This window comes from Rhipicephalus microplus, chromosome 5, assembly GCF_043290135.1.
Source record: "Rhipicephalus microplus isolate Deutch F79 chromosome 5, USDA_Rmic, whole genome shotgun sequence".
Lineage (NCBI taxonomy): Eukaryota > Metazoa > Arthropoda > Arachnida > Ixodida > Ixodidae > Rhipicephalus > Rhipicephalus microplus.
Genome location: NC_134704.1, coordinates 24,840,758 through 25,097,500, shown reverse-complemented (window position 1 = coordinate 25,097,500; position 256,743 = coordinate 24,840,758). Strand labels below are relative to the sequence as shown.

General features: G+C 45.8%; 9 protein-coding genes across 18 annotated transcripts in view; 7 read left to right on the top strand and 2 right to left on the bottom strand.

The window, feature by feature from the left end:
* The window catches only part of LOC119174866 (flavin-containing monooxygenase 5-like), an 84,277-nt gene extending 78,533 nt beyond the window's left edge, over positions 1–5,744 (top strand). For both annotated transcript variants that reach the window (XM_075895027.1, XM_075895028.1), the window contains exon 6: positions 5,254–5,744. In XM_075895027.1, the coding sequence (XP_075751142.1) occupies positions 5,254–5,604 (351 nt within the window). In that variant the 3' untranslated portion in view covers positions 5,605–5,744. The remainder of the gene's footprint in view (positions 1–5,253) is intronic.
* Positions 5,745–16,248: 10,504 nt separating this feature from the next.
* Positions 16,249–26,965, top strand: LOC119174867 (RCC1-like G exchanging factor-like protein). The gene is made up of 10 exons (XM_075895024.1): positions 16,249–16,699; positions 17,476–17,608; positions 18,595–18,720; positions 19,195–19,313; positions 20,363–20,558; positions 21,452–21,522; positions 22,869–22,953; positions 24,660–24,833; positions 26,298–26,383; positions 26,610–26,965. The coding sequence occupies exons 1-10, from the start codon at positions 16,391–16,393 to the stop codon at positions 26,685–26,687; spliced, it is 1,377 nt and encodes a 458-aa protein (XP_075751139.1). The 5' UTR covers positions 16,249–16,390; the 3' UTR covers positions 26,688–26,965.
* Positions 26,966–27,902: 937 nt separating this feature from the next.
* Positions 27,903–32,640, top strand: LOC119174868 (zinc finger protein 706). 6 transcript variants are annotated; one of them, XR_012895311.1, is made up of 5 exons: positions 27,903–28,039; positions 28,283–28,428; positions 28,986–29,124; positions 29,205–29,318; positions 32,603–32,640. XR_012895311.1 is itself a non-coding variant. In XM_037425979.2 (4 exons), the coding sequence occupies exons 2-3, from the start codon at positions 28,294–28,296 to the stop codon at positions 29,073–29,075; spliced, it is 225 nt and encodes a 74-aa protein (XP_037281876.1). In that variant the 5' UTR covers positions 27,903–28,039; positions 28,283–28,293; the 3' UTR covers positions 29,076–29,124; positions 32,603–32,640. The 6 variants fall into 6 exon arrangements, 4 of the variants coding, with proteins under 4 accessions (XP_037281876.1, XP_075751141.1, XP_075751140.1 ...); XR_012895312.1 differs by lacking the exon at positions 32,603–32,640 and adding an exon at positions 31,478–31,672; XM_037425979.2 differs by lacking the exon at positions 29,205–29,318.
* Positions 32,641–35,790: 3,150 nt separating this feature from the next.
* Positions 35,791–42,212, bottom strand: LOC119174870 (ubiquitin-conjugating enzyme E2 J1). 3 transcript variants are annotated; one of them, XM_037425982.2, is made up of 8 exons: positions 42,073–42,212; positions 41,783–41,886; positions 41,623–41,696; positions 41,420–41,551; positions 40,868–40,952; positions 40,101–40,206; positions 39,103–39,229; positions 35,791–36,730 (listed from the first exon to the last, which is right to left on the bottom strand). In XM_037425982.2, exons 2-8 carry the CDS (start codon positions 41,811–41,813, stop codon positions 36,269–36,271), a joined length of 1,017 nt encoding a protein of 338 aa, XP_037281879.2. In that variant the 5' UTR covers positions 41,814–41,886; positions 42,073–42,212; the 3' UTR covers positions 35,791–36,268. The 3 variants fall into 3 exon arrangements, with proteins under 3 accessions (XP_037281879.2, XP_037281881.2, XP_037281878.2); XM_037425984.2 differs by having other exon boundaries at positions 41,783–41,883; XM_037425981.2 differs by lacking the exon at positions 42,073–42,212 and having other exon boundaries at positions 41,783–41,959.
* Positions 42,213–42,516: 304 nt separating this feature from the next.
* Positions 42,517–48,083, top strand: LOC119174869 (NADPH-dependent diflavin oxidoreductase 1). The gene is made up of 5 exons (XM_037425980.2): positions 42,517–43,346; positions 43,996–44,221; positions 44,751–45,062; positions 46,398–46,712; positions 47,544–48,083. The coding sequence occupies exons 1-5, from the start codon at positions 42,662–42,664 to the stop codon at positions 47,764–47,766; spliced, it is 1,761 nt and encodes a 586-aa protein (XP_037281877.2). The 5' UTR covers positions 42,517–42,661; the 3' UTR covers positions 47,767–48,083.
* A 1,502-nt stretch (positions 48,084–49,585) lies between these two features.
* alpha-Man-Ia (alpha-Mannosidase class I a) lies at positions 49,586–70,527 on the top strand. The gene is made up of 10 exons (XM_037425986.2): positions 49,586–50,444; positions 55,987–56,205; positions 57,902–57,982; positions 60,695–60,789; positions 62,762–62,979; positions 64,074–64,189; positions 64,863–64,971; positions 66,757–66,876; positions 68,078–68,250; positions 70,093–70,527. The coding sequence occupies exons 1-10, from the start codon at positions 49,911–49,913 to the stop codon at positions 70,330–70,332; spliced, it is 1,905 nt and encodes a 634-aa protein (XP_037281883.2). The 5' UTR covers positions 49,586–49,910; the 3' UTR covers positions 70,333–70,527.
* A 2,520-nt stretch (positions 70,528–73,047) lies between these two features.
* Positions 73,048–203,738, bottom strand: cher (filamin A protein cher). 2 transcript variants are annotated; one of them, XM_037425985.2, is made up of 34 exons: positions 203,596–203,738; positions 174,891–175,369; positions 139,194–139,414; positions 138,067–138,267; positions 136,935–137,132; positions 134,850–135,090; positions 133,416–133,616; positions 132,040–132,177; positions 129,219–129,667; positions 128,057–128,317; positions 124,516–124,636; positions 121,956–122,074; positions 116,483–116,588; positions 114,460–114,633; positions 113,218–113,354; positions 112,119–112,305; positions 111,199–111,369; positions 109,857–110,137; positions 108,703–108,892; positions 107,700–107,953; positions 94,492–94,627; positions 93,966–94,106; positions 93,736–93,864; positions 88,030–88,203; positions 86,912–87,274; positions 85,645–85,926; positions 84,370–84,636; positions 82,767–82,904; positions 81,621–81,866; positions 80,808–80,978; positions 79,849–80,064; positions 79,416–79,442; positions 77,254–77,451; positions 73,048–73,914 (listed from the first exon to the last, which is right to left on the bottom strand). In XM_037425985.2, the coding sequence occupies exons 2-34, from the start codon at positions 175,237–175,239 to the stop codon at positions 73,727–73,729; spliced, it is 6,675 nt and encodes a 2,224-aa protein (XP_037281882.2). In that variant the 5' UTR covers positions 175,240–175,369; positions 203,596–203,738; the 3' UTR covers positions 73,048–73,726. The 2 variants fall into 2 exon arrangements, with proteins under 2 accessions (XP_037281882.2, XP_075751138.1); XM_075895023.1 differs by having other exon boundaries at positions 128,105–128,317.
* A 15,415-nt stretch (positions 203,739–219,153) lies between these two features.
* On the top strand, positions 219,154–222,146 carry LOC119173471 (uncharacterized). Its single transcript, XM_037424283.2, has 3 exons — positions 219,154–219,291; positions 221,181–221,203; positions 221,806–222,146. The coding sequence occupies exons 1-3, from the start codon at positions 219,234–219,236 to the stop codon at positions 222,067–222,069; spliced, it is 345 nt and encodes a 114-aa protein (XP_037280180.2). The 5' UTR covers positions 219,154–219,233; the 3' UTR covers positions 222,070–222,146.
* A 2,584-nt stretch (positions 222,147–224,730) lies between these two features.
* Positions 224,731–243,170, top strand: Pak3 (p21 (RAC1) activated kinase 3). The gene is made up of 9 exons (XM_037425987.2): positions 224,731–224,868; positions 225,091–225,384; positions 225,737–225,888; positions 226,340–226,525; positions 234,684–234,747; positions 236,799–237,125; positions 238,673–238,838; positions 241,106–241,282; positions 242,465–243,170. The coding sequence occupies exons 2-9, from the start codon at positions 225,203–225,205 to the stop codon at positions 242,588–242,590; spliced, it is 1,380 nt and encodes a 459-aa protein (XP_037281884.1). The 5' UTR covers positions 224,731–224,868; positions 225,091–225,202; the 3' UTR covers positions 242,591–243,170.
* The last annotated feature ends 13,573 nt before the right edge of the window (positions 243,171–256,743 follow it).

The following is a 256,743-nucleotide window of genomic DNA, read 5'->3' as shown; positions in this document are numbered from 1 at the left end:
ATAGACGGTAACCTCCGTCACTTGACAAACGATAAAACATTTAGCGAGCATGAATATTTGAATATCGCCGTTACCGGAATACCAGAAGCAGTGCAAAAGGCTTGTCGTGCGAAGGAAAGTTTCTTGGCATTCATGGTAATAAGGGCTGCAGCACGAGCACGAAGGTGCTAGAAGAAACAGACGAAAGGCGAGGCACGGAAGGCAAAGAGGACAACACGAGCGCTGACCACCAACTGAACTTGGCATTCGTCTGGATGAGCGCAGAGTTTAAATGTCAATTAATCTCGCATAGCGTGATGCTCCCCACTTTCCATAAATTATTGAGCATTTTCCCTCTGTTGTGGTGGTCGGCTATTAAGAGACACGTGCCACGCGCATTGTGCGCCTGTACTATGTAATTTTGATGGTCTTGCGTTTGACGTATGTTCTTCTGGCAACGATGGTGACCGTGCTTGAAGAGTTAAGCGGTAAGGCTGCACGTGCTAGGCGTGGCCGCGAATGGAAAAAAAAACATAGGAACAATCAGTAAGTAGTTGCCTCCTGAAGAAATGGTGGCCGTTCCGAAGGATGTATCTTATAGATATGCTTTGATGTGCATGTGTACGTATAGCTAGTTTGTAATCTTCACGACTGTAAAACAACGCTAAAAACAAGGACGCGGAAAAACAAGACAGGGCCAAGCACTCAATGAACCAAACGATATGCTCAGTTTCCAGTATCCTGTGAAGTAACTTCGAATAGACAAATATGGGCACAGAATGAAGAAGAAGCAAGACACACGCTGGAAATTTTGTCCCCGTCTGTGTGCGCTGTAACATAACTTTCTAAATATATATACCAACATCAACTGACCCCCATGGCATCCTCGTGAACTTTAAATAGAACAAAGCCTGGGTGGCAGCAGTGGCGTTGAGTCAGGGAGGTGGCTTAAGGTTTCATCCCCCACTTCTACACACACACCTCGGAACAGACTTCTGGTGATGAGAGAGCTTGGGGGTACACTCTTGTTCAAGGGTATGTTGTGTAACGGCACAAGTAAATTTACGACTTAACGACTCAGTGTTAGACTTCATGCAAAAAGGAAAGGCAGGAGCACCCCCCCCCCCCCACCTCCGCTGCCTCTTCAGTGTTCACGCCTATGTGCTCCAGCGACGGTAATGTACAGCAGATAACATCAGAATACGACTCCCTCAGGGACTCTCGAAATTTTGCGATTGCATCTTGGATTTCGGCTTTCACTGCGGACTCGACGAACCTCTGTCCCCATGCGAGATACTCATGCGTCAGTGCCCGCATGAGTACCTCGCATGAGTATCGTGCCTATACACCGTGGTCGGTGTATAGGCACGTTTTAACGCCATAGCGTTAGAAAGCTCGTGTTGCAGAAAATCCGCCGCCGGCGTTGGCCCCGTTGGTTGTGAGAGAAAAATCGTCTGTGCATCTGTGACCGAAAAATCAAGTTACCGAGATTGCCACGGGAGGCCGCTACGTGTCCACGTGCGCGCGCACGATCACACTGAAAAAGCCACGCGTTCGAAGAAAAAAAAATGCTCAAGGTCACGAGGCGCGGCAGTCTCTTTGCCCTGCCACCCCTCCCTACTTAGCTTCCAGCGGTTTTGTCGGTGCGAGAGAAGAGATAATGCAATTGCAGCATGCGACAAACCTTTGTAACTCCACTCGCACTGGATGGATTCTTAAAATTTTTGCGGCTTTGAATTCGTGAGGCAATAAGCTCTTCTAGAGAACTCATTTCACGGTTACTTGAAAGAGTGTTTCAGGGCCCCTTTAACGCATTTGTTCGACAGGTGTCACGACGAAAACGAGCCCATTCAGCGATAATAGCGTGCACTGGTCTAATCTACTGTGTGCGTGTTTGTGTGCCTCTATGTGTATGTAACAAAACGTATTAATAAGTATGCACTTAGCGGTTGAAGGGTGCACTAGGGTCTGGATTTCACTACCGCGTTCAACTCTTAAAGGCGAATCTTAAGGGTCCCCCAATTTTTTTCGTCTAGCCTTGTTTGGCATCTCTTTGAAACGTCATTTCAATAGAACTATCTCGTACTAACGTCAATCTGAGCGTTAATGCGATTACAGCTTTGAAGTTGTGCAGAAACGCGCCATGTGCAATACATGTGTGCAGTCGGCCTCGTTTGCGCCATACGCTGACTCATTGCGGAATGTCAACAGATACTGGATACCAGCAAATTTAGAAATATTCCACATAACACTGATTTACAAATTGCATTTTCTCTCTCCCTCTCCTTTTTTCTTTTTGGTACATAGACAATTGACCTTAAATTTTTTATGCATGTGTCTATTAATTGTGCGCCGTAAGACTAGTGTTTATGAATTAGTGAATTATAGTTTCTTCTTGTCGTTGCATGATGTCGTTTTTGTCGTTGTTGTCGGCATCGTCGTCATCATCCTCGTCTAAACTTCAAAACTACAAAGCTTTTGCACTTGTTCGGCGCCTCAAAGTCCTCAACTCAAAATTTATCGTGGACGAAAACATCGAAAATCCATACAACGGCCATAATCCAGATGGCAGGCTATCGACATGAGATTTGGTCCGGCCTATCGTGTTTCCGCGTCAGCACGCGTTGATTCTTCCGGAAAGTTTACGAGACAACAAAACACTCGGATCTTCGCTAGATCTCTGCGCAGCGAGAGGTAATCACGCCGAGACAATAAAACACAGGTAATCTGTGTTATTCGGGTAATGCGAAAAGCAGAAACAGCATCACAGCAGGCTTATACCAACCGGTAATTACACGTACGTCAGTGGCTAAGCAATAAGAACAGCTATTTCGCCAACAATCAGTGCAGTACAAATAATTAGGTCGCGCAGTGAGACGTAACAAATAATTACGTCGCACAGGTAAGCAAAGCATGCACCAGTGACGTACAGGAAACTCGAGTAAAAATATCAGACTATCAAAATTGACCTTCACGTCAACCAGTGACGTGGTTGGCTGGCCTTCAAGAACGTTTCATCAATGTTGGGAATTTGTACTTTCAAGGCTTCTTGTAGCTTCGTGATCAGCATTAAAAATAATTTCACAACTGTTGACGTCTCAGTGCTCTCTCTTTCACTCTTTGTATATATATATATATATATATATATATATATATATATATATATATATATATATATATATATATATATATATATATATATATATATATATATATAATGTGTGTGTGTGTGTTCGATTCCGGCGCACGGCAAGTTATTTTTTCACTCACTTTTCTTTCTTCGTATTTGCATTACATTGGTATTTACATTACATTATATATATATATATATATATATATATATATATATATATATATATATATATATATATATATATATATATATATATATATATATATATATCATATGTGTGTGTTTTGAAATATAAATATAATTACGAATAATGAATACATCGCTGAACTAGATGTTATTGTGATCTATTTCATTTTGCACTAGCGGAAGGCTTCGGGAACAAAATTGGACTGTCAGACTCGCCATTCTGTGTCCAATATATTCTCCTATAAGACATCAATCACGTATTCTGCGAGCGCGCCAAATACGCACTAGACAGGCAGTCCCTGAAGACGGCCTTAGAACTACAACGCGACTCAAACTTGGAGCTGACAGATATTCAAGGCCCACGGCAAAGCAGCTCCAGTGCTTTACACGCCACAAAAGCGTTACTGGCATTCCATGGGGTGGCCTGGAGTGGACGTGCTCTTCAGTGTTCAACCACGATACCAACGCTGTCACGAGAACGCGCGCAGCGTATCGAAACAAGTAAAGCCGACGATCTCGCGCGTCGGCACGGCTCACGGACAACGCCGGCAACAAGGCACGACTCGAGACCGGTATTGCTCGCCACTGCTCGTCAGGCGCAGCCATTTCACATCCCCTCGCAATAACGAAATCGCGCGTGTTCAACTGGCTAACGCGCATGACAGAAACGCCGGCGCCACGTTCTTCCTACCTTACGCAGACGCTGAGTCTGCTTCCTATGAAAATCAAGAAAAAAAGATGCGAGTAATATATATTTTTTCTAGGTCACGTTCCACCGAAGCGAAAAACGACCGACAAGGGCGGCGGAAAACGTGAACCGAGGAGGGCTTCACGGCGGAAATCGCGCGGCGATCCTCTTACATTCTTTTTGTGTTTTTGTTTTTTGTCTCACTGCAACTCGTGCGGGAAAAAGAAAAAGTAACCTTGCGCGAATGTGATCGGAAGTAGCGAACAGCGTAATATCCGTTAAAATTTTACAAATGATTCTCGTCCGCCGTTCTTTGTATCACGGAGCGAAACCATGTGCGCTCCGAGAAGCGCCGAGTGTATATACGCACACGCTGACAGTTGTGTCTCGTAAATCTGACGTGTGATGTGAATATGTCCCAATTAATGTACTTTCCCATTGAGTCCCGATAATTCATAGGGAATCTTTTTGCGTTGAGAATGCATTAGCAGTTATCATTGCGCCCTCAATACAAATCAACGTATACAGTCTCGCGATAGGCAAACGGATTCTTCCGTTACCCTCCTGGTTCATCACTAAATGTTGTGCCTCATATATATTTGATCGTTGTTGCTGTGTTATTTCGAGTTAAATTATTTCAGATGTGTACCTGTTATGTCCTGTCAATAAGTGTATATGTTTCTGTAGCAAAAGATGGAAGCTTTCTTTTTTTTTTCTTTTTGGCGAAGATGGATGCTGAAGCCTTACTTTCTCCTGTTTGCTCTATACTTTTTCTTACGTAGTTGGCTCCTTTGCTCCATCATTCGCTCTATTATATACAACATGAACGCTGTTAGATTCCCTCACCTTGTGTATAATGCCCGGTTAAATGTCGCTAAGGTAAATGCATAAATGACGACGATGGTGATGAGAATGACACAGTGAGTGCGATAGCTGACTTTGTCGCTGATTTGTGAGGACCTTAAATTATACTTCTTAAACTATGCTTATATGAGCAGACAAAAAAAAAACGTAACCGTCGAAAAGGGTTTCAAGAGAACTTCCGCAGATTGAAGGATGAAGCCGTCATTTCACAGCAAGCGAAAATGAGTTTTCTGCTCTACCTTCTTTCCCACACAATGTATGAACATTTCGCTTGATAGGTCGCGTTTGTGTTGTCTGTTTTTTTTTCTATTGCGTCTCTTTTTGCGCGTCAACCTTCACCTGCGACGAATCCCAACCAACTAGGCAAACTATTTGTTTAACCTTATTGCGCGTCTGTTCGCAGCTGGCCAACGAGATCGGCGTCAAGCCTAACCTGGCACGCCTCGCCCTCAAAGACCCGCAGCTCGCATACCGGCTGCTCGTTGGTCCCAGCCTGTCGTACCAGTACCGTCTACAAGGACCGCACACTTGGCCCGGGGCGCGGGACGCCATCTTGGGGTACGAACAGCGCGTGCGCAGCGCCCTCTGCACGGGTCCTGATTTTACCGCCTCGAGCGACGGCAAAGGGGCGCTGCTTACCAAGCCCAGCGCCGAGTTCTTGCTGCTCATCACCATAGCTGTGCTGTTCTTCTCTTGGCTGCTGTCCAGCGGCTTCTTCTTCCCCGAGTCCTGGTCGCCAACTTTGCGTGTTTGACGAATGACGTCAAACCGACTGAATACATTCACATCAGAATGGGTGTATACATACTACTCTCTGTGAAGAGATTTTAATTTAATACCTCTCACTACGGTGCTGGAAACACCTTATTAAAAAGTCATGCGCAATCAAACGAACACTCTGACGTTTCTTCTGGAGTTCGTGTTACACTTGACTTGTTCCAAAACGCACATCGCACGCACCCATACGCGTGCGCAGGGTATCCCTTTATGGAGGAGGGGGAGTCAAAATTTCCCTGCAGCGTCCTCCCTCCTCCCCCTGTTGGTCGTGTCCAAAGGATAAATTACAACATGGGTCACAATGAATGAAAAAAAATTAATATGAAGCGAGATGACATGTGGTCTCTTGCATTCCGGGAGTGGCGGTTTCTGGAATGCAACACCAGCGGCACACAATAACATTATTGTGATAGTCCTGCGTGGCTAAAACAGTGGTAGAACAGGCCGTAGTGTTATTGTTATTGCGCTATGTACTTTTCCAACTAAGACAATGTCACTATACCAGCTGCTAAATGCAACCAGTTGCAACTGGGATCAGCTGGGACCAATCAGTTCCCTACTGGAACCAACGGAGTAGTAACTGGTGCCAGTTGCTCACTGGAACCAGTTGCAACTGAAATCACCTGGGACCAGTTAGTTCCCAACATGGACCAGCTGATACCAGTTAGTACCAGTTGAAACCAGTTAGATGCGTCACTGCCTTGGACAGCTGGCTGACGGAAAGTGCATCGACGTTCCTCTTCGGGCCGCGGATGCTTTGTCCAGGGTTTGAATAAAATTTCACCATTGCCACCGGTTTTATTGAACCATCAGGATGCTAAAGTGTCTGTGAGTAGTTCAAAGGTGCCAATAAAGCGGAATTCCAAACACGGAGGAACTCAACACCCAGACGACACAAAAAGTCCTAAGGATGCCCCAAACAAGTACCTAAGTCCCACATCCAATAAAGGAAGTCGTATGGATGTCCTGTAGACTTCAGCGAACGTATGTCCATTAAATATCCCGGAAGAGGACGTGAATGGGTGGATGCATGCGTGAGATCTGCATGCCTCCACCCATTCATGTCCTCTTATGGGATGTTTAATGGACATGGTATATATCATCCCACGCAGTTTCAATTAATCTACTTACTGATATTCTCATATATGCACATTCCTTCATGAATTAGTGTACATTTCTAGCTATCATTTTAACGCACCTGCGCATATATATAGAACTTGCGCAACCCTTCATAAATATACACATATTAAATAAGCAGATGAAAACACATAATGAAGCAGTGTTTTCAAGATTTGGAAAACAACATGCAAAGAGCCACTGAACCTGTTGTAAGCCTACAGTCACGTGGAAAATCAGGAGTGCATTGCATCGCTGGAAGAGTACATTAAGGGGTATTAAAAACATGTAAATAAATGCAAGACTTTCAAAAAGACAGTTATTTCTACTAACTAGCACGCGTCCTTCAAATGCTGCATGTGCTGGTAATTTCTGGATAAAGTGGAGTGTGCAACATCCAAATATAATCCCATTATAATCCCAAGGTGTCCTACGTGCGGGATGTCCTAAGGATCTCGTTTTTTGTCTCATTTTGGAGCCTTCATGGAGGTTTCCGGGAAATATTTGGGACATCCTTAGAAGTTCCCACACATCCTAAGCACTGCATTCTAGGGAAATCCAAAGGATGGTTCTGTGTTGTCTGAGCAGCGTCGAAAATACTTGTACTAACGGATTATACCAGTCCCAGCCCATTCAGCAATGGAGTCGTGCCGCACTCTGAAATGTTGCTGCGATTATGAAAATTCGCTTAGTCATTTGGTGCCGCGTCTACACTGATGCGTGCTTATGTGTTCATTCGCTTCATAATTTAGTGCGTTAAGACCGCATCATTCAGATATATGCTGAACTGTAGCCTAATGATGTGTAGGGTTTAACGTCCCAAAACCACCATTTGATTATGAGAGACGCCGTAGTGGAGGGCTCCGGAGATTTCGACCACCTGGGGTTCTTTAACGTGCACCCAAATCTGAGCACACGGGCCTACAACATTTCCGCCTCCATCGGAAAAGCAGCCGCCGCAGCCGGGATTCGAATCCGCGACCTGCGGGTCAGCAGCCGAGTACCTTAGCCACTAGACCATCGCGGCGGGGCTGAACTGTAGCCTAAAACCAAGTTGCTTCAATGTCCTCCGCAAAATGAAGCAACGTTAGGCAAATATCGAACGCACATACGTAATAGGTTCCAATCGCATGCACCTCGCCCATTATACGACCGCCGATCGTTTTCTACACAATTTCCGGTCCAAAAGCGCGTGCTGATTTGCCTAATTCGTGGAAGGCGACTTCCGGATGGCTTTGCGAACGTAAACGCGGGCACATCGCGTGAACGGTGGGCTAATCTCGCACAGTTTGCCCAGTTTATAGCCTTATCGGGGCAGTTCTGTTGGATTTGCGCTTCTCGAAACGGGACTCCGTGGCACGCGAGGTCTGAGAATGGCCGTATAGAGGTCGACATACAGCGGGTAAGGTACGCGCCGCCTTTTATACGGTCTGTTCGCCCGACCTCAATCTTCGACGATTACAACCCGGAACGAGCATACATGTGCACGAGTTTCACGCGTAGTTATGTCCTGTATACGCGTTGCCCTGCTGCACAAATTGGGATAGCGTATGTAGCGTAAGCGCTTTCACCTTTACAATTTCTTGTTCCGGTGGCGTATACCTCCCGTTGAAAAGAAAAAAAAAGAAGCAAACTGCTGAAATCATTTGGAAACGCGAACGTGCTCAAGTGTAAATGCTGATTTCCAGTTATTCCAAATGGAAATGGAATAACACTCGACCATGTAGCCGCAAGTGGGGTTAGCCTGGCCTACGCGCCCGGTATTTGTTCCGCCTGAGTATCCCCTGAGATGTATGTCACTATATATATGTTGGACAGCCCAGTGTATCTCGGGAACACTCCTTCCCGTTGCCGTGGGCCCTTCGGGGGAAATGGCACCATAAATTGCCCGGTGCCCATACAGTGAACCTTTTTGCAAGCTGCGGACCATCGCAAATTTAGTACTTTATATATACTACTACTATATACTATATATATATAGTATACTATATATATATAGTATATATATGTATGTATATATATATATATATATATATATATATATATATATATATATATATATATATATATATATATATATATATATATATATGCGCCGCTATGATAGCTCAGAGGTCGGCTGCTGACCCGCAGATCGGCTGCATTTGCGAATTTCCGATGGAGGCGGAAATGTTGTAGGCCCGTGTGCTCAGATTTGGGTGCACGTTAAAGTACCCCAGGTGGTCGAAATTTCCGGAGCCCTCCACTACGGCGACTATCATAATCATATGGTGGTTTTTGGGACGTTAAACCCCACAAATCAATCACTCAAATCAATCAATGTGATATCTCAGTGGTTAGAGCATCGAACGCGTTATTCGAAGGTCGTAGGTTCGATTCCTGCTCACGACTGGTTGTTTTTTCACCCACTTTTCTTTCTTCTTATTTACATCCCATTTGTTCTAAGTTAGATCTCATTAATATTGTGTCATAACACGGAAAAACGAGCCCTTGGGTATACACCCCTCTTTCCTCATATATATATATATATATATATATATATATATATATATATATATATATATATATATATATATATATATATATATATATATATATATATATATATATATATATATATATATATATATATATATATATATATATATATATATATATATATATATATATATATATATATATATATATATTCGCGTGGGGGTCAGTGCGTGTGCTAAGGTTCCGCAAGCGTGTCCGCATAACCCACACGTCTTTGTGGAGATTGAAAGGGCTTCGGCGAGGTATTGAAATAATATTAGCCCATTCTTCAAGATGCAAAGAGCTATGGCAAGACTGCAGGGCTGAGCCCTGAATGGCAGCTAACAGGAAAAGTACGATACGCACACCAACCACGGACGCCCGACCCCTGAAATGTTTGCTTTGTGCACTTACTCTTGCCGACAAGCGGAAGTAAAATGTCGAGAAAGCGTGGGCTCGAAGAGCACCAACGTTGCCAGGAAATGAGTGTACGGCAAACGCTTCCTTCGAATCGTTTGCCGTGCATATATTTTCTTTGAGATTACATCACAAGCTTTCAAGTTCGGCTGTTCTACCGTGAAGCCACGTGAACGTTATAAGGTCACGTCTGGTAGCTGTACAGCCGAGTTGCTTTATAGGTAGATTCGTTAATTATTATATTAATTAGTAACACTATTATTTAGCTACATAGTCTGTGTGTCAGTCAGTTATTTAGTTAGTCAGTCAGTTAGTTAGTCCGTAAGTTAGTTACTTAGTTAGATAGATAGATAGATAGATAGATAGATAGATAGATAGATAGATAGATAGATAGATAGATAGATAGATAGATAGATAGATAGATAGATAGATAGATAGATAGATAGATAGATAGATAGATAGATAGATAGATAGATAGATAGATAGATATGTAGGTAGGTAGGTAGGTAGGTAGGTAGGTAGGTAGGTAGGTAGGTAGGTAGGTAGGTAGGTAGGTAGGTAGGTAGGTAGGTAGGTAGGCAGGCGTTTCAAACACGCAGCGCGCGGGCCGCCAACCTATCGCTTGCACACCCGTGGCGCGCACATGGCTTCGTCGATTTCACCATTTTCGAAAGCTGTCGTACAAAACTGAGAGCTCACTCGTATAGCCACGGATGGAGAGAATGTTGCTGAAATATCTAGTCGAAGTTGTGGACATGTGCACTGAGAAAAAAAAAAAGTCGAAAGGACACTCCACGAAACCTGACCTCGGGAAGTACGTCACGACTACATAACCAACTATAGTGCTCTCACCAAACGCCAAAGGACGCAAGTGCAAAAAACAAAAAAATCATCATCAATCCAACGCAGAGAGAAATAAACGTTTATTTATAAATCAGTGTTCCGAGCGAGGCCTGGTGTCACCCTAAGGTGGGAGGGTTCCCTAGTCCAGAAACCCTCTGGCTTCGATTGCCCTCTTGGCCCTGGCGACGAGTTGTCACTGGTCTTCCCGGTCCTCGAGGACGAGCTTGGCTTCCCACGTTTCCATTATAGGTGGTCGTCGTTTATTCTTGGGGCATGGTCCCGCTCCAGTTGCACATCGTGGTTTTGCATGGCACTGGCATTCCAGGAGCAAGTGTGCCAGGGTGTCCGGTACGCTGAAGAGCGGGCACATGTAGCCATGTGGCGTTGGGTAGAGGCGGTGCATTAATATGCCACGTATGTAAAGGCTGTTTCACATGCCGCGATCGCAGCGAAAAAAAAAATCGTTCCGTTCGCTCCATTCGCGCTGTTCGCAACCGCTGCTAATGGCGGTTTCGTTTCACATGGACCGCGAACGGTCCGCGATTTTCGCTCTACGACTGGAGCGGCGAGGTCTTGCCACCGCTTATTGTGACAGACACAAATGTAATGTTATAATATGTGCATTACGATATCGTGAAGTTACCGTGAACGGTAACGAAGGGCTTGCTTGTTTCGTCATTCCAGTCTGAATTCATTTTAAAATGCACAGCATCGACCATTACCAAAACAAACACGTCGACTCTGTTTCGACGGCTTGGCCGGACCAGCCCTATTTTGACGGGTCCCGACTAAAAATCGCTTCCGCCGCTGCGATCAGAGCGAAAATTTTCAACATGTTGGAAGCTCACCGCGGACCGCTGCGATGGCAGCGAACTGCCCTTTTTTTTTCGCTGCGAGCGAATTCGCAGCCTGAAAATCGCTACTTTTTGTGTTATGTGAAACGGCCTTAAGTGTTGCTTCGTAGGCGGAATGTTTTTTTTTTTTTGACAAAATAATAATTATACGCCCATATTTTGCATGTTTTTTATACAAAAGCAATTTATTCACCACACTTTACGTGGCTATTTGCGTGACTGTCATAAACAGCATCCACGATTCGCACCCTCCATGGTGTATACAGCATGCGACAAGCCCAGGCATAACAGCGGGCAGGTTCCATCAACGGCGGCTGCTTCTGAGTTTTCGTCTGTGAGACAGCAGGTGAGGCACGTTTTCAAGTGAAGCTTCGGTTCATAGACATGTTGTTGGGCTAGTTGGGTCATTCATTCTAAAGAAAGGTACAACTGAATGCGCGAATAAAACGCCATGTAAGAAACACAATCACGCCCACAGACGTTGCACTTCGTGTGGGGCGTGTTTCTAAATTTCTTACGTGGTGTCTTATTCGCACAGTTGTAACCTTTTTCTGAAGCTTGTGGCGACGGCGAGGTTTTGCTAAAGAACAGTTTGGGGCTGTATGCGGTGGCAAGACATGAACGTTGTGCAACGAATGGAGTATAGCAAAGCCTTTCTGTGCGATGCTCTTCTCAATTCTTGCTTCCTATTTGGTCAGCCTCTACCTTGCCTTGGAATAAAAACAATGTGGATACTCTGCCTCCTGCCTCTTTGATTGATATATAGATTGACCTTCAAAAGAAAAACATTTATTTATATGTGGTGTTTAACGTCCCAAAACTACCATATGATTATGAGAGACGCCGTAGTGGAGGACTCTGGAAGTTTCGACCACTTGGGGTTATTTATGTGCACCCAAATCTGAGCACACGGGCCTACAGCATTTTCGCCTCCATCGAAAATGCAGCCGCCGCAGCCGTGATTTGATCCCGTGACCTGCGGCTCAGCGGTCGAGTATACCTGAGCCACTAGCAAAAGAAAAACAAGCGCGATGAATAAAGCCATAGCGAATTGTAATTACCTGCATCTCTTTCGATTACAACTTAGTCGAAATAAAAATTACGCCTTGACCTCCATTCGCACTAACATTTTTGAGTTATACAAAATATGTAATTGCTAAATCGAAACTATTAACAATAGCTTTGCCATTTGGGTGGAGAAAAGTGGTCTGAAATTATTAAATTTCACCACAACCAAACGTCGGTTGTTCAAAATAATCCAAAATTCACGCCAGTAAAACCAAAATGGCAAGCGCAGGCTATAGTTGGTCTCACCAACCCCCAGGTACGCTAGAATCGATAAGGCCAGGTCTATGGGAGTGGCCACTCTTTACTCACTTTTTAATTCTCAACAAACAGTGCGCATATATAGTCGCCAGAAAGTAAACAACAAACATTAGGTAAACTAGAACTTAAGTAATACAGCCTTTTCGGTTATGTTCCGTTGCGTTGATTCTCGGCCCACTAAGTATTCACATCGCAGAATAAAGACCTTCATTCGCAAATCATTACTTGTGCTGCATATTCTCGATCGTGCGAAGAAAGGAAGTGTCCCATTATTCTGGGGTAATGGCAAGTGGGAGAGGTGGGAGGTCAAGCTAGACCAAGTGCATGTATATGTACTACACTGAAAGTGCGCCACAAAATCGTACTTCCGGAATTACTGTGACGAAAATTTTGAAGTCTGTTTGAGCAATGTTTATTTCCAGCATTAGAACACGCGTCCAAGACAAAATGCAACCACTAAGGGCAGCAAGATACGCTGCCCGGGTGTAGAGAGCAGGCCCGTATATATACTCCGGTAGGATTTAGACCAAAGGGTCCCTCATTCCCTCCCTGCTCTCTCCCACCGAAATTTCGAGGGGTGGTGGTGTGTTAACTGCTAAAAAAATAGGCGCTTTCATCAAACGTGATAGATTGATTTGTGGGGTTTAACGACCTAAAACCACCATATGATTATGAGAGACGCTGTAGTGGAGGACTCCGGAAATTTTGACCACCCGCGGTGTTCTTTAACGCGCACCCAAATCTGAGCACACGGGCCTATAGCATTTTCGCCTCCATCGAAAGTGCAGCCGCCGCAGTTGAGATAGGATCCCGTGACCTGCGGGTCAGCAGCCGAGTACCTTAGCCACTAGAGGGCTGAGGGGCGATAGATTGTTGAGGGGCGATAAGTGTCTCATTCTTAGTTTTTTTGTGTCCTTGATCTATAGATGCACTTACTTCAGAATTTGGAATGAGCTACAGTAACCAGCCATACACGTTCTGCATTATTAAGATGTCATCATCACAGCAGAAATGGTTCAGCTTTCTACTCTCTTGCGTTCTCCATCTAAGAACCCGGAAGCCGTATAAAAAAAAACACCGAAAAAAGAAAACTGGTCATCGTCTCGCAGTCGTCATCGCATTATTCAAAACAGCGGTGCACTGCTATTTCGGTTCGCCACGCTTTCGAGCGAAGGTACTTGCTAGCTGCGTCCGACTCGCTTCAGGGGTTGCATGATCGATTCATAAGACAACGTCTGACTACCAAAGTTAAAGACCTAGGAGCTTCTGGGAATATGTCTCAAGGGCGGCAACGGCGTTTGCGTTGTTGCTATAGTTATAAAGCGGGGGGAAACCGAAACGGCTGCAACACCGCAGACGGGTGTAGTTGTCCTTGACTGTGTCATGTACCGTGACGAATGGTCGTATACGTACACACAATAGCCTCGTTGTCTTTCTCGTGTTTACCTCGTCGATCTTCGACCTCGTGGTCGAACGGGCGAAGGCCGTTCGCAGCCTTTCAGCGTGCCGCTCAAGTTCAATGGCGCACGTTCTGCGCTGGCTGACATATAATGAAGGCTGTTTTTTTTTTTTTTCGAAGCGCCTTCCCTGTTTCCTATCTACCCAGCCCATTACCTTGTATGAGTCCGGAAGACAAGCTTCACAATAGATGACTTGCTGATCACGAGAGCATGCCTTTGGCTTTTCGCTTCCCGGGGGTAAAAATTGCAAGCAAGCATTTCTTATATTTTCTGACACCATGGGTCTGAATTCGAAACGAAAATTCTGTACGCAATGCTTTTATCGGTTAGAACTATTAATCATTAGTCTCTCTGTGTAAGTGATTGTGTAAGTGAAAGGAAGAGAAAAGTGCCGCCCGTAACTGTCTATCACTTGGATGACACCTCAACAGGTCGGTACAAGGAATAGGGTATTGGGAATAAGAGTGGATAAGTAGGGAAAAGGAAAAGATGCAGAGGAGAAGAAAAAAAAAATTCGCATTCGATCCGTCTTCACCAGCACGCGTCCAAACGATCACAACACACAACCATCCAGCGAGGCCGCCGAGAAGACCGGGAGAAGTAGATCCGCCGAGTTAGGAAAGGTGTGACGAGCCGTGTAGGCCATTAATCTCACGAGTGAACAAGTGTGCATTGCGAATGAAGTTGTTGTTTTTTTCTTAATTTTGTAGCCCCCTGCGGTATCGCCTTTGGCTAAGGGGGTGGGTATGTACTCATAACGAATAAAAAAGGACCTGCACAGGGGAAAGATCTGTCTGAGTGGGGCTGACTTGGCGCCCCCCTTAGTGAATTGGGAGGTGGGGTACCCCTTGGCTTTCTTGTGCGCACGTCTATGAATTCTGCCCCATCGTTGCCACAGAGAAAGGCAGCTCGCGGAAGAAACTCGCTAGAGTTACTGTATATGCTCCCTACGGAACCTAAAGGTGGCACAATAACTCTAGAACTCACTAGTCGGGGTGCTCCCCCTAGTACACACTGGCGAAGCTTGATATTGTGAAGACATTGCTTCTACACTGTTTCTAGGCTTTAGCTACTTTAGGTAAGTGATACTAGGTTGTTTCTACGTTGATTCTCAGCTCATGGACCGTCGAGTTAAAGCGCGAACAATCACAGACACACAGAGATCGTCACAGACAGAGACAGAAGCTCGCCCTGAAACACGGTGCAGCCACCATCACTTCACAGCCTTTTGTCGTTGGGACAGCTCTTGCCTTCTTCATCTTTAGTGGACCTGCGGTGAGTAGAATTACCAATTTCTGTGGCGCATACTCATTCCTGAAAACAGTTTTTTTTTTCAGTTCGTCGCACATGGAACGGTTTGCTAAACAGTCTCACTGTTGAAAATCCACGCGTCACCCCTACGCTGCCCGTCTACCCACCCGATGCATGTCAAAAGTCTCCAAACTTTACTTCACCCTCTTCGTTACGGGCAAGGGGATGCCCGCATGTTATGAGCGTTCCTGCAAGCTTACGTAAGTGCGACGCGGTCCGGATAATTGGGCTACTGCGGCGGTTCTGAAAAAACTTTCTTCGCGCTAATACAACTGACCTTGTAGCAAGCGTCGTTCCCGCTTAATTAACAATTAGCTTTACGTGGGCCGCTGTACGACCCAGGCTCATCATGGTGTCTACTTGCGTGCGTATTTATTCGCTTCTGGTATTGCATCTGCGAAATTCATATTTAATGTTAAATCGTGCCCGTAGCTCGTACCAGCTGTGTGCACCAGAACGACCACGGTCTGAATGTCAAATTTTGCGTGCCCGTTGTATCGGCGTTGCCCGCGCCAAATTGAATATCGCGCTATAAAAGCACTCGCCAAAAAATATAGCTTTGGTGGCGGCATCTATATAGTCATAACAAAACTAACAAAAAATTGTTTATTATTGTGTTATTTTCACATTTGTAGAAATAAAAGCTTCAATTTATTTGGAATTACATTGTGACACAAGTTATAATAGCAACTCAACTTTAAATCTCTTTTAAAGTGTTTGAAATGACTAACGCCGTTGAAATAGTTGGCGCGATCGTCAGGCTGTCTGCTGTAACATGGCTTTATCCTTGAGTGTATCCAGTAAGTGCCGCTTTAGTCGCAATATTTAACCATTTGGTTAACCTCTTAGCATCCCAAGTCCTGTGCCTGCTATAGTTAGGAGTCTGTTTACTTCCCGGTGCCTCTAAACTTGAGTTGTCATGGTCGGAACGACTGCTTTCACGCGAGCCGTGACGATCAGGCAGCTGCGGTCGCTCCTGTGTCCATGCGGCACAGGCGTGTTGCACGGCCGTCGCGGGAACCGCACGAAAGCACTGACCTCCGAAGACGAGCTGCCCGTGTTTCAGTACACGGGTGAGAAGACCAAGCGCCGGAAACGGGTCTACGCCTGGGGCAGCTGCCTGACGGGAGCCTTGGGCCACGACAAACTTGTGCGACCGAAACTCGGACATGCACCCCGCTCCGGACACCACAAGCCGTACAAGCTGCCTTTCTCCGAGTTCTACACGGTAATCGACCTTGTGAATTTTCGTGTCGGTACCCTCCGAAGGAAGCGTCGTAGTTACGATTCCGTGACCTCATTACGTTTCTCCGTACAGCGGCACCGGCTTCTGCGCCGGCTTGATTCTCTGCGACCTGGCAGCGCAACTTGCGGCGAGATCGAATCCCGGCCGCGTTTTGAATGGAGGCGGAATGCTTTAGGTCCGTGTGCTTAGATTTATGTTCCAGTTAAAGAACCCTTGGTGGTCAAAATTTCCAAAGTCCCCCCCCCCCCCCCCCCCACTACGGCACCCCTCGTTTTGGTACGTAAGGCCCCATCGGTTATATTACACTCACTTTAAACCGCCAGTAACCTCTACAAACTTGCAACAGCCAGCTGGTGTCACTCGTTAATGAGGCTAAATCATTTGAACTGGTCAAATTTATACGTTTAGGTGTGGTCACTGACTTCATCTGTGTAGGAAAGATCATACGAGATTTACAGATCTTCTGTAATGTTGCACTGTTTGCTGCTCCAGACTCCAGATAGAAGCTATGCAATTATGTGCTAAACTATGTAAGGTCTTTGTGATTTTATCATCTTGCTCACTTGACACAGTAAGCATATAGCAAGTCGACAACGCGGGGTCTAAGCATATGCTTCTTCATTTCACCATTGTCCTCACTTAAACAATGTACCCCTCTCTCTGGATACCATATTGTAGCGTGTACAGTTTCCACACTTTGATGTTCTTTCTACTAATGTGTTTTATGCTTTGTTAACCTCAAGTTTATTGCTTTATAGGTCAACGATGTGGCCTGTGGCTACGGTTTCACTTTGCTGTCAGCGCATGAAGACAAAATTAAGAATCCCGCCAAAGTTTATGGCACTGGCATCAACACAGACTTCCAGATCGGCTATCAGTGCGTGCGCAGAGGCAAGGATTTCTTTTAGGCAGCTTTATAGCAGTTATTTATTGCATACCAGCAAGGTGTGTTCAGCCACCTTTGAACATACCAACAATGGTAGCATGATGGGCTTGTTAGTTCATTGCAAATCAGCTTGAGAAATAGCACAGAAATAAACGAGGAAAATATATGAGATAACAGACGAGAAAAAGTGCAATGTTCATCTGTTATCGCTTCTTTTGTCCTCATTTGTTTTCCGTGATATGGTACTAGCCAATTTGCTATAATTTGAGCATACCTTTCTTCTCATTGGTCATTATGAAGACTGTGCAAACAGCTGCTTCCACTTGTTACCTAATGAGTCATATCACTGATTTTGTTCATTAGCAGACAAAATTTCACATTTAGGCTGTGCAATAGAGTCAGTTCTCTGGATTGGATGAGACCGTCTGATGTTTCTGACTTGCTTCTTAACTTTAATACATGGAAATATTTATACCACATTTCTATTTAATGTATCCTTAACACCTTCAAATTAAAGTGTAAATCTGGTAGATACCAGCATAATACCACAACCAGTGAGTTGCCATGGCGACTTTAAGGTTTTGAACTGGTGACATATTGCTTTTATCACATAAACTAAATGCAGGCGCACAGAACAACCTCCACAGTAGGCTAGCAGCCATGGAATTGTGCTGCTGACCTCAAGGTAGCGGGTTTGAACGCCATCATAGCAGTCATGTGCTGATTGGGTAAATTGCGTATACTAAGATTCAGGTGCATGTTAAACGACTCCAGGTGGACAACATCAGTCCTGTGTTCCTCCGTTGTGGTATGTCTTATAATGTCATCGTTTTGGACTTCCTAGAAGGCCGATAATTTAGTTTAATTAGGTGATCTGACTGATGTAGCTTGTCTGGCACAAGTAGCAGTGTTTTCTGAATAAGGAACATTAAGACACGTGTGCAGTAGTTTTAGTGCTTCAGTACTTACGTTGTCTTCGTATTTTCCTTAGGGCATCCCTTGAAAGTACTGACTGAGCCAGTGGGTATCCCACTGCCGTTGAAGAGCGAGTCGACGCGCATCTTGCGTGTCGCTTGTGGCCGCTCGCACAGTGTAGTGCTTACGGACAAGGAAGGCGGTGAGTCTCATCGACGAAATTATTCAGTAGACTGGCATGTTCAGTACTTATAAAAAGGTATAAACGTAACATCATTCATTGCCTCCATACTTAACTTTAAGTGCACTAAATCATACGAGTTTGTTTTCTTATCAGTGCATTGATGACGTCACATGGGATCTCGTGATTCTTCCTGCACTTGCTTCTGCTTTACTGACAGTTATGTATTCCTGTTGTGTATTCTGCAACTAAGGGGCATTATTCTTATGTTCTTGTTTCCGATCCTGGACTGCACACATTTAATGGACATACGCATTGTAGTCTGGAGTTATGAAAAGTTGTAAGATTTCACACTGCCTGTTTTTTTTTTTGTTCTTGTTAAATATTGTTTGCAGCTATGTAAACTGTTTCAAGGAAATGTGGAAGCAATTCCAAACTGCATTGCGGGACATAATATTCACCAGAAGTCGTAAATTATCTCCTTTGCTTTTACAGCATTTTCATTTGGGAACAATTCGTTCGGACAGTGCGGCAGACCGGTTGTCACGGATGAGAGCCCCGAGAGCTGTGCCACTCCTCGTCAGATTCAAGGCATTCGTGGGAAAATTGTGGATGTAGGTTATTGATTTTTGAGTACCTGTAGTACAAGTTTCCTGTTGTAGTTAGAGAGGCTTTTTATTTTTGTCTTACGTGCTTCCCAAAAATGCTTAGTGCAACAAAGATGGTGCAACTTTTATAACATTCACTTGATAAAGTTTTTGGGACAGTTTATAAAAAGAATAACTGGAGCTATATGTTATACAGCTGTGCATAATGAAAAATATTGATTATCAGTCTGTGCTTCGAGAGAAAACGTAATATGTTTCCTGATCGGTTTCACTTATTATTACCAGAGTAATCATTACGTGTCACTTCCCACATAATGATGCAGTGCTTCAAGAGAAAACGTAATGTTTCCTGATCGGTTTCACTCATTATTACCAGAGTAATCAATACTACGTGTCACTCCCCACATAATAATGCAGAGCTTAATTTTATTCTAATGGAACCACTCTGTAGACGTAGCATTGTCCTATGATCAAGAAAACAAAACGCTACAACATCCCAGAATGGGAGCTTGAGTTTGTGGGAGATATGCAAGGAGTTACAATGTTTTCTTTATGTGTAAGTGTATTATTTCATACAGAAAAGTGTGGGGAGGGCTGCTATGGTTTGGATAGGGGGCCAAGTGCCCCTTTTGCGCCCCCTTGCTGATGCATGTGTCTGTAGGATACTTGCCTTACGTTTGGTAGTATAAAAGTCGAGAGCCAGGTTTAATGTGGGTACATTCAATGTAGATACCTATGAATGCACTTCAAATATACACTGTGTGCATTTGTAAAGACCCACAATAGCGCTAGCAACAGAATACAAATAATAGGTAGGCAGAAACGGAACTTGTGTCTCTCAGCTTAATTTTTATTTCGACCGTAAAGCTGATAGATTACTTAAAATTAATCTGAAATGGCTATGGTGTGCCACTTAATCAAATTGTCATTTTTGCATGTAAGATGCCAGATTTCATTGTTTTTATCTCTCCACAAACACATTTGGGCTCCACGTGACAAAGCTTAGGTTGATGCAGCAGCAGCTCAATTGCAGCGCATTTTTCTCTTCCCTGAAGGTGGTTTGTGGGCAGGACCACACTCTCTTTCTCACGGATGAAGGGGCCGTGTACAGTTGTGGATGGAGCGCCGATGGGCAAACTGGACTCGGCATCTATGGCAGCCAGGGCATACCAAAACGTGTCAATGGAGACCTCAGTGGAGTCCGTATCGTCCGAGTAGCTGGCACTGTAGACTGTATCCTGGCTGTGTCTGGTGAGCTGTGTCTGTTTTACATCTACAGTCAGCACCAAATGTTTAGAGACCATGAGATGCAAGAAAAAGTTGAAGAGTCAGCATCTAATGGTTAGAAAACGCGAGACGCAAAAATAAAGCTGAATAGTCCCGCTGCGTCAGCAGGCAGCCATCAATTTAGATTGTCAGTCTGTTCTAAAACGTGCTAACAACACGTACTGTGCACGTTAGCTTGCTGCAGTTACAACTCGCTGAAATATTCAATGTTTTCTGAGACCAAGTGATCCCTAAACTTTTGATGCCAACCTTGCAGTATGATACGGAGACTAAATTGGCACCAACCAAAGTTTGAAATAGGCTTGATGTACTTGGACCAGTTTTGTCCCTTGCTCAGAGTTTCATTGAAGCGGTTGAAGAGACTAGGTCGTTTTCATTGCTGTAATATAATTGCCCGTTCCTTCTCTACCAAGTGAAACAGATTTCTTCCTGTCAAGCAGGTGTAATAGTTCAGTTTTTATGTAATTAACAAATTTGATCTCAAGTATACTTGAGAAGCCTTCCTCTATTGAGGGAATCATATGGATGATAACATGATAAAATTTATAAGGCAAACAACTTTTGGTTAATGGTCATTGCAAACTTTTCTAACATAGTGTTTTCTTTAGCAGTGGAGCATGCTATAAGATGACATAATGCCATCAAACGACCTTTTAAAGTACATACAGTCAATCTTTATCACATCCAAAACGTTTGTGAAGGTAGCCCTGCCAGTGCTATGTACCAAGCAGCTTCATACAAGTTTTTTTCTATTTTTGACTTCTAGTGGTTCATAACAGCATTATTTGTCCTCATCAGGTCCTTTGAATGTGAATAATGAAGATCAGGCGAAGCTCATGTACATGACTGTCTTTCAGACTCTGGTGACCTGTTTGGATGGGGGAATTCCGAGTATGGCCAGTTTGGAAGGCAAACAGATGACAAGCAGGTGCGTGTTCCAGCTTGGATTGTTATCTGTGGTTGATGGCAACTCTTGTTCCATCACTAAAGACGTGTTCATTGCTTTTTTTCTGCAAAGCAAGTTTCAAACTACTGTGTAGTAACAGTGGATCACTGCTTGACATAATTCACGACACAGTAGCTGTGGAATAAATGCTGCACAGCATTTAGCAATGGCATACATTAGGTTTGGAATTTATGTAATTTATCTGACATTTTGCTGAGATTTTTTTACTGATTAGGACATTGTTGAAAGTATTGGCATTGTGCAAGAACTATAGGTTACGAATGTAACCTACAGTTCTTGCAGAAGAATGCAGGAATTTGTTGGTTGTGCCAGTGCACAGCCATCACTGATGCAGTCACAGATGTGCCTCAATTCAGAGCTCCCTTCAAGCTTAATGAGGAACCCCACCGCAATGGTTTAGGGGCTAAGGTACTCAGCTGCTGACCCGCAGGTCGCAGGATCGAATCTCAGCTGCGGCGGCTGCATTTTCGGTGCAGGCAAAAATGCTGTAGGCCCATGTGCTTATGTTTTGGATGCACTTTAAAGAACCTCAGATGGTCGAAATTTCCGGAGCCCTCCACTACGGCGTCTCTCATAATCATATGGTAATTTTGGGACGTTAAACCCCACAAATCAATCAATCAAGTTTAAAATCGTATTTCGCTACTTCGTACTTTGCATCTGTCGTAATGAGCTTCGTAAGTATCATAAATGCAGCCCATAGTTGTTTCCAGGGGTAATACTCGTAAATAGAAAACCCCACATATCAATCAATCAAGCTTCATGAGAAGGCAGGCAATGCAACTTTTGTACAGATGCAAGAACTGCTGCCTCTTGGTCACGTGTCTCAGCGATTCCCAAATTTTGATATCATAATTTCGTGTTTCTGGGACTACTCAAATGCCTCCAGAACATAGTGGTGTTCCTCTTTCAATTCCTTGTCTCTAGAATCACCAGTGGACAGTGAGATATCTCTTGAGAGGTGGCACTAAAGGACTCGTGGCAAGAGAGATTGCAGAATTTCAAAAGGCTAGCAAACGAAAAACTGCAGACATAAGTAACTTTACTAGACAAACCACAGGCAGGTAAAACATCAAATTATAAAATATAGTAACACGTACCATAGGTTAGACAATTAATTCTTGCCCATCTAGTTCAAAGAAAACTCCATTATCAATAATCAAAAGTGTCTCTTAGATTGAAGGTGTGTTAGTATGTTGGTTTTCCTGTTTGTTATCCAAAGAATATTTAAAGCTGGCTCAAAGGATGTGGTAGTGTTCATATCCATGTTGTTGTTTCAAGTCAAGTTCTCAAATATGTCTTTGCAGATGTGCTTTGCAAGGAATCTGAACTTCCCACATGGAAAAGTTAAGGCTGTTGCCAGTGGAGGTACAATGTGTGGAGTAGTTACGGGTAGGTTGGTTTGCTTGCTGTCTGATAATGCTCATGATCAACAGACCTTTTTGTATAAGACACGTTAAGATGACTATTTAATGGATGCATTTTAGTGCTGCCATCTGTAATTGTTAATGTTTCAATTTTGTGCTTGGATAAAGGCTGTGTGCATCAGCCAGCAATGTTTCAGCTCATTTCATCCTTTTGCATATTTGTATGTCTGTGCCAAGTAATTAATGGTATAAAACAGCAGTGCAGCACTACATCAAAATTTTTAGCATAATGACTCGTATAAGCAATAGCCTGAGATAACCACGTCATTTCGCGACTAATGAAGTCTCTGAAAACCATGTTGGCTGCGATCTATGCATTTGAGTCGAATTCACTACAGTGACCCGAGCTGAAGGAGATAGGAGGAAAAGTAACGTGCATTACTTGGCCCTAAATTGTCCAGTTTCAATTCGTGTGTACTGTACATGCATGCAACTAATGACAGGCACAACCCATAAGACATTGGAAAGGCTTCAGCTTAGCAATAGGTTTTCTTTTTGGTATTAGTTTTTAGATGCGAAGCAGCTCTTTGACTAGCCTATGTAACGCTGTCCATCCGTGTCTCTGTGCCAGTGCGCTGCACAGTGTTCCCCCCCGCCGCAGTTGTTGGAACGATGCCAAGTAGCTCAAGTCGCAGCTGTGCGTTACGTGACTTTCTCCCTCACCCGCAGCAGTTGCCGGCTCCTCCCAACCCATCTGGATGGTGTTGCTCCTGCGCCCACTCGCAACACACTTCTCTCTTGCTTCACCCTCTCCACCGCCTGCAATGCTCAATCACACGTTGATTGGAAACTCTTTTTTGGCTCGTTTATCTGCGATGAAACTTACACGAAACTCAACCGATTTACCGTGTTTTTGCATTCCAAAGAAATGTTTACTCGAGTAAAGGCTACTCGGAGTTTCGCTTCAAACCGTTCTTCCAGCACCCGCGTCGACGCCCGTTTCATCCAAGTCAATGACGTGCGCACCGCTGCTGCTTCGCATCCCATCAAAGTTATTTTCGGGCAGATGGTTCATAATTTTTTTGGTAGGACAAAAAAACAGGCTTAGTTGGGAATACAGGTTATAGTTTGGCGCAACATGATCAGCTTAGAGAAATTAAGGAAGCGTGACAGCCAAGCACCTCTGCAACTAAAGAAATTGTCCTGCTCATGTTCTCTGATAGCGGTGTCACCGATCATCCAGCTCATGATGTCATTCTGGAACTTGCGCCCATTCTTGCAGGATTGTATTTATCCACCTCCAAGGTGGAAATTCTGCTTACTTTCAAAGTTGTATGACTACCTCTTTCTGAGAGATTGTGCTTCCCGACGCAACCAGGCCCACCGAGCTCTCCTTACATTTTGTTTATAGATGGTTTTTTATTATTTTTTAACTTATACTCGTCTAATCCGTCATCATTATTTCTTTGCTTCCTTTTCTTCTTCCTTTTTCTCCCCTCTTATCTTTGTTTCCTCTGTTTCTTCCCTCCTCCCGAAAGAGTGAGCAGGCGTTGTGCCCCTCCAGGTGGCAGTTGTCAGCTTGCTCTCTCCCTCTTTCCCCTGTGTCCTTGTGTATCTGTGTATGCAAATCAAATAATAATAATAAATAATGTTTTTATGGTCATGCCCACTGAACATGGGACAAATACCATATACAGTATTGTTAAATAGTAGTGACGATTGAATTTGCAGAAAGCGGGGATGTCTACGTGTGGGGATATGGCTTGCTCGGCCTAGGACCCGAAGTGTCTGTCAAGACCATCCCAACCCTGCTTCCCAGGCCCCTCTTTGGAGCAAATCGCTTCGCCCCTGACACCCAGGTCGTTGACTTGTTCTGTGGGCTCAACCACTTTGCAGCCCTAAACAGTGAGTCAACATGTGGCTTTCTTTTTTTAGCTCTCTAGCTTTTGGTGATCATTAAGCTTGCTGGCATACATAGTTAATGATTTAGCAATCTTGCTCAGACACCTGGGTTATTTTTGTTGTTTTTTTTTCCTTTAATTCATGGTTGCAAGTTTATGGGTACAGAAACTAAATAATAAACTGACATAGGGAGCATTGTTCTAACGGGCATTCTTTTATTGAAAACCAAATGCTCGGGTACAGTGACAACTTGTAAAATAGAAATCTTCAAGACCAAGTGATTTGTTGGAAGGTTATGTGCTATAAAAAACATTGGTGCACTGGTATATGACGCATAGGTTCACAAAGCATACCTTTCTAACACACACAAGAGCTTCAGAGATATTGTGTTCATTTTGTTGACTGCAGTATAAATAGCCTGGCTCAGTTTTTTTAAGATTTAGATAGCTTCTATCAGTTCGTTCTGTTGTCATACTTGGATACCAATCCAATATATTGCTTGGCCTAAGAAAGGGCAAAGTCTTGCTCTTCCGTATTCAGTGTGGTTAGGTGCACTTACACACAAATTACCATTAATCAAACGACATTATGGGAAATACATCACCATGTTCACTCGCCATTTAGCCTCGTCTTAAATAATATAATTGCATTTGACCCTTTTCATAATTGTCAAGCCGGCTTTCCTGCCATGCAGTTTGCCTAATTATTGGTGTCTGTATTCGGGCACAACTTAAGGAGTCAGGGGAAGAAACCCTGTCAAGACGACCGAAGCGTGGCAGCCGATCACCTCAGTGACTAAAAAAATAGTCCCGCTCTTGTTCTCGGCAACATTCTCTGTAACGTTCTTTGCAGGCGGGGTCAACGGCCGTGCGGCTCATGACGTCTTTCTGGATTGATTGATTGATATATGGGGTTTAACGTCCGAAAACCACCATATGATTTTGAAAGATGCCGTAGTGGAGGGCTTCGGAAATTTTCACCACCTGGGGTTCTTTAACGTGCAGACATATCTGGACGTCAGTCTGGAGTACACGCCCATTGGATATGTCACTGACTTCTAAAGTTGTAACCGGCTATATAGTAACTTCTGCGAATAGCATGTTCAAAGGCAGTTTGCTTGTGCTAGGACATGGGAATTGTAGAACCCATTATCTCAATATAGATTCACATAATAGACAAGGAGCTCATCTTTATTTGAAGCACGACAGCTGCTGCCACTAGTCAGACAATTACACAATGCAGGGAAGTGCACTTGCAGATCTTTAAAACGGTCTATTCTGGTGTGTGAAACAGTAAATTTGATTTAATTTTATAGAAGTGCTTCACGTTTCACATGTGCGAATATTCTCAATAATCATGTAACTGCCACATAATGGCTAGTTTTTAATATCAATTCCTAACATAGCGCTTTCTTGCAAATCGAATTTCAAATATGCTACTCGTTCCACTATTGTTTCTTTATTCCAGGCAGAGGAGAGCTGTACACTTGGGGAAAAAACAGGAATGGCTGCCTTGGCCTCGGTCACTCTATGGATCAACATTTTCCGTTCAGGGTAACTGCTGTTAATTACAACAAAAATTGTAGTAATCATCATATGTTGTTACCAGATGTGCAGCCAGAAATATTTTCCTGAGGGGGGGGTGGGTGTGGAAGATTATGGTATAAACCATGTTTTAGGTTTATATGTGCACGTTTATGTGTGTGTGTTTGTATATATGCATGCAAAATTGCATGCGTCTCAGTGATTGTATTTTAAAGCAGGTGCTGTTCTATTGCAGGTCAGCCTCACAGCGAAGATTCTGAAGGTCAGCTGTGGTGTGGACCACACAGCCGTGCTGAGCCAATCCCTGTGCTGACAAGACCATTGTGGTTCCTAGACATGGAAAACAGTGTTTGTACATTGACATTGGTGACAGTTAGGGCTGACATGTGTAATTGGTGTTGCAAGACTGTATACATTCATCAAACTGAGAGCTCAGGAACAGACAGCGCTTAGTTTGCTGGACGTTTGTGAATCGCCAACCTGTCAATTCTTTTGCATGTTGGAAGACCAGCCTAACAAAACAAAGATGTTTGTTTTTATTGTGGTGTGTTCTGAAAGTAGTAATAAATGTGTGCTACTATTAAAATGTCATTTCATCATTGTACTGCAATTGACTTGTAATGGTCCAGACGCCTGAAATAATGTTCTGACATAGTGCCACAGTACTTGTATGTGCAAAAGTTATATCAATAGTCTAACAAAACGTTATGCAACAGTTTTACAAGAGCCAAGAATGCTATGTATCTTCTAATGTATAGGCTTCAATTTCGTGCCTACACCCGATTCTTAAGTTCCATGCCTCAAACCTCTACAGGTTGATTTAGTACAGGGGGCTCAGGAACAGCAGCGGTGTTCAAATGGTTAGTGTCTGCCTCTGGCGCAGATGGCAGCAATGTACCCGCCGGGTTTTCTACGGGAAGAGAGGTACTGCGGTCGGTGTTGTGGGTGCTTATCTTTCTTCAAACCATTACAGTAATACTCAAGCAGATGTGTTGCACATTTTCTACCAAGTTCTCCAACAGGAAAAGCAAAAGGCTTCAAATGAATTTGATGTCGCATGTTGACACAGCAAAACCTTAGACGAGTGAGGCAAGCCCAAGCAACTTCGCGCTTGATTGCCAATGCTGTAAGTAGGCCTGCTAAGCATCCCCTGAACGAAAGCGATGATCATATCACCCTCTGCGCATTTGATAATCAACTTTATCCCCCTGATTACGCTGCTGTCCATTGATCCCCACTCGCACGAAGCAAGAGACCTCAGCTTTGGCACGATGTTTGTCTTTACTGACCTGCTAGCCATATCAAGGTTGGCCATGAGGCTTTGATTTTATGAGTGACAGATACTTTTTATAAGCGTTAGCTGATAAAAATTTCCCGGGCGACAGAACACGCGCTGTGCTTTTGCTTCTCAAGATCGCGGAAGTCGCGCCGTTTATTTCGGCTCAATGTGGCTTGGCTACTGGCAAAAAACCTTGATTCGAGACAAGTCTCGCGTGGTCTCGCGAGAAGCGATCTGGGCGCTCGTTGTCCTCGTTGCGGCAGCGGTCAGCAACACGAGTAGCAAGTGGGTAAAAAATAGCACGCACCGAGGAGGCAGCGGCGTCGAAGAAAAGTACCGCGCAGGTTTCGTCAACTCCTTTTTCCTTTGCCGTCAGTGACGTAAAGGTAAGCGCTAGGCCTCCTCGATGCCTTGCTGGCGATCTTTCGAGTACCATTGATGTTGATTTCGAGAAGTAAACGCCCGCACTGCGTACCGTTGAGCGTTCGTAGCGTTATAATGGAGTCGGCAACGCCATACGTCGGGTCTTTCCGATGTGCAACGTGCCTGTGTAACTTGCCCGCTCCCTCTGCCACGCTGTCTCTTACGCGATGTTTGTCGTCTCTCTTCCTTTGTCTTGGGTGACGTAGGTATTGCGAGTATGGCACGCGGACAGCAGAAAATTCAGTCTCAGCAGAAGGCGCAGAAGAAGCAGGAGCAGCTGAAGAAGCAGCAGAATCGTGACCAGAAGGGGGCTGCTGCCAAGGCTCTAACCCACACATGCACTGTGTGCAAGGTATGTGACAAAGAAAAAGGTCGTTGGCCTCTCGCCTCGAGTCATGTGGGTTAGCGGGTCACGACCAGATGAGCCACTGAGGAACGCTGTTGGCCGGTTACGCGGCAGTAAGTGACCGCTTCCGCGAAGATCCTCTAGGATGCGCGCGAGGTGCTTCCTCGACCTTGTAACGCACCCATTCATTGATGTGCCGTTTAGGGACAGGTTAGACTGGTGAGAAATCGCTTTTTCGTTGCGACAGTGGGTATTTGCCATTAGAAAGCCGTGGTATGCGGTGCCTGACAGATGAAAGCAACGGGGTTGTAAAATCGAGGAACCGTGGCATGTGGTGGAAGAATGCCCGCATTTTGGCTGAAACCTGTAATTGCGCTACTGCGATTAAACCGAACACAACCAGACTTTGCCGGTTAGAATCATTCTCTGTAACCTTGTCCAACTTCGATCATACTTGCTGAATTGTTGTGAATTGTACCTCAGTTTGTCCAATTTGTGAATCAAGCAAAGTGAAAGTTTTGTCTGTGCCTAATGAAGTACATTCTTTTGACCTTGCTCATTAGGCTCAGATGCCAGATCCGAAAACGTACAAGCAGCACTTCGAAAACAAGCATCCCAAAAATGACCTGCCGGAGGACCTGTTGGGCGTCTGAAATACTCGGGGTTTCTCCCTGAACCAGCCATGGCAGTGGCAGCCTGAAGGTGTGTGTGTGCGCCGAAACTGCCTTTTTGGACTCGCTGCTGCTTTTTTACACATCAACTATCTCACCCCCCTTGTACAGCCTTATCTCCCGCCCCGAAGGAAAAAAAAAGTTTCTGAATTGAAAAAGAAAGAAGGGGGCCAGATGCCATTTTGAAGGCAGCCTGGCTTTTCGTCGCTTTTTTTGGATAATCAGGTGTGATAAAGATTTTGCTACTCAACCCACTTTGTGTGTGTGTGTCTGTATTGTCCATCAGTGATTAACCGTGGCATTGTCAGTTTAATACAGCATGAGAGTATAGAGTGTTAATAATACTGAACTGGAGCGCACACTACTAGACTGGTTCTATGTAGATACAACTTCTGCACTGAATTGATCTTTATTACCTGGTGTTCTCGGCAAGTGATCCTAACATTCTGCTGAAGCACTTGGTGCTTTTATTGTTTTGTTATCAAGCATTTGCTGACAGAGCCCATTGCCAGGCCATAGCAAATGATATTGAATTGATATGAATTTCTCAAATGTTCAGTTAACATACCAGTAAGGTGTTTTCATCAAAGAGTGGCCCAGTAGTCCTTTTGAAACTCGCTAAAGCATTTCATATGGGAAGCACTGCTTGGCGAATAATTGCAAAAGGTCATCTTTTTTTTTTACTTTTTCTATTCAATCACTAGAAATTCAGTGACTTGTAGGTTCTGCCTTCACAGACAGTTCTGAAGGCAGCAAAATGTTATATTGTCAGCATCTTTATTCCCATTTTTGAAACCTGTATAGAAGACAATAGTTCAGTCTTCTTGCATTACAGCAGACTTCGAGCCTTGCATTTCTCCACTGAGTTGTCTGTGCTCATGCCGCAGCATGATTGATGAGCTTAATAGTACTGAAGGCCAAGGCAGCCAGTGAGGTGCTTGCAATTGCAGCTGGCCAGGGCCCTGCAAATTAAAAGGCTAGTAAACAACCCCAATGTCTGAAAATTGATATCAAGAGAAAAATGTGCACTTTTACTTCGTGGACATGCTGCCTCAAGAGTTTGGTGAATACATTCTATATTGAAGTTACCGGGGTTAAAACATCGCTTTCAGCTGCTTTCAAATTTTTGTGCGGTCTCGCCACTCTTGTTCCTCGGAGGGAGTGGAAGGCATAGCCTGTCGTCGTGACTCCGCCCTCTTCGGCAATGTGACATGTCAGCAATTGACGTTATCGGCGAACTCGATCAGTTGCAATGTACTTCCGCTTGCTGAGATGCCTGGCTATCGGAGCCGACGGTTCGCCGATGCCTACTCGCTCGATTTACAGCTGATAATGACTTGCAGTGAAACTGCGTTTCAAAACCTGGATATGCAGTTGACCTGATTTTTTGGGAGTTAGCAGACTGTCGCACCATCTGGGAGCAATAACAAAGAACACAAATAATGTGGTTAATGGTTGGTGTGCTGATCTTCAGGTGGCACGACAATCTGCTCACTCCCAAAAACTGGGCCAGCGAAGTATCTGGGTTTCCCTATATGGATCATAAGGGTAGTTTCGCAAATCGTATGATTGAATAACTCTGTCTTGTCCGTGTGAGGATACCGTAGGAACAGGAACTATCATTGACTTCACTACTGTTTGTTGAGACGTGGTCTAGACCAATCGACAAGCTACGTGCTGTGTCACGTCGCCGGTCACCGAGTTGACATCGGTGCGCATGGAAGGAGGTTGGTCAAGCGCAGAAAGGATGCGCGGGAATCGTTTTTTGAAATGGAGGCTTTGCCCAGCGTGCAGCGCTGTAATATTCAAAAAACGTGATCGCTGCGGCGTACTGTACGATTTGCCAAGCTTGTTGGGGGGTGTAAAAAAAAAGTTGGAGCCTGTTGACTGGCCCTTAAACATTGAAAAATTTGCTTCATTTGGGAAAGCTAGATATCCTGTATTTCACATAAGAAAAAATATTGTGCCAACGTGGGTTATAGCAAAACTCGTGGGCAGTCAGCTGGTCCCAACTTGATTCGGTGCATTCACACGTTGATGTGACAAGTGTTTTCATGATCACGTACATCATGAGCATTGGCTAAGTATAGATTTGGTTTGATTAGGTATCGCCTGGCAAATATAAGACCAAATAGTGGAATTAAAATCGCTTTTGTGTCTGTTTCACCACATTTCTTTTGCCCCACTATATCATTCTCTTTCTCGCTGTTTACATCTTTTTTTTCTATCTATTCCTTTTCTTTCCCTCTCTTTCCCACTTTCTGTTCCTACCTCTTTCTCTCCATTTCTTTCTTTCTGTTTCTACGTCTTTTTCTTTTTTCTCTTCCCTTTCTATTTGTATATCCCTTTCTCTCTCTCACTGTACCTATTCTCACCCATCCAAGCTATTGCATCCCACACCGAACGAATAAGTGCAGTAGAGGAGTGTGTGCCAAGCGCACATGCTTGGGGAGTGAAGCAGAAGACGTCGAGGAGCGTGTGCCAGCATGACAACGGTTTCATGTCTCGTCTACATCATGAAACAGATGAACGACAGGCATGACAGCATAGCTATAAAGGAAAAGGATTGGGGTGCTACATTTTTCATTAGCCTGTTTTAGAACTTTGGACCCAAGACACTGGGCCCTCACACTGGGTCTCCAAGCTGCATTGGGTAGGCTACCCTTATGTTTGGGGGGAGGAGCAGAGTTTCGGAGTCTGGTCAAGCGTAGGTGGCACTTCGTCAAACACATGGGACACCATACGTTGCAAAATTTAAATTATGCAAGACTCCTTTCAATTTCCCAATGTCTTGGGACAGCGCGAGCAAAACAGCACAAGAGTAGCTTGGATTTTGTGCATGCGCCCTGGCAGCTTGCGCATTTCGTAGAATCTCGTGCTCCATAAGTCTCCGATTCTAAAACTCCCTATTGTGACTCTCCCACAGGTGTATTCATTGTGAACAGCAGTTCTATGAAAGCTGCCTTTACAAATGATCACAAAAAGGAGTTGTGATCTCTTAGACCGTGTATGTGGGAAAGAGTCGACAGAAGAAATTGTACTTGCGTTTCAGTACCATATAATAGGCATTATCTAAATTGCATTATTGTGCTTCTGTGAATGGCCTTGTTTTAGGAAAGGTCAGTTCCTAAGTGACTGTGTGACCGCAGTCAGAATCGATTCCCACAAACTGTGATTAAGTTGACCTTGAGTAATATGCACTAACTTTCCCAAGCAGCTATTGCATGTGTATATCTGTCCCGTTACACTCAGGCAAGGGTGCTTTCATGCCCTAACAAGTCTTTGTACCACATTGGTGCAGTGGCTGTCCATAATATGCATGAAACAATGACTACATTCAGAAATTGTCCCACACTGCACTATAATGGCTAGCAGTGCACATGTATAAAGCATATTCTGGTTGCCCCACTGGACGGTGAGCAAGAGCATAAATATGATTTAAAATGAATTAAATTAGCCTCGAACTGTTCCTACTAAAGCTGTGCCTGTGTTTTTCTTTTTTTTTACAGAAAAAATGCAATGCTACAATAAAGGTAAAACTAAATTACTTGTGGTCAGCAGACGATTAGCCACATCGTGAAATTAGAAAAAAAACCTTGCACCAATGACACAGTGGGGCTTGAACCCGGGTCCGCTGGGTGCCAGCCCACTATTCTACCACCGAGTAACGCCGTTGCTTGCAACTTGTTGCCAAACTTGCCTTAGGCAGGCATGACCTAGCACCAAGGGCACAATGGGGCTCGAACCCAGGTCCACTGGGTGCCAGCCCAATATTCTACCACTGACTTACGCCGGTGCTTGCAACTTGTTGTCAAACTTACCTTAGGCAGGCATGGCCTAGCACCAATGGCACAGTGGGGCTCGAACCCGGGTCCGCTGGGTGCCAGCCCAGTATTCTACCACAGAGCTACACCGGTGCTTGTGACTTGTTGCCAGACTTGCCTTAGGCAGGCTTGATGTCAGGAAAGCAATCGCGTTAATATCACTTATAAAGCGTTTTACAACAGCGAAGGAACAACCAGTCATCGCGCAATGCGAATAGCATAATGAGTGGGCCATTCAATGCTCCATACTATCACAAAAGCTTGTTTTTGTTTCCCTACTAACTGTGACGCATACCCACTTCAGCCATAATTCCTCATCGTCGTCAGCCACTGCATGGACAATTGGCACAAAATTTTTTGCAAGTGTTTAGCGGATACCATGCTTCTCAGAAGAATAGTGAAAAATAGCATTGGAAATGCCAGCCTACTACCCAAAAGTTTATTATTAATGCCCTAGTGGGTACCAAGCAAGTGTGCTTGCAGTAGTTGCTCAGTGAGTGTTTTAAAAAGTCTCTGAAAGGCCGCTCTTCTAGCTTGTCTTGTCTTATCTCCTAGAAGATCTTGGCTCATACCCACAAGGGGGATAGACCACACTGTACCTTATAAGAATTTTTTCTAGAACGCATGCTAAAAAAAAGAGAGAAATTAGATAAGAACAATAATAATGTTCCTCTGAAAAAAAAAAAACATGAAGAAGTGCAGAAGAATTCGATAAACCAGAATATATTGATACTTAACAATCGCTAAATACTGCTGCATGAAAGAGGAGGACAAAGTGAGTTTTTGTTTGATGCTAGACTGGCGCCATCTTGCTCGTTCTGTGCGTTGTAAATAGATTATTAAAGAAGTTACTCATAACGATATTGGTGGAGGTGCGGGTAGAGGAAGTACCAGCAGTCGAAAGGCCGCCGATGGTGCGACCGCTGCGCGTCTCCATCGAGGTATGGGGGTCGTCCAGCTCCACCGATAATGTTACGAGTAACTTCTTAACGCTACAAGTAACGCGCAGCACTTGAAGGGACTTGACAACCGCCCAGAACACGACACAACTTCACTAATTGAAAGATTGTATGTCGCATTGGCTCAAACCAACCATATTATTTTGATGAGAGGTAGATTTACATTTTTATTTCTTCGTTGAAAGTCTGGAAAAATGACCTGTGGCATCTCGGGTAGATACAATGTACTAGGTCGCATTATCGTTGATTGTTTTACACAGTGACAATTTTTTGTTGGTATTAAATTATTGTTCGTTTCTTTATATTGAAAGATATTACCCCATAAAAATGTACATATAGGCCTGCATAGTAGTAAGCATTGGAGTGGTGCTGCCTTTGCATGACGTAATGATTGCATGCTCGTCAGCGTGCCTGGAGCAACATTTAAGCGTGCTCGTGCAACTGTGCCTTGCTACCTATGCTTCATTGCAGAAATGACGTGCACTGCTACTTGGCACGGCCATGCGCATGTGAACTGGTATTTTCAATGACTTGGCTGGGCTCGTGTATTGAAAGAGTAACGAGACCAGGACAAGCGACCCATGACACAGGCGCAGGCAACCTTGGGTGTGGGCGCTCGCAACATGGTTCAAATACAGAGGTGTAAAATGCCACATCATGTCATTGTAACAGTTTATTTTCAAAAATAGTTGAACATCTAGAAATAAAAGCGGATAGTTACAGGAACTCCTGCAAAATCAGAACGATGACACCTTTAAAAAATCTTGAGAAGGGCTGGGTGACATCGCTATCAATTCTCAAAGTTGGTGTAGGAAAGGTACATCTGTCTTGGCAGCCTTTCAGGTAACAAGAAAAAAAAAATACTGCTTGTAAGATAACTACATGCTTTTGGGAACTACTGCAGCTACAAAACTACGGATGGTGAACTTTCTGTTGTGCTGTAAAAAGAATTAGACCAAGAAAAAAAATCGTTGTTGGTCTCTTTGTTCTTATGCAGCTTTAAATTCGAGGACCCCTGCCCAGGCTTTGAGGAAACTCGTGTTTTCACAGATCCCGTCTCTTGTGAACTGTTTTGGTCAACCGCAATTTCACTGTACTTTGCATGTGCACCTGAAAGGCGTACAGTGTCCAACTGCAATCGAGGCTGTAAGCATCACTTGAAAAGATGTCACATGGTCACGAAGATGTGTAAAAATCCATTTATTCACAGTGATAGAGGAAGGAGGCACCATGCAGAATTTATGTGCATCAATCTGGGCATTGCACAAGTGTAGGAATGTATTTTTTTCAAGCCTTTTTTCTTCATACGCATACTTTACAAGCGACCTACACATGAAGGAGCGGCATTGATAGTGTCGTTTTGAGAGGGGGCGGCTCATCTGTGTTTTACAGCGTTAACTCTGCATAGAACTGACTTCATCGTAGCTTCCAAACCCACTGTGTGGGAGACAAAATACTGCCAATGAGCCAAGTGGCACAGATGCTTCCTATCATCACTGGTTGCGGCTATGTTTAGTAGGTTTACGAATGTTTGCATTTTCCAGGTTACTTAAAACCCTAGCTGGCAACAGTACAGCTGAATACCCTAGCCATATAGTCTTTTACACATCAATTGGTTGCATGTTTTGATGACTGGCAGATCTATGGCACAGAAAAGCAGCTGGTTGCATATATTGCAATAGATTCACTTGAGCTGGCTTGCATTATTTTGAGCATAGCTTCCTGGAAAGTTGTGCATGTTTATCAGGCAGCTAATCACTAGTTTTCTACAATATATACACACACTAAAGTTGATTCTAGATAAATTCCACGCAGCTTAGAAAGACATGTAAGGTGCAACAAAATTTGGATACCACGCAGCAGCACTCTCGCATTCGTTACATTTCCTCTGTGTTTCTCGTACTCATATGGTGGTTTCGGAACGTTACACCACACACATAAATCAATCGAAACATTCCCTATTCGACTAAAATCCCACTTGGGAAGCTCACTCTCTAAGAGAAGCCGCTTCTTTTTTATTTTCACAACTGCACCACGTTGCAAACCAGCCACCCGTAAGACAGCGACATGGAATTTTGACCCCCCAAGAAGGATAGGCCCTACATGCGACTCACCGGGCTTTTTGAAAGTCTCACACCACCTGAGAGATGCAGCACTGGATATATCACCAACACTTTTTTCATAAGATCGACAGCTGTCATATTTGCAGCAGTACTTAAGTCAATTTCGCTACGTAAGGCAGCCGGATCGTTCCATCAGCACCCACTCAAAGCAGGTGGTTCAGACATTGACCTAGCACCTAACGCACACTTCGATGATCCCGATGCACGAGGCACATACGAGAGCACAAGCAGTTCGTCAGGTTTGTGCCATTTAACCGCGCTCTAGCCTATCACAAGAAAAAGACTCGCCGTATGAGCAGGCCCACGAAGGCACTGCCAATGAGCCAGATCGCCGCATTGTATGCCATGCGCAGATTGTCTCCCGAGCTCACTCTTGCCGTACGATTTCCCGTGCCCGTCTCCTCGGCCAGTGCAGCGAGTGGCTGTTGTTGCTGGGCGAGGCGCTCGGCACGCTGCGCCAGGATTCGTGCCGCTGCAAGTCGCCGCTTCACCATGTCTGGTGTGTCCTCGGTAGTGCTTCTGATCACCGAATCCGACTGGGTGGCCCGAACTGTAGTGGATGTGTCACTAGTGACACTGCTGCTAGCATTTGTCGCTTTCTTGTCTGCATTAGCCGATGGCTGCCCTTTGCTGTTGGAGTCATTTGGCTGTGGTAGAGTCACCGATGTTGTTGTCTGCTCAATGGAATTGCTTTCGCTAGTCCTGGCTGTGCCGGGCTTCTCACTGGCATCCTAAAAAACAGGGATGAAAATATTAGCATGCATGTGGCACAAGATTTGCTGGAGGTACTTTTCTCGAGTTAAGGCAGACATGCCTTTGGCCACTGCAATCCAACCTCTCTCAGTTTATCTTAATTTAAATTTCCTCGCATAAATGAAATAGAAAAGTACTTACTACAAAACAATGCATGCCCATCTGCTGCTGTCGGGGGGACACTCTTTCATAAATGGTAGTTTTGACATTATTTCACGCTCCAGCTAGAATACAGTGTACTTATCACAAAAAATGGAAACCAGAATGTTGACAAAAATGACCTTGTGCCTAATTTTCTCTGTGAGCTTTTTGATCCTCGCTAAGTAAGTAATACACAGAAGACATGGAGTTAGAGCTTGCATGTGTGAACCGATGCAGCTATGTGGATTCCTTTCAGTGTCTGGCCTCATTGGAAGCTAGCTCCATGTGTATAGATTAACCCTAAATATTCTTAAATGTGCCTTTACTCAAGACTCTGCTTTGATTAAAGAAAGTCTATGGCAGTGCTACCTCTCTGCAGAAATCCTTGAGAACGCTGTGTCGCCTTCAGTCGCGCAGCGCCGTTGCACTCAACTTGGTCCATTGAAGGGGCAACTTCTACTGGAGGATTGCTTGAGAATATGGGGGAAAGTTTATTCAAGTGGGACATGCATGTGTATTGCTGTGTTGGAGAAAAACACATGCTCCAAAAGTGTTCTAGGACTAAACACCAAATGCTCATAGCAACCAGGAGATGTGAACACGATGGCAGGTGCTGCATTACAGCAGTTTAATGTGATAACACATACAGAAAAATTACGATCATTTGAGGTTTGCGAGCTGAAAGCGGCAACATAAAGACTTCAGCATAGTAAGAAGGCATCTTTGACAAGTCATACACCTACTTTTGCGACGCTGCCTGTTGTTAGGGGCATGCGAATGTTTCAAAATTTCGGTAACTGGATTGAATAGGGTTCTGTTTGATTCGGTTTCTTGACCAAATAGCAGCCATTTGTCAATACAAATACTTTTTAACAATGAAGAAATAATTTTAGAATGCCAACCGTACCAAACAAGTACAAGATTGGTGCAAAAAGTATGACAAAATCAATTCCCATCGGTATATTATAGGCATAATACGTGAAAGGTTACATATAATGCAGCATTAAGTAAGATAGAAAATTGGGCGAGTCGGTGCAGATTCATTGTGACTAACATAGCGGAAGTGGACACGTGTACACTTTCATTCTATGTCTAGGTCTTCGTGCTGTTAGCCACAATAGATCATGCAGCATGCCACTAGGCTCGAGTAGCCTGACTTCATTGGGTACTAGCATTTCCGATGGAGGCGGAAATGTTGTAGGCCCGTGTACTCAGATTTGGGTGCACGTTAAAGAACCCCAGGTGGTCAAAATTTCCGGAGCCCTCCACTACAGCGTCTCTCATAATCAAATGGTGGTTTTGGGACGTTAAACCTCACAAATCAATCAATCAATTCATTGGGTACTACTGTATACAATCCGGCTGCAACACAATTTTCCATTTTTCTGCGCTGTCCTCTGGCATTTTGCTAGGGTTTTAGTATAGGCCGAGAGAATTGGTTTTGCTAATATGAAGGCCTTCGAAACCAGGAAGCGTTTCTGAGACTTCCGCTCGGGGAAGGGTGCATGCACCATAGCATCATGGAAAAGGCCGGTTATCAGTGGTGCTCTCAAATGAGCTTTGCAGGTAAGAACCATCTGCCCATTGGTTCCTGATGATTTATACATGCTTTTTAACACTGAAAGTGCGAGTACTAGGATGTGCACGTAACATTATGTTAAATATAGACATGGCCATGCAACACTTCAAAACCATTCAGAGTGTATTTGACTGTCGATTTAATTTACTTCTGATGCTGTTTTTCTTTTTTCTTTGTTTTTGCAGTTTCAAAAATAGCTCTGCACACCGGTATCTGCTGTGGCTTATAGTGACAGCATTCTATTGAAGTACAATTGCGTTAGACTCAATGCAGCTGTACACCTAGGGCGTTGGAGGCATTTGCACATTCAAACTTTGCTGGTTGCCGTGTGTGAGGTCAGTAGCCCCTACAGATTTTATGGCAATCCACCGTCACAACTGGACAAGAGCATCTACAGCACTTGTTGCATTTTGAGAAAGATTTATGGCAAAGGGAGACAGATAGAATGCTCTTTCGGCGTAGTTTTACAATAGGTAACAGTTTATAAGTAAACTATGGCACTGAAAGAGAGCAGGTTTACGATAAAAGGAAGAAGTCTTGTCAGTAATTGCAAAGATCGTCACAACTGATAAAATTTTAAGGATATTTCATTCTGCAGCAGTAAGAGGTCAAATAGACTGTGCACCTGACCTTGAACATGATCTGCGTTGCCTGCTCCCTTGCCTCCTTGTCGGCGGCAGTGTCATGTGGTTCTTGTGAGTGTTCCTTGAGCAGCTTGGCTATTGGGCCACAGCTGGGGCAGCTCCATGTTTGTGATCTGGAACAAGTATGAGGATCTCGCACAAGCCACTGGTTGAGTTCCTGGCTCAGCCTAGCTCATGCAGACTAAGCTACTATTTTCACTCGTACATTCCTCCCTAAGCCAGCTCGCTATGCCCTGCAGGGTAATGATTTAATGCGAGCTGATGCCGACAATTTTTCTATGTTGTTAAAACTGTCATACTTGGAAATAAAAAAAAAATCTGGTCGTCAAACTCTTATCCACACAATGTCACAACCGGCACTGTCATCACCACCATTATTAATCTGTTTGATATCCACAAGAGGGTGAAATAATATGCTCACAACTTTCCAATTTCACTCTCTGACTAAGTTCTTTCGTGTTCCCAACTGTATTTGTTTTCTCTCGACCAATGGTAAAACTACGGTGGCCCAACAGTTATCTGCTCTGTGCATTACATGGCCTGAAAATCTCATCCTCTTGCACAAACATAATGTTTGCCATCCCCGTTTGCTCTCTCACTAGTGCTGTCACATCTGTAACAAGTTATGCCTGACACTGCTTATTCTGGGGCCTGCTTGCGTGTTACTCAGCTTATCGAGCTACTTCCAAGCACAAATGCCACACTGACAACAGTAACAGCTGTTGTATCTGTTAAACAGAGAGGCCATGTGATGAAAGGACCCTAGCCCAACCTCAGGTTTTGAAGAGAGACAGGGGATCAGACCCAAACATCTGGTCGATCACTGGCATTATCAGAACTGGTCGAATAAGTGCTCCTAGCTGTTGCTTGTGTTTTTCGCTCCTTAGTTATCTTCGTTTGCAACACGACGTGCTGAAGTGACAATTTCAGTGGACAACGTATAACATTTACAGAACAAGGAGAGTAAATTTAGCTAGGTCTTACTTTTTTGCGAGCAGCTTCCGTTCAATGGAACTATAGTCCAGAGAACCGATCGCACCACTTCCATGAGTTGGCATGAAACCGATGATGGCCAGCAGGGCCGTTCGTACTGTAATGTCACAGGAAAAATAAGCGGACATTGATAACTAGGAAGATAGACTTGGGAGCGATCAGTGTTTCAGTGAGGAATGTTGCAGACTCTAGCGCACGTTAAAGCTCATTAAGGGTAATTGACTGGATTCAGTCACGAATACACTTGTTCAGTTGAGGGGAAGAAGGGAAGACAGAAAATTAGGCGGGCCGATGAGATTAAAAAGTTCGCAGGTATAACGTGGCAGCATACAGCACAAGGCCGGGATTGACGGATCACGGGAGAGGCCTTTGGGAGTGGGCGTAGTCAGGCTGATGATGATGATGATTGCATTCTCTATTATTTTTTTTTATGTTGACCCTCAGCACACACTTAATACAGTGAATTCTGACAAGCAGTGCATGGTTTCCTAGATTGAAGCGACTCCTCGCACTACAACAAGATGGTGTTGTCAAAATTTCTTTTTGCGGAATTTAAGATACTATGCACTGCCCCATCATTCAATACCTGTAAAGCTTTTCTGCATGCAGAAAGAATGATTAGTGCTACTGACATGAACAACTAAGTGTGTTTAAACAAAATGGCTGATGACTGGCAATACAGCAGGCAAATTTGCACTTCCCCAAACACACTACATACAACATGAGAAGAAAAAGCGTAAAAGCAAGGGTGTACTCACAAGACCATGACGGCTGCCATGATTCGGGATGGTGACCTGAGATGCTTAGGCAAATCTTCTTGTTGATCTCAAAGCGTCCGTTAGGCTAGCATGAAAAGAGAAGAGACCTTGGACGGGCAGCACCATACTACGGAGCCATTAGCTCAAAATTGGCAACACAAAGCAAAACCAGCACTCAAGTTTTCTATGGGTAAGTCTTCTACAACAGCAGAAATGGCGTATTCAAATCAATGTTAAAGAACGGGCAAACCATAAATGTGCAGCCAGACCATACATACACCAGGTGATTTATCATACGGTTAGTCAACACATGAAATCCCTAGTTTTTACATAAGTGTAAAATGCGACAGATAATCAGTGACAGAAACTAAGCCAATTAATAAATTTGTTCTAGTCATATTTCTTCCACAACGAGAGCACACATTCATCCTTCATTTTGGCAAGGCGCGCATTAAGATTTCATTTAGTTGTTGCCACATGGCAATCAGGTATTCTCAGGCTGATTAACTAGGCGCAGTCAAGGCAGTGGGCAGACAATGATAACGGTGTTACCGTCAAAAGAATGATGCTCGGTGGCTTCATGGGATAGTCTGGGGGAAGGATTACGCGGCCATGGTAGATACCTCCTTCAAACTCGGAGTCCGGCGGCCCGCGCACAGTAAAGTGCCACTCAAACAGATTATCCTGCGATGATCATAGACAAATTTCAGTATGAGGATATGCCTAGAATACAGCAAAGGGAAGCACTTCCTTACATCCAATGGTTGCGCAAAGTATTCTTCCGTCGCTTCACGGAGTTCCTGGGCCTCTCGCATAAGACGCTTCACAGCTGCAAACAATCGGGGCCACAGCGAGCATTCACTCGAAGAGTCGTAGTGTATAATGCCGCTTAAAAACGCTCAGAGGATAGCTCACCTGGGCTGCGGAGATTGTACTGCCCCTCCATAACAAGCAGCTGAGTGTATCGACGTTCACACCCTCGAATTTGACAATCCTGAAACTTGACCAAGCGTGATCTACTGGAAAAGCATTGTCAATTAGCACAAGGAACTAGACGCGACAGCGATCGCGTCTGCACACAGTTGCCATGTAAACATGAAAACCTGACGTGGCTGGTACTGCCGACCGCACTGCCGACACGCAAAGAAAATACCGCATATCTAGAGAGATGATTGGCTCTTTGCGAGCTTTAAACCCATACGTACAAACAGCTCGTTGGCTGTGAGGCAAATGCGGTTGATGACGACTAGCACAGCGAACGGTGCGAAAGTCCTTGTACACCTTCCACATCTGTCGCACAGACAGGCAGGATCTGAAAATCGCAGTGCAGGTATGTACTACAGCGGTACAGCTGGTACAGCCTGAGATTGCAGGTGTTTCGTGCCACCATAACAAAAATATTGAATCGTTTCCCCCAGTAGAAGAAGTCACCGCCAGAGGCGCCTCATGACAGAATGCTTCAAGAAAGTTCAAAACTATTTCTGATAGTATAGGTGTTCTGTGACGTAGCCGCGACGCGGTGTTTTTATTCACAGCGGAAGCAAGCAAGTTGACCGTGTGATGAGTGTATTAACTTTTGACCAGACCGTCGAAACAAGGCAGAAAATGGAGGATTCATGTTTGCTGCGATAAACACGCGGTGACTTTAGCGCAGAAGCCTGAACTTGCGTGCCTGAGGAACTGTCGCGAGGAAACAAATTTGTGCTTTGAACAAGGGGATAAAAGTACACATTGTGCCTTGCGTACACAAATCAAAGACTTCGCTTGAAAGTTAATCAGTGGTGTCGTACAGACATGTTAGACCGGCGCTTCGTGATTTTGTTCGGCAGCCAGACAGGCACTGCTCAAGACGTGGCTGAAAGAATCGGCAGAAAAGCGAGGCGGTACATGTTTCGCGTGACGGTCCTGGCCATGGACGATTATCCTCTACCAGAGCTAATCAAGGAAAAATTAGTTCTGTTCGTGTGCGCTACTACGGGACAAGGCGAGGAACCCGATAATATGAAGCATTTTTGGTCGTTCCTTCTGCGAAAAAGCCTGCCTCCAAACTCACTCAACGCAATTAGTCATTCGGTGGTTGGCCTGGGAGACTCGTCTTACTTGAAGTTTAACTTTGCCGCAAAACGGCTGCATAGACGCCTAGTACAGCTAGGTTCCCACTGCCTGCACGAACCCCTATATGCTGATGAGCAGCATGAGTTGGGAACTGATGGAATGATAGATCCATGGCTGGAAGAATTCTGGAAGGTCGTTATGACCTTGTATCCCCTACCTCCCAATTGCCTGCCTCTCAGCGAGGAGCTCTTGCCAGCGCCCAAGTACAGGGTTGCGTGTGACACGACGTGTGCAGATCAGTACACCACCTGCCAGCCTGACATTGTTCGGGAGAAACTGTTTCATGCCACTGTGGTCTCCAATCAGCGAGTCACCGATGCCGAACACTTTCAGGATGTGCGTCTTATTAAACTTGACATTCAAGGTTGGTTGCTTCTCTTCGACCATTTTTGCTGACAGTGACGGTCTGCATATTTGACCTCGAGAGAGTGTCTACTTTCTCCTGTTTCTCACGCAAAACGTGTTGTCTTCTCATTGTAATAAGTGCATCTTCTCTCATTGCTCGTCAACCTTAGTGGCATAGATGATTTGTTGATATTGTAAGCACCACAGGTAAAGATTGAGATAAGCTTAGTGAACTTCTATGCATAGGTATCTCAGGTGTTCATATATCCGGGGATTTTACCAGGAACTCAATCGTACTTAACAACAAAGCGTACAGCAAATATCAACATTTGGTGATTCCAACACGTAGTGCCAAATGCTAAAGTAGCAATTAAAGTTGCTGCAAAAGTTTGAAATGAAAGTGATGGATCATGTTAAAGTCGCATACGAGGGTTTAGCTAAGGCTTTGAAGTGTTTATACCTCAGTACTCGGTGTCTGGAAATGATATATTGCCTACCAACCACCAAGCTTTGACATGAAGCAAACATAGTGGTATGATATTTTAGTTCGATATCGTAGAATATGTGTCTATTCATTCACAGACTTTCCATGCAGTAGACCTGTCGCGTGCTGTGCTGGTCTTTTGATGCTCAGTCAATCTGATTCCTACCTTCCTTCATGTTAACAGGCTCTCAAATCACATTCGAACCCGGTGACGTAGTGGTAGTCTACCCAGAGAACTGTGAAGAGGACGCCGATGAGTTTTTCAGACTATTCAGCAACTACAAACCCACCTCATATTTGACATTTGCTCCAACTGAAGAGGGCACATCACTGCCCCATTGTTTGTCAAAACAAGTATCACTCGGTGAATGCGTTCAGAAGTATTTTGACCTCACAAGCATCCCAAAGAGGTAATTTTCAAGATAAATTGTTGGCATCAACTTTTCAAATGCTAGTACCCTAAGACATGATAGTGCCCTTTGCGATAATGTCGATGACGACTGTCTCAATTTGTCTGCCACTTGAGGCTTTGCTCCAGGCAAACCTAGAGAAAGATTATCCCATTCTTTGCCAAGGTAATCTCGGTTTTGCTGTGGGAAATGTGGGATAACTTGAATGTACAGATCCCATCTTATTGCATGTAGGGCAAAGCACCAAGAAGTGACATTCTACTTAGCTGTTAGTCATTGGCAGCTGTACATAATAACCAGGAAACTTAAGTCGTTTTGTTCTTTTCATTGAGAATACCTATGTAACACAAAAATATTTTGTCATTTGCTCTGGCTAAATAAAACGATAAGGTTTGCGCCATCAGATACTTAGTCGTCGTATTCACCGTGCGGCAGTATCCGTCATTTTTGCTCATGTGAAGATTTTGCGGAAGCTGTAGAAATGTGGAACTGCTTTGCGAAGTTTACTGAATCTCGCTCCATTGCACAGGTCGTTCTTTGAACTCTTTTGGCACTTTGGTGAAGACACACTTGAGAAGGAGCGTCTCCGGGAGTTTAGCATGACTGCTGGTCAAGAAGACCTCGTGGACTACGTCATTCGGCCGCGGCGAACTGTACTGGAGGTGTTCGCCGACTTCCCTCACACCACGGCAAATGTGCCTCTGGCATACCTCTTTGATTTGATTCCACCCATTCGCCCACGCTCGTTTTCCATTGCCAATTCACTGCTGTGTCACCCAGGGCAGATTCACATTCTGGCGGCCATCGTAAACTTCCGCACCAAGCTGAAGAGGCCTCGCAGGTATGGTTACTATATATCTGCAAAAAGTAATTTAGGAGTACATGCAGAAGGGAGCTAATGCATGATCACTACAAGGCTGCTTTCTATGCTAAAAATGTACTAGTGATGAAGCAAGTCTAAATAGAGCAGTACGATCTGCTGCCATACAAAGAACTAGAGAGAAAATGAGAAAAAGTTCTTACTCATTTCCTCCATTGTTCGCTGTTGTGTTATGCTAGTTTACAAGCTCACTCAAATTTTGATGCTGTTTCTGCAACAGTAGGGGTGATTGAGCATAAGCAAACTAACTTTGCTATCTGATGCACAATATTAGTGTGATTGAATGAAACGTGCACTCTGCTGCTTCTGAAGTACGTCAAATTAAGAATGGAGTTGCCTGTCAAGTTTGGTGAGAACTTGTGGCAGCAATGTCGGCAGAAGGGCTGTTGTAAAAGTGTAGATGCCACTAAAGTTGCAGGGTGGGCCTGTTGATGATTCATAGCATCCAGAGGGATGGCACATCCAAGATGGGACAAACTGAGTAACGCATAAACAAACATACAAAGCAGAGTGTGTTTACCTGTGTCACTTGCTTTGTCCTGTCCTATATGCGTTGTACCTTTAGATGTAGATGTCACTGCTCACATTACCAGGGTGCTCCAACTCCCTGGTGTACTGGTGCTACGTGTAAGAGCACTCCTGTGGCGAATTTTTTTACCAGTGCTGGCCTTGCACGACGCCTACATTCAGGAGATGGTACACACCAACAAGTGTAGTAGTCTTTTCATGTTAGCGACAGGCTGCTGTGATTGAAGTACAAATATGAAAAGCAGTAAGTACAAAGTTTTTGCTCCCACGACTGACTTGAGGGTACGGTTTTTCATAACTGTGTTTCCGTTCATCCTATGCGGCATAAACATAGATCTCTTAAAACACTAACAGTAATTTTCCCTCTGTCACACAAATTGACCAAAGCTGCAGCGTAGCATTCACATCAGCCAAAAACTAACCACATTACATTTTATCCTCTTTCAGCAAAGCGCTTTTTCACCCATATTACGTGATGAAGCCCTTTCTTTCACTCTCCTCTCGACGACCTTGACTTTGGCACCTGCAAGCTTGACTACATTTCAGATCTGAAATAATATGCAGTCAAACCTTGATATGTAGAATATCAAAGGGATCATAAAATAGTTCTATGTACAGGTAATTCTATATATGAAGTATCTTATATAGGGTATCAAGAATATATTTAATGGCATCTTGCAACTGTTCGATATACACAATGATTCGTTATATGTGGGTCCTTTATATGCGTGTCTGACTGTGCGTTGAAGCAGCAATGTAATCCTGCAGGGGCCTTTGCACCACTTTCCTAGCCAGCCTTGATCCCTGCAGTCGGCCAAGTGTAATAATTGGCACGAAGAAGGGCAGCCTTCGGATGCCTCCTGACAATGCCCCTGCCATCATGGTAGGACCAGGCACTGGTTGTGCCCCATTCCGTGGAATGATCCAGGATCGTGCCCATAGAGGAATTGGCGAGAACCTTCTCTTTTTTGGCTCACGCAATGCGAAGGGGGACTTCTTCTTTAGAAAGGAATGGAACCAGCTCGTGGAAGGAGGACTGCTTGACCTGGTGACAGCGTTCTCTCGTGACCAGGAGCACAAAGTGTAAGTCAGCGATGCACATCAAAGCGAAATTAAGTGCAATAACAGACAACACTTGAAAAGAAGTAAATGGGACAGAGCACTAATTTCAGCTGGCATTTATCACCAGGGCTGTAACTCAGGGGGTTCTAACACCTCCAGAAATTTTTTCAGGTGTTAACGTTTTGGGTGATTCTTCAAGTATTTACACGCCTTCACATGGACACCCAGTTACCAAAGCTGGGGCTTGTGCATGTGCTACCTGCACAGCCGCCCTGCACATGGCAGGACACCTGCCGGAATTAAGCGGTCGGCCAAAGAGCGAATTGGCGACACTCATTTGCCCTCCACTTGCATGTGGCAGCTGTCCCACCACGTGCAGTGCGGCTGTTTGTGTATAATGTGTACATGCCCTTAGCCGTTCTACGCATAAACACCCACAGAAAAAAATTCCTGAGTAAAGGCCTGCTTACCACGTTGTACTAACGGAAGTTCTCGTGTTGCCTTCAAAACTGAAAAAAGCAAGGGTAGGGAGGGGTAATATTTTAGTTTAAATTAGTTATACTATTGTAGCTACTGAAGCTATTGTAACTGTAAGTGCATAAATTTTTTTAGATTTTTATTATTTATCACATTGCAGACTTCATTTGCAGTGATCTACATAAGAAGGCTCTAAACTGATTCTCTAAGAGCTAGAAATTAAACTCACTGATAGAGTATTCATGCACAGGACATGTATCTGATTGTAAGAGTTTGAGTGCACTGTATCTTTAGAACAGTTTTATTAAAATTCAGTTCACATTAAAAGGTCAGTTTGTTAAAGTGCAGTTTTTTGTCTGTATTCTTCTTTTTTAGGTACGTTCAGCATCGTATTGCCGAGCGTAAGGACAAGGTTATGAAACTGCTGCGCGATGGTGGAGTCGTGTACATCGCCGGCAATGCAAAGGACATGGTGCCCAGTGTGCGTGATGCTATTAAAGCTGCGCTGAAATCGGACTTTCACAGTGACAGAGATCCGGAGGAACTGCTGAAAGACCTTGAAAAGTCAAGGCGGCTACAGATAGAAGCCTGGTCTTAGCATTCTTTCAGTGCACAGATGTGTGGTTGCTCCAACTGCAGATGAACCAGAGTGTCGACAAAAGCATGTCACAATGATTTTTCGGCTTTGCCCCTAGGGCGTGCTGATGAAATCTACATGCACAATGTTCTCTGCCCAAGACGGACAGCTGACACACTTATAACCTGCTTTCCTTATGAAATATGCCTGAACTATATTGCATGCATATTAAATAATGAAAGCAGGTGATAAGTGTGTCACTTTGCTGTCTCTGACATTACATGAAAAAGAAGTGGTATATCTTTCAAGAGATATTGACATGTTAATGGACTGATTGCATGATGTCATGTTAGAAGAAATTACATCAATATTTTATATGATGATTTGTGCACATATTCTTGATGATAGAGAAAATAATTGTTAGGTTCAAATGAACGCTAGTCGCAACCTAAATGCCAGTCCCGTCATATGTGCTTCTTTTGTCTTCGTTGTTGGCGCTTTTTATATGTATGCTGTTAAGATGCCCCAAGTCACTTGAATCAAGGTATTGTATGTGTTGAACGATGGTGGCGCCTCAAGAAATGCTTTTATGATAAAGTTACAGACTCATCACTCATTTGTACACTATGTACCATAAGAAGTCTGTAACCCTGTAAATCTCTGAGTGAATTTGCATAACAGTTGTTGAGTGAGCTTTTTCTCGTTCGATATCACTTGAGCGCCTGCCACTTCTCTGAGCCACCTGTATGACAAAATTAAATAAAAAGGACCAGTTGTGGACAACGCTTAATTACATAAGATGTAGTGGGAGTATTTTACATATATTGAAGAACAGCATGTTGAAGGGTAACAAATATCTAATTGTACTGGATTAAAATACGGTTGTGACAAATATTTTACGACTAACTTGAAGAAGGCACTCACTCTATGAAAACTAAGTGTAGAATGCAAGATATTTGACGAAAAGCTCATATAGCGCACGCAGGAAATGACTTATTTAAAAGGTAACAGGTTCGGTCCCCGCCAACGGAAAGCCTTCTTTTGTACACTTCACATTCACATCATAGTTACTACAGATAACAACCCCTACGCTTTCCTTGCCTTTCTTGTATGTTAGTTCTAATTATGTTGTGACAAAAACTTGGTGCTTTCAACAACAGCACATTCGATAAATTGAAAAGAATGCTACAGACAACTTTGCGGGCCCTACGTGTGCCGTAGATGTATTTGGTCGTTTGAAGGCTGCTGGTAGTTCCAATAAAATTTTACTTACACTTAGAGCAGACAACCTACGCGTATGCATTCACAATAACACTACCATCGCTGTAAATAAATCGAAATGACCAGGTGAGTTCATCGGGTGAACGCAAGTATAAGTTCGAGGCCAACGCTGCTGGTGGGTGTGGCTGCCTATACCACCGCAAATGTTCAAAGCACATTGAAATTTTCTCATTTCTAAACGGCTATGTTGAGCTGGCTGCTAAGCTACGATTGATATGTGGGGTTTAACGTCCCAAAACCACCATGTGATTATGAGAGACGCCGTAGTGGAGGGCTTCGGAAATTTCGACTACATGTGGGTTCTTTATCGTGCACCCTAATCTGAGCACACGCGCCTACGGCATTTTCGCCTCCATCGAAAATGCAGCCGCTGCTGACTGCTAAGCTATAACACAACAGATCGGAGGACACGTCGCCGCGCATTTTTCGCGTGCCGCCGTTTTGTGAAAGTCCCGTTTGAGGGCGCCACCTACTTAAACTTCTGCGTCGCGCTCTGCGTACTAACGTTCTCTATGTCTGTACTATAGCTGTTTTTACTCTATGGAGCGATGCCTTGCCAAAGAGTTGTCCGGTTAGTCCGGAATTAATGTGCGACTCGAGCGTTTCTGTCGCTTGGAATGGGGACGTTCGGTAATCGCGCAGCGTCCAGATCAGCTGCTCGCCCCGAGCCCAGTTTGGGAGTCCCCCGCCTAGTCCATTAGTCGGAGCAGCCGCTGCTTGCTTCCGCTTTGGCTGGATGCCGCAGCTGCCGTGCGGCGGCTTTCGGGCTGGGCTACGTCATGAAACGACGGGGAGCGATTGAGTAGGAGTTCCTCATCATCGGTATCAAGGCGAGCGGCTGTGTGCGTCCCGGCGGCTCCCAGCCGTCGCAGGAAGGCCACATCATGGCAACGGTCGGCGTTCTGCCCACATACTTCAAGTACATCAGCGTGGCGCCCGGCGGATCAGCTCGTAGGACTCTGCGGGTGCGGGAGAAATACATTGTCGTGTTGGTGCTGGCCACCTTCCTGATGGTGTGCATCGGGGCCGTGTTTTACTTGCCTGAACTCCGCGCGTCGAACGCCTATCGCCACATCAAGAACGCCGGCCCGGACCTATTGCTACCCCCTCCGCAGGCGATCGAGGACAACGTTCCCCGTCACAACGGCATCGCCGCCGACGAAGAAGACCCGCACAGGGCCGAGGACCGAAACAAGCTCCAGGAGAAGATCATCCAGGACCTCGGACAGGGACTGCCGATGCAGGTCGCCAGGCCCGAACCGGCGCGGCCTGTTTCGCCGTCTAAGCGAACCTCGACGGTAGTAGCTCGGCCCAAGGAGAGCCAAAGTGTACCCACGGTCGACGCGGTCCCTGTTTCGCACGTTCCCGACCCGAAGAGGGAAGCAGAGAACCGCGAGAGAAGAGAAAAAGTTAGAGAGGTGAGTGATGTGGTGCGACTTGATGTGAATATGTGTGTTGCTCGTCGTAGCAATCCCCTTTCGACGCATAACATCGCGATCAAAGAGGAAAAAAACTTCGCGTCGTGCATTACGCGATGATGTGATCATTTGCACACGTCGTTGGCCGCTTTCTCATTTTGTCTCAATGGGTCGCGAGAGGGAGGGGGGGGGGGGGTGCTCAATACTCTTATCGGGACTTTCATCGCCGAAGCGTGGTATTCATCGTCCCGCCTTCGGGACGGAGGCAACCGCAAGATGCATGTAATCTTACTCATTGCACTCTTTAGCTACTAGAGTCGCCCTACATGTGACCGCCTGCCTGGTCTCCGAGTTTTGTTAACTTGAGCCACAATCTCTAACCCCTGGTACGACTTCTCGCGACTACATGGCGATCGCGGTATCTCTTTGTTCTTTTCCTTGTTTATTATTTGGTTTGTGTTCTGGGGCAGACGTATCGAGAGAGAAAGTGTTTACACTTCTCGCGGTACTTTTTTCTTCTCTTCGTTTCCTTAGAGTGATAGAACCTGGCGTTTGCCAATGCAAGCACCGCTCGTGAAACAATGGGGACATGTGAAGCAAATCTCCATTTAGGCTCATGTGTACTCCATTTCCACCAAAATTCAATGCAAGCACAAACGTGACGTATTCCCGATTTATGATAGACACCAAAGGCTGCAATAGTCTTCATTTGTTTTCGTGATCTATCAAGCAATGCTTGCAAACTCGTGAGATAATAATAGTTTATATAGGTGGCAATATGTATAATTCTATGCCAAGGAGCTAGAATTGAGTTCGCTAGAACCATTTATTAATGGATTGCATTTACAACTAAGTAAGCATCTGCTGTAATGTGAACTGCCATTTGTAGAACATAAAATGTTTTTACAGCTTCCTCTTTAAGGAGTATATACGATAGGTACTTAGTTATTTTCACAACAAAATCAGTGGAAACTATAACTAAGTTTTCAAGCATAATGTGGAATAACTGCCGATTTATTAAATGGTAATAGAAGTGCGACAGGGGAATTCAAAATGCTTCAGGGAAACAGTTTTCGTGCCTTATTTGTAGGTATGGAAGGCAGCTCAATGGAAGCCTGTCACCACATAAGGTTTTGTTAGCTTTATTAATTTGATGCCACGTTAATAATAGACACTGGCACACATGCAAGACGCTAAGAGTGGTTCTGTCTTTTCTGTAGCGAGCGTGCATCACCTTTTATTTTGCAATGTTTTTCGTATACGTCTGTTGTTTTGCAACTTTTTTATCGCCATTTCAGGCAAGAGCTTGAACTTTCAGCTGCACAGAAGCGTGCCTTGCAAAGCCGGCATGCAGGAAGACACGTTGCTGCATAAACAGCTGTGGAAACATCTGTTATTTCCTTTTGTGTTCCACACACGTTGAATATTGTAGGTTACTTATGCTCTCAGCTATCATATGCAAACATGCCTGCACTCTTAAAATAATGAAAAAATATGCTAGTTAATCTTGCATTTAAGATATAACATTTATTTGTTGAGGCCACAGGGCATTACACACAGTTTGAATCAGAAGTGTTTAACTGTCCTGTAGAGCACTTAGTTTTCTTTTTACTTTGCACAGTGTTTATTTTTTCATGATTCTGCAAATTTAACGTTGACATTTTCTTTATGCACAGAAACCGATGCCTACTGGTACAGCTTATTGGTGTTTTCATTATTCTGTGCTCTCTGGACATAGAGCTTTCTTTAAAGAGGCTCCAAAGATTATAGTAAATATACTCTTGAATCTGGTGCATGGCAGCACAGCATACTTGGGTCAAAATGAATGGATGGCTCAAAATGAAACTTGGCTATGTTATAGGTTTTTACTGTAGAAGTTCATCGTACTGATGAAGGAGTTCATTGTTATGAATGTTGTCAAGGCATTCATTATTAGTTGACGAAGTGGGGCAAAACCACTAGATTAGTACACTGCAGCATGGTATAATAACCAATCGCTAGACTTGATGGATAGGATGAAAACCAAACAATTATTGTTACGGAATCAGCAATGAAAGTTATAGTAGATTGAGGCAGATAAAGGCAGTAGTGTTCATAATGGATAACTTGGCCATGTTGCTGCACTGTATGAAGGCGTGGTAGAACAAGAAATTAGTTGAAAGGAAAAAGGAACAAAATTAACAGAAAAAGTTATAATACTGGGTCTGGAAAGAGAGGACAGTGCTATTAAAAATCTCATACTGCCATAGACTGAATAGAACGTGGGCTAGTGTTGCACGAGTGACGTCGCAGATGTAGCGAGGGCCTGCACAACCTTGTCTCGCTCCTTTGTACGAGTTTTATATAGTGATAGCAAACGGTGGCAGTGACAACCAGTCACCTCCATCACAAAAAGAAAAACTTGCCTGTTGCGCTCCACTAATTCACTGTCCTTGATCTGCTTGGCTGAGTTTGCATATGAAAGGATTAGCATAAAACAATGATGATTCCTTGACATGGTTGGCGATATGATTAGCTCACAATAACTGGAACTGTTTCCACAATGTTAGTGATTGACAGGGATGGAGATTTCATTTATTTTTAATTAAAAAGGCTTTATAGGTCTCTAGTCTAAATTAATAAGGAAGAGTAAATGTTTACTATAAAGTACTAAAAGTGAAGCATTTAAAAGGGTGGGGCAAATGGCAAGCAGTCGAGTTAAACGCTCATAATAAGTTCATAGAAAATATGAACATTAAAAAAAAAAAGTTGACTGAACACAATGGAGTGTTCACGGCTGACAGAATGTACAGTAAGGGTGGTATTTTATAGAAGTCCACAGAGGGGACTGTTTCTTTCAGTGGAAGCTGACCAGTCAGAGCTTGAGAGCTGGTGGTTAATACCTAATTATATCTAGACTAAAGCCAGACTATGAACACGAAGCACAGCTCAGTGGGAAACACTGGTTTAATTTTAACATGTACTGCGTTACTGTGTGCCTACATCTGCTTGCATTTCGCCCCCATTGAAACGGGATCACAGTGGCCTAGAATTTAATGCACACCCTCAAGCTTAGCAACGCTACTTCTTACCTGTTAAGCTGCCACGACAGGGTGAGAACTCATGGAACAGTGCCAATCAGCATCGTGGGTTGTTGAGTTCTTTGCAATAATTCGTATTGAATTGGACAGTCCACTTAGTGTACTCTTATGAAAGGTGCTTTCCAGTATAACACAATCCACAGTAGACAAAAAAAATTCTCTGTGTATATGAGCTAACATTGTTTAATGCTTCGCTGAACTTGTGAGTGTTAGTATCGTATTCATTTCTAGGCGTTACTCTGCTGTGATAGTCAATATTCTCTAGAGTATGACAGAATACCGATTTAAATCGACCATTTTCGATGTGATGTGGCCAAAGCTTTTGTTTTCATAGAAGGGATACACATCATCACCGGACTTTTTTATCGTTCTTCTGTCTTATCAAGGCTTCTGTCATTATAAACCTTATTCACTTTTTTTTGGTGTTGTAGAAATGTAGTCTATAAATGCAGTTCAATCCATTTTTATCTCAATTTTTTTTTCTGGCCGCTTTGTACTTTTTGTTTCTCACTGTCCAATAGATGGTTGTCGCGACAAGCTGCAAAATTAGACGCACATAGATTAGAAGTACACAGGTGGCAGTAAGGCGGGCGTGTCGTACGTTCAGAAGAGTGGGCAACTTATAAATGGATGATCCTGGGAACATGAGCCATATCTACTAATGAAAGATGGCAAGGTGCGTGCACCCACCAAGGCTTGCATGTGTCAAAGTCGCATCGATGAGGTGAATCATTCTTGGCAGAGGCAAGCACTGGACAGCAAATAAAACCTTGAGCTGTTTCAGCTATGCATTGCTTTTGCTTTGTGATTCAGAAATGGGGGTAAAACTATATGACTGCTGGTGTCGCAGGTTTGTGATTAGCCTGCACATCGTTGTGTCTGTTTCCTAAGTAAATCTGCTTCCTAAGTAATCATTTCATGTCTGCTTCCTAAGTAAATCATTTCAAAGTGTCATCTATGCTGGTGCACATGTGTTTTCTTTTGCATGTGTTCTATCTTGTGGCAAAAGAAGTTCTTCAGCATGTGCTAACTACCAACAAGCGATTTTTTCAAAAGACAAATGATAGTGTAGTGTCTGCTTCTGCCATGACATTGTTATAAGGTGCTCCGATTCGTTTTCTGTAAAGCCTCTGACTCATGAAGTTCCTTTTTTTCATTTGACGTGTATTGCGTCTTAATTAGTAACTGGAGTCTCTGCAACATTCCGAGCACGTTGTTTTTCTCCGGTCATTTCTGCGAGCTGCACGTTCCATCCTCGTTCTTAAATGCAAGGTCTAGTTGACGAAAGCAATCTTGATCTATTGCTCCAAGGCAGTCTTTCTAATTGAGCGTAATGTTGCTTATTGAGCCTAATTGGATCAATTTATGCAAGTGGAGAAGAGGCAGCTTGCACAATTTGAAGTGCAAGGACATGCCAGCACCTAATGGCCTCGCAAGGTTACGAACTTGTGAAATGAATTCAAGCAACCACTTCTATAGAGTCTTTTATCTAAGAGAATGTCGTATAACAGCTTCCAGCCAAAAAAAAAAAAAAAAAAAATCTCGTTAACAAGGCAGCAGATATTAGGGCAAGTACACATTTGATTTCTGCATTTGGTCAGCTATCTATAAGAAGTTAATATTTTAGCTATTTAATTAACTTGAACTCATGATCTTGTTATTTTTGTGTTCTGGTAGAAATCATACACTTGACTTGTGCCATTTTATTGCTGAAATTTAAGATGTCATGAATGTTGTCTTATGTACGGCTTTAATAATGTTATCATCACCCCAGCCAGTGCACGATTCCAGCTGTGCTTAGATTTTCTAGGAAACCTTCCAGCCGAATTTTTCGTTCTTAACTTTTTATGATTGTTAACGGGTTGCTGCTTTGACATTTGGATTTATTTACTAGCTGAGTTACGAATTGCCCTTAGATTTTTTGTACTATGAATATTCCAAAGATTTTCCGTTTCATTTAGAAGAAAAGTGAAATGTTTTGTTCAATCTTACAAAACATATTTATCTTGATTTCAGCTAGACACACAACTCTTCTTTCCTAATACTTTAATCATGTTTGGAAAGATTGCCATATATTCATTTGTAGCACAGTATTATGAGAAAATTCGTACAAATTTTTCAGTAAAAAAAAATCATAGGAATCGATCACAAATTTTTTGTCAACTAAAAAGCTTTTGCTTTCTAAAAAACCCACATATATCACTCAAAAAAAAAAAAAAAGAAGAAGACTCCTATTTCAAAACAAATCTGCAGAGCTTAAAGCCACTCATTTAAGCTTTGCATGTTAGCCACCCATTTTTATCCTGCATGTTTGCACTAAAGTGGGCAGCTGGCAATATTGCCTTGCAGTATTCTGAAGGGGGGATCTGTCATGCCTGGATGATAGTGAACGTGGAAAAACAAATTTGGAAGTGCTTGAAATTGAGAAGACTGTGGCTATGTGGGTCTTCTTGCCTTTGCAGATGATGAAGCACGCTTGGGACAACTACGAGCGCTATGCATGGGGCGAGAACGAGCTTCGGCCAGTGTCCAAGAAGGGCCACTCAGCAGGCATCTTCGGCAAGACCGCCATGGGCGCCACCATTGTGGACGGTATGGACACCCTCTATCTCATGGGCATGGCCGAAGAATTCCAGCGTGCTCGAAATTGGGTCGCCGAGAACCTCAGTCTCAATGATGTGGTGTGTGGCTTTCACTTTCTTTTTTAATAATACAAGAAATTTCTATTACAAGTTTTATGTATGTAGTGTTGGCCACCCTGGTGCACCTCTGTATTGCAAGTATTGGGTTCTGATCTCCAGTTACTTGCGCCAAGTTTTTATACAGTTGGAATGGAAATGAAAAAGCTTGCATACTATGCTGTGGGTTTAAGCAATCTTAAGTCATTGAAAATAGCTAGCTATACTAGTCATGATTTCACAAATGTGAGACAAATGTAGATGTGCCTTATTTGGAGACTGTGAGCAGATTCATAGGCATGTGCACAAAGGGGGGGGGGGGGTATTCACAAAGTCAGCCCAATACATTGACAGAAAAGGAAAAGAAGGCACTGCGAAGAACCTTTGTCCCCCCTGAAGGGGAACGCTGCGCACGCCTATACGCAGAGTTGAGGTTAGGTGTATTGTTACAAGGAAATTGATACAGCTTGTATGAATATAATTAGGGGGACCCTTATGATTTGCCTTCAAAGAGCCTGACAACAGAATCCGTTTTTTTACCCCCCTAAAACAAGCTCGGCGATTCGTAGAGTAGACCGCAGTAATCACGTTTTCTCAATATTACAGCGCTGTGCACCACGCAAAGCCCTTATTTCAAAAAACAATTCTCGCGCATCTTTCCTATGCTCGACCGGCCTCCTTCCATGCGCAGTGACGTCGACTTGACGACGGGATGCAGCTCGTTGATTGGACTAAACCAGGTCTCAACAGACAGTAGTGAAGTCGTCATTTCCTGTTCCTACCCACAGCTACGAAACTGCCCCTTTTTTTGGCCTTGCAGTGCGTGCTCGCACGTGCTTCGCCCTTGACGAGCAACATGGAGGAAAAGTGTTGCTCTGTAGGCGGAGTCACGACGACAGGCTGCGTGACAGGCTACGCCTTTCCCTCATGTGAGGGAGAAAGGTGGCGAGATGGCGCGGAAATTTGAAACCAGCTGAGACCAATGTTCCAACCCCTGTATCTTTCTTAATATAGCACCCATCCCCAAAATTTTTGTGGCAGCAAGTTCACAAAGCGAAAGTACACATATTTTTCTTTATAACAATTTTAGGACCTTGGTGTTGTTTTCTGGCCTTTCAAGAATTATGCGATAAGGATATCGTGTTTCTAGTGCATAATCCAAACACTCGGTGCACAGAATTTTTTTCAAACTTGCTATACATCCACTACATGACCTGTGAAACCATTTGGAAATATTTAAATGTACTGTAGAGTCTCGCTAAACGGAAATCTGTTGAATGGAACGGCTGCTTAAATGGAACAGCTGCTTCCAGCACAATTGGTTTCTTACTTGGATTCTCCACACTTGTTCATCTCTCGGTAAATGGGACTCCTGTTAAATGGAACACATTTTCCTGGTCCTTTCAGGTTCCGCTCCTGTTAAACGGAACACATTTTCCTGGCTCTTTCATGTTCTGTTTAACAGGAGTCTACTGTACAATCACTATGTATTGCCTACAAAGAAGAAGAAAATTGTGCTGCTACCGTATAGCAAAATGGGTCAGAACTAAGTGTTATACTCTGCCTAAAGCAACAGTATAAAGTTATGTTCCTCAGGAATTAATATGAGCAAGTACTACTAAGCATGATTCATAGAAAGATGCAAGAATTCTCAATGTGTGAGCATTTCTAACTGTGAAAATTCTATTTCTACATGCAGAGTTCGGACATCTCTGTCTTTGAGACCAACATTCGCTTTATCGGTGGTCTGCTCTCGTGCTATGCCTTGACTGGGGACGACGTAAGTATTTAAAATGTTTTTACTCCAAATTTCACTTTCTCAATTACTTTTTAACAGAATCTTAATATGTGCACCAAGCACTCTAAAAATCTGCGCAGTGTAAGAACCCAGATTCATTAAAAGCATGGTATATGCAGCTATTCTGAAAGGTATCTGTAAATTGTGCCCCACCTATTGAGCACCAAGATTTAAAATCAGATGAACTGTGTTAGTAAAGCAAGTCTAGTACATATTGTTCCCAGTATAGGGGATCAGTTACTACAAACTTTAACAAAGTTTAAGTAATTAGCTACAGATGATTTCATTCTTGACAAGTGCTCTCCTAATTAACAGAATGTCAGTAAGACATATCTAGGCATGTTTAAGTAATCTAGTATGTCTAGCTGCACGGCCTTAAGCATTTTACAAATTATGTGCTCATTTTCTCTGGCTGAAAAAAGTAGCGCACAAAATGTAGGAATATTCTATTTCTAAACTACATCTTGCATCAGGAAGCAGCACCCGCAAAGAGGCTAACTGTAAGGTCAAAGAAGGAACGCAGAAAAAGAAAGAGCGCAAAAGAAGAAATCAAAGAAAGAACATAGAAAAGGAAATACCGTATTTACTCGATTCTACCGCGCCCTTAATTGTAACGCGCACCCGATTTCCACCGCGAAAAAAAAAAAAAAACGTAAGACATCGATTGCAACGCGCACCCATTTTTCTCGCTGGCCCGCACGATCACACCACTCGAAAAAACGACTCCTTTCGGGAGCGTCTTTCATTTAAATATGAGGTACGGGTGAAGCTTGTGCCCATCTGACGTGTAACAGAGCATTGCCGTCACTGTAGTTTTACCGTGCACCGATGCCAGCACGCGAACTTGCTTCACCCCCTTCTTCTCGACGGTTGTGGTGCCAGGCATGTCGAAGTAAAGAGGCGTCTGATCGGCATTCCCGATTTTCCCAAGCAGGTAGCCATTGTTGCGCCGCAAGTTTAGGACGAACCTCTGAAAACTGTGAAGCTTTTCATCGTACTTTTCCGCAAAACTTTTCGAATATGCATGTTCCCCTTCGGAGGGAAAAGCCTTTCCTCTTCATAAAGTTAGTTAGCCAGCACCTGCTCGCTTTAAACTGGCTACGCATTAGACCTTTTTCTAAGACTAATTGCATAGCCCGCACTTGGAGCAGTTCTGTCGTCACGGGCCGCTGTGCCGCTCGCTGCTCAAGCACATGCTCACCGAGCAGCTCTTTAATTTGCGGAAACCGACCCTGCTGTGGTCCACTGAAGCCTTTGCGTGAAGCTTTGCTGTCGACAATCTTGTGCTTTTGTTTCCGCCGGTCCTGCACGCACGTATCGGGAACTCCGAACGACCGCGATGCGGCCCGATTTCCGTCCGTTTCTGCACACGCGATGACTTTTCTTTTAAAAGCGGCATCGTGGTGCACTCGGGTTTTTGGAGTCGGCCCTTCCACGTCGTCGATGCTAATGCACTACTAGATGACGAACTCCTCAGCACATGTACGAAGTGCCGCACATGGGAAACACATAGGCAGAAATGGCCGAGGCGCCATGCCGATGCACGTAGGGGGCGGCCATTTTGGATTTGCCGATGGCAATAGATTGACCGTAATTTTTTTGTTCGTACTCGATTCTAACGCGCATGCGATTTATGAACTCGCTTAACCGGAAAAAAGGTGCGCGTTAGATTCGAGTAATTACGGTATAGAAACAAAATTGTAATATCTTTCACTTTAGTGACCTCCAAATAGTGCTTTGGCCATGTTATCAATGAGAACAGTCAGCTGTGAGATATGATAGTGGCGTTAAATCGAGGGAAAGAAATCCCTGAAAAATTGTGACAGATGTCGTTGGCATTCATCTCGTACCATTGCCAGAGCATGGAACACAGTCTCTGGCACAATGCAACAGGCAAAGTGGTTTCTTGCAGTAAGTTTATTTGAAGTTGCTACTGTCTTTTGTGGTTGGAAGCGTAGTCACGTGGTATTTTTCACATTTCACTTGCTTTCTTTCTTGGCCGGAAAAAACCAAGCACACAATTTAGTATGCTGGTGAAAATAGCGCAGTTAGATGTCATTTAAACATGCCTACACACGCCTCATTCATATCTTGAAGTGGGAACTTGTTGAGTTACAAAATTTATAATAACTAATTAAATCTCTATAATAAAAAGTTGCCAGTGACAGCTCCAGTAAACTGGGAATAATCTGTACTAGTTTTTTTTTTTTTTTTTTTTTTTGCATACCACAAGTATCCTTTATAAAGACTTGGTGCTCAATAGGTTCAACACCCTCTACATATGTATATTTTTTGTTTCTCTCTCTTTTTTTTAGTGCACTGCGCCTAATTTGAAAAACCAGACTTCAGGGTTTTTATGTAAGTTGTGAAATTGAGTTGATGATAAACACAAGTAGAGAAAGTTTTATGGCTGTAGAACAGTGCGAAAAAGTGAGGACACAGAAAGAAAGAAACAAGGTGAAGAGCTGAAGGTGTTGGTTGTAAAAGTTAGTTTCCTTTTTGTTGCAACCATTGGCCCTTGTGCCATAAAACACCATATATATATATATATATATATATTTTTGTTTCAACCTATGCAGATGGAGGCTTTGTATGCCATGATCTTTAGCAACCTCAGTGGTCACATAATGTACGTTTGCATTCTTCTCTTGTGCAATGAATGTATTTTTCTGTCCGTTCTTATGCCCGGTGCAGATGTTCAAGAACAAGGCAGAGGAAATTGCCCGCCTGTTGCTTCCAGCCTTCAACACACCGAAAGGCATACCTCACGCCCTCATCAACATCAAGACGTAAGTTTTTTTTGTCATTCACTTGTCATGCCATGTTGTGGTGTTGATTGACCTACTGGTATTGTGACCACTAGTATATTTGTTACGATTTACTTTGGCTGGGAAACCAAAGGAGACGACTCTAACAAAGTATTGCAGCCTAATTATATTTTCTGGCCCGCTAAAAATATCGTATTTGCTTGCGTAATGAGCTGACTTGCACAATAAACACACTCCCAACTTCATTCGTCAAAATCTGGATTGTTTTCTTCTCCCGCGTAATACATAAACGCACCCCCTACATTTGTCCGTTGGAGTCCCCCTAACCGACACCTGGTGCCTCCTTGTCCTATGTTTACTTTCTGGTGGAGACCTAAACTGTGCCTCAAGGAAACCCAAAGTGCAAACACCCTCTGGCTCCTACTTTCAATTCCTCTATCGCGAACTTTCGCTCACAGACAGCTGTGATTTTTTGTTCATAATCAAGGACACCTACACCGACGCTGGAATTTCTGCGAAAAGAGCTCTTGAATGCTATTATTAATTTATTTAACACTGGCAACCCTACGCTTGAGGTCATTACAGGAGTGGTGTGGCATGATACATAACCTTACACACACAAAAAAAAAACAACATTCAATAGCACATAGGAATGACAGATGACTAACCAGCACCAGTAAAATGAGCAGGAACAGTGATTAACATAAATATTGATGCCCCAAAGCTTGCACCAGAAGTTAGCACGTATCAGTACTGAGAAAGCTGTTTGTATCTTCAAAATTAACTGATATTACTGTTGAAAAACCGCATTAGGTAAATTATACCACATTTATGTTTTATGATGGAAAAAAGAGGGGTGGAAATCAGCTATGTGTGTGAAATGAGGTTGAATAGCTGCTATTATATTGAGAGGACCTCATCGCCATCCAGGTGGCCGAAGTTGTAAATCTTTATTTTTGTTTGCCCGCATCTAATCTTGAAAAACGTTTGAGGTAATGTTTGCATCTGCGATACTTGAAAGACTCTATCTCACAGAACTTTAACAAAGCGGGGACGAAGTGTGTGTCAGTATTTACCGCATGCAAAACTGGCTGCTAATTTTTGTATTTTCTCGATTTTTGTCCTCAAAACGTTCCGGTGAGCCGACCAGACAATACTAAAGTACTCTAAAACAGGTCATATGATGACTGTTCTGCAAGCCATTAGTTATATGTCCAGTTGTATTCTAACATAGCCATTTGAAAGAAGGCCCTTCCTGTGTCTCATTTATGAGTCGTTTCAGAAGGCATAGGGCATCAGGGTCTGAGAAATATAGTGATACTGATCTCCGGAAGTACGAAATTCTGAATGCAGATCTTGAAACGTATAGTTTCTGTTCCGTGGTTATGTTTCAAAACGTGGTGAATGGATGGTGGGCCTCATGAAACTGAATGTTTGAGATCAGTTGCATCCGTGCAGCTCATGAATCATCGTCATCATCACCAGCCTGTTTGCACCCACTGCAGGGCAAGGGGCCTCTCCCATGTTTTGCCAATCAACCCGGTCTCGTGCTTTGTGCTGCCACATTATACCTGTAAACTTTTAAATCTCATCGGACGACCTTACTTTCTGTCTCCCCTTCGTGTGTTCGCCTTTCCTGGGAATTCAGTCTGTTACCCTTAATGACCAGCGGTTATCCTGCCTATGCGCTACGTGTCCGGCCCATGTCCATTTCTTCTTCTTGATTTCAACAATGATATCCTTAACCCCGGTTTGTTCCCTGACCCACTCTGCTCTCTTATTTAAAAAATACAGAACTATGGAACAAAGACAGTCATCTGTTGGCCAGGCCGCTAGTCAAAAGTCTGCAGGTTGCGCGGTTGTGGCCCCTGCGTCAGCATTACCTGCTGTATGTGAAACAGAGAGTACTTGTATAGAGAGAGTAAATGCAATGTTACTGATTGTGTATATGGTGTAAGAGAGGCTCTAGAACCGTGCTTTTGTTGTGTTCCAGGGGTGTGAGCAAGAACTACGCATGGGCCTCGAGTGGCGGCTCGATCTTAGCCGAGCTGGGCACCATGCATCTGGAGTTCTCCTACCTCAGCGACATCACAGGCAACCCGGTCTTCCGCGAGAAAGTGGACAAGGTGAGGCAGGTGTTGGCTGATCTGGACAAGCCCAAAGGCCTCTACCCGAACTACATCAACCCCAAGACAGGACGCTGGGGACAGCGTGAGTCCGTCTGCCTTTCTCGTCATTTCTCTTGGAGGCTAGAACATTCTGTTATTTTATTCATGTGTATTTTTATAAGCAAAGCTGACCTACCCTGTTGTGCACTGGTGCTTCCGAGAGGCTTCATTCTTGGCAAAACGTCTGTTAATAGCAAAAATGTCTTAATAAATTGGAAATTATCCATGTTCATTCATGTACGTAGTGAGCGTCACATAATGGCCATTATTCAGTGACAAATGCTACAATTCAAGTTTCCAGCCAATCAATGACAAACATTCATAAAATTTCTTTATCAATGGTCGTGGGTCCTGTTTCATCAAGGATCAGTGAGAAAATGTTTATCCTAATTCCACGCTTGAAACTTCTGTCTCCGACATCGATACATTGTCCCCATCAGCTTTTCAGTATACTCCATGTTCTGTAAAAGGGCCCCACAGCACTATTTGAATATGCCCTGAAAATTCGGCCTATACTATGTAGTGGAGGCTCTTGCAAACATGTGAGCCAAACTTTATAGCACAGCATAGTGCTTGGAATTTGCAATTAAATTTTACTTAGATAGAAAATGCTTGCTGCTCTCACGACAAATGATGCCATTTACCCAAAGTGAAAGTCCATTGCGTCACGTTTACATAACCACAGTCATTGGCCGATTTCAGCATTGCGAGGTGTATAGTTATGGCGGCCATTGCAGTGTGGCACCGCATGCCCTCGTCACGCTCTACCAGCATGCTCATGATCCTGCTGAAAGTGAGCTGCAGCATTTAAATAAAACAAATAGAAAGTGCCCAAGGTTATGACTGATGTACGGATGTGGCTTCTTGCCTCCTTATATTTCCACCCCGTGTAATTTTCAACGCGCTTGCTGGGCACGAAAGGAGATAAAAAGTGTTTAGAGCATCCGTTGAATTCTTGTAACTTTGCTCGTACTTGTTGGGATATGAAAATTTTTGGGCCAGTCTATTCGTGATGCAGTAACTTCTAATAGTGAGGTCACTCAATGATTACCTGGAAATTTGCTGAAAGGTCATGTAAGGCCATTGAGTGATGAATCTTGATACTATGTTAAACTCTGCCGGCATTGCTTTTGGCAGACCACATGTCTATGGGAGCTCTGGGCGACAGCTTTTATGAGTACCTCCTCAAGGCGTGGATCCAGTCTGATGGCGAAGATGTGCAGGCCAAGCGACTGCTGTTGGATGCCGTCAAGGTTAGCACCACCGATTGACATTTAACTGGTATTTGTCAACGCTCATGATTCAATATCATCAGCCTTCGAAGAGGTGTGATGCACACCTGAAGTTTGTCGTTTACAAGTTTAGTTAGACTCATTCTTGTGAGAACAGATTGCTGTGAGCTAGTAGTTTTACATCTTCACACAAGAAGGGTACTGCAGTACTTAAACATGGTGAGAGGGTGTTCCTTCATGATATGTATACAATACTGCCATTAACATGTGAATCAAGTATAGAACTTCACCTCATGCAGCAGAGAGGTCTCATCTGGCCTGCTTGTGTGGCTTATCACTCTTGACTGTTTTTAGTTCAGCGCTTTTATGCTGCATCTGAAAGTATTATGTTGCTCGATAACAAAACCATTGGAGCCGCAAACAAGCAGTTATAGCACCTAACCACCTCTGATTACTTTCAGTAATCTAATGTTCCTTGCATACGGCTGTTGATATATTTTGTTAGTTCAAAAACTACTCAATTATAAGATTTTTCACAGTCCCAGTGACTTTGATTTAGCGAGGTTTTACTGTATATGTATTCATTATGACTCATTGCACTCACTCTAGCATTCTCTAAGTTCTGGAAACAAGGCTGTGTGAGGACCACATTGAAAGAACTGCCACATTGACATTCTTGTGTGTTCATGCCTAGGCTATCGAGGCAAAGATGCTGCTGCAGTCTAGAAGTGGGTTCCTCTACCTGGCCGAGATCAAGTATGACCGAGTGGAGCCAAAGATGGATCATTTGGCCTGCTTTGCAGGTGCGTGTCGATGTGTTACAGTTGACGACTGCTAATTCAGACTCCACGGGGAACGTACTGGTTCGAATTATTGAATGTCAAAAAAAAAAAAAAACGAATGCTTCAGATAAAAAATACATTTGTTGACGCTTCAGTAACCCGTTGGCCGGAAAAAGCTATCAGTGCGTTTCTGCATGCACTTCCGCTTACGTGCAACCAAGTTTGTCTGTATTTCCACCAGTGTCGTACGCTCGCTGTACGAGCACAGGTAGGACGAGTTGTTGACGAAAGAATTGTGAGGGCTCGAGACAGGTCCACATGCGACTGTTCCGGAGCACACGATGCATTGTTTTCATCAGTCAGAATTACTGTTCGGCAGTCGCAGAACCTGCTCAATCATGTCGTCTTCGTTCAATTTCGCACACGACAACACTAGACTGTCGGCGTTTGGGAAGTCTTAAAAAGTAACTGCGTCAGGAATCGGCACACCATAAAGTCCACACTTTAGCTCTTTGCGCTGGGCGGCAAGTCAGGCTCTTCCATTGCAAGTGTCGGGTTCTTGAACTCTAAGGCAACTTTGACTTGCGGGCGACCCCTGTGCACTTCAAAATGATGCCAGTTTTTCTTGCCACGGTTGGCATTGTGTATGTCTGCCGTGTTTCGCTGGAGGCAGCGTGGCTTTCGGCGCTGGTTGTAAAGGCACCATTGGTGCAATTTCACGTAGATCTTTTGGGACAGCAGAACACCAAATAAAGCAGGTCTCGACACAAAACTAAATGCATGCAGATTTCAGGAGAACGCAGTACTGCAGACACATACGACAGAAAGGCGGCGACAGCAGTGCAGCCCCATAATAGTGCGGGGTTACCGAAACCGTAACATAGCATGTTTGCGATGTCGACACAACCTCCCAAAGTTGAGAATTGCCTCCAAGATCGGCATTTTTAAAGCTATGAGGCAGTTGAAATGAAGCCTCACAGATCACTAGTTTGCTTTCATTTTTATCTCTAGGCCATGCTTTGTATGGTACGAGTACCAAAGGAGATATAATGGCTGCCGATTCGGTGTGCACTTCTTCGGATTATCGAATGTAGATCTGGCAGCTGTCTGAAATATATGTCGTCTTTGCGTATATATGTCGTTCTATGAGGCCATCGGCGGTGCCGCAGAGCTGTCTGAATTACCGAGAATGTACAAATTATCGGAGTCTGAGTTATCGGTCGGCGACAATATCTCATCTCAGGTCTTATTTCTCATCCTGTTTTGATCAGCCTGTTTCATTTTTTCGCCTGAAATCTCGACATATTGGTACAGTGTATGGCTAGACCTCATGCAGTGAAATTTGATTGTTCCTATATTTTCGATTAATAGTATGCACAATGCTATCGATGGAAGTAAATTTGCTGTTTAGCTGATTTTAAAAATGTGCAGGTGTGGTGCCACGATTATTATCATCCCTATTAACAGAAAGCAAAGAACTTTTGCATGTGACAATGTTAAGTCCCGTAAACATGCCTTGCACTCTAATTGACATGTTGCTCTTCGATATGTGACTGTAATGATGGTGTGATAATTGTGACAATACAAAATGTTCTGGCATAAAAATGGAAACCTGAAAGCTTCTGTTGGCACATCCCATCACCACTATTGCATATTGTTCATTTATTTATTTATTTATTTGGTCTTGCAAACTTGACGATGTACTGTTATTTTTTCTGAAAATTGATTTAAAACTTGGAGGTCACTTGTACTACTAAAGAGTGTCATGTTTGCATGGAAGCCTCTGATGAGCTGCCTCCTCTCTAGGTGGCTTCTATGGCCTTATGTCCCGGACACTTGGAGAGGACCCTTCAGTTGCCAAGGGCCACTTCATGGATGTGGCAAAGAACATCACTAACACATGTCATGAATCTTATGACAGGACACGTAAGTTGACCTAGATTGAATATTCTCTGTTTGTTCTATGACTAAGAGCTATGCAAATAGCAAAATTACGGGTGTGAAGCATGTTCAAATATTAAAGTTTGAGTTCAAATTGAATAGAATATTTTTGCAATATTGCTCATTATTTGTTTAATATTATTGAAATACGTCATAGTGAAATCACAGAAAAAAGGTTGCAGAAGATCCCCTAGAAATTCTTATAAGATATGAGCATGGGAGTGTTTTTTGTTTTTTTTTGCTAAGTTGGTAGAGTGGTGGAGGTATAGTGTTCCCTAGTTGTTTTATCAAGGATGCGGCAGTGCAAAGATCGAATGATATTTATTTACATGATACGGTGCAACCAATGTGGCGACGACAACACTTAACACATGGAAGGAAAAGGCGCTGTTTTCTCCCTACTCACCTCTTTAACTTCTGTGGAGGCCCAACTGATTTGGCTAACAAGTGCGTGCTGCCTTCGAATTCAGAGTTGCTAATTGGTCCTGTAGACATCACTGTATAAAAATATTTGAAATTTTGGATAGTGAATATCTTCATCTGATTTTTTCTGGACTTTCTCGTTTGTATTGGCATTACTTGAAACCCCACCTCTGCCGTGTAGGTTCGAACCAGCACTTTCGCGAGTAAATCCATATATGTCCACAGCAGAGCCCTAAGGGCATCTTTGCCGCTAACTTTAGTTTGATGCAGTGGAGGATATTAAAACTATCAAGGGGCCACTGTAATGGCGCAGTGCAACTCCATGTTGGAACCAGCGCTTTCTTGAATAAATACAATTGCAACCGTGGCAGCATGAAAAGCAGCTTTGCCGCAATGCGAGACTGTGATGGGGTGAAGCTTATTAAAAAAAATCTGTCATTCAGATGTTGATTGTATTTGTCTTGGAGAAGTTCGAATACTTTGAATAGTAAAATTCTAGTTCGAGCTAAATCAAATAGCAAACACTATTAGAAAAATATTTGAAGTTTTGAATATTCAAGGACTAGTTGATTTCATACATGTACAATGTTGCATTTGCAGTGTTGGCCAAAACGTTTTTCTTTTTGCAAGAGCTTAGTAACATGTTACCGTTTCAGAACTGTAATAAGTAGCGCAGTACTTTCTTTTTGTTTACTCTGGCACCAGTCAGTTCTGTTACTGGTGAAGTATAGGAGACGAATATATACACATTTTTTTCATGTAGCGACCAAGCTGGGTCCAGAGTCGTTCCGTTTCACAGAACAGCTGGAGGCCAAGGCCACTAAGCAGAACGAGAAGTATTACATTCTGCGTCCTGAAGTGATTGAGTCTTACTTCTACCTCTGGAGGCTCACAAAGGATCAGAAGTATCGTGATTGGGGCTGGGAAGCTGTTCAGGTGGGTAACAGTGTCTCTAATGTGTTGTGTACTGTGCGAGGCCTAAAATGCCCTTGGCAGGTAAGGACCTAGTGCACATTACTGCTCACATTTATTGAGACGAGATTTATTCATGAAAAGGAGTCGATTTGGCACAGTTAAATTACTAAGATTGGATACTTTTTGCTTAAAAAATCTTCCTAGACCAAAGCGAAATTACGTTTTGGTGGTACTAGTGCACTGCCAAAGTTGGCTCTGCTATCACCAGGGTCATTACGCATGTTTGGTGGGCTCATGCCAACCAGTCAGGATGGGAGGGGGCCAATATGAGCGTCAGAATAGCAATAGTTTTGGCCCATGTACTGATTTTATGCCTGCTATAGAAAGTGGTGTGATCGCTTGTGTGCTTTTTTTTTTTTTTTTAACTGGAGACTGCTCAGCTGGAACTGACTTAATGGCTGTGCTGTAAGAATGTTCACTCTTTCGTAATACAAACTGAAGAAGCAGTAATATTAAAAAAATCATGCAAAGACGCTGAATCAACCAGGTTATACTGTATTTTCTCGCATATAATCTACCTACGCGTACAACCCGCACCCATAACTTTGAACTCCCCAATAAAATAAAAAAAGCCTCGCATATAACCCGCATGCTAAGCGGAAAAAAAAAACAGTTTTGGGAAGTCACAGCTGCACAGTCACAATCTCGTTTACAAAAGAACATTGTTTCGAAGCGATCGCTGCAACGTTGACGACGCCGATTCCGGTTCTTTCAATCATCGCCGAACTCGCGGCTGTCGCTGCTGCTATCAGAGGCTTCATCGCCGCTCTCGAAGACGCAGTCGACTTCGGTACCATTCAAGCAATTGCTGGTGGCTCACTTTTTAAAGCCTTAGCGCACCATGTCGGCCAAAATCTCCCCCGGCCTAGCCATGAATCGCTGGAGCCATCCACGGCTGGCAGGAAACTCGCATGAGATGTTCATCTCATGGGCCAACCTCAGAGCTTCCATATGCCCCATCTCCGTTGACTCAGCCGGCTACGACTCCTCCGCTCTTCAATAAATTTGACAAGCTGCGTCTCAAAAAGGGGGTGCGCATCAGTCTTTGGGCCACAAAATGCTCGCTTCTTTTTGCATGCAGAGTCCTTTTTTTTTTTGCCAGTCGGGAATGCAGGACTCATCGACGTCGTGCCCCCTTGCAGCAGCTGTGTTGCCGATTTCTCCTGCAGCAGCCATAATCTCGAGCTTTTTTTTTTGGTGGTGAAAGATTGATGTCGAGACCCACTCAAGGTGCCTCGTCAGACAGGGCTGACCAACGGTGCAAACTGGCCACACCTGACTCGGAGACAGACTCTGTCAAATCGCTGTTGTGACGCTGTTGACCAAATCAAACAAAGCATGCAAAAAGTGAATAAACACGCTACGGAGGGGATCTGTCTATGGCCAGTGTTGGCTTTTATTGGCTTTGCACCACATGATGCCGATGGGGATGCGGACTGAACGAGTGGCCATGCATTGCCGTGAAGCCGATCTCCGCTTCCAGATTATTTGTAGATAACCCGCACCCACACTTTGCAGGAAATTTTTTTTCAATTTTCGGTGCAGGTTATGTGTGAGAAAATACGGTAACATTCGTCCGCTATAACAGTAGAATTTGCGCAACACCGGATCTTGGTAGCAAGTCAGTACAGCATTTGACATTGTCCTATCAGCTTTTAAAACTAAGGAATCTAGTTTTGTTTATAGTATGTTTGCAAATGAAGCCTGCATTTATACAAGTTTGCTTTCACGATGTCACCCTTTCATGTTTTTGCACATTGAGAAGGCGATTGCATGAATGGCATTGCTTTTCGTTGACGCCAGGCTTTGGAGAAGCACTGTCGTGTGGATGGCGGCTACACCGGGCTGAAGAACGTCTACCAGATAGATGGCCCCAAGGACGACGTCCAGCAGAGTTTTTTCCTCGCAGAAACGCTCAAATACCTCTACCTGCTTTTCTCCGACGACTCGGTGCTCCCGCTAGACCAGTGGGTTTTGAACACCGAGGCGCATCCGCTGCCCATCAAGAACCGGAACCCTTCTTACAGGCCGAGCATCAGGTGATTGGACGCATCGACCGCTCGTCGCTTCACGGTCGTTCCTCTGCACTCAGGCATCCAGCCTCCAATTGAAGCGCGTGCGTCCACCACCATCCGGGCCATGCCTGCAACCAGGCGAGCATCTAGTGATCGAACCATAGACGAGGACGACGGGAACGAAAGTGGAGTTGACACGACTTCCCCTCTGCGCAATATTGAAGGACTAATTGCAGATGGGTGATTGATAAGAAACAGGCTGGGCAGGAGAAGCAGTTACGGCTGGACAGTTTTTTAGTGGGGTGCATACAGTTGACACCGAGGTGAATACGGTGTTCCCACTTTTGCACCCGGCTGCGAAGTGGTTGGAACGTTGTCTTCTACTTGGGAGAGGTGCAATGAACACTGGTTGTTGCTTCGGGGGACCTTGTTTGTGTATACATTTTTTTTTCCTTTAGCCTTTGTTTGGCAGCGATGTGTCTGACACATGAACTCGTGTGCTCTCTTCAGCATGTCGCTGACTCACTGCCGTGGTGCTGCGACATTCCCAGTGATATCCCTATAGGTTCCCCCCTGTTTCCTTCCACCTTTTCTTTTTCCAGTTCACACTGACTTGCAGAGCTGTTTAGTTAATATAATGCGAGACCATGAATTTTGTGCACAGGGTGAAAAAGGTGTGTTGTTTTATCTATTTTTTGTTCTTTTATAGAAAACAGCTATGATGAGTCTGATTTCCCTTTGTTAAATAGTATGCGCTTCTTTGCAATTCCAAGCTCGGCAATAAGAAAGTATGTATTTTAAAGATTTCAGAGACAGCTATTTCTGCAGTCTCGCAGCTTTAGATGTCAGATGTCGTTATTGTGGCTTTCTTTTTATGTGCAAAATAGCACAGCTGAGTGCTGTGCATATACTTACAACCTGCTGGCCCAGGCTATTGCTGCAACGACTCACAGCAAATGAAAATAAACGTCATTCGCACTCAGGAATGCAATGTTTTGCCAGTAATCTCACAAGCTCGGCCCATATTTTTACTTCTTTTTTGTCTCTTACGTTTGTATTCGTTACATTACCCAATGCCATTTTCACGCTGCAGCTCACCATAGAAAGCAAATCAAACATTCACTTTTTTTTTGTGCCCACCGATTGCAGTATTTTTTTCTCGCTCACCCATTTGTTGCTCCAGCATCTCAAACCACGATACGTAGTTCACAAAGTTTTTGTAGGCACGGGTTCATTTTCTCACACAGCAACTTGAACTTGGGCAGCACTGGTGGACGAGATCTATGCACATTTGGTCGTTTTTTTTTTAAATTTTAGCTGTGTGTCCAGAGTTGTCAGTGGGATAGAGGGTGATGTTATTGATCTTGGATATTACATAGGTTTCCTACACAATATCAACGAAGCATGTGCACCGCCTAGGGTTGGGCCACAGTGAAGTGCAATTCTCAAGACCTAGGGCAATAGGAACATTCAAGCCTTGTGAAGTGGCTCGGCCACTTTACTAGTGAAACCACTCGAGCACTTTGAGAACGTTTTCTAGAAAGTATTAGTTATTCCTTCACACCACTACTGCACATTGCGAAACACTTGTCTACTACGTTTATTCAGAGTCGCGTGTGGTGACGATTTGTTGATGTTGTACTCTGGCGAAAACAAACGTGATGAACTTAGGGGCACTTCTCTTTTTTACTCAAAGCGCTTTGTTATCTAGAATTACTCATCTCAGACCGACTGAGCTGCAGATTTGTTTGTTATGGAGCTGAACTGTGTTCACGCATTTTTCTATATAACTTTCTTATCTGCGCTGTCTTTGAGTGTGCACTATCGACTTCAGCACTGAATTCATGATGTTGCAGTGATCTGTTGTGTACTCGCCAAATGTGCAGTTCATTCTGCTGAGAGGGCTTTGCATGAAGCAGCACTGTACTAGCTCTGGTTTACAAAACCAAGTGGCTTCGTGCTACTGATATCACGTTCAGATGCTCATGATACTTCTTTGTAAGTGCAAACTTCAATACTTTTTCGAGTGTTTTATGAGGCACCACAATTTCTACATAGATCATGTGAAAAAACCCTGGCGATTTGCTCACTTAGTGCATTCATGATGCATCACTGGTAGACAAATAATGCTCTACTAGATAGTTTGTTAAGAATGGCAATAGCTCACTGTTGTCGCAGAAAAGCACTGTAAAGACTCTCAATTGTTTCTTTAGGCATAAGTGGCTAGAATGTAACTTGTAACCAGGCTCTAGTGTATAAAGCTTTATTCATAATTCAGTTAAAAAAAAGGAAGCAAGCTTGTTCAATGTGTCACACCACATTGAATAAAGAAAAAGAGAGGCATCTAGTAGTATAGTGTAGCTAAGAGACTGATTATAATCATATGTAGATAGATCTGAAAGGCATAGCACATTTTATTGCTATTGTGATGTAACAAATGTTTTTCAACATGCTGGACTTTGTTTGAGGAGTTTGGTTATCATTTTATTAAAGTTTTCTTGCTTGAGTTTTTGGAACATTGTAGTGTCCTACATTGTCTGACTGGGCACGTGTTCAGGCTTAGTTTGTGAAAGCACAGTGTTATCTTTGGATTCGCATCTTCACTGCAGTGGCATTGTTGCTATGGGGGTAAAGAAATTTGCGCGAAACTAAGGGTGTATTGTACTGTGTCATCCCCTGTTAGAGCATCTATGGTGGTTGGGAAGCTGTGAGAGGGAGGTGCTAGCAAGACTGGCCGGTGCGATTTGATCACATCACTTCTTTAATGGTCAACACTCTTCAATGTACATTTGCAGAGGAAGAAAAGGCTAACACGGTAGAGTATGGCAACGGTTGTTTTGGGCGGCTGTAGGGAGCACATTGGCAGTGGGCACAGCCGTTGGCGATGCCTTTCGGTGGAGGCACCTTGCACTTGACGTCACATTTTTACATGATGCCAGGAAACACAGTCACTGGGATTTCTTGGTGCAGTTCTCGCGTTGTCACAGCAGCGATCTAGAAGGAAGGCCAGTGGTCAAACATGTCGCAAATTATGCAACGCACAGTTAAGTCATTTCATAGATGCGGCACAGTGCTGGTGCATTGCGGGTGCTTTAGCAGGCAACGTCTGTTGCAGACAGTCATCTTGTTGAATGTTGCCTTGCAGTGAAGCAGCAAATCTGGGGCTGTAGGATGGCTCGGTATGTGTGCCTTTACATATGTGCTTGCCACGTCTCTCTAATAGGGAGCATTGCATAAGGATGACTCAGGCAGGCTTACTGGACTGCGTTCAAGATCGCTGCATTGATGTAGATGCGCGATGCCGCTGTGGCAGCTGTTATGTGACGTCACTGCAAGGGCACATCGCTGGCTGTGCGTGCTCGGCGGTTGCGGCAACCGGGGAGGGCCAAGCAAGCAGCGGTCGGTCGTGTAAATGTCGAGGCCTAGACTACTTCAACCTTGAAGGGACTGCCCGGGATGTGGTCGTCGCCCCACTTGACGATCACAATGTGGTCGCCGCGGTCTTTGACCACATAGTTGACCTGGTAGAGATTGCGACCCAGGTGCTTGACAAATACTTCATCACAGGGTCCCTTGGGTCCATACACACTGGCGTAGATCAAGTTGTTGCCTGTGAAGAGCAGGTTATGCACAGTCAGCACTTCTTGCGGGGGATTCACTATGTTTCAAATTACTGCATACATTCACACTTTTGTTGCATTACTGTTGCTTCCCTGAGTGTATGAAACGGCACAACTTTGAACCTGTGCAGCTTTATTGATGACAGGATTTGAAATGACCGCAGCTGAATAAAGATAGTGGATATAGTTTTCTCTAGTCACTTTAGTATATCCACAGTGATTTAAGTGATATTCTAAAAGGTCTTCTTTATATTCGTAATAAATTATATCTGGACATGCTGCAAAACGTGAAAGAAATCGAGAATAATGCATCTGGTTTCGTCAAAATCCTTATCGAAATAACAGAGCCAGACTTTCCTTTGCCATTACATTGCCACATTCAACGCACAATAATCTACTTCGTATAATTTACAGACTGGAGTTGAAAGCACATTTTGCTTAAAACTATAATTTATAACGGGAATTTATTACTATCAGTTACGCCAGATGACAAAGCATGCACCCTTCAGTTGTCCGGATGTGGCTTTCACCTGCCCTCATTTAAGGCTGTGCTAATATGCATTGGTAATTGCATTTCTTCACTGCTCAATGAGTTGCTAGCGGGACATATGCACTATAGGGTAGAGGTGTACTGCACACCACTTGGTAACCTTCTCACTTTGTGCGAACAACATTTAATGCTGCATTAAAGCCTTAAATGTAGCTGTGCTGTGGTATTATTTTCATGAGTGCACCAGAAAATTCTAATTCATCAATATGTTTCTGTGTGCGCTGTCACTTATGCAGACTTGCAACGTGCATCTTACATGTGTGTGATACCAGCATAGTGTTAACAAACATGACAGGTGCATGTGTTGACTGTGGTAAATTTTGAAATGTGGCACTTAAGAAAATATTATTCACCCTTTAAGTTAAATTGTTTGGCAATTTTAAAACATTCTGGTACACTCTGTTGTCTCTGCAGAAGACAAAATTTTAGCCCTCCCGAACTTTGTTTGGTGCCTGTGCTTTCAGCATTCACTGCTGATGATCGGTTGCAGCACAGACCTATATTAGGACTAGTGAAAATGCTTAAGCACTCATAATGGTTCCCAGTATCGAAGCCTAGATCTAATTCATAGTTCCAGTGCACCTGTAGACGTATTCTTACCAGGTGACTGCCGCAGTTTCTATGATGTGCCATGGTTAAGCGTAGGAAACCGAAGCCAAATGTACAGATGCACAAAGGTACACATGTAATACACGAATGAAGTTTAGACTCTGTGTGCATGTAAACAGGGGTCTTCTTGACTAATGCAAGTGAATATGAGCATCGAACAATGAATGTTTCCCTGCTGCTTGCGTCGCGTCTCGGAACGTACGCAGGGCCTCGCATATTTGACCCAACAGCTTCAGGTGTTCTCGCGTCTATGTTGGATGATTTTCTGCATATTATACATCTTCTCATCTTCTGATATCACATCTTCTGCATAATGTATATATATATATATATATATATATATACACACACACACACACACACACACACACACAGAGGGGATGACACTGCGCACGTAAAATCAGTCGTGATAATTTCTGTAGCAAATAATTTAATGAAGGCAGGACAGAGTGTTGGTATGCTTCATACCTCCTTGCTGCAAGCACACATTGGTGTCTTTAAGTGAATTTAGGATAAGCTAGGCACATATTGGCTGCTTAAATGCTGTTAATAAAGACGTTTAGAAATATGAGAACTGTGCGTTGTTTGGGGTAAACAATATACTCAATAGCCAATAGGGCCAAATATGCTAGTCCCTATATGCAGACCTAAGAGTTATGCCCTAAGAGTTTTTGTTCTCGCCATGTATAGCTAGTCACGACTGAGCAACTTGCATTCATGTGCTCATAGACGTATGAATACATGACACGTCTACAGGTGCAGAGCCTTGTGTTTTATTCTTTTGCTTGTGGGTGAACTGTGGGTGTTTTCTAACCAGTGCATACTAGTGATGTGCATATGTTTGAACGAAGAAAAGGAAGCTCTGTTGCGATTTTGTTGGTGCTACGTGTTCTCTCTGTGCATGAGTGCCTCTTGATCAAACTGAACGGACAATAAACATGCAACGCAATTGCAACTCATCTGCATGGGTGTTGGATTTCTGTCAGTGGGTTCTTTGCTTACCCTTTCCTAACCAACGGAAACTGTTTCATTGTAGGGGTCTCTGCTTTCATTCATCTGAACTTCTATCTCTTAATGTGTTAGGACCATTAGGTGGGTGTTTCGACAGACGCTTGTTGCTAGCTGTTGTTGAACCCTCGAAGGAATGACATAGTCACTTCGTATGAGTGACGTGGCTCACCAACTGTTACTATTAGCTCCTAAGGTATGACGTCACACGTATTTTCTCGCTAACCGCTTGTGAAGTTAAACACTTCGTCCCTTTCCACCTTTGTCTCTCGAGCTCTGTCTAGTTTTTTTTTTTTTTTTTCGTAGAAGCATTGCAGTGCTGGTACACTATGTATAAACTGTAAAATTAAATTGTTCCTGGTATGCACACACACACACACATATAAATGCAGTTTATTGCAGAAAGAGGCTCTCCAAGCCAGAAAAAAAGCAAAAAATGAGATTCATGTCAATGCTGCATGCCAATTCCTGCCGAATGTTGCCGTGTCGACAACCTGTCAAAATGAATAGCCTAGGCGGGACCATGGTGGGCGTGACGGTTCTAGACTGTCGTAACCGACAGTCTACCAATAGTTCTGAATTATGGCTCAATCAGCAGAGAAAGAAAAAACTACATTGAAGGTATGAAACAGCGGCTATATGCAGACTGCAAAAGTAAGGACAGCTGAACAATATGGCAAAAATTGTTGCAAATACTACAGTGACAGAACCTATGAAGAAGTGAATGATGAACACAGTTTTCTTGCCATTAGTTTGCTACCAGTTCTAAGCTTGCCAGGCCTGTGTTTTGCCAACTCCCTCCCCCCCCCTTCCAAATATTTTCTATACCTGTTTGTTTTATTGATTTACCCCAGTAGTAACCTATGTATAGCTTCACCTATAGCCACTCAAGCGGTTAAAAAACGCTAGGAACGCGTCAGAAATACTTCAGCAGCTCTGTACGGTGGTGCGTGGCCAATGTGGCTACGACCAGAGTTCAACGAGCTTCGTAGCTGTTTTGATGATCAGATAACAGCAAGCAAATGACAGCGGTTGGCCGTCTGCATGTGGCAATGCCTCCTGCTCGTCATGTCATAAGAGCACATTATCAAGCTTTTTTATATCATGTCACTCTGTAGGGAGAGATGATGTTCTGGCCATTTTTCGCCAGTCATGCACTCACCAGCGTCCACGGCATTGACGGTGAACTGGTTGTTCTTGTTGAGCACAGCACGCTTGAGGCCCATGCCCTTGCAGGTAACCTTAGCGGCGTTAGATCGAAACTTGGGCAGTTGGTCGGCCTTCTGAACAGCCTGCTTCACCACAGTGTCCACGGTCATCGAAGACGTCTCCGGCGAAGTGGGCGGGGCGATGGACAGGCCTGCGTGTACGCACGTGCCGTTTATACGCAGCCGGAGCGTAAAATCAAGGAATTAGGAGGAAGGCGGTGTTAGGAAGAGGCGATGCACCGCCGTGCTACGTCCACCTCAGTCTTGTTCGATTATGTATCAGGCCTTTTGCCGATTTACAGTTAAACATTAGGAAATAGTAAATAGTCTTTGCTAGCGAAAGGAAAAGAGAGGTCAAATATTGAGCACGATTGTTACTGTATTATTCTGTCATTGGCAAATGAGAGCAGGGTGTTAAGTATACATATATATATATATATATATATATATATATATATATATATATATATATATATACTATATATATACACATATATATAATATTGCTCATCATATATGTGTGACGTGTTTTGAGTTACTAAACAGACTGTGTAATAAGTCAAGCTCGGTCTCAGTGTTATGATTTTGGGACTAGCTTTAGTGCGACACTGTGAATACCACCATACTGCTTACTTTGACCAGACGAACATGTCCTTAGCCAACGCATACTCGATCATATTATAGGTCTCTTCAAGCAAATGATTTTAACTTACGGGATATGTGCTTTTACAGACGACCTGTATGCATTGGCGTGTGCAATTCACTACGTATATTGAAGCCACCGAGCACACAATTAGCAAAAGCTTCTTAATTTGCTTGTTATCTTGATTGAATTATATGTCCAACTTCAATATCTAAAATCGTATTCGAAGACAGCTTCGTGGATCTCATTCTCACGGAGCATTTCTGTTCGAAACAGACTCGTCATTCATTCACCTAATCTCGCGTCCACTGACGTTCATCCACACACAATTTCAAGCCCGAAACGCTAATATCATCTTGGTCAAAGACGACATTCCCCCCCTCCCCTTCCCCTTACTTTCTGAATGTCAAGCTTCCTTCATCGTAGCTGTCTAATGACATTTGTAGTCTAAGCGAAGCTGACAACTGCTGTGCTCTCTTCTATCAGCTGACGTAAAGAACTGCCTTTTGTTTGTGCGTCTTTTTCCCTTAGTGTTGACGTTCTCTCGGAGCTTAAGGTCATACTAAGGTTGACACTTTCTAGTGGGAAATAAGCTGAATTAATGCCATGTTTTAATAACATTTAGAAGCAGAACACCAGGGGAACACTAAACTGAAGTTGTCTAAATGCAATTATGTTAAAGGTTCACATATAAGTGTGCCACAATCACAATACCAATTAAATTAATTATTGTTTTTTGGTAATTAGGTGTTTGGGTAGCTATCCAGACACTTGTCCGGTTAAGCTTTCCACCCTTTGTCTCTATTTTTATGCATTTGGTGTAATTGCACGCGGCCGGACTACAGCACCACCGAAAAAATCCAAAAGTTCCCCTTTCTTCTCCCAGAAGATTCCTATCGCATCTGCGACGAATTAACTATAGACCATTTTACCTACGACATGTGGGTGCCGCCATGTTGGGCCGTTTAGCTGATATTTTCTTGTTTCTGTATATTGCGACGTGAATGAATAAAGCCATGAAACATCGCATGTCCCAACCCGACCGCTTTCATGCGCATGCGTCCATCGTAGCACTGTTTGTTTTGCTGTTAAAAATGCAAGACACTAAGTGTAACAACCCAACATGGCGGCACTGGAACCCGTCTGGTGCACTCGACAATGTTCTCCGGATGACGTCAACCTGAAGTGCGCGCCCATTGGTGCAAGCTTCTGTGCATCCACTTTGGAGGGAGAAATTCCGCAGACTCCTGAAGTACTCCCGTGCCTGTCTTCAAAACTGTATCTTTTAAAGCTGACATGTACGTCGTCTGTAGAAGCAGACGTCCTCATAGCATTTTCATTAAAATTATACTGCTACAACATTTATAACCCTTATACTGGACGGAAATGCGTGATGAAATGGATTGCACCTCGTCTAGTATGTAATTGAAAGCAAGATACATGCGTTGAAAGTAGTGAAACATGTTTGCTTACGGCCTCCAGTGCTTCGGGTGACGCTGCCTGCAAACAGAAAACGTGAAGCTTTTCAGTTATTTGATTATTAAATATGCGTTTTGTCGGCGTTTCGCTGCAAATCGAATAGACCCAGCAAGCCATATTGACATGGCCCACTTGTATATATGTCCCCAACAAGCTTCACCTCCGTCGGAGCCAGACATACAACGTGCCAAATTTCAGGAAATTTCTTTGAACCAATGTTGCCGAAATACACACACACAAAAAAAAACGCTGAAATTACGACGTCACATGCGGAGATCTCGGCGCGAAATATTCAAAATGAAACTAACCTTCATTTTATCTTCTAGTACTAAACCGATGGTGGTGAAAGTACAGTTTTCACATTACAATCGATCAGTCTAGGATGATTCCTAATTTCACTCTAGGCACGGGCAGTCGTTTGGCGCACCTGTGCAGCTGACGCGGAAGGGGCTTCCGGCGATGTGGTATCCGTTGAACTTGACGGTGATGAAGTACTCTCCGGGCGCGAGTGGCGTGTATCGCACCTTGTAGCCCTCTTCCTCCTCGGTGCAGTCCATGTTCACCTTGGTGGGGCCGTCGATGGTCACCGCCAGGGAGCCCGCGCCCGCATTGCACGTGTCCACGACGAAGTCAGTCTTGACGCCTACGGATGAACGAAGTGTTTTCACATCTTTCAAATTTTAGTGGCACTTTCGCTTGTCTTGCAAACACTCCCGGTAGAGCACCTATTTGCGGTGTTTTGAATATTCAGAAAAAATGTCTTTTAAAAAGAAAGCTGACAAGAATCGATGGTACGGTTTGAGTTAAGGGGTAATTGGATACATGCAGTGGTGCAGCGAGGGAGTGGCAAACCGGGTCCATCCACCCCGCCCCCCTCCTTGAAATCTTTTTTTCGCCACGGTATCCAGAGCGAGAAACGACTGCTTAAAAAAATGACCCCCCCCACCCCCCCAAAAAAAAAAAATCTGCTTACGAACTCAGATGCGATATTGGAGCATAAGCTTATATTAGATCAGGGCCATTTAGTTGTCGGAATAAGTGATGAAAATTCATTGAATTAGTTCAATGAAAGAGCAGACTTTGGTTTTGTAGGCAACCGCTGCGGCTCCTGGAGAAGCAGATCTCGGCCACGCGCTTCTTTCTGCGTGGCCTCCGAGATCTGTTTTGACCACACGACGAAACACAAAACACAAGGAATTGCACCAGGATACACGAGCACCATCGTGCGACCGCTGCCACGAGACACGTATAGCTACATATCAATAATTGGGTAGCTTTCAGTTCTTCTGTCTGGAGACCGCCCTCACGTTTACCGAAAAAAGAAAAAAAGAATCCTGTTTTTCCTGTGGTTGCACTCAATAATTGTTTTGCCAGAATGGTACTCACCGCTCTTGACATCCCGAAGACCCGGACCGTAGGCTTGCACGGCGGCCGGATCGGCGTCGTCCTTTCCGACGCGGATGCGGAACGGACTCGCTGGGATGTGGATGCCATTGTGGCGGATGTGCACCTGGTGGATGCCGTTCTCGCGGGGAATGAAGCGCAGACACCACTGGTCTGCAAGAAGCAGTTTTAGACTCGCGTCACATCACAAATGAGCCAGACCTTTCTTTTTCACGCTGGAAACACAAAATTTATGTAGACAAGTTAACCGGGATTCTTTTTGACATACTATGCGGGTAATCTAAACAAAAATATATATGTATTAGGCTGACTCAACTCAACTTTGTCATCTACGTTCGTGGTTACGTCGGGATGGTGATTATAAATAATTGTTTTGCGGCGAGTGGTTAATGCGTCGGCGGCGTGTTGCGAACAGTTGCGAAGTGCAGCGCAACGGTTGTCGCTTTGTACCGAGTAAAGCAAGCTGGCGTGGAATAGTTTAGCGAACTGCGGCACGTAGCCGGTGAACGGCCAACATTTTAAATTGCACTATTATCGGGACCAAGTTATGGTGGTTAGAATTTCAGCCACCCTATAACCAAGTTACTGTATATGCTCCCTTCAAGGGAGCCTGAAATATAACTCTTTCAGGGAATCCTGTATTTTAACTCCTTAAAGGGAGCTTATGCAGTAACTCTCCTAAGAGAGCCTATATGTAGTAACCCTTGGTCGGCAGAATATTTCAACGCGCGTCTCGCGCAAGTGATCGTCCGAGAGTACTCCCTCTGCCGCCAAGATGTCACTTTGGCAACTCACCGTCGTCCAGTGGCGCTACGAAGCAATCGTCCTCGTGGCCGCTGGGTGTGACGACCTTTCCGTCGAGGTTACCTTTGGCCCCATTCATGGAGATGGTGAAGGCCACGGGCTTGTTGACCTGGATGTGCTCGGGGACGCTGCCCAGTTCGATCTTGCAGGTGTCGCCCGCCTGAGGCATCACGTACACCTTGAACGGGCTGTCGGGGATGTGCTGGTCGTTGAACTTGATGCCCACGCGGTACTCGCCTGCGCACATTTCGCGTCGTAATGCTCAGATCATGCGTGCGTTATACTGTAAAGAAAAGTGTTTACAGAATACTGATGTTTCCTAAACCATATAGGTTTCCTTAACTTTCGATGACTCGGAGTGTGGCGGAAACCGCCCTGCAATAACCTCAACTCCGGTCATCTCTGGGACGGCGTATAGATTTTAATGTGCGCCCTAAACCCTCATCTGGAACTTCGACCTCCATCCTTTGTCGGCGTTAGTTGAGGGTTGCCTTCACAAAAGCACATACAACCCTCATCGGAGTGACCGACAGTGCGGAATGCGAGGACTGCGGCACCCATGAAGAGATCGACCATCTGCTATGTCGTTGCCCTCGATTAGCCTCTGAGAGACAAAAACTTTCCGACGCGTCTTGACAATTGGACAATCGGATACTTTGTGCAGATACTGCTGGAGTACCGTCCTCGTCTTTCGTCTTCCCAAAAGGCAGTCAAAGCCCTCTTGCACTTTATGAGGACTACGGGCCTATGTGAACGCCTTTAACTTTTGTGTAGTGCCACCGCTGCGTACGCGCCGGCCCACTTACTGACAATTATTTTGTCTCTTTCTCTTCTCTCCCCCCCCCCTCTCTCATCTTTAGACACTCATTTCCCATTCCCCCAGCGTAGGGCAGCAAACCGGGCATGTGCCTTGTTAACCTCCCTGCCTTCTCTCTTGTTGCTCTTCTTTTCTTCCATCTTCGTGTGTGAACGCAACTAGCTCTCTTTGTCTCCTCTTTATTTACCCGTTCTGGACTACCGGTACGTGTCCCCTTTCTCCAGCTCAGAAATGGCAAACAGGATGTTCGTCTGATTAACCTCCCTATCTCCCGCTCCTGTTTGTCCCTATTTATTCGCGCAAAGTAAACGGTCGCATACCATGGTCCTTGACGACGTAGGAGACGTAGCAGGAGCCGTCCTTCCTGTCCTTAAAGTCGATCTTGGCCTTGGACGGTCCCTCAACCGAAATGGACAGGCTGCCGGCGCCCGCTTCGCGCGTCCATACGTTGAACTCGCCTGCGGGGCAGAAACGACCGTGACTAGTAAAGACTTCAATTATTAAACGGTTCATGTTTCGTAAATATAATTTAGGAAAGCTTCTGGTTGAACGCCAGAAGCTTTACTCTATCAGACTTATCACAACGAACGCTCTGGCGTGAAGTTGCTCTTCACTGGGCGACTCACTGCCGGCTTTGTGAATAAGACAAGTTTTTCGTTGATTAAGATTAGGGCCGATGTCTATTCTTCCAACTTCCCCGTAACAAACGTTTTTTTAATTGTTGTTTCATTTAAACACAGAAATTGTTTTTTTTTTGAATGAACCCGTTGTTGCGAAATCATTTCGTGAGTGAACTGGTTGTGTCAGAAATTTTCCGGAGGGAATTAACGTCAGTTGCGTCAATTAAATAGGGTGCAGTACTCACGGACTGAAACCAGACATCGTTTCATTTAGTATAACGACTGCGGTGAGCAATCGCTCGTGATAACCGGGTCATCTTGCTGTAAATATGCCGCTAAAAGCAATGATGACTCTATGTAAGCGTTTGGCCAAAAAAAGTACGCCGACATGACGCGAACCGTAGACGCTGTGAATGAAGGTATTCAATCTTAACGGAAAAAAGTTACCACAAGTGACAGGTTGCCGGAACGGCAAGACTGCGACACGCCATGCTGCCTTTTTTCCCCAGCGCAATGATTTCGAGATCGCCAAGCATATTCCATTTTCCAAAGCAGGGGTGGCAGGCGGATAGCACTCGAACAAGTACCTTTTTTCTAGGCAACGCGATAATCGATACGGTCACTCTCCATTTCAGCGGAAAGAGAGAAAAAAATAATGTGTGCATAGCCACATCCGCTGATAAGCAAGGTGGATCTGCTTTTCGCCGGCCACGCACCTCTGCTTTTGAAAATGGGATGTCCTTGGCAATCTTTATCGGCGTGCTCGTGATTCGTAAACAGCGCCGCAGGTGAGTGAGTGAATGAAACAACTTTATTTAATCCACAATAAACGCGAGTTGACGTCACTAACTTTGAGGCCCCAGTCACCGTGTCACTTGTGCTAATCTTATTCCATTGAGACTGTATACTGTGCATTTCTTAACCGGGAACTTTCGCGGTGGTCTAGTGGCTAAGGTACTCGGCTGCTGACCCGCAGGTCGCGGGTTCGAATCCCGGCTGCGGCGGCTGCATTTCCGATGGAGGCGGAAATGTTGTAGGCCCGTGTGCTCAGATTTGGGTGCACGTTAAAGAACCCCAGGTGGTCGAAATTTCCGGAGCCCTCCACTACGGCGTCTCTCATAATCAGATGGTGGTTTTGGGACGTTAAACCCCACATATCAATCAATCAATCATATCAATCAATTAACCGGGAACTTCTCGCGTTTCAGCCTGTGAGTGTTGTGTACACTTCTCGGCTTTGTGGCAAACGACCTCTGCGAAACAGAAAAGAGGCTCTCGGTGGGTACGAAGGGGGACAGCTTACATGATTCTCCGGCGATGCCCCTCTCGAGACCGGGTCCTCCGGCGTGTACTCTGTGGGCCCCGTGGTCACGGAACGGACCCACGGTGAACTGGAACGGTGACCCGGGGATGTGGATGTCCTTGTTGCGCACGCTGACCGTGTGCACGCCAGCCTCCTTGGGCACGAAGTGCACCGCGTACGCGCAGTCGTCCAGGTCGGCGATCTCGGCGTCCTCCGAAGAACCCGACGGGGATGTCACGCGAGCCGTCATGTCGAACGCGCTGGTGCCTGTGACGGACAAGACTCACGATGCGACCAATGCAACACACTGTCATCGGCGTCATCGCACAACTGCGAATCGGGGACGACGACACAAAGGCCGTTGACCAAGCAGCAGTCACCTGCGACTTCCGCGTCATCTGTGGACCTCACAATAAGTTATGCTGGGCTTGACGTCGTTAAAAAAAATCAAGAAAGTTGCTAGCTGAATGCCGTGAGAACTATCTTCAAGTGAATCTGTCGCCCCTTTCGTCTACTACATTTTGCTCATATGTTTCGGCAAAGTTTCCACGAGGATCATCATCGTAATCACTTGGGACATCAATATCACCATTCAGTTTTGCTTATTAAAAAAAACGGAACATTGGAAGCATCGCCTTCATCATTTCGAGCATCAGCAGGTGTGTTTATTTATTCTTTCTCCCCCTGGTAACGTGACCTGCGTGACTACTGCTGGTGTACTACTACTACTACTACTACTACTACTACTACTACTACTACTACCACTACTACGATGGCGACGACAGATGGTAGAATGATACAACTTCGCCAGAAAAAAGATTATTTTAGGTGTTTTAACTTCACGTAACCGACATTTGTCCACGCAGTCTTCCGACTAGTGTGGCAGAAACCCGATGACTGCTGTCTCTAAAGTCAACCACTTTATATCGGCGGTGACGTCAGATAGGCGCGGTTGTTGGTCCGAATACGGCCGCTTGGTGCTGCGACCTCACTTGAAACAAGGCGTGCAACGTATCACGTTTCTTATCAGTTCGTGAAGTGAAGGGATAGCATCGCTTAACTCCACTCACTGGCCGCATAGTTATACGCGTGCAGCGCAAAGTACTGGTGCAAGAAGTGATAAAAGAAGCGCATCTGCAGCGACCAACTGCAAACGTCACGTGGCATTATGCAGCACATGGCAGAGAGGCACTGCTGTCACCGAGTTCGCGTTTCTCTGTAAGAATTTACCATGCTAACAACAGCGGCAGTTACAAGCTTTCTGGAACGTCTCACCAGGCATCTTGTAGGTGAAGGTGCATTTGGAGCCCACTTCGGCAATGGGCGCCGCCTCACGTTGCTTCTTGATGTTCTCTCGCTGGATGTTGGAGCCCTTGCCCGTGACCTTGACGGTGAAGGGCGAGCCCGTGACGTGGTGGTCGGCGAACTTGAGGTTGATGATGTAGTATCCGGGCTCGGTGGGCAGGTAGCTCACTTTGAGCGTGCCGTCCTCGTTGTCCTTGCATTGGATGTCGGCCTTGCTGGGACCCTCCACGGACAAGCTCAGACCCCCGTAGCCTGCGAAACGTCGTTCAGGCAAGTCCTTTCAAGCTTTGTTCTCGTATACTCAGTCGTTTCACTCATCATTTTTCAAAAAAAAAAAGGTGAGAAATGTGAATCGCTCTTACTGATGAATACAACAGAAACAAATTAATCTCGGTATAGCGTAGCAACATTAAATGCATCCTTAAACGGCCTCTGAAACACCCAGGGGTAGAAATTTAGTTGTGGTGAAGTTGTTGCGCCCGAGTCTATTATCAACACGTGGCCGCACGAATTTTTCGAAATGTTTCCGCGATAGCGCTGTCTTGCCTGACGACACGAGTTTCATAATGTAATATGGCCCCAGCTCATTTCGCTCGGTTATTTCGTTATCTCTTTTCCTGGTCGTGTGTTCCCCACAGCTGTGAAAGAACGATAAACAGGGAGCGCGCGTAGCCGCAGGTAAACAAACAGGTTCTTTTCTGCTGCTGACATGGCCAGATTCTTCTGGTGGCGTCACGATCCAACGCTAAGGATACCGAATGGATCGAAGAGGAGCGCGGTATTTTCCTACGCGCCGCGTCAACGCCTATGGCACGTAGCGCTGCCGCATTTGGCACTGTTGATAGTGACTCTGTGCGAATGCCTACCTAGAAAGTTAGGAGATATGGGAGGTGGTTTAGATGCTCTTTGAAATAATTTAAAATCATTTAAATTTATCTAAACTATTTTAAACTTCATTAGGTCACGGGATACTCGTAGGATTAAGTGGCCGAGTCAAGTAAGGTTCACATATTTAGTTCACATAAATGTTCATCGTATAACTTTTCTTCTCATACACTGAGCTACACGGCTCTCGGCTACGTTATCACGGCTAATAATAAAGTTCGGTAAATATTCAGATAACGATTGCTACAGTAGTAATCACGACGTCACTTGCAGTGAGGAGGAGGAGAAATAAATGAGGAAGGACAGGGAGGTTGTGAACAAGACACAACGTGTACGATCTCGGCAAACTAACCGGCCTCTCGCGTGTCGATGGTGAACTCGTTGCGGACTTGGGTGGTGCCCTCTGTGAGAGCCTTGCCCTGAACCTTGACCTTGGCGGCGTCGCCGATCTCGCGCTCGAGCACGTTGATCTTGAAGGGGCTGCCCGTGATGTGGGATCCGGTGCGCTTGACGTTGATCAGGTGCTCTCCGACCTCGCGGGGCGTGAACGAGATGCCCAGGTGTCCGTTGGGAAGCTTCTTCAGGAAGCACGGCTCCTCCAGGCCCGAAGGCGCGACGATGCTGGCGCTGAGGTTCTTGACGTCCTTCTCCTGGACCTTGAGGGACACCTCGCTGGAGTGGCCCACGGAGATCTGGTTGCGCTTGCGGCCCTCTCCTGCAATGAGGTGCCAGAAAAGAGTTTGTGAAGTTCACGCAGTCGAAATGACGGGAGGACAAGTGTGGTCACTTATGGGTCCTCAGGACGTGGACTTGCCGTGGTGCTCGACTGCTGCCACGAAGGTCACGAGAAGAAGTTCGCAGGGGGAACTGCTTCTCTATAGGGGATTGCGTTCTTAGGCGCAAGTTCAAGAACCCACGGGGTCGAAATTTCTGAAGTTCTTCAGGTCCCTCGTGAACATGTCAGGGTCTTGAGACGTAAAACACCAACAATTACTATATTAAAAGACGTGGTATTGATTCCCGACCAGAACGGCGGCGTTTCGACGGGGACGAAATGCATACGCTAAATATCCTATAAGTACAGACCGGTCGAAATCAATGTCGCGTGTAGTATTCACTGCGTGTTTCAAAATACGATTATTTTGTTCGATGTGTAAGACTCCAGAATATAAACTGTGTAGCTGAAGCCGCAGAGATACTGAAGGCTTACATAGGACAATAACACGAGACGGACAAAACAAGACGCCTGAGGTTGTAAGTCGGCGCCCTTTGTGCGCCCAGTCATGCGTAAATTCTTGCAATTTGGTTCATACAACAGTTATGCAACAATACCGATTTTCCGCTTCCTGTTACGAGTTATAGAATTTATTACAAAACTGCCTTGTAAACAGTTGAGCATTCCCAGAACAGTCTAATCTAATGTGATAAATCCATGCATTGACAGCGATAGGTAAAGGAAGCGGCACTTGCCTGTGATCTTGGCGGTGAAGGGGCTTCCCTTGATGGGCTTGTCGGCGAACTTAATGGAAATCTTGTACTCTCCGGGTGCAGCGGGCAGGTACGACACGGCCACCGTGCCATCCTTGTTGTCGTGTACGCTGATCTCTGCCTTGGATGGACCCTCGACGGCCACGTTCAGGCCACCTGCGGTCATCGGAGAAACACACATTCTTCAGTACGACAGCTTTGATCGTTAACGTTGTAAATTAACTACATTGCTACACCCGAAAAAAACGCTGCTGACATGGGACATCCGTCAGCCAAAGTAAGGCGATGCAGGCAGTGAGCACTTTCCGAGGATGTGTGCGAAACGCCATTGATTCATAGGTCCAGTAGTCATTCACCGCAAAGCTTGTATACTAAGGGAACAAAAGAATATCAACTATATTCACATGTGCTCGTATGAGCATATATGTGGTAAGCGTTATATAAATATGCATATATTTGGTTCACGTATTGAGTATGCGCTCATAAAATTGGTGTTTATATTTTCCTGGTTATATTACGGCTTGCACGTCACATATAAGCAGAATATGCAATAATGAATGTTCATCGCTGACTTAAAGGGACACTAAAGCGGAACAATAAATCGATTTCAGTGAATGTATACAAAGTGGCCTGGTTATTCACTATACGGTGTTCTATGGGACACTGAGCAGCGTTCTGAAGGTCTATAAAGCGTGGGACATCTACGTGCAGGCATATACTACACTGTAAATGCCTCTGAAATTTTCGCATAAATGTCACACGGTGCCCTACTTATCGCGATCGAGCTTAATCAGCTCTGGCTTTATTTTACAGTTTGCGTAAAGGAGCCAGCCTCGATCGTGAAATTCGATCGGCGCCAGGCCCGATCGCAATCAAAGGTGAGCGTGTGACTCGCAGCGTAAATACAGAAACATGACTGGGGGGGGGGGGGGCACAGGTCAGACCATGACGGCCATTTTGTTTTTTTATACGCATGGGTTGGGTTTTTATTTACATGAGAAATAAATTATGATTTGAAATTATATTGAAACAAAAAACCCCGTTGGGTTTCAGCTCGCGCAATCGAATTGTTCTATTCAGTTTCCTTTGAACCGTTTGAGCGGCTTCTGCGACTCTTATAGTTTCGCACAGCTGAGCGGTATTGAACACAGGTACACACTAAAAGCCCACAGTTACACTACAAAAGTTTTATGCACTGTACTTGACTCTCAAGTAATTCAGAGATATAATTTTCTAAACCTATATTTCAAGAGGGGACACTTGCAAGAGGTGTCCTCTCCTCCTGAGCCAAAAAAAAAGTTGCGCCATATTCACGAAGTGAATGATGATGAGTGGGCGAAGCTCCGGAGGTAAACCTGGTAAACCATGAATCCTCCGTACATTTTGCCCACTCGATTTTATTACAACGCTCCCCCTAGCGTACGTCACCGCACTAAATCGAACGATTGCCTTCCATCAATGACACGCGCCATATGTGACATCATTCCTATTTTATAACATCTCGCATCTTTCATCGTCAGCTACAAGTACCGCCGTCTAGTGAACACTGCAAGAACTAAACGAGAGTCGGCTACATACGGGGGACGATACCGCCATCTAGTGAACACTGCAAGAACTAAACGAGAGGTAGCTACATACAGGGGACACACAGCCCACGCCTTAAGGAGCTTCGCCCCTAATAAAGTCAGGACCCCCCCCCCCACACACACACACTTGATTTACGCTAATGCGTGTGACAACGTTATAATTCAAATACGTAAAAAGACAATCAGGAGCCAATGCTCTTGCAAAAACCAAATTCCTCGTATTTATCTTTATTAGATTGGCAGCGTACCGAATGCATCTTCCAGGACTCCCACGAACAATACTGTAACGTAAATGTGATGTCGCAAACAGACGCCGGATGTATGAGTTAAAACGAAAGTGGTGCCACCAGCCCGCCGTGTTATAAACGGGGTTCTTGTCGTCGCGGGTGTATAAAACCTGTCAACAGGCGGGTATACATTTTCCCCAGCCAACGCACTGGCACGGCCATAGGATTTTATTTATGGAAAGGTTTACGAGACGCGTACGTCAGTCTGACGAGACACGTCAATAGTACAAGCCGCTTTCTTTAACAGCGCGATCTCGTGAGAGGGCGCCAGGTGACGTCCTTTCGGCACGCGTGTATCCTTCTCTCTCAAAGCGCGGGATGGTTGCCCAGAATGAGGGATGAAGTGGAGGAACCCTCTTGTTTCTAATAGACGTCGACTCGACGAAGGTCGGGAGAGGTTTGTTGATAACAAGAGCGCAGCAGCTGGGAAGACTTGGTTGCCAAATGCGAAGAGCACTGTCGGCTTCGAGGAGAGGGCCGCCGATGCTTTGACGCAGGCATGAGTTGTAGCAGCGCCAGCATATAGCAACAGCCGCCCAACTGGAAAGAAGGAACCCCCGAAGTATTTCTCATAGGCAGTTCGTTCTCTCTGCGCTCTCGATTCGGCGCCCGTCGCGCCGTGTTTTTGTTTTTAACCAGGGTTGGAACATCGGGGCGTTGTTTTGCCAGACATCTCTTGAAGCGAGCGCTTGCCGCCTTGCCTCTGCCGAGAACGAGAACGAAGGGGGGTTGGGGGTGCGTTCTCGAGACTTGTCTTCTACTCATGCTTTTTCAGTTCAGTCCCGGATGTTAGCTTTGCTGCGGTTCGCAGCTCGCTCATGTTTGCACTGTGTCTGTGGTACAGCAGCGGCTTGTTCGGCTGCGTGACTGAGAAAATACACGAATCATACACGTCCGTATACACGCGTGGGTGGATTGGAACCTTGTGTATTGCCGCGCTGCTCAGGCGTAACTGATGGCCGGGGCAGTTTACTAATGATAGAGCGCGTAGCAAGCGCTGTTGGATCACTGAGCACCCAGATTTGGGATGCTCGCGCATAAATAAAAGATAGGAGAAAGACACGCATGAACACGTGCACATGGCAATGTGCCTCTATGTTCACGTGTTGTTCTCGCACATTTCTCGCTTGTATGCGTTAAACAGTGCATTAGAATCCCATTCATGCGTTTATGTAAAAAAACGTGGGAACAAATCGAACAGTCCAGACTCACTAAAACACCACGCACGTAGTTTTGTTTTGTGTCGATATCGAGAACAGTCGCATCGGAACGTATCCAAGAGTTGTGTATTCCAAGCTGCCGCATAAACAAGTCCTCATTGCAGCATCAGTTACGACAGAAAATTAAGGGCTTACGCGTACTATTTATGGCGAACCATTTGTATCCGTGCGCGAATTGAATACCATCGGTCGGTTTTGCGTAACGCGTACCTTTTTCACAGTTGACTTCCGAAAAATGCCGACCGACAGATGAAAAGTTGCCTGACATGCTGCTGAGTGTACAATCGCAGCTTTCATCATTGCCATGGAGTGTCGTATACACACGACGCCGGATAGCAAATCTTTCGCCGAGTTAGTGGTCCATCATGTCTGACAACAGCGCAACAAGGGGCAAAGGGATACGAATTAGGTACAGACGAGCGCTTAACTTATAACTGAAGTTTATTTCCGAAACGAAGCATAATATAAAGAAAAACCACACGTGAACATAATATAGCAGATCAATATTTACAGAAAAACCAAAAAGAAAATTCAGCCTACGTCATTTTCGGCGGAGATGCGCGTGGGACAAACACTTCTTTTTCGGTCAAGGCGATGTACGGGATGCTCATACAGGTATTGTGAATACTCCCAATTTCTGCTGCTTCAATTATCCCACGCGTTAATTCGGAGTTGATCTGCAATGTTTTTGGTCACATGTCGTTTATCTTTGTATTCTGCTTCGTTTCAAAAGTAAACTTCCGTTTCAAGTTCAGCGTTCGTTTGTGTTTTTTTCTTGTACATTGTCCCTCCTTGCGCTGTTCGCAGTGTAGTCGGAACGCACTTCGTCATGTACCTTGATTCAAGTGGGCGTGGTTACCATAGACTCTGCACATTAAAATGTATTTCACAGCCGCCCTCTAGAGTTGACTTCTGCATTTCAGCGTAGAAAAGTCATCGATGAGCTGGAAGGTATTATCGAAAGCCTTTAAAGCTAAAGTTATTTTCATTTACAACTTTTGCATTGGTACAAGAAGCGGCGTCAGACTTGAAAAAAAAAAGTGCAATAGAGGTTAACGCAGGCAGAAAAAAAACGACACAGTGACCTTGGGCTCCAATGAGGTGCACTTGGATACTTAATATTCTCCGACTTCTAGCATAAATCAACTTAAAAAATGTCTCTGAAATTGCCGTCTTGGCAGCCCCGCAGAATATTATCACTTATGTCCCTCTTTCGCTCTCTCTCTCATAACGAAACGCGACTATCTGCACTTCTTAAACCTGCCCACCGAATATTCGCTCGCCTGGACCACGAATTCAAATTAATATCTTTATTTGCCCGAAAACAACCCCCGGCTTTTTAATTCACCATTACTTCTTGCTGTTAATCACGGGAATCAACTGCCTAACGATATTTGTATAAAGAACACGAAGAATTCACTCACAAATTAAAGCTTCATCTTGCTGTTTGAGTGACTTCATAAAGCTGCCTCCGATGTGCTTGTGCTTTAATAGTGCTCTATATAGCTCGCTGTATAACTCGATCACTTCGCTACTGTTTAGGAGATAAATGTCCAGCGTCGTTTGTTCTTGTGTTATACGTTTTATTTTTAGTGTAGTTTGTCCTTATTACTTTTATATGATATCTATTTTTATTATTGATATGATATTATTTGTTTGTTTGTTTTTTCAGACCATTTATTATTTTTTGTCAAGTTAGTTTTATGCATGCTACCCCCTTCCCATCCCCACTATTGAATGCTCTCGGGCTTTTAGGATACATGAATAGATAAATAAATAAAGGTGACGGCTTTGTACATGAGCGACGCTATCTCCCTTTTGTTCAATTTTACGTGGTTGTCCTGAGAGACCCCGAAATCACAGCCTGCGGTGCTTGAAAATTGCCACTTCTCAGCATTGGGAGACCACGCCTCAGATCCAAATGCGAAAGTCGGGGTCACGTTTAGCGAAAAAGTCAGCTCCATGCCGTCTGAATACACCACCATGACTGTTGAAAGTCGAGTCCCACTTTAATGTGATTATGATAAAAAGCTTTCCCTCCTCCACATTGTCTCACGTGCCGCGTATAGTCTTAGCCTGTTTTTGGGCACAGGATTCCGAGTGGTAACTAATTGAGATCAGCTATCCACGGTATCCTTAATGTAACATGTCAAGGCCTTTTAAAAGACTTATCTAGGTCCCCCTCTATACCCTGTCATAGTATGGCAAATATTATCCTAATAGTTGAGGTCTTTATTGGACTGCGCAGTTGCACTTTTCCTCGAGAATATGCACCTGTGCGAGACCTACAACAGTGCTTGCCCTCGAACATCTTGTCCTGGCAAACTGCGCACTATTTATAACAACCTTTCGGCCTCCCGCTTTTACAACTCCAAACACACCTGGTTCATCTGCTGCACTCCACAAGACGGGTTTTAGTGGCATTCGACATCAAGGGTTTCCACGTGGTAGGTTATTTCTACTCCTAGATTCTCTCGACACCCAACGTTGACAACGTCAAAGCAAGCAAACACTCCCAGCATCCCGGTGTGACTAACCAAGCTGTTTAGAAAACACAGTAGAAACACGTATTCAGTCATGCTCGAGGCGTATTACCTTTGCCGGCGTCCTTCGTGCTGATGGTGAAGTTGCTGGGTTCACCGGCCACGCCATGCGTCAGGCCTGGTCCGTAGGCAGTCACGTAGCCACTCTGGATGGTGTCCACGTGGAACTTGAAAGGGCTGCCTGCGAAGCGGCCCGCGCCGCACCGTAATGTCGTGACGCTAATCCGTTTGGCCGACGCGTGAACACACCACACAAGTGTCACGACCTATAGGCACACATACCCTGCACATGCTCGTGGTTGTACTTGATGTGCAGCTCATGTAGGCCTTCTTCGCGTGGCTCGTACTGGATGCTGACCGTGCCGTTCTGGTTGTCGATGATCACAGGCTTGTCCACCCGTCCCGACGGCATCTTCACCTCGGCTGCGTTGGCGCATCAGGAAGGAACAGAATAAGCTTCCAACACGGGATATCGAAGCCGCCACGCGTCCAGGGACGTGCCCGTCAATCACTAAAGCGTCACCTTGCAAAACTGAGACTGCATTGCAAAAACAATGCAGTCATCCAAGAGACGCCTCTTGGCGGGTGCACTTGGTTCCCTACCAATCTAAAGACCAGCTGCTCATCCATTACATAATAAGACACCTCCGGGAGGAAGGATCCCATGGAGGTCATGGTCACGAGTAATCTAGAGCAGCTAGGGTTAAGGAGTAATCTAGAGCAGCTAGGGTTAAGCCTCGCCAGAGGAAGTGGCACCATGCCCTGGACGCGTGGCTGCGACAGTAATCCATGCAAGTGGGCCACGCACCGGTGAGCTGTCCCCCAGCGGTCTGCTGCAAGGGGATGTCAAAGAGCTGGACCGGTCGGTACTTTCCTTGTGGCGGCGGGGCACTGCGGAAGCGGCGGTCGACCACGGTCTTCTGGTGGATCTGCTCGGTGACGGCCTGCGCAAGGCAGCACAAGGGAAGAGAACCGATCAGGGATTCCACTCGTCGTGCTGCACGCACCGCCCTTGGCGCGCCCTTGCGGAGGAAGACACCGGAGCCGGACCGAGGTGGTGGCTTCTTGCCCCTCTCTATTTCTGGACGCCCCCGCGGCCTCCGCTTTTGGCGCCCACAGGCACCCCCCACCCCCGGCCAGTCCCTTGCCCCTCGGCCTCCTCTCCCCCGGCTGCCACCTCGAGCCCACAGTGAAGCCGAGGTGCACCGCGCGCTAGAGATGTGCACGCAAGCCTGGACCGTGGCCAGTAAGACGTGCTTTTCTCTGTGCACACGGACCCTGTAGCACAGTTTGCAAGATACAACTAGAGAAGCCGCCTGAACGTGTAGTGTGGCCGCTCCCTCGCCTCCACCCTTCCACGGTTGTCAAGATATGAAGGCTCCAGGTTCAACCACCTCGGGCGCCTCGGAATTCTTTCTAGCGCCTAGCAAGCATGGGAAATTTGCTCCGGTGGGCGCACATTTCTCGCGCCGCTGAGCATACGCCGTGGGTTGTCGTCTTGAACTCTTTGGTTCAGTAGGACGGTACAGAACCATCTGCATGTGCAGCCGTGGAATACATCTTTGCCTAATCGCAATTGTGTACGTTCTCTGAAGGCCAACTCGAAGTTTGGAATCAGAGGGATCCGTGTGCGCCTAATGGGCTTTGCAGATTCGAGTCGCATAATTTGTCCTTAGAGTTAGCAGGAACAACCTACTTTTAAAAAATCTCTTCTTTGTGTGTATTTGATGACGCATTTGATGCTACCCTAGCGGTAAGGTGCCAAGGCCTTGAATGGTTAACATGACGGTATTCAAGACATCTTCAGCTATAAGTGAGCATAATCTCACGATTACAAACGGCCATGGCAGCAACGATAGTCCTTGATTTTCGTTCTTGGCCTCATCATACCGAACGACACTGGGACAATCTCCAGCTCCGTGCATGCTTAAAATTACAACGTGGCGTAGCCAGCATGCTCGTATCTCTTTTTAAACTGTGGCTATAGTGTCTGCCTGTGAGTTGTGACATTTCGTCAAACTTTCTCGTACGTTTTTCGCATGTGCGTGTATGAGAAAAGTACGAAACGTAATACTCGCATTTTAAGAGAGCCCAGCGGCTGTTCTCGGGGGTGCCAAAACAAATTATGCAGCTCAAAGACACTGGGAAAGGAGGTGTACAGAAAGCTTCGCGGTCTTCAAATGTCGACGGCTGTGCCGCATACAGAGGAGACTGCCTGTATACGACGGCTACATCAACGATTCATCAATGCGACATGATTTGACTGCGCTCGGGCAATTCGGCAGGAAATGTCGGCGCGAGCTCACTGTGAGGGCGACGGGTCCCACGGCGCCCTTGTATGGTTTCCCGAAACGCGAGCGTGCAAGGGACCGCCCCACCTTCTTGTTTTGGGGCTCTTAGCACGAAAATAAACCGGGCGCTGTGTTGCGCGTTGCGGGCTGGGCGCTTGCTGAGAACGCTGCGGACCTGGCGGCAAGGGAGGGGGGAGGTGGTACGAAGGTCTGCTGTGACGCACGTCGGCGCCTGTCCCCGCGTCGCGTTGAGATTCCGCGGAGCCTGGCGGGCGGGCGGCTGCCGAGCTCTCGCGGTTCCATTCGTGGATTATACACGAGTGCCGAGTGAAATACACAGCGGCCGGGGGCTGGCCGACCGAAACTGACTCTGAGCGTCGGGCAGAATTTACAGCGAGCGCCGTCTAGGCTTAGTCAAACTAGAGGAACTGTGCGAACCGCATGTCTAGCTTGCTCGGTTCAAATCCCCTCTACTTTTGGAGGCTGCGTAATACCCGCTCGTCTCTACGATGCAAGGGTACTGTTTTTGTCGCGCCTATTCTTCGTGTGCGCGCTTGAATGCGCTAATGCCATCATGCTGTTCGATACCTACCCTCGTTTTGGCTGTCTTGATGGGAATTGATTAGCTTTGGTACGAGCACACGGCTCATATCTGCCAGGTGAGTAAGCCTAAGAAGCAATATACAGACAAGTCTCTCTCTCTCTCTCTCTCTCTCTCTCTCTATATATATATATATATATATATATATATATATATATATATATATATATATATATATATATATATATATATATTCTCGAAACAACAATAGCTGCGAGAGGATCCATGAGGTGTAAATCTGTATTAAGGTTGGCCACGTGAGGCGTCCTTAGACTCGCCTAATAAAGAGTACACGTGTGGTTCGGCTCTGTTCTTCAATCGTAAACCTTCCTCTGGAGCAGGCGTTCAAACGCACCACCTCGTATTGTATAAGGAGCATATATGGCATGACAGCATGCCGCATTTGCAATGTGCCATCGAAGCGAGTGGAGTTTTTTTTTTTGTGCGAGATACATTTTGTACGATATGCGTACAGAGTACGAGAACAGAACCTTTCTCTAAAACCAAAGAATATGGTTTCCTTGGTCTCGGGAGGCGACGACGGTCAGTATGCTAGAAGCCTTTGCTTCTTGACGGCTGCCTGTGCCCGCCCCGTTACCCAGAACTGCTCATCTGGGTCGGAGCCGAGCTGTGGGGCCTCCGTGGTGAGGCCTCCCACAGCTGCATTTGCAAGCCCCGTGGGCTACCATGTATGCATATTTCAGGACAGCCCAAAAAACACGTGGGAAAGGTAGAAACTTGCTTTGGAACGGGGAAGTTGTGATTTTCAGTCGTCATTGATTGATATGTGGGGTTTAACGTCCCAAAACCACTATATGATTATGAGAGACGCCGTAGTGGAGGGCTCCGGAAATTTCGACCACCTGGGGTTCTTTAACGTGCACCCAAATCTGAGCACACGGGCCTACAACATTTCCGCCTCCATCGGAAATGCAGCCGCCACAGCCGGGATTTGATCCCGCGACCTGCGGGTCAGCAGCCGAGTACCTTAGCCACTAGACCACCGTGGCGGGGCTTTTCAGTCGTGGAACAAGTGTATGTATACGCCCGAATCCTGACATTGAACCGCACACGGGACCCATCGAAAAAATTAAAGCGCCCTTCTGGAAGCGTACCAACACGCTGCGACAGAGCGCGGCCACTCGGTCTTTTTGTACGGCAAAACGTGCGTTTCCTTCCAAGCCATTCCGGATGTGCTTCTAAAGTCGCCGGCGAACTCTGTACCCTTCGTCACCGGGGTGCCGCTTTCTTTTATACACACTCCTGCATTGTACGCGTCGTTGCAAAACGCGGAAAACTGCGCGCCCCGTATAAATATTTACAAAGCTCCGACAGCCCTGAGAAATATTTAGGTTCGGAATTTCGTGGCGCTGTTTTCTGGGAAGGTTGCGGAACGAAAGCCAAGAAAGCTTGCTTTAGCCTAACACCTAGGTCGTTTCAAGTCTTGCCCGGAACTTGTACGGCATGTCGTAATTCCTTGAGATGTTTGCTCTTCTGGAGTTCCTCGCTCGTCTTGGAAGAAAAATATTTGAGCGTGTTATTTTAAGACTAATGAGGCCTAAGTCGTGCAAGCTGTTTTTAATGTGGAACACGTGACCATTCGATTACCTTCTGTTTGTTCCAAAATTAGGAATGCGCTGTTAAGGTCATAAAGTAGTGCTTCTTATTGTCATTTATTTCTCGTAATATTTTCTTTCATTCATTACTAACCTTACTTTTTGTGGGTGGATACCGGATCCAGTATAGCCTGCGTCCCCATGTTACCACATATAAAAGTTTTTTTTTTTCGCAGGAAGTGCGAAATGACACGTGAAAATTTAAAACGTGCCCAGCTTCCTCGAACGAAATTTCGGGCTTTATATTAAACCCGAACTATTTTAGCAAGACAGTTTGTTTTTTGACACGACTCGAGTGGCTTGCAGTCAATATATTAGCAACGTTAGCAGTTTTCCTTAGTGTATTATTGTATGCAGTGAGACGTGTAAACTTAAGCTCATCGGCGAAATACCCCAATCTTGCGCTGCACACTTTTGGGGAGTCCTTGTTGACATAACATGCACCCCTGAAGTGCGCACCGATATTTAATTGTTAGGGGTTTACGTCCCAAAACCACGCTATGATTTTGAGAGACACCGTATAGTAGACGGCTCCTAAAATTTTAGGGTTGTGTTACGTGTACCTAAATTTAATTAGACGGGCCTCTAGCGTATATGCCCCACTGCATTGCGGTCACAACGACCGGCATTCGAAACCTCGACCTTTGCATCAGTTCTACATCACCGCGGCTGGTTCATTGATTGATTGATATGTGGGGTTTAACGTCCGAAAACCACCATATGATTATGAGAGACGCCGTAGTGGAGGGCTCCGGAAATTTCGACCACCTGGGGTTCTTTAACGTGCACCCAAATCTGAGCACACGGGCCTATACAACATTTCCGCCTCCATCGGACATGCAGCCGCCACAGCCGGGATTTGAACCCGTGACCTGCGGGTCAGCAGCCGGGTGCCTTAGCCACTAGACCACCGTGGCAGGGCGCCGCGGCCGGTTAGTGCGCCCCGATGATAAAACGGTCCTCGAGCGCGACAGAATAACCATGCTGTAGGCCGTGAAAAACACAGGGAATAGTGCGAATCGTTTTGAAGCTACGGAATCTAAATATTTACCGAAAAAGGGTTTGCGTATTGCTCTCATTATGTCTGTCCATCTCTGAAGAACTGTCGAAAGCTGACGTCCCGGACGACATTACAGAGCCGTTGATCCAAAGTGGCGGGCCGTAAAGTTGGAGGGGACTGAGATGGGGAGTTAAAGAACGTGTGTGTCCTTTAAGTAACGCGAGTTTCAACGAAAGCCAAGCGTTGGCGCATAACGATGTGACATGATCTTATAGCTGGGTCAGGCTGGTCTCCCTAGCAACCTCCCTAGCTGGTCTCCCTAGCAACCTAAATAAATGTTTACTACTACTACTACTACTACTACTACTACTACTACTACTACTACTACTACTACTATACTGCAAACAAAGTGGACGACATACCTATGCAGGGTAGCGAACCGGTTACTTCTACCAGGTTAACCTCCCTGCGTTTTTCTTTTCATCTATTTCTCTCTCTCTCTCTCTCTATAAGTACCTGTAGCCAATCACGGCTCGTTTCATGCCTTGTCTGTGCCAAGCGTTGCGTAAACGTTCACGAATTCACGTTTGCAACATCATCTCCGCACGGACGACACGAGGAATAGCCAACGGACGAATGACATTTCTTCTGGATGTTGTGGCTTTATGCGCGAAGGCCCTAACGACTTTCTTGAGCTTGACTTTATACCTTCACCAGACGTCATCTGCACCCGTGTAACTTACTGTATTTATATATAATTGAATCCTCCAAGATAGCCACGCAAACGCATCGAAAACGACGTCGGAGAGCCCGCCCTATTTGGCACGAAGAGGTGACAGCGAAAACCCAGGTGACGGATGACTCGAGTTGAGAAACCGAGTTGCAAAACGAAAAAAAAAAAGAAAAGCGATAGGAGCTGAACAAGTGCACAGCGCGAAGAAATGTTGCCAGGGAATTGTAAGGGAGTCACCGAGCAGGCAAGCCGGCATACGAACGGACACGGCGGCAGCGTGATTGACTCGGGAAATGGCGCGAAGCCCAGGAGTGCGACCTGGGGTCCTCCAGGAATAGGCCACGCGCCGGTATTGTTCGAAATTCTATTTGTGGACCGCGTCGGTCCGAGAAACACGCGCCGGCATCGGCGAAATGTGAGAGGCGGCGAGACGGCTGGATGGAGACCTCGTTGCAAGCCTTCGACGAGGTGGCGTTTTGTACGGTCGTTTAGAAGGAGCAAGCGCGAAAAACAAAAAAGTGCCGCCATATCCACGAAGTGAATGATGATGAGTGGGCGAAGCTCCGGAGGTAAACCTGGTAAACCATGAATCCTCCGTACATTTTGCCCACTCGATTTTATTGCAACGCTCCCCCTAGCGTACGTCGCCGCACTATATCGAACGATGACACGCGCCATATGTGGCATCATTCCTATTTTATAGCACCTCGCATCTTTCATAATCAACTACACGTACCGCCGTCTAGTTTATAACATCTTGCATCTTTTGGATGGATGGATGGACGGACGGACGGACAGATGGACGGATGGATGGATGGATGGATGGATGGATGGATGGATATGGCTGTACCCTTTAGATCGGGCGGTGGCTAGCGTAATACTTAATGCCGTCAGCTACAAGTACCGCCATCTAGTGAACACTGCAAGAACTGAACGAGAGGTGGCTACATACAGGGGACGCACAGCCCACGCCCTAAGGAGCTTCGCCCCTAAAAAAAAAAAAAACGAACGCGTGCACAAGAGCAACGATACAGATACTGCGGGCGATTACCAAGTGGATTGTCACGAATGTAACAGAAACAAAAAGCGATACGCAGAAAATTGTTTACATATGTCTTGACGAAGACTGCGCCACGTGTCAGCAGGAGATGGAGAGATGCAGACGAGGAATCGGGTGTGACAATTTTTCTTCGTTGGAGGATATGACGACAGAATGGCACAGACGAATCTCACTGAAAGCCCGGTGTGGCTCACTATTTACTGCTTTCCGCTAGCCAAGAACCAAAGAAAAAAATTGCCCCCTCCCCTTCTCCCGTTAAGTTTACTGCGTAAAATGATTAACAAACAATGTCTTGGAAAAAAAATACTACTGCTGAACCTGCGAAGCGCCCTGTGGTATTTAGAGCTTGAACTTTGCTGCGAAACAGCCTTAGGTTAGGTTGCTTGTGTTACAGATTTAAACTGTTGCCAATGTAAGAGCGCTAATTTTGTGGTCAAGAATTAATCACGCAGGTAGCTAATGCGTCATGCTGTTATGATGTTTCAAATACGATTGACAAGATAAGACATCCCTATCGGCTGAACACGTCAGGTGACGGCAGTATGAAGCACGTATAACTCATTAGGCTCTTCACGACTGCATTGGACATACAGGCACACATGGGGACCGAGTATTTGTTGTGTATATATCCATCGCTGAGACACAAGTTGTGCTCCGAGGCGTGGAAAATAATAAGCTCATCCACAACAGGAAGAGGCAGTTTCGATGTATCAGAATCCAAAGCAAACGATCCTGACACACCACTGCTTTTTGCTCTCTATATAGAGCGCTGTGCACAGTGTAACGCTGTGAAGAGGCGCCGCAGACGCCTCTACGGGAGAGTCGCTGACGTAACAACGCCCGTTGCTTCATCCGCGCTTCTGTGGCGATCAGTTTAAGAGGCGGAGGTCTCTCAAAACCGACGTGCGTAGCAAAAAGGTCTGGCAGAGAAGGAGGGTGAGTGTTGTGCTGATGTTGGCAAGAGTTCAGCGTGAACAATAGGAAGGAAAAGGACCGTGTAGAAAGAAACACAAGTAACTCGGCGCGCTCTCAGAGATAGGGCACGGAGCCGAGAAGAGGAAGTGTATAGCATCGATGACACCCTGACGCGAGGAAGTCGTCGAGCCGAACTGAACGAGGCACCGTCAAAATAGATGTCCCGGCCGATGGAGAGAGAAAGCGGACGGCTTCTTCGGCAGTGGTGCAGTTTATAGAACGGTGGTCACGGGCAGCCGAGGCAATCGCTCACCGATCGGTTTCGGAGTGACGGCGGCACTGTGATGCAATCTTGCCAGGCTCGTCTCTATCTGGGACCGATAAAAAAAGTTCGCCTGAATGCATCCTCTGTTCTTTCTTTTTTTCTTTTTTTTAAAGACGGTTTGAGTTTCTGCTCTGACAAGCGTGAGTCTTAAAAGACATGCTCTCTTTACGTAAGTTGACGCACCCGAGTATGTCTAGTCTTGGCTCACCTGCGCGCAGGAACAAGAATGCGAGCACGTGTCATCAGCCGGCCTGAATCGAGCTTGCTCCTTTTTGACTTGGACACCATTCACTCACCCCGCGATAGGTTTGGTCAGCAGGCGTTTGGTTCATCACTGCACTATCTAGAGCAATGCTGTGGCGTCGCGAACTGACGTGCCAAGTTATCCCGACCAGCGATGGTATAGCTTGGCACGCCTGGCGTTGATAATTTGCGCATACTCACATTTTGGGATTCGGTTAAGTGGTCGATTCCTCCTGAATATATCTAGGGACTTCAGTAGAACATTAAGCAGAGAAGTTTATCTTCTATCGTTTGTTATGTTCTCTAAAAAAGTAGAAAGTGATGATGCTCACCATTGTCGCAGCTCAAAAGTAATTTTGAACTCGTGGTGTGCTGAGAACGCAAAAATTGCTTCTCAGTCAAGAGTGTCCATGCAAAGGTAGAATAATTCGCAAAAAAACAAAAACAAAGTTAATGGCTCAGTAATCTCTGGCCCATCTGTGAGTAATCTTATACTGCATTTAAACGAGTAACACTCTGGCGTAAAAGAATGATCATAAAAAAAAAAAAGAAACGGACAGCACGAACGCTTTACGACACCACCCGCATGCATGGACGTCGCTGTAAAGTTATGAAGTGTCCCGCAAACTTATGTATTTTGTGGAACGTCTCTGGAAGATTACTTGACTGTTCCTGTTGGTATCTGATATACAGGGTTGTAAAGAGAGCCCGTGTTGTAGAGAAAGCCCGCGAAATGTGTAAAGAAGGCGTGTGACGGACCGCGAGCGCACTGCTATAGTGCTGCTATAGTCTTTCTTCACAACGCGGAAAAAAATAACAGCGCCAGACGTATCGTACAGGAAAAATTTAGTGGTTTCTGAAAGTGCTCTAAATCTCAGTGTTCATACTTTGGGTTTCCAGCCCATAATTAAAAAATAGGTAATTAAGAAATAAATTACTATGGGGAGAAATAAAAAAAATATAGCCTGAGCACCTACAGAGTGCAAGTAGTATGCAATTTGGTTCAATTCGCCATTGAAGGGTCTTTCATTTTCAAATTCGTGGCTCAAGTTATACGGGACGACCTGTATATAACCGTGAGCCGATTTCAATAACAAGTTTTGCTCGTTGCATAATCTTTTCTTTTTTTCGTCTGTTCTCCAATCTGTTATGGCATGTAGAGCACCCTTCGGCACCAGACGGGGCGATGAGCCCATGTTCCGTTAAATGCACCATGTCGTATACTGGTGCCTTTGCAAATTCTTTTTTTCTCTTTTACCATTCGCGAAAGGAATAATTTGTATGCGTGTGTTGTTGATGTTCCATTCGATGCTTTTTTTGTTTGTCACTACAAGATGTGTGCTTTTCGTGAATGCACGGGAGCTGCTGCGCAAATGTATGCCATTTTCGATGGCGCAAAGGTGCGCTTTGTTCGGCTGTAATACTGCTTTTTTTCCCTCACCCCGCCTACAATAATGCCACTTGGGCGATGTAGGTTGCACTAATAATTAAATAAATAAATAAATAAATTATGGTAGTGAAGACGAGGTAGCTTGTATACTTCCCTTCACTTTGCCATTAGCTGCATATAAAGGAGTATTGACGCACATTTTTTTAATTTTCTAACTGTTGCTACTAGTTGTTGCTTCAACTAAAAATCGCTGGTGCCAAAAGCACCAAAAGAAGTATTTTGGTACTCTGGAAGGCATTAAATACATCTTTAATACCACCTCCACGAAAAGAAAAAGAAAAGCCACTTTCCATTTTCATATCGAGAGGATGGTATCACAGTGACGTGCATATACACACAGTGCACCGGAGGTCTAAGTGACGTGGGGAAGCAGCTGTAGGACGTCTAGCAGCGCGCTCCAGTCTGTTGGTAGTCGCACCTGTGACACGCAGATTACGAGGACTAAATTTGCCGTTCAGCGGCTCTGACAGCAATTTTATGCTTTATCTATAGGACGTAGAGCCCACAAACCAAGCGGACTAACTGTGTTAACTTGTCATGACAATGTCTATTCCGGCGGCCCGGGATGGCTTGCAAACCATAGGTGACGAGAACTTAACATAAAATTTTGACATTTTATACGTAACAAGCGTTGATAGCTGGACGATTTGGTAAGGGCTCCTATTCTAACAAACTGCGCAGCAGACCAAACACAAAAAACGAACGAAAAGGGAAGGACGAACGCACATTTTATGCGTGTTTCCTGGCTCCAGTGTGTGCGCAGTGTTGACATTGTATGCCAAGGAAACAAACACTCTTTTTTGCGATGCCCCAAAATAGTGTCAGTGCTTTACAAGAAAAACAAAAAAAAAACAAAAAATAGACGCGTTTATGATCCGAAGGGGCCGCAAGTATTAGCTTCCCGCGGTCTCCCAACGACTAGTGCAGCTTTTGCAGCTTTTGCAGCTTTTAAAGCATGCAGAGCGTATCCGAGGGAATGCACCTATTTTCTCAGTCAAAAGATGATGCGCGAAGCAGATACGCTGCGGTGCGCCGGCGTCCTCTTCATGCTGTTTTTAGAGCTCCGGTGACCTCGACGACGAGGGACGGACGTTTTAAAAGAAAGTACCCCCTCGTCTCGGGATGAAAATGCAAGCGAGTAGTTTGAATGACCGACGTGTTCCCGAAACGGAGTCGCGTCCCGATGGCGGTACAGGCGATCGCATTTAATAGTTAGTGTCCAGCCGTCTTACGCTGTTCAGTGCACTGCTGGTACTGCTTCCTTCCTTGAACCTATACAGTCCCCAGCTCATGGCAAACACGGGAGGCTCGCTGGTGCGCTGTGCTCGGAGGCAGCTTTGCAGCTGCTGTGCTTGTTACGTGATCACAGAGGGTGACGGCGAGCTTTGGGCTGGGCGGAGCCTGCGCTGCGCGACGCTGCTACAAGCGCCTCCGCAGTCATGCGACTGCCGGTACTGTTTCCGTCCTTGAATCTACAGTCCCCAGCTCATGGCACGCACGGGAGGCTCCCCGGTGCGCTGTGCTCGGAGGCAGCTTTGCAGCTGCTGTGCTTGTTGTCACGTGATCATATAGGGTGCCGGCGAGCTTGGGGCTGGGCGGAGCCTGCGTTGCGCGACGCTGCTACAAGCGCCTCGGTAATCATGCGACTGCCGGTACTGTTTCCGTCCTTGAATCTACAGTCCCCAGCTCATGGCTCGCGCGGAAAGCTCCCCGTTCACCTGTGTCGAACTTCGTGGCTCCGTGATGGAACACATGCTTCCCACGAGGAAGGTTCGATCCTCACTCAAACCGAACATTTTTAATATTGTTTATTTGCATCCACCTCAAATTTTCTCATCACAGAAAACGGAGATTTTTGCCTGGCGATCTCCACATTGACACCGGAATTTCTGCAAAACAAGCTCCTCAAGGCTATTGAGTTAATAATAGACAAATCGATATGCGCGTTGCCAAGCAAGAAATGCGAGTCGTGGAGCTCTGCTAATTGCCGCGCTTAAGTACTCAACAACAAAAGAGAGAAAGTCGAGATGAGGTCTGCGTTGCTTTGCCAAAAGCCATAAGTCGAGTAAGCCTGTGGCGGCAACAACGAACAAAGGTATGTCACTCTTTGGCACGCTTCGCTATAGCCTTGGATATAATTACGACGCTCTGCGAGTCTCGCCTCTTCTCTGAACTGGCAGAGGTGGTTATAGCTTTGGTTAAGTTTGGTCAGAAAAGCAGTGATAATCAGAGATAATCACGTACGCTTCCTTTCGGGCTTTGTTTGCAGAAATCCGCAGTAAGGGCGGGTACTCCTGGTTAAATTTAATACATTTAGGTAATTTTATGAAGGTCGTGTATAAAGATTGGTTATAATTTGGAGGCTTCTCAAAAACTGGTTATTGTCACGTAATTTAATCTTTTATCGAATATCATTTTCTAAAGTCAGCTTGCTCCCTCGATTAATCCAAGTGCGGGTCTGATGCCATTGTAGAAATACCGCAGCGAATATTTTCATTAAGCTAAGCTTTCTGTGACCTTTTTTTTTTCTTCTCCAGAGTCCCTTTTCTTGTGTATTTGTATAATTTTAGCAATTTTCTAAGTTTAAGGTTATGCAGAGATCCTTCCAGCCGAAATAGTCCGGCAATTCGAAACCTCTTTCTCCAGCTGTTCATGCAGTTTTCCGCTTTCTTTAGTGCCCTAAAAAGCTTTGCGTTTTACATTTCTTGCAGCATTACTTCGTGATGTATACATATAGTTGTACGTTATACCGCATTTTCTTCTTTTCTTAAAACCTTGGGGAACGCCCCGCCGTGGTGGTCTAGTGGCTAAGGTACACGGCTGCTCACCCGCAGGTCGCGGTATCGAATCCCGGCTGCGGCGACTGCATTTTCGATGGAGGCGAAAGTGCTGTAGGCACGTGTGCTGAGATTTGGGTGCACGTTAAAGAACCCCAGGTGGTCGAAATTTCCGGAGCCCTCCACTATGGCGTCTCTCGTAATCATATGGTGGTTTGGAGACGTTAAACTCCACATATAAATTAATTAATTAATTAATTAATTATTAATTATTAATTAATCAGACCTCTGGGAACGGGATCTAAGCTGCGCAGTTTTGAAGCACAGGTCATAACTCGTTCATTCTCTCTACACAGGCCAATCACGCTATAAGGCTGTAATTCTCATCGCCTGATATGCGCTGCACAGGTGGCCTTCTGCCTCGTGTTACCAGATTCAATATGGCCGAATAGGCACTGTGATCGGATATGACTGCTCGATATGACGCACGTAAACGATTTTTTTTTCGTTAGTATACGACTCAAGAATCAAGGCCCTTGTGATGTTGCTTCACTGTGAACTGCAGGGAATACAATCTATTCAAGGCTAGACTTAAGTTAAAACGTAACCGTAGTAACCTGCGTGCGCCCTAAGGTGTTGGCAGACGTGTCAGTCAACGAAACCAGTAATGTTTTCTCATCTTGATTGCTGTTATAAGCTATAAATAGGCATTGACACCGCATCCAACTGTCAGAGACAGTGACATTGAGTTGAGATGAAGTCAAGCACTCAGTACTGACCTTACATGCATTTTGACTGAATACATAGGTTTTGACGCCGCGATAGCTGTCACAAATTTAAAGAGACCAGATGAGTAAGCTCGAGTAGGGAATCCTGCAGGTGTCTATTCATTGGTTTAGGTAATATTACTTTTCCCGATTGAAGTGACAGCCACTAGTCGATTGGGAACAGCCCATGCGCTCGCAAGGCATGCGATTCGGGCCTGAACTGCATTACGGGACTCGCCTTGATCGTGTAGGTTCCGCCGGGCACCGGTTGTCCTCCGAACTTGATGTTGACCGTGTGCTCGCCCTGCTCCTTGATGCGGTAGAAGATGGTGAAGGTGCCGTCGCCGTTGTCTTCGACCGCGACGTCCACGTCGGGTTCGGCACCGTTGGCGTTGGTCAGCGTGCAAGTGACGGCGCCTTGGCCGGCCTGCTTGGCGTTCACGGTAATGCTGTACTCCTCCCCGATGGTCACCTTCTCCTGCTTCGTCTCCTCTGAAAGCGCGCAAGTCGCGGCGCAGGCTTGACGCAATCCTTAAATGGCAATGTGCGATAACCAAAGTGGCTACACATGAAACACGATAAATGAGGTTGTTTACGGATGTTGCACATCCTGGCACGAAAGTTTTGTGGCGTGGTTGTCTCATTCAATGCTTCGTTTAACCTCAAGGGGGTACGTGCCACTTGTGTGCTGTGAGCAACCAATATGCTTCCCGTATATTCTTTAGGGTCGCATTGTGAGCCTGGCACTTTAAAACGGGAGCGCATGCCAGTTCTAGTAAAATACTTTCTTTAAATTCCGACCCGACTCTTGGGGTAGTGTTCCGGGCTTATGGCAAAGCAAACTTGTGATGATTTCGGCTAAGCACCCTTCTCTCACTGTGCTTTCGGCGCCCACGGGGGTTAAGAAGACCACGTGTCACCCGATTCTACCATCAAAAACGAAACAGAGTGAACAGCGGGAAGTCTTAACATGGTTGCGAACAGATATATGACAATGAAGATGCATTTCTTTCTTGCTGCTGTAACGCCTCTTGGCAAAGCGGGGATATGTATGAATAAAGAATTAAGATAACGCTCTCACAAACCCTATTGCCCCTGAGTAAACATTTGCCACGAATGCTTACAAACTTGCCTAACTTCGCGCTTTCCTTTCTTTAGACTTGTTTTTGCTTCCACCCGCGAACTTTGGATAACTTTCGTTACACGAAATGTACGCGATGCGGAGAGTGTCGTACACGCACCGCTGATCTTGCACTTGTCGGCTTGTCCGGTAGGTACGCTGTTTAGTGTGGCCGGTGATCCGGGCACTTCCTTGCCGCCGTACTTGACGGACAGCTGGTGCTTGCCCACGTCCGAGAGCACGTACTGGCCTCGGAAAGTGCCGTCGTCGTTGTCCACGACGCGGGCCTTGCGAGGCACGTTGTCGGGACCCTGCGTGATCGTAGCAGGGGCAAGCTATAGGCGAACAGGTGCTCGTTCTCTTGCATCGCGTATAAGCGGCGAACTAATAGTTACTGTTCGGTAGATTGCACTACAGAGGGCGCACTAGGTTAGGAAAAATGGACGGAGCGAGGAAAACGCCACAAGTGCTGTGTTGTCGCTTTTGGTGTCGTCCTTGCTTCCTGCGCCTTTTTTTTAAACCTTGTGCACCTTGCAACTGCAGCGCAGTATAACGAAGAAGCAAAACCAACGGTCCCCAATACCTCACCCTGCTGGAACAATTTTTGCCCCGTTCATTGAGATGGCAGTATGCTGGAGGATGCAGTGCAGTACTTGTTTGGTTAGGTCGGCAAATTAAAGTGGAACTCCCTCAGATTCACTCAACGAATACATATCGCGGTTTGGCCCTCACTCGGACTCAGACTCGTCTAAAATTTCCCTGGGTCTAACTCACTCGGACTCACACTCATGAACATATTACTCACCAGGATTCAGTTACACTCATGGCTCGATGCGAGTCTGAGCAAGTCCGACCAATGCTTATTTGTGATTTAGATGAGAGTCTGTAAGTTCCACATGAGTGATAAAATGTTATGCTTCTGTTGCTATTGTGACGAAAGGCAGATAACATTGACATGTCCAGTTTTTGTATTCGTGCTGGTAGCTCGTCGAGAGAATACAGTGGGTCATGCTTGAGAATCAAGATTTTTCGCAGAACACAATACGAACGAGGGACGGCAACAACGCTGTTGTCGTCTCTCCTTGTTGTGTTCTGTCCAAATTTCGCACGGTTTTTTCTCTGTTGAAACCACAGACAGACCATATCAAGTTTCAAACCTGGCTAGGTATCGTTAGATTGACACAAAACGCGCCACGTCGTTAGGCATCACCTTGCTGATGATGTAGGGCAATGCATTGGCAAGCTTTGCGACTACGAAACCCAAACTTCACGTACCTTAACGGTGATTTCGGGCTCGGCGACTCCCGCTTCGCGGGCGTCGATGGTGAACTCTTGGGGAATGCTGGCCGGCACGGGCTTGCCATCCAGTCCCACGAGCTTGACGTTCTGTGGCTCGCAGGTCGGCCTCACCTTCATCTTGTACGGGCTGTTGGGGATGTCCTTGTTGTCGTACGTGATGCGGACGTTGCAGTCGCTCTTCTCGGGTGGCGGCATGTAGTTCACGTCGTACGTGCCGTCCTTGTTGTCCTTCACTGTCGGCTTCTGGGGCACCGGACCTGCACGAAAGAATGCGCGGTAGATGATAAGTATGCGATCAAACCTTGGTAGCAAACCATCTTCTCTCGGAAACTCAATAGCAGCGTCGCTAGGCGCTGATGGTCATCTTTACAAGACAAGCGAAAATTGAGTCGAGACAAAACATTTAAAATGGTTCCTACGCGCGTGAACACGTAATGCACAATATTGAAAAATGAATTATTCAGGAGTGTAGCAGCCACTTCAAAGCTTGAGTGCGTCAAAAATAATCGAAAACGATTACTTTTCTAACAAATTACATCATGTGGTTTGATGTGGCGAATGTGCAATGGTTGTAGCTTAGTGTCAAAGGGAGGCTGAAACAAAACAGGAAAAATGGGCGAGAGCATAGAAAATTCTCCTTTAAGAAGAGACTGTTTCGAAAAAAGAAATTCCACTCGCAAGAAACGGATCGGAAGAAGCAAATGCGTGCAAGTTAAAAAGCATTGTTTGTTTTCACTCGACCAAGTTTTATACACCGCTTCAAAGAGTCCTATAACAACAATTACTCGGTGATATAATTGTTACAGGTGATATATATGGCCAACGCGCCATGCAACAAGAGTGAAAGGGCCAGCCAGATAAGGATTTATGTTTTAATCGTGAGGTCAGGTACCCTTGAGCCCTCTCGCCAGAACTTATGGTTCTGGTTTTAATTTTTAAACTTGCCCTAGAGAAAAAAATTGAGATCGGGTCGTGTAACCATCTCTAGAAGCATGTAATTCTTTTTAAGGAAACTTTATCACATTTCTATACATTTGTTGTAGTTGTTTGATTGTTGGGTTATAGCGATTTTGTTCATAATTCTTGTCGTTTCGTTTGGGTACGTGATGTTGCGCTTCAATAGTCGTGTATTATCATCAACCCATCATGGTGCATGACCCGGAAGTTTTATACATATGATGCACAGAAAAATAAGCTGTCCTCGATGCGTCTCGTGTAAATTCAGCCTCGCTACTTCGGTAACAGTATAAACTGGCTCCTTCGCTATTTTACTTTGACTTGTGTGACCCGCATCGGCGTTTGTCATGTAAACACTTACCCTTTTCAGACGAGACCTCGACAGCCATCGGTGCCTTTCCAACTTTGCGTGCGTCCACGGTGAACTTCTGCGGCACGTTGGCACGGCAGTTTCGCGGTTCCAGGCCAGGGCCGTAGGCCACAACCTTGGACGGGTCGACAGGGGCATCCACAGGGACCTTAAATGGACTTCCTGTAAGGGAATCAGAATATCGTCTTTAGGATTAGCGAAAAGAACAGAAAAGTACAGTTAAGGGGATACTGACAAAAATGTTCTAAGCTGACTTCAACTGCGCCATACAGATCTCCTGCATACAGACTGCTCTGAATGAGTGCGAAACTCGGGAAATGCAGAAGTTATCTATTTTTGACATTAAAGTCAATTTCCGCGTGGCGCGTCTAATGACGATGATGCAAGCTTGATGTCAGGCTAAAGTGTCAATTATGATGACTTCGCATACAATTGTGGCTAATTGTGCAGATGTCAGGTACCAAAGCATGCCAGGTGACCACCTGTACGGCACCAATGGAGCCACGGTGCTGAGTGGCCGTGAAAGTGTCGCGATATCTTGTGAAAGATTGTGACGAGAAGCCCATACCGTGTCGTGGCGTCAGGGTACAGTTGGAACCAAAACTAACTTTTAAAATCTGGATGCAATTGATTATCATGACTATATGATTATCAGAACATTTCTAGACAATATAGAGAGATTCGCCTTTCATTCGACACAAGAAAACAATTGAACATTTTTGTGCCAGTGTCTATTTATATTTTGTTTAAGTGCTTCAGACAATACTCGAAGAAGAAGACGCGCAGAATGGTACGCGAGGTATTGTAGGGTAAGGCTTGGTTTGGATAAATTGTATTATACTTGAAAGACTTTTTTTTTCTCCAAGACACTATCACGGAATGCAGGGCACAAGAAGACGTCCTTAGCTCACCGGGAATATCTTTTCCGGCGAAGCGTACGGCGATGTCGTAGTCGCCCTGCTCGGAGGGAATGTACTCGACGGTGCAGGTGCCGTCCCGGTTGTCCTTGCAAGTCATCTTGGCCTCCGTCGGTCCCTCGATGGCCAGTCCCAAACCTCCGGGGCCCGCACCACGGGTCTCCACGGTGAAACGGTTCGGCTGCGAGCGGGGGCAAGTCGATGCCATTCTCAAACCATTGATTCGTCATCTATCGAAATCATAGAGTTGGTGGAATACGCTCCACAATAAATTAAACGCCTCCTCCATCCTCCATCAACAACAACAGACCGGCATAGACATGGGGTACGAAATTCTGCTACCGACTGGCGAAAATTTTCGAACTTTAGCGAGTTTACCGCCTGTTCCAAGAAGTCACGACTCGTTCAAAATAGTATTCTGCGACTTATTTGCGTTCACCAGCGATGGCCTGCTCCGATTCTGTAAAATACGGGAAATGGTCGAGAATGCTACTAAGAAATGGTCAGGGTCCGATAACTGCAGGAACGCCGCGAACGTTTCTTCTCGATCCTTCCCCTCACGCTGGCCCACATTCTGTCTGAACAAAATGGCCGAGAAATTTAATGTATTGAAAGTACACCCGCCTCTGTGCATGATCAGGGTGATATGCCCAGAACGTGTGCTATTTATCGTTTGGTAAATAAGAGCCTTGCTGCCGTGTAAGTGCCGAGAAACGAAGTCTTAGGCTCAAAATAAGACAAGTTCCAAGAATAGACGCGGTGGTTGCATCTATTATTAGTCCTGGTCTTATTTTGAGCCTCAGACCCATCTTCATGCGTCGTGCTTCACGATGTGATGAAAAATAAGATAAAAATAAAAAAGGACGCACAATTATAGCCTGTATTTTGCTTCATGTTTACATCCGCGGGCCTGTCTTTGCATCTGCACGTTCTCTCTAATGTTGTAAAAGTAATTCCGAAGGTTGTTGGAGCTTCTTGGAAACGAAGATTGGTGCTCAAATTCGGTCATCGTTGTCTCTGTTTGAGTGCCGTTGTTTCTAAGTCGTGGCAACCTTGCTATGCTTTTATTTCGCGCGGTGCGTCGGTTACTCACTTGGTCGAGGATGCCCTTCTCGAGTCCGGGTCCGTAGGCCTTCACCCTCGAAGGGTCGCAGCCCTTCACAGCCATCGTCTTGAACGGTGACCCCGGAATGGGCACGCCGTCGTAGGTGAGCTCCACCTCGTGAGGACCTGTGCACGCGGTAGCAAGGAAACAACAACCGTCGACATTGTTACGGGAACGCTATTCTACGTGTTCGTTGAATGCGATACGCATCATGTGACAACTTCTAACGCTAACGAGATCAACTTTCGTTTAGCTCTAACGATGTCGAATCGAACGATAATATAGGATGCAAGTACGCGTGGTAATATTTACTGGGATTTTACATGCCGGAACCACGATATCATTGTGAAGCACGTCGTAGTGGAGGGCTACGGAAATTTTGACCATCCGGGGTTGTTGCTTCGAAATCGAAGCGCACGGGCCTCAAGCATTTTCGCCTCCAATGCAAATGCGGCCGCCGCGGCTGGGATTCGATCCCGCGACCTTCGGGTCAGTACGCTTGTCCGTCACGTACGTTTCATCGCGTTTGTATACTTCGCGCTTTCGCCCAGTTTTACGTAAGAGATGAGTCATCACGTCCACGTTGAAGGGACAATAAAGTGAAATATTAGGTATGTTAGATCGATAAGCTTTACTTTGAAAACCAAAGTGTCGTTCATTCCACCAACATAGGTCTCTTAATTGTTTATAATTCATATAAAAACTTTCACTTTTAAATGTCCGATTTTGATGTCACTGCAGGGTTTCAAAGTGTGCGTGTGCGTGTGTGTGTTTTTTTTTTCGTAATTTGGCAGCATTGCCTCAACAAAGTTTCCAGAACTAGAAGCTCGGTATGTTGAAATCTTCAACTCCCCATAAACGATGTACTTAACTTTCACCAACTTGGAACTACATAGCCACCAGTAGACTGTCATAATCTATATTGCCACGGAGTCTGGTGCGGTAATTGCAAGGCGGGGTCGCCACGCGCATTTTCTTTTCGCGCGTCTTCTCGCAGCTGTCGTAGTGTTTCCGCTATCGTGAAATGGTGACTTACTTATACTATAAAAACCGTTTTTTCATCTCTAGTATCCCATCAAAGTTGCTTCTACGTTGTCAAAGACGTGTCAGCTTGTGTTTACGTGTCACAGTTACCAGCAGGCGGACTTCAGTGTGCGAATTATTTGAAATTGCAGAGGACGTTCTTGCATCAATGCATACGATGTGTGGTTGCTATGTGCAAGTACGTACCTTCCTCGTGCGGTATGTAGACCGAGCGGTAGGTGCCGTCTCCTTTCGGCTGGACGGCGATGGGGATCTTCTTGCCCGATGGCGTGGACAGGGTGCAGGTGACGCGAGCGTCACTGTTCGGGCTGATGGCCCGCGCGTCGATCATCACCTGGGCTGGGGCCTCCAGGAACACCGCTGCGAAAAAGAAGGAGGCGTGAAAAATTCGTCGAATGTAACGGCAGTCGTTGGTTGAGTGAAGCAACCCTTCGTTTCGCATGAAGCTGTCTGCACTGGTGAGCTTGAGAGCTCGCAAGTTTGCGCTCAACTATGATCTGTGTTAACTGAGAACTCGCCTTCAGTTAAATTGCTTGTCAAGTACGAATGAACCACAGACCCTGGTTAACAAAGCATTTTCGGTCGTTTAATGTCCTCGTCAGCTACGAATCAGCTACAACATTTGTTAACTCAGTTGAACTTGTCCAGCGCATAGTGGGAAAGAAGAAACGGCTGAGCCGTCCAACACGAAAGGACTTTCCGGTTATGAGCTGGTTTAGGTGTGACAAACCAACTCGCGCAATTTTCAACACTATGTGGACCGGTTAACTAAGAATTTACCTTCAGTTAAAGTTGTCATCGGCTACAAATCATCCACAAACCTATGAATCAGCCTTAAGTAAAAGTGGCCATCAACTCCTACTTTAATCCTATCCGTCTACAACATGCTTTGTGTTAGAACTTGCCTTCTGCGAGTTCCACCAGCATAATGCTTGTCCCGGGCGAAAACGCGAACATTTGAATCTGCACTTTGGGAAGGATAAATCACTCTTTGCCCTCGACAAACGCGGCTCAGAGATTCCTTTTATGAAATGCCTTGCTTAGGGACGACATGTACTGAGCTCGCTTGCTAGCAAGACTGGAAAATAGCGTGGCGTAGGTTTTTGTTGCGGCTTTCACACTTTCAAGAATAAAGTGGAATGTTTGAGGTTGACGTGTAAACAATGGACACGTCGACGCTTGTTGTCATTCCGGGGAGCGAGCACAGGAAGGCTACATGCGTCAGTGAGGTGGAATACTTTTGCAGCAGCTATGTACTTCCGGATCACGCCGATCTTTGTGCATAAAAATACAGGGTGAATTGTTGAGGAGGTACTTGCTATGTGAATCAATATTGAACTATGTGAAGCGTGGCTCATTTTTTTTTTAGAGAGAATAAATCATAAGAAGTATATACGAGGCCAGCTTGCAAGGGAACCGCATCGAGATGTTAACGGTTCTACAGACTAATGCGCATGTTGAAAATCCCTCATTCATTTGTAACATGAGTAAACCCTAATATGTGTCTGCATTTGTGTTCACCTTGACGTATGCATCTTGATCACTGTTTAGTATTGGCTGATTCGTAATACGAGCTGTGCCTTTATGACCAGTACGTATGAATTCATTTGAAAGACCTTGGTAACTCTGGTTCCCATACTTAATGTTTACGAACAGCACTAATCATCGACCCGAATTCAACATGAAGGCCGAAGAAATGTCTTTCTACTAGTTTCAACAAAACTTTATTAGAAGTCGTAGTTTTTTTTGTTTCATAGCTGCATGTTCATGAGTGATGCGATATTTTCATTGGCGATGCTTGCTCAATCTTCCGAAACTCCGCATAAATGATTTGCCTCCTTAACGACTATCATTCTTAGTTACGTAGATGTGCACATTCGCGGACTTGGAGCACGAAAGGAGGAGTATTGGGTCCTCATCTAAAGATACAATAATCGCTAGCAGCAAAAGTGTCTTACAATGAGTTTACAATTCGTAGCTATGTCTGTCAAAAACAAGAGATGGTTTGACCGCTTTCTGATCAAACATTTTTGTTTATTGGTAGTATTATTTCTAAACTACTTTTCAGATTGGCTTTATTTTCATTTTAGTTTCATTTAAGTATTCTACCGCCCGGTTCTTGGCCCATCCCCCTCTGTGGGTAAGCGCCATCCATCAGAGGTCATCATCATCATCATCATCATCATAATCATCAAGCGTGGTAACTTACTCGGTTCGAGGCCTTCAACCTTGATCTTGGAGGCGTCCAGGTGAGACGCGACGGGCACCTTGAAGGGACTGCCCAGCACGTCCTTGCCATTTACGGATACGTTCACCTGCGGGTGGAACGATGCAAGTTGTAGGCTTAGCTTTAGTTGTAGGCTTAGGGTTCAGGTATATCTTTAGTTGGAGGTCGATGTTTTGGGTCTTGCCCTCATGAGCGATGTAGAGAGATGATGAATGGGTGATTAACCACAACTGTCTGGATGACTACAACATACTAGACAAAGGGAAATGTTTGTAAAGGTGGTGGAAGATTACAGTGTCTAAGGTTTTACGTGCCAAAAGTGCAATATGATTGAGGCATGTCGTTGTTGAAGGCTCCGGAAACTTCGACCATCCGCTGTTTCTTTAACGTCAGCTGATACTGCACAGCACCCGGGCGCGTCTACCATTTCGAAATGCGCCCGCCACGGCCGGTATCGAAACCACGATTTTCGGGCCAGCAGCCGAGGGCTTTGACTACTATGCCAACGTGGTGGAGAAATAAATAAACAAAAATTGGAAAATAAATCGCCCGTGCAAGCGTGGTGAGGGTGATTGCATTCGTGAATTCCATCCGGCTATAGTGGCAGCGAGCGAGACCGCTTGACTTAGACATGCGAACGCCAAGAAAACCGGGCCCATCATTCTAATAATTCCCGAGCCAATGGTGGCTGAACGCTAAAGTACGGATGAGGTCACGTTTCCGGAGCAATCAAGAACTGCTCGCATCCCATCATGTTAGCGCGCCCATCAATTTGAATGTAAAAAAGTTCACTAATAACGTCCTCGTGGTCATATACGCGTCAACTGTGGCATTCTCGCGCTTTCACATATCGTATGTGAGCTTCTACTGTGTATTTTTCAGACGACTGTTTTTTTTTTCAGAGCTACAACAAACCTACTACAGCAATAGCTTTCCCATCATAGCAATTCAGCAACATAATTGTATTATAGGTGTGTACATTTCGCTGTAAAGTTAGGAATTACCCGGCTAGCTTCTTCAAACGTGCACATCCAAGATAATTTAACGGAGTTTCTGTAAGTATGTTACCCTGCAAGGTTCAACTCGAAGAAAAGAAGTCTTTTTTTCTATGTTGAGTGTGGGCATGTTGGGACTTGTAAGCTCGAAGGTTACCACGTCTGAATTAAAAGCTGCTGACTTTATATAGTTTTACTTTCAAAGATACGTGCGACATGTATGGTGCCACTAATATTAAAGTAAACGACTCTTGTACGCTTACTACTGCGAGAATATTGTGCTTTGATTAAGCAAAGAGGAGTTTCATTCATGTACATGTTCGCGATGGTTCTTGTACGCAAGCCTATTAGCGGACGTCATGGTGTATTTAAAACGACATGTGATACTCCGCGGCTCTGCGACATCTTTAACAGTGTGTTGGATATAGAGGAAACTCTATCCGCATTTCCGGTGTAATCGAGTGCCGACTACCACTGTTTCATCTAAGCTGGCAGAAACGTCCATCGCTAACTAATTATACGTGAAGGGGTTACGTTATCGGCTTCATGCGCGAGGGCGGGTCATCTCTTAACCAAAGCGTCGAATGTTTGCATTGGCTCCCTCGCAGGATCGTTTGGCAAGAGCCGCCGCTGCTTACGCCTTATTTATGTAAATAAAGCGATGGAAGGTATATTTTCCACGGACTTTGAAACCACATAGTCAATCTACTTTTATATTTATTTGTTATTTCTTTCCGCTCGTGAATGCGGAAATGAAGCTCTGCGCATTAAGATAACAACTATACCTGCAAGTGTCTAAAGTAAGAAATATCAACTATCATTGTTTCATTATTGATGTTGATTCTGGTAAGTATTCAGTTAAATAATATAAGCTACTCAATGGTAGACAAACGTTGACTTTAAAAGCGTCTTGATATGTTAAAGGTAGGGATTATAGATCAACACGGATGACGTAGCAGTCATTTGAATCGGGCACGAAATAATTTCACGCCCCGCCGCGGTGGTTTAGTGGCTAAGGTACTCGGCTGCTGACCCGCAAATCGCGGGATCGAATCCCGGCTGCGACGGCTGCATTTCTGATGGAGGCTGAAATGCTGTAGGCCCATATGCTCATAGTTGGGTGCACGTTAAAGAACCTCAGGTGGTAAAAATTTTCGGAGCCCTCCACTACGGCGTCTCTCATAATCATATGGTGGTTTTGGGACGTTAAACCCCACATATCAAATCAAATACTTTCACACTTTTTACTTTCACTGGCTTTTTAGAAGTGATCAGGCAGACGAAATGGCATTGAAGGCCCACACTCGATGAAGCTGATAAGCTAGTGCTGCAGTGACATAATGTACATATTGCAGCAAACTTTCTCTAAAATTCCATTTTTTAAACATACGCTTGAGTTCTATTGACCCCAATTCGCAATTTTTTTGGCATCCGAGCTCTCATGACGCGATGCAACTTTGCTGTGTCGCATGTGGCTGGGTGTGGTATTCACGAATGCACATTCTTGTCTGCTTCTCCTCCTTGTCTCATTGCAATAGCAAAAAGTGCGGCGTTTAACTTATGCGGCTGTGAGAACACAACTGAGCACATTTTATGCTACTGCCCATTCTACCAGACCCAACGACGTGTTCTAAGATTCAAACTGCGTCGTTCTTGGTGCAAGGCTACTGTCGGAAACTCCTTGACCTGTGCTTTTGTGCCTGTAATTGGCCACGAACTTTAACTAAATGCGTACGTTCAGCCTTTTTTTAAAGGTCATTATACTTTATCCGCAAAACCGTGTGGTCGCGACTCTTCGAAGAGAGCTAACATTTATTGTCAAAGAGATATACACATGTGGCAAGCCGGAACTGACCAAGATGAAAAAAAAAAAAAGCATGAACGAGAACTATTGCGTCCAACAAAGGAAAAGAAGCCTTCCTTCCTTCCACATGAAAGAAGGATTTTTTTTCTTACAGTGCAGTCTTGTATACCTTTCTTCGCACTCATTCATTTCTCTCATCGAGGGTTAGACACAATCAAATGAACTGAACAAACAATTAGGTAAGTGAAAGCATGGATGATTATATTGTTTTAACCGCAGTGTACTAATTGCAACATTAATTGAAACGAACTGATGTTGACAAAAATCACTCTTTCGTCCGCGGAATCTAAACCCACAGTCTTCTAATCCCACTGACAGAAAGGGTGAATTTTCTTCCATTTCAACTGAGTTCAAATTACGTCAAAATTTTTTCACCGAAATGATAAGCTCAATTAACGTCTTCCAAATACTTCGCCTGGCTTAATTGTCCATTTTATTCATTTGATTGGGTCAGACATATAAACAAGCCCCTCGGGAAAGAAATTCTTTTTGTCCTCCCTGTCATCCAGTGTGAAGCATACAAAACCGAACATGCCCAACGTTCTTGCGTTATCCAGTTTTTATATTTGACTGCCTGCGTTGTCTTATCTCGCACGTGCATCTGTTGATATTTGCTTTCGACATTCTCTTGAGTTGATCAAACATCGGCTCGGCTAACATCTCGTTCGCGTTGTTTCTGAACCCTTATTTACACCCACAGCGACAAGCACTTTGAACATTCAAAACAAGTGATTGTGTCTAACAGTATAGAAAACAGAAAAGAGCGTGAGCTTCGATTGCGCTATCACAAAAAGAAATAGATTTTCTTCAGAACGTTACCACACGTGTTGTTCATGGTGCGTTGTGGCGATGACTACGTGGTTGTTAGGTGGATTCTGTTTTCTTTGTTTAGTATTTTTCTCTTTTTTTGTCAGATACTGCCCAAGTATATATTGTGCGGTTCTAGCAAATAAATCGTGTTGTAAGTCAGTGCCGCTGTCTGTCTCCTTCTTTCTTTTGTCCCTCGTTATTGGCGCCGTTTTTTATGTGAATCATGTCGTACCAACTCGCCCAAGCAACCACGTTAGCTTAAAGAGTCCACGGGCTTGTTCTCATCAGTGGCTCCCATCGCGCCGATCCTAAATGTCCCGTTGTTTATCGTCTTCTCCTCGCGTCGTCTACTTGGCGCCGTTTTCACGACCTGGCTCTCGGTTCTGCGCCGGCTGCGTCGGCGAAGATAAATGCCGTACACCGCTGACGCTCAGTCGTGACGAGGATTCCCGAAGGATGCCACCGCTCTATCCCCACTCAGCTCCCGGCCTTGGCAGCGATGGCCCGATTCGAGACCCCGTATGCGTTGCGGCATGTGCTTTCTTCATCGCGGGACCCGCGCCAAGAACCGATGCTCGGGCGCGGTATCCCGCGTCCGCTTACACCGAAGCTCTGCGTTTCAACTTTGCTGTTTAAATTTCGCCCCTTTTTTTGCTTTCTATTCCAGAATGCGTGGTTGACGAGCCTGGCAGTGAAATTGGCGCGCTCCGCATCTATATATTGCACGCTACAGTTCACGTCGTGGCCGACTCGCTAGTTAGTGTTATGCACCGAAGCTTGGGCTGCGCTCAAACTGGGGAACCGGAGTCATTTAATTTTAGGCTCTACAGGCACAGAGAGTGCGTGGGGTAGGCAGACGGTGAGGTATCGGACGCAACACCGCGACGATGTATCTCTGACGACGACGAAAAAACGTATCATTACTTCAGGAAGAAATAGGGACCCCGGACGGCATTTGGAGAAAACGACTGATGCGCGTGGACGAGGCTGCCTGGGCCGTCGTGCGTTACATAAGCTACCACATCTCCAGCCGCTTCACTGATGGTGGTGACCAGCGTCTGTTACACAACTTCCCTGCGCAGAGCGCACGCCGTATACGACATAATACTGTAGACCGGAACTCAATGTCGTGACAGACTGAGCTATATAATAGTGTTCCAGGAGAAGTATCTTTTTTTTTTTTTGTCGCTCATGGTGCAAACCAAGCGCTACTCTTGTGTGCGACGCGCTTAAATAACTTGAGCGTTCGCGCTTAGCATTGTTTGATTTCTGTAAGACGTTTCTTTAACTAAAGTGAACATGAATCTTAACCATTGATTATGCAAGAGCTCCTCGAGTTGAATAACATTGGTTGCAAGCTACGTGCCAGAGCGATTGATTGATATGTGGGGTTTAACGTTTCAAAACCACTATATGATTATGAGGGACGCCGTAGTGGAGGGCTCCGGAAATTTAGACCACCTGGGGTTCTTTAACGTGCACCCAAATCTGAGCACACGGGCCTACAACATTTCTGCCTCCATCGGAAATGCCGCCGCCGCAGCCGGGATTCGATATCGCGACCTGCGGGTGAGCAGCCGAGTACCTTAGCCACTAGACCACCGCGGCGGGGCGGTACATATATTTAGCGCCACTTCATAACGTCTGTCTCAATAAAAAAAAAAATAAAAACACATTAACCTTCCATCCACATGCTTCCCATAACATCAATTTCCGAGGTACGTGAGATCTGCCGAAGTTTTTTTTTCTGTTATACTGTACATTCCCGTTTCGTGTGTATACTCACGTAGTGTGGTCCCGGTGTAGGTGCAGTGTAGTTGCACGTGTATGTGTCGTCCTTGTTGTCTGTCACCTTGGCTTGCACCTGCCGCTCCTTCTCATCCGTGATCTTCACCTTGGGCTTGGCTGCACGTGGCGATGACACATAATGTCAATCACTCAATGACACACATAATCACGACGAAAAGACATTTCGCAGTTAAGAAACACCCTTTTCTACAAGTCATGCTATAACGTGCAACAGCTCACCTCTTGTCCGCTCCTTTGGGAAGCAAATAGGAAAAGATCAGTAAAAAAAAAAAACAAGCGATAAGTATCTGTTCGTCTCTGAACCTGAGTGTTTTATGCCGTCATCAGTGCTTGGATCTAACTGGTGGAACTTTTGCCTAAGTTTTATTTGCAAGGTTGGTGTATTCGATTGTTCTACGCGTGGGCACAGGGCAAGAGAGGTTTCACAATGAAACTGCAGCTTTATCGAGGTGAAATTCGTGAATAAATTCGAAACTCAGGGGGAAGTGATGTACTAAGATGACCAAATCAGTTACGTAAATCTTGGATACGAAAAACTGGTGTCGTTAAAAGGAACGTTGGTTTTCGTTTATAAATAATCTCGACACACAATTCTAGCAGCGACTACAGTAAGATGGGAAAGTGTCCCATATTGTATAAGGGCGTCAGCTAACTATTATCCTTGAATCGAGCTAATCATCTGGAGCTAGTCTTTTGTTTTTCATCACAAGCCAACTGCAGCGCCCACTTCGCCACTGGAGGCTGCAAAATGACGGTTCCTTCTCAATAAGTGCTTGGTGTGTGTATCAGACTTTGCTTTTTTTTTTTTACTCCATTTGTTGTTTCTACATGCTGTATATTTTCCGCGGTCTACTACAAACCAGAGTTAAGTTGTTAGTTAGCACCCGTGCCTCGGGTGCCTTGTGTCCGTCTTCGTAAAGTGTGCGCTGTATTTACTCTTTGATGATCCCTAATCGTTTCCGAAAATTATACTGGTTTGCCATTGGTATAAACGCTTTATTGATTCTCACACGGTGTTCCTGCAATGTCTTGATGACCGCACCCTCCATATCACCGTTTGTGCTGGGCCCGAGGTTGACAACTAGAGCCGATGGCGACGGGGGCGCTCCCGCACATTGTGGCGCTGAGATTTGACTTTGCCAAGGTCCCCAATACCGGTCGGTCACGCCGCCAGATGGCATAGCATCGACACCGCGTGTCACCGTTCGCCACCAGACTGCGCCGCCATCCCATTAGTCAGCGTACTGACCTGCTTTCGACCCGATCAACCAAATTGCGATATTGCTTGCAATTTTGGCGTGTATGGATCGGTTCATGATAATTCGTCCGCCCAATTAAACAGGGAAACTAAACACGATAACGAAATGTTGTAGAGTAACAAAGGTGTTCTTTTAAGTGATATACTTTTACGATAAGCCCCCTGGCTGTGCTGTGTAGAGTATAATTTTTGGGACTCGTATGTTCATAAAAGAAACATAGATGTGTGCATGGTTCCCCTTCAGAGGGGGGGGGTGAGGTGCTGTCTATTGTCGATGTGCAGTGCTCACTTCTTCCCCCCCCCCCGGGGGGAGTGAGTTAGCACATAGGGAGAAGTCGTAGCCTTCTCCCTATCATGTCAATGGGGCTGACTTTGCACCCCTCCTCTTAGGTGGCCGCCCCCTTGACCTTTTCATGCGCACGCTTACGTAAACGCATCGTTCAGCTCACCTAATATTATATTACCACACCATCTCTAGTTTCAGTGCAGAAACCCAGATCTGTTAGAGCCATCCTGTGCCCCCCCCCCCATTTTTTTTAAAGACGATAGTCTTTCTTGGGGACCTTCGACGCAAAAATTTTGGTCTGTCTGTCTGTCTGTATATTTGTCTGTTCGTCTACTCTTAACGGTCTTGGGTACTTGAAACGGCCGACCCCATCCACAGCGCCCACCAATGTTGCTCAAGGTTTAGCGTTCATACTTGTGCAATTGTCAATTAATAAGCAATTATTGCGCAAGTCTGGGGCACCATAACAACACGTATATATTCTGCATGTGCCCCTTTTACTAGAAAATTCATACATAAGTAATTTTAGGACCGTAGCGCTTATCCCGCTGTGCTGACCACTCAACGCTTGCATGAAAAGATGAGTGTTTCCAACGCTTTGCTAAGACGCGATGGTGGTGGCACCTACCCGTCGCCTTGCGTTTCTCACCTTATCACCTCTGAGACGGGCGCGCACCCGTCTCAGCGCTTTGTTTTGCAAGAAGACTGCCAGGTGGCGCTCATGTCTCACGTGTGACGTGACTTAATGCGCTCGTTCGCCTCCGCTGCACGCTCGAGGCACTCTAATGCAGCGCCTCCAAAATACCATTCACCGATTTTCTTGCGTAGAACATAAAATTAATTTTTCACTCTCTCCCCACGCAAGACTATCGCCTTTTGACGACATTTGCAGATTGAATGTAGATACGGGGCCATTTTTTTGCGTGTTTCCGCGATGATTCTCACTGTGTTTGCACCTTTCGTGTTCGAGGTAATGAATTTCTTTTTTTTTACCTTTTCCAGCAGCCTTGCAGTCAATGTAGAACTTTGTTGGTGTCTGTGACGTCACACCCTTCTCAACGCCAGGACCATAGACGCGCACTTTGCCTGGGTCAGTGTTGTCAGCCACGTTGACCTGGTCAACGCAAATAGAAAAAAAGATAGCGCTATTACTTCACCAGGAAGTGGCACATAACGCCAGCTGTGAGACGACCAAAAGTAGTGACTCGTTTAGCGGATATGCTGGGTGTATAGTGTTTCATATTTCTGCTTATGACGCCGAATTTCACAGCGGAGCTGTATATTCCGAGAATAGTTGTCCGTTTGTGTAGAGAAACTAACTACCAGAGCCGTTTAGGGAGCCGTAAAATAACTACTGTGTATTGAAGCAAAACGAACTACTGCGCAGACCTCAAAAGTTGCGATTTTTTATCGGATTTTCTTTTACGGCGAGATCATTTTTGTAAAAGGTAGGCATCCATGGGCATACTCGTGCAGACCCATATTCAAATTCAAGCTCTGAGGACACACATAAGGCATGTGGCCCGGACTCCCCACCACCACCTAACCTAGCTTGCTACCAGCGAATAGGCCTCATACTTCCTTTTGTCCAACAATAACTGCACATGGCGACTCTCTACGAACTGGTTTTACGCCCGTGGCGAGACCTTCAGTTCCTCCATGGTGCCTCAAACAGCCAGTCGTCAACCTGACAATACCAGGCATCCAGAAAAAACGAGATTTGTCAATATCAGCCCTCAAGCAGCTCGCCTTACTTGTGCTGTACGAAAAGTACCAAGACTGCAACCACGCCTACATCGACGGCTTCGTCCTGCCAAGCAGCTCAACAGAGGCGGTCTTTATTCCAACGCACGCCACAACCATCAAATTCGGGACAACTCATGCAACCACATCAACGGCAGCAGAGCTTGCAGCGCTTCGCGCTGCGCTGCGTTTCATTAACGACCAAAGCACGCAATGGTGGACGATTTTCTGCGACTGCAAGGTGGCACTGCAGTCACTTCTGTCAAATCTACACCGTGGTCCACATGAGCAGATGGTATTTGAAACAGCAGAAATGCTACACCATATAACAAAGAAAGGGCACCACGTTATATTTCAGTGGTTGCCAAACAACTGTGGAATTATCGGTAATGAACGGGCTGATCAAGCTGCCCGTTCAGCCCATACAGAAGACAACGACAAGTCAATACATCTCTCTAGGACGGACGCTGCTATCAGGCTACGCATGTTTGCTCGCCAATGCTCCATGTCACTTTGGAATGAGCCTCTTATTGAGCATGCAAGATTACGATCCCTTGATCCTACGTTAAGCTTACGGCTTCCAACAAAATTTCGACGATGTGATGCTACTGCTCTGTGCAGACTATGGTTGGGAGTCACGTTTACCCATGTGCACGCGTTCCGCGTAGGCAAGGCCGACACCGCCGCCTGTGCACACTGCGGTGATGAAGAGACAATTCGACACGTCCTCTGTGACTGCCCGGAATATAACCTAGAAGGACAATACTTTTTTAATACACTAAACAAGTAAGATGAGCAGCCGCTGTCAGAAGAAAGTATACTGCGCCACCGTCATGACTCATCATCACAAAAGAAGGCCGTGCAAGCGCTACTGGGCTGTTTGCGAACTACTGGCCTGTAGGAACGCCTCTGAGTGGACTGATTTCGTGTGTGCGTGTGTGTCCATGTTTTGCTCTTATTTATTTTTAACTCTCTCTTTCTCTCTTTCAACCCCCTATCTCTCAACCACAGTGTAGGGTAGCATACCGGATTCTAGCATCTGGTTAACCTCCCTGCCTTCCTTTTTTCTCGTTTTTCTCTCTCTCTCTGTCAAACGTTGAAAAATGGCATTTATTTATGGGCCTTTTCGCCCGTTGTATATGAATGCTCCGCCATGCCGTTGCCGTAAGAAGCACAAGTGCCAGGACAGAGAACCCTGAAGAAAGTGTTTCCTCTGCATCCAGTACTCTCTAGAGGCGCATCTTAGTGTGTCTATGCCTTCGTACTTGGCTTGTTGCGTCTAACCCTAGTACAAGCATGGACTTGAATTCCACCCTTCACTCGAGCGAGCTGAACAAGACGCCCCCGCTTGACTTTATTTGACGCAGTGGTTCTCACAAAATGACGCCGGCTGTTGCTCATGTGGAGCTTAGTCCACAATACGCCCGTCCTAACTTCACACGACAGAAAGATACCCCGAGAGTTATCACACGTCTTTTTTTTTTCGCAGTTTCTCGCTCGTAAGTTCTGCACGCTTCCAACGCTGATTTCGTGAGCTTCCCTATCTTTCACTCATTGAGCAATATGGAGCGTAGTTGCAGTGTCCTCTGGCGTCGAGACGCTGAAGTGACGCCATGTAAGATGAAGCTCACCCTCCGCATGGGACACTACTCTTGGCCGTCTGACAGGTGTCCAGGTCTGCATGCCTGACAGGAATAGCATACACCTGTCATGACAAACGAACAGGCAATGCCAGGCACACAGCATGCAGGAGGACGATAACGTAGCGCGTTCACACGAAGGAACATGAGATCACGGATGCTTGCGCAGGCGCAGGCAGTAGTTGGAAAAGAGGGAAAGCAGGGCAACAAGCAAGCGAAAGCTCTTATATGAAAGCAAGGCGGGGTTTGTGCACGCACTTCTGCAAGGTGCACACCTGAAGCTTTCGAGTGAAACATTCGAGTTAAACATTGCGAGTTAACTTTAGGAAGGGAGCACATAATTCACGCTACGATAAATGAAGGGTTTGTGTCAACTATGAAGAAATAAAGCAAATGCTTAGCCAGTAGTGCTCTTAACTATAGTTTCGTTTTCTCGGCACATTCTGTCTGCGTCGTGAGAACTTTTTTTTTATTAAAGGGACACTAAATACTTTTTTTCACACTTGTAAACTACTCTTTCACAATGCGGCAGTCACCACGCTCTCCGCAAGAAGTGAGAAAGCGCGGATGACGAAGCCACCTTCAAGTTTCCGAATCATCCACCGTGACATGATATATTTTTACGGCGTCTACTATAGGGCTTACATGGTACCTAATTGGTAAGCATTGTTTTTTGAGACAGTCAGTCTTACCATGCATACAAAGTTTCACGAAATTTTTTCGAGCAAATGTCATCAAAATGTGTTATATAAACTTTAAACGTCAAGATTCCTTCCCGGCGCGAAGAGTTCGAGAAATGCGAAGATTTTGGGGCGAAACTTAACGAAAGAACTTTGACCTCGACACTCTTCCCTATTAGTAAACCAATCACGAAGAAATCAACAACACTGGAGTTCTTAGGGTACAATTTCTTAATATAAACCGATTCATTATCACTTCACTGTCCCTCTAAGTACAGAATGCTGCGTTAAGTTCTTTGCGTTTGCAAGCACAGCTAGCACTTGGCAGCGCATGCGGGGGAAATACCCGAAAAGGTGAGTACGGAATATGACAGGTTAAGTGTGAGGAAGCGAATGAGAAAGTAGAGACAGCATGCTGGGGACCGCGGTGCGGAAAGAACCGAGAGAAGAGAGTGGAAGCGGAGGCGCTACCCGGAAGGGGCTTCCGGGCACGGCGACGCAGGAGTAGTTGACCTGCACCGTGTGCTTGTCGTTGGACTCGGGCTTGTACGTGCACGTGTACGTGTCGTCGCCGTTGTCCTTGACCTTGACTTCGACGGGCTTGCTCTGAGAGTCGGCCACGATGACCTCGAGCGGCGCCTTCCCACCGGCTTGCCGCGCGTCCACCGTGAACTGGGTCGGCTGGCCCTGAAGCACGCCCGTTGGCTGCAGTCCGGGACCGCTGGCCACCACCTGCAGCGGTGAAGCGTTGTACACGTGTTACTGAATCATACGTTGAAAAGGCAGGCAGCTGGGGAAAACAGACAGAGAGCTGCTTTTAGTATTGAAAGAGTTTCAGAAAATCGTTTGTTGTCTCTTTGTCCTTAAGGTTTAGCCGACACGAGCATTCCATGGCGATGCGACCATTCATGGCGTCGGTAAAAGGTTACAGTAGTGCTACCGTGAGGCCGTGGCGTATTACGCCCGCCCGTCCAGGGAAAACGCGTGTTACTATCACGGCTGCACAGAAACGCAAGCATCATAATCATAGTCATCATCATCAGTTTCTTTTATTTTTCTCTTTCCCCTTGGTCATGTGACCTTCGTGACTCCTACTGCTACTACTACGATGATTACGTCAGAAAGTAGACTAGATATAAAGATTAGGTACACAGAAAACAACTTAAGAGAAGAGAAACATGTGAAACTAACTAATTTTATCGCGTATGCATGCGTATGTACTATCCGCGTCAAATGAAATCCAAACAGCGGCAAGCCTTCGTGATGGTATAGTGCGCGCCGCCCAGTTATCACTACGGACAGGCACACATATATGCGCAGAGCTGCCGAACAGGATGCCTGCGCCTGTCAATGGCGATGAGATAACTGGACGGTGCACACTATATCCAAAGGCTTGCCATTGTTTTGGTTTCATTTGACGCGGATAGCACATCCGATTTATTCTGTGAATAATCCCCTCGGCAAAGCTTCTACTGTCCTCTTCATTAGCCTCATTTATTGCACTAGTGCTGAGGCTTCTACAAAATGGTACATTAAGACTATTGTGGAACATGTTTCAAAGTGTTTGAAAAGGGTGATGCTTCAACGTCACCGTTCCTAAACTCGACCACGCTTGAACAATTATTAAGCTTGCCTTGTCCGGCTGGACGGTGCTCTGTGGCAGGATGTTGGCGATCCAGGGTGACTTGGGAATGTCCTCGCCATTGCAGAGGACGTGAACGGCGTACTCGCCGGGCGCCGTGGGGAAGTACTTGACGTCGGCCGATCCGTCACCGTTGTCGTAGCACTCGATCTTGGCCTTGGAAGGGCCCTCGATGGCGAAGCCCAGCTGACCCGTCTCGCCGTTCGTATCCACGGTGAAGGTGGCCGGATAGCCGACCAGACCTCCGTGCAGGCCGGGACCGTAGGCGACGATCTTGGACTCCTTGTAGGGCCCCACGTTCACCTCGTACGGGCTGCGCGGGATCTCCTGGCCACCGTACGAGATCATGACCACGTAGCGACCCTCCTTGGACGGATGGTAGTTGCACTCGAAGGTTTTGTCCGGCTTTAGCGTGATGTTCACCTTCTCGACACTGCCACCTGTAGCGTTGATAGAAGCGAGGGTTCACTTGTTCCCGCGTCAGTTCATCTGCCCAATGATCGAGTAATATCGGTGAAGATTAGTGTTCCTAAAGCTGAATGTAGTGCTTCGACGAAAGCCATAATTAAGAACTCTGATATGATCGCTGATTCAGTTGTATCCGCGTCAGTTCATCTGCCCAATGATCGAGTTATATTGGTGAACATTAGTGTTCCTAAAGCTGAATGCTGTGCTTCGACGAAACCCATAATTAAGAACTCTGATATGATCGCTGATTCAGTTGTTTCCGTGTAAGTTCATCTGCTCAATGATCGAGTTATATTGGTGAAGATTAGTGTTACTAAAGCTGAATGTAGTGCTTCGACGAAAGCCATAATTAAGAACTCTGATATGATCGCTGATTCAGTTGTTTCCGTGTCAGTTCATCTGCCCAATGATCGAGTTATATTGGTGAGCATTAGTGTTCCTAAAGCCGAATGCTGTGCTTCGACGAAAGCCGTAATTGAGAACTCTGATATGATCGCTGATTAATTAACCAGGCTATAATTATGAGAGATGTTGTTGTGGAGGGCTCTGAAAATTTCGAGCACTTGGGATTCGCGAACGTGTGCAAAATGTAGGCGTGCACCTCAGTAATTTCCGCCTCCATCGAAAATGCAGCCGCAGCGGCCGGGATTTGATCACGTCACCTTGGGGTCAGCAGTCGAGAATCATAATCAGTAGCGCCACAACCAAAAATGTTATCACGTTGCCTCCTTTAACAGACTCTTAAATCTATGCGCAAAACTATGCGTACATACTTCTATTCTGTCCTTGTCAGAATATAGCCTCCGAGGTAAAGAGTCGATCGTACCAAATCTGCTAAAGTTGTATAGCAGCTCGCGTGTTATAAGCCGCTGAAGTGAGTCGTTAAAAATAAAAGAAGACTATCCCAGAAATTTGTGCGTGTATTATATTTGTTTCCCAGTTTACACTTATCGAGCTGTTCGCCACACTAGCGGCTGCTTTATGTTTCTATTTCAGCTGTTAGTTCCATTGACCTAGTTTGAAAATAGAGTAAAACAACTGTAAATTCTATACTCATGAGCTATTAAATAATAAAAAGGTATCCAGTTCACGATAAAGTTATATAAAAAACACAAAAAACACGCTTGTTTATTCAAGCTGGAAAGATCGCGTGAGTTTTTGTGTCAGTGACATGGGAGATACGTTGCATTCATTTATACTTACTTTATTAATTGCTAAAATAACAGAAAGATGATGATCAGGTTGTATTTTTTCTGCACGAAGAATTTAAAATAGAACGAGACAAAGCTAAGCCGTGAAATTGGCGTCCACGTGTGAACAACAACTAGCGCGCTCAATGACGACGGTTGGCTTCACTGCAACGTATTCAATACTGCGGTGAAGCCAAACTTTATTACCGAGTTTCTAGAAGAGCAGTTTGCCTTCCAAGAACAGTTCAAAGAAGAACAGTTCCAGAAGAGCAGTTTGCCTTCCAACAATTCGGAAATTGAACAGCTGATTCACTAGAAATCGACAACCTAATTTTAAGGAGCTTGTATCTTACCAGAACAGATTTATTTAATTATTTATTGGGAGGACGTTGCATAGTTATGCTCTGTTCAGCTGGCTAGAACGAGGCCGAAGCTTTGTTTTCCTAACTACGATCGTTTACTTACATTTCACTGAAATATTTACTATCTTTGCAAATATAGGTGCTCAATTCATTTTGGAGCGTCTCTAAACTTCAGGTTCAGAAATAATTTCGAGAGTTTGTTTGAAGAAATGAAAGCTCAGACAGAATAAGTATGTGCCATCAGAACAGATCGAAATGCGAACAAGCGTAGTAAGTTGCCTTCGGTATAAACAGTGCCCGATAATATATAGCCCGACAAACGTAAAGAACTTTAGCGTGAAGCAATGAACGCGGGTATTTTAATTAGCTTTTATGTGTCATGACTGAATGTTACAGCGCGTCAAGGTTGACAAGGTCATCTATGCCATTGTTGAGATTTGGAGAGTCGTAACCGGACTAGAAGTAGTTGGCCCGTAGAACCTCATTTTTACGTCAAACGTACCAAGTTGATCAGTTAACCTGAAGCTCTATGTGATGCACGGCACACTCAAACAGAAGACCAGTCGCATTTCTTAATACGACAGCAGCCTGAATATGTTGAATCGCAGCTGCGACGCGAACCCGCAAAACGCCGGAGAATGCACGTGTTTCAATTAGTTGTGGTGGCACTTAGCGCTAAAACTCTGCTGTAGGTTCAGAATTTTCGTCTTTCGCAACGAAACACAACGGCGCATATTTAAAAAAAATAGCAGCTGCTGGAGCGCGAACATGCAAACAAAGGGAAATACGTACCTGGGCCTAGCACCTTGATTTGTAGTTCGCCTTCGCCGGCGTTCTCCGTGAACACCTTGAAGTCGGCCACGTCGCCCACACGGACGCCGTTCTTCTGCAGACCGCGACCAGAGGCACGGACGCGACGAGGGTTGCAAGCTGCACGAGCAAGAACAGAACGGGAAGTCGCACTTCCTCCGCCGCCTTGGTTAGCAAACACAAGCAGCGCCAGTGCTGACACGCACTGGCGTACGCCGGGAAGAACAAAACATCGTTCTCCCGTCGAATGAGCCTCAAACTGCGCACGCAACTGTGTAGGTGTGTCGCAAGGCTGACAGAATGTATTTCACGTGTTATTGGTATGCAGCGATTGACTGCTATAGCACGTTAACAATTTGATGTTCAACCTTTGTGTATAGACTATTTTAACTATAAGACATGCGAGCGCCGCCATCTTGGGCTGCTAAGTCGATGTTTTCTTGTTTTCGTTAAATGCGATGTGAATTAATAAGACCATGAAACGTCGTATGAACCAACTCGACTATTTCCATCCGCATGCGTCAACCGTAACGCTGTTCGTTCATGTGCTAAAGATACAAAAAACAAAATTTAGTAGCTCAACATGGCGGCACTGAAACGCCTTTGTAAAATAGTGTACTATATAACGCACAAAAGTGGTGTCTGCGAGTAGAACGCCGGAGAGCAATATTACTCACCTATTTGTCTACGTAACTGAGTTTGAGAATGTTGCCTACTGCCGCATGATTGTGTACATTGTTTATCTCGTCGAGCTCATCTCTCTTTGTCAACCCTTCACCTCACACTTATGTATCGTACAGGTGGTCGTCCACGATTGTCTATCGTCAATAACTGTGCTTTTTTGTGAATACTTTTTATCGTTATTACACTGAAATTCCGAAAACTTGGAGCAGTATGGCAAGCGACAAGCCGGGCTATCATCGACAGACCTCACGCATATCACAGAAGTTTATTTCTCGCTCTGTCATAATTTTACCTTGTTTGTTCCTGTTTTACACTGAACCAGGGCTACTTGACTGTGTAGTTATTGGGTCTGTTGCTGTTTCTGAACGAATCTGCCGTATCATTCGATAAACGGGTTAGATAAAAATCCAGCTTCACAAGAGTGTAAATATTCCTGAGGCGACACCCAGATGCATTCCTGGGGGGGGGGGGGGGGAGAATAGGGGTGATGAGACTATGCTTGGGTGGCAAGGAAGGATGACAGGCAAAAGTGGAGGGGGGGCTCAGTTTTGGCAGTTAAGGCAAATATATCTGACATGATTATTTAGATCAGCTGAAGGAAATACCGTATTCGGCGAAATGAGCTCAGAGCATCAGTCAGGTCAAAGACGGCCAAATACACATAAAATACGTACGTGGTCCTACGTTGACCTTGAAGGGGCTTCCGGGCACGGGACGTCCGGCGAACAGCACATTCACCTGGTGCGGTCCTTCCATAGAAGGCACGTACTCGCAATGATGCTCGTCCTCGTTGGTCTTCTTCACACGACACGGGATGGTGTTGCGGCCGCCCTTTGGGTCCACGATCTCCACCTCCACCTGGCCCTTGCCGGCAGCTGCGATCGGCAGTGAATCAACTGACTTCCGGTTTCGGAAACGGCGCGCTAACATTGTAGCAAAACGCGAACATCCGCAGTCACAGAACACGCCGAAGAATTGAAGATAAATGTTGTAAGGCCACAAGTTGGGTTTGTTGGATGTGGCTTTCGGTAGAGAATGTAACACTGCTCGAACGCAGGGAAAAACAAATAAAAACTGAAGGCAGGAGAGCCCTCTATTTGCGCGATATCGCAAGCTCGTTTTGCAGAAGTTCCGTTTTTCGGCGTTTCTGACTGTGAGCGAAAAATCGTCGTTGTTCGTCAGCGAGAATTCCAGATAGATGCAAATAAATAAATAAATAAATAAATAAATAAATAAATAAATAAATAAATAAATAAATAAATAAATAAATAAATAAATAAATAAATAAATAAATAAATAAATAAATATGAAAGTTTTTGGTTAACACGGGAATCGGGTCTCGGACTTCTGCCGGGTAAGCAGCTGTTCTAGCACAAAGCTAAGTTATAGCTCGGAACTGTGTCAAAAAACCTAAGAAAACTGTATGAATGTTTGCATGCAGTGTGTGAGGAGTCTCCTGAATGTACTATTGCGGGGGCAGGCACGTAGAATTTTACCAGACACTAAAACATGTGAAATTCGTTGCAAAACGAGCTTGCAGTTCCCCTAATTAAAGAGTTCAGATATATCGATCGTCATCAGCAGCGAAAGCGTCAACGAAGTGAGCATCTGCGTAGGTGTGCATGTTGCAGTACGGAAGCGGAGTGGGTACCTTGCTGAATCGTAAAAGGGGGAATTAGGACATGGGGACGCATAACAACTGTACTTGCACCAGGCATCGTGGTATAGTTTCAAACGAAGAATATGTTACTCGCACAAATGTTCCTCTCCTTTCGGCGTGGTTGGTGAGGCTAAGGCCCTTTCAAGGCGATTATCAGTGCCAAGGCACTGAGAAGCGAGGCCAAGTTCGCGATCGAGAAGGCAATGCGAATGGCAATGTGAATGGCGATGCGAAGTTCCTCATTTATACACTTGAACATGATGAAATCAACATTTTAAAGCCGTTCTGCGGCGCTAAACGCAACAAACCAATAAATGATCTTCCTTTGTGTTTCAAGTGTGCGTTGCTTGATCTTTACCAAATGAAGGTTTACCTTTGCTGAGACATGTTTTTTTTTTTCCTGGTTCTGAACTTCGATCGCGAAAGCGCGCTGCTCTTATTCGCGTACCTTTGCTGAAGACGTCGAAGTAGGTGGGAACTCCAGCGCTGACACCCGTAGGTTGCAGACCCGGACCGCTGGCTTTGACCTTAGTCGGGTCCCCGGCGAAGCCCTCGACTTTGACGGGGAACGGGCTCTTGGGCACCGCCTTCCCGGCGAACTGGACGTGCACCTTGTGAGGTCCCTCCTTGAGGGCGGTGTACGTGGCTGTGTACGTCTTCGCCTTGTCGTCGTTGTAACGAATGTCCACCTGCGACGCAGTACACATGATTTGAGATAGCTCGCGAACAATTACCAATTTTTATTACCTTTGATGCGAAGTTGAGGATCTGACGAAATTTTTTTCTGGTCGGGGTGGAACGTTGATGAAAAAGCACTGAAGGACGCCGACTAAGGTGGGAAATATTCACGGGCGTTTCAGCTCCAACGTGGAAGCCGAAACGGCACTAAATACGTTTCACCTTGGTCGGCGTCCATCAATGTTTTCACCAATACTGAAGGTCTATTCACCGTTTATTTCGTTTGTGTGTGACCGGTTCCTTCAAAACGTTCTCTTCAGGTTTAGCGTGCGCGGGCGTAGCCAGAAAATAATTTCGGGAGGGGAAGGGATTCAACCATACGTTATGTACATTCGTGCGTGCGTTTGTATGTGTGTGTGCATATATACGCAAGTGAAATTTATATATTTCGCGAGGGAAGGGGATAAGCTCAACCTCGCCAACCCCCCTTGGCTACGCCCCGTTTAGGATGTACAGCGTGATATGCACTCCTGCATTAAGCAGCTGCGCTACAACGAACTTGGGGAATGTTCAAGTTTTCCATCGTTACGTTGATTGGTGTTGTCCGAGTTGCCTGTGAGCAGACGCTCTTTGTTTCTTTTTCTATTGGGTACCTTCAGAAATAACTTTTACTTTGGTGGGATGTTTGAAAAACTCAATAGAAATAACGTAAAATATAACTGACTGTGTCTGAAGTTTTCAGTCACAAAAAGACACATAGCCAGCCGCAAAATAAAATTACTGTTCTTGCTGGCGGAATCCATTCTATACAGTGGTTGTAAGCCTCCTCGAGCTCGCATTGTTCACACATTTTTTTTATTATTAATTAAGTCTTACCGCAGCACGCTACAATCGTGATTTCCGAATAAAGAAGGCCGATCTTTTTGATGTTTATTTCTTTCCAAAACAGAAATTTTACGTTAATATTGGCGTTTACTTTTCAACATTGTTAGTTGCAAAATGGTTTCGATGCAACAAAAGATCAATATTTCAGGATCGGCAAAAAACGTCTTAAATTCTTCGCTATGTGTTGTGTCGTTGCAATGTTGCATAACATTGAAGCAACTAGCCAAACGAATTGCTTTGAGAATTCGTTGCAATAGTTAAGTTTCAGATATACCTAAAAATTGTCACCAAGGAAGAGAAAAGCGCAGAAATAAATTGAAGGGTATTGTATCGTGGGCAGTAAGACTGATTTGGGCTAGTTCGTTCTAAGTTCAAAAGTACAGCGCCATTGGAACAGGAGAGAAGAAACCCACAGCGACACCACATACGCAAATAGTTGTCAGCCAGCGTTTGTGATGTGTGTTCCGTATTTCTCCCGTTTTATTCATGCCGTGCTTTTGGACGATTCACGGAGTGACCTGAATTCTTCTGTGATCATTTTCGTGATTGACTATTCTGTCAGGTGTTCGAGAGAAGACATTGCAACAGAAGGCGACAAAAGCTCTGTTGAAATTCCTACACGACACGGACTTGAACAAGCGTCTGTAACAGCAATGTGACACACCGCGAAAGACAAGACTGGACTATGACTGAGTGTGCGCACGTGTGCTGCCGAATGTGCTGTTTCTCTCTTCCCTCTCTGCTCTCTTTCATCTCCCCCATCCCTCTCCCATGCGCAGGGTAGTAAACCGGCTGCCTATAGGCTGGTTAACCTCCCTGCCTTTCTTTTCCTTCTATTTTCCTTCCTATTTTCCTTCTTTCGTGATTGACTAATGGCCAAATGGGTCATTTTTTCAAGTGGTAAGGATCATGCTTATCTCTCTTCTCTTGTTGCATAACAAAAGCGAAGAAAAAAGCCTATGATACTCACGGGAATCTTCTGTCCTCCGGGCGCGTCGACGTGAGCCTTGACCTCGCCCTGACCAGCACTGAAGGTCTCCACAGTGAAGGTGGTCGGCGCGCCGACGACCACTCCCGTGGGCTCGATGCCGGGGCCGTAGCAGCGCACGCGAGCAGGGTTCGTCTGAAGCCTCAGTGGCGCCTTGTCCTTCAGCTTGGCGTTGGGGAACTGCGAGGGTCCAATGCTCGATTGGTCAGGGGGTACGAACAACAACAACAACAACAACAACAACAACAACAACAACAACAACAACAACAACAACAACAACAACAACAACAACAACAACAACAACAACAACAACAACAACAACAACAACAACAACAACAACAACAACAACAACAAACTCACAGGGTCTCTTATTGTGTCCCCAGTGACGACTCGAAAGAGAACGCCATTTTCTTTTTCTTCTCACTCGATGTATCGATTCCTCGCCTTCCACGAAAGTTTGTGCCCACAACGTGGAACCATTGCCTCAAAGATGAGAGGCTCTCCAAGCATTGGGCACGTCATCTGGTTTTGCACTGCCTCTGTGATCGGCCCCCATTTGACCAAGCGACGATGTCACGGGATGGATGACTTCATATGACACCAATTGATATGTTGGGTTTAACGTCACCAAACCACCAGGGTCCTTTACCGTGCACCCAAATCTGTGCACATGGGCCTCTAGCATTTTCGCCTCCATGGAAAATACAGTCTATTCCTACGTCCTGTAGTCACCATTAACTTGCCAGACGCTCAGGATCGACATCTACAGTGCAACCAGCAGCACATTTCTTACTTCTTAATTTGGCAGAGGCGAAACGGTACAAGTATGTGTACTATGCGATTGCGGGGCACTTAAAGGAACACCATATGGTCTAAATTGCCGGAGACTTCAACCACCGTGCCACTCATAATCATATAGTGGTTTTTAGACGCTAAACACCAGGTTATTATATTATTACTGTTATTTGTTCTCAATACCTACGTTGTTTGATAAATAAACACGTTACGTCACAAGAAGGCATGGTATGCTAGAACACGTTTTTCAGCGCGCGAACCCTCCAACGATGGTGTTTTTTAGGAAACTAGTGCGAGGACGGAAACAGTGGCCGCATACCTGTGAGAGGTAGGTCATCATAGACAGCTCGTCCACCTTGGGGTTGACCATTTCCTCAGGCGTGACGAGTTGGGGCACGCCCAGCCATTCGGAGGCCAGATCCATGGCTTCCTTGGCGTTGCGCAGGGCGTTCTTGGGGTCCCAGCTGGCCCAGTCAGGACACAGGCCCGGGGCGAGGGCGTCCACAAGAGCGCCCACGGCCTGCAATTTGGACGGGACTCGATTGAGACTGGTTCTAAATGGTTTTGGAACTTGTTCATTTACAACGCTTACGAAGCTTGGTTTACAGGAATGTGATGGCTAACTGCAACGTTCTGCAGGTACCGCGTGCCAGTTACAAAATACAGTGCGGTGACGGGAGCTTAGGTCACGTAATTGCTGTCTTTTATGCATACCGGGGTTGCGCGGGGGTTGTGTTGACAGCTCGTCAAATTCAGCACGCTGTGAACGGGGGAACGTACTCGATTCCGTAAATAAACAGTAGCTGAGATCACGGCGTCAACACGTTTTTTGTTTCTTAACACCAACATTAATTCAGTCATTTTTATGGAATGTACTTGATGAAGTTTCACCGGATACTCGATATATGGCTTGCATATGATGCCTCAGAAGTTACCTGTTCTTCTACTCAGAGGCAACTTGTTTTCTGATTTTCCTGAAGGGTAGAAAAATACAAGAAATAGAATTGTTTGAAAAATACTATTGAACGCATCGTTTGTAATTCGACGTGGAACACGTATACGATCGCCCCAATATCAAAAGGTGACACCATTGACCTGTAAAATTGGTTTGTTTTCTCGTAACCATGCTTGTAAATGTTCCTAACTGTATACACACAAACAAACTAACATTAATAACTCTCAAGGCATTAAGCAAAATGTGTAGAATTTGTGGGCAAACGAAGGCTGAGCCCCGATGACGAACGTTAATGTCCTTAGTGACCCAAGTTAATTAAACAGGAATGGAGAGCAGACAGGATAAACACATACGTTGTTCCCTTACTGCGAACACGAATGCTTATCGAAGACACCAGCCAAGCCTATGGAGGTGTTCAATTTCTTGAGGAACTGAGGTATCATGCGTGAATTGTGCAGACTGTGAAACAGGTGGTGTGTAACGTCACGTACCTGTCCATCGTTCCAGTCTGAAGTGAAGTTGTTGATGGGCTTGTCGGGCAGCTTGCTCTGGATCCACCGGAGCAGTCTCTGCTTGGGTGACGGGCCACTCTTGTCGAAGGCCGAATCGTCGTCGCCCTCCCACATGGGCAGCGAGATGGAGTAGTGCAGAATGAGCGTCCATATCAGACCCAGGATCAGCTTGAGCTTGCAGTCGACGATGTCCGAGCTGTCTGCAGTGACAAGCACGAAGATCGACAGTCAGTCCTGGTGTCTCCCAGAGGCACTCTTATCGCACTACACCGATAACCCTTCGTCTCTAAGTGCTCATGAACACGGGAATTGCTCAGCATAGTTCGCTCGTTCTGAGACTAACCTAAAATTCAATCCATCGCATTTGTTTGTTCTCAGACTCTATGAGCACACGAATGAACTCAAGAAACCAAGTTCGATTGAATTATTTGATTGATATGTGGGGTTTAACGTTCCAGAAACACCATATGATTATGAGGGACGCCGTAGTGGAATGCTCCGGAAATTTCGACCACCTGGGGTTCTTTAACGCGCACCCAAACCTGAGCATACGGGCCTACAGAGTTTTTGCCTCCATCGAAAAAGCAGCCGCAGCTGGAATTTGATCCCGCGACCTGCGAGTCAGTAGCCAAGTACCTTAGCCCCTAGCCCCCCCCCCCCCCCCGGCGAGAAAAAGGAACCATGTCTAGATGCGAAGCACCGGGCGCTAACGCTTACACTGGCAGGCGACGTTGACGCTGGCGGTCATCGCGGCGTTGCGCAGGAGAGAAACATGGAGAGGCGCAAAGCCCGAAGTGATGGACCGGTGTTTTCTACTGGAACATGCCAATCACTGGCAGTGAGAGACGGAAGACTCCGATTGGACACGGACACCAGCAGTCCACTATTACTGTACGTGCACGCTGGTAATTTTTATTGTTCAACAACACACAATGAATCTCAAACCACTGAGGTTAAGATTCAGTGCTTATATAAACGGGTTGGCCAGTGAACGGTTTGTTTTGAAATCAAGAAACTCGCTAGCAGACGCTGCCTGCGTCTGCTAACATGCAGGGCGGTAGGAACAGGCTAAAGTGGAAAGAGATAGAAGGACAGCTAAGGGAGGAGAGACCGATGGTATACGGTTTTGTAGAAACACATCTCAGGGACATGGAACAACCCCCTAACAATGCGAACTACACGTGGGAATATTGTAATAGAACAGAAGGCAGCAGAAAGGGGGGGGGGTGGTATTGGGGCATTCATTCATAAAAGTACAGACTGGCAAAGGGTAAGCAGGAGTGCAAGGAACATTAATGGCTAAAAGGGAAAGTGGCAGGGCAAATGACACTTCTTGGTTTCGTGTACTTGTGGACGGGAGCAAAGGCCAGAGAGGAAAACCAGGCAATGGTAGAGTGTATATCAAAGAATATTCAGGAGTTAGGAGGAGAGTGCGAGATAATTATACTAGGAGATATGAATGCACACATAGAAGATATAGATGGGTATACCGACCCGACAGGCAAAATGATCATGGATATGTGTGAAATGCTAGATTTCATCATTTGCAACAGTACCGAGAAGTGTGAAGGGCAAATAACATGGGAGGTAGGAAGGCTGCAGTCGACGATAGATTACGCACTGATGTCACATAGGATGTATGATAAGCTCAGGGGAATTCACATAGATGAAGGTGGCTCCAGAAGTCTGGGTAGTGATCACAAACGTATCAAGCTAAGTTTTGGAAAAGCAGTAAAAGTGGGAAGGAGACAAGATGAGCAACTACAGGGGAATTTTTATTCAGAAAGGCAAATTGAAATAGCCACTAAACAAATTGAGAAAACAATCACTGAGGATAATAAAACAGTGTGGATATACACGAATCTAATTAGACTGTTTGAGTTAGAGCTTGCTAAGGCACGTGACGAGTCACCCCGGAAAAGAAGACACAAACCCAAAAGTTGGTGGGATGAGGAAGTTAAGAGAGCCATAGCAAAACGCCAGGAAGCCTCTAGGGAACACAGACATGCTAAGCAGCGGGGTGAACCGACAGATGATGTTGAAAAAAAAGGGAAATCTTTCTAAGCTGTAGAAGGGATGCATCCCTTCTGATCAATGAAAAGATTAGAAGAAAGGGAGCCCAGTGGTTGGCAGAAGTACATAAAAAAGATAGAAAGGCAGCTGCGAAATTTTGGAACCATCTAAACTCCCTAAGATATGAGACGAGCATAGAGAAGAGGTTTATAACTAGAGCTCAAGGTGCTAGGCTAGAAGGGGACAAAGCTATTGAATATATAAGAACAAGGGTGACAGAAAAATTTCAACACAGAAGTGCTTTATGCACCACAATAGACAAGGATGAATCAAGTGGCGCAATGGCTCCATTTTCACAGCAAGAGTGGGAAAGGGCGGAGAAAGGGTTCATAGTAGTACATCAACAGGCCCAGATGGCATTCCAATTATGCTGATTAAGACATTAGGTCCGAAGTCTAAGCAGGCTTTGAGAGAGGCAGTGGGCAAAATAATAATCAATGGAGAAGTTCCCGTTGGATGAAAACTTAGCAGGATGAGCATGATCTATAAAGGAAAGGGGGACAGAGCTGACATAAACAGCTACCATCCTATAACAGTGACATCAGTGGTCTACAGGCTGGCGATGCAGATTATAAAGGAAAGAGTGCAGGCATGGATAGAGGATGAGGGGGTGCTGGGGGAACAGCAGAATGGGTTTCGGAAACACAGGAGGTTGGAAGACAATCTGTTCTCACTGACGCAGTGCATCGAAATATCGGAAAAGGAACACAGGCCCCTGTGGCTAGCATTTTTGGATATCAAGGGAGCGTACGATAGCGTGGTTCAAGAGGAATTGTGGGGAATACTGGATGCACTAGGCGTGGAAGATGTAGTCACTAATTTTTTAAAGGAGATCTATAAAAGTAACAAGGTAGTTATAAAGTGGGAAAAACAGGTATGTAAGCCCACAGAGGTGAAACGGGGGCTTAGGCAGGGGTGTCCTCTGTCACCCTTGTTATTCATGTAGTACCTACAAGGATTAGAGGCGAAATTAGAGGGAAGTGGACTGGGTTTCAACCTCTCTTTCGTCAAACAAGGAAAACTCATTGAACAGGCTCTACCAGCATTGATGTACGCAGATGATATAGTGCTAATGGCCGACAACAAGGAAGATTTGCAGAGATTGGTGGACATCTGTGGTAATGAGGGAGATAGGTTAGATTTCAGATTCAGTAAGAAAAAATCAGCAGTCATGATTTTTAATGACAATGCAGGTAGTGAGCTTAGAATACAGGAGGTCACGCTAGAGATAACAGATAAATACAAATATCTGGGCGTATGGATAAGCAATGAAGCCGAGTACCTAAGGGAACACGAAATATACGTGTCGACTAAAGGTAACAGGAATGCAGCAGTAATGAAAAACAGGGCACTGTGGAATTACAATAGGTATGATGTTGTGAGAAAAATATGGAAAGGGGTCATGGTTCCTGGTCTGACGTTCGGCAATGCGGTCTTGTGCATGAGATCAGAAGTTCAAGCAAGATTAGAAATTAAGCAACGTGGAATAGGTAGGCTTGCCTTAGGAGCTCACGGCAATACACCAAATCAGGGAGTACAAGGTGATATGGGATGGACATCATTTGAGGGCAGGGAAGCTAGCAGCAAGATAAAATTTGAGAAGCGATTGAGAGAAATGGGGGAGGAGCGTTGGGCTAGGAAGGTTTTCAGCTACTTGTACATGAAGAATGTCGATACAACATGGCGGAAGCGAACCAGAAAATTGACTGGTAAATACTTGGAAAACAGCAGGGGGCCAAACCAAAAAGAATTATCGGTTAAGAAGAAGGTGAAGGAAGCTGAGACCGATATGTGGAGAATTGACATGATTAAGAAGTCCGCACTAGAGATCTATCGAACTTTTAAGCAGGAAATTGCCAAGGAAAGGGTCTATGAAAATACTCGGGGTAGTTCTCTACTGTTTGAGGCCAGAACGGAAGTATTGCGAACAAAGACATATCGGGCAAAATACGAAGGGGTAGACACGGTATGCAGTGCGTGTGGAGAGGAAGAAGAAACTGCCGAACACTTGATAATGTTCTTTAAAGGGCTTCACCCTGTAGTTCAGGTTGATGGCGTAGTTTTTCAAAGCACTGGGGTTCAGGGACAGTGAGGGCAAAATACACTTCATGCGGGTAGAATTAACTGGAAGGAAGTTATCTGATTGGTGGCTAAAGTCAAGGCCTGAGTGAAAATTGAACCCTTCGCTGCAAAGTACGAATTCTCAACTTCACTATTTTAAAAAAAAATCTATTTTTTGGTTCATTAAGTATAACGGCTTGGTGGCTCTAGCCACCGCCCGATCTAAAGGGTACAGCCATATCCATCCATCCATCCATCCATTGCTAGGCGAGAGAGGGAGTAGGAGCATAGGAAAGGAGAGAGAGTGAAGTAGGCGCATGCACAGTGGAGCGCGGACGCCACCGGGTCATACTCGCCCATAAGATGCTTCGCATTAAATAAAAACAAAGCAACCATAAGTGAGAAAAATATGTAGGAGCAGAAAGCCGCCGCAAAAAAACTCAGATAATTTCGGGCAGTGAAAACCGTCACGCCGCGAAGTTGTAAGCACTAGAGTATGTGGAGGTAAGCTAGGGGCAGCTTAGTCTCATTTCAGTTATCATAATCATCGTCAGAATTCCGAGTGCCGTCATCATTTTGTTTTCTTTGTTTTTTGTTTTTTGGTTTAGTCCCCACCTCTCCCCTGGTCACGTGATCCATCTGACACCCGACAGACATGCAGACGGCCAGCAGGCTCGACTTCAAACAGCTCCGCTGTTGATATTATAATGAAACACACACTAATAGCCAAAATAAACATGTAGACGTCTCTGCAAATGGGCCCCGCTCTCTCGCTTTCTCGGGCCAAGCTAAGTTCGCGCGCGTTCCGCGGATGCCTCGTGTATGCGCCAGGCGTTGCCCCTACTGCCGCTGCCTGTTCTTGCCGGTGCTAAATTCGGACATGCGCCTGTCCGGCTGCAAAAAGAGATCGGCGGGGGCGAAGAACGCGGCGTGGCTGGGGAACATGCACCGAAGCGACCATGCGCGCCTCGTCTTGCCAAGTGGAATCTACAGAGCTCTCAGCCAAGAGGTAGCACTGCCATGAATCGTCACTGCAGCTACATTTTTTAACACAAAGGTACTTTATGCCGGTGTCCCCCGCGGCTCCGCTAACGCACTTCCGTCACGGATGTGACGTTGTAAATTATATGCCAAATGATTGCAAGGAAAAAAAAAACGAGAGGGAAAATATCCGCAGTGAGGCATCGAACCAGCCACCTCGAGCTCCACAGCACGCGACGCTAACCACACGCCACAAAACAGACTTCTCCAACATGTTAACGGTGAGCCATTTGTGTGCCGCTGGCGGTCCTCAGAGCTCAGCAACTGCAGCGTGTTTTCGTCATCAGTAGCGAGATGGCACGACGGGCGCGCGTTGGGGGCGCGCGCAAAGGTTGTTGTGCCGCGCCATCTAGCGCGTTGCTATGCGTGCGCGCCTCCGCACGACGTGTACAAAGTGCTTATTGATGTTCTCTAGCACTGTGGCTCCCTCTCGCGCGCGCTTATCTCGGGATTTCGCGTGCTTTGTACCTCTCGTGCTTCCACTGCAAGTTTACTTTGAAGTTGCAGTTTTTTAAAGGGAGCACGAACGTCACTTCGCTCGCTGCCGCGGTCGCGTTTAAGAAAGGAGCGTGCTGCTCAAACACGAAGAAGTCAGAATTGTGACAGTTGTTCACGCTCGTTCAATGCGTACCTGTGCGTTCATTTAGCGCTTTTTTTTTCTTTCTGTTTTGGCAGCGTGCTTTAAATGTTGAACTATTACCGTTGTTGGTCCGCGTTCGTCCTTCCACAAGACACTGCTTCACTTCATACACAACACCGGCCTAACGGCGCACATTTAACAAACATACTCGCAAAAATATTATGCCTCAGAGGCAAGTCTTGTTGCAAATAAAAAAAAAAGAGTACTTTACATGCTCATTTCATGTCTGCTTTTTGGTTGAGGTGTGCGCTGCAACTTTCGGACTGCTTGCTGTTCTTCACGTGACGTTGCCGTTTCTTGCTGTATCATTAATTCATTCGCCCTTGTGGCGAAAGTATGCACAATGAACGCTCGACTACCTCTGCGAGGAAACGTTTCAATTTTGTCTTATACCAATTTCTTAAAAAATGAATCAGTCAAGTTTTTTTTTCTTCTATTTATGTTCGTCAGAATTTTCCCTCAGATTTAGTAACCATTTCGCTCCTGTTGACGAGAATAGTTCTTATCGGATTTTTTTTGATGATCACTGTGCTCATGACCAATAGAAATTGAATCCACGTGGAACCAATTTGGAGTGCACTCATCATAATGCTGTTTCTGGACGCTAGAGGGCCACACTTGTCCGTGTGCCATTTGTGTCACAGCTCTCATTTTTTGGGCATTTTTCGTCGTGTTGTCATGCAGTGGTCATGTCTGTTATACTTTTTAAGAAGTTTCTAAAATAAAGGAATCCCATTGCGTTAAAAAAGTGGTAGCGTTTAGTTCAAAAGAAGCTCTGCAATTTCATCGAAAAATGCTTTCGGTGCCCCCCCCCCCCCTCACGGTGGTCTAGTGGCTAAGGTACTCTGCTGCTGACCCGAAGGTCGCGGGATCGAATCCGGCTGCGGCGGCTGCATTTCTGATGGAGGCGGAAATGTTGTAGGCCCGTGTGCTCAGATTCGGGTGCACGTCAAAGAACCCCAGGTGATCAAAATTTTCGGATCCCCCGACTACGGCGTCTCTCATAATCATATGGTGGTTTTGGGACGTTAAACCGCACATATCAATCAATCAAATGCTTTCGGTGAATTTGGTGCAACTTTCTTTCGTTTTTTAAATGTAACGAAAGGGTTACTGGGTTCATTGAAGGGAAACAAGTAGGTTCATACCACGATTTATTTGTAGCCGAGTTGATGCATGAGTTTCACATTCTGTTGGTTTCATTGTTCCGTGCAGGAGAGTGCACAAATCAGGTACGTAACGAGAGAGAATGAGAGGATGGAAATAAAGAAAAAGAGATACAAGAAAAAGAACAGACAGTAAATCTAACCAATGCCCTTTTAGGGGGCGAAGCTCCTTATGGCGTGGCTTGTGCGTCCCTCGTGGTACGTAACCGCGAGTGGCACATACCCGAAATAGCGGTCCTTACGATTTTGACCTCTAAGGTGGTTCCGGTAAGAGATTTCTTCTGTGCGTTGTTGAACAATAAAACATAGTGCTCAATGCACATGTTAATGGCTGCTAAGGGGGAATGAGAGACAGGAGCATTCGGCCTTTAGGTAACGCGCCCGATGCGATTCCCATTAGCAGCTACTGGCATGTACATTGAGCACGATCTGACAAAAAAGGGTTGCTACGTTATACTCGCTGGGTGTAACCTTTTTGGTTTTAGAAAGGTTTAGCGAGCGTTGGGCCGCATAGCCATGAATACAGCGAACTAGTATATACCATGAACTCGAGGTGGTTAAAGGTGGGAAGTAAACCCGAAGCGCAAGCCGTAAGAAAGTGTGCATGTGCCACCTCCCGTTTAGTCCTTGAAATGTCCGCTGGATGGCGGTGCTTCTATATGGAGAATATATGATGAAAAGATGCGAGATGGTGGTACTTGGAGTGATGAATAGATGGACGAACGGACACACAGACAGATGCATGGATGGACGCATGAACGGACGCAGGCGTGGATGCATGGACGAACGCAGGGACGGACGCACGCACAGACGCACGCACGGACGGGTGGATGGACGCATGGACGGTTACACAGACGTACGCAGGAACGGACGGAAGCAAGAACGAATGGACGGACGAATGTTTCGCCCCACTCCCCATCATTCACTCCGTGGATATGCTGCCATTTTTATGCTTCCTACGCTACACATAAGAAAGAGTATTAAAGCACTCAAAATAGAAGAAAAGAAAAGAACACTGACTGCCTCCTAATCGTAAGGTTCTGGCTGACACCATGGTTAGCCGCTCACGTCCATATATGTCGGTTTCTTTGCTTGAGCTCTGGGGTTCTCGGCATGGTGCTGAGCATTGTACTGGGAATGGATTTTTACACATGTCAAAATTTCAAAGCTAGTAGACTGGTAGTACTACCCGAATTACAGCCCACGAGATACGAGAGGCGCCGTGGTTGAGAGCTGTAGTTACAAGGTTCTTGGGGGGCACCTAGAGCGTGGTAGACTGGTTTACATTCATCCCTTATCGCACTTAGATCGCCGTGGTTTGCAGTCGAACCCGTGACTTCAAGTGCGGAAGCGGCACGGCAGTATCGCTGATCCTATTTGACTGGCGTGCTCACGATGACAATACTAAGCACCTGGCAGGGACAGCAGTTGCGCTTCTGTCACTTGCTCTTAAGTAAAACGGTGAAGCCTCACTGCCGCGCACATGGCTGGATATATGTGCTTGGTATATGCGGTGAAGCCTAATGACCGAGCATGGCTTGTTATTTAAAACTGGTTAACCATGCTCCCTTTTAAAGTGATATCATTACAGAGACCTTGTATAAGAAGTTATGCTGTCGGTCTTGGAGTTGGTGGCGTTGTCCGTTAGCGAAAAATCACGACGAATGCAAATAAGAAAAATCGGGAGTTCGAGTCGTAATCGAGTTGGGTTAACCGATTTGGTCGACCAGAAGAGCGTCTCGCCTACTACCCTGCACGGTGGGACCGCGGAAAGTCATCAGAAAGATAAAAGGCGGTGAGGAGTAGGAGGAGGGAAGAAAACGCTTCAAGACTTCAACTTTCAAGAAACACACAACTGTTGCACCCCATCGGTTTTTGCATTGCAGCAGGCAGATAACGGTCCATGCAAGGCAGTGTTGTGGAACGTCAGACAGCCCACGGTTGTACCGCCCGATGTCTTGACGGAGGCCGTAGCGGATGCAGAGAGAGGAAGCGTCGCCGCCGCGGTGTGACGACACTGCATGCAGCGACAACTCAACTACACGCAACCACCGCGCTTTGTCGCGTCGCCCAGTAAGATGCGGATGTGGAAAATGTTGGCGCCCCCATGCAATGTGCGCACAGCGACGTTATTCATGCCTGTGCTGCGTCACACCCGATCTTTTTTTTTTTTGCGCCTTAGCCTCGACAGCCCACACGGCAGTGAAAGCCCTGCTGTGTTTCCTGAGAAAGACAGGCTTGTGTGAACGCCTCTGACATGTGGTAGAGTTCTACACGCTGCAGTGAAATTACTGTCAGTCTCTCCCCCATCTTTTTTTTTCTTTTCCCTCTCTTCCCTCTTTCTCGTCTTTCTTGTCCGGATTTCGTTTAACTTCGGATTTCGTTTAACAGGAAAAGGTTTCGCAAACGCACGTCAACTAAGCGTAGAAAAGGGTGTATTAGCTAACCCACATGGGGCCACCTCATACTAGAAACACTGTAACTGTCTCGCTTGCAGAGGCCGACACCTTGAATTATTCCTGGAAACTGCAACCCTCTTCTTTCAAGGCATTGACGTGCTCCCGTCATCGTTGGCATGATGCAAACGTCTAGGCTGCAGTGTCAATGTACTTCAACCGACAACCCACAGCACCACGTGGCCTAACCGACGGACATAAATAGAGTATTTCAGACGTCAAGTCTATAGCCGACGCAAGGCTAAAGCTAAAATGTGTATATTGTCACTTTTAGCATGCTTACGAATTGTTTTCACTGCATGCCGGACCATTTCTCGTTTTGTTTCTTTCAAATTCTGGCATGTTGACTTCTTTGATTGCCTGAAGACCTGACGTTTTTGAAGGAGCCAGCGACATAATGTTGGTAAATATTTCAAGTTTTTTTTTTAATAAATTAGTCACCAGATCAGTGTGACCGAAGATAAAATACTAGTTCACTGTATTCATGGCACTGCGGCCCAACGCTCGCTAAACCTTTCTAAAACCAAGGAGGTTACGCCCAGCGAGTATAACGTAGCAACATTTTCCTGTCAGTTAGTGCTCAATGTACATGCCAATGGCTGCTAATGGGAAATGAGAGAAAGGAGAATTAGGCTATTACTTTCTTACGGCTTGCGCTTCGTATCTAGTTCCCACCTTTAACCACCTCGAGTTCATTCATGATATATACTAGTTCATTGTATTCATGGCACTGCGGCTCCACGCTCGCTATACCTTTCTAAAAACTCAGGATGTTACACCCAGCGAGTATAACGTAGCAACCCTTTATTGTCAGATAGTGCTCAATGTACATGCATGCCAATGGCTGCTCATGGGGATCACAGCGTGCGCGTTAACTAAAAGCCAAATGCTCCTGTCTCTCATTCCCCATTAGCAGCCATTGGCATGTACATTGAGCACTATTTTTTATTGTTCAACAACGCACAGAAGAAATCTCTCACCGGCACCACCTTGAAGGTCAAAATGTTATACTTGTCACATACTACAACGGCTACGAGGGATGAATGAGTGTCGCTATAAAGAGCTTCGCCCCTAAAAGAAAAGGTGATTCATCATGGACAATCTATTCAACATGGATTGGACTAGCAAAGTAACGCTGAAGGAACGGGACCAACATTCCATTAAATGAAGCCATGCTTATCCTAATTTAAAAAAAATAGTGTTCAAATAGTGGTGTGGAGGTGACATGAATAGCTACAAATATTGCTAAAAATCATACTTGTTAGCTTCCATTAACATCCATAAAGTGCTTTCAAGCAAGTTATTGTAGTGTTAGACCCAACAACGAGATCAAGCCGGCTCTTCCAAGAGTGAAGTCGGAAACGCCTCACAGGGCTGTTTCTTATTTTTCTGTGCACTTTCTTGCCCTCGCTCTGAGCCAGCAGGTGACACCGTCAAATATTTCTGCCTGCTACAGAAGTATTGGGTGTTCTTAACGACTGGCTACATGTTCACCTTCGGACGAAGTTCATACCTTTCGGTTAAAGTATTCAAAAACATACGGATGACAAAAGGGATGTCACTTGATCTAGCGTTTTGGCAGAAGAAGTGATATTTCGTTAGGTCGAGCCGATGTGAGCCACCGATTCCAGATTGATACTTGCCTAGAATGACCAAAATCGATTACTATCAGTTATCCCCCCCACCCTTTTTTAACCTTATTGTTCTATGTCAACGTGCAACCGCGTCATGTCGAATGATATTCGCACAATTGAGGTGCACCAAAATAGTTTTCAGCATGAGGCTGTTGATTGTCATCTGACAAAGATAACAGCGCTAACAACCTTGCATAACAGAGATAACAGCGCTAATAACCTTGCATTTTGCTTGTTCTCCAAACTCAACGCCATTTAAAGTGCTTCGCCTATTCGTAGAGCCTCGACGAATTGGGCGAAGCACGTCAAATGGCGTTGAGTTTTGAGAACAAGCGAAATGCAGCATGCGCGGAGCGCCGGACTCCGTCGGGAACGGTCTATAGGTGGGGCCAGTGAAAGCAAGTACGAGTCGTCATGTGAATCTCGCATTTCCCGTTACCCTCTTACACTGACATCGTGTTGTGGAGCACGAAACCGGGGCGAAGAACTCTTACGTATCGTCGTGGCCAGCGAGCCGTGCAGCGAGCATACATGTATGAGGCGTGTACAAGCCTGCCGCGAGACGAACGACTTTTTATGCGTGATCAGGCGTGTCTTTTCAGTCCTCACACGTGGCGTTTTTAGTTCCCAAATGGAGAGAACACATCCGCAGACTCAGTATGCAGCCCAGTTTGCTACGTGAGCTCAGGAGATATCAAACTCATGCGGTTTTCCAGCTCCAGCCGCAAGAGGCGTGGCTTTTAAGTGAAGTGGTTATAAGATGGCAAAGAAGAGAAAAGTGAGCCCCGTAACTGTCTGCATCAGGGTGCGACACCTCAACAGTAGCTAACAGGGGACGGGGGTGAGGAGGGATTAAAAGTATAGGATTGAAGGTATAGAGAGAGAGATAGATGCACTGGGACAGCGAGCGAGGACATATCGAGGGACAGGAGGGAAAGGAAAGATGGAAACACGGTCACAGGAGTCCGAGAACGGGGCACCATTTGCGAGAGCTCTTGTCGGCGTCAGAAGATGGCGTAGGGCAAGTTCATGGTAATAAGGGCTGCAGCGCGAGCACGAAGATGCTAGAAGAAACAGACGAAAGACGAGAGGCTTCTAGCACCTTCGTGCTCGCGCTGCAGCCCTTATTACCATGAATTCAAACCAACTAGCCCAAAAAGCCATTCTTCTTCAAGGCAAGTTCAGTAGAGCAGAGCTACGCTGTCGTCGGAGATCAGCGTCAGGAGATGACGTAGGGCTAGCCCAGTAGGTCAGAGCTACGCTGACGTCGGAGATCGCGAGGGCACAACCAATCGACACTGAATCCAGCGAGCCGTGAACGCATACTCCGTTTGGAGGCTCATGTATACAGGTGTACGAGCAGGTGTCAAATGTGTGCAATCTTCTACAAATCCAGAGGGGTATTGGGGATATGTGTGTGTGTCTGAAGGGGGGGGGGGGAGTAAGAGGAGGAAGACAGTGTGATTCTTTATTTCATAGCCGGACCGACTCCCTCTCGGCAAGCTGATTAGCAAGTTGATTGTTTCCTGCCCGCGAGTGAGAGTGTGCGGCCGGTGGACCGTGAAGCAGCGTATATAGAGCCTCGCAGTACGCGCCTGGCGTGCATGCGTTATAAGGGCGAGGCCACTCTCGAGAGACGCGCCGGCCGGAATTGTGGAAGTCTGCCAGCTGTCGGCGGGGCCGTTCCCGACCGACTGGTTCACGGACTGACTTGACCTGCTGGCCGAGCCTTTACGAAAGCTTGGCACTGCTGTAATACCTCTGAAGTCACTGTTTTTTTTGCGGCCCCTGGCAGTCGGGTCTTCTTTCCTTCTTTCTTGGGTACTGTTTTCTTGCGTTTCTGGCATTTTGTTTTTGACCTTCCCTTTGGTACGCTACTTTAGTTGCAGTCCGCTACTTCTTTTCATGCTATTTTGTTTTCGCCCGTGATCTTTCTTTCTTTCTTTCTTTCTTTCTTTCTTTCTTTCTTTCTTTCTTTCTTTCTTTCTTTCTTTCTTTCTTTCTTTCTTTCTTTCTTTCTTTCTTTCTTTCTTTCTTTCTTTCTTTTTGTCTGAACTCTTCTCGACCTTGAGCTTGGCAGTGCTGTGCGTTTCGGATGAACCGTGCGAGCCATCACGCGTTCATTCGTGCCGTGTTTGTGTATACAAGTGCCGCTGGGGGAACCTGCCAACTGAGACAACCCAGGCGGTAATGCACGACGCCCCCTGTCGGCTTCTTTCCAAACAGCGCGTTTCCGCGCAGTGGTACATCCCCAGACCCTCGCGCTGACCCGGGTTTTACTTTTGTCGGGCTAAGATTCGAACTCTATGCAGGTTCGCGGTCTGCTGAAAGCGTCTCTAGGGATGGTACTAATCGTCGCGCAAGCACCAAGTGACACACTTGGTTGTGTTTCCAGGCTACCCTGACAAGCACGTGGGGTATACTGTGCTGTGCGAAAATCCCAATAAAATATATATAAATTGTATTAAATGGGTGAAGCAAATGGTTCTATACTATAGACGGTTTCAAAGTCACGAGCGTTGTACCCCCCCCCCCCCCAAAAAAAAAAACTTCCGGTCACCTCCTTTACCAACTCCCAACATCAAAACTGAAAGAACGTTTTCAAGTTTTAATTTTTATTCTAAGAGAAAGGAAAGTGTCTCATTAGTCTTTCACACAAAGAAACGCGCGTTAAGTTCAAGGGAATTATAAGTTTATGTAGCTCAAAACAACATCTATTTGAAGATATTTTGCCAAATAAGAGAAAAAAAGTGTAGAAAATGAGCGGGTTATCTTCTAAAGCTCTTCTTGCCAACCGATACTATTAAGGCACGTCGGTGTACGAAACCGGATGTCATCAAGGGCTTGTGTTTGTAAACAGTGAACAGTTTACCAACACAGCATAGTCAGTACGAGTATGCAACTCTAACACCCCTGCCATGCACTAGGGTGGCTTTACTTGCTGTTTTTTTTTTCAGACATGTGCTCTTTATTTGGACGAAAGGTGGGCTGTGGTGACAGGCGTGGATCGAAAGAATTTCAGCGTGAAAAGAAGCAGAATGCAATAACTAAATAAAAACAGGGCTGCTTTACACTGCATCTTTTTGATAAAGAGAGAAAGTTTTTGATGACAAAAGCACTTAGAGGTTAGCCTGAAAATATTTTGTGACTTGCTCCTCAGCATTAGCGTGGGGTAGCGGAAGGTAAAGAGAGGAAAGAGAATGTGTTGATGATGAGTGTGAAGGTGGTGATCAAACACCTTTTTGAGATGTACAACACTAACACTGACGCCTGTAAATAGACCACCTAGTGTCTCATACGTCGTTTTTTATACGCTGCACACAAATTTTCGCAGGTTGTTGCCAAGTAAAATCAAATCCACGGCAGTGATTTAGATGTTCTGGTGCTCCACTGATGACCCGGAGATTACGGTATCGAATCCCGGGCGCGATTGGCGCAACTAAGCTTATACAAAAATAAAAACAGACTATTATAACTATACCTTAAGGATAGAGGCTTGGTTAGTTGTGCACTAACATAAAGCTTTATGTGTAGTTTAGAAGGATATTTCAGATTGGTGACCAATCGGCTGAAGCACGACTTCGTGCCACTCCATGCTTCCTCTGCCGTCTTCCGCTAAATAACTCGTGACAGGATATTGTGTCCTGTATTCTTACTCGTGTCCGTGTTTTTCGAGCGTGTCATTTCTGGAAACCCATGCTTATTAACGTGGTCTCCGTGATCAGTTCCGACAGAGGTATTCTACACTGCCGCAGCTGATAGCGGAGGCCACGATAATGCTTTGTCTTCCTGGCTGCACTTCGAGTAGCCACAGGCAGTACATATGTATGCGGTGCTTGTTGTGCCTTTGTATAGGGGCGAAACTCCTTGTAGCGGCACTTGTTCGTCCCTCGTAGCCATTGTAGTGTGTAACAAGTATAACATTTTGACCTCCAAGGTGGTGCCGGTCAGAAATTTCATCTGTGCGTTGTTGAACAATAAAAAATAATGTTCAATGTACATGCCAATGGCTGCTAATGGGGAATGAGAGACAGGAGCATTCGGCTTTTAGTTAACGCGCACGCTGCGATCCCTATTAGCAGCCATTGGCATGTACGTTGAGCACTATCTGACAAGAAAGGGTTGCTACGTTATACTCGCTGGGTGTAACCTCCTTGGTTTTAGAAAGGTTTAGCGAGCGTTGGGCCGCAGTGCCATAAATACAGTGAACTAGTATATACCATGAACTCGAGGTGGTTAAAGGTGGGAAGTAGACACGAAGCGCAAGCCGTAAGAAAGTGTGCGTGTGCCACCTCTCGTTTAGTCCTTGGAATGTCAGCTGGATGGTGGTGCTTCTATATGCGGAATATATGCTGAAAAGATGCAAGATGGTGGTACTTGGAGTGTTGACTAGATGGACGAACGGACACCCAGACAGATGCATGGACGGGCGCACGGACGGCTGCACGGACGGATGGACGCAGGGGCGGATGCATGGACGAACGCAGGGACAGACGCACGAACAGACGCACGCACGGACGGGCGGATGGACGCGCGGACGGTCACACAGACGGACGCATGGACGGACGGAAGCAAGAACGAATGGACGGACGGATGCCTTGCCCCACTCTCCATCATTCACCCCGTGGATAAGCTGCAATTTTTTAAAATACATCAGCAAAGCCGCGTCTAGATGGAAGCGTACGGAACTGCCCGCAAGGCGCCTCCGAGTACACCGACAACTTTTTTGTTTTTTTTTTTTAACTTGATGGCATAATTTAACTTTCTCCGCCGGGGACCTTCGAGAGGACAGGTTTTTTTCCTTTCTCCGAACTCGCCGATGAAAGGAAAATAAACCGACGGTCGCACAACGAATAAAAGCCTGTACTGCAAGCGGGAGAGCACACTGCCTCGCGCACATTATAGAAAACAAACAAAAAGCAAGCAGGCACAAAGACTACCAAGCGTATAAAACACGGCGCGCCTCCGTATTTGGGTCAGCGGCGGTTATGCCTCGTTCGAGAGGGTCACGGTCGCTTTATCTGGACAGGCCACCGGCCGACGCGCCGTCGGCATCGCACCTATGCGAGAAATCGCGTTTAAAAAGCGGGTGACCTAACTGAACGATTGTACGGTCTATGCCTTGTCTGTGGAACTCCTGCATACTATACTATCAATGCGAAACACAGATTTCAGTGGCAGCGTCTTACACTAAAAACACGAGAATCGTGGGGCCTTACGTTTTAAGAGTTGAACGCAATAAGCGATATCCGGTGCCTATTCTGTACCTAACCACTTATTGCGTACTTTGTTTCATGTTACTCTAGAAATTTAAATTGTGAATTACTAAAAGTAATCGACAAAGTTTAAAGTGGATTTTGTCAATAGCCTCAAGTTTTCTTCTATCATGGCTGCAGTATGTGTAATCCGTAGCATGCTTTAAACTACGATCAATTACGCGCGTGAAATGTTTTCAATCTTGATCCACTACACGGTCTTAAGAATACGCGTAGTAACGTGTGCGCCTTATGTATTAGGTGGCCGTCTTTAAACCATAAAGTCATTATGACAATCGCGTGTTTCGATGTTCGATGGCAATCTACGCTCGTAACGTGCAATATTACCGCAATATCACACGTTGTGTTGTGAAGCTTGTATACAGGACGCGTGCATTTGTAAATCGCAAACGTTATTTTCACTGAATTTCCAAGCAGAGGCAGTTATTTAACTGCATTTTCTAACACACGCTGGCTGCGTGTCAGGACACCTGCTTATCACTCGGGTGGTTTGATCCTCACTCGGACCAGGAAATTTTTATAATTTATTTCGTTCGCAGCTCCCTCAATTTTTCGGTCACAAGAAGGCCCCGCCGCGGTGGTCTAGTGGCTAAGGCACTCGGCTGCTGACCCGCAGGTGGCGGGATCGAATCCCGGATGCGGCGGCTGCATTTCCGATGGAGGCGGAAATGTTGTAGGCCCGTGTGCTCAGATTTGGGTGCACGTTGAAGAACCCCAGGTGGTCAAAATTTCCGGAGTCCTCCACTACGGCGTCTCTCAGAATCAAATGGTGGTTTTGGGACGTCAAACCCCACAAATCAATCAATCATCAATCAATCGGTCACAAGAAGATAATTTCTCGCCCACGGCCAACGCCGACGTCGGAATTTCTGCGAAACGAGCTCTTAAACACTGTCGCGCTAAATGTTTGGCCCTCGAAAACGCGCCTATGACGCACGTATTTGTAAGCGCAGTTTTTTCAATATTTGATGCTCTGTCAGTCGTGCGCTCGTCGGAGATAAGCCATTCTTTACACGGCGTCCGATCCTTTATCGAGGTGACTTGTCCTTTCACGTTGCCGCGTTTAATTGTTGCCTGGATATGAACACGTGACCATCGTTGTTGCCTGTCACAGGTGAATCGTTGCTCACCTAAGCGCATAGATGAGTATCCGATTCCTGGCATGGAAAAATGAAACAGTTAGGAGGCTTCCTATAGTGCTCCAGTCAATACATCTTTTTTTCATACTCACTGAATCTTCTTCTTCTCTTTTACTCTTTTACACCCCTTCTTCCCTTCCCAAGCATAGAGTAGCAAACTGGAGCCTTCTTCTGGTTAACTTCTCTGTCTTTATGTTTCTGTCTGTCTCTTCTCTAAGAAACAGCGTAGTGCAATGAGAAAGAAAGAAAGAAAGAAAGAAAAAGAGAGAGAAAGTAAGAAAAAAGGAAAAAAAGAAAAAAAGAAACAAAGGCGTCGGGCTAAGACATGCAAAACCTCACTAGCCCTGGTTTTCCTTATAGCGCAAGGCTGCTGGTTTTATTTTCTTCACACACCACGCATAATTTACATAAAGTCCTGTATACGACAGTCAATTAGCTGTGCAAAGGTAAAAGTTTGCGATATTGGGTGCACGTTAAGGAACCCCAGGGGGTAGAAATTTTCGGAGCCCTCCACTATAGCGTATCTCATAATCATATGGTGATTTTGGGACGTTAAACCCCACATATCAATTAATCAAGAGTTTGCAATAATTGGTAGTATGTATACATGTGGCCATATATGGCCTGGCAATTCATGAAGCTTCCAATATAGACTACTCGTCGAAGTGATGCGACTTGCTGTATAGGGACTTAAGTAATGTTTAAGTATAGACGAAAAGAAAAAATGCAGAGATCAAAGTGCGCAGAAGTTCGATTTTATTTCGGCATGAAACATCAGCTAAACATATTTCAAGAATGGGGAGTCACTTGTCCAAAGAATGTTTTGAATACAACCATTTTCCACGGAGACTCGTTGCCGAGCTGCATGATGTATGATAGTTTGCTACTGTATCCTGTGTGAATTCTTTTTCCTTCGTGTCTGGTATAAATTTAAAAACAAGAAACCTACTTCATCCGCGCACTCTACTCCTTTCACTTTCATAGAAATACGTGACTCTACTTTGAATGTCCGCAGTTCCCTTGCGTTGAATCACATTGAGGTTAGACCACCGTGTCGTACCTTGGTAGCTTGCCACCTTCACTACATTCCTACCTATAGTGGCACATATGTTGTTTTCCAATAACTTACTTTTGTACTTCACAATCTATGACGTGCTGATTGAGAAATCTGAAGAACCATACGCTTTTTCAAGTGCGCTCAGCTGTTAAATATTAATGAATAAAGCTATCACTATATTTCGAGGTATTGCAGGATTGCCATTTTTTCATGTACTCATTGATTCAGCTGGATTGTAACTTCAAAACGAAAGGTGTAAAATTAATTTATAAAATGTGGCACTCCAAAAATTAATTCTTAAAATGTGCTAGTCCATCTCACTTTCCAGCTACAAAATTTCTAATACAACATAAGAAAAAAAATGAAAGCTCTGTCCGCAGCGCCGCCACCACCCGCCTGCCCTTCACGCGGGGAAGACGGTTGTACTAGGCGTTTTCCGCTTAAATCGATAGTACTTTTCTTCTGTTTGCCTGAATGCTAGGCATATTGTGAGTTAAAGGCCTGTCGTTACTGTCTAAAATATTACGTTTGGATGAGAAACAATGTCAGAATTTCAGACAGTATTTACGAGAACGTTCAAGCATGCGACACAAAACCAGTGACCCAAACGTGTGTTTGTGTGGTGAAGTCAAATGTTCATGACAACGGCGAAGAGTGTGGCTTCACAAAGGTAACATTGTACCGTCATCGGCCATTGAGTCCTTCCTAGGACTACGGGACGGCTCTAAGCTCTCCCATAGTAGAGTACCAAGTACTCTAAATCGTTACCCACTTTCTCTAACCCCCCCCTCCCCCCGGCCATGTTTCCTCTACAGAAATGATCCTATGAAGCATCACGAGTAGCGTTAAACGTGCCCTATGTTGCGCGCAGTTTGGGGACGGCTTTAAGCTCTCCCATAGTAGAGTACCTGGTGCTCTAACCGTTACCCACTTTTTCTACCCCCCCCCCTCTATTACATCGGCTAAGAAAACGTAATGCCTATGCATCTTAACGCAGAAGTAGTCACGCTGGGAGAGGAGGCTTTCCTTCGACGCTGGTCTACGCGATTCATTATCGTAAAAAAACAACAAAGTGTCCTCCTCTATTGAGGAGGTGGGCTAGAGCTTGTACCACTGCGACATCCACAGTGTAGGGTGATGTTCTGCATTCACCTGTGGGGACAGTTTGCTCTCGCGCTCAAGAACAATTTTGCACAAAAAGGACATGTTTCTAAAGAAGAAAAGGAAAATACACACTGTAATGTCACAGTGGTACAAGCTCTAGCCCACCTCCTCAAAAGGGGAGGAAAGGCATGGACACTCTGTTGTTTCTTTACGATAACGAATCGCGTAGACCAGCGTCGCAGGAAAGTCTCCTCTCCCAGCATGACTAGTTCTGCGTTAAGATGCATAAGCATTACGTTTCTTAGCCGATGTAGTAGAGGAAACATGGCTCTCTGAGTGCGTCCCCTCAGGCAGGCCAGTCCCCTTCCTTCCCGTAAGACGAAGGCTCCGATAGCCATTAAGAGTTCAACGAAGTTATCCCTGTGGCTAGACTTCCACTGCATACTTATTTGCAACATTCTGGTAACCATGTGCCAAAAGGTGCGCTCTACTATACATTCATGGAAGACATGGTTCAGCGTTTCGACGCGACCGCATTGCGGGCATGTGGCGGAGGGCGCCACGCCCCACGCCGCAAGGCGGTCGGCCGTTGGTAAAGCCTCCCATTCCCTAAGCCAGTTTAGGTCACGGACTTCGGAGGGGAGAGACGTGTTTGTAAATGTCCAACGTCTTTTCGCCCGGAATTTCCGGCGTTGTTCCTCAGATAGGCTTTTAAATGCTATTAGTTCGCTCATGTCGGTAGGGGGCATTTCTATAAGTTCTTGAACTGGAAAATCGTTTCGCCATTGTTGCAAAGATTTTATAACATGTGTGTAATACGCCGGTGGCTGCTCAGCAGCTGGTCACGTGTCATTTGCTAAACCAAAAACAAAAACAAAATATTCTAGAGGTTCCTAGCAGATACACTACGAGTTGCCTGCCTCGATACGATGAGTTCTCTAAGAGTGCCCAGGCGTTTTTGAGAGCCAACATGCGGCACATTACATCAAGCTTGGGTACACTGAGCCCTCCCCATTTAGTTCAATATGACTTGTGTCCATAAAGCTTTCGCATACGTCTGCGTTCTGTGTAATGTGTGTCATGCTTTAAACCACGGACAATAGTGCACGTTAAATGCTTTCGAGCTTGCATGCTATGCACCCACTTCGTGGCCTTGAAGGAATACGCGCCGCAACGTGTGTCCCTTTTGTAAGGAGTGGTCGGCTTTAAAACGAGAACTCTTGATAATCACATGTTCTGACATCCGATCGCAATGCACGCTGTACCACGCACTATTACTGCGATATTGCACGTTGCGTCGTGAAGCGTGTATACAGGACGAATGTGTTTTGTTCGGTATGCAAGTTGCTTTTGTCACTGCATTTACAAGCAGAGTAAGTTATTTTCACTGTATTTCCAAGCAGATGCATGGCTCTCTAGTAGAGCACCCTCTTGCAACGCAAACGACCTTTTCAAGCCTTGCTTGCTTGCTTGTACCTGTATGCCATGGCTCGTACCCACCACAAGGGATTGGCCATTAAACCGGCGGGTAATGTAACGGAGGAAAATGAATTTCAATTTTTGAGGAAGAAAAATTAATTATTCAGACGTGTAGGGATTATAAAATTGGACAACCATAAGGTTACCTCAGGATAAATTAGGTAAAGAATTAACAATTGAAATCAATATATAAATGATCATTTCAAAGAACTATAATTTCTTGAGCAAGAAATCTGACAAGCGGCAAACCTTCTTGTGTCTCTAAGAGCGTGCGCACCGGGATTTCTGCAAAGCGAGCTCTTTAACCCTGTCACGTTAAAAACTATCACCATCGTGAACGGGTATGTACCACAGAAATTGTATTAACCCCACCGCTCACTACTGGTCCACTAAAGATGAAAAACGCAACAGCTCGCCCAACACCATAGGCAACGCGAAACGCCACTGCATGCGCGACTGCGAGAAATCCTGGAAATGATGGAGGGCCGCCAAGGACGACCTTCCCGTAGTTCTATGAGAAGTGCGGAAGCTTTGTTTCAGCGCCAGTTCCCGTCTGTGTAGTTCCGACAACCGTGTCGTGTCTGTTACTGTCTGTGGTTTCGCTCAAACTTCTACGCGCTGAGAATCAACGAATGAACAGCCCTGCATCACCTATAGCTAAAGCCTGATTGATTGATATGTGGGATTTAACGTCCCAGAACCACCATATGATTATGAGAGACGCCGTGGTGGAGGGCTACGAAAATTTCGACCACCTGCGGCGTTCTTTAACGTGCACCCAAATCTGAGCACACGGGCCTACAACATTTCCGCCTCCATCGGAAATGCAGCCGCCGCAGCCGGGATTAGATCCCGCGACCTGCGGGTCAGCAGCCGAGTACCTTAGCCACTAGACCACCGCGGCGGGGCCATATAGCTAAAGCCTAGCAACGGCATGTAAGCAACTTAGAAACAACCATCTCAGTTTTCAGAATCACCCAAAATCCGTGCGTGTAGCCTTGCGTGACTTTAGTGCAAACTTTGCCAATATTATTCGCAAGGTGGCAGCGGTATACTTTCATGCGGCCCTGCGCGAGCCAGCCTGGCTTCCGAGCACCGGGCCTGCGCGTCGATCGAGTTCGGCTTAACCGCCTCAACTTCGGCGCGGAAACGCGCATAGCCGCGGCGCGTGTGACTGCAGTCGACGCCGGGCGACAAGTCAGCGGCCGTCACTCGCTCCGTTGTGTATAACGAACCGACACTTGCGTCCGGAACCGAAGGGTGGCCGCTAACGAACACACAGTGTCCCCGTGCCTTTCCGCGACAGCTTTGTCCGGCTGACGTCCGTCCGTGCGCTACGTGGTCACTATATCGTGACCACTATATCTGTCACGAAAACGTGAACTGCGCACGCGAGAAACGAAACTATACATTTTTTTTCTTCCGTGCTGTATGGCTGGTCATTTGGTGACCGATTACTACGCTGGCGATCGCACTTCTCAAAAAAAAAAAAACAACAACAACAAAAGAATGATGTACATATGAATGAGCAACCGAGTTTCAGGAAAGCATGCGACTTTTTTCTTCATTTGTTAGGAATTTGTTTATAAAACATTTTACTGCCTTCCTGGGAATGTCTTTTAATAGTGTTCATGTTACACGTTCACCTACGTAGGTTTATAGGGATTCTTGGCTTTGACACGTGTGTGACAGCTGCCTTTGTATAACACGCTTGTTTACTTCAATAATGAGGTGCTCATTATACGTATAATGCGCTCGTGTAACAGGCAAGTTTACTCAGTACGTGTAGTACGCATTTTTGTGTATTCATTATTATTATTATTATTATTATTATTATTATTATTATTATTATTATTATTATTATTATTATTATTATTATTATTATTATTATCATTATTATCATTATTATTATCATTATTATTATTAGTATTATTATTGTTGTTGTTGTTGTTGTTGTTGTTGTTGTTGTTGTTGTTGTTGTTGTTGTTGTTGTTGTTGTTGTTGTTGTTGTTGTTCAGAGCCCACTGTCTGCCACAATGGTAGGAGGGCGACGTTGGACGACGGCCATTGTGCTTTCTCGCCGCCAACATGCAGTCGCAGCTGCCAGTTCATTACAGGTAATACGCCGGAAACGAGCCGGGATCCGTTTGATCCCGGCATCGCCTGTATCGAACGCCCAGTTTGAAGCGTACAACTACAGGGTAGCCACCCTGTTCTGCCTGTCGTGACCGAGAGATGAGAATTTTTCCCGCGAGAATTTCACAACTATGGGTATTGGCCCCACAGAAACTGGTATCCGTACCAAGTCCTGATAATGATATTTTGAAATTTAGCGTTCCAACACCACGATCTGATTACGAGGAGCACCTTAGTGGAGGAAGCCGCAAAAGTTTACCATCTGGAGTTTCATTATTGTTCATTTCTTTTTTAAGTAGACGGGCTTCTAGTATTGCACCTCCATTGAAATGCGACCACTGCGGTCGAGCTAACGACAGTTCGGCCTGGTCCAAATGCTGATTCTTGTAGTAAGAAAAGGTATGATGCACTAATGATAAGCCCTTAAAGCGAAGCATGCGTGAGGCATACAACAAAGCACTGGCATGGAAAACATGCACTTTCTCCGAGACCAGGACACTATCTCGAAGCGATACGTATACACAGAAAGTTATGTTTTAGGAGAGGGCTTGTTCTTTGTAGTCCAGCAAATAGTGTTTTGGTATAGTTCGTGCTCTACACTTTGTATACATATTGTATACATATTGTATACAATACATATTGTATACTGATCGATGCATCGACAGGTATTTGGTGCACTTCATAGAGAGTTGGGTGAACGCGTGCTTTCAACGAAACAAGCTGACACCGTTGCCCAAGTGCAAATGCCACTGGGAAAGAAGCGTAATGGGGCAGAGGGAAGGCTGATCAAAGCTTAGTTGTCAATAGAGCTAGTTCGTGATCGAGTTGGTACTCGCTGTAAGTGCTCGCCGGTGGTCGTGTCATTTTCTGCTGCGTTTTCTTAGTTCTGTAGTACGCGGAGTAGTAGTCTGCTGTGTTCTCGGTCGTCACTTGCTTGTCGTCGGTACTTGCGGACTTATACTAAGACGCTCCAGAAGAAACTTCATTATTTACCTTTCCTGAAATTATCAGCTAAAAAAAAAAGACGATAAGAATGCAACATGCCTACTGACGTGTATTGTTACATTCATATCGCCACAGTATGTGCAAGAGATACTTGGTCTCCACATTTAACGCAGTTTTCGGAGCGGCCACTGTGCGTATACTTATATAGGATGTTTTGCTGTCCTAGTCTGGCAGAAAGGTGCTCGTAAAGCGATAAAAACATCTCCTGTGCAACGGAAACTCGAAAAAGAAATGTGATAAGGTACAGGATTTACGACCTACCTTCAACGTAAAGCGAAAACGGCGTCTAGGTAGTAAAGGATAAAAAAGGGGCTGCAGTCATTGCACATCGTGTTTCACAGGGCAGAAAAATCAAAGATGATACAGTGACGTAGTTTCGCGTATAGAAAGCTCAGATGATTCTCACTTAAAATATTCCAGCGCTATCTTCGATGAGATAGGGACAGATAATTGTATGACAGGAAGTGTGTTGTGTACTCATAAAAAAAGTAGGGCTAGAATGTTTTGTTAACAATAAATGACAAGCACGCTTGCGAGAAAAGTGTTCAAGAGTGCCAATTTGTGGGTATAAACTGGCCTCAATAAGGAGTTTTGTGTGTGTGTGTGTGTGTGTGTGTGTGTGTGTGTGTGTGTGTGTGTGTGTGTGTGTGTGTGTGTGTGTGTGTGTGTGTGTGTGTGTGTGTGTGTGTGTGTGTGTGTGTGTGTGTGTGTGTGTGTGTGTGTGTGTGTGTGTGTGTGTGTGTGTGTGTGTGTGTGTGTGTGTGCTTCACATATAACACTCATGATACTTCAGACACAAAGATACCTTCACGAAGCCCCATGGCCGTTCGACAAAGTACTGTTCTTACCGAACGGCTGTATAATCTGAAGCGCTAACTTCCATTCGCAAATAAAACATAGATTCATCCCAACGAAGAGACAGACCTCCTTGCAGGTTATTAAAGGTTCGCGAATAGCGTGCGCCAGGAAAGTTTCGAATGGCCACCACGCCGGACTCGCTGGCCAATGCGACTAAGGGCAACGATCCAGACGCGAAGCTTTAATAAGAGCGAAAGTAAAATCGAGTTGGCTGCGGCTTTCGTGGCGGCTGCTTTCTCTCTCAGCTCACTAGGCCACTCTCCTCCTTACCCGGCGTCCTATTTTTTGTTTTTTGTTTTTTCCTGGTTGACCCAGACAGTTCTGGTATCGGGGGCCAGCGGCGTCGCTTTGTTTTTTCTTTTAAGCTGATGGGGCCTCGTGTAAAGAAAGGCAGCCGAAGCGTGCGCGTACATATAGAAGCTCGCGTCGTCCATTTGGCGGAGAAGGATCGGCGTATTGCAAGCTCCGCTTAGCGACCTCTCGCGCTTTTGCTCGGTGGTTTGCAGGCGTGCGATGCACGCCTGCAAACCTGCACGCCTGCACGCCGCACGCCTGCTCGGCGGTTGCAGGCGTGCGGTGGTGCAGGCGTGCTCGGTGGTTTGCGGCGTTGCAGGCGGTGGTTGCAGGCGTGCAAAACAGGCCTGCGTGCTGAGGCTACCGCATTCCTTCGCAGTCTGGCATCAGGTTTCCGCGATTCCCGTCTAAGCGGCTTCGTGAAGGCACGCCCGGGTACGAATCGCGGTACCGGCGTGACACGTGGCGCGATGTTTAAGCCGTAACGTGATTATTGACACGAAAAAAAAACAAAAATAAAAGCGGTGCTCTTTACGCGTTGGCATATGAAGACTCGAATGCGAAGGCTATCTTATTCTTCTTCCACTTAGTCTACGTATTTATCCTTACTTTTCCACACCCTACTTAAGCTTTCTGCATCTCACGTGACTTTGCACTGCCTCCGTGATCGGTCCATCTTAGACCAAGCGACGAAGCCTTGGTATGTTACGTCATCATGCCATAGTGACGTCATGATGGATGCCACAAATGCTTGCGATCTGACGTCATTGATTGACGTCATCGCGTCACGATGTTTTTTTCGCACTAACGCTGACACCTAAGGACATGTTTTTTTTTGTGTTTGCTGAGATACGTAAGGCGTTCGCCTTAATAATGCGCATTCTTACGTATTGTATGCACATCGTGGTAGCCTATTGAGGACAGTTTCGCGCTTGTTAAGGTAGAGGACGTTGGTGTGGTTCCCGGGCATGGCTGCTGCATTTAGATTGAAGTCTAAATGTAGAAACATTTATATACAGGTGGTCAATATTATTTGACGCGTACTACGGCATGCCTCGCAACGGTATCGGGATTTCAGCTCGTAAGCCCTCAGAATGTATTTTTTTTTTTACACTACCGTTCGACGATGTGCACATGCTGCAACACCGATAGACTTACGACTGTTCACGTATACCTTGCCGGAGCGCTCTTTTTCCTTAAGCGGGAAGTTGCACACGTAAAAGCAAACAATCAGCGGCGCGACTATATTCGTGCCAAGAAATGCGCGCGTCGAACGTGTTTGCACCGACTTTCCAACTGGTTTTGAGAGGTTCCAATGTCCGACCAGCCGTTCCTTTGCGCTTTGTACGGGACATCAAACAGTCTCGGTGTACATGCTTTGCGCACTGAAAGCAAGGAAGCAACATCCCAAAAATATTATATCTTGCTTGCGATTTGGCATAGGCAGTAATGGTCATGCTGCTATAGCAAGGCGGTAAATGTATTCTCTCCAAATAAAAAAAAAAGTGCCGCCACATCCACGAAGTGAATGATGATGAGTGGGCAAAGCTCCGGAGGTAAACCTGGTAAACCATGAATCCTCCGTACATTTTGCCTACTCGATTTTATTGCAACGCTCCCCCTGGCGTACGTCGCCGCACTATATCGAACGATGACACGCGCCATATGTGGCATCATTCCTATTTTATAACACCTCGCATCTTTCATAATCAACTACACGTACCGCCGTCTAGTTTATAACATCTTGCATCTTTTGGATGGATGGATGGATGGATGGACGGACGGACGGACGGACGGACGGACGGACGGACGGACGGACGGACGAACGGACGGACGGACGGACGGACGGACGGATGGATGGATGGATGGATGGATGGATGGATGGATGGATGGATGGATGGATGGATGGATGGATGGATGGATGGATGGATGGATGGATATGGCTGTACCCTTTAGATCGGGCGGTGGCTAGCGTAATACTTAATGCCGTCAGCTACAAGTACCGCCATCTAGTGAACACTGCAAGAACTGAACGAGAGGTGGCTACATACAGGGGACGCACAGCCCACGCCTTAAGGAGCTTTGCTCCTAAAAAAAGTAAAGCAAAGCAAGAACTGAATACAACGATTGAGATTCTTGAGGATATCCTTACGGAGCAGCCGTTCATCTACAACGTCGCATCGTGCGCCTCAACGAACAAGATCAATCTGACATCACGAGTTCTCGAAAGCAACGTGTCCCATGTGTCCTACGCAAACGTATCGGTAACTGACTCACAAGCGCCTGAGCTTCCTCGACTGCACTGAACGCTTTTTGTAAAACGACCAAGGGCAGTTTGATTTAGACATGCCCGATTTTCGTCGTCACACTTCAGGGGGCACTTAATTTTACCTAAGCACAACTTTGCCTTAAGTCGATTCATTCCGCCATAATCGACGCTTCTGCACACTGCGCTTCTGCTGGAAAACGTCGTGAGTGGTGTCGTCAACATGATCAACCAATGATTTTGCTCTAAAGCATTACAGAGAAACAACCCAACACGGTTAGGTGGCCCACAGTCAATTGTAACACGTGGGAGCTTATCAGTAACAGACTCGCATTTAACGTGACAACGCGGTTACTAAGAAAATGAATAGTTCGAATTTGCCTGTTGGCAGCGGCCTATACAACAAAAATAATCACTGAAGCAGGCTTCTTCGTCTAGACACTCTTACTGCAGGGAAGCTTGCTTTCAAGGTATCTGCTATATATGGACAGACACGTTCGAAACCATGCCGGTGTTTGCGCTTGCATGCACTGACTAGCACAACCGTCTGCATGTCGATATAAGGGAAGGATGAAGACAGAGGAGAGACAGTTTGGAAAAGAGTGTGTGAGAAGTGAACATGCTTACTGAACAAAGCTATTTCTCACGCGACACTTTCCCTTCATGAGGAGATGAGTTTTAGGGGCGAAGCTACTTAGGGCGTGGGTCTGTCGCTCCTCCGTATGTATGGAGTAGTACGTAGCCACCGGTGGCACATACCCGTTCTAGAGTGGGTATGTACCACGGAGGTGCGACATGGAGATGACAATACCTGGAGTGTTCACTAGATAGATGCAAGGACGGACGCACGGATGGATGGACAGACAGACGAATGGACGGACTCACGGACGGACACACGGATGGTCGCGCGGACGGACGGAAGCAAGAACGAATGGACTGACGGAAGCACGGATGGACTGACAAACGCTTCACCCCACTCATCATCATTCACTCCATGGATATGCTGTGATTTTTTCTGTAATCGCTGTGATCGACAATTTTTTTACGTCTCCCGCGAGAATAACCATCTTCTTTTTGTCGTTTCCCAAAGTTACGGTCAATTAAGTGTACGCTGTTGTTGCAGCATTGGCTACACGCGACAAAATGCGGGTCACATCGATGTTTGTAACGTGAGAATGTGATGTATTCCTTCGGTGCTTCCCACGCTGCGAGGCGCATCGATTTTCCAGGTAGCATGGCGCCTGGTTTTAGATTACGCTGTCTGGACTCTCGAGGGACGTACGTGTTTGGCCGGATGATATCAAAGGTATTGTTCGCCACTGCGACAGAAAGAAAGAAAGAAAGAAAGAAAGAAGGAAAGAAAGAAAGAAAGAAGGAAAGAAGGAAAGAAAGAAAGAAAGAAAGAAAGAAAGGAAGAAAGAAAGACCGCAGCCCGCACATGACTGCCTTCGCCCCAAATTTATTATTTTTATTTTCTAATTAAATATGTTCGTGAGCTTCTCAGACCTCACTAGTCTAAGGAATTGCCTCCGCTGGGCATGCAACGTGTTCACCCTGTTTTGAAACATAACCGTGGGAAAAAATTGCGTTGCACAACCGGCGTCAATATTTGAGTCTTTTTGAAGATGGATATCAACATGTTGTTCAAATCCTTGCACCAGGTCTCCTTCAGAAATGACCTGTATATGAAGTATAAAAAAAAAACTTATTGGCAGAATTTCCTGGCAAATTGTACTAACAACCACCCTCCCTCTCATCGTTTTCTCCTTCACGCCCCGTCCTTTGCGGGACTGAATTGCGTGACAGCGGCCCACTGGCAGAGTGAATTTCAGACCCCTGCGCTGTGTAAGAAGCCAACTTATCCCGTAGGCAGATATTTATTTTTCTTCGACAATTCAAATGTGTTCTATAGGTGGACTATGCCCCTCCATAGGTGTCTGACAGGAAGATGACAGGAAGCTATGCGTCAAGCGGGGACCCAAAGTAAATAAAAAAAGAAAACTTCGTCATCCGGCACAGAGACGCACACGTCGGCGGGCGACGCTCTGTTTCGGCCGTGTTTGCACACGTTTTTTCTCTTTTTTTTTTGCAGACTACTGCCATAAGTTTGAAATCGAGCGGCGTAAGCGGACCACATTTGTCGGTATTCGTGGCTGCGAAGTGCTTCGTTTTGCGTTATCTGTCACTGCGGATGCTTGAGAGTCTGGATCATCGCTGACAGGCTTTATCGCGAATTAACAAGCGTAGCGAACGTACAGCGAAGTGATAACGCGCGCCTAGACGACGTGCCAAGACCCGGAGACATTCTTCACCGTGTGTCAAGGGTTGAAACAACTTACGCGACACTGATAACGGCGCATCGGGGAGGAGCAAAGAGCGGCTCTTCTCGGCCTGCTCTAGCTCCTCATGGTCACTGGGCGCTGACAAACACGAAACTGTCTGAAAAAGCAACAATTCGTCATTGTCTCGAAGTCTGGCCCCATCATGTGTGTCTCGATACAGCAAAATTGTGAAACAGCCAAAAACAATTGAAAGCCAACATTTTAAGATAAGATTACAGTCCTCTTTCATAACCCCTATTAGTCCCTCCTCAACTCTCTCTCTCTCTCGCAAACACCAATTCCTTTAGAAAATTTCGTGAAGGAGTAAGACCGGTATTGGAATATATACCTCCAGAGATAAATCAGTGGCTATTACGTCGCGCTTCGAAGTATAATGTGGTAGGTTTGATTACCGAAAACGACAAGCGACAGCGAAAATTCTTTGGCTCCTTTTCTTCGGGGTTTTAAATAGAAATTAAGAATTCTGATATTAAATTGTGGACAGAGTGCACAAAAAAAACCGACGTTTATCGAATCCCACCTGTTGATTGCTATGAGGAACGTTAGCGTAAGTAGTGGGATTAATGGCCATACCTGACGGGTGGTTAGAAATGTGATGTTCTTTGTTGTCATTTTCTTGAAATAGCAGTGATCTACCTCAGACGTTGAGGCTGTCCGTATCAACATAATTATGACAGTTGGCGTATAGAAATCGTTTCTTAAGAAACAAGAAAAAATTTGTTTCTAAACAAACGAAATGTCTGGGAAGTGCTTTATTGATTTGTTTTAGAAGCAAGCAAGTAATTTTCCGCAAGCACGCACGTCTGCAACTGCTCGGAATGGTTGCTGGATGTCGATCGAGAAAAATAAATGGTGATGTAAGCTTACCCACATATTTTAGTGTTATATAAGTGTAAGGGTGCTGTTAATAGGACTTCCGTTGTATACGGCGCCCGATCACATCTAGCCGTCGCCTTCGTTTGCGATAGAAAAAAAACACGTCAAGCATTGGCAGGCGACGGCTCAGTAAGCCACACTACACACGGGAAGTTTCATAACCGGTTCGAAATCGTGATGTATGACTGGTGAATAAACGCGCCAGCTGCTTACGCTCAAACCACTCGTCGACAAGACCTTGTATGGTCCGCATTGTGAAACACCTTTCCCGGCGGCGACAACGGAGCTTGCACAGTTTGCGCGCACTCGCAGGGTTGAAAGAAAAGGAAACGACGGAGAGCTACCCTGCACTGCTCCGGGTGTGACAGGGCTGCATCAGGGACCAAGAAAATGCTCGATTTTTTCGTCAGAAAAAGAAACTTCGTGATAGATTAATCGAGTGCCTGCCCAGGTTTGCTACTTTACGACAGTGGCCTCCAGCTTATTGCGACATATCGCAGCTGCTTTTTTCAACACGAACGATGACACCTTGTGGATTTCTTTGCATATATATATATATATTTATATATATATATATATATGCGTGTGTGTGTGTGTGTGTGTGTGTGTGTGTCATGTCGTTGCTCTGAACAAAATCCACAAAAAAGAGGGTGCGTGGGAAGGACAGGACAAATAGTGTGCTATGGCTCATCACTTGTCCTGTACTCTCTCCTCCCCACCCCCTTATTTTTATTAGTCATTCGTGCATTTCGTTCAGTAAAACTACATTAGAACACCGTGACAACTACATCAAGTTGAATCTTTACGTGTGTTAAAACACCACACTTCTAACATGAATGTTTTACTGCGACGGCAAAGGTGCGAGCTGCTGGCTACACCTGTGCCTAAAGAGCCTTGTGCCATGCCGCAAGGATGAATGGACTCGTGCTTGGCGGGGAAAGCATACGCGACATATCTGGACATGTATACAGAAGCCATGCGTTCGACTCATCGCGGCAACAATGCGGGCTTTATATACACTTTTCACACCACCACCCTGAAGAGCTATGTAAGCAAACGGGGTCGTGATAGTAACAACAAACCGCGGTATACTTTTGTCATTAGGTTCTTGTCTCTTTAGATATATGATTACCATGCCAGGCCGACGCGTCGTCTCTTCCTAAAAAAAAAAATAAGTTTTCGTTTGCTTCGTTCTTGTTGAACCCTTCATTTTTATTTACAAGAATTAAATGAAGAAAAACACGTGCTTGACAATTAATGTCACCCTGGTGTATTGCGGGCATTAAACAAACCACTATTACTAGTCAAGCGCTTGCCAGGAACATCGACAACTGCTGAGCTTGATCGCGCTATTTTATGCATAACGCGTTGGTTATATAGACGCAGCGGCAGAACTTGTCTCGTTCTGTGCGGCTGACTCACGTACACAGCATGAGTCGTAGGCGTACCTGCCGCATTTTCTCTCGGCACCTGCGCCATCGGCGAATGCATGCGAATGCGCGTGACGTCATGAATGTGCAAATGCACGTGTGTCAGACTGGCCACCTGTGACACTGACGAGACGGGCCAATATGCTTTCTCTAGCCACACGCTTTGCGTCCCTGATGTGGATTGCAAGAAGCCTGTAAATTTTTGTGACGTATAGTGTGTTCATGTTTGTGTACACGCGACTTACTTTTGCCGTTTCTGTGCAATGGTGGCAACAAGTAGACAATGAACGCCGAGATAATGGTAAATTAAATGCTCTTGTTACCCAAAATTAAGATATGTTACTTCTGTGTGAAATATTTTGCTACACTCAACGACTTTGGTGAAGGTAGTACATGTTTAACGAGTCGCTCGACGTTGGGCGTTTCGGCGGGAATTTTGAAATAGTTTTATACATTTTCGCGGGAGGGCTTGTCGGTCAGCAGACAACAACAGGATGTAATTTGAGTGGGTAATTGAATTTGCTTTGTGATTTAACCGTAAGCAGATTATTAATTACGTAGTAACTGATATTATTGGGTGTAAAATACGCTACAATTCATTCAAACATTTCCGCTCCTTTAAACTGGGTCCTTAGAACATATACAAGTGTCGTGATCACAACGCTTGTCACAAAGGGATAATATTCCATCTCGGTCTTTTTATTTCAACCTTGCCACTTGAAAAATAAACTTCATTTTGTCAACACAACGGGCTCAGTGTAACCCAATGAACTAATTCGCATCTGACCTCTTATTGCAACCTCGAATACATCACCAATACAAAGGGGGGGGGGGGGAGTTGGGGGGGGGGGGGGGGCAAGGAGTAACTTTTTAATCGTCTACCTTGCGACAAAAACCGCGGTTTTATGTATGCAAACACAGACACAAATAGGCGGCTGGTGTGCTAACTCTTTGGATCACCATGGGATTTTATGTCAACTCACTGTGTTTGCGTCGCCCTTGACAGTATACTTCTCGTCGACTGTGACGACACAATGACATGTACAGATTAAGCACTCGTGGTATCTAACGATGCAAAAGGTAAACGCAAAGATACGCGAATGGGTAGTCCTTATCGATTAAGTGCGAAACGAGACAGAAGATTCATTCGACGCGCACGTCAATGAACTTGTCGAGAGGGGAATAAATACACTTCGGCAAGGTCTCGAATTCAACTGCCTGGAACGTACTTTTTTTAACCTAATAATCACAGCTCGCGCTTTCGATGTTTGCACGTTGCAAGATCACTCCGTGGTTATGTAACGTCCCGATAGCATCCACCAAGGCTGTATGGTTCACGCAGGCCATCGGGGCTTCGTTTCGATGAACGCGAAGTGGACGCGATTGGGAACAACAGGCAGTCAAGATGAATCTGAAGCCTTTCACTCCGATGTCCTTTGTGAACCAGTGCGCAGTTTGGAGACCTCACAACTCACACGAGAAATCTTCCTTGGTCATTTCATATGCGTCGTGGTATAACTCGGGCGTTTACGTTTTACAAGCTTTAGTTCTCGAGGTTGACCTTGAAGAAGATTGACAACATAGCGCATCGTAATATGCACAGAAGTAGTATACGAGTGGCACGAAGATAGGGAACTGAAAAAAGTATTTATGCGGGCTCGATTGGTACATACTGAATTTTGAAAACAGCGCTAGCGCGGGACACAGACTGCAAGAGAGCGCATGGACCATCAAGGATGGAAGAGGCAGTGATCTCGCTCCGCATTGAAGGAAGTGTGTGTTCTTTTTTGCACGCCACACTTTGACAACACAAGGGTTTTGAAAAACTAGGAGGATGAACGCACCAGAGATATATTCGAAACCTGGGTAATCCACATGCGCAATGACCCATCCGTAAGCATGTTACACATACTTGCTGAATAAATGAAGGCGCAAATATCTTGATAACTGTATACCTGGATTCTTCGCGCTTCTGGCATGATGGAATGCTGTCGTCGGGAACTAATTTTTTTGTTGTTTTTTTGAAGTCAAATATTGTGCTGCGGCGTAAAAAGCTAGTTGTTAGCAGTAGGGTTGACAGGCGGGCTAGTTGGTACAAATTCATAATGGAATAATTGGAAGCGCAAACCAACGGGACACAAGAGAGTGCTTGTTTGTCTCCTCTCTTGTGTCCCGTTGGTTTGCGCTTCCAATTATTCCATTATGAATCTAGTTGTTAGCGCCCTATCTTGTTGCTTCTAGTTTACGCCCTGTCCTAGCGCTCTCCATGTGCATCTCCTATCCCAGCGCTACATTCTATTTCAATATGCAGAACACTGTATATCGCTTGCCTTTATCTTCTTCCTTTCACCTCTGCCTCACTTTCACACAAATAATATGAGTGACTGATAAAGCGGGAATCACAGATCCCTGCGAGTCGAGTGATGCGTCGCAGCTGAGCGTGCCGACGCCCAGTTTCGAAGGCGCAACCCATGCGGCGCGAAAGCGCGCGCTTTTCAAGCCCGACCGGTCGGCGGGAGGCACCGCCCATGCAGGCAGCGCCCTCCACTACAGCAAGCTCACGTGCGTCGTCTCTTCGGATTGCTGCAGCTGGTCTCGCGCACCGAACGGAGCTTGTTAAACAACGGCGGGGAATCAAGTGCGAGTTGTCGAGGCTTGTAGCCTACACAAGCGTCGATAACGATGTTGATGAACCTGCGCATGGCTGAAATCTTGCAGTTCACGCGGCGCAGACAGGAGGACGGATATGAGCATAATTTAATTCGCCGAGCGAAAAGAAAGAGAGAATCATTGCACCTCCTGTCCTGCATGCATATCCTGCAGCCGCCATCAGATTGCTGAATCTGACACGGATTCACGTCGTTTTACATAAAGTACGTGCTTTGCCTTAACAAACGCTCGGCTGTCACCGACTGTATTGTCCTTATTCGACCTATATTTTACCAACTGAAATTCCACTGATAAAAAAAAAAAATTAATACCACGGTACACCTTTGAGAGTAATCGTAGCCTTGTCGGCGTGATTTATCAACTGGAATTTAACGCGAAAAAGAGAAGAAATAGAATTCTCGAGCTGGAAACCCAAATCGGTATTTCTATCGAAGCAATTTTTTTTTTCGCGCTCAGTAGTGGCGAACATCACACTAGCCATCGTAATATCAATCGTGTCGGTAAAATGAGGGGTGCACCAATCAATTTACACTTAGACAGGGGATCCTAAACTCCGAATCACAAACCAGCGACGCTTTAAAGGGAATGAGGAGAAGGAAATTGTTCTGGGAAAGTGTGGAGAGTAGAGGACGTGGGGGCGTGGTGGCGCCGAAACGTCGTCTGCAGCACTCACCGATGTTGACGAGCTTTATTCCCTCCTGGTTCGTGAGGAACTTCAGGGCGACGCACACGTTCTCGAGCTTCTGCGAGCGGAACGTGGGTCGCTTGTTGTGCTTGGGCAGCTGCTTGCCCGAGAGCACTTCGATGAGCGTGATGAGACGCAGTCCGTCGGCGAGGTCCGTCTCCAGGGAGGCGATCGTCTTGTTGGCCGTCTTCAGGTGCTCGTTCGCCCATCGGGTGAAGGTGTTCTGCTGGATGCGCTTCCAGACGGCGTCCTCGGCGAGTTCGCGCTCCATCGCGTCCTCGTCGTCGTCGGCCCTCGAAGAGGCCACCACTCGACTGCCGCGCCGATCCGAAGCCATCGTGAAGCTCGCCTCCGGTGCAGGAAAGTTACGTCACTTCCGCCCGCCTCTTCGCAGCAGACCGCTAGTTTTCGGCCGCTTTCCGGATGGATCGCCGGCGAAAGCTTTCCGTTCTTTTTTTTTCCTCCTCCTGCGTCAGAAGAAGAGCATGTGCGTGAGTGAAAGAGAGTCGGAGAGCCGAAGTGAAAGGCCGCGCGTATATAAAGCGAAGTCCGGAATTCCGCCGCGCTCCCGTCTGCGCGCTGATACACGCACCAGCCAGTCGCACTGGTCGGTCAGTCGGTCAGTCGGCCGCCGCGCTGCACGTTTTACACATGCCCTCCTCTCTCCCCTCCTCCTCTTTCAACTTCGCACTACTGTCCCCCACCCCACCCCTTCTTTGCATAGTTTGTGTGTACTCGTGCTCCATATTGTGTCTATTTCTCTAACTAAATTTTTTACTGGCTTACAGCCTTCCATGTGCCTTTGGAGGTGCGGGCTTCCCTGAAATTGAGGTGCACTTTATTTATTTATTTATTTATTTATTTATTTATTTATTTATTTATTTATTTAATTTATTTATTTATGTTTACAGAGGGTCCTAAAGAGATGTCATGCCCGTTTTGAATACTTCAGGAACAGCCGCCGCGCCTGATTCTATTTCCGTAGTTTAACAGGCAGACTAAAGATGTCGAAAAAAGAAACGCCGACGAGAATGCAGTGTGGAGATGCGTATAGATTGGATCGCGTGGACAACGCTGGCCGCATTTGCACGCTTTCGATTTCTACGCTTGGTGAGGCTTCGTCCTGGCGCTCCTCTGGTTTTATGTTTTAATGTCGGTGTGTTGATAGCAGGAGCGGAAGTTTATCAACGAACCTCTTGGAGTCTGCGTAGGCTGGCTCGGCCGAGATACGCGGCGCCGGTCCGGCGTCTACTAAACTTGAGGATGCGTTTCCTGTTGCAACCGTTCACGGCATTCTTCTATTCGCGGCACGTACGCATGCGTTTCTTTTCTTTATTTTCAATTTGAACATCTATATTTTTGGTTTCGTGTGAGAATTCACACTCGCAATGTTGGATTGCAGTACCATTTGTGGTTGTTGGTAGCTCAATGCGTCCACTCAGTTGTGGCCACGCATGTTCCTGACGATAATCGCCATCGAGGACCACTGGTGTTTCGTTTCAAGAGCTGTTTTAAAAGACGATAGTCTTCCTTGGGATACTTGAACGCAGAAATGTCTATCTATCTATCTATCTATCTATCTATCTATCTATCTATCTATCTATCTATCTATCTATCTATCTATCTATCTATCTATCTATCTATCTATCTATCTATCTGTCTGTCTGTCTGTCTGTCTGTCTGTCTGTCTGTCTGTCTGTCTGTCTGTCTGTCTGTCTGTCTGTCTGTCTATCTATCTATCTATCTATCTATCTATCTATCTATCTATCTATCTATCTATCTATCTATCTATCTATCTATCTATCTATCTATCTATCTATCTATCTATCTATCTATCTATCTATCTATCTATCTATCTATCTATCTATCTATCTATCTATCTATCTATCTATCTGTCTGTCTGTCTGTCTGTCTGTCTGTCTGTCTGTCTGTCTGTCTGTCTGTCTGTCTGTCTATCTATCTATCTATCTATCTATCTATCTATCTATCTATCTATCTATCTATCTATCTATCTATCTATCTATCTATCTATCTATCTATCTATCTATCTATCTATCTATCTATCTATCTATCTATCTGTCTGTCTGTCTGTCTGTCTGTCTGTCTGTCTGTCTGTCTGTCTGTCTGTCTGTCTGTCTGTCTGTCTGTCTGTCTGTCTGTCTATCTATCTATCTATCTATCTATCTATCTATCTATCTATCTGTCTATGTATCTGTCTGTCTGTCTATCTATCTATCTATCTATCTATCTATCTATCTATCTATCTATCTATCTATCTATCTATCTATCTATCTATCTATCTATCTATCTATCTATCTATCTATCTATCTATCTGTCTGTCTGTCTGTCTGTCTGTCTGTCTGTCTGTCTGTCTGTCTGTCTGTCTGTCTGTCTGTCTGTCTGTCTGTCCGTAAGTCCATACGTCCATACGTCCATCCATCACACGATTCCGCCACCCGGCCAACGTTTAGGCACTTGCTGACTATTACTTGCTGATAAAGCAAATATTACGCATTTCAGTGGTGCAACATCAATACGTATAAGTATTCGGTCATGTGTTTCTTTAGTAGAAAATACACAGATACGTAATTACAAGTGCTTCTTAGGCTACAGTGAAAATGCGATGCTGTGCGCAAAAGAAGGCCGGCAGAACACTGTCTTCTTCCGACGACATTTGCAGTGAATCACGCATATACGCGGCCATTTTTTCGCAAGGATGATGTCAACGCTTCATTTCCACCCCCTCTTATTTTTTCCATCTATTGTGAACCATGTTCTTTCTACTAGACCGAGGGGGGAGGGAGGAGAGGGACTACGACGAAACTATGGCCCCCTCCCCCTTCTAAACAACTCTGCTCACGCTTATGTTAGAAAGAGTGTGATTTCGTGGCAGTAAAATTACTTTAAGGCAGCACTGACGTTCAAAATTTATCGACTTCTAATTGCTGTTCCGTTATGCCTAAACTGTACGAGCATTTCATAATCGTGTCAGGACAGGACCGTTAAATACTGCTTTTTAATGATACGCATCGAAGAACTTTCCTGATTTCCGCTTTTTGATACCGCTGACACGGCGGCCTTCGGATGCATAATTTGTTTATTTGTTTATTTGATACCCACAGCGCCATAGGGCATTACAGTGGGGGGAATACAAGATGATTACAAGACAGAACACAAGCTCAATTTGCGGCAAGTACAGTACAGCCTATCCAGATAGTAGGAAGTACACTGAATACACAACGTAACGGAGATTGACAAAAATGTACGAAAAATTCCAGCGGGTAACATACACAAAAACAAATACAATATGTATAGCGCACAACAAGACACCCGTCATCAACTGAACAATTCATTTGACTCTAACAAAGGAAAAAATGAATCACTACCAACAGCGGGAAAGATCGCGAAGGTAATCGATTCCACTGGGAAACCGTTTTAGCGAAAAAAAGAATTACTGAACGCTGCTGTCTTACATCGGTGCTCCCGCACTTTGTAAGTGTGATCGACTCGTTCAGACATGTAATGAGCCTCGCAACGGTGGTCTAGTGGCTAAGGTACTCGGCTGCTAACCCGCAGGTCGCGGGATCAAATCCCGGCTGTGGCGGCTGCATTTCCGATGGAGGCGGAAATGTTGTAGGCCCGTGTGCTCAGATTTGGGTGCACGTTAAAGAACCCCAGGTGGTCGAAATTTCCGGAGCCCTCCACTACGGCGTCTCTCATAATCATATGGTGGTTTTGGGACGTTAAACCCCACAAATCAATCAATCAATCAAATCAATCAGACACGTAATAAGGTGGAAAGATGTAACTGTCACGAGGAATACAAGTTCGAGATAAGTATACATCATGGAAAAGCTTCAGACGCTGCTTAGCCCGACGTGTGACCAACTGTTCCTATCCTAAAGCTTGCTTGCAGCGCGTCATGCTGAAGTTGTGGCTCTTAATAATGTTTCCCAGGACATAACGGGCGCCCATGTTTTGCACTTTTTCCAATTTATCTTTATCGAGGGCAGTGGGCGGGTCCCATATGCTACTCGCGTTATCAAGTATCGACCGCACGCATGATTTGACAGTAATTCCCGCGTGGACTGGGGAAACTCACGCGTGTTTCGCCGCAGAAGCTACAGCGATATACAAGTTTTAGCTGTCGCATAATCAACATGACGGTGCCAACACAAAGTTGGCGTGAAAAATACGCCCAAATAACTGTACTCAGAGACTATTTTTGAGACCTTCTTGTTTGTAGTATACGAAGGTGAAGCTTCATCCTTCTTCCTGTGGAGATGACACATTGTCTTCTCCAAATCAAGTTGCATTTGCCATTTTTTACACCATGCATTTATCTTGTCCAAGTCGTCTTGAACTGCGCCCCAATCACTTTCGCAGTTTATTGCTCTATAAACGATGCAGTCATCTGCAAACATTCTCATCGAAGATTGTACGTTCAGGGTGATGTCATTAATATACATTAAAAATAATAATGGGCCCAGTACTGACCCCTGAGGGACCCCGGACGTCACATTGGTAGTGGATGACTGTTCACCGTTCACGACGACGTACTGCTGCCTGGAATTTAAGTATTCTGCTATCCAGTTAATAACTTTCGGGTTAGTATTGTATTGGGTCATTTTCTGCAATAATAAATTATGGGGAACCTAATCGAACGCTTTTTTGAAATCCGAAAAAATGCAGTCAATACTGATTCGGTTGTCCAGTGCGCATGCTACCTCATGAGTAAATTCAATTAACTGGGTCACACAGGAATGGTCCTTGCAAAAGCCATGTTGGCGTTCATTTAACGTGGAATCGGCTTCTAAATGCTTCATTATTGATGAGTATAAGACATGCTCTAAAATTTTGCAGCAAACGGCTGTTAACGATATAAGACGATAATTTGAAACAATTTCTCGTGGTCCCGATTTGTGAATAGACGGTACAACAGCAGCCAATTTCCGATCACTAGGTAAGGCACAATCGCGTAAAGATTTTTCGAAGATTATTACTAAATACCGAGACACTATGTGCGCACATGATTTCAAGAGAGCGTTAGGCAGTACATCAGGTCCAGAAGCCTTTGATACATCTAGGCGCTTTAGCAGGGTTTCAACTCATTGGCTATAGAATACGATATCGTCCATCTGAGTCTCGCCCGGAGAAGGTACAGATAAACGGTACGCATTTGTTTTCGTACCTGGTACGGAAAAAACAGAGGTAAAATGCGAATTAAGGCTCTCAGCTTTTTCAGCAGCAATTTCAATGACAATGCCAATCTGTTCCAGAGCAGGGATTGAAAGAGAGTCCTTTTTAATGCACAGATTCAGTCACGATTCCACAGCAGCCGTATACAGACGCAGCCTACTAGCCATTTGCAACGACAGGCCGCGTCCATGCAGCTGCTACAGACGCGCAACTCAATCTGTCTAATGCGAGCTTGATAAGAAGCCGAACCCGCAACCTCGAACTGGCACGCGTCGTAGCAACTGCGATAACGCAACAGGTACACCTCCTCTATACGTACTAAAAAGAGCCTTAATATGAACTGCCATAAAATTACAATCGCCATTACAATCGCCGAAGCTTCGGTGAAATGTTCGTAGAGGTCTTGGTAGCCATGGTGAAGTGAGTGAGTGAAATGAACTTTATTTGGTCCTGGAGAACAAATCAGACGCCCCCCCCCCCCCCCCCAAAAAAAAAAAAAAAAAAAAAGGTGTCCGCCGCAGTTGCTGGCCGCGTCCACGCCGGCACTGGAAGACCATGGCTCTCCGCCCGTTCGCAGGCCTCCTGAACTGCCCCGAGTATCGGACTGAGAGTTCGGGGCTTTTAAGAGCCCTCCGGGTTACGATCGTTCAGTGTCTTCGGTATCGCGTTTCCCTCGTTTCTTCCTCGACCGAGAGAGAGGTGGTTTGGGGAGGAGGTTTGGGCTGTTTCGTAACGTACAACCCCAGTGGAACAGGTCGTTACGGTATACTCCGCTGCTGACCCGAATGTCGTGAGTTCGATATCGGCCGTGGCGGTTTGCATTTCCGTGGAGGCGAAAAAAAAAGAAGAAAAAGATCCCCGTGTACTGTGCGATTTCAATGCACGTTAAAGGGCACCATATGGTCGGCATTTCCGTAGCCCTCCACTATCGTTCGTAATGAAATTGTGGTTTTGGGGCGTAAAGCCCCATTTGTTATATTATTATTATTATTATTATTATTATTATTATTATTATTATTATTATTATTATTATTATTATTATTATTATTATTATTATTATTATTATTATTATTATTATTATTATTATTATTATTGTTGTTGTTCATTTTTGCTTGCGCTTCATAAAACTATATAAGTTAAGGTCGTTCGGTTTCCTCCCTCGCTAACTCTTTTCTCTCTCTCTCTCTCTCTCTCTCTCTCTCTCTCTTTTTTTTTTTTTTTGCCCGTTTAGAAGTACTGCTTTTGCTTGTTCGATAAACTGAGTTTGTCTTCCAGTGCTCGTTCAGAGCTAAACGCTTATTTGATGTATAGACAAGCTCCTAAATTTAAAGGAACATCCATTACCCGTGTGCGTCGAACTATAGCAGACCGGCTCGAGTCTGCACCGCGGAGCGTAGAAAACAAGGACCACCGTCTGTGTGGCCCTCTCACAGCAAGGCGCGCGCAGACGGGTTTCGAGTGGAGCCCGTGCCAACGACGCGCAATAAATATCGTCACCCGTGACATGGCTGCCTTCACTCAGGCGGCCAAACACTCGCGTGTTTCGGTAACTATAGCCATACCAAGATTCTCGCAAATCTTGCCTGAGTAAACCCCGGAGCTGCAATCGTTCTTCAGCCGTGAAGATTATGGGTTAGTACCTTTTATTTAAGGATATCATAGTTGGTTAAGGATATCATAGTTGAAATAGTTGAAGGGGTTAAGCATATCACAGTTCAAATAAAGAAGAGGAAATCGACATGGGCCGGGCATGTAGCGCGTAGACAGGATAACCGCTGGTCATTAAGGGTAACTAACAGGATTCCCAGAGAAGGGAAGCGGGTTAGGGGGAGACAGAAAGTTAGGTGGGCAGATGAGATTAAGAAGTTTGCGGGTATAAATTGGCAGCAGCAAACACAGGACCGGGTTAACTGGTGGAACAAGGGAGAGGCCTTTGTCCTGCAGTGGACGTAGTCAGGCTGATGATAATGATGATGATGACCTTTTATTTATATCCTATATTAAATGCGAAGCATTTATTAGCCAACTTCAGCGACTTTGATCGTATCTATCTGTCTAGCCGCTTACGTTTGGGTGCTCTCGTGGGCACCCCCTTAACGTGGCGTGAACCAAAATTAGCATGGGAGGCTAAGAAGGTGTGACGAACATGACGCGCTAGTCAAGACACGAATAATGTCACTATCCCGTCGCGTACGTCGTCAAACACTTCCCGCTAGACAGGGGCACATACCCAAGGGCGGTATTTGCTGCTGCTATGCGGGTATCTGCCACAGGTGATTGACACTTAGTACCTATCTACCCTGGAATGACAAGAACACACATGGGCAATTTTAACGTGCGAGAGTTGAGAAATACCCGACATTGGTAGCGTCGACCTGCCGAATGAAAAGAATTAATGCCAGGGTCCCAACTGTAATCGAACCCCAGCATTCTGCGTGGTAATGAAGCTATTTACCACAGAGCTACGCCAGGCCTCGGAACTCCTTTTCCAATAGACGCTAATCTTCGTGAAACATCAATAGTGGTTACAGTGCTGCCTACCCAATTTTATAAACATTACATAAGTACTTTTTTGATACACCTGTCACGTCGGGTTAACGTCAATTGTGGTTAGTTGCCATGCGTTGAAGTTGATTTATTTAGCAGTGTCCAGGGCCAGCATCCTCGCGAGCATCAGCGCTTCATATCAGCTTCTGGTGTTGCTAATGCGCATGCTCGAGTTGGCATCGTTGCGCGAGTGCAAACAACTGGTTATATAAACATCTGCAACTCTTCAACATATGTGTGTGCAACGCCTCCTAGAAAAATTATGCCTAGAACGTGAGCCACGAACGCGCCGCCCTCCCCCTCTTATTTTATTCTCCCCCTTCGGTACGGAGGCGAACGCCTCTGGCGGTCGCCCTCTGCGAACACAGCAATGCTAGAGTGTACTAGAAGTGTACAGACGATTGTCTCTCACAGTTGCCTTCGAGCAGCTGTGATGTCACGTGACAGAGCGGTACGGAAGCGAGCGGTCCCACGCGGCGGACGGTCGCAACACGTGGTAGGATGCATGTCCTCCAAGATTTTGTGCTGGCAGCAAGCTCTCAATTGAAGAGATAGCCGCGTTCAAGGCAGAGTTTTTCTAGGAGGCTTTGGTCTGTGCGTGAAACATTTGTACATATATTAGCGTCATTTCATGACATGTCGCTCAATAAAAAAAATTGCAACAATGTCACCTTCCCACCACATGCTTCGCATAACGTCGATTCTCAGGTATGTGGGATCTGCCGAATTTTTTTACGTATACTTTTATAGCCAGTGCAAGATTTACCTCAAAATACTGTGTTCATGCGCGTCCAGTTTTCTACCCTCTTATTTGTCTGTGTCTTTGTGCGAAGTTTAAAAAAGTATAACATTAGTTTTTTTTTATTTTATTTTAAAGTATTGTTACGTTCCCTTCATTTATCGAGAATATGAGGCAAATAATGCATCGCGTGTGCTTGTCGTAGCTACTATATTTTCTTTCTGTTTCGTTGTGCGATGCTCCCAAGGAGGATTAAAGCAATTTTTTTTTATCCTCCTTGGATGCTCCCTCCCAGCTCTTTCGCTCCTCCACCTTGAGCAGAGCGCGGAACAGTTCAACTGATACAAGCAACGACGACGTTTATGCGTGAAATGATGAAACGCAACCGTGAAAAGGTTATAATACAATATGAAAAAAAATAATTGCAAACTTTTTTTGATGAAAGATCAAATTTTCATATCAGAAACTGCTGATGGCCGCAAGGCATACAACCAAAAAAAACATTAAATATTGAAAAACGGGGCATCTAATACGCACTTGCCCGGTGCTCTATTGGAGGACGATTTTGGATACATTCACGTTTCTGTGTCTAGTTGCGTTGTTCGAGACGTTCGCATTATATTTGCTGGTTGAAAATGGGACGGCGCTATGCTCTCCCATAGTAGAGTACCAAGTACTCAAAATTGTTAATCACTATTTCTAAACACACATGCGATCTTGAAGGTTCAAGTTGAACATGCCGACCTTTAGTGTGAGGCCCGTGTGACGGCTTTAAGTTCTCCCATAGTAGAGTAACTAGTACTCTAAATCGTTACTCTTTTTTTTTAATAGACAGACCAGAGTATCCCAATAAAGACTGTCGTCTATAATGAAGTTTGCATGGGAGGGCATTAGTGTATGGCCAACACCATGAACAGGTCATTACATCAGTTGCGTGAGATACTCGACGCGTACGTCATGAAGCCCTCTTCTTCAGTCACGTGTGGCTTATACCCACTTACAACGGCCCAAGTGATGTGGGTATAAGCCACAGGTAAATGACAATTTGTATAAAACAAGTACTTAGGTAACTCACTGAAAGGGTAACTGTCTAGATTCCAAGAGAAGGCCGGCAAATGTGTGTGAAGAAGATAGAAAGTTAGGCGGGCCGATGAGATGAAAAAAAAATCACAGCATATCCACGGAGTGAATGATGACGAGTGGGGCGAAGCGTCTGTCCGCCCATCTCTGCGTCTGTGCATCTGTCCGTCCGTCCGTTCGTGCGTTCTTTCGTTCTTGCTTCCGTCCGACCATCCATACGCACGTCTGTCTGTCTGTCTATCACTCAAACTAGCGCCACCTGCCGAGTGAGTCATACAACTAGGCGGTTACAAACGGGCCCAGACATGCATGGACAAATTCACGGCTTTAGGAGCTTCGCCCCTGAAAGTTTGCAGCTATAATATGGCAGCACAAAGCACTGATTCTAGTGTTTGGGTGCCCATTATTCGCTGAGGCACCGGCGTATAAGCCCGTAATGGTCGAAAAACAAGCCTTGTGGCTATGTTGAGGTCTTCCTAAATTCGTACCATCAAGGTTTTGTATATGGAAGCTCGAGTACCCTCACTTGCTACCAGGTTTAAATTGTTAGTGGTGCCAGCTTTCCTAAGTCTGTACCAATCCACTGTAAGATGTTCAGAAACAATTTTTATGTCCCGTGCGGACTTGATATTTGGATGATACTGGCAGATATATTGTATGCCTCAAATTTTGTCTATACAAAGTCTTCATGACCCCCGCTGTGGTGGTATAGTGGCTAAGGTACTCGGCTGCTGATCTGCAGGTCAAGGGATGGAATTCCAGCTGCGGCGGCTTCATTTCCGATGGAAGAGAAAATGGTGTAGGTCCGTGTGCTTAGATTTGGGTGCACGTTAAAGAAGCCCAGGTGGTCTAAATTTCCGGAGCCGTCCACTATGGCGTCTCTCATAATCATGTGGTGATTTTGGGACGTTAAACCCCAGATATCAATTAAACTAAAGTGATTACCCTGCACACATGCTAATAAAGACAGTCACTGCGACTGATGCTGCTCAAAGGGAGGAAAGGTGAGGGATTGGTGCTACCTCAACTACTCAATATTGGTCTTTTTCCCTTCGCCTTCCAGATTTCGTGCTCATCTTTGTTAGCGATCATTCGAGCACTCCGCAAATCAACATCACGAACAAGTTCTGCAGCAATTTTGACGGATGCCTTATCAGTGTGTTCTTTCCTCTCAGAAAATGAGGACTCGCATGTGCTGAGTACACTGAAATCCTTAGTTCCTTTCCAAATAAGTTTGGTTAGGTTGGTTTGGCTTCCAGGATGTAAGGGCCTATTTCTAAATGAAATGGTGGATGCGCTAGCAAATACATCTTTGAATGACCTGGTTACCTATGTATTGCCGGCATCCTAACTCATATTAGGTGCTAGAATAAGGAAAACAATGTTAGAACAAATTTTCTGCCCCATTATTAATGACCACATTAGAATTTCAGCACCTCGGACACCAGTGGAACAGTAACAGTGGAACAGTAAAATATGTCAAACAAGAGAACTTGAAGTTGCATTTACTTGACTATGCTGTCAGACTCCATATACTTAATTTTACAGCGAAAACATTTATGAGATCACAACACAAGTCGTGTGCGGCGTCGTAGTTGTCCGCCGCCGCCGCCGGTGTCCGTAACCACTATTGCTCGAAATAAGAAAAGAAACTTAGGAAATAAACACTAATAAGACCGCGGGATTTGAACCCGCATGCTCTGGGTGCCAGCCCAGTATCCAACAAGTGAGCCACGATGGTTCTCGAGGCTCCTTTACAAACTGGCATATGCAAGCTTGACGCCGGTAAAGGAATCACGTTAATATAAGCAACAGAGCGTTTTAGAACAACAAAGGAACAACCAGGTGTCACGCAATACGAATTGTGCAACGAGTCGGTCGTCGAATGCTCAACACTTTACAAAAGCTAGATCTTGTTCACTTATTAACTGTGGCGCATACCCATGGTAGATTGTGAATTACAAAAGCTTTTGACATAATTCTTCGTCGTCTCCAGCCACAAAAAAATTGCACAAAGTTCCTTGCAAGTGTGCGGCAGGTACCACGCTTTTCCTAAGAATGACGAAAGATCGCATGGTGAATGCCTGCCTACTAGACATTGATTTATGAATGTAGTGGGTGCCATGCAAGTGCGCTTGCAGCAGCTACCCAAAGAGTGTTAAAAAAGGATCTGAAAGGTCGCTTTTCCAGCTTTCACTGTGCGTTTCGCACAGGTCTGGCAGTTTTTTTAGGGACGAAGCACCTTATGGCGTGCGTCTGTCGCTCGTCCGTATGTATGTATGTATGTATGTATGTATGTATGTATGTATGTATGTATGTATGTATGTATGTATGTATGTATGTATGTATGTATGTATGTATGTATGTATGTATGTATGTATGTATGTATGTATGTATGTATGTATGTATGTATGTATGTACGTATGTATGTATGTATGCATGCATGCATGCATGCATGCATGCATGTATGTATGTATGTATGTATGTCGCCACCAGTGGCACATATGCCCCAAGGGTTGCGAGATGGAAGATGGCGGTGCTTAGAGTGTTCACTAAGTGGACGCACGGACGGACAGACAGAATAGCAGACAGACCGACGGATGGGTGGACGTGCGGACGTACGGACGAATGGACGCATGAATGGACGGACTCTAGAGCGAGTATGTGCCGCAGGGGTGCGAGATGGGAGATGGCGGTGCTTGGAGTGTTCACTAGATGGACGCACGGACGTACGCATGGACGACGCACGGACGGACACATGAACGACGCACGGATGAATGGACGGATGGACGGACAGATAGCAGGCGGACGGACGGATGGAATGACGCGCGGACGAACGGGCGGACGGACAGACGGATGGACGGACTCACGGGTGGACGCATAGACAGACGGACGGATGGACGCATGGATTGACGCACGGATGGTCGCGCGGGCGGACGGAAGCAAGAACGAACGGACGGACGGAAGCACGGATGGGCTGACGGACACTTCGCCCCGCTTATCATCATTGACTCCGTGGATATGCCAGTTTTTTTTTTTTTTTATTAACAAAGAGCTGGCCTGCCAGCTTCTCGAAACTGTTCTTTTTGCGGAGTACGTAAGACAACAGAACCTTTTCTTATTTCCTGCAACAGACACTCTTCGTTGTGAAATCATACTATAGGTACCGTTTGCTGACTCCTTACACTAGATCTGATTGTACCAAATGTGACTTCGTTCTGGGCTTTTTCCCTGGACCACAGTGATGGGAATGATGGCGATGCCTTGGAGGAGTTTATTAAAAGTTCAAAAGGTTTAGATCGTAGAGGCAACTCATACTTCTATTTTTTTTAATTGCCTTTAAATTCCTCACTGTTATTTCCAATATAACCCAGCTCAGAGTTACTTCCATATGTTTTTACTTATATATTCGTAGTATTTGCAATTTTGTTACAACTACTACTTTCATATTTAGCTAGACGGCATTTAATCTATTACTTAAGAACTTCGTTTCAACACTACCCGGCCTTCGGCCAAACCCCCCGCTTGGGTGTGTGCCACTGTTCAAGGTTCTACTCTAAACTCTACAAAGCACCAAACCTGGTTGTTTGGCGGAACATGGCGGAAGCCTGCCCGGCAGTGGGCGTAGTCAGGCTGATGATGATAATGATGATGATGATTAAATCTGGAACGGTGATTACAAAACTTCGAAAATCTATACGCGACCGCATTATGGAGCTTGTGTGGCATAAAATTCGGGGCAGGAGTTGGCAATATAAGTGAGGTAAAAATCGGACGAATGGAATGATAGAAAATCGCATTAAGAGCCAGAATCGAAGCCAGGCATGGCTTCAATACTGTTTTACAACAATAATAATAATAATAATAATAATAATAATAATAATAATAATAATAATAATAATAATAATGTGAGAAAGGGAAGTTTTATCGTACTCTTAACTTGCACAGACACGACCAAAACACCGAAAACAAGTAAAAGCAGTGTATACTTCTTACAAATGAGCTCTAAAATCGAATTTATCACTGTGTGTCCGAATGTTACCAGTTAAAAGAAATTGAAAATGGATTGAGTTAATCACATTTCGGAGAATACCACGGCGCATGGCTAATACGGAACAACTGGAAACTCCAGCTGTCCCTCCCTTAATTTGAAGAAAGTTGTGTGCCATTCTCGATGTGTTTCTAGCTGCTATCGAGGTAATTGCACACAATGAACCGTTTTTTCTTGAGTGCGGGATAGGCACCTCGGTGGCGCTTTTGCCATACTTCATTCAGCTAAACAGCGTCACCGTTACAGTACGTGTAAGGCCAGTGTAAAGGCCAGTCTGGCAAACAGCCGAAGTTCCATTTTCATGCGCACTGTGCGAAAAAGCGCTTTGTGTTTAGAAAAGGCAGTTAACAATTTCGAGTACTTGGCACTGTACTATGGGAGAACTGAAAGCCGTTCCGTGGGACCTCACACTTGAGGCCAGTTGGACAACCTGTGTTTAGAAAAAAAAAAAGTGTTTAATGATTTCGAGTACTTCGTACTTTACTATGGGAGAGTAGTGGACCGTCCCTTAGAAGAAAGCCACAACGACCGCTTATATCCCCTGTGTGTTTAGAGAAAGTGGCTAACGATTTAGAGTACTTCGTACTCTACTATGGGAGAGCTGAAAGCCGTCTTATGGAGCTCTTAACACTATCGATGAAGGCAGGGCCACAAGAAGTAGTGACGAAGTTGCGCGTACAGTACTGCGCAACAGTAACCTTGTTTAGAAAAAGTTTATTTACAAAATGTACAGAACACAAAGGCTTCATACCATTCCAGTAACAGGGCACATACACTTCGGCACATCTATATTTCACGACTAACATCACTACGTTACAGTGAAGACATTTGCTCTAATATACATGATTATGTTGGCATACATGTACACAAAAATTCAATGTGATATCACGATACAAGGGTATAACGATACAATAGATCCAAATGAAAAACAATTTGTAACAAATGAAATCATATATAACAACTCAACGGGCGCTGCTTAGCACCAAGTCGTTCGAAAAATGAGTTGTATCCTTTCGTGTTCCACCTTGACGAAAGGGCACGACCAATGCCGCAGAAACTCTTGCTCCCCGAGGAAGAAAAGCTCTTCGGAGAGGAACGCGAGGATCTCTCGTCTCATTCTCCCAAGTATCGGCCACAAGGCACGCCGGCGGCAATTGGCAGCTACGGCCTCACATCGGTTTCTCCAAAGGCTGAACAGCCCCGCAACTATTAAGAGAGCGGAGAAGCGGCTACGCGGACATCGGCCGTTGGACACGAAAGTTCGCACACCCTGTCCTCGAAAACAAGCATTAACCGCACGCCAAAAAAGGCGGGAAACCACACATTCAAACGTCGCATGTAGATTGGTCTCTACCATGACGCAGTTGGGGCAAGTGGAAGTGCGAACTGCCATCGCTGCAACCGATCTCGCGTGGGGAGCAAGCCCCAGCCCAACCTCCAGACAAAGTCTCTGAGATGCCCTGGCAACACTGCGGCAGTTATTGGTTTCCAAGCGCGGTTCAATACAGATTGACGATGTTGGGGCACCAAGGGCCGTAGAAGGGTGGCCATTGTGTCCACCACTTTAGAATCGGCCACCTCTATCTCTGGGCACGTAGCTTCCAAACGTCCGTGAAATGCCAGAAGGGCTCGATACAAAGATGGTAATTCAGTTGATTGGGGACCTTTGTTTATTTGGCTATCCGGCAAGAAGACACGTAGTGATGGCCCCAGATGGTAGCGAGCCAGTGTCTGAGCGGGCATGTCATCATTGCTTAGTATTCGCAATAGAGTGCAGAGGCACAATGTAAAAGCCGCGACGGAAACGTCAGGGAATGCAAAACCGCCTTGATCTCGTGGTTGAGCTAACGCTGGACGCGATAAAAATTCTGTGCCACCAGACCAAAAAACTGATGCAGCTTTGCACTTTCCTGCAGACGTGGAGCGGTGGTTTAACAGAATGGCAAAGGTACCAAAATTTTCCTAGGTACACCGTTTGAGTTAAGTATCGGCGTTCCAAGAGGGGGAATTCGAAGTGCCTGGCTGCTTTGATATCAGTTAGAAGAGTTTGTACAATGGATGACCAGATGCTATCCTGTATACCAAATACAGTGAAAGTAACTCCGAGTATTGAAATCTCAGGAGACCACTGTAAAGGCGACGTGATGTTGATACGACCACTGGGATTGGCAATGAAAAAATACTGGCTTTTAGAAAAGATTAACTTTGCACCGGAGATAATACCGAAATCATGGAATGTATCAAGAGCATGCTGCAGCGACTGTTCATTATGTACATATAGAGTGATATCATCTGCATATGCAGCGACTTTTACTTGAGTGTTACCGGGTAGAGGTAAGCCACGAATCTGTGGGTGATGTTCAACGGCCCTTAGGAAGGGCTCTAATGCAAGGATAAATAACACTGGGGAGAGGGGACACCCTTGACAGACCCCACGCGTGACTTTAAATGCGTGACTCTCACGGGAATCTAAGTAAAGGGTACTTTCTAAATTAGTGTACATCGCGTTGATAAGGTCAATGAACTTATCCGGGAATCTGTATGCATGTAAAACATTTATGTAGCCATGTTCTATGAAATCAAAAGCTTTCTCTTGATCTAATGAAACCAACAGTCCTTGCGCACATCGGCTAATGGTGTATTGAATGATGTCACGCGTTAACCACGTATGGGTGTGTATTTGTCGGCCCGGAACAGAACAGACCTGGTGGGGAGCGAATAATGTTGCAAGAAATGGACTGATTCGGCGCACCAAAATGTTAGCCAAAAGCTTGTAATCTACATTGAGCAGGGTAATAGGGCGCCAATCTTCTGGTCGCGTGGACAGTGAGTCTTTCTTGGGAACTAGTGTTATACGGCCTTTGTGGAAAGAAGTTGGAAGTGTAATATCTTGGAAACACTTGCGAATGACGCGTGACATAGTTGGACCAATGATAGGCCAGAACTGTACATAAAACTCTGCAGGGAGTCCGTCACGCCCTGGGGCCGATCCCTTTTTCATTGCGTCTAATGCGCCTTTGATTTTGTCATCGGATGGCGGTGATAGGAGGACGTCATTTGACATGTTGGAATCATGAGGTAAATCTGTTAGCAGAGGATGCGAAGAAACGGATCCTGGGTAACAGACATTAGCACCAGATTTAGCTATTGACTCAAAGTGTTGAGTGAATTCCTGAAAGTCGCGCGTACCCGCAGCAGCTGGGGTGATAGAGTTCAGCGAGTGGGCAGGCGAGCCTGGTGGACGAAGCAGAGCTCTGCGTGCATACCTTAGCACCTCAGGATGCGCACAGGGTGCACGTCTACAGCGCCAAGCTGTAGCCGAGAGTGAAGAAGCGCGCATAATACGCTGGTACCGTTCAACGAGCTCCTCTTTTCATGCCCTCATTACAGTGGAAGGACTGGGATCTCGATTGGCAATGCGTATCTTCTGGATTAACAATGACGCATCTTTCGACATACGGGTGCAAAGTCCTCTGCCCGACGCACTGCAATGATGCCGCCACTGTTCTTTGAGGCGATCCCAATCAGCTACATCGGCCCCAATGAGCGATGCGCGTAACGCTCGGGATAATTTCTCCGTAGCTTGAGAGTCCTGGAGGACGCGGCAATCGAGACGCCATGGTCTGTGAACCGTTGGCGTCCCCGCTGGCAGGCGGAGAGAGAACATAACCGGCCGATGGTCGCTAATGTTTACTGGTGTCGGTGGCAATGACATTACCCCGGTGTCATGAACGTAGGTAATGAGACTGGGGGATGCATACACGCGATCAATTCGGCTGCTCGACGCTGCTCGACGCCAAGTATAGGCATAATTACTGCAATGCACACTTTGATGAATGTCACTCACAGCCAATTGCTGCACTATAGACGTTCGAGTTCTCTGGCATTCCGGTTTGACCGGCCGCGACCCGGACCTCGAACGTCTGCGTGTGAGTCTAAGACACAATTGAAATCCCCTAAAAGTACCACATGTCGGGAATTTAAAAGAAACGCATCAAGAGATTGGAAGAACGCGCTTGAGTTCTCGCGTGCCGCTGGGGCATACATGGCAACAAATCTTATTCTTAACGAGAAAAAGGTGCAGTCGAACGCCAGCACGCGTCCGAAGGCATCGAAGGAAACATGACGGTCATGTAAAAGACCTCGGTTAAAAATAACGACTCCGACGCCAGTCGAATGCTGCTGGCGTACGAAAAGAAACAATCAAAATTGAACGCGCGCTTGAAAGCGAGTACATCAGAAAGCTTGAAAAATTTTGTTTCTTGCACGAACAGCAAATCACAGTGCACTGAACGTGCAAAAGCCAATACCTCAGCCTGTTTTTGTGGATTTCGGAAACCTTGAACGCTAAAGGTAATAACGTTTAGAGTAAGAGCCATGGGTAAAATGAAAACATAGTATAGGATCACGCAAATGCAGGGGTACCTTTATCAGGTGCGGGAGCCAATGCCCCGCAAGTGGCTGAGTCATTTTTTCCGGCCAGGCGATCCACCGGAGGCTCGGGGCTTCTGGGATCGCGTCGAAGTCCGCAGGGGACTTCTGTCTCTGGTGGGGGCTTCTAAGTCACGAGTAGCTATCCGGTGGCGTTTGGTGTCCGGGTTTTTGAGCGAGGATGGTACAAAGACGTCTCCACTGTCCTGGCTTATGTCACTGGGGCTGGTGTCTTCGTCAATTTGTAGGGGCGCCTCACTCGCGGTGCTGTTGGAGTCCTCGTAGATGCAGGCGTCGTCGTCTTGAGATGTAGACTCCTCGATGACACCTGAACTTGTTGTCGACAGAGCAGCAACGCGAGGAGCCTCAGATGCAATATTCCCATCCGAGACGCCGTCCTCACGAGGCGCTTCGTCTGACGAGGGCTTGGCCTGCGATTGCTCAGAAATGGCCACGGGACGCGGGGAACTTAAGTTTTCAGTACCTGGAGGGATTACCAGGCCCGGAATCGTTGGGAACGCAGTGGGCGTCTGGTGCAGCGTCGCGATTGGCACACCTTGGTCGTGGTCGGTTACCACGGCTCGCGTTGACGAATCGTCGCACTTGTTCTTAGATGGCGTTCCTGGTTGAAGTGGGGGGAAATCCTTGGATGCCGCCTCGGAATACCATGGCCTGATGGTGCAGGCCACGGTGGCATGCGGGTCCCCACAACGGCGACACGGCAGCGAGCAGCCTTTCCCGTCGTGGCCATAAACGCCGCACCTTCCACAAAACACAGCTGTGCAGTTCATGCGGAAGTGCCCACTGTCTCCACATCGACGACACACTCGCTGGATGCCTTTATAGTCACAGGTTACTCGATGGCCCGCGACCTTGAGGTAGTTGGACCCGGTGACGAAGCCTTCATTTCCATGCGGACGTATCGCGTCCCAGTGGTCACGGTTGGGCGCGATCCCATGAGTCCTCTGGTGATGTGCAGCACCTTCCCGTAGGGAGAGAGTGCTTGTGCGAGGACTTCGCTGGGTACGCGGCACGGTAGGAACAGGACGGTCACTTGGGTCACTTGGGGTCCCAGGGGTACGATGGCGACGCGCTCTCCTCGGATGATGAGGTGCGACGCGTCTACGATTTGGGCCAGTGCGGCCTCACTGTTGACGGTAACTTGGTAGTTCCGGCCTCCAAAGTGCTGAACGCAGTATACTTCTTCGATTCCTACTATTGAAGATGTCGCGTTAACGACGTCTTCGGGACTACTCCCCTCGGGGACGACTACGTCGAAGGCTAGCGCCTTCTTCGGGAGCTGGCTTGCCATGAAGGGCGTCCGCCAGCCCAGGGACGCCGTGAGACGCTAACGACGACGTGAGACGCTAAGACGCTCCTTATGGTAGAGCTGAAAGCCGTTCCATGGACCTCTTTACACTATCGATGAAGGCAGGGCAACAAGAAGTAGTGACGAAGTTGCGCGTACAGTACTGCGCAACAGTAACCTTTAGGGGGGGGGGGGGGGTTAGAAAAAGGGGGTAACGATTTAGAGCAAAAAGTACTCTACTATGGGAGAGCTTAAAGACGTCCCGAGGAGACCCGAAATCACGTAAAGTGGATGCTCAACAGTAACCTTTGTTTAGAAAAAGTTTATTTGCAGCATGTACAGAACACAAAGGCTTCATATCATTCCAGTAACAGGGCACATACACTTCGGCACATCTATATTTCACGACTAACATCACTACGTTACAGTGAAGACATTTGCTCTAATATACATGAATATGTTGGCGCACATGTACACAAAAATTCAATGTGATATCACGATACAAGGGTATAACGATACAATAGATCCAAATGAAACACAATTTGTAACAAATGAAATCATATATAACAACTCAACGGGCGCTGTTTAGCACCAAGTCGGTCGAAAAATGAGTTGTATCCTTTCGTGTTCCACCTTGACGAAAGGGCACGACCAATGCCGCAGAAACTCTTGCTCCCCGAGGAAGAAAAGCTCTTCGGAGAGGAACGCGAGGATCTCTCGTCTCATTCTCCCCAGTATCGGCCACAAGGCACGTCGGCGGCAATTGGCAGCTACGGCCTCACATCGGTTTCTCCAAAGGCTGAACAGCCCCGCAACTATTAAGAGAGCGGAGAAGCGGCTACGCGGAAATCGGCCGTTGGACACGAAAGTTCGCACACCCTGTCCCCGAAAACCAGCATTAACCGCACGCCAAAAAAGGCGGGAAACCACACATTCAAACGTCGCATGTCGATTGGTCTCTACCATGACGCAGTTAGGGCAAGTGGAAGTGCGAACCACTTGCCATCGCTGCAACCGATCTCGCGTGGGGAGCAAGCCCCAGCCCAACCTCCAGACAAAGTCTCTGAGATGCCCTGGCAACACTGCGGCAGTTATTGGTTTCCAAGCGCGGTTCAATACAGATTGACGATGCTGGGGCACTAAGGGCCGTAGAAGGGCGGCCATTGTGGCCACCACTTTAGAATCGGCCACCTCTATCTCTGGGCACGTAGCTTCTAAACGTCGGTAAAATGCCAGAAGGGCTCGATACAAAGATGGTAATTCAGTTGATTGGGGACCTTTGTTTATTTGGCTATCCGGCAAGAAGACACGTAGTGATGGCCCCAGATGGTAGCGAGCCAGTGTCTGAGCGGGCATGTCATCATTGCTTAGTATTCGCAATAGAGTGCGGAGGCACAATGTAGAAGCCGCGACGGAAACGTCAGGGAATGCAAAACCGCCTTGATCTCGCGGTTGAGCTAACGCTGGACGCGATAACAATTCTGTGCCACCAGACCAGAAAAATGAACTGATGCAGCTTTGCACTTTCCTGCAGACGTGGAGCGGTGGTTTAACAGAATGGCAAAGGTACCAAAATTTTCCTAGGTACACCGTTTGAGTTAAGTATCGGCGTTCCAAGAGGGGGAAATCGAAGTGCCTGGCTGCTTTGATATCATTTAGAAGAGTTTGTACAACGGATGACCAGATGCTATCCTGTATACCAAATACAGTGAAAGTAACTCCGAGTATTGAAATCTCAGGAGACCACTGTAAAGGCGACGTGATGTTGATACGACCGCTAGGGTTGCCAATGAAAAAATACTGGCTTTTAGAAAAGTTTAACTTTGCACCGGAGATAATACCGAAATCATGGAATGTATCAAGAGCATGCTGCAGCGACTGTTCATTATGTACATATAGAGTGATATCATCTGCATATGCAGCGACTTTTACTTGAGTGTTACCGGGTAGAGGTAAGCCACGAATCTGCGGGTGATGTTCAACGGCCCTTAAGACGGGCTCTAATGCAAGGATAAATAACACTGGGGAGAGGGGACACCCTTGACGGACCCCACGCGTGACTCTAAATGCGTGACTTTCGCGGGAATCTAAGTAAAGGGTACTTTCTAAATTAGTGTACATAGCATTGATAAGGTCAATGAACTTATCCGGGAATCCGTATGCATGTAAAACATTTCGTATGTAGCCATGTTCTATGAAATCAAAAGCTTTCTCTTGATCTAATGAAACCAACAGTCCTTGCGCACATCGGCTAATGGTGTATTGAATGATGTCACGCGTTAACCACGTATGGGTGTGTATTTGTCGGCCCGGAACAGAACAGACCTGGTGGGGAGCGAATAATGTTGCAAGAAATGGACTGATTCGGCGCACCAAAATGTTAGCCAAAAGCTTGTAATCTACATTGAGCAGGGTAATAGGGCGCCAATCTTCTGGTCGCGTGGACAGTGAGTCTTTCTTGGGAACTAGTGTTATACGGCCTTTGTGGAAAGAAGTTGGAAGTGTAATATCTTGGAAACACTTGCGAATGACGCGTGACATAGTTGGACCAATGATAGGCCAGAACTGTACATAAAACTCTGCAGGGAGTCCGTCACGCCCTGGGGCCGATCCCTTTTTCATTGCGTCTAATGCGCCTTTGATTTTGTCATCGGATGGCGGTGATAGGAGGACGTCATTTGACATGTTGGAATCATGAGGTAAATCTGTTAGCAGAGGATGCGAAGAAACGGATCCTGGGTAACAGACATTAGCACCAGATTTAGCTATTGACTCAAAGTGTTGAGTGAATTCCTGAAAGTCGCGCGTACCCGCAGCAGCTGGGGTGATAGAGTTCAGCGAGTGGGCAGGCGAGCCTGGTGGACGAAGCAGAGCTCTGCGTGCATACCTTAGCACCTCAGGATGCGCACAGGGTGCACGTCTACAGCGCCAAGCTGCAGCCGAGAGTGAAGAAGCGCGCATAATACGCTGGTACCGTTCAACGAGCTCCTCTTGCCATGCCCGCATTACAGTGGAAGGACTGGGATCTTGATTGGCAATGCGTATCTTCTGGATTAACAATGACGCATCTTTCGATATACGGTTGCAAAGTCCTCTGCCCGACGCACTGCAATGATGCCGCCACTGTTCTTTGAGACGGTCCCAATCAGCTACATCGGCCCCAATGAGCGATGCGCGTAACGCTCGGGATAATTTCTCTGTAGCCTGAGAGTCCTGGAGGACGCGGCAATCGAGACGCCATGGTCTGTGAACCGTTGGCGTCCCCGCTGGCAGGCGGAGAGAGAAAATAACCGGCCGATGGTCGCTAATGTATACTGGTGTCGGTGGCAATGACATTACCCCGGTGTCGTGAACGTAGGTAATGAGACTGGGGGATGCATACACGCGATCAATTCGGCTGCTCGACGCTGCTCGACGCCAGGTATAGGCATAATTACTGCCATGCACACTTTGATGAATGTCACTCAATGCCAATTGCTGCACTAGACGTTCGAGTTCTCTGGCATTCCAGTTTGACCGGCCGCGACCCGGACCTCGAACGTCTGCGTGTGAGTCTAAGACACAATTGAAATCCCCTAAAAGTACCACATGTCGGGAATTTAAAAGAAACACATCAAGAGATTGGAAGAACGCGTTTGAGTTCTCGCGTGCCGCTGGGGCATACACGGCAACAAATCTTATTCTTAACGAAAAAAAGGTGCAGTCGAACGCCAGCACGCGTCCGAAGGCATCGAAGGAAACATGATGGTCACGTAAAAGACCTCGGTTAAAAATAACGACTCCGACGCCAGTGGAATGCGTGCTGGCGTACGAAAAGAAACAATCAAAATTGAACGCGCGCTTGAAAGCGAGTACATCAGAAAGCTTGAAAAAATTTGTTTCTTGCAGGAACAGCAAATCACAGTGCACTGAACGTGCAAAAGCCAATACCTCAGCCTGTTTTTGCGGATTTCGGAAACCTTGAACGTTAAAAGTAATAACTTTTAGAGTAAGAGCCATGGGGAAAATGAAAACATAGTATAGAATCACGCAAATGCAGGGGTACCTTTATCAGGTGCGGGAGCCAATGCCCCGCAAGTGGCTGAGTCATTTTTTCCGGCCAGGCGATCCACCGGAGGCTCGGGGCCTCCGGGATCGCGTCGAAGTCCGCAGGGGACTTCTGTCTCTAGTGGGGGCTTCTAAGTCACGAGTAGTTATCCGGTGGCGTTTGGTGTCCGGGTTTTTGAGCGAGGATGGTACAAAGACGTCTCCACTGTCCTGGCTTAAGTCACTGGGGCTGGTGTCTTCGTCAATTTGTAGGGGCGCCTCACTCGCGGTGCTGTTGGAGTCCTCGTTAATGCAGGCGTCGTCGTCTTGAGATGTAGACTCCTCGATGACACCTGAACTTGTTGTCGACAGAGCAGCAACGCGAGGAGCCTCAGATGCAATATTCCCATCCGAGACGCCGTCCTCACGAGGCGCTTCGTCTGACGAGGGCTTGGCCTGCGATTTCTCAGAAATGGCCACGGGACGCGGGGAACTTAAGTTTTCAGTACCTGGAGGGAGTACCAGGCCCGTAATCGTTGGGGACGCAGTGGGCGTCTGGTGCAGCGTCGCGATTGGCACACCTTGGTCGTGGTCGGTTACCACGGCTCGCGTTGACGAATCGTCGCACTTGTTCTTAGATGGCGTTCCTGGTTGAAGTGGAGGGAAATCCTTGGATGCCGCCTCGGAATACGATGGCCTGATGGTGCAGGCCACGGTGGCATGCGGGTCCCCACAACGGCGACACGGCAGCGAGCAGCCTTTCCCGTCGTGGCCATAAACGCCGCACCTTCCACAAAACGGAGCTGTGCAGTTCATGCGGAAGTGCCCACTGTCTCCACATCGACGGCACACTCGCTGGATGCCTTTATAGTCACAGGTTACTCGATGGCCCGCGACCTTGAGGTAGTTGGGCACCGGTGACGAAGCCTTCATTTCCATGCGGACGTATCGCGTCCCAGTGGTCACGGTTGGGCGCGATCCCATGAGTCCTCTGGTGATGTGCAGCACCTTCCCGTAGGGAGAGAGTGCTTGTGCGAGGACTTCGCTGGGTACGCGGCACGGCAGGAACAGGACGGTCACTTGGGTCACTTGGGGTCCCAGGGGTACGATGGCGACGCGCTCTCCTCGGATGATAAGGTGCGACGCGTCTACGATTTGGGCCAGTGCGGCCTCACTGTTGACGGTAACTTGGTAGTTCCGGCCTCCAAAGTGCTGAACGCAGTATACTTCTTCGATTCCTACTATTGAAGACGTCGCGTTAACGACGTCTTCGGGACTACTCCCCTCGGGGACGACTACGTCGAAGGCTAGCGCCTTCTTCGGGAGCTGGCTTGCCATGAAGGGCGTCCGCCAGCCCAGGGACGCCGTGAGACGCTAACGACGACGTGAGACGCTAAGACGCTCCTTATGGTAGAGCTGAAAGCCGTCATTTAACAGGCCTTCTCGTTACGTGTACGGGCAAGTGGGACGAGAGAGGCAGTGGTGAATGAAGGCAGTCAGCTGGTTTGCCTTTAACATTGCCTCCGAAATAGAGTGTTGCGACCTTAATCTCTGCGTCAGTTGCAAGGTGTGTTGCGATACCTTGGGCACACTGCACCTTCCTGCACCTTTCCTCTACACTTCAATGCGCATATGCGTTGATAGTACATTTACGGAAGCTGTTTTGTTTCGGATGGTTGGTGTTTTACTTCGATCTCCTGCGCATGGTAAGTGATTGTACAGCAGTCCAGACCATTAGAAAAAATACATTTAGTCTTTTATCGGAACGAATATAACATTGGGGGAGAACTGAAGACGTAGGAAATTAGATGATAGCTACGGGGAACCACAGAAATGGCGAGAAGCGGCTATACTCTTTTCGTTGCCTCTTTGGGGATTCGAACGTCATTGTGACTTCGTATAAAATTCATATCAATCGGAACAGATTGTATGAGGCTTACAGTCTAAATATTTTTAGCAGTGATGTTGAGGGCTGTGGAGACAAACGTAATAAAATGGCATGACTGGATCTACAACTCGACGTGAACGGGCACAGGTGTGAGCCAAGGCAAAAACACATGTTTTTTACCAAACGAGATAAACAAATAAATAAATAAGTAAACAAATAAATAAATAAATAAATAAAACATGTAATAACAACGACTAGTATGTGACATGCCAAATGGGACAGGCAGGCCCGTATCCAGACATTTCTTTAGGGAGGGTGGGAGGGGGACACTTGTTGAAGGCCTTGGGAAGCACCTACTTTTATTAGTTTTTATCAGTAGAGCACCCTATTCCGTCTAAATTTCGGGGAAGCTTTAGGGAGGGGGGGGGGGGGTGATTTCGGCTGCGGGCCTGGAGACAGAAATGAAATGAAAACAGAAATATACGCAAAAAATATGTTAGCAAAGTTGCAGGCGATGAATTTTGAACTCAATTTTAGTCAGATGCCGCTTTCATAATTGTAGGCATCAGTGGTGCTCCCCAGCTAATGTGACGAAAATTGCTTCTCGGCGGCTGCCAATCCAACTATATTTGGAGCTATTTTTTTGTGGCGCAGAAAGCTGAACGCACTGACAGAACTCATTATCATCATCATCATCATCATCAGCAGCAGCAGCAGCAGCAGCAGCACCAGCAGCAGCAGCAGCAGCAGCTGGACCACGCCTACTGTAGGGCAAATGCGTCTTCCTTGTTTGACCGGTCCAACCGGTCCTATGCTTGCTGCAGTCACGTTATCCCTACACTTCTTAAGTCGCATCTCTTCAACAAACTTTCTATCTCCCGCACATGCACTAGCGTACTATTGGAACTAAGTCTGTTACTTTCAATGAATAGCGGTAATCTTGTCTACGTCCTACGTGCCTTGACCATGCCAGTTTCGTCTTGATTTAAACTAAAGTATTCTTAAAACTAAATTGTTTCCTTACCCATACTATTATCTTCTTGCCACTTAAGGTTACATAAATAATTTTCGTTTTCACTGCTCGCTACCGTCGTCCTCAGTTTAAGCGGAACCACCTTCATAGGCTTCTATAGGCTTCAGCTCTGTAGGTAAGTACCGGTAAGATGCAGCTGTTATGTGGACCTTTCTCGTCAGGAATAGTGGTAAATTACCCTTCGTGATTTTGGAATACCTGCCAAACGCACCCAACTCAATCCTTATTCTTGTTACTACAGTCTCATGGTTCGGCTCTGACAGAACTGGTGACTCGCAATGGTATCGTCAAGGGATGATTTTGCTAAACATAGAAGCGTTCCGTGGAGAGCCGTGCCATCGTACATGTACACGCGGCATAGTTGACAGTTTCGGTTTATCTTCCTTCTGTTTAAACCGCGACGTCTGCTCCAATATAAACAGCGCATACACTACAGTCTAGAGCTCTTCCTGTGTCTTCTTTGTCAGCGTATGGCGCAGGGTATAGGTACTTCACGTATCTCGTTCTTGTGACACGAATGCGTGGCTACGGATTGTAATTTACAGGCTGACTCAGCATGTAGCGAAATGTGTCGACCCATTGGCCGATTGACAAAGTATAAGGAATTTCCAGACGTATGAGGAAAATTTTCTTTGAAATAGGATCGTCTAAGTGAGACGGATAAGTTAGTTGTCAAGTTAAATCTAAAAAAAGTACCCTTGTGCTCTGGGTAGGGCCACACTTGTGGGTTTTCAATTTCCATTTACGTTTCCTTTCTTCAGTCTAAATGAAAGAACAAGAAAGTTTTGTCCTTGGCCCAGACACAGTGCGGTTTCCAACTCCGAAAATTGAAATTTATATTTTTCGTTCGTCAGTTATATTCTACGTCTACGTTGAGTCGTCATGACTGCTTTCAAAATGAATATCAGTGTAGATTCATTGCTGTAGGCGTGTCACTTTAGACAAGGACTAAAAGTGTGGAGTGTGTACCATAGGCCTAATAGCGCTGTACCAATTCGCCCGAGTCTTCCATCCTTAGAAATTTCAGGCTGCCTGCATAGACTGTAGCTATGTCCCTAGCAATGCCGTAAGACCATTGCGTCACAGATGCGGTCGGTTACAAGCGTAATGAGCTGTTAATCTACGGCGTTTGTTCTTCGGTCAAATGTCAGGTGAACTTCGGTTACCATAACAAGGCACTATGCCTAGGAAAGGTTTCTAAAACAAATTAGAGAGGCAGGCATGTGGACATGTCGACTTTTCGACGTAGAAGATCGATACCAGCGTTGAAACATCCAGTCCTGATTGTTGGGATTATAAATAAACAAAAAGTGAAGCACTTCGCACGTTTTCGTATGTCATAGGGAAAGAAAGAATATTTTGCTCTTTGTCCAATCTGTTGTCATGATAGAAACGCATCCAGGTCGAATAGATTTGCATGTCAGCGGGTGAGGAATCGTCACAGTAAGAAACTAGTACCAAGTTACTTGTCGAGAATTTTTTAACGCGAGAAGAATCCTAAGCATCACCGCCAAATTCTTGCGTTTTTGCGTTGCTCCCATTCAGCAGAAATATTACCCGGACAAAGACAAAATGCGCGAAAGTAATCCTCGGAGAACTGTCACAAAAGTAGGAGCGCACAGCTTGTTATCTTCTCCTTAAACTTGGTGTTGTAAATCGAGCCGCTTAACGTCACGAAGTTGACGAGTTGCCAAAAAAATATGCAATCAGTTGATGGTGGGACAAAACTGGGCCTTTATGCGCAGTGTTATTCTAAACCAGGTGCTCTGTTTGCTTGTTCAACGAGATCGCTCTCACGTGACATCGTGGAGGCTAAAGTGGGCCCATTCTACCTCCGCCTACATAACGATAATGCTTTGTGCCACTCGGTATCGGCTTGGCCTTGTGGCAAATGAGCACAGCGATGTCCGAATTCGCGTCAGTTTTTGTTCCAAACGCCGGCACGCTATAGCTATAGTTAATTTTAAGACGGCGGAGGAATGTGTTGTCATTATATGAAAGCACAAAGTAGAGTTGCAATGCTATGTGTATATCGAAATGCTTATGAATAAATAGACCTGTCGGGACACATGGTCATCAAACTCACTGCGTGCCATGAACATTCAAAGAAATCGCTGCTTTCTATCGAAATATTTTAGGAGCTACGGTCAATTCAACATTCTATCCGGTAGTGAATTTCACGTCTGTATCTCACGGGATGGGATTCACAGGTTTGGCTTCAGTGCGTGAAAAGAAATGGCTCCGCCCCACCCAAAAGCACGTTGTCAGTGGACCCGACTGTCAGCGCGTGGCACGCCTCCTACCGCAGTGAGCATCGCAACCTCGAACCCGGCCTCGAGCTCAAATCCCAGTCGAAGCACACTCGAAGCGGACGCTCGTCCCCGTCTCACCTGCTACGGTCGATTGCCGATCCCGCTTGTCGTTGTGCAAGCTTCAACGCGCACCACTCAACCGCGGCTGTCGAAGATCTGCAACGATCCCCACAGCGGCGCACAGATTGAACGAAGGGTTTTCCGCGCGCGTACTACAGTAGTTAACGGTGTCGTGTACCGTGGCGTCTCGCCGGGTACGGCTTTTTCGCTCACAGTGCAGACCGCGGTGGGGAAGGAATGGGAGGGGGAGAGGAAGGTTTGCAGGCGGCGCTGCACTGACGACAACGGCGCGGCGTCTCTCTCCCGGACGCGTGCTATGAATAGAAGTCGCGTCCGAGTCTCAGCCGGCAGGCTCTCTTCCTCCCCCGCCGGTGAAGCCTAATTTGGCCCGGCCGAACTTGAGAACCAGACGTCGTCAGCGAGTCCAGGGGAAGACACCGAGGCTCCCTCCCGAGAGACGTAGCCGTCAACCCTGGCGCTATAGACACGCTCGCTCCACTAGCTCGAAAGCCCTCTTGCGTGGTGCAAAGCGAAGACTTACGCCACGCTGACTTGCGATACTGTGCTGTCGCTACCGACCCCAGTGCGAAATCTCGAATTCGGCGCCTTGACAGTGGAGGGAAGCCACTCGAGTACGACGCCCTGCTCTGTTTTTTTTCTTTCACGATCTGTCCGGCATTCCCTCCCCCCTCAATGGTTCCGTCTCCGCTTGGTCTGAGAATATAACTGAGAAGGTGAAGGCAGGGGGAAAGCCGGGGCATTCGGCGAGACCACGCGTCAGCTGTTGCGACGCCTGTCAACGTGTGGGGTTCACTGAGGGAACGTACCGCGAAGCAATCGCAGCACTCAAGAAATAGCGCGGACAAGGAATGGTAACACGGAGAGAGATTGAGTGAAGCTCAGCGGTGTCAACATCTCCTGGGCGATTTGGTTGGCACTGCGCATGCTCCGATAACGTTACGCCAATGCGTGGGATATTGCGGTTATACGCGGCGCGTCTGGCAACGCATTGGTGACGTAACTGGTGCTCAGAACACTTACGCGAGCATCAGTACTTTTACTGGCATACGTCATCTTCAAGTGTGTATGACGTATGTTGCAAGCATGCATGTTGCAAATAATTTGTTTTTCTCATGCCTAGCTCACACGTCATGTAAAGGCACAATAAAGGAAGAAAGAAAACTGCGAACGAAAAAAGTTCAACTCCCTCATGTCATCATTGGGCAGTTACGAAACAGCACTACTTAAACAACGAGCTGAAAATGATCCGTTATAGTTTCACTGAAAACAGTCTTAGTGCATACACGGTTGCACATGATTCAAGGTCCCTTGACCCTGTAACCCAGCTATCGTACCGCCCCTGTGTAATTTTACATCTCTTCGTGTATACCATTTAATTCAGCACGAAGTATGAATAATTCCGGATTATGCTTCAAACTAAGAATTGCCCGGAATGCTGAAAGCTCGAGAAAGCTTCGACGCAATTGGCGAAAATTCAGACATTGCAACAGGAATGTCAGAAAGGGGAATTACGTAAAGCTTTCAGTGTTGACGAAAGAGACAACGAGAGATGGTAATGTGGTAATAGGGTGCACTCACTTTCGCTACTACTAGTAATTTTATTAATGACACTTAACACTACATAAAAACTAGAAAGTCAGAAAGTACGGACGTTTCATGATAGCTGTCATGCATGTTGTGTGTCAGTTTTCTTCTTTTTGTATAGCGCACCCTTTACAGATACGAATCGAAAGCAGCTGTACGCGTATTACCTTAACACCATGCTCTTTTAGACACCTTTCACGCCTTCCTACCCCACCCTCAGGAAAACAAGTGTTTGTAATCAAACCCAGCTTCAAAGGCGCCGCTTTGAAACCCGCGTTTTGGGGCCCAATTTCGAGTCGTTATCTTTTTTAGCGCTTGTGTGCGTCATTTCGTGTAGTGAGTCATTTGCAACCTGCGCAACAACCGTGAGAGAAAAGACATCAAAATTTTGGTGTCCGGCCAGCGCCTTGCCTCTCACCCTCTCCCTCCTTTTGTCTTTGTTTTTATTTCTCTCTCTCGCGGTTATTTACTGAAGCTTCTCGAATCACGCCCTGACTGTGTCAGATTTAGTGTGATCGCGGAGGCGCGTTCAATCTCTCCGGCGAAAACAGTGCGAGGTCTTCCCTCACCAGGCGCAGCTTGCCTCAGAAGATAGCGGCGACACGGCAGCCGCCCTCGCAGAGAAGACCCGGTGGCAAGGGTCGAGTCGGAGGAGGGGGGGCTCGTTTATATTTTGACTCTGTCTTCCCCGCGCGTGTTCTTTACGGCTGGGAGCATCCGTGTTATGTGTATATACACCCCCGCGACGCCCCTGGGAGGCAGAAGCCTCGCCTCTGCCCGCAGAATCCGCACTTATGTTCCTTCTGACTTGCGAAATCCGCTGTGTAAACTGCAGTGCATTCTTTGGCTATCCCGCAGATGTAGATCTGTGATTCCATTTCCCAACTATACACCTGCAATCGTAAACACGACTTTCGTCAAACGGTGGTATGGGCCTTTTATTTGGTAGCAGAGCTGAAGGCCAGTAGTGGCTGCTGATTTGGAAGTGAGACAAATACAATGAAGCACGAAGAGGGTATGAAGAGGGCATGACGGCACGGATTAAGTCACACATGGCAATGCGTCTGTATGTTTAAACACCCTAATCCGTGTATTCATGTCGTTTTCGCTACAGTTATGTACCGAAACGATTTACCTATAAGCATTTGTCTCCCCGCCACGGTGGTCTAGCGGCTGAGGTTGCTGACTCGCAGGTCGCGGGATCGAATCCCGGCTACGGCGTCTGCGTTTCCGATGGAGGCGGAAATACTGTAGGCCCGTGTGCTCAGATTTGGGTGCACGTTAAAGAACCCCAGGTGGTCGAAATTTTCGCAGCCCTTCACTACGGCGCCTCCCATGATCATATGATGGTTTTGGGACGTTATACCACACATATCAATCAATTATAAGCATTTGTCACAACCATAACTATGTTGAGTTATACGGCATCTCTAGCTTCGCAACACAAACATCCGCCTGCTTCATGTGCGCACGTTGTTTTCATAGGATGACAGTTGAGAGCCCTGAGCTTTGGCCCAACTTTATCGGGCTTCATGTTGCAATTAATGAAACAAAATGAGCGACACGAGGTTCGTCAGTGTCTACCATTTAAGAGGCTGATGAACCATAGAAATTGGCCTGGTTTTACTGCAAGGTCGAAGCGATTAATGCAATGGCATGCAAAAAATTTTATACTGTTGTATGGAGTAAGTATACTTATTTAGCATGCGATCTGGATTAACTCAGTGAAACGCTTGCGTAAAGAAGGCCCACCGCTGCGGCGAGTGAAGTGACCTTCTTGCTGTATATCACTTCAGTGCAAATTTTGCGGTGAGAACAAAGCACTCTACAAAAAAAATCAGAGACGTCTGGTCATCTCGGTCAAGATAGAGCGCACGCGACCGGTCGCTTAAAGTATGCAGTTTGTGCGGACGCCATGCAGACCTCCCACCCCCCTTTATCCGATGGGACCTCCAGAGGCATCCTTTCTATTATTCACCCACTCCCCAACCCTAAGTGTATGGTAGCCAAGCGAGCCAAGCTTTGTTAACCTCCCTGATTTTCCTCTTTCTTTCTTTCTTTCTTTCTTTCTTTCTTTCTTTCTTTCTTTCTTTCTTTCTTTCTTTCTTTCTTTCTTTCTTTCTTTCTTTCTTTCTTTCTTTCTTTCTTTCTTTGTTCCTTCCTTTGTTTCTTTTTTTTTCTTCCTTCCTTTCTTTCTTTCTTTCTTTCTTTCACTCTCTCCACAGGCACTTCGAGTAACGGGAGATGACCAGCGCGTATTCGCGCCGCGATCATCGCCAAACTCGCACGCTTCCACTATACACATAGAACATACGACACGTGGGGTGATGTTATCCCCTTGTGACATAATACGAAACTTCACGGCGACGGCGGGGTAAACGGCAAAAATGCCAGTGTTGATATTATTGTGATCGCAATGAAAGCAGAAGAAAGGTAATTGCAGATTGCCGTTGCAATACTGACTTAATACTCATCTAAAAATTAATTCAAGGAAATTACATTCCCTTATTACAGGCACGAAGACAAAAGCTAGATTAGAATTTCAGTGTAAACTTTAAAACAAAAAACTAGCTCTAGACCCATCCCTGTATTTGCCATTCCTATAGCTTGCTGGGCCTCCCGACACCACCACGCCAACACCTTAACCCAATATATTTCTCGCACTGACCTTTTTAGTATTCATATTTTCTAAGAACAATCAGTGAATGGATTTGTCTTACTGATGCATGTGGTAAAACTGCATATTAACGCTGTTTCATTTTTATTGCTCGTTTGTGATTGCTGCTTCTTTTGTATTTGTATTAACCAGCCTGCATGGACCACAAGTGTGCAGTACTGAATAAGTAAATAAATAAATAAATAAATAAATAAATAAATAAATAAATAAATAAATAAAAACTTGTGACCCTCTTCAATCTTTGTGCGAAATCGAACCGAGCTAAAAAGGAAAAAGTGGCGCTGGCTTTCGAGAGGCTGTACATAAATGACTGCGCGTTCGTTTGGGATGAGAAAAAAGAAGAAAGGGTGCCACTCAACAAACCAAAAAACTACGAAATACCAACTCGGCCGAACACGCGGAGTACCACACAAAAGAAAAATTAACATTGCTAAACGTGAACGCCAGAAGCGTCGTGAATAAAGTGCAGCCTCTTGAGAACTTGTTGCTACTTCATGAACCAGATATTGTAGCAATCACAGAAACCTGGCTCTCATCAGATATACTCGACCATGAATTCACTCCCCTTAGCTATTCTGTCATCCGAAAAGAAAGCTATCTCGAGGCGGAGGCGTCGCGTTGTTAATTCGACGTTCCATTTCATACACACTACTGCCAGACGTTCCAGACAGAGAAGCGCTTTTCTGCAAAATTTTGTGCAATAGCACAAGCATAGTGGCGGGTTGCGTTTATCGTAGCCCATCCTCTGGCTCGGAATGCATGGTTTCCATCCACAATTTTCTTCAGCAGCATGTCCATAGCTCTGCAGTCGTGATAATGGGTGATTTTAACCTTGCTGACATAAACTGGAGTACCATGCACCACACCTCACAGGGATCAGAGAAGTTATTTGATTTAATGTTAAATTTCAACCTCCATTAAATTGTTTCATGCCCAACTCGTGTTCAAGGAACAGCCACAAGTGTACTAGATTTAATACTTATTAGTAGTCACCTTAGCCATGTGGACACTCAAGTTAATGTTGTAGAGGGCATTTCAGACCACAGAGTGCCTGTTTGCCGGTTAACACTTGATCACAGATTACACCTACAATCAACAGTAAACCATGTCCCAGACTTCAGTAAAGCAGACGACGCCAGCGTACTAACTTATTTAGCACATGAGTTTTACGAGTTTGTGGAATTGAACTGTGATCCCGCCACAACTCTAAATGACCTTTGGCTAAGGTTCAAGCACATTGTTCTGCACTGCATGAATGAATTTATACCATGCACTGCGGCGTACACGGCCGCAAAGACATAACCCCTGGATCACAAGAGAAATTCTACACGCAAAGCTAAACTCAAGCGACTTCGGAAAGCGGTAAAAAAAAAACAGTGCTGCAGTGCGAATACATCAAAATTAAAAACAGCTATTTCACACTTTAAGGCCAAAACAAAGCAAGCAAAACAACATTACTTTGAAGTAACGCTACCGTCATTCATTACTGGTAACCCACAAAGGTTCTGGAAGCATTTAAGCCCTAGAAAAAACAGCAGTCCTGAACTTTCGTTGCAACAGAAAAGGGCCAAATCTAATATGTACAACAACTATTTCCACACTGTTTTTACAAAAGATGACGGGAAAATTCCACAGCTTGCACACATGAATAATATTGGAGTCAGCCCTATAGATGTAGTTGATGAAGGAATATTTTCTCTTTTGCTCGACCTAGACGCCAAAAAATCTTCGGGACCAGATGACATCCCCAATCCCTTTCTTAAGCGATATGCCGAGTGGTGCAGCAAATACCTTGGTATGGTTTTCCGCAAATCTCTCGCCGTAGCAAAGCTTCCAGACGACTGGAAAAAAGCTAAAATAGCACCGATTCCCAAAGCAGGAAATAGCGATAATCCTTCAAACCTTAGGCCAATATGTTTAACCAGCACGTCATGCAAAATATTAGAACATATAATTTTGAAACACTTAACCGTTTTTTTAAAAGGTAATGGCGTTTTGTCATCTTGCCAGCACGGGTTTCGCAGCGGATTATCGACTACCACGCAACTAACAGAAGTTGTTCATGATTTAGCATTATCTATTAACAACTGCACGCAAACGGATATCATACTATTAGACTTTGCTGAAGCGTTTGATTCCGTATGTCACAACAAATTAATTGAAAAACTTCGAAGTATTATTGGAGATGGAATATTAACAAATTGGGTTAAGGACTTCTTAACTAATCGCTCACAATATGTCCTGTATGACCAAGTATACCATCAGAAAACCTGCCTGTTACGTCCGGAGTACCACAAGACTCCGTTTTGGGGCCTTTGTTATTTCTTGTTTTTATTAACGCTATCACAGACAGTATCTCTTGCACCATTAGGCTTTTCGCCGACGACTGCATTATTTACAAAGAAATTAACAGTCATTCAGATCACCTTGCACTAAGCGATTCTTTACACCATCTTTCCAACTGGTGCGACATGTAGCAAATGTCGATTAACCCCAAAAAAACAGTGTGCATGACAATAACCCGAAAAAAAAAGAAGCTATCCAGTTTGACTACAGCATTAAAGGCACCAGGCTTGAAAAAGTGAATGCGCACAAATATTTAGGCGTCACGATAACGTCAAGCCTCAGATGGGATGCGCACATTTCTAACATTACTTCGGTTGCTATGCGCAAGCTCTTTTATCTTCGCAGATGCCTTCGGTTGGCCCCTCACTCAACCAAGCTTTTAGCCTATACTACTTACGTAAGACCCGTATTAGAATATGCTAACACAGTATGGTTTCCTTATACAGTCACTAACATTCAAAAGCTAGAAAATGTACAGAGGAAGGCAGCAAGATTCATCTGCAACAAATATAAGCGCACTGATTCTCCTACAAATATGTTAGCAAGCTCTGGCCTCCAAACACTTGCAATTCGAGCAAAACAAGCGCGCCTTAAATTTCTTTTTCAGCTACTTCACAACCATTATAAAATTGACCCATCATTGTACATCCGCCCGTCAGACTCCCGCGTTATTAGGCACAAACATTCACACACACTGAAAGAGTACTCTTACCGCAATGACACGTTCAAGCACTCCTTTTTTCCACTTGCCATAAGGGAATGAAACTGTTTGGATTCCTCCATAACTAGTGCGAAATCGGTATCCGACTTTGCACTAAAATTAAAAAAGATGTTCTCTTTCTGCGGCAATACTCGCATTACCAGAAGCATCGCGCCACCAGTGAAAGCGTATTAGTGGAGTGTACAAGTGTTCACTGGAGTGTTTGGAAGCTTGCTATTTGTTTTCCTGTGTACCACTGCACTTTATGCAAAATTTCTCTTCTTTTTGGTGATGGTTTCTTTGTCTTTGCAGATGTAAACAATTTGTATATTTTTCGCTCTTATACTTTGTGATGACTGTCATTTCACTACATTCCTGTTTCTGTTTTCTGCGCTGTTAATGTACCACCTGCATGTACAATCTGTACGCCCACCTGCTATGGTCTCGGAATGAGACTGACAGTATTGAAAATAAATAAATAAATAAATAAATAAATAAATAAATGTCCTTAACATCGTTCAATATACTTCTGTTTCGTTCTGTTCTCTTGCCGTCTCTTCTTCTATACTATTACCTGTGTAAATGTTCTCCCTCCTTTTCAGATTCTTCGTATTTTCTCCTCAGGCTTTCTGACTCTTCACACGAATTAAATAGAGTGGAAGGAATTCTGGTGTCGCGATGCCTAGTGCGAGGCGCGCAGTATGCCTCCGGGGATGACATAACCGTCCCGCACCAAGACGCTCCCCCTTCTTTGCACTACAGCAATGCGCCACTGAAACTACCGCTGAGCTTTCGAACTGAAAGGAGGGAGAGTGCCGTGGCGAGGTGGCAGTGCGCCAGAGGGCCCCGCTTAGCCTTGCGAATCTCGTCTCCGCATGTGCACACCGACTGCGTCACTGAAACTATGGCTGTTCTTCTTTGCGCCACCGCGAAATCGAAAGCGCTTGGTTTGTCTTCGACGCAATTAGCCTGTCACGACGACAACTGGGCTTTGAAAGAACGGCGCTCTTATTTTATTAATGAGAGCTTTTCGTCTTTCGTTGCGGGAATAGAGTGAGGGAAAAGGCGTGAAAGAAAGAGAGAGAGAGAGAGAGAGAGAGAGAGAGAGAGAGAGAGAGAGAGGGGGGGGGCTACGAGGAAAGCCATCAGCTCGTGCAGTCGTCAAAATACACTACTGCGCGGCGCGCCGCTTTCTTGGCACAGCTCAAAAGCGCTGAAAGAAGCCAGCTTCTCAGGGCGCACCCTCAACGAGGCCGTTAAATTTGACGTCGCCCGCTCGCCCGTCCACCGCGCGTTTTGTTCTCGGCGCTGATTTATAACCGACGTGCGGGTCGGGGAAAACACCGTTCGTTTTGCCTGTCTACGCATTCTTTACATAACCAAAGCAGCCCAAGCGCTAGTGATTGAACAAACAGAACAGCAGAGGGGGAGAATCCGCACAGCAAGTAAGAATAATCGCAAAGAAGTGCATTATTCGACGCAAAGGAAAAAAAAAATGCCTGTCGGGTAAGCAATTGAACAAACATACACATTACTTATCGTGACGGTTCAGGGGAAATGTTATGGCACTGCCAAGCACGATGACGCAGGTTCGATTCCCAGGCAAGGCTACCAGATTTAGACTGGGACGTAAACATAAACCCCCGCGCTATATTTAGGTGCCGCTGAAAAAAAAAAAAAAACACTAGGTGGTCAGAATTGTTCCGTAGCATTTAAGTACAGCGTGTATCATTATTATATTTTAGTTCTGACTCTTCAAACTCCAGTATTAAAATATTTAAAAACACTCAGTGTCTTATCCTATCCTGGGACACCTAAGCCCGGGTCACCTAAAATACTGCAGGACAATACAATAACTTTGCCACCAACCAAAAAACTCATTGTCTTAAAAGCCATCTTCGACGTGGAAACTAGAGAGGAAGGTTCGAATCACCTGCTACTAGCGGATGATTTAGCCCTGTCAAGAAAGGTGTAAATTAAATGTAACAGATGACTGAACACTGTGACCTGTTTACTGTAGGCTTTGGAAGTAATACGCAGAAGACTAAGGCAATAACAAGCAGCATGGGTAAAGAAAGAAAAAGACAATTGGGGTTTCACAGCCAGCTTCTGCAATGCGTGAAGAAATACATTTATCCAGACCTGTTACTGACAAGAGAGTGAAATCACAAGAGGGAAAAAAATGTAGTAAATATTTCGTTTAAGCCAAGCGTAATATAGCGCGAGGCATGACTTCTAAAAGTTGCATGGGCCGATGATTATTGTTTGAAGCAGGCGAGGACTAATAAACAAAGGAATCGTTGAACGCTTCCTTTCTCTTTTCGTTGTTTTCATGTCAGTTATTTTTTTGAGAACATCCAGCCTTTCTGCGTGAAAACATTTAACAAACTATATTGTTAGGCATGTATGCATCCGATAGAAGGCCCGAAACAGGCTGAAGACAAAGGTGAATAAATAAAAGTAAAGTAAATTTATATACAGCTCCGTCTGGCGTGCCTCGGTAAGCGGGCAGGTGCGAGAACGATGCAAATTTCTACGTCACGTTTCTATCGTCACGCGATGGCTTGTTGGCCGCTTTCATGCATACAGGGGCCCAGCCCTGAGAGGCCAGTTTTCGCTTCGCTCAGGCCAAGGCCTGCACGCCGATTATTAGGCGAATCGCATTTCCATAACGGCATGTCGGCCACACGAATTGCAGGCACCGCCGCGCGATACGTAACGTAATGATTTTGCAGTCCTTCATTTAATTTGTATACGCGCAGCAGGACGATCCATTTATATATCGAAGCGCAAACTGTGTCAAACAAAAAAATAGTTTTTGTTGTGTGTTTGAGTGTTTATATGAAAAAGAGAGTAATCACTGTGTAGGTTTAACGTGCCAAACCGTGATATAATTATGACTGACACAATAGTAGAGGGCTCTGAAAGTTTTGATCTCCTCGGGCTATATAATAATAACAATAATCACAACTTCTTTATTTCTGTAGATGGTGGCGGAGACTGTGGGTAAAAGTCAATCGAAACTCAAGCAACTTGACAGAGGCCTGCAGCCACCTCTACAATGCAGGCAGCGGTAGCACTTATGTTAAGAAAGGAAATAAAAATCGCGCAGAAGACAGTTTAAGAACAACACTGTCCAAAAAAAATTTATTTGTGAGGTTTGACATTCCACAACCGCTATATGATTACGAGAGACGCCGTAGTGGAGGGCTCCTGGAAATTTCTGACCATCTGGTCTTCTTTAGCATATGGCAGAGTGCACGGGCCTTCATTTTCAGCCCGGAAATGTCACTGCCGTGAAGGACAGTGCAGCGTCCGGACTATGCACCACGATGTCTCTTTGTTCAAAATCGATATCGCAAGCTTGTAGATAAAAGATAGAAAGAGAAAAGAAAAAGAAAGCCGGCATTTTGCTCGCTGATTTCGTGCAACCTTGAATTTTTTTTTTCTATAGTGGTGTGCAAGTGTTTAGCCTATCACGAGGTTCATAATGCTTCTGTGTCGTGATGCCGAACCACATCGCTTATATTATAGTCAGCATCGAAGCGCGTGTGCGAGTCAATTACGCGCGAATAATTTTCTGGCACGTTTACGGGCTTGCTAGCTACGACGCAACCGCGTTTGGTCGTGGAAATACAACGTTCACGTCCTGCCCTTGCGTTCGATCGTCGTTTATTCGTAACAATGTTTTTGGCACTGCGACTTACCTGTGACAAAGGCCACGCTAATATTTGAGGCACGTGCATATTATATTGTGCGTAGCTACACTATAAAATAGGAGTCGTGATTGTTCGTTTCAATAAAGCCCTACAGTGAGGCTTTGTGTAACGTTATGTATTATGCACGGTGCAGGGTTCCAGTTCAGTTTTAAGCAAACCCAAGTTATTGGCGTGCACCTTATAATGACGTGAGTCTCTTCGCATGCGGCACCCACTGTAGCGCGACCAGTATGACTGGGAGTCGAAACCGTGACCTGGACTTATCAACGAACGGTTACAGCTAAATGGCCACTGTGTGTGTGCATAAACCTACAGCGTCTTTTTAGACTTGTACAATCTTGTTGAAATGTACAAAGCAACAAGTTTCCGGAAAAGTTCTCTTCTGACGACCACCTTGTCATCAGCGCGGCATTCTGAAAGCTCAGAACAAGTTTTTACGAGAGACAGAACTCGAGGAGAAACTATGAATTGATCTTGAACTACCAAGGTTTTTCTTCATTGCCACCTTCACATCATCGACACCTTCCCTCTTCTTTCTTTTCCCCATCCCACCCTTTCCTAAGGCTGAGTAGCAGGCCAGAAATTGGATTCAAGCCGACCTCGCACTTTTTCTGCCACAATACAAATATATCGCTCACTCGCTCAATTTAATAATTAATATATATTTACAGTAATAATTTGTAGTGTAAGAATGTTCATTTGGACTAGATTGGCAGTGAGAATGAAAAAAATATTACGTACTTGAATTAGGTCCACGTTCAAGGGCTTCATCTATCTCTTACTCGCTCAATTTAATAATTAATATATTTTACAGTAATAACTTGTAGTGTAAGTGTGTTCATTTGGACTAGATTGGCAGTGAGAATGAAAAAAATATCACGTACTTGAATTAGGTCCACGTTCAAGGGCTTCAGTCGGTCAAAATAGTTTGGTTTCTTACACTGAAGCGAGCTCCACATTCGCAGGGTTGTTTTACCCCTTATAACCACGATTTTAACGAAGCGTGGAAGCTTGGGCTAGTTGGTATGGCATGACGATAGTTATAGCGCGAGGACAGAACGACACACAGAGACAAGAAGGACACGAAGGACACCAGCGCTAACTTCCAACACGAGCTCCAACTTCCAACGAAGCGTCATATTTTTGCAAGGGACAGCCATCTTTGCATGGGGATCACGTAGAACGACCATGACACCGTCCGGCCTGTTTCTACCGCGTGCTCGCCGCAGTGGTGTATAACCAGGAAGTGGAACACCAGGCCCATGCCTCTCCCCCTCCCCTCCATGTTTTTTTTTTTTTCACCGTAGCATACAGAACACGAGAAAACCATTTCTCTGCCCTGCCCACACTTCTGATCAAAGAGGTGCCCCTACTACTCCTCCTGAAAAAAAAAAAATTTATGCTTACGCCCCTGGTTCCTGCCACTGGTTTCCGCCTTCGGCTGTGGTTACGGCACAGCTCGACATATGATGTGGCGTATAACCAAACCTGCAGTGTTCTGTGCTGGGCACGCCATATGGTACAATCGGGGTCAAAGTTATGTATGCCATTGCCATAAATGCGTGTGCGAGAGTAAAAAAAAATAATAATAATGTGGTTCATGGTATATTTTGCAGGGAATTCGCTGCCGCAGTACTGGGCCGTAGTCTTAACTGCTTTCTCTCTTTTTTTGTATCTTTGCAATGCTGGGCTGTGCACGTGGCCCGGCCGTTTTGTGTCTTTAACTACTATACGTACTGCGTTATGCGGTTAGGCGAATAGGCATAAAAACGTTTTTGCGTTTGCGTTGTCGGGTTAAACTGTTCATACGCTTGTCGCTCTGTGCGAAAATGAGAAAACGTCCCGGTAACAATGCGAGGTGGCAGCGCCCGTGCGTTGAAAGTAAAATTGTCTACAGAAGCGTGCTGAAACCGAGCCGTTCCCTGTAAAGGCGGCGATAAAAGAACGCGCTTGCAACAGCGGACAAAAAAACGCGCTCGCGTAGATGTGTTGCGTACGAATTCGCGTTTGCAGCACGTGCAAGTTGCGCGTGCGCATTGAGACGAGGAAGCGGAAGCGTCGGGGACGGGAAGGGGAGACCTTATCCGCGTTTGCGTTTCCGGGACGACGTGCGCAGCAGGCCGACCTTGGCGAGCTTCGCCGTCTCTTTTGGCTGGCTTTGTGTGGGCCCTGCATTGATTTTACCCACTATATACTCTGTGACAAAGAAGGTACCTTCTTTTGTTTCATTTATCTAGCACGCCTAGCCTTGTGGTCTTGCTGAAAATGTCAGGCCTGTGTGGAGCGGGGCGTCTACAAGTTTAGGAAACAGTTTGAGTGAATATCTGAGGGTCATAATGAGTTCACAGATGAAAACAAAATGACAGAATGCAGTCTTACCAAAAAGCTTTCTACAGACCTTATACGGAACTTGTGATTAGGACACACGAATGGGCCCCGCCGCGGTGGTATAGTGGCTAAGGTACTCGGCTGCTGACCCGCAGGTCGTGGGATCGAATCCCGGCTGTGGCGGCTGCATTTCCGATGGTGGCGGAAATGTAGGCCCGTGTGCTCAGATTTGGGTGCACGTAAAGAACCCCAGGTGGTCGGAATTTCTGGAGCCCTCCACTACGGCGTCTCTCATAATCATGTGGTGGTTTTGGGACGTTAAACCCTACAAATCAGGACACACAAATGGTTTGAGTTTTTTAATCTACAGAACTTTCTATTTAGAGACAAAGGGCAACAACTTTATTTACGGCGCAACGAGGCCGTTGAATTTTACTTGCCGGTGGTTCGAAGTGGGGTGATCAGTAGCTAGCCCCGACAGTTCTGGCCCAGTTATTTGCTTCTGGCTTGATAAGGCAGTGTTGCCTACAGGAGTGGCTCTCGCGAGGAGGAGGAGGAGAGGTCCATGCCTCGTGGGAGGGAGCTGGTAGTGTTCTCGTAGGGGTAGCTGTTGGCGTTTGTTTATGTAGCTTCATCGTAATAGCCAAGCTATGACATCGAATTCGGCGCCTCGTTTAATGCTTATGAAGGCTCACACTCGTCACTAGATCGTTTTTATATCTCGTAAATAGCTCCACATTCTAATTCGATGTAATATTATTGGTCTATCTGATCACGCGAAAACTAAGACAGATATGACTGTACAGACTTACGCGCACTCTCACTCGCATCCGTACAATTGACTATATTTAGAATTTCTGCTCGTATTGCACTTATTTCAAGTAGGCTTCCGATTTAGTGGAGTGTAATACGTTCACTTAAGAGGTGTCATGGACATAGACACAGTTTAGTTTGCATTGAGTTCTTTGAAGAAAGGCGTAATTCAAATACCGGAGCAAAAAGCCGCTTTTCAGAAGCTTTACAAGCCTCGGCAAAGCAATTCTTGCATTTGGCATGGGAGATTTCATTAAAAAAAGGACATATAGATAGCACGTGACGTTGCAATAATTAATTAACACACACTACGATGCACGTTGCTACACATACACGCTGATATAAATAATATAATTTCTGACTCAATGGGAATGTCATATTGACATTAAAATGTCTATAACATGTATTGAATAACTAATTTGAATCAAGGTGTTTAAACTTGTGTCAAAGAGCATTTTATATTGCCTCATATAGATAGGCTTGGATATTCTAATGATGTCAGTGCTGACTTCGATACGCCGTGTGCCATGAGAGAAAGAGAAAGAGACAAAATGGGTATCTTTGTTTTCAAGGTACCTATATGGAGATAGAGGCTTACAGGATGCGCGGATCTCGAACTTTTAGGCCCCCGCGACCAGCGTCAGCTGTTCGTAGAGATCGACCTCAAGCTCTCTCTCAAAGCTCGTGGTCGTGGCAAGGGTGAATAAGTCGATTGATTGATTGATATGTGGGATTTAACGTCCCAAAACCACCATTTGATTATGAGAGACGCTGTAGTGGAGGGCTCCGGAAATTTCGACCACCTGGGGTTCTTTAACGTGCACCCAAATCTGAGTACACGGGCCTACAACATTTCCGCCTCCATCGGAAATGCAGCCGCCCCAGCCGGGATTCGAACCCGCGACCTGCGGGTCAGCAGCCGAGTACCTTAGCCACTAGACCACCGTGGAGGGGAAGGGTGAATAAGTCAATGCGTGTCGAAACAACGCAACAAATAGGTTGGATATCAACTGGGCACCATCGTTCATTTGGCATATATAAAAAAGCAAGAAGCCACGCAAGTACGCGTCTGCTATCGTTAGCAAACTCGTCGGGGCTAGGTATAACATCTATATCTCGGTATTCTCTTACTACCTATTTTCTTGTCACTGGCGAGGTCCCTTTTCAAGGAGTCCATCGCAAAAACAAAGTAAAGCATTCACGTTGGTGACAGAAATTTCGAACACCTGCCCAAGGCTCGAGAGTTCAACCACCGCTGCTTGAAAGAGGCATTTAGTCTGCCAGCACGGAGATGTGGGCTGTCTCATTCTGTCATCATTTAATACTTACCCGAGATGCGGGACCCTCACCGACGACCCTTATGTCTTCATCGTTTACGTGAACTGCAGGCGCACGCAGCCTATAAAATAGCGAAGTGAACCGACGATGCGGCCAGCTTGAGACTATAGGCGGAAAGCTACACCCAACAATGGCTATGTTCGCAGTCGCCATCTTCGGGATCGCCGTCCTGTTCTGTTCGTCAGTCGGTAAGGCCTTCTCTTTAATGTACATTGAGACGCCGGTAGATAGTGTGCGTCACGTTTTCCGGTTGCCTGGTGGAAGAGACGTAAATTATCTGCATGAGGGATCCGAATGTCTGAATATCTCATTCGGTGGTTCACTAATAGATTTTCAACGGCCTCCTCTTTGGCCAATGTGTAAATAAAGCGGAGAAGTGCGGATAAGCCGTGTATAGGAACAGTAAAAAACTGCACCACCGTTCGCGCTCCGATTTTGAAAAGCGCGCGTCAAGCAGTTCGAATGATTGTAACTGCGCGCTGGTGCCAGTTGAAATATGTCATACTGTCATCGAATTAGTCGATTTCACCAATACACATTTGTCCGAGTAGTTAATAAGCAAGTTTTGAAAGAACATATCAATACTTAGTATCTCATATCCTAATCGTGCGAACTGAATCAGCTATACATAATTTAATAAACACGAAGCAAAAAAAAATATGCCAAGTTAGCGGCTGATGTTATACGCCAAATTCCATGTCTGCGGCTTCGTCGATTCGTTGATTGAGGGAGGTGGTGTGGCAGTGCCGATGTGAAAAGACTGCGGAATGCAACTCTTGCGGTAATCTCGAAGACAAACCTATAGTTTGACATTGCTAGAACATTACACCCCCATGGTAGCCGCGTACACTATAGCACAGGTACAGCCTCATTTTAAATCCGGCCTGCTTGCCGATGTCTGAGAAAGACACTGCTTTTTTTCTCTGATGCCCCATCCCGAAAGGTTTTTGGGCGCAGATCGCAAACCCCCGTTCGGGCGTTGAGCGGCGTCCCCGTAGACGTCGGCGTATTTAGGGCCGTTCCACGCACTTCCCGCACAGCCGCAACGCTCATGTCGGGACCCCTGCCGCACGCAAGCGGGGGACAAATGAGCCAATTGGCGACGCTCTTTCACCCTCCGCAGCGTCGCTAATTGGCTTATTTGTACCCCATTTGCGTGCGGTAGGGGTCTCGGCACGTGCGTTGCGGCTGTGCGGGAAGTGCATGGAACGGCACTAAAGGCCTGACCACACACACACGTTGCAGCGCGGGATTGGCTTGGCGCCGAGGAACGCCCTCACCCCAGAGAGAGAGAAAGAGAGAGGCCACGTGGCTACGCGATGCTGCGTATCCCTCTCTCCATAAAGAGCGTCAGCGCGTCAGTGCGTGGCTTTCTGACGCGCCGCGTCAAGAAAGCCACGCACTGACGCGCTGCGATGGATACGTGTGGTTCGGCCTTGATAGAGCGAACGAGGACGAAAGAGTGCGATCGCGTGGACCTTCGATACGACGAGCCACTGGCCCTTTAACCTCGCTGCCTCCCTGCGCGCTAAGCCCTCGGTCGGAGCTCGTGTGCATGCACTGCATGAAACACTGGCACATGCACTGCACCTGGCTTCGATTATAGTAACGGGGCTTTCGGTGTTCCGCTTGGCTCGCGACGCCTGAAATGCGCAGAGTGGTGCGCGCAGCGCTCGAGCTCCGGCAGTTTCTGGGGCAATAGGTAGCAAATGTTACTTTCAAAACTTCGTAGTTGCGCTGCCCCTACAAAAAGCAGCGCTCAAAATTCGTCCTAGGCATGACGATAGTTATAGCGCGAGAACAAAACGACATAGTCTCGCGCTATAACTATCGTCATGCCATACCAACTAGCCCAAGCTACCACACATCGCCCTAGGCATGCAGTATCGGGATTGTCGGTGAAGTTTCACCTTGTTTATGCCTACTATAATTATTCTTAAATGTCTGTACATACTAATCGTTCCTAAATGCACAGTTGAAATAAGCTGCATTTCTGACACTTCTCACATTTAACCCTATTGTGCGTTGTGCCACTACTGAATAACCCGTATTTTTTTCTGTCTTTTTTTTCTTTTAGGCGCTGCTCCAAGCCCCTTAAAGGTACGTCATAAGGGCTATTGATTCATGACATATATATATATAATATATCGAAGCCATTAGCAATAACGTGAGCAAAAGAGTTTTATACTGTATAGGCCTGATTATATGTTCCTCGAACTTATTTTGCCGTTCACTCTTGTCTAAACTCGGCTGCATGAAGGTATAGATTTATTTGGTATAGATAGGTAAGAGACTGACGATGTTTCGACTGCATATTCATTCACTTCGAGCTGAATTGTCGAGCCATGAGTGGTTGGAGCTGGAAGGATTCCCATTTCAATAGTCCAGCTTGAAAAGAAACACTGGATTTTTCATCCTCGAGAAAGTTGTGGGGCGCAACCACGACACGCGAGGTCCTTCAGAGGGACCAGAAGGGTGGGAACTTAAACGTTGTGTTTGAATGTGTTTGATATTAGGGTAAGAGGAGGGAGTGAGAGAGGGACAGACCAAAATCTTATGAAGGGAACCTGCCCCGTCTCTCCCTGCCTCTCTCTGGGGGCGGCCCTGTGAGCGCGCACTCTGGTCTCACAAGCCTTCTTGCCTTATCCATGCTTACTGACTCTCTCTCTCTCTCTCTCTTGACTACATTGTTGAAATTTTAGAACTCCCAATCCGAACGGGATGGAGAAGGTGGTTCAGGTGGCGGTGGCATCTTCCCGGGCCTGGACCAGTTGGTCAGTATGCTCCCGGGCGGCACCCTACCCGGAGGCGTGACGATGCCGGACTTAGCAGCGGCCATCTCAGCAGTCAGCGGTGCAGCTACGCTCCCTCCCGCGCTACCAACCAACCTCCCTCCCGTGTTTCCCACCGGATTCCCAACAAACATCAACGACGTAATCAACGCGATCCCTGGCGTCAAACCGTAACGGTGCCATTGGAAGTGCCGTACAATTTCTTTAGCGTGGCCGCTTCGCTGCGAATAAAGAAGAGTTTTATCCAGACACTTTTGGCTCAAACTTTTATCGCTGGGACGGCTATACTGACTCTCCAAACGCAAAGAACCACACGAAGGCAAGAATCACAAGGGCGGGAAACTATACTGCCGCGGGATATACACTGATAGCAACGGAACCAATGGGCTCGGCTCTTTTCATTTCTGCCAAACTCCACATCGTGCGCCTAATTAATGTTGTTATATGGTCCTTAAAATTGTCTTGTCAGGTTTAGTGATTTAAATACCAACTCGAATCCTTTTCTCGCGTCGTTATAGTGGTCAGGGTAATGTTCTGCCCACGTCGATGTTCTGTCAATCATCGCCAAAATCGGCAGGCATAACCGGGGAATGACAACAACCACAAACGGATGGACTAGAGCGATAGGAAGCCCAACACCTTAATTTGCACTCCCAGAGTCATCCCAGCTGTGGCCAACATTCCAGCGGGAGCGTCGTTGTTAAGGGTGTGCTTTCATGAAGGCTGTCTGGAAAACGCTTCCCGATGCAAGAAAAATATCGTACAACACGACAGAGCACTGTACTCGCATACCCGTGCTGTTGTTGTTTTTATTTTTTACGATTAATTCATGCCAACAAGCTCAAATCATTTCACGTTTAAATGAAAAATGGTCAGAGATACGCTTGGTGCATGCTGCACAAAATAAAACTATAGGCCGAGTTCTGGTTTGCACGTTCATTATTCCTCACACATGTCTCGCTTATCCCTATCGTTTGACCTTGTTCTGTGTTTTCGAACCTGCACAATGGCTCTAAAAAACTAGGAATTACTTGCAGGAATTCTTTCAACACCAGGTTTGTGATGTGTGCTCCTAGTTCACGATGAAATGCACTGACGTTGTGAAATCATTTTTTGTCCCCTCAATGCATTGAAAACGTTTTGTTTATAGAGTAACAGCTGCGTATTTCACCGAAAGTTCGACGGTGCATATTAAAACTGCTGTCGCAGTCGGATTACGCTCCAACTTGTAGCTAAATATGCTTTGTGAACTGCACTCACCATCTTAATTCTTAAAATAAAACATACATTTACCGGGCCGTTAAAGTAAAATGTCCTGTATGTTAATTAGAGAAAATTATACATCGTGACCTGTTGAGCATGGCCGTCTCTTTGAGTAATCTAGCTTGAGGACCACACACACACACACACACACACACACACACACACACACACACACACACACACACACACACACACACACACACACACACACACACACACACACACACACACACACACACACACACACACACACACACACACACACACACACACACACACACACACACACACACACACACACACACACACACACACACACACACACACACACACACACACACACACACACACACACACACACACACACACACACACACACACACACACACACACACACACACACACACACAAACGCTAGCTATATATCGAAAAAAAAATGTGGATATGCTATAGAAACATCAGTTTCTCTTACTGTTATTCAGAAGTCGATTAATCCTCCGTCTACTCTTCAATCTCACGTTGATAGCCCCGTTAAACTTCTCGAAATACTACGCTTAGTAGGTGTACGCTGCGTGTTTTATTTGTTGTTGTTTTCGTTATTAAATTTCCGGAATTTACCCCAGCTGCGTTAGCGATTAGAGAAAATTTCTCCCTGACCTTCTACAGAGTCTACACGCATGTGTTATAGGTTCCCACCTGGCGCAACTGTTGCGTTTACAAAATTGTATGCGCAATTTCAAGCTCTCGAACGAACACGTGTGCCCGCGTCTCCGCCATCCACTAGCAACGCAAATCTGTCGAGCGGGAGCGTGCATCCGCAGTCAAGCGTGCTGGCCGACCGGAAACAGTCTGTCAGTCCTCAGACGACTGCTTTTTTTTTTTTTTTGCGCGTCGAACTAATTGTTGCGAGGCGCGAACGCACTTTCAGGACCGACGTAACGTTAGCGAGCCCGCGCTGCCCTCTTTTGGTGCATCGAGGTAGCGATACCCCAAGCTTGTAGCCATTACTCGAGGGAACAAAACCCCAAGTTTAGCCTTAATAGCGCGATTTGCAGTGTGAGTTTCCAAAGAAGGGCAACCTAAAACAATGTCGTTTTCGTCGATATATCGTGGGAGGAGATAACCCATTATGCCGTGAGTATGTGCTCAATATAGTTTAGCGGGGGTTCTGCTTTGAATTTTGAAATCGCCGCTGTATTTTTGCTCTTGTCGTTATGAGCGCTGCCACAGTTGGCGTACGCGACATGTTTTTCTCCGTTTTTCCCAGGACAGCATCCAATATTAAAATCCCAAACTTACTATCTAAAGCTAGAGATTATTTATTGCATGCCTTGAATGTACTTTTATTGTGGTATTTGAAAATAAATATTTATTGTGAAGCCAATTTCACGACGTGTGGGCGTGTGAAAAGAACGAGCGTACGTGAGAAAAAAATACCTGAGCGTTTAATTGTGACCCGTCGTGACAATAATAAGTCGGTTTTGAATGCATACTTGAGCGGTTACATCACCGTAAGAGTGAGCGGATGCTCAGTTCTCTATAAACAACAGAATAAAAACATACAAAACGGCGCCTGTAAACGACGCATACGTCAGCGTGGCCACTAAACCGCCGGCTGAGTCGACATTAAAAAAGTTTTCGCTCGGCGCTGGGTGTGTAACACAACAAATGCGGACCAGAAAAAAGATCGTAGAAGTGGCCTCTTGTTGAGTAAGTTGACCTCACGTTTAACGCGCGCGCCGACACTTATCACGGGAAGACAGCGTAGTCGTGCAAATGAGAGGAACACACAGAGGACTTCCTGTTTAACAAGTGACAAGTAGGGCTGGGTCGCCATGTATTGGGCACAATAGGTTGCGAAGTGTCATGCTTGGTGGTCTGCTAGGTTCCTCGATGTTTCGCGTAGGTATTGAAGGGGCCTTTCCTTTGCAGGTTGGCTTTATACGGTTGCCCTGACTAGACCGATCCCATCGCAACAATACCTGCCAACTGAACGAGGCCGTCTGTGCTGTGCCGTGTGCGCCGCCGAATTCCGAAAGCCACCATGAGCTGGTTCAGGCTGAAGCGTAAAGACAACAAACGGAGTGTAGACTCCGGGGTGATTGAAGAAATTGGACAGCCGTTTCAAGTGTCTCACGTTGTTCACGTCGGCTACAATCCTGCAACGGGAGACGTGGAAGGACTGCCCGAGCCATGGCTGAAACTCTTGCAACATTCCAACATTTCGTGAGTACTTTAGTGTAGAACGCGTAGAACAACATACATTTACCCGCGTCGCCCTAACGTGCGACACTCCATATTGTTCGTTGATCCGATACTGTTACGTCCCTATAACAGGAAACGTTGCAGTGTCTTCGCGCTTGTACGATAAGCCGGTGTGATACGATGAGATGCCGTTGCGCCGACGCCCGTCGGTGGCATGCTTAGCGCAACGTTCGATTATGCTGTTACTGGTATTAAAAGATGATAAAAGGAGTGCTGAAATAATGTTGGTACAATAAAGTGACGCGCGTCATGCTTGTATTGTCAGTACAAGTGCCGTCGTGCAAAGCGTGTTCTGGCTTCTGTTCCACAACAGCGCCAAGGAACAGAGCAAGCACCCAACTGCTGTTCTACAAGCCCTAAAGTATTATCAACATTCCATAAAAAACAAGAATGGTGTGGCCAAGTTTCTGGGCACGAAGGAAACCGTGGAACAAGAATCAAAAGAGATTGCAGACACTGTTCCAGGTGAGGATAGTCATTGTTGGCACACTGTCTTCATTCTCATTCAAAACCACTTTGACGTACCTGTAGTTTCATATTGCATGTGCTGGTTTATTCGCACATGGAGAGAAATAGTATCCTGCTGCAGTTGTATTGCAACCTTGCATGAAAAAAAAGAGAGTACAAGGTCTTCAATGTAGACCAAGTTGATTATATAAATCTCAGCTGTACACACTATGATGATTCAAGTTATTGGTTTATTGATTTGAAGTAGTACTCACAGTTAATACCATTTCATGCGGTTGAGTATGCTAAAGTTAAAAGGATCTTTCATTAAGTTTGTACTTTCATAAAAGGAGTATTTTGCACGCTACTTTAGCCTCTAAAGATAGCCATGGAGGATACTTGAAACCTTATTAAAAGCTATAAGATCACTGAAGGTGTCTCAGCAGGCTATGGTGATGCGGTCTTGCAGAAATGAGCGATGATGAAGGCCTTGATGACCTTGACGAACAACCAGAAGAGGAAGTTGTACCATCAAAACCACTACCCGCGTACGAGGACCAGAAACCCCCCGTTGCTCCACTCGCATCTCCAGTTATGCGAAGTAAACGAGAAGAAGCGCCCCGAGTGTCTGAAGAAGAGGTCATGTTGCAGCTCCGTAAGCATTGTTCTCTGCTTCTTGTACAATTTTACAAGGGAGTTTAAATGGAGGCACGACACGTCTTTTCGAAGCTACTCTCACGCTGGAGTCGTACTTTGTAAACTTGAAGACTTGGAAACATGCGATAGCTGAAGTTCCTCTTTGAGTCTCAATGCACCGGACCTCATGTAATCACTGTTATCACGACATGTTTTCTACAGGCTCATAAAGGACGAAGGTGTAATCATGTTGCTTTAAAGAAAAAGGAACAGCGAATGTGGTGTGTCCGTTTGTTCTTATTGCAGTTTTGTGCTGTAACCACAGCAGTTGTAGAAATGGAGCAATCCAGTGTATTATGATGCCTTGATTCTCCTTCATACAGAAACTGAATCTGGTAACTCAGAAGGAGCATCGTGTCTGAAGCGCTCTAGGGCTTAGTAGCATCTATTTGGCAGTGTAGATGCTTCAAGCTGAGAAGCTTAGATGGGGAGGGGGGAGAAGAAAGTATCATATTGTTACGACCTCAGTAGGCGTCTGGGGGTTTATTGATACACGGTTCGAGGGACGAGCCGTATCGGCGCAGGCAGATGATGATGATCTTCTTCTTCCACACCCCTTGCTTCTTTTTCCTTCTTCGTCCGGCACATACGTGGCGTAACATTTCCCCCCTCGCAGACAAAGCGCGCCGCGCGTTTCATGCAGTGTCGCGTTGACTGAAAGGCTTCAGGCGAGCGACATGCGTGACCTCTGTCTTTCTGGAACGTCTCCCGCTAGCTGTAAGACGTGCGATGCGGTAGTCGACTGCGCTCATGCGGTCAAGGATAACAAAAGGTCCGATGTAGTGCGCGAGCAGTTTTTGGCACAAGCCACGTTTGCGTAAAGGCTTCCACACCAACACGAGATCTCCCGGAATATATGTGGCCTGCCGGTGCTTGCTGTCATAACGAACTTTCGATCTGTCTTGCGAGGCTATTGTACGTAAACGAGCAAGACGACGAGCTTCTTCGGCGAGACAAAGAGTTTCTGCTAGGGAGATTTCTGATTGGTCCCGATCAGAGAAGGAAAATATTGTATCCAGAGTATAACGGGGGGGGCGAACATAGAGGAGGAAGAACGGGCTGTAGCCGGTGGTCTCATGTTGGGAAGTATTAAACGCGTATGTGACGAACGGCAAGACATCGTCCCAGTTCTTGTGGTTCGAAGCAACGTACATAGAAAGCATATTCACCAGTGTTCGAATTGTTCGCTCGACGAGACCATTCGTCTGCGGGTGATAAGGCGTCGAGTGTCTGAGCTCTGAGCCACACATACGGAGAAGTTGTTCGACAACGTCTGCCGTGAATTGACGTCCACGGTCACTTATGATGACGCGAGGGGGCCCATGACGCAGTATGATAGAATGGAGAAGGAAGGACGACACTTGACCAGCAGTCGCGGATGGCAGGGCAGCAGTCTCGCAGTACCGAGTAAGATGGTCAGCACATACCACAATCCATCTGTTGCCTTTCGATGAACGCGGAAAAGGGCCCACCAGGTCAATGCCAATTTGTTCGAACGGAGAACTGGGAGGCGTCACAGGTTGTAGATGTCCGGCCGGAGCTGCTGAGAGAGATTTGTGCGCCTGGCATTGCGCACAACTGGCCACGTACAACTCAACTGACTGGCGCATACGTGGCCAGTAGAAGCGTTCCTGGGTACGATGAAGAGTGCGCGTCGTTCCGAGGTGACCTGAAGTGGCGTCATCATGCATGGCGTACAAAACAGATGACCGTAGTGCCTCTGGAACCACCAGCAGGAAGCGGGAACCGGTGCCGGAGATGGATTTCTTGTACAGTAGACCATCACGGACGCAAAAGCGGCTTTCCGGAGTGGATGCTTGTGCGATCACGAATAACGGATTCAAACTCACGTCCTTCCGCTGCTCAGTTTCAAAGGTGGCCTTATCCGGGAACGCTGGTGCTACGGACGCAATCAGATGATCGAAATCGTCAGCGTCGCAAACTGTAGCATCAACTGGCATCCTTGAAAGGCAGTCTGCGTCCGCGTGTTTCCTGCCGCTCTTGTACGATACCGTGAAGTTGTACTCTTGCAGCCGGAGGGCCCAGCGTGCTAGACGGCCTGACGGATCCCGAAGGTTGATAAGCCAGCACAAAGAATGATGATCCGTAACTACTTGGAAAGGACGACCGTATAGGTATGAGCGGAATCGCTGCACAGCGAAGACGAGTGCAAGGCATTCTTGTTCGGTCACAGTGTAATTGCGTTCCGGCTTACTTAAAGTACGACTGGCATATGCGATTACGTGTTCCACTTGATTACATCGCTGTATCAGGACTGCACCTATGCCAATGCCGCTTGCGTCGGTGTGAACTTCAGTCGCCGCAGAAGGATCGAAGTGCCGCAGGATAGGCTGCGACGTGAGCAAGAACTTCAGTTGGTTGAAAGAAGTTTCACAATCAGGAGTCCATTCAAAACTAGCACCTTGGCGGAGAAGACAGGTCAGTGGAAAGGCAACTTCTGCAAAGGCGGGAATAAATCGGCGAAAGTAAGAGCAGAGGCCCAAGAAGCTCCGAAGCTCCTTCACTGAGCCAGGTGGTTTAAAAGCTCTAACAGCCGCCGTCTTATTCGGGTCGGGCCTGATGCCATCCTTGTTGACGAGATGTCCCAGCACCAGTGTTTGTCGAGCTCCGAAATGACACTTCTTTGCATTAAGAACCAAGCCAGCATTTCGAATACATTTCAAAACCAGCTCTACCCTTTCGTTATGTTCACTGAATGTACGCCCGAAGATAACAACGTCGTCAAGATAACACATACAGATGTTCCACTTCAGGCCGCGCAGAATGGTGTCCATGAATCTTTCAAATGTAGCGGGCGCGTTACATAGACCAAAAGGCATCACGTTAAATTCATATAGTCCATCCGGAGTAACGAAAGCCGTCTTTTCTTTGTCCATTGAATGCACAGGTATTTGCCAATAGCCTGAGCGTAAGTCTATGGACGAAAAGTAGGATGCTGAATGGAGGCAGTCTAGAGCGTCATCAATGCGTGGGAGAGGGTAGACATCTCTCTTTGTGACGGAGTTTAGACGGCGATAGTCCACACAGAATCTCCAGGTACCATCCTTCTTTTTGACTAGAATCACGGGAGCCGCCCAAGGACTCGATGATTCTCGAATGACACCCTTCTGCAGCATATCACGCACTTGTTCATCAATTATCTTGCGCTCAGACGGCGACACTCGGTAGGGTTTCTGGCGGATGGGCTGTGCTGTTCCCGTGTTTATCCTGTGGAGAATCCGAGACGCGGGAATCGAGGGCGCATGGTCATGGGAAAAATCGAAAATCGCCACGTATTTCGACAAAACGTCCAGAAGCATGCGGCGTTTGTCAGTAGTAAGTGACTTGTCGATCATAGGTAAAAGTTTTGAATCGGCCGTAGAAGTATTGGCTGAGGCCCCACCTGGAGCATCACTGAGGGCAGCCACTGCCATCGGTGAGTATGTTTTGAACTTGGCAAGCTTCAGTCCTCCTGGTAGAACCACCGACTCAGCTGAACAGTTTACCGCCCATAGTCCTGTGCGTCCTTGAACGAGTGACACTATGCAATGCGGCACCAATGTGTTCTTCTTAATGCAACTGAGATGAAAGGGCTCCACTAATGCGTCGAACGCACTGTCACTGTTTTCAATGCGTGAAGAGTATACAGGAACACAGACTGCAGAGAATGCCGGCACAATGCTATCTTCACTGACCCGGAGCGCACCGTGCTCCCTGTCTGAATTCTCTAATAGTTCTCCAGGGGCAGCATCACATATGTACACCTCTCCATTTCTACAATCAACAGTGGCGCCACACATTCGAAGGAAGTCAATCCCCAGGATTATGTCGTGTGTGCTCCTTGGAAGAATCGTAAACTCTGTGACAAACACTTGATCACCCAAGCACACTTCTGCGGTACAGACACCAATGGGACACAGCGAGTTACCACCAACGCCACAGAATGTTGTTGCCTTCTCCCACAAAAACATCACCTTTTGTCCTAAACGGTGTTTAAAAGCAGCACTCATAATCGAAACTGTAGCACCAGTATCCACCAAAGCCATCGTACACACACCATCAACAAAAACTTCTACCTTGTTCTTGAACATCAACACAGACGGGGGTATTTCGTTTTGCAGCAAGTCACCAGCGACCTCACCCCCATCGGCCGCACTGTTTAGTTTTCCTGATGTGGTGACGATGGGCGGCGCCGTGGCGATGGAGACCGGTGGGATCGAGGCGCAGGAGGTGGCGTCACACTTCGATCAGAGGCAGGGGAGTTGTTGCGCCAGTGTCCGTGCCAGAAGCTGCTGCCGGGTCTTGAGTCGGTGGGCCAGTGTCCTTGAAAAGGTGGGACAGCAGGTTTATCGGTCAAGCTTGTCCACTGATCATAGCGTGGTATGCGCGAACGATCGCAATACCTCGATATGTGACCAGTCAGACCACAGTTGTAGCACACAGGCGCAGGACGAGGTCGTCGCCGTTCTTCGAAGTGTTCACGTCTGCGAGCGTTCGCGTAAGCCCGAGATTCAATGAAATCAGTTGTCGGTGGGTGGTATGGGCGTACGGAACGGAAACGTTGAGGGTACTGTGATCGCTCGTAAAAAACCGGACTTGACTGCTGAATACGCCGAGGCCCTGCAACCTCCGTTGCGTTGACGGATGGATGTTCATAAACTGTAAGCTGTGGGGCAGTGGTGTCCTGCGGGAAATAGGATGGAGACGTGGCAGCTGCCCGTTCACGTGTCATTTCGCCATGTCTAAGTAACTCTTCCCGAACAATTTGGCGGATGGTTGCCGAAAGGTCACCAGTTGAGGCCGCTTCTATGCTGGCTACTGAGGTGACATTTGCCAGACGACCAAACTTAGGCGCTATTCTGCGCTGCTTCAGGGTTTCAAACGTGCGGCAGTGCCGTACAACGTCAGACACTGAAGTCAGGCTTTCCCTGCTAATAAGGAAGTTGTAAACATCTTCTGCAATTCCCTTCAGCAAATGCCCCACCTTGTCCTCTTCCGACATGCTGGAATCGACTTCCCTACACAGCCTCAAAATCTCTTCAGTATACACGGTGCAGGTCTCACCGGATAGCTGGGCCCTCTGTGCAAGACTCTGCTCGGCAAGCTTCTTTTTTGCAGCTGAGTTGCCGAAACACTTCTTGATTTCTTCAACAAAGCGTTCCCATGTTGTCAGAATATCTTCATGGTTCTCATACCAAACGAGGGCAACATCAGTGAGGTAGAAAACAACGCGTGACAGTTGGGAGGCAGCATCCCATTTGTTGCAGTTGCTTACTCGCTTGAAATGTTTGAGCCATGAGTCCACGTCGTCATTGGCCCTCCCGGAGAAGGTTCGTGGCTCTCTGTGATACGGCCAAGAACTGCTGGGGACTGGTTCCCGAGCTTCTGTTTCGTCAGGCATGATGGCCAAAGAAGGAGGCAGGCCGGCGAGGCGACGACTCCGGCGAAATCCGAGGGGTAGCGGTCCCGTCGTTGGTTCCTATACCCAGCACCTTCCACCACTCTGTTACGACCTCAGTAGGCGTCTGGGGGTTTATTGATACACGGTTCGAGGGACGAGCCGTATCGGCGCAGGCAGATGATGATGATCTTCTTCTTCCACACCCCTTGCTTCTTTTTCCTTCTTCGTCCGGCACATACGTGGCGTAACAATATCATTACTACTTTAATGCAAACACTGTGACCAGTTGAAGTGCTTCTCGTGAAATCATATGTGCCAAGTTGGCGCCTCAGAAGCACAAGTGCTAGTAGAAGAAGTATAATTTGTAGAATTTTGCTCAGATATTTATACAAATCAGTGTTGCATTTTGCGACTGCTGTGTTCTCATTTCTCTGGTAATCATGACAGTGACAATTTAGGTCAAGACCGCCTCGTTAAGAGATAACTGCTGTTCGCCTTAGTGGTACAGTGGTTAGGGTGTGCGGCTGCTGACCTTTAGGTCCCAGGTCTAATCTATGCTGTGGCGGTCGCATTTTGATGGAGGCAAAACAGTAGAGACCTGTGTACTGTGCAATGTTAGTAGTGCACAGAACGCCAGATGTTTGAAATTTCCGAAGCCCTCCACTAGAACATCTCTCATAATCATGTCGTGGTTTTGGGATGTAAAACCCCAAGTATTATTGTAATTAAAAGATAAGTGCTCTCTACATATACTAAAAAAAAAGTCAACTTCATTCTCATGCTGTGCTAGCTGTAAGCAACGGTGGAAACACTTGTAGGTGCAGGTGGAGCTCACTAAAACAATACTTAGTTTCTAGGGTAATATGCACCTCTAACCGTACAGGGACGGGCTGGACACGCCACAAACACAGAGTGCATGCTAACAACTATTTTATTTCCGAATGTTTTCGTCATGCATATACACAAAAAAGGGCATTGCAAAAAAAAAAAAAAAAACCTGAAGCAAGACAGCAAGGAAGTGCAGTCGACTTCCGATAATTCGAAGTCGCTTAGTTCTAACTTTCAGTTAACTAGAAGTCAACATGTGGTCCCATCAATTTTGCATGCATGTCTATAGAGAAAAAATTCTAGATAATTCGAAGTTAAAAGCCCATAATTTCGGTCAATTAGGAGCTATTTTTCAGTCTAGAGCTTCGATGTGACCATAATTTTTCAATAGATCGGAAATTTTTTACGTGCCAAGACCGCCAAGGCAGCTGTTGGACCCCGCTGTTGTCGCCATCGCCACTGCTTGCAGTGCCACAGTTCATGAAGCAGCCATCTTGTTTAGTCAACGCCGAGGCATCGGATTGATAACATCGGCTAACTCGGTCATCTGTTGTGATGTGTCGAGTGCTTCAGCCGCACAAGGGGTTGAAGTCTGGTTTTACAAAAGCGCGACTAAACGCTGGCAGAAAAGAACGCTCACACAGACACAGTGCTGTGTGTGTGTGTTTGCGCGTTGTGCTCCATCCGCATTCAGTTGCGCTGTTCAAACATAGCATGATAAGCCTACTAGCCCATCAACGCCTTGTGGGATGACTCTGCGCGTGTTTCCACAGCCGAATTTGAGTGCTGTGGTTGCGATGTTTGATAATGGCAACTCACGGCCCCTACCGAACGCTTAACCTTGTGGGGGAAGTGGAAAGTCTTGAAAGAAGTTGACCAGGGAGGCACCGCTAAGCAAGACATCGCACGAAAGTACGGCGTTAAGCCTCACTCGCTTTCAAATTTCATCAAGTGCAAACAGCTGAACTCGGCGGTAGTTTTGGGGCTGTTCTTAGTAATGCCCGTTTTGGAAAATTTATTGCCGTGGACTGCAACGTCGATTCATGCAGCCCACTAACGCACAGAAGAAATTGTGCAGATGCTTAGGCTAGTAGACAATGGCATAGAAATGAACCGCCACCGGGGACTACCAATGTTGCTGCAGATCTTGCTCTTGCACTACATTTTTTATGTTTTGTTGAAAAATACATTGCTGAAGAAGCACTGCAACATGTGTAGTGCTTGAAAAACTTTCTAGCCGCAGCCAGGTTCGGCAAGAGAAGATGACATACTATTTTCTTAAAGAACTGTCAGGTTTGAAGCATTGAAGTGCAGTTTTTCATCCATTTTGCTTAATTAGAAGTTTGTTTAATTCGAAGTTTCTTGCAGTACCAGTGAACTTCTTATAAACGGGAGTTGACTGTAATCACATGGGCATGGGCATGAGAAAATTCAAGTTGTTTTTATGAAGTGATTTTCTTTTGAAGAAAGATTGATCTTTCTGTCTTGCCTCAGGTTTTGTTGCAATGCCCTCCTTTGTGTATATGTGCAGGAAAATGTCTGGAAACAAAATGGTGGTTAGTATGCACTCTGTGTTTGTGGTGTGTCCAATCTGTCGCTGTACGATTAGAAGCACATTAACCCAAGATGCAAGACCAGCTAGCCCCGGTAGCTGCTCTTAAGCATAGTTGGCGTTGATGTCACCATGGCCACCTTCATGGGTATAAGCTGGTTGAGATTGTGCATGAACTCTTGAATCTTACTCCAATGCATGTAGCAAGAATGGGGACGTCGGATTAGTGCCGGTGCCCTTCAGGTTCCTTTGTGTTCCCCCTTGAAAAAGTGTTTATATGGCATTTAAAACGTTTGGAATGCATCTAATGACGTAGCGTCGTTTTTGTGATTTCAGAAAACATAGTGAATCCTGAAAACCCAAGAGAACGGTATTCATTAATGAATAAAGTGGGCTCAGGGTGAGTGCTGCACATTCTTTTTGTTGAGGATGTTTATTAATGTGCACCTTTGACCATTATTGTGAACCGTTAGACTGTGAACCTGATGGTTGCTGTGACTGTTGATCATGATTAACTGCTATTGGCACAATCATCCTGTTTGAGAAACTCTTGATTTTTCTATACACTTGCCAGCTCTTCTAAAACTTCTGCTAAATTTGCTAATGAAGACTCATTTTATGCTGTTTGCATCACATTTTTTGAAAATGTATCTTGTATTAATTTACACCCAGTGCCCGAATTTACTGCTTTAAGTTTTATGATAATGAAAATATCCTATAAAAGTGCACCATGGCAATTACCATAGAAGCTCATTAATTCCAACTTAGCTGATTCGAGCTTACATCTTATTTGAATGAACGCCATGGTCCAGGCACAGCCCTGTGTATTTCTATGGGGGGGGGAAACTCCTGATAATTCGAACGAGGCTGTGTCAACAACAGTTAATTCAAACTGGGAGCCCCCGATTTCGATCGCTTCTTGCATAAGTTGGCTCAGAATAATCACAATGGGTTGTAAAACGAAACTTGACTAGATTTACTACAAATGCAAAACAACAATATAGCAGCATTTCTAAGATGAGAATTCTAGTGGGCAAGCTGCAAACAATTCTCATAAAGTTGTGATAGACGAAACACTAGGAAAGTGCAAATCACTGATTAAATTTAATTTTTATTGCCCCAACTTTATCATGTATATAAGGATGTATTTTAGAGCACAAGTAGTGTCACATATTTCACATGGAGGCTCATTGCTCACATGAACGCACGTTGGTGCTGGTTTCTGGCGTATCACCGACTGATAAATTATTTTTGTTCAATGATAGAAATCTGTGTATACTCAATTTTAAACGACCTGCCGCAAATGTCTTGTAGCACTTCATCCACAAAAGCTAATCTAGAGGTGGCTTGTTTGGGTTCTGCCCACAGAGTATGATGCTGTGTCTGTTCATTATAGTGCCCGCCCGCTCATTCGAACTACGCTGAATTTAAACAATTTTGTAGTCTCCTTAGAGTTAACAAGCTTTTACTGTATTTGTGCAGCTGGCAGTACCTATCGGAAACAAAACAAATTTTTATGAGTAGATGAAGACTGGAACTCGTAAATAGTAGTCAAACAAAAGGCTTCCGGGGAAATCACCTCAACAGTGTAACTTATCTCAGACAGGCGTCTCTTATTCAGCCACTGTCAAGCAATACCTATGTGTCTAGTGTTCCCTTTGTCTGGTCAGCCAAGGCTGCTGCACCTTGTTAAATTAGACTAGTCATGACCTGGGATTCGGCTGTGGGGCCAGCACAAAGTTCATTTACATTTATAAGAAGTGAAACATTTTACTTTGCATTATTTAGTGAGTGATAGTTATTGCTGCTCGTGGCAGATGTTGCAAATATGGAGCATGCAAGGTCAATAAGTCAACATAAGTTAGTATGATGGGAACACAAACATGCTTGTGTTCGAGTAAAGGTCTTAACCAAGCTATTCTTCATCTCAATACAAACTTGGCTTTTCTGGCTTGCTGTCCTACCTGATATCCTTGCAGTGGGCCATTGAAACATACAGTGTGGCACACATTTAAAAGAAATGCTTGACTGGTTATAGATGAATTATGACAGCCACTCTTATTAAACTATGTCAAGAAAATGTTGCTTATTCTATGCACCAGGTTGACATGCACGCAACAGAAAACAATTTTCTGACCTTTATTACATGTGCTAATTGCACTGTAAATCGCACCCAGTGTGAGTTGCAACAGGCTGCCCATGATCAAAGTGGCGCCAACACTGCACAAGAATGCTGACGTAGATTACAACCAGTGATGTAAGCACTATTGCGACTGCTCCTATTTAGAAAACCAGTTTGACGTCGGCCGATGTTACAGTATAAGATTGGGATCCCTTCGACTGTAGCCATTGGGTCGCAACTTATATCGAGAGCCACTGTGTAATACAACTCTTTGTAGAGTTCCTTGGCGAGACAGCTGACAGTTTCGATTCCGTCCATTCTGGTACCAGGGCATCAGGCACAGTGTACACAGCAACAGATCGCCGAACGCAGCGTAAGGTAGCTGTGAAGACTATGGAGCTGGCCCAGCAGCCCAAGAAAGAGCTGATCCTGACCGAGATCGAGGTCATGCGGCAGAACAAGCACCCCAACCTGGTCAACTTCCTGGATGCCTATCTGGTCGACGGAGACCTGTGGGTGATCATGGAGTACCTCGAAGGTGGGGCTCTGACGGACGTCGTGTCGGAGACGGTCATGCGTGAAGAGCAGATGGCTGCTGTGTGCCTTGAGGCGACACGAGCCATTGCGTTCTTGCATTCTCAGGGCATCATCCATAGGTGAGACAGTGAAGTGGCTTGTTACAGTGATAGCTTAACTAAACTTGATGGTATAAATCTTTTGGGGATAATAAAGTGCGAAGTTGACATTTATATAGATCAATACTGTGTCACTCGTTCTATGTAAGTCTCTGTTTTTGCGCTCCATGTTCCAAAGAATTGTTATAACGAACAGGAATGGTAGCCATGCTGGTCTGTAGGCTGATTTTCGGAAAGAGCGAAGGCTAATTAAGGGGATTCAAATATTTAGAATGTATACTTGTATTTGTTGATGCAGCGAATGCCCAGTACAGCCCTATCTCATATGCTTTTGTTCCTCCGTGTTCTAACCAGGTTTTAGTGTTCTTATTTCCTTTTGTTACGTGATGGCTAAAAAACTAACCAGGTTTTAGTGTTCTTATTTCCTTTTGTTACGTGATGGCTAAAAAACTCGGGATGATGCCAAAGTGCAAATTAGCTTCTGTGGATGCATTACGAATAAATTAAAACTAAATAAACAGGGTCAGGAGTGATAGCAATGAATGAAGCTGATAACCATTGCTGTGAAGTACCTGATAGATGAACTGGAAAATATAAAGGGAACGAATGAAGCTTCTATCTGAATTGAAAAGCAGTACAATACCTCATCACAAAAACTGAAGTGCTATCCGTGTAAAATGTAAGATTTTAAATGTAAAATGTAAGATTGTAAAATGTAAAATGTAGCTAAGATTTCATTTCTATAGGCGAGAGGGGGAGCATTGAAGTGTGCAACACCATTGAACTATGTCACTGATTGGAGTGTGGTGACTCACACCTTTCAACAGGTTGGGGAACAGAGATGTGTGCTGCTTTTTTGAGAGAGCTGCCAAGTGAAGTGTGGTCAACATATTGCTCACGCGTGCACCTCATATGAAAAGTCTCTACAACCTTTGCCTCTTGAATCATTAATTTTTAATTTTTTTATTTTAGCACAGCTGTGTTTTCTGGCTCACAATTACAATCGTAGCAGTGTACAGACTTACATAGTGTCCCTAAATATTTATTTCCGTTGTTCGTTTTGCAAAATTCATTATGATACTGGAATATCAAACTGCAATGTTGTCAACTCTAGTATGGTAATTCAGTGTTGCTGGTTGGGATACAAGGATTATGCTAGGACGATCAGTGGGTCTTTTAGTTAGCCCTGGTTTTTTTTCTTTTCATTGGCAAATCCGCATTCCTCATCGTGCAATGCTTTTTAATTATGAGTGCTCAACCAGAATGAGAAGAAAAGTAAACAATTACCGCACATCAATCAAAGAAACAAACACATGTTTAAACAGCTGCTTTAATGAAAGCTGCTTTAGGAAACCTGAACATATTTTGTTGATTTTACTCAGTTCTCTCTCTCTTCCTTTTTTTTCCCCTTGACGGTGTATGTGTTTTTTCACAGAACTTATTATCTCTGACAACTTATGTTTTTACCAAGCCCTGGATTTGAAATTGAATGAACTGCAAAACTTTTCTTCTGAATAGCTAATATGGCTTCTAAACAAAAAGGCCTGCACGTATGTGCTGCTTTTCAGGGACATTAAGTCTGACAACGTGCTGCTTGGTATGGATGGTGCGGTGAAGGTGACCGACTTCGGTTTTTGTGCCCAAATCCGTCCTGATGAGAAGCGGCACACCATGGTGGGCACACCTTACTGGATGGCACCAGAAGTGGTCACTCGAAAGCAGTACGGACCCAAGGTAAGCATTCACTGCCCACCAAGTCACTGCCACGAAGCCGTGCTGTGGCCACATAGTGGTGAGATGTGCAGGTAGATGCACTGCTTTCAAAAGGCCCCTGGACAGGTTTCGACATTGCGAACCAGCAAAGGAATAGATGGCTAGTCTTACAGAATTCACAATGTAGGCAGACCTCTCATTGGGTGTTGCTTTAGTAACTTCAGCACTGACATGGCAGTTGGAGCGTTTGCCTGTTATGCCTGCTTGGAGAACTTAATTATAATTATAAATCTCTACGGGTCATGTTTTTAAGCCAGCATACATTGCAAATTCTGTCAGACCAGCCCTGTTTTAATTGTTCTTTCTTTCTCTCAGAAGAATGGGTGAGTGGTCTCTCCATGATGTGCTGGCTCAGTAAGGAAAATGTGACTTTTTGTCCACTTTAAATCATTTGAATTTATCATTATTAGTAAACTACTGTTATGACAGCAATTAATGGCCCCTATGTTTGGCAAGACTAACAAAGAAGCAAGCTTCTATAAAAAAAAGCTTCCCCTGTTTACTCTGTTCCCTTGTGACTTCTGTGCTGCAGTGAAGCATGTCCTCCTCTCTGCCGGCACTAATTTCAGCTGTCCATGAGGCATAGCATAAATTGTACTTTCTTTTTCAGGCTGGGTTATGGTTCACTTAAGGTCAACATTGCCACGTAGCATTTCCTTGCGACTCTAAAGAGCCCCTCATTCTTCCGTGATCGTGGCAAAAATCGGGGTCAGGTATCGCTATAAAGCATGACCCTTAAACATGCAAACTATCTGACGTGGCGAATTGGCATTTATGATTACTTTCAGTCATCCGAAATTTTTTGTATCAATTCTTTTCGCATGTTCTCTTGATTAAAAAGACCTCTTACTTGGAAGATCTTTCTTGGTCACAGTGACATCAAATTAATGAGCTTTTACTGTACGATTTCCTTGGTGCTCAGCAGCTTCAGGCACTTCATTTGTTGTCTGATTACCTAGAATGGGATGGCTTCATTTCGGAACTCTTCCTGCCTTTGGGCTCTGATGGACAGTACTTATGGATTCATATGCAACATCAAATATATAAAACTACCATATTTACTCACATAGTTCTTGCACTTTTTTTTTTTTTGCAGAAAACTGAATAAAGGTTGGAGAGTGCGATAGTTACGCAGGGAAAATTTTCTGCGAAAGTTTAGATAGTGAAAAAAAAACGAAACAGCCATAAATCGAGATTCTTATGCCAGCAACTAACTAAACAAGCATTGAAAAGTTCTAATTAAGGCTTACCTTAAAAATAAAACCACACATTCAACACGGTGCGAGATTCATTCGCAGACACTAAAGCCACCGTGACAAGGTTTTTGTGTGTAGACCCTTGACGTAATAAAGAAGTACTACCTCAACCTATAAGTGTTTCCTAGTCTAAGGCCCATGGGAAATCCGATGCATCTTGTTGGTGGCCTGCAGCTGCTCGTTCTGCTTTCGCCAGTAGCAAACACAAAACTCCCCAACTCTAAAGTGCCTGCCGCGGTTCTGTTGTCATCGTTTTGCGCATGATCAATCACTTTCAACTTCAAAGCAGCCATGTAGCTTCTTTATCGACCCATCGCACAACCATAGAACGAACACAATAACATACGTTGCACAGACTAGCACCAACAAACTGCAGTGCATGTGCTTGCCTCATTGGCATGGCTTAGATTGGATCGGGGCTTGATATGTTGATAGTGTGCATAATGCTCAAGTGGTGGTGCCAGCCTGTTAAGTGTTATCATCATCATTGGTTGGAAGAGGCAGGCGACATACTGCTGAAGTTACTTGCCGGAAAATAAATGTTATTTTTGTTGGACAATTCTGGGGTGCGAGAGTAATTCGAGTAACTACAGTAGTATATACAATTGCTCGAGGTAACCACACCATGTTATGACAAACAGTCTTTAAGAATAACATTAATAGAGCACTTGCTTTTGACTCTGGGTGTACGCAAGACCGCTAAATTGTAGGAGGTGTATTTACACAAGCAGCACTTCAACGTTCAAGCAGCAAGTCAACGTTCACAAGACCAGCAGCTGTTCTACGTTCACTTACCTTGTGTCCTCTTATTTTTTCTTTCTTTCTTTTGCTCTCAACTATCAAGGTTCTCTCTCTCCCTCTCTTTCAATGTTCCACGTGCTGGCAGGCCTCTTTTTCCATTAAAATTAACAATTTGGACTCTCTTTGTTCGCACTTCATTTTGAGGTTTCTCGTGTGCTCTGCCTCCTGCAGGTAGATGTCTGGTCATTGGGAATCATGCTGATAGAAATGATGGATGGTGAGCCTCCTTACCTGAACGAGACTCCCCTGCGAGCCCTCTACCTCATTGCGACCCACGGCAAGCCTCACATTAAAGATCGAGAACGGCGCTCCCCTCAGCTTATAGATTTCCTCGACCGGTGCCTTGAGGTAGGTGAATGTTATGTGCTCTTTCCGGCCGAGCACCTTCATGTGTTTTGTTTCTGTTACATGATTAATGTTTGTATTTCATTTTTTAAAAGATGTGGGTTCTTTTACTTCTGTTCTTTAGTTATACATGTCAAAACTTGTGGCACCACAAAATTTATACGGGGACTGATTACCAGCAAAGCTGTAGTTGCGTTACTGCTATTGACGATTCTATGCCTGAGTGACTGCAGACAAAGATATTGTTTCTCAGACAGAGGGTTTTTGGCCTCATTCATCGCTTTTGCACGGCACAACTGTTGTCTGTATTCACACTGCTACTGTTGACACCCCTCTGATAGTTGCTTCGTAATGAATTCAGTGCTCCGTCTTGCCACTCTCAGTTTTTTGCAGTGCTCGGTATTGTACTGCAGCAATGTCATAGCACTACGCGTTGGTGTGGTGTGATGGTGTATGCTCTCTGCAGCATGTATGAATGCTCTCTTGAAATTCACTAATGCTGTCTGTCACATTTTTCTTTCTGTGTAACCCTGTTCACCCAAATAATTTTGCTTTTCTTGTAAATTTCTTTTGTATGTATGTGCTAGCACTATTCTTTTTACTACTGGCTACAGTACTACTTAGATGAGGGTCTAATGTGTACAACTTACTGCCACTCGTAGGGAATGCTGGAGCTTGTTTGCACTGTGCTTGGTCTGGCAGCAGAAAGTAAAATGACCTGCTTGGCCACCGAGCTCGTTGAGCAGACAGTGATGGTGCTACTTGGTGGAGACTCTTAGCGGTCTTACGTGTAGTTTTTTAGCCAAGCTGATTGCTTTGTTATTTATTAGTAAGCAAGCAATGCTTAAAAAAATGTTATGGGCTCATAGTTTGGACAATATTGTGCCCTAGTGCACCTTATTGTTGCCTGTTACAATGTCTTGCAATTGCTTGGACCAGCAATGAATGCAGTGAAGCTGCGTGCAGTTCATCGCAGAAGTAAAAGTGAGCCAGCTGTTAGGCATCACTAATTCTGTGGGTAAAACTGTGTTGTTGATGGTTCTCAAATGGGATAGCATTTGTTATTTCATGTTAGGCTACTCAACAGCTGAGAATTATGTTGGCTAAGTGGAATCTGCTTTGCTAACATCTTCGATCTCTCTCTCCCGCTGGCTGTTTATCTCTCTCTCTCTCTTTTTTTTGAAGGTGGATGTTGAGAAGCGTGCCACAGCACAGGAGTTGCTGGAACATCCGTTTTTGCAGAAGGCAGCCTCACTCTCAACCATTGTGCCTCTGATAAGGGCCGCCAAGAAAGTGCTCAACAAGGCCTGATTGAAGACGTCTTTTTTTACTAGACCAACAATCGTTAGATTGACTACACTAGCTGCAACAGACTGTTTGACATGGCAATCACAGTTCCACGGGTGCCATAATTCCAGGCCATTTTTATAGAACCACGAAGCACCGATTTGTCTTTTAGCTGTGTGTTGTGAGACCGTGGTGTCCTTATCACACATTCATCCGTGATTTCAGCATCCTGCGAGACAGGCAAGGGAGGCCCGTGTTCTTTGTCTCAAATATGCAGGGCTTCCTTCTCTTCATGTGCCTTCTTTTGATCCTCATTAAACTAATGTTTCGTAGTTGTGACCGCAGTGCTAGCCACTGCCAAGCCGAACAATTGCTCATCGAGGGAGGCTTGATAACTTAAAAGAATTAAAACACCTCATCGTTTTCTTTAAATTTGTAATTGGTTTGCTTTTGCCTTTTTCGTAGGATTGATTGAGGTTCCGCTAGTTAAGTTTGGACCACTGTTTTGTTATGAGTCGGTCAGCTGCAAAGAAATGTGTGGAAGTTTATGCATTTTCTATTTGTTTGCCGGTTTTTGTGATGACCTCTGTGCGAAGACGTTAAAGCTCATCTTGTACCAGGGCTTCATATGGCATTGAAGGCCTCATGTTTTGGTGAAAAATTTATGAAACTTTTATGCGTTTCTCATGTTGTTTTTAATCAAGGATGAATAGAACTCTTTACTCGGTGCTTGATGTTCGCACAATGCACATTTTATATGAGAGTAAAATTCCGAGCTCGGGAAACGATTGCTTCCATTGAGTGCATTCCTCTATACTGTAGCAGAGTCTCCTATGGTTTTTGTTCAGATTCCTCATGTGTCCAATCATTTGTGAACCTTCGTCTAGCTGTCCCTCTTCCTCAGTAGTAGTACTCGAGAGTAAGATGAATCTATGCTAACCTCGCCATGGAAGTTTTATCTTAACAGTTCATCATGCTACCACCACTGCTGCCAAGCTTTACAGGGTTGCTGTGATCATTAAAGCAGCTGTGTGCTATTATTATTAACCTTTGTCACACAATCCTTTCGGCTGTTGTTTCACTGACTCACAAATGTGTTGGCCAGACACATTGAAGCATTTGTTGCACGCTATTTAAAATAATCTGCTTGTTCTATCAATTGCACTGTGTGAGTACCGTCATTCCTGAAAAACTAGCAATAACTTTTGAGTCTTGATGAATGTGCTATTGCATGATTACGTCAGTTTGTGCGCATTTGAAGAAGAATGAAAGATGATGCGTCGTGGGTGCAACAAGCTAGTGCGCAGTTTATCCTGTCGGTACACGGTAGGGAGCGTCGGCTTTGTTGCCATAGCGTGTCTTGCCATAACAGATGTCTGAGAGGCCTCTGGCATTGGATTATTCTGCCAGTGTCAATTCCTGTTGGCTCATTGGTGGACTTGCAGCGAGTATTCAGCAAAGTGTTTTAGATTATGTTTGATGATTTGAAAGGTGATTTGTCCTCATGAACCCTTACTGCCCCGATGGCGACGTATTGCACGGCAATAGAAGACTCTGTTCTTTTTTATGTATGAATTTCTGACTGTTGACTTTCAATTGTTTCTTGGAGGCCATCTCGAAAGAAAAAGGTCACACTCTAGTCAAACTCGCTGGCGTGCAGCGAGCACTTGAGTTATTTTTTTTTGCTGTTTCTATGCAATTATGTATATTTTGATCAGAGAAATATTTTGTGTATTCCAATTGTGTATTTTTGATACCTTTGTAAAAAAATAATAAATTTTTTTATGCCAGTGTCAGCCTGCCCTCCTTGTGAACCAGCACTGAACATTTATTGCGAAGTATATATATATTAGGCTTGTGCAAATACAGTACACTCTCAGTAAATGAAAATCTGTGAACTCCTGTTAAACGGAACACACTTCACTGGTCCCTTCAGGTTGCGTTGAATGAGAGTCTACTGTAGTTATTTGGTTCGAATAATCTCGAATGGGATTCGAATAGTATATATAGCATATTACAAAAAAAATGAGCATATTTGTCGTGACCCAACAACTGACCCGGACAATTTTTAAAATTGAAACAACGCATGTGCAAATGTCATTTGTTGGTTCATAGTGAAGCAACATTGAATAGCAGCAGGATTTGACTTTCGATGGAATGCACATAATAATCCGTAAATTGCATAACGTTTAAAAAGCTACGATACAAGAGGCCGTCCTGTCCTTTCGTCTTGTGAATATGGGTTTTTAGCGCTCTAAATTTCCGCCACCTATGCACCGTCTCGCCAAATTTCAAGTTTTCGTGGGGAATATAAGCCACTTTGGCAAGTTTTTAAACTTGCGAAAAAAAGAATCGATGTGAGGTAATATGTAAACACCGAAGTGAGACGTCGCAGCAGTTCGTATTTTTCTTGAAAAGGTGTATTCTCGGTAGAGCACCCGTCCACTGCAGTGAAACTACTTTTACAAAGTGGTACATGCCAGCTAATGTACACCAATTTGTTCATTTTTAATATTTTGAAATTTTCTATAATTTGCATTGAAGTAAATTTGAATAGAACATATCGCATATAAAAGAAAAAGGAGCCTGTTTGTCATGACCCAACTAAACTGCACAGTACTTTTTTTAGATCGAAACGGAGCGAAAATGTACACTTTATGCTTTATCATTATTATGTTCTCGTGTTTCCTTGCGAGTCATATGTGGCAATGTGTATGGGAATGTTATTTAATGTATATCACAGCTGTCTACTCGTATCCCACAAAGTTGAGCATGGGGAGCAAAGACGCTGAATAATTTTGAATTGAATCAAACCAGTTTGAACACTTCCTGAACATCGTGCCCGAGGTGATGCTGCACGTGTGTAATTGTTCATTAGCACACCATTACTGCACCAAAATGTTAACTTCGGTGCACTAATGATATACTGGCTAACAATGTAGTTTTTCCTCATTCTCATTGATAGCAAACACTTTTATAATCTCTCGCGTTGCCTTTTCCAAGGCGAAATCGACCACACCTGCGGCATGCGTGTCGTGTATGATGCAATCCTTTCATGTGGCAGATGTTTATATATATATATATATATACATATATATATATATATATATATATTATGGGGGTCTCGATATGGCAAGCAGTGGGCTCTTGAAGTGAACAGACACAGCAGATGCGGTCGGTACAAACCAAACGACATACATTTATTTGACTAATTTATAACAACGATATCGTCCGCCGCATGATACATCAATTGTAATTAACACGCTACTATACAAACAACATAACACAGTAACACACTAAACACACAATATCATGACAAACACACAATAACATACCCAAGGTGGCGTCACCAACGCTTGACTTACCACGTGGGACCCCGGCGCCAAGCCCGCGGTGCCGAGCACCGGGGACCCTCGCTACAGACAACCGTTCGCGGCAGCCGCCACGTGCAGAAGAGGCTCGCTCAACTCTCGTCCGCCACCAAGGTCTGCCTTCCGCCAGGGGTCACCGCCGGCGCTACCACTCTACCAACAGTGGTACTCAACGCGAACACAACACCATCTATCGCCCGGCGGTCGTCACCCAAAATGCGGCCTAGGGGCGAGACACGTGCGCCACACGGCGCAGACAACTTTACAGGGGGGTGTCAGCACCACCACAATATACAAGATCAACCGGGTGCTGTATATATATGACGGATTGCGGGAGCACTGTTCGGCAGTTCACGCGCAGGTAGCAGGGGGGGGGGGGGGGGTGACATTTGGCGGATAATTGCTGCAGATGTGGTTGTGCTCCTGATTTCGCCAGTACAGGTGTGCTTTGAAAAGGGAAGGATGAGGCAACGCCAGAGATTATAGAAGGGTTCGCTATCAGCGAGAATGAGGGAAAATGTGTCGGTGTGGCGTCGGTTGCCTTATCCAGCAAAGAGATCAAATATTTGAAAGTAAATCTTACGCATTCAGGGTGGTAATATGTGAACTTGCAGACATAAGAAAGCACCTCAGAGTGCAAAAGTGCACGTGCACTAATGTCCGACGGTTTTCGGTCCTTTCAATAATAATAATTAAAAAAGAAACAGTTGATGCCTAGTGCCCGTCCTGTTTATGTTTTCCTTCTGTGTCTCCGTCCTTTTCCGTTTCGTGCTACAAATATGAATGCAAGTGCCTAGCCGAAACTTTCCGCATCTCAGGTGATGTTTCACTGTCTCCCAAATAATATTAGCCATATCCACGATATCACGAGTCAGTCAATGACATCATATATGGGAAGTCATGATGATGTAAAGCATTGTGTCTGTGACGTGATGGTGTGTTTTCTATTAGTATGGTAGCTCAAAGTAATCAAAAATATGCCTTACTAACAAGCTCGTCTCCAACATTCGACTGATCATGTGACGTCATCGACATAATCGACTGATTATGTGAGGTCATCGCTCGCTCGGAGGAGGAGCTCTTGAGGGCTTCCAGATCGCGGACGGACGCTGCAAAATCAGGCATTTGTACCATGATGGCGAGTTCCTGCTCATATATACCCAATAAAGGGAACATGGGGATATCCCCGTGGTAGCTCTGTTGATAGATCGTCGGACGCGTTAATCGAAGGTCGCCGGTACGGTCCGTGCCCACGGCAAATTATCTTTTCGTTCATTTTTGTCTTGACTGTACATTTACTGCTAACAACATTCCCTACACTTTCCTTGGCAGCGTTGTCTGTTAGTTCTCATATTGTATCTTTTCCGATATCTTTTTATTTTTTCTTCATTTCTCTGTTTTTCGTTTGGTGTTACTCCCGTTTTTTTTTTTCATTCCTTTTCCGTGTGCGCGTAATCCTTTCGTTCTCTCTGTATGTCTTTATGTCTTTTTATGCATTTAGTTCTCTTTATTTTTTTATTTTTATCGCTTTCATGTGCTCCACTTAACCGAGCAGTTATTGTTTGACGATCGCACCTGTTGTACTAGGTAGTGGGGCTTGCCCAATACCCGTGGCGCATATCCACCTGCGGTTTTCTGTGGACGTATTTTACGGCCGGATTAAGAGCTCCGCTGTTAAAAGAAAACGGCATATTGCGCGGATAGCCGGTTCATTTTATTATTATTATTATTATTATTATTATTATTATTATTATTATTATTATTATTATTATTATTATTATTATTATTATTATTATTATTATTATTATTATTATTATTATTATTATTAGGGGCGAAGCTCCTTAGGGCGTGGGCTGTGCGTCCCCTGTATGTAGCCACCTCTAGTTTAGTTCTTGCAGTGTTCACTAGATGGCGGTACCGTCCCCTGTATGTAGCCACCTCTAGTTTAGTTCTTGCAGTGTTCACTAGATGGCGGTACCGTCTCCTGTATGTAGCCACCTCTCGTTTAGTTCTTGTAGTGTTTACTAGATGGTGGTACTTGTAGCTGATGATGAAAAGATGCAAGATGTTATAAACTAGAAAGCGGTACTTGTAGTTGATGAAAGACGCGAGATCTTATAAAATAGGAATGATGTCACATATGGCGCGTGTCATTGGTTGAAGGCAATCGTTCGATTTAGTGCGGCGACGTACGCTAGGGGGAGCGATGTAATAAAATCGAGTGGGCAAAATGTACAGAGGATTCATGGTTTACCAGGTTTACCTCCGGAGCTTCGCCCACTCATCATCATTCACTTCGTGGATATGGCGGAATTTTTATTATTTTGCGCATACACGTCTGTCCCTCAGAGCAAATGGCGCATGTCGTCACTGTCATCACAGTGTTTCCCCCTTTATTGAATAGTTCACCTTATTGTGCTAGACTGCTCACTCGAAGGTCGCGGTATCGAATGTCAGCCGCGATGGCCGCATTTAGGTGGAGGCGGAGCACCAGATGCCCGTCTGCATATACATACATATTCACATTGAAGAACCTCGAGGGGTTCTTGAATCACTCATAATCACGACGTGGTTTTCGGAAGTACAACCGTAACAATTAAGTTCAGTAAGCGTTGTTAAAACGTGAAACTACGGGCGTGACGGTGAATTCAAACGGCAATGAGAAAAATTGTCGTGGGATCCCAACCCCACCGAATATATGCCACTCTTGCACTCTGCACCGTTCCTGCCGTGCAGGTGTGCGCAAGTTTATATGATACTCTGGTCTAGATTCGTGGGTAACGAATAATAAATTAAAGGGTGCATATGATCTTCTCAAGAAAAAGATCCTCACCAGAGAAGGATTGGCAACCCTGTTGCCGTATCTGGCCACTAACTCCCACATGGATACGCCAATTGACCCTCGGCCCTCAGTCCTAAGCAGCTGCGAAGCAACTGACCACGGCAGCGGTCAGATCTGCGACGCAGCAGAGGGCGCTAAGAATATTTGGGTCTGGAAAGGCCACCATTGGAACCTGAACTTGGCAACGTTTAACGCTAGAACCTTATCTAGTGAGGAAAGTCTAGCTGTGCTATTCCAGGAACTAGATGGTGTTAAATGGGTAGGACTCAGAGAAGTTGGGAAGCCAGATGAGGCCTATACAGTGCTACAGAATGGGCACGTCCTTTGCTATCGTGGCTTGGCTGACAGAAGAAAATTGGGGGTGGGGTTCCTTATCCACAGAAATATAGCTGGTGACAGAGAGGGATACTATATAGCATTAATGAAAGGGTGGCAGGTATTGCAATTAAACTTTGTGAGAGATTCCAAAAGAAGGCAAGCGGTTGAAGAGGAGACAGAAAGTTAGGTGGGCAGATGAGATTAGGAGATAGAGAGAGAAACCTCGTTATTTATAAAGACACGGAGAAGGAGGGCGTGGGAGGAACCCCTAGTCCGGGGTCCCTGGGATGATACCAGCGACGAGTCGGGCCCGCTGTATCAGAGCTCGGAGGACCTCGGAAGGTCCATCGCCGAGAGCATCGTCCCACAGCTCCTCGTTATGTAAAGGGTGGAGGAAAGCAGGTAAAGGAGGAAAGATATGTTCACAGTGCACTCGATCGAGACATGGAACGTCGTGTCTCCACAGCCGGGGCAACGGTCTGCATAGCACTGCGGGTGGAATTTATGAAGTGATACCAGATTGGGAAATGTTTTAGTCTGTAGCTGACGTAATGCTGCTGCCTCCTCTCGCGATAAAGATGGCGGTGGGGCGCTGTGAGTGCAACGGACGTTCCTGTAGGGACGAAGAATGCCGTTGTAAGTGAGACGACGATCTACCCACTGCGAAATGGTCGCCTGGCCTTGACGGGCCGCCCGGGGGGAAATTCGGCGGGCAACAGCGTGTGCGCGTTCATTACCCGGCAGAGAGGCATGATCTGAACTCCAGAGTTTGTGGATGCGAAAATTACTGTTTGAGTCAGCTAGCGGAGTTTGAGAATTTGGTGGGCCGCTCTTGGGATGCCATGTCCTGATAGGAAGGCCCGACATGTCTGTTGTGAGTCTGTCAACATGTAGACCTCATTGTGAACACGGATAGCGTATCGTATCGCTGGAGCGACTCCAAGAATTTCGCCGTGAGTGGTATGTGTCCCACGCATTGCAGCCGAGTCCTGCAGGGAAGCGGTGCCATCTAACACTACCGAGGTGTAACTTTCGCGAGTTCGGGCTGTGTACGTGTAAAGAGTGTGTCACTCCGGGATGTTTTTGAGCATACGGCTGAGGTATCGTACGCGGGATTTATTTATTTTAAAATAGAGCTGTTGTACGTCGAGAAAGGTTCAGACGTAGCTTGGCAAAATGTCCTTTATCAGGCAGGTCTGGCTAATGGCGAGCGGCGTGCGCGAGCTACTACTGCAGCCACCGATCATCATCGTCTTCTTCATTGCCAGTCGAGCGTCCGTTATTCAGATTCATTAATTCATTACAATTACTCCCCGCGAAATAAGGAGCCATCCTGGCGACCTATGGACAAGTAAACACGGGAGGGTCGTAGCAGGGCTTAAGTCTCGAGACGTGGACAATTTCCTGGCCACGACGACGTTGGTCAGAAGATGGTTCCAGTGGCTCGATGAGGTAATTCACCGGTGACGTTTTTGTAGCACACGATATGGGCCGTGATACTTGGGGACCAACTTGGTAGAAAGGCCAGGTGTAGCAGAAGGAACATGCAGCCAGACGAGTGAACCTGGATCGTAGGAAGTAGTGTTATTTGATGCGTCATGGTGGTGCTTTTGGCGTCCTTGGTCTTGGGTTGTGAATGATCTTGCCAGTTGGCGGCATTCCTCAGCGTATGTAGCGGCTTGAGACAAAGTCGTGGACTCTGAGGAGTCAGGTTTGTACGAAAGAATGGTGTCCATAGTGCAAGAAGGTTCGCGTCCGTAAAGGAGGAAAAAAGGAGAGAACCCAGTAGTGCTTTGAATGGCGGTATTATAAGCGAACGTGATAAACGGGAGCACTCGGTCCCAATTGGAGTGGTCTGACGAGATATACATAGACAGCATGTCACCAAGGGCGCGGTTGAAGCGCTCTGTCATTCCATTGGTCTGGGGATGATAGGTGCTTGTAGTGCGGTGAACGACGTGGCACTCACGCAGCAATGCTGTGATGACGTCTGACAAGAATACGCGACCACGATCGCTCAGTAACTCCCTAGGTGCTCCATGACGTAATACGATGTTGTGAAGAACGAAAGTCGCAACGTCTTTTGCTGTAGACGAGGGAAGGGATGAAGTTTCGGCATACCGCGTGAGATGGTCGACGGCAACTATGATCCAGCGGTTACCGTCAGCAGTGTTGGGAAGGGGACCATAGATATCGATGCCGACGCGGTCGAATGGTCGGGATGGGCATGGTAAGGGTAGCAAGGTACCGCTGGCGTGACAAGGGGGAGTTTTTCGTCTCTGGCACGTCGAGCAGGCCCGAACGTATTGTCGTATAAAACGGTACATGCCACGCCAGTAATATCGGAGACGTATGCGAGAATAAGTCTTCAGGAAGCCTGCGTGGCCACATTGGGGGTCGTCATAAAACGTGGAACAAATTTCGGATCGCAGATGACGTGGAATCACGAGTAGCCACTGACGTCCACCGGGTGCGTAGTTGCGTCGGTACAGCACGTCGTCGCGAGTGGCGAAGTGCTCCACTTGCCGACGCAACGTGCGAGAAGGGGGGGGAAGCCGTCCGCCCAGCCAGGATGTCTAGAATCGAAGCAACCCAAGGGTCCTTGCGTTGCTCAGATAGCATGTCGGCGATGGTGACGGCAGTGGCATCACAGGTTAGACTTTTGCAGCAGTCCGGGTCAGGGGGTAGAGGCGAACGGGATAGGGCGTCTGCATCCGAATGTTTCTGGCCGGAGCGATAGACCACGCGAATATTATATTCTTGGAGGCGTAATGCCCATCGGGCGAGGCGACCGCTTGGATCCTTCAATGACGACAACCAGCAGAGGGCGTGGTGGTCAGTCACGACGTCAAAAGGGCGCCCGTACACGTAAGGTCGAAATTTTTCTATCGCCCAAATAATGGCGAGGCATTCCTTTTCAGTGACAGAATAGTTGCTTTCGGCTTTGCTAAAAGTTCGGCTTGCGTAGGCAACCACGTACTCTTGGAAGCCGTCTTTCTTCTGTGCAAGAATAGCGCCTAGCCCGACACCACTAGCGTCGGTGTGGATCTCTGTGGGTGCCGATGGGTCGTAGAGTCGCAGAATAGGCGGCGACGTGAGGAGGCGGCGCAGTTCATTGAAAGAGTCGTCACAGGTGGCAGATCAGGCTGAAAGGTCTCTGGAGCCGGCGAGGAGCTTGGTCAAAGGAGCGATGATCGTCGCGAAATTGCGGACGAAGCGCCGGAAGTAAGAGCAAAGGCCTATGAAGCTTCGGAGCTCTTTCATGGTGGTCGGTTTGGGAAACGCTGAAACGGCTGTAAGTTTGGCAGGGTCAGGAAGAATGCCGTCTTTTGAAACCACGTGGCCAAGGATCGTAAGCTTTCGAGCGGCGAAATTGCACTTCTTCAGATTCAGTTGCAGCCCCGCGGCAGAAATACACGCGAGGACTTTCTCGAGGCGGGTCAAATGGGTTGCAAAATCAGTTGAAAAGACGACAATATCATCTAAATAACAAAGGCAAACGTTCCACTTGAGGCCTCGAAGGATAGAGTCCATCATCCGCTCGAAAGTATCTGGCGCGTTGCAGAGGCCGAAGGGCATGACTGTGAATTCGTAAAGCCCGTCGGGCGTGATGAAAGCAGTTTTTTCACGATCGGCCTCTGCCATGGGTACCTGCCAGTATCCAGAGCGGAGATCTAAAGAAGAGAAAAATTCGGCTCCCTGTAGGCAGTCCAAGGCATCGTCAATGCGTGGCAGCGGATAGACATCCTTGCGCGTGATTCGGTTGAGACGCCGGTAGTCCACGCAAAACCTGATGGATCTTCTTCACCAACACAACTGGAGAGGCCCAGGGACTGCTTGACGGTTCGATTATGCCACGTGTCAGCATGTCGTCAACCTGTTCATTGATGGCACGGCGTTCGGTAGTTGACACACGATATGGACGCTGCCGTAATGGCGTCTCTTGACCGGTATCTATACGGTGAACAACAGATGACGCTCGACCTAAGGAAGGCTGATTGTGGTCAAACGAGGCTCGAAAACGCTGTAGGAGCTTGATCAGCTGTTTCTGCTGTCCAGGCGTGAGGTTACAATCGATGGACTTGCGGAATACACCCATAGGTTCATTAGCGTCAGTTGCGGGTGTAATGGCACAAGTCGGTAGAAATGGCTTGTCTGGATAGATCGGGTCTTCGAAAATACAATTTAAGGCCTCGAGGCTTCCCAGACACTCACCGCGTAGCAGGATGTACGGACAAGCAGAAACGTTGCACGCATAAAGTACCGCCGAACCATTGGAAAAGTTGATGACGGCAAACGGGAGGACGATGGTTCGGTGTTGCACACTAGCTATAGTTGGTTGGAACAGGAGCGTCGAGTTAGTGGCAGCAGGGGAAAACACAGGCACTAGGACGGCGGACAACGGCGCGATGCGGACGTCAGCTGCGGCAAACACTTTCGAGGGACTGTGGTGGTCGATATCAAGGCACGGATTCGTCAACGTGAGTTCAGCACGAGCGCAGTCGACGAGGGCCTGATGGGTTGAAAGGAAATCCCATCCTAGTATGACGTCGTAAGATGAACGTGGGAGAACAACAAAGTTGACGGCGTACCAAACATCTTCAATAAGAACGCGTGCTGTGCACTGAGCTGTCGGTGCGATGAAATGGGAGGTGGCTGTACGCAGAACAAGATTCGTAAGCGGCGTTGTAACTTTTCTCAAGTCGCGACACAGTTTTTCACTAATTACAGAAACGACGGCGCCTGTGTCGACAAGTGCACGTACAGCAACACCTTCTACTAGCACATCAATTTCGTTGGTCGGACAAAGAGGAGGCCTTAGAAAGTTCGACGACGACGCAGTTCTTGCCTCCGGAACTGCGGCTGTCAGTTTTCCTCTCGAGCGGGGCTCGTGCGCCGAAGCATCGGGGAGACAGATCGGCGACGGGGTGGTAATGACCGGCGAGAATCGACGGGGCGTCGTGGGGACAATGAGCCGGTGATAGGAGAAGATGGTCGCTGGTGATTCTGGGCAGCCTGGTAATTTGCAGAATTCCCATGGTCTGGAGGCTGGAAGTTGCGACGGCGACAGTAGCGTGCTATATGTCCCACGAAACCGCATGCGAAACAGATGGGTCAATTATCTAAGGTGCGCCATGGGTTAACGACAGAAGGTGCAGGGGGTGAAACGGGATGGGGTGCCGTGTATGTAGGCAGCGTCGTAGGGTAGGAGGACCCGGTGCCCCGGTATGCGCCAGAGACAGGTGGGGCGGGGGGTCTAGCAACGACGGCAGCGTAGGTCAGCGGCGTAGGGACAGGTGGCGATGGAGGCAGTGCCTGCGTGACCTGTGTCTCAATGACCTGGCGTAGACATGGGTCTAACGAGGTCACTGGCGCGGATGCTTCGGCCACAAGAGAAAGCTGATGCGCAACTTCCTCACGAGTGAATTGTTTGATTTGGGGCAGTAAGACGGTGTGATTAGCAGCGACGTCGTGTACGAGGGCGGAAACTTCAGCCGTATCTTCTGCGGCCCTGCGCGTCGAGGCACGCTGCTTACGCAACTCGTCGTACTCCTGACAGAGCTGGACAACATCTGTGACGGTCTGTGGATTCCTAGAGACGAGCATCCGGAAGGTGTCGTCGTCAACTCCTTTGATGGTGTGCTTGATTTTGTCGCGTTCGGTTAGAGATTCATCGACGCGCTTGCAAAGAGACAAGACATCTTCAATGTAACTCGTAAAGGTCTCGTCCCTGCGCTGGACTCGACTACGGAGACGCTGTTCCGCGTGAAGCCGGCGCACGGCGGGACGGCCGAAGACCGCGGAGATGGTGGTCTTGAAGGCGGACCAGTTGGTAATTTCGCCTTCGTGGTTCTTGAACCAGAGGCTGGCCACATCAGCGAGGTAAAAGCGCACGTTTGTGAGCTGGTCGCAGGCGTTCCACTTGTTGGAAGCGCTTACGATTTCGTACTCGAAGAGCCAGTCCTCGACGTCTTGTTCATCGTTGCCGCGAAAAATTGGTGGGTCGCGTTGCCGAGGCGCGCCAGTACAGTAGACTGTCGTTGGTAAGGCAGCTTGAGAAGGGCCAGGAGCAGTCATGGTGAAGGGTGAGGGTAGCGTCCGATTGCGAAGTTCCAGGTTTATGGGAACCCCGGCTCCTCCACCACTTAAAATAGAGGTGTGGTACGTCGAGAAAGGTTCAGACGTAGCTTGGCAAAATGTCCTTTATCAGGCAGGTCTGCTAATGGCGAGCGGCGTGCGCGAGCTACTACTGCAGCCACCGATCATCATCGTCTTCTTCATTGCCAGTCGAGCGTCCGTTATTCAGATTCATTAATTCATTACAATTTATTTATTTATTTATTTATTTATTTATTTATTTATTTCGTTTTACAGAAAGAGGAGCAAGAGCTAAAGGTCATGTGGCTTGACAGAGACTCTTACTCCTTAGGGCATTCGGCATGCATACAAATGTATTTGCGCCAGCCCTTGTCATGCTGGAGGTGCATGTTACAGGGTAAGGGATGAACAGTATCGCAGGCGATAAGGGCGTGGGGCGTGTTTCAATCTCAAGTGGTGGGACGGGATATCCGAAGCGGGAGAGGAGATTGCGCCCAGTAGTGGTGAGTAGGAGGCGTTGGCGCTGACTGACCCAATCTGCCTCGAACAGCTCGCCTAGTGTATTGTGTGTCCCCAACTTAAGAAGAATGAAATTAGGAAGTTTGCGGGTATAACCTGGCAGCATTTCAAGCACAGGACCGAAACACAGGACCCCTATTGAAGTGCCTGTTATTATCATGAACTCGTATACAGCAGAACTTTGGAGGTATATGATCACGGCTCGTAAAAACTTTGTGGTGCTGTGATTTTTTTCGTTTGTGGTCCCGGCCATAACCACTTAGCCTGCACTTTCAAGGAATGCGGTTGTTGCTCACCGATTTTCAATCCTCGACGTTTAATGGGTCACACCGCATCCGGTTCATAAATTACACGCGCGCGCACACGCCGTATTTTTACCGATTTTCAAGTATAGACGCCGTTGTTAAAAATTTAATGCCGATTATTCGGAGCTGTTCATGATGTTGCGGCAATCCCGAGAAACCATAAATGAAAACGTGTGCCACTTTTTTTTTTGTCGCATACTAATTTTCTATGCTTTCAGCTTATACGAATTGCGGATGATGCGAATATTTTTGGTGAGCCCTCGAGATTAGTTTCACCGAGGTTGTACTGTATAACGCACTTCAAGGAGTACTCGAAAAGTGCTCGCACATCGTGCAGTATGCAGTTGATGACGTAATCCTGCTTTTGTTCACCTTTTCTTTCTTTTTTTTTTGTGGGAAAGCTATGATGAGGTGAAAGACAGCACCACGCTCTTTACAAATGGTTGCGCCATCAGCACCATCAGAATTACGCGTGCGACGTTTCTAACGCGTCCCCGCTTGATGACGTCACGATATGCATAGTGCACTGGATTAATATAGTTGCCATAATAATAGGCTGGTAGTAAAGGAGCTAGTCCTTCGTCGAATAGCTGAAAAACGGAGTCACAGCTGCAGTTATGGTGGCTAGAGCCACCATACTGCAGTGGCAGCAGGTATCTGCAAAATAATGTCCCGCAGCTGCCAGGGCCAAGGACATTTCCGTAAGGCTATAGATGGGGGAGG

What these genes read in the sequence shown, in the direction of transcription:
- LOC119173471 (XM_037424283.2), top strand. Translation starts at nt 219,234, where the DNA reads ATGGCTATGTTCGCAGTCGCCATCTTCGGGATCGCCGTCCTGTTCTGT. An exon ending in CCTGTTCTGTTCGTCAGTCG is followed by an intron (nt 219,292 to 221,180) that starts GTAAGGCCTTCT and finishes TTTTTCTTTTAG; the next exon opens with GCGCTGCTCCAAGCCCCTTA. An exon ending in CTGCTCCAAGCCCCTTAAAG is followed by an intron (nt 221,204 to 221,805) that starts GTACGTCATAAG and finishes TTGAAATTTTAG; the next exon opens with AACTCCCAATCCGAACGGGA.
- alpha-Man-Ia (XM_037425986.2), top strand. Translation starts at nt 49,911, where the DNA reads ATGGCAACGGTCGGCGTTCTGCCCACATACTTCAAGTACATCAGCGTG. An exon ending in ACCTCAGTCTCAATGATGTG is followed by an intron (nt 56,206 to 57,901) that starts GTGTGTGGCTTT and finishes TTCTACATGCAG; the next exon opens with AGTTCGGACATCTCTGTCTT. An exon ending in TGCTGTTGGATGCCGTCAAG is followed by an intron (nt 64,190 to 64,862) that starts GTTAGCACCACC and finishes GTTCATGCCTAG; the next exon opens with GCTATCGAGGCAAAGATGCT.
- LOC119174867 (XM_075895024.1), top strand. Translation starts at nt 16,391, where the DNA reads ATGGTCGGAACGACTGCTTTCACGCGAGCCGTGACGATCAGGCAGCTG. An exon ending in GGCAAACAGATGACAAGCAG is followed by an intron (nt 21,523 to 22,868) that starts GTGCGTGTTCCA and finishes ATGTCTTTGCAG; the next exon opens with ATGTGCTTTGCAAGGAATCT. An exon ending in CCACTTTGCAGCCCTAAACA is followed by an intron (nt 24,834 to 26,297) that starts GTGAGTCAACAT and finishes TCTTTATTCCAG; the next exon opens with GCAGAGGAGAGCTGTACACT.
- LOC119174869 (XM_037425980.2), top strand. Translation starts at nt 42,662, where the DNA reads ATGTTAGACCGGCGCTTCGTGATTTTGTTCGGCAGCCAGACAGGCACT. An exon ending in TATTAAACTTGACATTCAAG is followed by an intron (nt 43,347 to 43,995) that starts GTTGGTTGCTTC and finishes TCATGTTAACAG; the next exon opens with GCTCTCAAATCACATTCGAA. An exon ending in CGTGACCAGGAGCACAAAGT is followed by an intron (nt 46,713 to 47,543) that starts GTAAGTCAGCGA and finishes CTTCTTTTTTAG; the next exon opens with GTACGTTCAGCATCGTATTG.
- cher (XM_037425985.2), bottom strand. Translation starts at nt 175,239, where the DNA reads ATGGCTTCGGATCGGCGCGGCAGTCGAGTGGTGGCCTCTTCGAGGGCC. An exon ending in TGATGACCTACCTCTCACAG is followed by an intron (nt 137,133 to 138,066) that starts GTATGCGGCCAC and finishes GGACCCTCGCAG; the next exon opens with TTCCCCAACGCCAAGCTGAA. An exon ending in CGACAAGTGCAAGATCAGCG is followed by an intron (nt 107,954 to 108,702) that starts GTGCGTGTACGA and finishes GCGCGCTTTCAG; the next exon opens with AGGAGACGAAGCAGGAGAAG.
- Pak3 (XM_037425987.2), top strand. Translation starts at nt 225,203, where the DNA reads ATGAGCTGGTTCAGGCTGAAGCGTAAAGACAACAAACGGAGTGTAGAC. An exon ending in GATTGCAGACACTGTTCCAG is followed by an intron (nt 225,889 to 226,339) that starts GTGAGGATAGTC and finishes GCGGTCTTGCAG; the next exon opens with AAATGAGCGATGATGAAGGC. An exon ending in ATGAATAAAGTGGGCTCAGG is followed by an intron (nt 234,748 to 236,798) that starts GTGAGTGCTGCA and finishes TTCTGGTACCAG; the next exon opens with GGCATCAGGCACAGTGTACA.
- LOC119174870 (XM_037425982.2), bottom strand. Translation starts at nt 41,813, where the DNA reads ATGGAGGGGCAGTACAATCTCCGCAGCCCAG. An exon ending in ATGGCAGCCGTCATGGTCTT is followed by an intron (nt 40,207 to 40,867) that starts GTGAGTACACCC and finishes GTGACATTACAG; the next exon opens with TACGAACGGCCCTGCTGGCC. An exon ending in CGGAAGCTGCTCGCAAAAAA is followed by an intron (nt 39,230 to 40,100) that starts GTAAGACCTAGC and finishes TACTTGTTCCAG; the next exon opens with ATCACAAACATGGAGCTGCC.
- LOC119174868 (XM_037425979.2), top strand. Translation starts at nt 28,294, where the DNA reads ATGGCACGCGGACAGCAGAAAATTCAGTCTCAGCAGAAGGCGCAGAAG. An exon ending in ACACATGCACTGTGTGCAAG is followed by an intron (nt 28,429 to 28,985) that starts GTATGTGACAAA and finishes CTTGCTCATTAG; the next exon opens with GCTCAGATGCCAGATCCGAA.